At 27.4% G+C, this 288,358-nt stretch overlaps 14 protein-coding genes and 1 non-coding gene across 18 annotated transcripts; 9 read left to right on the forward strand and 6 right to left on the reverse strand.

Annotated features, from left to right (window-relative positions):
• Window positions 1-70,194: 70,194 nt before the first annotated feature.
• On the reverse strand, window positions 70,195-179,504 carry LOC132917016 (uncharacterized). The gene is made up of 5 exons (XM_060977520.1): window positions 178,890-179,504; window positions 163,656-163,688; window positions 104,650-104,846; window positions 87,129-87,640; window positions 70,195-72,601 (listed from the first exon to the last, which is right to left on the reverse strand). The coding sequence occupies exons 3-5, from the start codon at window positions 104,796-104,798 to the stop codon at window positions 71,706-71,708; spliced, it is 1,557 nt and encodes a 518-aa protein (XP_060833503.1). The 5' UTR covers window positions 104,799-104,846; window positions 163,656-163,688; window positions 178,890-179,504; the 3' UTR covers window positions 70,195-71,705.
• LOC132919835 (uncharacterized) lies at window positions 130,774-135,523 on the forward strand. Its single transcript, XM_060981721.1, has 3 exons — window positions 130,774-130,870; window positions 132,956-133,158; window positions 135,365-135,523. The coding sequence occupies exons 1-3, from the start codon at window positions 130,774-130,776 to the stop codon at window positions 135,521-135,523; spliced, it is 459 nt and encodes a 152-aa protein (XP_060837704.1).
• On the forward strand, window positions 140,810-150,782 carry LOC132926579 (uncharacterized). The gene is made up of 8 exons (XM_060990953.1): window positions 140,810-140,898; window positions 144,743-144,821; window positions 146,514-146,626; window positions 146,714-147,227; window positions 148,491-148,817; window positions 148,883-149,037; window positions 149,962-150,090; window positions 150,605-150,782. The coding sequence occupies exons 1-8, from the start codon at window positions 140,822-140,824 to the stop codon at window positions 150,780-150,782; spliced, it is 1,572 nt and encodes a 523-aa protein (XP_060846936.1). The 5' UTR covers window positions 140,810-140,821.
• Window positions 150,823-162,181, forward strand: LOC132918408 (uncharacterized). Its single transcript, XM_060979620.1, has 10 exons — window positions 150,823-150,922; window positions 153,649-153,919; window positions 155,209-155,419; window positions 156,557-156,708; window positions 157,508-157,628; window positions 157,823-158,026; window positions 158,174-158,305; window positions 159,665-159,791; window positions 159,948-160,056; window positions 162,088-162,181. The coding sequence occupies exons 1-10, from the start codon at window positions 150,823-150,825 to the stop codon at window positions 162,179-162,181; spliced, it is 1,521 nt and encodes a 506-aa protein (XP_060835603.1).
• A 15,437-nt stretch (window positions 179,505-194,941) lies between the features above and the next one.
• Window positions 194,942-213,689, reverse strand: LOC132921884 (oxysterol-binding protein 1). Of its 2 annotated transcripts, XM_060985129.1 has the most exons (14): window positions 213,230-213,689; window positions 208,464-208,514; window positions 203,531-203,736; window positions 203,065-203,306; window positions 202,313-202,472; window positions 200,343-200,491; window positions 200,148-200,279; window positions 199,869-200,069; window positions 199,561-199,806; window positions 199,354-199,501; window positions 199,099-199,268; window positions 198,869-199,035; window positions 198,543-198,772; window positions 194,942-197,364 (listed from the first exon to the last, which is right to left on the reverse strand). In XM_060985129.1, exons 1-14 carry the CDS (start codon window positions 213,382-213,384, stop codon window positions 197,195-197,197), a joined length of 2,427 nt encoding a protein of 808 aa, XP_060841112.1. In that variant the 5' UTR covers window positions 213,385-213,689; the 3' UTR covers window positions 194,942-197,194. The 2 variants fall into 2 exon arrangements, with proteins under 2 accessions (XP_060841112.1, XP_060841120.1); XM_060985137.1 differs by lacking the exon at window positions 208,464-208,514 and having other exon boundaries at window positions 213,230-213,687.
• On the forward strand, window positions 205,224-208,658 carry LOC132921902 (alpha-N-acetylgalactosaminidase-like). Its single transcript, XM_060985147.1, has 9 exons — window positions 205,224-205,527; window positions 205,597-205,771; window positions 206,493-206,667; window positions 206,743-206,837; window positions 207,106-207,267; window positions 207,354-207,551; window positions 207,718-207,882; window positions 208,228-208,303; window positions 208,416-208,658. The coding sequence occupies exons 1-9, from the start codon at window positions 205,358-205,360 to the stop codon at window positions 208,469-208,471; spliced, it is 1,272 nt and encodes a 423-aa protein (XP_060841130.1). The 5' UTR covers window positions 205,224-205,357; the 3' UTR covers window positions 208,472-208,658.
• Window positions 213,690-216,470: 2,781 nt separating the features above from the next.
• LOC132930103 (testicular acid phosphatase homolog) lies at window positions 216,471-224,521 on the forward strand. The gene is made up of 7 exons (XM_060995777.1): window positions 216,471-216,917; window positions 217,121-217,213; window positions 217,948-218,190; window positions 221,992-222,178; window positions 222,289-222,414; window positions 223,744-223,949; window positions 224,062-224,521. The coding sequence occupies exons 1-7, from the start codon at window positions 216,747-216,749 to the stop codon at window positions 224,212-224,214; spliced, it is 1,179 nt and encodes a 392-aa protein (XP_060851760.1). The 5' UTR covers window positions 216,471-216,746; the 3' UTR covers window positions 224,215-224,521.
• A 1,241-nt stretch (window positions 224,522-225,762) lies between these two features.
• Window positions 225,763-230,451, reverse strand: LOC132930080 (adenosine 3'-phospho 5'-phosphosulfate transporter 1). 2 transcript variants are annotated; one of them, XM_060995755.1, is made up of 9 exons: window positions 230,074-230,451; window positions 229,487-229,668; window positions 229,195-229,391; window positions 228,869-229,093; window positions 228,657-228,807; window positions 228,366-228,577; window positions 228,180-228,305; window positions 227,690-227,857; window positions 225,763-227,562 (listed from the first exon to the last, which is right to left on the reverse strand). In XM_060995755.1, exons 1-8 carry the CDS (start codon window positions 230,100-230,102, stop codon window positions 227,696-227,698), a joined length of 1,284 nt encoding a protein of 427 aa, XP_060851738.1. In that variant the 5' UTR covers window positions 230,103-230,451; the 3' UTR covers window positions 225,763-227,562; window positions 227,690-227,695. The 2 variants fall into 2 exon arrangements, with proteins under 2 accessions (XP_060851738.1, XP_060851731.1); XM_060995748.1 differs by lacking the exon at window positions 225,763-227,562 and having other exon boundaries at window positions 227,598-227,857.
• On the forward strand, window positions 227,173-227,680 carry LOC132930094 (transmembrane protein 80-like). Its single transcript, XM_060995768.1, has one exon. The coding sequence runs from the start codon at window positions 227,173-227,175 to the stop codon at window positions 227,593-227,595; it is 423 nt and encodes a 140-aa protein (XP_060851751.1). The 3' UTR covers window positions 227,596-227,680.
• A 1,232-nt stretch (window positions 230,452-231,683) lies between the features above and the next one.
• LOC132917933 (YEATS domain-containing protein 4) lies at window positions 231,684-234,274 on the reverse strand. Its single transcript, XM_060978933.1, has 4 exons — window positions 234,071-234,274; window positions 233,728-234,009; window positions 233,280-233,460; window positions 231,684-233,222 (listed from the first exon to the last, which is right to left on the reverse strand). The coding sequence occupies exons 1-4, from the start codon at window positions 234,098-234,100 to the stop codon at window positions 233,050-233,052; spliced, it is 666 nt and encodes a 221-aa protein (XP_060834916.1). The 5' UTR covers window positions 234,101-234,274; the 3' UTR covers window positions 231,684-233,049.
• Window positions 234,275-236,102: 1,828 nt separating this feature from the next.
• Window positions 236,103-238,208, reverse strand: LOC132918436 (uncharacterized). Its single transcript, XM_060979658.1, is given in 2 exon segments — window positions 236,103-236,992; window positions 236,994-238,208. Coding segments are annotated over 2 exon segments (1,869 nt in total). The 5' UTR covers window positions 238,200-238,208; the 3' UTR covers window positions 236,103-236,329.
• Window positions 238,209-244,447: 6,239 nt separating this feature from the next.
• LOC132923417 (integrator complex subunit 3) lies at window positions 244,448-255,203 on the forward strand. Of its 2 annotated transcripts, none has more exons than XM_060987401.1 (17): window positions 244,448-245,365; window positions 245,423-245,720; window positions 245,937-246,104; window positions 246,808-247,073; window positions 247,136-247,404; window positions 247,474-247,619; window positions 247,676-247,907; window positions 248,357-248,436; window positions 249,090-249,282; window positions 250,296-250,466; window positions 250,715-250,988; window positions 251,794-251,997; window positions 252,069-252,310; window positions 252,385-252,592; window positions 252,665-252,849; window positions 254,386-254,735; window positions 254,800-255,203. In XM_060987401.1, the coding sequence occupies exons 2-17, from the start codon at window positions 245,637-245,639 to the stop codon at window positions 254,872-254,874; spliced, it is 3,147 nt and encodes a 1,048-aa protein (XP_060843384.1). In that variant the 5' UTR covers window positions 244,448-245,365; window positions 245,423-245,636; the 3' UTR covers window positions 254,875-255,203. The 2 variants fall into 2 exon arrangements, with proteins under 2 accessions (XP_060843384.1, XP_060843393.1); XM_060987410.1 differs by having other exon boundaries at window positions 244,448-245,361.
• Window positions 255,204-258,403: 3,200 nt separating this feature from the next.
• Window positions 258,404-262,106, forward strand: LOC132917077 (GATOR1 complex protein NPRL3). The gene is made up of 6 exons (XM_060977621.1): window positions 258,404-259,581; window positions 260,008-260,232; window positions 260,291-260,465; window positions 260,533-260,697; window positions 260,782-260,949; window positions 261,019-262,106. The coding sequence occupies exons 1-6, from the start codon at window positions 258,902-258,904 to the stop codon at window positions 261,418-261,420; spliced, it is 1,815 nt and encodes a 604-aa protein (XP_060833604.1). The 5' UTR covers window positions 258,404-258,901; the 3' UTR covers window positions 261,421-262,106.
• Window positions 258,569-258,640, reverse strand: Trnag-ucc (transfer RNA glycine (anticodon UCC)). Its single transcript has one exon. It is a non-coding gene; the product is annotated as a tRNA-Gly (tRNA).
• Window positions 262,107-262,613: 507 nt separating the features above from the next.
• Window positions 262,614-265,014, forward strand: LOC132918423 (zinc finger protein ZFP2-like). The gene has a single exon (XM_060979636.1). The coding sequence runs from the start codon at window positions 264,174-264,176 to the stop codon at window positions 264,801-264,803; it is 630 nt and encodes a 209-aa protein (XP_060835619.1). The 5' UTR covers window positions 262,614-264,173; the 3' UTR covers window positions 264,804-265,014.
• The last annotated feature ends 23,344 nt before the right edge of the window (window positions 265,015-288,358 follow it).

The following is a 288,358-nucleotide window of genomic DNA, read 5'->3' on the forward strand; positions in this document are numbered from 1 at the left end:
ATAATAACAATCATAGGCGCAACTAAGGTAAAAAAAAATCTGAGGGGGGAGGTAAAGCCCCAAATAAATGTATTTGCTGCCATATTTTAAAAATGTTATATTATATTATCTAATTATAATCAAAAAAATAAATACAAATAACTGTTTTTTTATTTATTCTATATTCGTCGGCTTTATTATATTTTTCCAATACGTCATTATTATTTATATAATTGAACATGTCTCTCTCAATATTTATAATGGCTAGTTTTGGAAACCTTTTTTGTACCATTGATGTTCTTAACCAATTTTTAATAGGTCTCATACAAGAAAAGGATCACTCGTATGTTACTGAACTTATAGTTAGACTTATAGTATGGTTAGAGCTACTTGTAACAGCTTGTATATGTTTGGAAATGTATCCTTCTTCACAATTTGTTTGATGGTGTCTAATTCACAATCGTTTTTTTTTTTAATTTAATACACAGTTTTTAGCAACGAGCATATCCGCCTTTAAAACCGCCTTGATTTACATTTAAAATTCACTAAAAACCACAAAATGATTAATTAATATGAATTTTTATGTATAAAATAAATATTTTTAAGTTTTCAAAATGTACCTGATAGTGATTTATAAAATATTCATTTTTTTTTTAAATCCATTTTGAAAAAACTATCTAAAGAATTGGCTAATAATAAGCTTTCAGTTTAAAATCTGCTTTTAAGATTAATAATTAATGTGCTAATAATTCTGTAGAAAGTCATCTTTCGCCAGTTTTCTTTTTCTGTTACGGTGATTAAAATAGGCATAAGATTATAATGCTCTTTCATTAAAGTTTGTACACCGCCGTTGTTCTGGTCCGGCATAACACTAGCTCCATCATATATTCATATGATTGAAATATTACCTTAAAACCTTTCATACTTATTGATTGTTCTAAAAACATAATTATAGCAGCAAAAATATTAAATACCAACAAGATCGAAAAATCATCGGGCTAGATACGACACTTGATGTTGCACTAGGGTCTAGGACCCAAAACCAAAGAGAACACTAAGATGTTACAATTTTTTTAATCGTCAGGTCTCTACAATTTAATCTAATAATAATATATAAACCATTTTTATATACAATGTAACTATACTTATCTTTAATTTTGTATTATATATAAATATATATAAAAAAACTCTTGTAAAAACTTTATTTATTAAATACCTTTAAACTAATTTAAATTGTAGCTAATGGTCATAGTTGCCGAGTTTTATATGATCAATAAAAAAAAATATATATTAATTGCCTTCTGGTTAATTGAAACACCGACAAAAAGCAATAAACGTTCACAGAAATCTAAACCATTCACATACCTTATGTATATTCATAACTGTTCATTTTTATATGGCCTAAATAAAAAATATTTAGTGAAAAATAACATTTTATTTTTTGTTATTTTTTTAATCCATCTTCACTTTAATTGAGTGGAAAAAGATAGTAATTTTTTGAAGGACCATCCAATATATTAGTAGTTACACGTGAACGTTTGAAAATTGAATCTGTCACTTAACAAGACTACAACGTATGATAATATGGACGCTGTACACTACCACATAATAACATATTACAAAAAGCATATAATAATAATATACAAATACAATGAGTTTACAGTAAGTAATGTGTAGGGTTGGGATTAATATGTAATAAAAAAACCAAAAATATGTACATATATATGTAGTTAAAATGGCCAAAATATATAGTATAAAATAGAAAATATGTAATAAGAAAAATTTAAAATTAAGTTAACGTGTAAAATTAAAATAAAATTCTAAATAATTTTTGAATAATATCCAATTAATTGTTTTTAGTTTCTAAAAAATTTAATTAAAAAATATAAAATATTAAGGTTTTTTTTACCACAACAATGCGAACGTATTGCTAATTACGTATTATCGTAAATATATTTTGTCTAATTATAGTTGTTAAATATAAAGTATATTCTAAGATCATTAATGTATGATTATCGAACAGAAACAAATAAGATAAACTATAATTAAATTATTAATATTTAACCAATACTTATTTCCCATATGCTACACTTACAATTTTTACGAGTACTATTATCAAAGTATAAATGTATAATACTAAATACTACTAAACCATCAAATTTGTCAAAATTTACGAAATATGTAAAAAAAAGTAGAAATTTTACATTCTAGTGACGTTCTAACACAGTACACACCATGCGGTGGAAATTTAAACGCATCCCATTAACTAGGTAACATTTTTTAATTTTCATATTATACGACGAAGTAACTTTGTAATCATACACAGTAATGTATCCGTTATTTATAAATAAAACATCGATTCAAGATTCATCCCGGAAATATTAATAAGAAATATTAATATTAAAAAGATCATTTTCACTTATGTCTGTCACGTGGTTGTTGTAAAAATATTGTACTCATTAATAAAATTAAATTCTTGTTCCACTTGAAACATAATAGATACAAAATATCAAAATTTCAGTTTTTTACTAAAATACTATTTTTACATTTTATAGATATACACACTCGGTATATTTTTTAAAATTCCAATGCTCATTTTATCTACTTGTATAATCGTTTTTCGAATGCCTCTCGTTTACTTAATTTATTGACGCATTTCAATTGTACGAGTTTTTTTCCAAAGCGAACTTATATAGAAACCTATTTCTCATACTTCGAAAATAAATCTGAAGATTATTACTACACGTCGGAAAAATTACGAGTACATACAATTCAAATCTATATACACATCGCATTAAGTAAAGTATAGGTACTTTTCCGTATTGCTTACAATTTTAAATTTAAAAATGTTTCCAATACTTTATTCAATGGACTAAAGAATCTCTTCAGAGCTAAATTATGAAAATTAATTATTCATGGAACTCAACCTTATTTTCGTTATTTCCTTATAACTAACCGCTTTTTTTTAATCGAATAATAATTATTAGTTGAAAATGAGCAAGAATCCGCCTAATATGTTTTCGTCGTACTTTCCGCTCAGTTTATTCTACATAATTATTATTATAAACACCGGAATATAAAAACAGATTTTCCGATTTGTCAAACAATTTTTTTTTTATTATTGTGAATAATATTTTTTACTTACTATTAAATCCATAAGTACCTATAACATTAGATTCACATTTAAAAGTCAACTGCTGCTGCAGCGACCAATTTTATTACGGGGTCTAGTAATGCTGTATAATATATTATAATGTAATACACATACCTTCCGTTCTCACCATTCATCTGTCAAGATGTAATTACTGAATATGAGATTGCACGTCAACATCTTTGGTGTATTAAATAATAAGTATTCACAAGTAGATGTAAGTAGATGTCCCATTGTAGGGTTTTGGTAATACACTAATACGTAAGAAGCTTTCGAGAGTGTGAACAAAAGTGGTTCTATCATCTTATCATCGCACTATATACGCATGGCTATTGCGACAGTTTTGAAAAATATTATTCGTATGAAATGAAAAAAATGTGTTCTTAACATTTAATTATTATAACATAAAAAGAAACTCAATAATTTGACTAGAGGTTAATAATAGTTTCACCTTAATAAACTGTATGCTATATTAAATTTACTGGCACGATTTACGGGATCTTGATTTTAAGTTCCTTCCACCCCTTTACCAGCATGTACGAGCATATAATATCATCATATTATAATTGATTTCATTCTACAAATATTTCTGCTAAATGTTGGGATTCATTAAGAGGATAGTTGTTGATGTTATGAAACTATTGAATTCTCCAGAGTCATTTTACCATAACCTAGTGTTTCCTATTGTTGAATAATATGGTTCTATCGTTTGGGAACAACAAATAAGCGGATGACAAGCGTACCATTGTAGCAACATGAACGTGTCTAACGAAAGCTCTTTAGTTTTAGTGTAGTTACATTTTAGAAATAGAATGATGACCCCGCAACAACTGTCCGATTCAATAAAATATAATCGTATATGAATAAATAGCATATAGTATATAACCATCACCAAAGGCAAGTCTGAAGTCGCTAAAATTTCTCTGGTATTTCCCTGGATGTCGGTAGAAAACTTAAACTTCGTCCCCCTCCCTTACTATTAGCAAGGACAGTGTAAAACCGCATTTTGTATTCCTACTTGGGTTTCATAAAATAATAGTTATTAATGAAATACAAATTGTAATTGTAATACACAATTCTCTCCAATAAATTGTTATTTATTTTAACACTTAAATAAATTTAAATGTTATAGTCACCAGCTATTTACTTCATATTTATAATTTTTATTAATAGTTTTTACATTTCAGCAAGAAGTATAATTAAAACTATATTAATTTATACTTAGTATCGATCAAAAAATCTGATGCCAATATGAAAATGTACATGATTAAATTAAATAGTAAAATTTATAAAGAATCTGAATTTGTATCTTGTGAACATTAAGTTATTTATAAATTATATTATAAAAAAAATCAATGAAATAATGATTTATTATAACAACTATGTTTATTATAAAATAATTTAAATTAATAGTTTTTATCATTAGCAATAAATTAGGTATACAATTATGTTATGGTTTATCGAGTTTTTAGTGAAAATAGAATGAATGGGTGGCTATACAAGTGAATGGTTTTTTTAATTTATGATCAATAGGATTTTTACTGTACTATAATAATACTGCCATATTATCATGTATATAAAATGTAGAAAATTGTTATTGATTTAATTTAGAGCTGCAAGCCTGCAGCCATTCAAACAAAATAATATAATCAAATGGAACTTCGAAATATTGCAATCATCTGTGTAGCTTATTAAAGTAGTGTGTTAAAAATATATAGTATGATGTATGTGCGCATTAAAATAACATTTGCAATGAGCGACAAACCGAAATGTCATGTTACTGATAAATTATATGTCTGGTTTGTGCAGCTAACTGTATTTACTGCAACTGAATAATAAATAGCCAACAGGCGCATCAACAAAATACATACATACACTAAACCTATATAATATATAATATATTATATTGCTCAATATACAATTAGTATGTAATTACAGTATATAGAAACTGTAACTATTATTTCTAAAGAGGAGACAAAATGTACGACGTAATTCTACTTAGTTTCATATGATTTGTATAGATTTTAAGAACATTATTGGTAACGGGTGTTAATATCGTCGTATTAAGTATTTATTTTTTGATAATGCATTTTGTTTTCTTATTTAATTGTGTGGCTTATAATAGAAGCAATATTAAATTTGTGATATTTAACAGAAAAAAAATCTTACGACCAGTTTTATAACTAACAGTAGTAAACTGAAGAGAAGAAAAAAGACGGATTGATGTCTCGCCACATTTACGACGGTATCTTGTGCCAAAACTACACGACAATGGCCATCCAAAAGATTCAGTAGTTTTGTTATATTTTGTTGCGATGACTTGGATTAATATAATTTATTTGAATATAAAATGTGTGCATTTTTATTTAAAGAAGTCGGACTATCATGAGATCCGTACTAATCTTTAGGCAGCACTAAATGGCTTAGAATGGTTTAGACAATTTAACAATTTGTTACTATAATTATACTAATTTTATTTGTGTATTTTTTATTTGTTGTTGTTGTTGTAGTTTCATTGTCATAACCTCTAACGATTAAAGACAATTTAATTTATATTATTGATGTTTTGATGTTTTATAATATGCAGATAATTATATTGAAATTTATAAATAAATAGATGAACTATATAGTCCAGGAAAAAGTACTCTTTCCTCACGGCTATCCCATCACCATAAAAAAAAATAAATAATAACTATTCAGTGATTGAGATAAGGTTCAGTACATCACTTATTCTAGTTCTTTTCCATATCTTCATTAGAATATTTGATAAACCCTTGACAATCCTTAGTAGTTTTGAATTTCACTCTAGATATATCAAGATATTATGACATATCTATGTATTTTCCGACTGGTTTTTGAATTAAATCAGCAAATGGACCTAAATATAATCCTATAGTAGTATAGGTACTCAATTTAAAAAAAATACGTATATAAATAAAAACGTTTATTATTAAAAGTGCACAACAATCACAACCATTGGATTCATATTATGTTATGTGGATGATGTAATTGAATTTATAACAAGGTTTGTTGTCAGAAAGTTTCGTTATATTAAATCATGCCATAATCATGTTATGTACTTATTGACCGAAGACAATTTGGTAATGGTTAAATTGGATATTTGATTTAAACTATAAATATTTTAGAAATCAATAGTATCAACATATTATTATAACATATTATTATTAGGTTTAATTTGTATAATGTATTGTTTTATTTTTTTTAGTGCCAATTTTATTTTTATTAATATTACATCTTAATGCTAATGATTATAATATTATGTTTATGAATTATTTATTATTTATTTTAATTGTAGTTGATTCTTATTAAATTAAAAGTAAAATTAATATATCTTTTATAGTTTTATTCCATATATCCTTTAGATTGATTATCTTTCTCTCATTAACAACAGTAATAGTTATACTAGATATCTCTCTCACTCTCCACTCACTTTTTCTTTATATAAGAGTAGTCAATCATTTTGTAATCTGTCTATGATTATTGTTTATGTGTCTACTTGTATGATTATTTCTCAGTACATTATTTTTCCAACCAAAACTTCGAATATATCGTATAGAACTTGAATTTTTTACAACAAATGTATTGCATTATGAGTATGCTATATTATTCAGAATAATCCAATAATTCTGTGTCATATGTTTTCTTAGTATATATCTTTAATATATTTATGAAAATAATTGTACCGTTAATTTGTGTCTTATCTGTATTCTGCATAATATATTAATACGAATTTAAATAATTCATATTACGTCCGATCGATTGGAAAAGTAAAATCGAGTAAATCGAGTTGAAATGTGAAAAATAAAAATAAATACTAATATATCTTGTGATGTAAAACATTTTACTAAGTATATTACATGAAAAGAAAAATGTATCAGTCCTTAGAATTTCCGTTGTTTAAGTACACATTTTTTTGCAGTTCATAAAAATTGCAACATAAAATAAAAAAAAGTTTTTAAAAGTACCAGCAAAATAACCCGTATTGATTTAGTGTGTCTAAAGTGTCTAAGAAATTCGTAAAAAACTATTCGGACTGTTGTAATAGTTCAAATCCTCGTATAACATGTATATGTATAATGTTTATATATATACACGAGAATCTGTATAATATATGGTCTGTGTGACAAACTTTCGTGGGTCTTGACACAAATTGAAGTATTGTCGTCTTCGATCTCTTGTTAAATATAATATCGAAACACACAATGATCAATCACTATTTACTATTTTGATTCTTATTTTTTTTCTTTCGCATGGGGTTTAAAATACATTTTATTTAAGTTCAATTGAATTAAACCACCAACATTTTGTGGTTTGTACACTGTAATAAAATTCTAATATAATATTATTCTTTTTATGTACATAATTTATAAAGGACTGAGGACTGAGCACTACAAAATGCAAATGCACAGTTTTTTGTGTAAAAATAAATAAATACATTATAAACATTTTTTAGTATAGATTTTGAATATAAAATTATTGTATTATAGTACATATATCAGAATGTTCAATTTTATATTCACTTTGTTTTATAATATTTTTAAATCGAGTTACAAATCTATTAATATATACTAATGCATATATTATAATTTCATTGTATACATTAATGAATCATGTTTGGGAAAAGAAAATATTATAATATTTGTGTTCCGTGCAAAATAATTAGTAAGCATAAAAAATATAAAAAATATTTTAGACATTCTATGAAAAATTTAAAAATAATTAAATATTTAACTTAATCACGGAACTCAATATATAAACAAAACAACAATTTAATAATCAATCCTTGATTCTTTTTACTGTTTATATTTGAATATTTGATTTTGATTTACCGACTGAATATCTCAATAATGACTACGATAATCAGTTAATTGTTTTTTATTGAAAATATACTTTTGAAAACACTTTTGTCTTTCGTACAACTCAACAATTTTTATTATAAACAATTTTAGCGTACTTTTAACAATAATTTTGTACATATAATTGTTCATAATCTATCAGAAAACTAAATTTTAAATTTAATATAAAAATAAAATAGCAGTGAAAAGCCAACAGGTAGCAACTTGATTATTTTGAAATTGTGTAATTATTATGAATAGTACTGTAAAAATAATGAAATGTCAAAACTTGTGATTGGGTGCGGTGAAGAACGAAGAAAAGAGCAGAAAACAAATTATAATAGCGACGTTTCACTAGAATATAATCATTGCAAGAAAAATGTTATATATATCTGTACCTATAATAAGAACGAAGACGAAAACTAATCCACGAATCGTATATTTTATAAAAGGTATAGAGACGGGTACAAACGTAGTAAATTACATCGGCTTGTTTATTGTTATTAAATTGAAACACTTTTTTAATATTTTTGATCATAATATAATATCCTGAGGTCAAATAAAAATGTAATTACTAAAAAAGATAACGGATACGCTGCACCGGGGATTACGTTATAATATTGTTATTTCACGACGTTTTTGTTCAGTTTTATTTTTAGAAAAACCATTCGCACATAATAATAGGCCGGCAGACACAGCGGACGGCGATTTTTTTTTCATACGACTTTAGCTTCGAGTCGGCGTGTGTGAAATTCTTGACCAGCCGATATATTTACGAGTCCGCAACACGTCGTGGCGATAGTAGCACCGTGATGCACCTCTCGATGGTATCATAATACTAATCATCGAACTCATTTTATTCGGTGTGGAATTTTTATTAAGTGATTTCACGTATGGCGGTAAAATGTATGGCAATAATATGCAATGTACACACTCGTTGGGAGGTTGATGTGGGTTTTGCTGTTCTGCAGTCCGTCGGGAAAACTAAAAGATCCTATAGCTTGGTCCCGTGAACTTTTCGTTTCTAAATCCACATACGTCACTAGATTTTATTCAGAATAATATTGTTTGTCTGCTTGTTATTTTGCCCTATTCTGTCCAAAAGTTTTCAGGTAAGATTAAAGTAGGCAACCGTCCATTTTCCTTGTCCTTTCGACAACAATTTACGACGTTTTCATAGAATATATTATAGTATTATACTATAAACATTGTTTTTAATTTAAAATCAATACTATTATTATTATTATTACAGGTATGAAAAACGATTCAGAGCAGGAACGGTCTATCAACCTTGATCACCAAGTATATTTCATGTTATGTTTTTTTTTTTTCATATTGCTACTTAAGTGATTTATTTTATTATTAGAAATAAAGTAAGTAATTTTTGCCAAAAAAATCGCATTTAAAAATGTAATTATGTGTATAAGAAAGTTTTAAGTTCCTGTGGTTAATGTTTTTTTCAAAATAATACATTTTTCATCATGAACTGTTTATGAGGAACTTTATATTAAATTGTCAAGCTATAGGTCTTAAAAAATTGAACGTTTAATTAATTATTAATTGTAATACAATTTATACATTTTTGTCATTTTAAATTTCAAATGCTTATAAAAAGAAATTGTGAAATATTTCTATACAAAAATAAAGAAATTCATGTTGAATCTTGCATTACATTCTCGATATTTTTGACAAATCAAAATTGTTATTAATATATTTTATAGGAATAAAATTAAAAAATTTTCAAATGTCTATAAATTAAGTCTACTTATTATTTTAAATGGATCAATGTATTATATTTTAGCTCCACAGGGTATGAAATGGTAAACAATTATAAGCAGAGTTAAATTTATTACTGTTTAAAAGTTTATAATATTAGGTATGTATATTTTTAAATATTCTGTTTTGTTACTAACATATAAATATAAAATATTTTTATATTAATAACAGTTACTGGTGACATGCATATACGATAATTTAATAGCTATTAATTCAATCACTAATAAACACAACGTTACCATATATATATATTTAATTATCCGGACGAAAAAAATATTGAGTGATAATTATTTTTATAAAACCTGGTATTGCGTCCAAAACGAATTAATAGATAACAGATCATCGTAATATGGATGAAAGTGAACGGATTTATAGAGAGACAGTCTATTGCCACTAACCTCTAGGCAACATAATAATATTCTACGACTGAAACATCATTACACGTAACAGCTCCTGGGTTAATTAATTGTTGAGAGGCTCTTGTTCACGTCGTATTTTTTCTCTTTAACACAATTCATTTTAACTGGATTATTTTAAACTCTATTATTTTTCCGTGGACCCACAAGGATTTATAGAAATAATTATCCTTACCTACTGATACAGTATAAAATATCCTATATTTACTTGGAGGTCAGGACTACAGTATGAAATTATTATTACATTAGTCGTCATAACTGTTGTACTCCTGTTTCACAACAATACCAACTATTTGTTAAGAGTTTATGACGTATCTTAATAATCAACGATTCTAATGGCGTCTAGGCTAGGTCTCTTTTGAAATAACAATACCAATACCTAGGTAGTAATAAGTAAAAATTCTGAGGAATAAATTGCGCTTTACTCGCTATGTCTATTAATGGATTATAAATCCTGATGTGAATTACTTATATAAGTAATATGTCTATATTGATCATAAACAAGTAAATATCTAATCAACGAATTTAGTCTGAAGTGTTCTACGATAATTAAAACCCTTACACGTTCTAGTGTATGCCATACGTCTAATAATGAATATTTTATTAGATTAGCATAATAAAGTCGTTTATCGGTCACGTAGGTGAGTTTAAACTAATGAATTTGATTATATGCTGAGTTATAGAAGATTTAAATATTTTTGTGCAATTATACTTAAAAAGGTACGATTGAATTTTTTTTTTTAATACCTAATTAATATGATTACTACAAAATGTAAATATTGACGTACCTAATGAAATTAAATAAAACAATACGTGTATTATCTTAGATTGTGTGAGTGGGTAAAATTATTGTACATTACAACTACTGCACCTTAAAAAAGTCTCGGGCGTCAACAAATTCAGTTCTAAAACCATTTTGAACACAATCGCGGTACACTTAGCGTCAGCGTTATCAATGTTTTTTTTTTATATATTATAGCGGCTGGGGATGGGACATAAAGTAATAGTACCTTTACTTAAACTAAGTATATACTGATACACTATACCGAACACGATATACATGTACTTATGGTGTTTTTGTTTATTTATTAGTATCGTTTTTCCGTTTGAAAATGCGGATTAATTCTGCATTTTCGTTATATGTATATTTTTTTCCTCGTTCCGATCGCCATCGCTATTTGTTTGTCGACGATATTTATGGCCCGATAAATATTACAGCACCGCGTTTTCCTGATTTTATATACTAACAGACATACGCTATTATTATCATTTATGACTCTGAATCCGATAAACTGTAATATTATAATACGATACAATGTAGATATGGTAAACAGAACCTTCGATGTAATTGACTCGTATAACACGTGTCATTGCCGAAATTATCGCCGTCGACACAAAACGAGTGCATAATAATAAGTAATGAATAATGGGTAATAATAATAAGTACCCCCGTGTATTTTATTAGTTTATTTATTTATTGTACCTGTATTTATATATGCATATTTTTATTTATTTTTATAAACTTTGTTGTTTATACTTTATAGTTTGTTATTTATTTATTTAATGGGATATAACCTGAGCATATTATATATAGTATCTGAGAAAAATAAATAAAATGTTAAAATATAAATGAAATAAATTCAATGTAAAAATTGCACCTAATGATAATTAATTTCGCAAATAATGTCTTACATGCTGAAATTAGATAAACAAAATTATACAACTCAATTACAAAATAATGCTACAATGTATAGATAAAAGATAATGGAGAGGAACTCATGAGTTAGATTAGCGGTAACTAACCTATCTATAGTAGATATTATTAGAGTACCTACTAAAGAACTAAAAAAAATATAGTATTTTGAATCAAATATGATGTAATACGAACATTTATCACAGAAAGTAATCATTGAAAAGAATCAATGTTAACATTAACCAAGTTCGGTAAAATGTATAGATTAGTTTGAATCCTACGATAAGATATAGTGACCCAAAAACTAGAAACAGAAATATGATTATGACTGACTTTTCAATATTAAATATATATTTAGCAAATCTGAATATCTTACGCTGCACTCTTTCCAATTTACCAATATCAGCAGCAGTTTGTGTGTGTGTGTGTGTGTGTGTCTCATTTAATTGTTCTACGTTATAAAATAGAGCGAACCAATGGACAATTCATTTCAGCATGTCCTCTAATATTCGTCCACCACATTCCAAATACATCGACTGCATAGTTGTGTACGCATTTCAACTCACAGAAACCTAACCTAACTTAACCTTGTATTACTCGCATAGTTATTACTTATCCTATGTTTTGCTAAAGATCAAGAGAATATATAGATCAATTAATTTATATGTTTGTATCTTGCCCATATCGGTTTTATCCTTACTTCCGTTTGTTGGTAAACAATAATTAATTGTAATCTTATTTATGTATTTACTTGTAAAATATTTTGACTTTAGGGAATATAATATTTTATTGCAATAATGTGTGGTCTATTATTATAATACAAGCTCTTTACAATATATGCAATAATATTATCATAACATTATGATCGTTTCATACTAAATTCACTAAATAAACAATATTGCCTAATTTCTATAATATACCTAATGTAAATATAGTAGACTTAGACCACAAATACATTGGTCACTCTAGGTCTTTACCTATTAAATAAAAAAATAAAAAATACCTAATAAGTTTCAAGTAATCAAGTCAATTAATACTGCTGAGAAACCTAGTCATAAATTTTAATAATTCTTTGATATGTTATAATATTATATTTCATCAAATTCAATTATCAAGCACTGTAAAACTGTACATATTTTAAATAAATTATATTTAAGTATACATATACATAAATCATGATCATATAATTATTTTAATGATAAAATCAATCTTGGTTTTTAGTGATTTAAAAATGAAATATCACAATTCCTATATCACTAAATACAAAATATCTAGAAGTAAATTTTAACGAAAATTTAACTGAATCTATCACACCCATAACACAAAAATTAAGCTAAATTTTATTCTTATATATTCCCTTAATACAAAATAAAAACGTAAACTCCACAATAAAATAAATTATTTCAAAATTCTTCTGAAATCAATTTGAATGCTGAGCATCAAAATATGGCGTTATGTAAAAAAATTAATCCCAAAAAATTTGTATTTTGTATATTTTAACCCAAACAAATAAAATATTTCATTTAATAGCAAAAACTCTCATTTGTGTATGTATCTAATCAAATACTATATTCAGTTCTAAAATTGAATACAGTACTAGAAATTTCTATAAAGTTCTACTCACGTTACCATAACTCACTTTTTGAACATCTAAATATCCTAGCGATAAATTTAACCAAACCAATTCCCAGTAGTTCGCCCAAAAGATTGAAAATAAAATGGTGCCGTAACCTACTCCTTTGATTTAACCTTATAACCTCAATCCAGGAGTATTGTCAGTGAGCTGCTTCTCCTATTGAGCCTTTCTAACAAATCTTCTGCATTACCATTTAAGCGTATTGTATATAAAATATACAGATTTTTTTAATTTAAAATAAAGATAAAAATAATTATTTTTCTTATTTGTCTAGCCGTGCAAAATAACCGACAGTTTATTTTTTTTTATTTAGGGAATGCTAATTCCCTAAAATACCAGTTAACATGCTCATAATGTATTTTATTAGTATTGATTTTTATCTATATGCTAATTTGCCCGCGCGAAGTTCAATATTGAATATAATGAATAACATTTATTTAATAGATACAATTGAATAGCGTTTATGATAGTCAAACTGTCATTATAAAATTATAGACAAGAGGATTAATATTTTATTTTTGACGCATTTTTATCGAAAATAACACACTTCCGGGTACAAACAATATATATGTAGGTCAAGACGATGGTTATATAAGGATATACAATATAATCGAATTTCCATAACAATCGAGATATAGTAGAAAAGTTTGTTAATTTCCAATTGTATTACTTTGTGAGGTACTCTGAGCACTTTTATCGGGCGGAACTGTGTGGATGTATAATAATATTATTATTATTGAATCTCGATGTATACCTAAAGTATATTATATGGGTGCCAGTTATACACCAACTTAATTTATTATGAGCTAATAAGTTCGTAAGTCGATTAATATATCGAACAAACGTCAAAATAGCCAACCGTAAAATAATAATTAATTAATTTTAATATACAATGTAACATAGTAGGTATATTATTATTAAATAGGTATTAAGCAAATCACAAAGCGACTACATTCCTTTTATTATAATCCGATCATGAATTATTATTAATACTCGATTATAATATAAGCGCAGTAACACGCCATTAAGCCGCACTCTGCAGGCAATCTCCGTTTTCGGAGTGCGCCTGCTGCTGGTGTTATTATAAATATAATAGTATATTTATATTATAGTATTATACGAATAACAGCTGCAAAATTGTATCGCTTTGAAGTCGTATCAATCTCGACTGTAAACTATAATGAGACCCTTTAAACAATTTGGAACTACGATACGTAATGAGAAATAAAAATTTTAATTAATCATCATAATAATAATATATTGGTAACATAATATTTTGAAATTATATTAATGTATAATTAACCTTAATAGGTATGGTTTTAGTACACGATAATGAGTATGTAGATGTCACGTGACGCGTCTGCTCTACAGACGATTTTAAACTGTTTTAATATTGTACCAATCATTGCATGTGGCTTTGAACTTTTTTGTATATTCGTTAGGAACCATACACTGTGTATAAGTTAAAATCGAATTATATTTACTTGGCAAATACTGCAATAAATTATGTTTTGTGCTTAAAATATATAACTTTAATTCATAAAAATGTCTAAAGTAAAATTTTCATATTAGTACTTGCATCATGATTGCACAATATTATTAAGTATAGAATCCATAACTTTGAATGTTATATTTATGTATAATAAATTACCGCATTTGAATATTATATCTCACGATTTCTTGTCTTTAATTACGACCGTTGCATGATCGCTCCGTATCAATTTTTATTATTTACTTGAAAATATATTTATTATAGCGTGGGTGTTGAAGTCCTTTCAATTTTACAAAAAAATATTTAAATGTAGATTTATAATACAAATAAGATTTTAAAATACACTTTTGATACACAATGCTGTAAATATTATATTTAGAGTGACATCACTATTTTTTATAAAATATAAATATTAAAATACAAAGAACAAATAGACAGAATGAATAACCGTTTAAATATGTTTTGACAAATATAAAGAAATAACTATTTTTATCCAATAAATCAAGAAAAAAATTAAGAAACAATAATCATAAGTACACATTATAAAAATCATATTATACTTTTATTATTATTTAATAAATAATTTAATGAAATATAAAATCGTAATGTTATTTTTTAGACCATATGTTTAATCTATAGGAAAATTGTTCATGAACATATGCATTTAACTTTACATTAATATGTAACTCAAGATGCATAATATTATTATTTATTATTAATGAAAAAATATATAATATCAAACAAACTCAGAAACATAAAACCATATGTAAAAAATATCACCCCTCAGACATTTCAAAAAGATAGTACCTAAGTAGTATTATTACTCCAACGAGAATAAGACATACTCATTTTTTCACTACCTTATCAGCAAAGAATTGAAACCTATGTGTGAAACATGCAGAATCAGCCTATCAATCTAACATAATATTATAATGATCGACTGCCCGAAATTCTCAGAATCACGCGGGTTCCTCAGTAATCCTTCTTCAACCCTTTCTTTAAGCCCTCAACGAAGACAATACCAAAGCTATTTGTACCTTTTTTCATTAAGTTAATATACTCAAAAATTGTAATATACGAGTACCTAATGTACAGATATTTAAGCTATAACTGTTATATATTATATTTATCTGTTTAATTTAAGTAGGCTAATAATTACCATTGTTGTTAATGTTGAAGATTTTACATTCAATAAAAAAAAAAATAATAACAATAATATTTTCTTAGTTTCTATACACCAATAATTAGTATTAATTTTTTTTTTTATCAAATACCCGTATTAAAAATAAACATATAGACTTTTTATATAATAACATATAGTTTCCCACTTATTAATTTTTGTGAACTAATAAATACCATATTTATATATGAGCTTTCGAGAGTTTCAAGGTATCATTATAACGTATTTTATGTATAAATGTATAATATGCTCACGAACTAAGTTCTCAAAGGTAATTCGATCGGAAACTTAAACGACATATACCTTCATACAGAATAAATTATCAAGCCTTGAAAACAACGTTGATAAATCTTAATGTTCATGGATAGGTTGGAGTATAAGTACATGTGTTGTTTACATGAACATATTTTAATTTATCAGCTACATAGATTCTCATTAACGCACTTTTCAATTTGAAAATATCGTTAAATCTTGGACCAATTTGATATTATAAAAAGTATACCGTATAAATACGTATTTAATATCCCAAATATAGATTTTTAATAATACTCATTGATACTGCTTATTATTACTTATAAGGACTTAAAGATTTTTTCGATCTTAATATGTTAAAATTGTACTTAAATTATACTTATGATTTAAATTTAAATCAATTTTATTATAATAATCTAATAAAAATAAAAAGTTTTCGCCTTTTTTATTGTTAGTTTGGTAAAATTGAAGAAGCCTCAATTAATTTAATAGACAAATATTTTTAGTTCATTTAAAAATCAATCATTAAATCCTTAATTTACACCACAATGCATGACACTTATATTATATTATATATTTATAATAGCTGTATGCTGTAACTATAATTACGACCTTTATTAGTTTTACAATAGAATACTATAATACCTTTGTTTAAATACCTTACTAATTACCTTTTGATTTTTGTAATTTATTATCAGTTTTATGAATTTAATGCCAATGCCGCACTTACAATTGTTTAAATAAACATGCAATTATACACTATAATATACATTGGAAAAATATGCAAAACAAGCAATTAAAATAAGAAAATGTAGAATAAATTATTTTTTGAATTTTTCTCCATACTAATACTATATTACCTTTTTATTCATAAAGATAATATGTCGTATAATTACATCTGGGCAATTACTACTCACGCCGTCCACTTTCTCATTTTCAGCGGTTAGTTTTCATACTACAGACATGTGGATATTATATTTTATTAGAGATCTAGTGTTTTTGGTTATAACTGAATTTGTCATTTTATTTTCTGATATAAATATACAATTTTATTGTATTTTCAGACTTGCGTGACTAAATTATAATATAAATCCGCTTTATTCATTCTACATTTCTGATTAATTTTCAGATTTTAATATTATATATAAGAAAAACAAATTGAATTGTATTTAATCTAAGCACTTCATATAACCATTAAATGATATGTGTTAACAAACAGTAAAATAGATAGTTAATATTATGTAACACTGAGTTGTTTTATTATGCTATACAAATCTAAAATTAAAATAATATAGTATACGATAAAAAAGGCGATCATTATTACGTACATGTTTGATGTGCTTTGATTTTTCGATGTCTATAACCATGTAAGTATACAAAATTTAAAAAATCCAAATTCCCAAAAAAAAGTAGATTGCATACATGAAATCAGTCCATGTTTTCTCAGTTATTTTACAATTGATTTTAAATCGTAGTTAGTTTTCATCCACATGGTATGATATTGTACGCGGTGCTTATATATTGCTTAGATAAACATAAAATTATCCCCCAGTTATAAAAAGTATCTATTCGTTTGAATATTGAAGCCGTGTTTAGCGAGTTCATATAGTGTTCTTTACGGTTTTCTGTCAACATAATAATTTTATGCGTGTAATGCATGTGATAAATACTTTACAATATTCAATGGTCTACGTACACATTCCAATTTCCAAGTCGCACAAATCACCCAATAAAATTGTATGGAATATATTTTGTTCACAAATGTTAATGCAAAAAGATAACCTCATAAGGCATTACAAGGAAAAACATTGTACGTTTGTTATCTATATTAATAATATACATATTATTATAATTTATAATATTTTTATTTTATATACTCGTATATATTTTTTATTATTTTAACAATATTGGAAAAAAAAACAAATGTATTTTTTTAAATGTACAGTTTTAGTCATTTTTTTTTTGTAATAATTAAATGTATATAGTTGCTAATGATAAATCGATAAAAACATACAAACTAGTGACTTTTTACCTGAAAATATACATTATTTTTCCCTGATACATTTAAAATTATTAATTTTTATCAAAATATTTAAAATAAAATTGATCTCAATGTGTTAACAATTTCATGAAACGTTTTCTACTACAATAAGCTTTTTGATATTCAAACTACATAAAAATATTTACTTTATTACTCTATCGATAAATAAATATATTGTATGTATTTGATTTCAGGTTCAAATCACTTGGGTATTAAACGTGTACTGTACACTGTACACCATGCAGAAAATTCAAATGAAGCGGTAAATGCTAAAAAAAACATACATGTATCTCGTTAAGACTCGGGAAATTTTTCAGACATCGCTCTCATATACAATAATTTGGTATAACATAAAAAATATAATTAAACTTAAATCACTTTCAATAAAACATCAAATTAAATATAATCCAAAATTAGAAGCAACTTTCAACCGTCAAATATACAAAATAACATACCAATCAAATAATTATAAAATAATATAATAAAAACCATTTTACATTATCAGAAAACCGTGCATTTAAAACATACGCCAAGAAAATTTTTATGAATACCACTATTGAAGCTAAAATTAATCTAGATTTTGCTAATCTCATGTCCAAGGAAGACATTTATATTTCTAAAAAGTGATTTTACTCTACAATGCATTGACGGATTATTATTATTAGACGTACATAAATATACACCGATGGGTTTATCATATATTTCATTATCAAAGGACATCAAAGATAAAACATCCGTAATAAACTCACAAAACCCAGATCAACAATAGCAATATTCTTGTAGCCGAATATTATACATCACTCGAAGAAAATACAATTTTACTGATTTAACGTACCCAACATCGCAGTAATAAAAATATTTGAAAAAACAACTAGAACGTATCTGTTAACGTATACGGCTTAAAAAAACAAGAGAAGAGTGAAAACTATATTATTTATTCACTTACGGTTGTGGATGATGAAAAAAAAGATAATTTAATATCGAATTTGTTACGGTTTATCCGTTGATGTAAAATGGTATACATTACATTATTATACTATAGTTGTTTTATTTGAATGTTATTTGGTTTAGATCTTTATGGTCTGATACGTCCCTTAGTTTGTCTGTCTGTTGCTTTAATTTTTCTTCGTTTGTGTAAAACTTTTAATTTGTTTTTCATTTGCTACATCACAGTAAAAGTTATAAAAATCTATTAGTCGTATGCCTCTTTTCTTTCTGTTATTTTTTTTTTTTCATTATTATTTCCTACTATTTCTTCTAATTTTTCTAGATTTTTTTATTTTTATTAATATTTGAATTAAGGGTTTTTAATAATATTATCGATCGTTGTATGGTGTAGCAATAGCTATTTTTCCTATGTTCGCAGTAAATTTCTATTTGTAATAAGTTTTCTACATAATTTTGTTCCTCCATTATTTATTTTTTTTTGGTATACTTTTTTAATACACTATTACTTTTGATACTTCATTGAAGATAGTGTTATGCTTATTTCCCCCTCTGTTATTATTCGGTGTTGCTTGTTATTAACAATATTATGAGCTGATATATATATATATATATGTATTTATAAAAAAAAACTATAATATTATATAAAAGGATTATTACTTATTTGTAATTTACAGTAATTTAAATTTTTATTCTTTCTGTGAATGGTTTTATTCTTTGTACGTGTATGACGGCATCAGTAGTCGATCTCCCATTTAATGTTAAATCTGCCTTATAATTTACATCAGATATTTTTAAAATTTAAGATCCTCTATATTTATATGCTCATTTTTTTTGTTTGCTTCCTGAAATTGATATCGTATTAATAGTTTCTGACCCGGTAGAAAGTTAATAGTCTTATGCGTTTTATCGTAATAAATTTTTGTGTCTGTTGTTCTTTTCGTATTATATTTGGTATATAATAATGTTACATATTAAACACAAAATAGAAACTTATATTTTCCTGTTTACCATAACACGCGCATGGGAACTAGGCCCATATATTTTGTATAAAAAGGGTTTTAGTTTCATTTTTGAATTAGCTATATTTTGACTACATTTATGCATAGACCGGTGCAGTTGTTCTACATTTAACAACTTAGTGCTGACTTTACGTGTCTCAATAAATAAACATTATTTTCTAATTTTATTACGTGTTATTTATTCACTACAAACTTATCACCACCGAAGCAGGCCTATGACAAAACGGTTAGGCCTCGTCGTTAAATCGTGCTGAATCAATCTCTACCGAGACCGGCTCACTGCATCTTAATCAACATATTATTGTCTCATACATGTTATATCTACAGCTCCCACTCTTGTCCACGAAGTGCTATGCAAATTTTTTAACTTTAAAGTATGTTTAAAATTACATAACGCACAATGCATATAGTTATGCTTATTTATTAAAAATAAAGGACAACGACTAAATGGTTTTAGCTACAAACATTAATAAACATATAACTATATATTATTTATATACACAAAACAATGAAATTAACACGGATATGCAGTCAATACGAACATCTAACATATAACATCTATCTGTTATTAAATGTTATATGATTAAAATCATATTGAAAGGATTATTTTTGTCAAACACGCCTACTAGATAGTTTCGTGCAATTTACTAACACGTCCGCGGAAAAACATCGAGTGCTGGTTTGTCATTTTATTGTAACTCGTCAGAATGTCACAACGAGTAACGACTTACCACTGATATTACATGTCGCACCGGTACGGTGTTTCACCCTTGTGTGTCCGCCGATGAACATTCAGATGACTACTTTGAGAGAACGTCATATCACTCATATCACACACACACGTCACAGCGGTACGGGTTTTCACCCGTGCGCTTCCGTCGTTGCGCATTCAGTTGGATGTTTTGAGAGAAAACGGCATATCACACACGTCGCATGAGTAAGGGTTTTCACCCGTATGAGTTAAATATTATTCAATATAATTAAAAAATATGTGTGCGATTAGTCGTTCAGTCTAAGTTACCATATGACTAGGTGTTCATCGGTGGACGAACATAGGACAACAGCCATATCATTGTGACGTCTGAGACGAGAACTTCAACACTAATGGAGCATTGACGGTACACATCACAATGATATGTTTTTTCGCCTATGTTCGTTCATTGACGAACAGTCAGATAGCAGATAAGAGCGAAAGACCTATCGCATACGTATTATTTCAATTGTACTAAATAATTTAACAATCATAGGTTAACTTATTAAGTTATTATAGAATCTAGTTATATGCCAACGAGAACGTGAGTGTTTTAAATAACGCATTTACAATTTAATGTACAGAAAATTAGATTAGTTGTCAACACAATGTTTCAGTCAGTATTGTGTTCATCTCCGTTTTATGCATGCCGCTAATGTTATAAATATTATTATGCGATTAATCAAAATTATTTGAAAACTAAAATAATAATATAATATATAATAAATAATAATTGTGCTTTATGATTTAATAAATAAAATACAAGACAAATATTTCCAATATGGCCATATTTGGGTGTAGAAAAATAATACAATTAAGAAATATTAGGATTACGCCTACAACATTCCTTTCCTAGTACATTATCATGACGAGTCATGAGTCATGACCATATAATTATACAGACGTAAAAACTAAAAAATGAAAAATGAAAACGTATTACAGGTTACTACTTATATTTTATAACTAGGTGTCTAGGATCACAATAATACCTGTTTCATTTAAAGTGGGAAAGAAATTCAAGGGGAGAACTAACGTCTCCATATAGTCTTAAGTGTTCCATATATAATTATATGTATTATGTCTTATGCATATTATAGTAAAATATGTAATGTTTAAACAGTGATTGTGTAACATAATCTTCCCATATTTATCTTTGAACAATATTCAAATTTGTAATTTATTTCATAAACAATTTAAATCATAAATAATACTACGTTTTTAAGAATAACTTATGTTTTATACAAATTTAATATTTTAAAAGAGAATATTTTTCTCATAATATTAAGTATTGGCTGTCTTTTAAGAACATCCAAACAAAAAATATTTAAATCATAAAAATGTACTGTTTTTAAATGCTTTAAATTGCACAAGAAAAAATGTTAGTTCTACACGTCATGGTAAAAAATCACACATTAACTTTGCACCTATTTGTAATATATAATATATGAAGCTCAATTTTACATTATTTAAAAAAAAAAACAATCATAAATATTTAAGTAGGAACATAAATTGTATTTTTGTTAATAAATGTTTTATTTCACATTAAATAACATGAATTCATAAAAATGAAAACCAAGATTTTTCAACAGAATTCTGAGTTATATTGAGTAATGTTTAGTTATAATTGGAGCGTTCTGGCAAATATTACAAATAATTTGTTAAAGGGGATGCTTTTTAACCACCATTAGAGGTAAGGGGATTAAATACCCCTGCGTCCCCCTACTTTAACCCATAATTATAAGTTATATAACGTAACACAGACAAAAATCTACCAATATATACTTTCTTATACACGGTAATAAAATAAAATGCATTACATTCTGTACTTTGGAAGTGTCCTTACTCTCTAGACATATATTTATTACCTATAGCAGATCTTACAATTTTAAGGTTTAATTACCTCTGGCGACGTTTTTCCGTTCCATCGTTGAGCCCAATGATTCGGTAATTGTAATGTCGCGAGCATTTTCAACTTGCTAACAAAACTTAAATTGTCTTTCTTTATAGTAACAGTTGGTCATATGATATTGGTTTTTCGTACGACTGTTTCATGAATTGGCCATTTTAGATATTGTAGTTGCAACAAATCCGAGCGATTTAGTAGAACCAGTGGCGTAAATTGGGCTAAATTGTTAGGGTTGCAATCAGTTTCTAGGTTGGACAGACTTGTAGGGGGGCTTCGCCCCCAACACCCTCCTAAAATATTTTATTTTATTCTACATTTAACATTGCAAGTACATAAATTCAACAAAACTATTTAACTATTTTAACCTTAAACACATATTGTATCTATTGGTAATTGGACCCCCAATTTACGCCACTGAGTAGAACCCTACATCCATCCTGTGCTTTATACTCAATTATAAGCATATTTTAACCTTGATACTACATAATTTATAATTTGTTAATTTGCAGGTTACCTACATTTTATAATTAATATATGTTTTCGAATGATTGGGAGGATCAGTGTACATTTTATTTAAGGGAAAGGATATCATAAACATACTATTCTTACCTATACTTAGGTATTGCCAATGTTGGTCCGTTGCATGATTTCAAAGTTCTAGTAACCTTACAATAACGTTCAGTCACGCATGACTTAAAATGCTCGCTCTATCGGTTTGAAGTTGTTGACCAAGTTTGGTCTGAAGTGTCGTCAAATGGAATTGTCAGAATGATGGTGGATCATAATCAGAATACGGAACAGTGGTGTTTATTAGGCATTATTATTACGCCTCTCTGATGGTCGGTTGTCCACTGCGACGATAATTCGTTAAGCCAAACATAAGCGCCCGGTTCGTCTTAATAACAAAGATTTTAAGGATTCTAACTTGATTATAGCAGTAGGTCATTACAGTAGCGCAATCAGCTCGTAAACTTAACAGAGAAGGGGTTTGAGAGTCCCGCCATAATATTAAACAAATATTTACTTAATTTATATGACATATAGTATATTACCCGTCTTTTGAAGTTAATACATCGTATATTTAAAATATAAAATAAACCGTAGGTAGCATTTACTTAGCAACTACCTAAGCGGGATAAAGATTACAATATTAGGTAAAATTCATAAAATGTTTTATATGGTTAATTCACATCAATATTTTCTTAATTTAAATTAGAGTGGTTTGAGACGATTCAGATGTGGAATTAGCTCCGCTCACCACATGTGGAGACTATATATACCTTCCGAAATATTCTTTGGCATGTTGACTGCCCTATATATGCTACAAGTAAGATTAGGGTTTCCTTTGAAATCAGTTTCTTATTGCTTATCAGAAAATATACCGTTTCAATATCATCTAGTTAATAACACTTATGGACAATGGTGGGTGTTTGTAAACTTGGCTCAAATATACGATTAGATAGATAATTTAGAGAAGATCCACACATTAACAATAATAAAGTACATTTTCCAAGCAAAAAAAAAACGAAGTGCCACTTGTTATAACATAAAAAGCTTTCAATAATAGCAAAGTACTCTGGTCGCATGTAAAGTATGACACATAATTTAGTAATGTTATATAGAAGTGGATTATATATTTAAATAAGGTTGAATATAATAATAATACAACTGATGAAAATTTGAGTACAATTATAAATTATAAATACATAACAATACACTGTCCGGTTGGCTAATACAAAATATGAAATTAGCACTAAAACACTGCCCAGTTGACTCAATAGCATATTTACGCCATTTACGGGTTGGTGAGATAGATTATATAATGGCATGTGTTTTTTAAAATTTTATTTTTTATGTCTGTAATTCGGTTTTGAATTGTTAAAAATGCTTCAATATCAATATTTTTCTAGTAGTTGTAGTAAACGATAACGATTTACGGAAGCCGTATTGCTATTGCCAACCCTTTTCACAGTAACAGTACGTATTTTTACCAAACACATGATCATGATGGAATTGTTAAAGGGGACAACATATATAGTATATTATATAAAATAAAACTAGTTCCATTGAATCAAGTTTAGCTAAGTTATAATAATGGCCATACAATGTTTTAAATTATCATATTAATAAAATAAGAATGAACCTTCTCCTCCGGGCAATTCCTGCTACTATGCATTTCATTAAATGAATTCTTTGTTACAATTAATGATATTTTAAATAGTATACTGGTTTAATAATTTTACGGTTAATTAGAGTACCACTACTGTCACTTGGAAATTTATTTATATACTGAAGTACCATTTAATATTAAAAATTTAGTGTTTTGGAAATGATATAGCTTATAGTTATTTTACAACATTGTTTGTAATAGAAATCAAATTGTTTTTAACAATTGTATACATACGAGTACATGATATTTTAAATAATACGTATCAAACAAATATTTTCACATTATACATTGTACACGCGATGTCGTTTGGAATCTAGCGAGTATAATAGTTTGTATTACTTTTATATATTTGTGTTTTTCTACATTGTTTTTACTCAATATTAACGACATGATATTATGTTCGTTTTGTTTTCATAATATTAGTATTATCAGCGATACGTCGCTTTCAATCGGGTACACGATTAAACAAAAATAACGAAAATAAAGACTACATTAAACTTTATACAATATTAATTATTGGTTCAGGAGTTCGAGAGCAAATAATATATCAGCATCTAACTATGCATAAAGCCATATTGGAAAATTGTCTATCCATGGAATGAGATTTACTACAATATAAACGGTAGCTTAATGCCAGAATGATTTCTTCCACATATACGTCATTTTAGTCTTTCACAAAAGTAAACGGTTGTGGGTGAACAGTATATGTATACCATTTAATATCAAAACTATAACCTCGAAACCCGAATATTTCGAAGTATGCTTTAAATATTGTTAATTATAATAAACTTTGTGAATTGTATTTTGTACTTACTAAGCATACGATTAAATTAACCATATAAATAAGCAAATTTATGAACGTTTTTAGTATTTTCATATAGGATTCTATTTTATTTTTCAAATTTTAGAACACCAGGCGTTTTAGTCTATTTTTCTTCATAGAATTCAAAAGTAGAAATTAAAAGAAATGTTTACAAATTAACAATTTAACAAATACAGTTTTGATTACCTACCTCCTGTAAGCTAAAAGCTTGTGTTAGAGATAGGGAGTTATAACATTTATAGATATAATAATTTAACTAAGTAATTTCTTATTATATTATAGGTACATTAATTATTTATTAGCCTAGTTTAAGTAAAAAAAAATATATAATAATAACAACAAAGAACGAAAAAAATGAAATAAAGTTTTTTAGAAATTAATAATAGATTAAGATAATACAACGTTTACGCAATCAAATACACTGTTACAAATATAAATAGCAGTTCAATAATTTACAATAAAGATTTAATATTTACATTAAGACACATTATTATTCAAATCTAAAAATTGAGAACTATATATATTGTTATAAAATCATACACTTTTTTAAAAGCCAATTTTGAATTTAAATATAATATTAAATTAACTTAAGTTATTTAATAAATTTATATAATTGAATTATTAAAATTATGAAAAAATTATATAAAAGATTTTATATTATTTTAAATTATAGTATTATTATATCAATGGTGTAAGGGAAAAAGGTGGAATTATGATATTTAGGTACTAACATACAACAATTAAACCAGGAACGGGATTGGTAAACTTGTATAGTCGTATGCACTTCTTTTCTTATAACAAAAATGGTATAAAACTAGAAAAAAAAGATCACTTGGACTCAAGTACAGTCTGAACAAGATCGAGAATGTACACGTGATCAGGATGGCTAAGCACGCAAGTAATAACGAAAAGTTTTCATTTAAAGTTACGCTATACACATGAGTTCTTGACCGGCATATAGGAGTCAATAGGACATACAAAGATTTACGAACATAATATACTTGACTGTATATTTTATACCATAATATACCTAATCACAATATCAAACTTATAGTAAACTCATGTAGTATTGACATGTGTTTGTATGTGTGCGTGAGTGTGATTTACTTCTATAATAACTTAATAAGTTAAATGGTCATCATATTAATGGCTATTTTATTACTATGTACACGTACTTATATTTACTGATAGGTATACATAAGAAAAATTCAATAAATACATTTTTAAGTATATATATTGTAATATATATATATTCGTATATATGTATATTGAAGCTAAATATAGTAATAAATTACAATACATATTATAAAGGCTTAACTATCATCATGCATCACTAATTAATAATAATCGATAGAAACGTTATATTTTATAAATTTATTTTTTCCAAAATATTGCATCATTAGAACTCTATAAAAGTATAAAAGTAGCTGACGTCTTGGAAATTTATGAAAATGATTGGAAAAACAAATTTTACCAAATTCAATACTGTAGCTCAAGTTTTAAATGCCACGGTTTCGTTGGAATAGTCTTACGAAGAAATAACAAAAACAAAATTACAATTCGTTCGGGAACGCGAAAGTATATAACATAGTGCCGACGTCGTGCAGAGTTGCGAACGTGTCGATGGACGCACACTATAAACCTGAAATAAACGTATCGAAAAATTGGAAACCGATAATAAACGCCATTAAGATGGTCCCGCCCGAATTCCCGTACACCCGCTTTTCCCACGCATACAACATAAATATTTATATACAGACCGTTAGTATTATAAGGTTTGGCCGTCTGTATTACTTTTTGGACAAGAAAACCGTTTTCGAACTAGTCGCCTTTTTACAATTTACGGCCAGATCTTCGGAATTGTTTGGTTTTAATCGCGTATAGGAAAATGCCAGGTCGGCGGCTGCCTTCTTCTGAAATCTATCCACTCTTCAATAGACGATTTCTACAGAAAACCAGGTTTATTAACGTTTTAGAAGAGCGATAAACAGTTGGACGAAATAATAAGTTACCAAATTATATATAATGTATTATTAGCAACGTTTTATAAAAATTAAAAAAAAATTCAAATTCAATGACTTCATAGTTCATTCATCGAAAAATAATAATTTTTTAATTAGATAGTATAGTTTGTGGAAAATTTTGATTTACAAAAACATAAGTATTTATAGTATACTATAGAAAATGATTTTAAATTTTAAAATATTGACTACCCGACCAATTGTATATTATAGACTAATTTATTAGATGTTATATGGTGTTATATTCGAAATAAATTAACATTGTGTTATTTACTCAGAAACCTTTAACGAAGTTGTTTTATTCTTTTACTATCATAAAGTATAAATCTATCTATTCGTTTATTTTTGGAGATAATTTCTTTAAAAGTTTAAATAGTTGTTAAAGGGGAAAATTTTAATCTAATGTTGTATAAACAGTAAAACAATATAGTGGTGACGTGATTACATTTGTCCCAGAGGTTGAAAGTCGTTGGTGTACATTGAAAACATTTTTCGAACACAGAAAAACACTTAACTATAAAAAAAAAAACAACAATAAAACATGAAAATAATATTTGAAGTATTCTAAATCCAACCGCGGCAGAAAACCGACACGTTTTTCACTGTTGTAACAATGTATTATATAAATAGGAATAAAGTGTAGAACCATACAACTAAATGAGCCATGTATCCAGAATAATAAATTAAAATAATTTATAATGGTTTATAATTATTATTAAAAAAAAAGTATTCAGAAAATAATTGTATGAATATATACTTGATGATAATAGCATTCCATATTGTAAATGCTTTTATAATATATTATTTATTTGTATACAAAAAGTAGTCCTCGGTAAATTTAAATTGCATTAATATCAGATCCAATAACGTTATAATGTACTTTACACAATACCTATATATAACTATTAACTATATAAGTACTTAAAATATAAACTTTTATTCCTGTATACCTTTGTAAGTACCAAATAATAATTTGTTATTTTTTTTTTACATGAATTTAACTACATACTCAACATTTATTATTCATTAGTTTCAAATTAAATCACCTAAATCTCCTATCTGTATTTTGTGCTACTATAATATTATAATCATTATAGTTGTAAAGAATAAAAATGATACTTTTGATTTTAAACATTTACTAAGATAATAGAACAAATTTCAGTGAATTTGTGGTACTACATTTGATATATTTTAGGTGTTTTTTTTACAATAGCAATTATCTAATACATAATATTAATACAGACATTTATATTGTTGTTATTAGACTATAACGAAGTAATATATTAGTTTATAACCAAACGAATTCAATATTCCAAAAATAAATATCTATAAATTGTAATACAGCATTAAATACAAAATAATTATCTTTTATCTATTATCTTTCGTTATTTTAATTTCACAAATGTTTCCACAGCATCCACTGTTGAGACATAATATATTATCAGAATGAGTTTTTCGTTCATATCACTTACCCTTCTTCTTTCCAAGTAAAAATGGTGTTTTTTACATTCGAACGACGTTTCCTTAGCACTTTCAAATAAATCCGACGTCTCTAATGTGTTTTTTTTTTTTTTTTGAAAAGACACTCATTATTTTAAAAAATATTTACGCTTTTATTAATATTCATATAACTTTTTTTATGTCATTACAAAATAATATTTTTGAAAAACAAATTACACTTTTTGGTATTTTTATCGTTATTGTTTTACTTTTGGGATTTTAACTTTTTTGAATAAAAGCAAGGCACATTTTTAATTTCATATTCCAAAATAGGATATTTTCCATGGAATTTCGGAGTGTAAAAACATTATTTGGAAACATAAATTGTTGTGTAAAAAAATTAAAACGTGTCCAAAAAAGCCTCAAAAACCTAATCTTTTTCGAAATAACGAAATAACGAATGACTCACTTAAAAAGAATTGCTATTTAGAAAATCGATAATATTTCAACGAACGAGTGTGTGCGGAGTTCGTCGTTTGTTGATGACTACGGTGTCACAAGACTATCGGCTTGTAGTTGCGACGAAGACAAGTTATTTTTTCGTGATTGATTGCGCGTTTTACTATCGACACGGTAACTCGTCCGTAGTGGAACTTATGTAATTCACAATGATAAAACATTATTATATTATTATGGTGTCATATCATATTCGCCGGTGCTCGCGATCGGCCAGGTGATATGATTTTAACGGGTCGAATTAGCGGTGTGGTGGCGTGAAATACGCTCGGTGTTTCATTTCGTCCGTTGGTCCGCACGCCACCGCAGTGTACTGTAATATCATTATGACAACTGCAAAGACGAAGTGTACAACTCCGGACTTCAGCAGTCGACACCCTACTTCAAAGAGAGAGTATACCAACGGTGTGCATTATTGTACCGCAGAATTGTACACCACCTTGTTGTAAAGGTTAGGTTAATAATACATATAATATATATATTATACGCGTACAATGCGTCGTGTGGTTATTATATGATACGTAATTATAATATAATATTATTGTTTTATATCATAATATCGTTGCATAAAATAATTTTCGCGTTTAGTGTGTATTATTATACATGTCATGGTCTCGAGTTTGCGCGCCCCTTTTTCCGCTCCGCTCCCGTTGCGCCACTAATGAAAAGTACTAAAACTTCTCCCCGCGGGCCCACCAAAAGTTACTATGCCACCGACACCGTTGCCGGCTCATAAGGTCACGGCGAGGAGGCAGACGTATAAAATAATAAAGTAGATTCCTCCACCGACAGTGGCGGCAACGACTCCGGCGCGCGGCGAGATGTGCTCGGAAACCGTAAAACGGACGCTTAATATTTTGCACTTTACGCCGGAGCTGCCCGTAAACTTTTGCCGACTACGACGTTAAGTTCGCTCACTCGCTCTCTCCTGCTCTATATTTTTCACCCGTTATCTTACGTCGTACCACTGCTATTCGTCTCTCTTCCTCTCATTATCTGCGTGTGAATGTGTGTGCGTGCGTGTGCCTATCCGTTTATACCTCAACTGGCCGTAGATGATGTATTACTATAGAAATGAACGGACCCGTGATGTTTATTACCAATGATCCCGGTCACGGCGATCCCGTGTTCACGACTACCGTGACTACCACACGCTACCCAAATAATCCGTTGTAAACACAATATAATAATGGTATAATTGGACTGCGACCATTTCCTTGGGAGATCTGTTTCTAGAAGATGTAGAACATATTTAAAAAGTACTAGGGTACTTTCCCAGTCTGAAAGCATGTTACTTTAATTTTGTTTTTTTTTTAAAAAAAATTATTTAAGATATAAAATATTTATATAACTAATTGTTATATTATAATATTAATTTCTTCTATAAATTCGATATTTGTAGACAACTCAATAATTGGTGACAAACATAATTGGGTGATAATAACTGTTCAAGACCTTCAATTATGTTGCATTATATAAAATTAATAATAATCTGATTTTACAATTATAGTCAATGATTAATGTATAATATCGTATATTATTATATTATAATAATATTTGTCAACATTTCGCTAAACCACTGTTAATGGTTTATAAACACTAGCGCAAGGATTCCACACCTTCGGAAGCATGATAAATTTTAATACCATAAAACATTGTTTTTGATAATTTATATTTTATTTTGAATTGTTATTTATTTATTTATGCATTATGTGTTAGGTTTTTATTATTATTTTTAACATGTAATTAATGCACGTTGGTACAATGATTAACAGGTTTGTTTCAAATGTTCAGTTTAATTACCTGATAAAATGTATACAGTCAATAGATATTATAGTACGAAATAATTTTTAGTTCTGTTAGAAATAACGAAGAGTCCAGCCCGAGTCCAGGATTGTTTTGACGATATTGTCTATAGCGATCTGTATTGATGAAATAAAAATGATTATTTTGATAAGATATTTAAATGTTTATGATTACAATGATAATATTATAACATAGAATATTTTAAGTTAAAAACCGAGTGTATTTTTTCAAAACTACCTGTGTTAAATGAGCTAAAAATTGTATGAATGAGATGATACTAATCAAAAGAAAAAAAAATTACATTGAAAAAAATTCAATTATTTGAATTAAATATTTTTTTTTTTAATTTTTCAATTTTTTTTTTGTTCACATAATTGTATAGAATAACATTTATAAAATAAAGAGGGTAATATTTTGATAGTTTTCATTTTATGTAGTGTTTTTTATACATATTATTTATAGTAAAAATTAAATTTTACATAATTTTGCCATGACGAGGGTGCAAGTGAACGAAAACGTGGTTTTACAGACACGAGTGAGATAAAAAACATTTCGTGGTCATCGGTCAATACTTGGCCGAACAAATGGCTAACATCCTTAAAAACGACTATTTTGTTTTAGAAATATTGTGCCAATTTTAATGCGTAAAATATATAATAATATAATATATAAGTTTAGATTGTAAATGTATGTTTAAAAATGAGACAAATAAAACGAAATATAAGTGTATAGTACAAATTTCTAAGACCTGGAATTTTCTAAATTGAGTTTTATTATACATTTTTAGGTGAGAAATGAATATGCAACATACACTTCGATTACATTTTTTTGATAAATTATGGCGAATAATTAACCATAAATTTTTTTTATTTCTTAAAGCCATGTCAAACGAAGTATAACTCAGAATTTAATAATTTCTAATGTTTGAACTGCCTACTTAAAATACCTTCGACTCCTTTTTATAATTTTAGTCAGTTGATTAGAAGTAATTAACTTTTTGACTCAAAAAGAATAGCAATAAACTGGCAACTTAATTTACTACTATAGCAAAATGACAAAGTAATTTGAAACTCAATTTACCTACACTTATAATGTTGTAGAGCTATCTGCTTATTTTCTCCAGCTGTCTTCTAAATAAGTAAATTGTCGTTATGGTTTTTTTTCAGAAAGTATTTGTGTTGTGGTTAGTCCAAAAATCACCAGTAAATCACACAGTACTTATAATAAATATTGAAATATAATATTGTATACGAATTTTAATACTATTATTATTAAGGTTATTCTAAAAAATATACTATAAAGTGCATTTAACTGAAATGCATTGATTTTTCCATTCGTAAAATTGTATTTTTAATTTTATTTAAAAAAATATATATATAAATGTATGCAAATACTTTATTTTTTCGGTTTTCAATTACAATTGCAGTACACGAATGTTGTATACTGTTCGTGAGACGAGCTATAAAACCACATAAAGAGAACATGAGCAAAATAGCGTGTTCACGCGTCTGTAAATCCGAACAAATGTGACTCCCTGATGAAACGGAAACATACCCCTATGGCCCTATTATGCATACTATTATGTATATTTATATAAAAAAAAAGAAACGACAGTCTGAAACACACACTCAACATGGTCATTATTATTATTATCATTATTTGGATGTGCAGATTATAATGCTTACGAGCAGGTTTCCGCAGCAGACGAATTTTTTCTTTTAATGTAAGCCAGTGGACATATATAGATTTTTTTACAATCGAAATGTCGTAATTACAAGACACTATAGTATAAAAAATAAACACTGATAGACATTATATTTTATTATTAAATTAATAATTATTTTATTGTTAAAACGCACGTGTAAAATTTGTACAATGTTATAAAAGTAATGTTGGCCATCAGACCCCGAATACACGAGTCTCATATAATATTGTATATCTTTGGAAATATTCACTTATTATCTATTATTCCTTACATCTTACCGAGTTTCTTTCACAGTCCATTACAAATATAGTGGCTTACGATAACAACCTCATCCGAGACATTGATTCGTCGGACACATAAACACTAGTAAGCAATAAAAGTTTTGGTTTCACGGCTGAAATTAATATAGAATATAAAATGTAGATAATATAATTTATTATTATAACAATATTATAATGCATGCAATTAAAATTTAACTAATGCAAAATGTCACAATATAGATTTTTATAATTTAAATCTTAATTTTTTTTATTTTTTAATAAGCATTAAATATTTAGGAAAACGTTTTAAACGAAGTTATTGCTTGAGGTCGATTAGATTATTGTACAATTTATGACTGTTTTTTTGTAAATAATAATTGACTATGAGCATGATCTGTGATATTAAATAAGATAGCTTTGGTTCAAATTAAGCTGATGCTTTATGGCTTATACACATGTATTTCTGTATTATCGTAATTTTATTATTAAAATATATTAAACATACCTAGAGAAAAATAAATAAATAAAGGTAAAAATATGTAAAACTTTCGATAGAAGAAACCACCCATTGGTGACCTCATTTTGATCAGTTAGTTAGTTTTATTGGTGTTATTCTTATAATATTATAATTACAACAGGAGTCACCAAATAATATTTTTGAAGGGCCACATTAGAAATTTGTGGGCCATCAAAATTCTAAGCACATATTTAAATTATTAAAAAATCAATAATATTTACAAAAATAATAATTTACAACAATAACACATACAACGTTGTCATAATATGTGTTGTTATTCTTTGTCTACGGACTGTATGCGGCCCGTGGACCGCCATTTAGTGAACCATGAATTACACTTTAAGCGTTTTAAAAGATCTCCCGGAATGGAAATATACGATCATTTTTGACAAGAGGGTTGGAGTGATAGGGTATTTGATTGTGAAATATTTAGTATTGATGTGCATTAGTGCATTGGATTTATTGTTAGATCTTTATAAATTGTATGGTATAAAAAATTATTTATTTCATTTGGCTGGTATGTCAATTGACATTAATAAACATATAATATGGTAATTTATGATTAAAAATTTAAAATATGAGTCAAATATAACAAGACGGATAAAAGGTAAAATATCAAATATCGGTTACAACGCTAATTTATTAGAAACTAAAATGTAAAAATGAGGGACGTTAGTTAATTTTGTGAGGCTAATATTTTGAAAGTTGTAATTTTATTAATTTTACACTTTTTATCGCTTGCTCAAAACAAAATACTATGGGTTAGGGGTCGGTAATAGGTGGCCCGTGGGCCAAATTCAATTAATGAACGGGAAATAATTGGACTACCAAAATATTTTTTTTAAAGCAGTTTACTACGCGGTTTACAAATTTACAATTATAATAGTCACGATAATACAATAAAATTATTAACTAATATTTAAGTTTTTTTCCGGACCTCAAAATTTTTTTTTTCAAATTATCTATATATAGAATGTTATTTCCGACCACTGTTATATAGGTCCTATAGCATAAGGTAGTACAAGCTTCAAAATAGTTTGTAAATTAATAACTTAATATAAAGGTTTTTATGTGTATTTATAAAAATAGCTTACTATGCGAACGCAGTAGTTGTAAGTAGTATAATATTGTTTGTTTAGTTGTCATATATTTGGTTTTATGTATTGGGTCCAGGTTAGGTGACGATATATCTAATAAGAGTCCAAAATACTTTTTAATAGGGATTTGAATCCCATTAAGATCGATTTAAGATATGGACAAATATCTTGTAATGTGTATGTAAAGTGTGGTAGAATTTATCTTGAATGATTTTGAAAATTCAAATGGTCTACCAGTACCAGTACCATTCTTACTATTTAAAATTAATATTATATGCGACCATCTATAATAGTATTTTTAGAAATCATAAAAAGCACAAAATTCAAAGGGGTTATTAGAAAGTTCAAAATATTCTTCTTCGTAACTGTCTAGTCCACACGATACACATATCCCTTTATAACTTATTTATTTTTATCTATTGTTTGCACATTATTAAAAAAGTTTAATGAAAACGGTTTAAATATAGCATTGAAGTGATATCCAGGGTATTTTAACCTTAAAATATATTAATTAAAAAATACTATACAGAGTGATTCATTAACCATGTTTATTACTATTTTATACTTAAATTTATTTAAATTATTTCTAGAATTGTTTAGTAATCTTAAAGATTATATTTTAAAACACTTAGATCTTATAAACCATTTAAAGAATATCCAATGATGTTAAAAACTACGTTTTTTTTCAAATAAAAACCACGCATTTTTATTCTTTACCAAATATTTTTAAGCATATTATATTTTATTTTGTACTCAAACGAGTTGTTACAAGTTTCTGAATTATTAAACTTTATGCACTAAAGAAAATGTATAGTAAAAAGTAGTGGTTCTCGTTGAAACAAAATATTTAAGTTTGTATTGCAACAGGAAACATCCTTTATGGTATAAAAAATTGAAGTATTTGAAAAAATACTATACTTTAAGTTTCAAAAATCAGGATTTGAATAAAAAAAAAAATTCGGATTATAATGCTTATCAAATCGTTCTAAATAATATTATATTTTTTTTCAACGAGAAAAAATTAAGACGTAAAAGAAAAAAAACTTATACAATTTAGAGTATTGACTTTCACGTGTATGTTACATTTTCAAATATATAGGTAATAAATAATGAATAAAAAAATAAGTATTCTCTTTTAAAAATTAATCATAAAAGTATTTTTAAATCTCGAATAATATATTTTGATTTGTTTAATATAATTTAATTTGAATCAAAAGTTAATAAGAAGATTTAGCTAAATTAATTGATGAAGTTAAAACTTTATGTTTTTTTTTACGTTTATCTGCAATTAAGAGATTCTCGAAGAGAAAAAAAAACAATTTTGTTGTAGACATGAATAAAGAATATAACATTTTGATAGATATTAGATAGACACCTTGTTTTGTATAAAGAATTTAACCATAGTATATAATATTATAAGCCTCACGCTTTTTTTCACATTAATTGAATTCGTTGCTTAATTATTTAAACACTTATTAAAATAATATCATATTTATAATCCATAAAGTACTCTAAAAATAGTATTAATCAATACAACATGTAAAAATTGGAAAGTCACGACGACATTGTGCATAAACCATATTTTGTAGTATAGTCATTGAATTCAGACTATCTTTCATAAGATTCACTTTTGTATACTTAATAGATTATTATACCGACACATCTACACATTTGAATCGTATATATTAAGTTTGAAGAAAATAAAACGTTTTGGTATGTCATACGAATACGTGCTGGATTATTATACATAATATCCTAAAATGATATAGGAACTGTTTTGCACGCGTATCCATGTCGTCAGCCCAGTAAAGAGCGTCTGTGGTTTCAACGGATTTATAAAACGAATACTGTAAAATGTTGTCATAATATACTTATATAATATGTATTATGATAAGAAAAAAAACTCTGTCAGAGAGGACATCAATTATCCGCAGGTTAGGTTACATATTATTCACGACAGAAAAATAAAAATCAACTCTTATCATCGCGATGTAATTTGTTTTTATATTTTTTTTTCATAATTGAACGAATGGTTTTGTTTTTACCTATCCAATAATTACCAGTTAAAAATGCATTACCATCAGACAAAAATAACAATCAACATTTTCAAAGATTTTAGATTGAATTTAAATTTAAGCAACTTATCTACGCATGCTAAAAACCCAACTACGCTTGCATTAATATTAAATTTCAATATTTACAAAAACTCTACTCGAACAATTTGAATATACATACTTAAATTGTTGGTTATAAGTTTGGGTATTCAGTTATAATGCAATACATTTGAACTAAAATAAAATCCAATCATTCTAAAACATTTATTTCAAAAAATGAATGAGAAATCTTCTTCTATGCATCTAATTATACACTACAAACGGATTAACTTAAAAAGATAAACTCTGAACACGAAGAAACCAAAATATTTTTTTTTATGAAAACATTTCACAACCACCTAGCTTCTCAATAAATTCTCCAAACCAATATACGGCTTCCTTTATATTGATAATGAATGGTAAGTGTTCTTTCAAAATTGAAGTAGAAATGGTTTCTTGACCTTTTTACAAGAATAAATACGTAACTACTGATAAGTATGCTGGAGTAATAGCATTTTCACAGCTCGATTTTATTTTATCCTTTGTAGTTATATATATTACATGTATTAGAACTCGAAAAATACATACTTCAATAGAGTTTACTTTCAACTAATAAATATGTGGAATCGTCATCAATGTATAGATATTCTTCCATCAAATATTAAATACTATTTCTTTGCATATAAGTTATATTCGTATTATGTAAATAGTATATTATATATTGTATAATATTATGAAATAAAATATTTTTTTATTCGTATATGATATTACTTATTGTAATTTAACAATAATTATCCCAAACGGATTATTATAGTCCATATATAAAAAATATGCTGCGTGGATATATTAACAGGTCTGGCCACAGTACATTTTTCTTGGTTCTCTAATACAGTATCATGATTTTATGTGTGGCTTTAATAGAAGTATATAAAATTACACAGAAAATAAAAAAAATCAAACATAAAATATAGTTTTATATATTATTCGAACTGTTTTTAAATTTTTTTTCCGAAAACACAATGTATTTTCCTTCTGTTTCCTATAAAAAAAGTAACTTGTTTAGTGTACGTGTTTTATGAGTATATATCCTTCTTATATAATATATAATATAGTATATTATACACGAACATTTTATGAAAAGTATACATATTTTATTGAATTACATTTTTTAATAATATATTTATCAACTATAACGTTATGATGTAGTTACTACATCATAACATCAAAAAAAAAAAAAAATAATAATAATAAATTAATCGTTGAACCTGTGGTTGTAAAATATTATACATCATTAAATGGTTTTATTTTTTTTTCACATCAATAATTGTGATTTCCAAGCTTTATATGGTCACTATGGGACCATATCAATTTGTCACTGATGATTTTATAGTATCGTTTTATATTACTTTAACTGTTTTATTTTATTTTTGTTACCTACTAGGAAGTATAAATTAATATGTTACATTTTATTTAAACACATACTATTCTGCTATATAATTGTTTTGTTAATAATATTTCAATTGCCAATTTAGGCCACCAGAGGATCTATCATCATAAGTTTTTCACAGATATTTTTTTAACAATGCCATAGGGGTATAAGGTTATTTCTACGTCTATATTATTTTGTGTAATCTATACTGTTATATTTGCATGTTTAAACCCGCGCTAATCTCAGGAACTACCAACACTACAGATTGTTATAGTATGACTATAATATATTATAATACAGGATAATAGGGTTACCATTTATTATAGATATAGAGTTATAAAAATAAATGATAAAGACTGACCGACCCACATAGGATTATTTTAAAATAAAATAAAATGCAATTAAATATATTGTTTGTTATTAAAATGTTTAACAATATTTTTATGTTTGTAGCTTATAGACAACTATTTGATCGGTTTTCACAAACGCTTTACAAGTTGTTCTTAAAGGTATCGTGAAAATATAAAGAGTACCTAATTTGAAAATACATCAAATGCAATGTCCGATCCACCACTGGCGGATTGCTCATCGTCGGTTGGAAAACCAATGCACACAGGCTCGGTAAATTATATTGTAAAAACCACAGTAGTGTTATGTCGCTTATAGTCTCTCATCTGACGAAAAAATGGAATTGATATTATTTAGGTGGTGTAAATCTAAACACTGTTTGGTTAGGTCCAAAAGCAGCTGTGTGCGGGTTACGCTCCCGCGTGTCCGCGAACTAAACGTCTTAATCATACGACGAACACAAGTAAAAACAAATCAAATATTTAACATGACCGTTGCGAACGGCGAGCCGCTAGAGAGGTTACGGCGCAGCGTATATACCTAATACGGTATTATAATGCAACGCGAACTACAGTCAGTATACAATAATATTATTATACAGTTGCATGCACGCGCTGTTATATTGAATTATCCGTTTGCCGAATATTATTGTGTTAATAATTTATCGACGGCAGCGCGTCCCGACATCTCTCCACCGTATATATATAAAATTTCCATTACGATTGTACGCGCTTCGAAAACTAGTAAAATATTATATTATAAATCGTTCGCTCGTGTTCCTCGCGTGCACTCATAATACGATCGCAGCAGAGTTACTACATAAAAAAAAAAAACAAAACAATCGTCCGAAAATCCTAGTAGTGTATAGGTACTACTCGTTTCTCGTGCCGGCTAAAAAATAAAATAAATGCGGGGGATTTGCGATCCACTCGCTGTATAAACGTATAAACGCGATTGAACCGTTAGGTATAGGTACATATTATTATTATAATTATGTTGTGCAGAGAACTGCAACTCTCGTAATACATACCTGCATCTCGCTTAAAACGTAGGTATATTGCATTTAACTATAAATATTATGTCTGTATACCCACGTCATACTTATACATTTTTAGACTTGCATAACTTTCTTTGGGAACTTAATAATTCAATTTTAAAAATATTTATAAACATCTTTGATTTATTAATAATATTACAAGTTTGATATCATCGAAAAAAAATCCAATATTTAATCCAAAAAACAATATTAATGAGCTTTTATACAACAAAGCTATTATTAGACGCAATCTAAATACGAATAATTTGAATACAATATTTGAAAGTTTATTTTTTTATCGTTATCATTTTTTAAGGTTTTTATTCCACTCCGCTCATAATTTAAAATACTTTAAGTAGGTCTCGGAATTTAAAGCTCGATAAATAATAATAAAAAAAAGTATACAACTGCTTTGAAAAACAAAAAATGAAGCATATTTATTTAGAAAAAAGCATGAATAAAAATTAACTTGAACTCTAAAATAAAAAAATTATATTCAAATTAAAAAAGAACTAATGATCATATATTTAGTCAGATTGTTTATTGTAAAACTTAATCTATTACCAGACAAAATATGATTATTCAAATAAAACTCTACGTCCTTGGTCTAAGGAAGTAATTGGTGCACATTTTATACACGCTGTTTCATTTAAAATATCAAACTCGAAATAATAAATATTCGAAGAAACACTAGAACTAGTTACTACAGTTTGTTAATTAATTATTTACTAGTCCAAATGATTTGTTTTTTAAAGATTGAAATTCTCCGAAAATTAAGATCATAGCTCCAAGATGTGAAATTAAGAATAATAATATGCTATAATTAAAAAAGTAAAAAAACTTAAAAATGTTGCATTGTAAGAACATACAGTTATGTAAAAAATTATTTCTATTAATATCAAAAATATTTTTCGAAAATATCATAGTAAGTTTATCCTAAACAGAATCACCTTGTAGTACCTAAACGTTATTCAATAATATTGTGTAGCATATAAAAGTGTATTCTCCACACAATAGTTAGTAGTCATACGATACGCAACGTATAGATTTGTTTTTAATATTTGTAAACAATACTTTCCACTGAAAGATCGGCCATCCGTAATATATTCGCACCTCGCACGATTAAAAAATATATATAAAATAAAAAAATAAAAAGTTCCTACTGTAGTAAATCGATGTTTGCATAATATTCACGTTTAAATACAAAATAAAAATAATATATAAGTATATAACTAATTTACCACTGTGTTTGCGTTTATTGTTTTCATTTTACTGCAGCTCTCTGGCCATTTTCACCGGAAAATCAGGTTTAGGTATAATAATTTATTGGTGTATATTTGTTATTATTAACTTAATTATTACCTTTACGTTCTCCGAAATTCAAATATGCGCGAACGAAAAACTATGATTTACTTTAAACTTTTGTGTTTCTGATTTATAAAAAAAAATAACAATAACCGTAAAGTTTACACGGGCTACTATTACAACAATAACCGCGAGTCCAATAATGGAGAATACCGTTACGCTTATTTATCAATTGCAATAAATTGTAATGAATATATTGAAAAGAACTGAATTCAATTTTGTAAAAACCAAAATATATGACAAATTGATGTACACTTAACTGAAAATGTTACCTACGTCCAGACTATTGGATAAATATTGAAACATGTAATAAAAATAATTTATTATTTTTTTGATGCAAGTTTTAATATTATCATATTGAAGATAAAGTTAAATATAGTATTATTACTATATTATGTGTTTATTGTATACTTAAAATAATTTTCATCAGCCACTTTTTATTTGGGATTTGGTGGGATGGGGAGGGGAATTTCTCCCATTCACTCTCTTGTATCCATGCCTGGTCTCTGAAATCAACAATATAATAAATTATATCATGTGATCATAAACAAATGTTTTATTTTTCACTCAAACCGACAATTATAGTTCCAATAATAAAACAAAGTTAACTCAAATTTTAATTCTGATAAAATATTCTAATTGTCCATAATATTTACATGAAAACAACCGAAAAATAAATTTTAAAATTATTTTTATTTAATAAAATATTTTAGTTAAAGATTTTCTAACCATATTTACTACAACTCAAAGGATGAAAAAAAAAATGGGACTAAGACCTCGTTATGTTATGGACAGCTTTATTATTTTCTGAAAAGAGGTCGTTGAAATCAGAATGATAGTAGTTTTGGACAAAATTTCAAAAATCAATAAACGCCTTAACAATATAAATGTAAAGTAAAAATAAGTACTAAGTAGTTTTAAAAAAATTAACAACGATCATATAGCATAAGCGTCAAATGATGCCCCTGCGTGCATATCACATTCTATTATAATGCTATCTAATTACTATCTATATAGATATAAATATTGGGATACGTGAATGTTTATATTATTATTGCATATGTAGCGCGTTCGGTAAATTAATCGGCAAACAGAATAATTGCGTTCATTAATAAAAGGGTGACGCTGTTGAGGTGACGGTAGCCTTTATTTGTTCGAACGTTCGAAAATAATATCACATAATAGCATGCGCACATAGTATGAATGCGGGGTATTTATGTGTATAATATACAAAGTCAAAACCCTTAACCAGGTTTAAACGCTTGCTCGACTTTTACAAAGGTCTCTCGCGTACAACCTCGAGCAAACACAGTGTTCTGCACTGTGCGGGTTTAGATATATAATACCTACCTATATAATATTATATACATTCGGGGGAAGATTACGAATAGTTTTTGAATTAGTTCGAGTGTATAATATTATTATAAGCGTCGTAGTGGCAGTAGGATGAGCGGCGGTGCAAAGTATAAACTATAATAGTTATATTATATATATATTTATATATTTATGTATTTATATATGTGTGTGTGTGTGTGTGTGTGTGTGTGTATGCGCGCGTTTGTTAATAACACACTGACTCACATTAAGAATATGTATCTCGAGCAAAAACAAATAATGTACCTACCATCCTATATTTACAATTATAATACTATCGTAATAGACTAACGATAAACCATGGCTCGTTATGGAGGTAAACAGTATTTCGGACAGCGGTGACTCGACGATAACCGTTGATTTTATAATAATGTTTTGTTCAAAGGTTTTGTTTTCTCACTGGTCGCGGCCATATACTTAATATTATTATACAATACAGCAGTGTTATTGTCGTCGCAGTACATTAAATACGAAAGAGTCAGCTACCGCCGACGACGGTATACCTATTATAGTATTATGAAATACTACACGAAAAAACGCAAAGGGTTAATAATGTGAATAAATAAATTAAATAAAAGAACCAAAGTGTTAACGACGACGACCGTCGCCACAGTTCAGACCTCTGCACTCGGTGAAGTCTATTGTGTATTCATCTACCGGAACTGGACTTCCGCTAAAACGCGTGTTAACAACACGCAACGCGCCCTTCGGCCCAACACAGTGTGATATGATAAAGTGGCCATGCCACTCGGAACCAATTATCTGCGATCTAATTGAATATAAGTGTATACACCACATACAAGCACTTCACACAGCACACATGGACTATATACGATGTATTAAAATAAGCATGTTCGCAGAAAACTTTCTGGTCTAACAATTCGAATATAGCAGCGTGCGTATTCTCTAGAAAAAAAAATCAGATCTTACTAAATACTCGGAATGATGCTGTTCTACAATAAATACTTTTGGTATTTTAAAGCGATTTAAAAATACGTACTTCGCTTGAAATAATATGAAAGAAAAAAGCCTATTTAAATAAATTTGTTCAAAACACTCATTAATAGTATACTATAATAGTACCTAAAATAGTAAAATCTAGAAATAAATACAAATTGGTATGGTTAATATAAAATAAATACTGTTTAAAAAAAAATGTTATAAAAAATATTTTATATTACTTTTAGGTCATTACTAATTAATATTATACATTATGAATATTATCAATTCAGGTTAGATAATAAGTATATATATTGTATCTTTTGTTAATATCTGTTTTGTAAAATACGTACTTAGTTAGTAAGTTTGTAAAATATATTAACGGTCTAAAAATCATTATAAAATATTATTAAAATATATATTATATTAATATTGTTTTCAGATTTTACGTTATTAAATTAAGATTAGACATTTTAAGCAATAAATTATAATTGGATGTATTCTGATCCTAAATAAACCAAGATAAGTATGGTTTTTTGTCCTTGAAAAAAAATATTTTAAAATAATAATTTGATTTAAAAACATAAATATATAAAACATTTTTAAATTTTTTAAAATTATGCACAATTAAATAGATTTTACAGTTATATGAACCGTTATATTTTACCTATTAAGTTAAGTTCTACAGAAATAAATATTATAGTACCTAACTAATACAATTAAAATTAATATTGAAATATATTAAAATGATTTTTGTATAAAAACAAAATATATTTTAGTTTCTTTAGTAAAAAAAGTTGTAAACTTTACTCTTTTACTCTTTAAATAAATAATGACATTTCTTATTCTGGTAAATGTTTGTTCAACATAAATGCTATTATAATATTATACTTTAAAGGTATTTTTTTTTATATTAACTGTTTGCAAATGGCACCAAAGACATATTCTGCTCATAAATATTTGGCCATATAGAAGGACGTGCTGCCTACATAGATGTAATATAATATTATTCATTACTAATATAATAACGGTATATAGGTATACTATGTATATTATCCCAACTATCGATCAAAGGATTTGGATTTGATTATATTTTTTTTATTTATTTCCATCATTTTGACCGTCGGGATGATCTTAATATATATATATATATAGCATTGCGTGTGATACACATACGCATGCGATAACGGGTTAGCGCATTTCGTGGGACTGATAATTTAAATATAGGGACTAGGATCATAATAATTTTATAGATTTCAGTTCATCGTAATAAAAATAAAATAAAGTTTATGCATTATTTACTTTATTTCTGACTATGCTTTTTTAAGAAATAAAAAATAAGCAAAATTATTTGAACGTTAAATTAGAATATTAACTAAATAAAATAAAATTATTTTCTACAAATAAAACTTAATATATGCCTAGATGCCTGCCTAGATATAACTATATAAATTCATTTATTATTTTGGTTAGTATTTTTAGTACCTAGATTTATAATTTAATTTGTCGTCAATTGGTTTAAATCGTGTAAATATCAATTTATCATTAATTTCATAACAATTATGATATCAAAGTAAAAATTAATAAAATTAATGAATAAAAAAAACTTTTAAATACATTCAATGGATATATTAATTATAAACTGAAAAAAAACTCAAAATAGAGATTCAATAGATCGTATTTTGTATAATAATATAAAAGTAACTTAACAAAGAAAATAAAAGTGCATTTAATAATGTAAAAAGTATTATAAATAATTGGTAATTTATTAGGGCGTGAATATCAGTTCCAATAAAATATTATAAAAAAATAAAAAATAAAAAAAAACAATAAACCGATTTAATGCAGCACACAAAATTAATTAAAATTTTATTTATTGGCAACAATAAAGGTACTGTTATTGACAAGAGACTGATAATAATTAGTTTATTTTTCAATTGTATGACATGTTTCGATAATAGAAACAGGCCGATATTTGCATTATATAAAGTTGGTTACACGCTTAGATTGTAGTATTATAATATAAAACAATTTGTCATTTTCAATAATATTTTAAAACTATACTGATGACATTTTTTAGTTAATAATATTGTTTATTATAATATATTATATATTGTATTCTATACTCACTCATAAAATTTCTGATATAAATAAATAATATATGTATAGATAATAGAAAGTGTAAAACAAAATATGTATTGTTATGTATTTAAAGACTTTTCAGTATGAGAATAGCATCTAGTGTTAGGAAAAAACTGTGTTTTATAGATGGCACAAAAATTATTTTGCATTCGAATACGTGGCCTAAATACATAATGTCTGTTGTTTTATGAATTCAGATATAAACCTGTAGTACGGAATTGTTTAGTACGATTCGTTTGCGAGTATCATACGACATAATAATGTATAACGATTGGTAAAAAACGTGTCTAAAGTTGGGGATGGTAGCATAATAATAAATCGTTCGTTTCGGTAGACGGAAAAAAAACAAACAGAATTGTCGTTTGGCGTAACGTCGAAGTATATGCGTTTTGTTTTTTTTATGAGTTTACGTAATATTATATAGGTACTACAAGAAATGTATATCTATACGACCGTATCTATACGGTATACGTACCTATACGACGGATGTCCCAGACATTTCCGTCGGCCCTTAGTGACTTTTTTTGTTTTTGAAAGTAAGACAAAAGATTTGGATTTCTGTAATAATTATCAAATGGAAAGAAGAGTGTCTTCACAATCCGAATTAAAATAATAAAATGACGCGGGCCTCGTGGTTTTTGTCGGGTCATCGAGTTCAACCAAGTTTTAACGAGACAAAAAAAACCATAGCGAACGAACGACGATTATACGGTCCAAAATTTAAATTCATGACTGTCAAATTTTTCATTTTAAAGTCGGTAGGAGTGCCGGGTAGAATAGGAGCTGATGATGACAGGTCGTTGAGATAAGTCTATGGAAATTTATTTATTCACTGCGAATATTTTGAATAACGTCACACGTGAAAAATAGTACGTGTACCTTGTACATCCAAAGTTGGTTGTCAAAACCGTCACACTTGATGAGTATAATCTTCGAGAAAAAAAAATAAAAAAATAATAATCATATTAAGACAACATTGGTTATTAATTATTATGATTATTATATATTATATATATAGCGGCACAAATCGCAATTTCTAGCCAATTCCATGTTGAAATTCTCAAAAAAATTATTATTAACCTAATCCATATTAATTACATACATAAAAATATATTTACACAAGAAAAAAATTTGTATACAAGTATGTTTAATAGAGATTGGGTTTGGAGACAGTAAACTTGTAAACTTGAAACATAATATAAAAACACAGATAAATTTAAAAAAAATAGCATGCAAATATGTGTATTATTATATATAGTAAATAGTTATCAAAATGTTCTGTTTCTATAAGGGGGTGCACTTTCTAATTAAATGCGTGATATAATGTTATAGTAAATTATACAAAACAACGTCAATAATTAAAATAAATATTGAATTTTTAAGTATTGGAAACGTTCAAATATATATATATAAAACATTAAATTTATTATTTTTAGATTTTAAAGACGCTTATTTAATTTTTTATTTAGTTTTGAAAAGAACATTTCGATATAATTACTCGTAATATTATGTAAAACAATAATTTAATTAGGTACACGTGACGTCTTTTTCTCAAATCACTGCAGCATACATATTAGATGATTATTTATTATTATTTTTGTACATACTCGAAAGAGTATTTTATTTATATTTTTATTAGTAAAATTCCCAATACACATATTAGTAAAAATAAATAGCTATACCATTTTATGTAACTGTCGGGTTGTCGAGACAAAAACTAGTATTCCACACAAGGTTGATGTATCTCTATTGTTTATGTACATTACTTATTGTTGTTGTTGTAAATAAGTCCCGTTTATATTTACAATAGTTTTTTTCTTCTTCTCTACTTGACCTTACAAAATTACACTATACAAAATATTTTTTTAACGTTGAAATCGTTTTGGGTCGTTATTGAAAAAAGACCAGGAAAAAACATCTGAAAATCAATAGCTTATAACATTGACTTTTTTTAATGTTTTACAGAGACTCTAGTCGAATAATAACAATAATACTAACAATAGTAGTAATAATAATGAAATAAAAAATTAACAAAAAAAAAACTAAAATATATTTAATAATATTTTTTTTTTACATCCTTCTAAAATTGGAACGTGTTTGTCTAACCTGTCAAAACTGTTAAAATGAAAATAAAATTAATACTCAGAAAATCACGCAAAAATATAATATAAAGTAATTAAATATAATATAATATAATATATAATTATAGTAAATACAGCTTAAAATGCGATAAATTATCCTTAGATGATCTCTTATTTATAATATTTTATTAGATAATGTAAATTTAGTCAACAAAAATAAAAATTAGTACCTAGATATAATATATACATATATATAATTTTCATAAAGAGGAAAAAAAGATGAGTAACGATAACTTATATACGAGAATCACAAAAATATTGGAAAATAAAATGCATACATAATTAATCGAATCGTCCCTCAGTCTAAAACAGATGATTTTCTCATCCTCTTCCTAAATTTTATGGTCATTTTTCCTGTGCATGCAAATGTAATGAAAAATATTTGGTTTAAATTTGTTTATGGGCTCTCTTTTGTCTGCTCTCTTTCACCCTCTCTCTATCTCTTTCAACTTGGACTTGCAGGTACTCACGAATTCACGATAAGAATGATATTATTATATTATGGCCAGTTTAAAATATTAAATTAAGTCATTTATAGTGTTACGAAGTAAATTTAATTAATAATATAAAATAACTTGTTTATTTTTAAAGAAAATTAAAAACAAAAAACCATTATATTATATTATATTATTACGAATTACGATATATTATACTACGGTTGTCTAAAAATTATTCTTACATCTAAAAATAAAATATCGATTTATCCTAAAAACCTGAACAAAGCAAAAACACTAAATTATACTGCAAACAGCTATTCGTCATACACTTACCTATATACTTCACGTTCACTTCTGTGAAGTAATCGATATTTTCACTAACCGGACCCTCTAAAGCTACGACTCGTAGACGATGTTATTTAAGTTATTTTCCTACTACTTTATCTTACCTATAAATAACAATATATTATCTATTATATTATATTGTACCTGTAACTATATTATATAATTTATAAACTAGTACGTTGAGATAATTATTTTAGTTAAGTTTATTATACACGCACTAAATAAATCGAATATATTCATATTTATAATAGGCAGTTAAATAATTTTAATAATTAATTAAACTTTAAAAAGTGCATGCAATTTATATCTGTTTGAATGTGTATATAAACATAGATTTTTATTGAAGGTCACGATTATTTCTCGATAAAATGGAAATCGATATTTATCCAACATACTGTTATCATTTTTCAAGCTATAAATTCAAAATAAAAATACTTAAGCCCGCTTTTACTTTTCAAGCTTAGAAATCATATTGTGACATACACGAATATGAGCGAGGATTATCGTATGTGGTTTTCAATGAATTAAATTTGATTGTTTTTTTTTTATTATTATTATCAGTACAGCTTCAATAACTTGAATTATTAGCTTAATAATGAAATATCAATCCTACACATTATGGCTAAATACAATTTTTTTCTAATTACAGTTGTACAATGTTGCACAATGTTTGAGAAATTATATATTATTTTTGATGTTGAAAGAGGTTATCAGGTATTCCTAGGATTTTTCTAGTATTCATTTTTTATCAACAGTACATAAAAAGATATTTTAATGTAAGAGGTTCTCAATAGGTTTGGAATATTGTTGATTCTTCTCATCGTATAAGATAACCATTGGACATCTCTGAGTTACCTATATACATAGTATGTTTGTAATTACCTCATCCGTGTAATTGAACGATTGTGGTGCAGGCCAGTATTTGGTAGTATTTTTGATTTATCTGAGTTTGTTATTTAGCGTACCTTTCCATTCAGATTCCCATAAATTGATACAATATAGATATTAAAATTCTTATGAATATCAATAAGTGATAAAAGGTGCGTATTTCTATGTTCTGCCATAGGATTATATTTTACTGTTTTTTTGAGCTAGGTACTTTGTCAGTTTTCTCATCGCCATCAATTCCAGAATAGTTTGGTGTCTGCTTAAACCGTATGTAACTTATTTTATTTGTCATAGGGTGCTCAAATTCAAGTTATTATTAAGATTTTTAACAGCGCTATGCTAATCTGTACAAATGTCAATAGTAGAATCAGACAATGAAATGTCTAGCAGCCAAATGACAACGAGTGAATCCACTATCTAGTCACCCTGCGACGACCAACAAGGCCGACTGTAGCCACTCGGAGAACGCCAACCTCTGGAACGCCGATCATCCATTACGGGCTCAACCAAGACCACGTGACCAACGTTGTCGTACTTGTCGTAGACGTTCTTGACGACGTGTTGCCGGCGGCCTATACTCCTCAACCAGCGGCGAACCCATTGCGCCCACCGCTCAGAATAAATTGACTATCAGAATTATCCACTATCTAGACTCCCGACGAACGCCGTCACAACAACAGTTCCTAGTCGTGTTGCATACCACTGCGGCGTCACGTCCGGCGAATCAGCAAATACCGACAGCAGCCTAGAGAAGTCGATCTACGATTGCGACTGAATACAAAACAATTTCTTTTCAGAACCATTAGCAAAGTGTTCTAAATTTGTTATCGAAAATCAACCATAGCATTTTTATATTGTTCACAAAAATAAAAAGTGTGTTTCCTAAAAATAATTTAGATTTTAAATTCTTTTTTTTTAAATTTGGTTTTTTGGGTGAGAAAATAAATCCTGAGTGGAAATACCACTTAGACAAGTTATTTAAGCAATTTTGAATAAGACGTGTTATTTATTTTTAATGTTTTCTTTTCGATATGAATATGAATATCAGAAAACATAATAGATTTAATATGATAGGAAATTTTATCAGATTGATTTTTAATTGGATCATGAAAAAACAAAATGCTTAGGGGGATCGTTTTATGACTTTGTTTTTGTTGTTTCGTACAAACGCAATGAAAAAAGTAACGTAGTCTAGAAATACAATATTATAATTTTTAGTATTTTATAAAATTTTGAAAATCTAAGTATTTATACCTGTTATTATTATATCTATACATGTTATATTTTGTCCAAAAACAATATTATTCCGACGAACAACGTACACAACTAAAAATATAAAATAACATTTGAACGAGCGGTGTGAGTAATTTTCAAAAAGCCCTAAGAAAATCTTTTCAAGTGAATTTTGACATTATCGTCTAAGTTTTGTGCTTTTTTTATCTCCGTACCAGCCAAACTATATTATAATATAAACATATATATATATGATCCGGTGACGCCTTAACGACGTTTCACGGGTTCAAAACTCAGATTCTTTGGCCCTCTCAACACATTGAGCGCATGTACAATATTATTCTAGAGATAACGTTATTATAATAACAATGTATAGGTAGGTACCCGTAACACTCAAGCCATTTGACTGAACTTTTCGAACGCGACGATGTGCCGTGGAAAATAACCCACGTTAACTGTATTATACATCATTATAATATATTGTACATGTATATTTTTATTTTTATTACTATTGCTCATTGTGTACTGTGTAGATAGTATTATAGCTGTTATGGCAGCGTGAGGGCGACACCGAGCCGAGCAGAAAATAGTTAAGTACAGTTCTCCCTCAATATTTATGTAGCAATATTATATAACGTCGCGTTATCTTAGCGATGCCGTCCCATCCGAAGGGAGTTTTTTTTTCCGAGAATTATTGTGTTATATTTGAAGATATCCTCATCGATACGCGACATTTTATGATATTACTTACGTAATAATAAGTACCTATATAATAAACAATGACTTCATTTGGCGATTTCGGCATAGTGTCCAATAATTATTATAATTTATAATATTGTACTTACCGGCTACCAACACGTTATTATGGCGAGTGGTAGAAGCGATTTCCCTCTACCCAAGTACCAGTAGTAGGTATAAATAATTTATTAGTGCCAACCAAAATCAGCAATGTGACTATTATTAAAGTCAACATTAACATATTATTTTGTATCTGTGATAAAGTATGAGATGCAGATTACGTAAAATTTTTATCTCGCATTTATATATAATGATATACGATCTATACTCTGTAGTCATATTATGTGGTTTTAATTAATAGATTGGAAAAATCATCCTATTTATTCCTGTTTGGCCGTTTTATTAAAAAAAATTAAAATTTAACTACTAAAAGCAATAATGAGGTGAATTATAATGCTATTTATCAGATTTGTCGTGAATAAAACAATATAACAACTACCTACAGCGTTCCTTTAGCCATCGAGTCCATCGCATATTCTAGTAAGTACCTACCTACGGCTACGATTTGAAGTGCTTGTGCATGTTTTTCCAGTAGTTTCCGTTTTTCCAATGGTAACCCTATATAACATTTCTAAAAAATGCATGTTAGGTCCATATTACATCCACTAGTTTTATAAGTAGTGTAACTCGTGTACTTGAATTTTTTTCTATAACATTATATACTATAATAATGAGTACGTAAATAATATTATGTCGAATATCAAATCAATAATAATTATACGTAATCGGTAAAACGCTTATAAGTTATAATATACAATATTGTTATCATAACGTCAAGTGTTTTTTATACTAATAATCAGTGCTCGAAAACAAAAAAATGTCTAGTGTTGAAAAACTTGAATCATCTTGATAAAATATAATTAACTCGACGGTTTGTTATGTAATTATAAGTTATAATATAATGTATTAGGTAAAGTCTAACACAAAGTGATTATATTTTTATTATATCATTTTCGAAATAACAGTTGTATGTCGTACCCATATTTTTTTTTGAAATCATATTTCAATAGCATATACACGGACATAATAAATTATTACGATATCCGGTATGTATGTATTGGTAGGTATGCAAACAAAGGTTCTACGCGTATCTATATAATATTATATTCGTGTACGTTTTTTTCCCCATTTTAAACTCGTCCTGTTTTTTTATTTGCTGAACATTATTATTATATCAATATGAACGTACATGTTTACATGTTGTATAATACATGCATATCCGTCGTACATGCGCACAGACGTTACCTACACATAAATGTAACTATAGGTGTATAAAACATACGGTTTGCCATATTTTTTCCTTTTTAAGGAATAATTTCAAATGCATATACAAAAGAAATAATTAAAGTGCAATTAAAATTAAACATAATGGAACATAGGACTTTTCGGTTTCCTGTAAGATAGTGTACAGTAAATCATATTATTATTTCTCAATTACAAAATTGAAACCTACTTTGAGCGTATATATATTATACACCACGTACTTATAGGTATATTATATTAATGTTTGTAGAATGCAATACCATCGCATATAGACGCCTAAAGATATTATTGTTTAAAGAAATAATTCAACGCAATTGTTCCCAACGATTATAATTAGCTTTATTAATTGTATACAAGAAACGTGGCATACGTTTTTTTTTATATAATAAGGATGTGCATCAACTTTGTAGGGGTAAAAAAATAATAATAATATACATAAAGTTAAGCAAGATTTTGAGAGATGAAACGCAAAAGGATTACGAGGAAAAAGGAAAACTCAGCTAATCGAGCACCGTTAAGTATAATTGGAGCATTTCATAGAAAAGAGTCATACTTATTATAACGAATTCGAATTGAAAAAAGTCTCGAGTCCATTCCAACGTTTCCGTAAAAACGATCATGCCATTTCATTAAACCTAAATAAAAGATTTTAAAGGTTTTTTTTTTTTTTGGTTATTTGGATATCAGATGAAGTACCCAGGTTTTTAACGTTTTTGTCGTTACCATTAAAAATAATAGAAAACCGTTTTAAATTAAAGGGTCTTACATAAAAAAGCTATCCCAAAAGAACATATATAAAAAATAAAGCTTTAGGACATTTATTGCCCCATTCCAAGCAAAATCACCAATAGCTTTAAACTTGTCTGTAAATAGATTTTACTGTTTTATTTTTCAATTAAATATAAATGAATAGCATCTTTCAAAAAAATAACATGATCAATTTTGAAAATATTGGTACTATATTATAGTAACGTCTATTTATATAATATAAAAATACTATTTATTTTCGAATAATTATAAATACCGAATTGTTCATAAAGACGAATCTATGGTGGGCATATATTTAACGTGGATTACTTTATATACCTACTTTATTGCATCTTTTATTTAAAAGAAGTTGATATTTTGATTTTGAAATACACGGTAACGATGTTCTAAGTCATGTTGACACTATTATTGCAACTACGGCAGACCGTCAATCGTCTGGTCCCGATAAATAGTAAATTTATAAAGCACATTAATCATATTACAATATTCACATACTTTTAGGTATTGGTACCTTTTGGGTACTTTTAGGTTTGAATATGGTGTACACAGTGAAGTATTCCATTTGTATATCAACTAATATTAAACAATAATAAAAATACAGGCGCTCAAATAACAATTCTTACATACTAATAATTCGTCAAAATTGAAAATTACATAGTAAAATATGGTGTTTGACCCACTAAACACGTGGAGGACTTAATCAGTGGTGTACGCAAGATTTTACAATGAAGCCTCCCCCCCTGGCTTGAAAATAAATAATTACTAAATTGTCACAGACTTAGTGGCTTTAAAAATAAAATAATTTGTTTTTGTATGTCTTACTAAAATTAAGCATAAATTAAACAAAAATATATACGAAAAAAAATAAAAAATAAATTTGTATAAGGCTAAAGATACGAGTAAAACTATCGGAATGTTGGCTAGCTTAACGTTTGTTGGATTGTTAGTGACATAAGTTCAGTCGTAATCATAGATTATAGATACCTATCTATGGACTATGATCGTAATCATAGACTAGGATATATATATATATATATATATATATATATATAGGTAATATAATATATTAGTTCGTGATTGTAATAGATGGGTAAATACACGCTTTGAGATACTATATTAAACGGTGGGTAGATTTAAAAACAAAACTAATAATACGGGCAATAGAGAGAGGTTTCAGTATAAGTTCTCACCCCTTCCCACCGCATACGCCACTTGACTTATTCATATGACCTGAATGACGACGGCAAACAGCTACCACACAGTATTTTGCTGGGATGGTGACAGCGGACAAGCTTTGTAATTCTCGTGGATTGTAGGCAGTACTTCCCAAAACAATACGTGTTCTCGAACGTAATTAATCCGATAAATTTAAATTAATTTGATAAATTATTTAAATATTGGCATATTTTTTAATCGATTAGACAATATTGGAGGTGATTGTATTAATCGAAAATCGGTGTACTTAAATCGTGATACTTATAATATATAGTGTTCAATATTCAAATATATTATGTTCAATGTATTCAAATATCGACAAAAACAGTGAACGTCGAGGTGTTTCGAAAACTACGTTTTAAAATTTTATATATTTTGTACCTTTTTAGGTGTCACCTGTATAAATTATCATATTATTCTAGTGATTTCGAATTCACGGTATATAAATAAGGTAGCGAAAATGACGAATAAGAAACGCCGCCGCAGTGGCCGGAATAGTATTTTTCGTATAGGTACGCCGCAGAGAAATCAATACTTCGTTTGAGTATATATAAATATATGACGCGTATTAAGTATAATATATTTATTTTATCCATTGTTTTAATGGCGGATAAATATTTACACAATACAAAAACCGTCAGTATTATAATTTTTATATTTTAAATGATCGGGTTATAAATACTATAGACAGTTACATAATAATATGATTTTAAGATTTTATAAATATATCATATAGTTAATAAGTACGAACCTACTTATTAAATGAACAGTTGTTTCGAAAGATCAGTGTACGACGAACATAAATTAATCCAAGAATATGTCGAGTTAAAATCAACGACGAATATAAATATCGTTGCCAGTTAAAACAACGCAACTTTTTACAAACAGGTTTTTCAAATTCCTATGAAAATGTCGCAATCACAACAATGGACTAAGTATAACGACCGATAATAATAATAATCAAATTGCTCATTCGAACGATGGGCATAACGCTTATTTTATAAGTTTAAAACGAGGCGCAATATACGTAGTCATATGAATGAAAGAAGCAGATGGAACGTTTACGATCAAAACAACACACGATATTGTCGCTTTTATACTCGTGTTTTTGTATACGGTCGTTGCTACCGGAAGTCGTAATCTTGCAAAGTCATATATACGCGCACGCGATGTTTCCGGTAATGTGGAAAATAAATGCTTAAACCAATCGTGAAAAATATAATATCATATTATGTATGTATTAACATTTAACACGCACTGGCTCATTGATGGTCTGCAAACCGGAAGTCATTCTAAGACGGTGAGTAGTTAATAATATATTTCCGTCTGATAACAAATACGGTTTACTAAACACAGATTGCAAATTCACTGACAAACAATTTAAATCTATATCATCTCTCGGGTGCACTCAAAGAAATAAAATCCCATAGTCTAACTTCACGATTTTTAAAAAGATTTTATGACTAAACCATTGAGAAACACTCTCACTTCATTTTGCAACTTGACATAGAACTATTTTCCACCTCAACACTGGTATTATACAATCTTAATCTCCTTAGGAAATGCATATTATATGGTTCTTCCGTCTCCGTTTTAGCCACACATTACATTTGTTTCATTTCCTTACATTTTTGTTGAATGCTTACCCTTAACTCTACACACTCAACTATGACAACCTTGCAAACTTTAACATTTTCTATCACCTCTCTTCAACTGCCAAAATTGACAGCGTAACTTGATAAGTGTACTTTTATAAGTACCCCTACCAACATCCCCTTCAGTATAAAATACATTATTTTACACCCAAAAAAAAAATATTTTATTCCTTATTTTATTATTCTTCAACCAAATAATATTTCTATTTTTACTTTCCAAACTACAGTAATCATTTGATTATCGAGGCTTATTATCACACGTATGTTTAAACATGTAAATATAAAACGTGAGTAGCTTAAAAAAATAATAAAATATAATATGTATTTTCTTTAAATCTCTATACAATTAAAGTATTATATTCAAATTGCAAATCTTTATAACCATTAAAATTTTAAATTGTATACATTTTTAACTATCTACTAAGTTATTTTCAAATATTCATGATTTTAACAAATTCTATATTTACGAGGACTTAGAACCTGCAATCTGCATGTGTTGTCTCCGTCTTACAGACGTACGACTTAGCAAATTTTCGTTCACCAGTTTCAATATTGTGCTATTAGTTTTTATATTATTAGAGTGAACTGATCTACTTATATTATAAAATTCAAATGTAAGATTATTATCCAGGGCCCCACGTAGGCTTTTATTGATATTATTATTTTTAAGTAAGTTATGATCATTTTTAAATGTACAGTCTTAAAAAGATTATAACTTCCTTAAAAATAATAATATCAATAAAAAGCTACGTGGGACCCTGGATAATAATCTTACCTTTGAATTTTATAATAGGTCAGTTCACTCTAATATCAAAACTAATAGCACAATATTGAAACTGGTGAACGAAAATTTGCTATGTCGCACGTGTGTAAGACGGAAACAAGTGAGTCAACACATGCGGATATTACGTGTCTACGTCCTCTTTACTAATATAACACTTATATAAAACATTTTAAGGCTTGATATTTTAAACTTCAAAATTGTATTTTAAATCATAGATAATATTCAATCTTGATTATTGGAAACCAAGTTGGAAATCGATCAAATTAAACGTATATCAAAATTAACTATTTATTCAATATAATTATTTAGAATTTATTTAGTTTAAAAGTAAACGACTAGAAAACAATTTAAAGTTTATTTTATTTTATTCTCCAATTATATGATAATTGTATATAATTTTAAATACGGGATAATTCGCCAATAATGATGTCCATCCCGTTTTTCTTTAATATCTAATGCAGTTATTCAAAATCTGATTTTATGTATAAAAATGAATTTGTATAAATTTATTTGTTTTATTTTTTTATCACAGAATTTATGGTCAAAAATACATACAACTTTTATAAAACTTAAATTAGGTATAAAAATGGAAAAATAAGAAAACATAACAAACTAAAGGTTATCCCATAGCATTAAATTATAGAATTTAGTAATTTATAATAATAAAAGTATTCATTATTTCGTTTATATTTTTTTCCATTTAATTTTTTTTTCTTGATTTATAAATTGTCTTATTATTTAATTAACTAAATAAATTTAGTTTAATGCAATTTTAACTAATTGATGACACTGGATTTTTTTTTTTACAAATTAAGAAAATGCATCTATATTCACTTAAAAGTTATAATTATATAATCATCTAGTTGAACTGGTGATTAATTTATTATTTTTAAGAACATATATTAACTAATTTATAATATAAGATATTAGATATTCTCAATTCTGCCGCACCAGTTGCGGTTTGTTTTCGTCCATTTGACACGAAATAATGACATTGGCGCATTACATTAGTCGTGTCGTTACCGTGTCGTGTCGTACCAAAAATCCCGTCAGTTGTTTGGATTTCTGTCTAGTCTGGCGAAAGGTCACACTATGGTACATTAATTATTGTGTGTGTCTGTATTTCATAATAATGTAATTCAAACCATCGTTGTGGTTTCGATCGAGTGCCGTGGTACTCGTGGCGACATTTTAACTCGTCTGACTACCACCGTAGTGCCTTAATGGAAAAATTTGCTATTCGGAGTAAAAATATATTATCACATCCGGAGAAAACACATTAATAACAATAGTACATTTTTCGTCGTAGGTTATGCGGTCGATTAATTTTTGTTTTTACGAAGACCGCAGCGGAGAAGATCTGCCATTACATCTTAATGTAAGTGTATCGAGTGTATGTAGGTACGATATAGACATTTATAATATTATATCTTTATAAAGTGTCACCCCATCGTGTAGTGATCGACTTGTCCTGTCTAAACTCAATGACGACATGCTATTGTTTCTTAAACACTCGATTATAAATCATGATTGTAAAATATTGAAATATGTTTACATAAAACTCCGCTACTTATAAGCCAATTTTGGATTTTTGAAAAAAATTGTAATCTGCAAACATTACAGCATAGGGCTCAATAAAATAATTGGTCGGCGGCGAGGCAACATTTGTGTTCAATTATTTTAGTTATGATTTTATTAACAATTAACTATAATTATTACTGTCTAATATCTATAAATCCAACATCAACATTATACCTAAATAAATAGTTTCATTTTAAGTGAACTATTCATATTGAAAAATTTAAAGTCATCTAAAGATAAGACAACTGTCTATGTAGATGATTTTTACTAATAATTATCTTTAAACACGCGCGGCGCGTGTCTTTTCGCAGTCGATACACTTCAACTGACGTGTCATTCCTAAAATGATTTAATCGAATCATTTTCAATTCTACTTTAGATTGTTAAAAAAAGAATGCTAGAAGCCAAATTTCGCGCAAGCACAACGGCCCAGTCTATAAATATATATAAGATATATACAACATATATTTACTCTGTTAAATCTATGATGGTAAGCTATTTGTTGTCGTTCAAGGTAACAGGCGTAAAACTCGACAAATAAATATGATATATATTTTTTTTTTAATAATCCCTTGAGGTGTTATTTTTTTGGTATACGGTTTTAGATTAATCAAAGGCGTTTCTATCAGATTTCCGCGATGTTTCGATTTGGCGAATTGACATAACCCAATTCTAAAGATGAATCCAGCGCGTCCAAAACAAATATTTTCGTTTTCCGCATTGAATGCGATTAGTAAATCATTTGGGAGTATACACTGTATACATATTATAATCTGATTTAGCGATAGCATGCTTTGCCCGGATTTAAGTGCTACGTCTTAAAGTCTATCAAAAAATGCACTTAAATATTATCAATAATGCCACTTCAACGCAATAATGCCTTTAAAAAATGACCATTTTTTTCTATTGTCGCATTACGCGAGCGTTAGAATAACGAAAGTTTAACTTTCGGAATTGTTAGCACTTAAGTATATAATATTATAATATATTTATCTTAAATATACTAAAAATAATTCTAAATCAAAATAGTTACTAAATCAAGGAATGTACAATATAAAAATTAATACAATTGTAAACTTATGACAAAGTAGATATAGTACATACTATTATTATATTATAACGCCTTGGCTTATCAATTTCTTAGCAAAAGCATCCGCAGACAGACAACTATAACGCCACCGTCATCGATGTAAAATCGATAAGCATGCGATACATTCCAACGGAAATTTCAATTTTTTTCCATATCGATCAAAACGGTTTTAGGAAGTGTGATGTATGTGTATAGTTCACAAATATTTGCGAGTATGCGTTTATCGCCGGTTAATTAATTAATTTATTTTATCTGTTTTTTTTTTGTCGAGACCGTACGACGTAGAATTAAAACAAATAATAATAAATTATAACTAGGTCCGTTTGGCAAAACCCTATTATAGAAATCGCATTATTTCACCCGGTGCACTCGGTATCGCGTAGTTTTTCTCATTTTTACTCCAATTATATTATTTATCAGTAAACATACGACAATATTAATAATACAACACACGTATTTTGGAACGAGTACAAGTATTACAGTGATACCGTCCCCGCGAACGAATAACGTTTAATTTAAGACATCGTGCTGGTGGCGATCTCGTTGGTACACGGTCGTAAACTTAGCAAGAAAAAAAGAAAAACAATCGACGAAATCGATATAAAAACAACAACGACGACGTAACTTTCAAAGTACAAAAATTTAGAACACGAAATATTACCGTAACCACTCACCGCATGAGTAGGGTAGTGAGTCGTATCGGCAAGACGAATTGAAACCGATATATATGTGTATGGTGTATTGTGAGTGATTTTATTTGTCCCAAAGTGTTATTAAGTTTTCCGTTTTAGTACGATCATTTCGAAAAGTAAAACAGATTTCGAAACGTTGTCATCTGAAAAAAAGAATTACATATCTTGACATCAATATATTATTATATATATTTCTACTTCTGAGTATAAAAAATATATATTGTATAAATATGTCGTTCGTCTTTCATTTTATTCAATTGCATAATATTATTTTTCACTTTAAAAATCCTATTTCGACATAATATTTTGTAGATACCTGGGCGTGAAATATTTTAGTTTTACATATTATTATTTGTCGACAATGTTCACCATTGTGCAGTTTCAATTGAAAATTATATTTAATCATTTACGTCGATAATATTATATTGTCGCAACGCAAATATTCGTTCAGACAATGCAATTATTTTTTGAAAACAAACTCTGAAAGCGTTACCTCCGACTTATGTTTATTTAACGATAGCTGACGCACGAGAAGAAACCATTAGACATTTTACGTGACGATTCTATAATTAATATTCTATTTTGTTATATAATTAAAATCGAAGCATTTATTATACGGAAATCTATATTGAAAATCGTTGTGATTCATTCCACGAACGAGAGGCTCTCATACGGAATATTTTAAAATATATTGAGTGGAACTTCGCGTGTTCAACGAAATTGTTTTACGTAACTGAATATACGTAATATTATATTGTTATGCAACAAAAAACCACCTATAACATACAATTTACATATAAATATTAGGTAGTACTATACTATAATAGAGAGATGCTTATTAATAAATATTAATTATAATAATTATTGTCGAACGGATAAAAGCGATTGCGCAATGACAACTGTTATAACAATCGATTACAATATTATACATTATATAGTACATGGACAGACAGAGTGCTGAAAGTTTATATTGTTCTGTACAGTGAAAGTACACATCTTAACTTTGAAAACAATTGCGTGCGATTTGATTGAAACCGACGGATTACATTGTGTGCCGCGCCGCGATCTGAATCGAAATAATTATGATAGCTCAGGTAGGTATATTATTATAACAACACTTATATTATATGGTTTCTCCCAGAGTTATGATATTTTACAAACTTAAAATTTCGTATTATTTTGATTTTCTTTGTTGTCATCAAATCGTTTAATGCGAGCTCTCCAGGATACTCTGAGCATTTTATTATTAAGATTCAAAAATTCGACAATTTCTAGTCACGTGGGGTCGTGGCCTTACAATAAAAGCCACATGGCGAAATAAAATCAAATCATCATCAAACTTTTTTTTAGGTCTTATTAAAATTTGGTAACTTAAAAAAAAATATATTTTAAAATACTCAAAACTTTGTGATATATAGACGTTTATTAAAATTTTAAAATTCTTTGTAAATAGACTTATTAAAATCAAAGGACAATTTGACCGGCATAAAATCTTCATATTTGAAATAAAAATAAAAATTTCAATGATATGACTATTTCTTGAGGCATGCGAATTTTCCTGTTTGGTTTTGTATTAAAAACATGTCTGCTACGTTGTCCTAATTATTATAAAACCATAAAATTGTCGATTTTTGGTGATTCGAAACGATTTATAATAATATTGGGTTTCAACTCTCGAACATTATAGTATTGTCGCCAATGGAGGTCATTATTGTGTGCAGGTGTTTCCACCAATTGGAGACGTTTTTGCGTACTACCAAAGTCGATGAAAACGTAATAGCGCGTGTACGATGGACATTATAAAGGTTGGGTTCAAAAGAGATATAAAAAAAGAATTTTATAATATCGTACTATCCCACGTTTATAGTCTATATATATCCCATGTACCTATAACAAAGGGTGCCGTTCATGCACCGTGTGTGAGTTTGATGGTGAAATAATATCTTTTATTTTGCTGGAAAAAATGTATAAAAAAGTAAGAAAAGAAAATTCTACTTGGACGGAATGATATATAAATATTGTGAAAAGTGGTGAAACGGATTTTGGCTCAGGACATTTTATTATTGTCTCGTGACTGAAAGTTGGAAGTTGCTGTAAGTGAGTGTTGACTGTCGAGAGATGAGATTATATTATTATCAGACATTATTGTGTAATAATCAATAATGATAAAATATGATATTTATGTTACGCCAGAAAACGTGAATCATGGTTTATATAATAGCATTTAAAAATATTGGTTATTCCATTATTTAATAAATAATATTAATATACAATATTATACATATATATATATATATATTATTATCAAGCATTGTGATTTAATTTTACAGTAAAAAGTCAACGAATATTAAAATAAAAATTCTTTGATTTAATAATCTGAAAATAATATTTTGACATGTTTCATCTATACTAGTATACTACTGCAATATTATATTGAGTAGATATGGAAATGTAAACGTAAAAATATATTCCGTTGAAAAGTAACCATGATTTTTATTATTAAAATTGGTAGTATATAGGGACCTCTGCCGCGAGGACAGAGATAAATAAGTGTAAAGAGATGTATATAAATTATGTCCCTGTAAAAGTAAACATTGATATCTCAAAGTCTCAAGAGAACAAAAAAAAAATTGACATATTGAAACCATGAGATAGCGAAGTTCGAGATAGTGAGATTCTACTGTAGTATACATTTTCATCGTGGCAGCATCATATAATTGTTATAATATAATAAACTATATAAGTATTTACACGAAGATACGGATGAAGAAGGATAAACGTACGTATTTCCACGTATTTCTGTGTGTGACTACGACCATTACTCAGTACAAACGCGCACACCTTTTTCCTGTCGGTATTAAATATTTATTTAGAACCATACGCATAATACGCAGCACAGCTTTTTATTGTGTCCGTCAATATTTTCATGTCTCTTTTATTGTTCTCTCTCTCTCTTTGCGGTCGTCTACGATCTTTTGCCGAATATTTTTCTCGCTTCGTATCGAGGGAAAACGTTCCATCATATACACACTCGTTTGCCGCGCCACCGGAGGGTTTCAAAAGGAAAAAAATCATATGAAAAATGCATCGAAAACGACTGGTTGAGAACTTTTTTTTTCCTTTACTTCATATTTTTTCTTCTTTTTTTTTGTCAACTCTTTTTCCTTAATATCGAATAATAAGCATCGCACAGCTTGCGACATATATATTACATGGACAACTAGAAAAAATACAATGAAACATACCAAAAGACAACTGCAGAACAAGCGTTAGTATATAATACTAATATAATAATATATACAATATAATATTATTCTTATGCTGAATAAATAATATTGGTATATATAATATATATTATACATGTTTAGTATTATTAAACACATTATTTAGAGGATTTTAGAAATTATCAACCTACCACATATTGCATTTAACTATTCGTACTTTATTTTTTTTTTTATCAGTACTATCTTACTATTTTGTTTTAACTCTAAATCTTGTTTTCGATTTTATAGTTTTTTATTTTAAAGTAATAGGTTTTATTTTAAGAAGAATAACACGTAAATGGCTTTATAAATATCGAACCTTGAAAACTAAAAGGTAGTTTATTATTTATATAAGTATTAGATCAAAACGAGCTAAGTAGTGAAACATCAAAAACTCTTATTCAAACTCACTTACTTATTTAGTTATTTAATCTTATTAAAGCATAATATTTATGTTTATAAATAATATAGACAATTTCGATTTCAATACGATATTACTTTTTATATAAAAGTATTCTGTTTAAGCAAGTATAGCATTTAAAACAAATGTTGCTCACAAAAACAAAAAAAATCCAAATAACCATTGTCGTAAAAATATCAAAACATTTAGTGTATTTAAACGATTATTCCTATAAAAAAAATACATCATTTTATTATTGATAAAGCGAGTGTCTCATGTTAAAAAAAAAATCCTTGTGTACTGTTTATCTATCTTTCTTTCATCTCTCTATCGTTCGGTCTTTCTCTGTTACCTCTATCTCTTTCTCTCTTGGTTCGGCTGAAGCTTGCTTCCGGCGGTCGTTTTCATGGATAATTTAATAATATTTTCACGCGACCTATTGCCATCCTCTCCGTCTCACTGTCCGTCTATCTATCTCTATCATGTGCACGGTGGTTATCGTACACGACCACACTGCAACACGACAAAACTGTTTTTCCGGCGATCGATAGTCTTCCGAGAGCTGCTATTCTCGCAACTACGTCCGCTTTACTCCACCCCCTCCCACACCTGACCAAAACGAATGATGTGCGTGCGTGCAGGATCTCCGTGATGGTTCCTGCCGATTTTCACACGCGTTTTATCACGTTAGTTCCACTCATGGTTATACAAGCCTTTGAATAATATGTAGGTACTATGGATATAGCTGCGGTAATCGAGGGGAGGGGGGTCAGCAATGATGGTTTAGATGAGATAACCTTTATGAGTAGTGTTCGGAAATCAACGATCCGCACGCGGACCCAAAACTTTGCTATTTTGCCGGAAAACTCACATAAATTATGTGCTACTATCATCATCATCATCATAGTCGTCGATGGACATAGACGCGGCGATACAAACGATATACCCGCGGCACACTCGCTCGATCGGACGTGTACAACCGTCGACGTCGTCGTTGGTGGCAGTTGTACATTATTATATTGTATATTGTATTGTACGCTGTCGACGGAGCGTTCCGATAGTATACCGGACGTCATGGTTGTTTGCAAAATATATTATTATTACTGCTGTTGTCTCTAACATCATGTATTTTCGATTCCCCGTCGTCCGCCCTAATGGAATTCTGTTTACTGAGCGCATATTCAAGTACTGCGTATACAGTATAATATTATATGTTATTATACTATACAATAATACTACGGTATCGAAATATTGCGTGTATTGATAGACGAGGAACGTTAAATAATAATAATAATATTAATGTCGTTTGCACCACTTGGATTTATCGCGACGACTCTGCGATTTATGGTCGTCGTTTTCGCCGAAATATTTGAGTTCTAACCGTCGGCACATGCTATGTACAGAAGCTGTCGTAAATCTTTCAGAAATTCACTGACTGCGTTTCAATAGTAAAAACGTGGCGTTTTAGTTTAGGGTTCGAGTTTTTGGTGCGTGTACGTGATTTTACGAAAACGCAAAAATGTGTAAATCGTCACGCCACGCTAAGCCGTTTGGGACTGGATTATTCGGTTACTAGTTATTATTATTGATAAATGGGTGATTGACCAATTCTCATCCCCTTCCTCTTTATTCTCCAATGATGTAGTTACTTAAAATCATATTTTTAAATTTTTAAATATACTTAAGAACCATGTTTTAAAATTCTTGAGAATTTTATACTACTTAAAAATTGCTATGATACATACTTCTATTTTAAATGAGATCCAATTTATACTGTAAATTATTAAGCGGAACATTTTTATAAATATGTTAACGTATCAAAATTCAAACTCGAACGAGTAATTTTTGAGTTATTTATCTTTGTGTATTAAAAATTAAAGAATAAAGATAATATGTAATATATAGCCAATGATAAAAGATTTGGAAGATATAGGGAAAACCTATATCCATATATATTATTCACTAAATAATTTACAGTAAAAAGGAGTTATCATTTTAAAAACAGAAATTGTCATCTTCACAGGACACTGCATAACCAGTACAAATAAATTCAAGAATTTTAAAGTATAGGTCCAAAACCTTATATACTTAAAGTACATCATTTAAACAAAATAAAAATTTTTAACGACAATCGACTGCTGTGCAAACAAATCAAACACACACACACACACGTACATTTACGCACATACATCCACCAGAATAATGCGGGCCGCCCACTACGACGTTTTTAATGAACCGTTCGATTGACGTTTGATTAGAAAAAAAAATATAATGTTCATTATTTTGTACTGTAAACTGCTGCTGGATTAACGAGGGAATAACGTGGTAACGATATACTACCTGTGAGTTCCTGCATATTGCACATAGTATAGGTACACGGTACACATAGACACGTGTTTACATTCCCTCGTTGGGTTTACAGGAAACAAGAATTTAAAACGGAAATACGTCCATCACGGACTGACGATACGACGATATTATTACAGTTTATGTATTACTTAATAGAAAATAAGATAGGACCAAGATCAGACGTCATCGACTAGTAGTATTAAAAAAAAAAAAAAAAAATACTGGATTATTCACCTAGCAGAATTACTGATATTTTGTACTTTAATTACGTATTATTTATTCAAGTTATAACTAATGAAACTTTTAAGTAATTTTTTTTTAATTAAAATACAAAATAATATGTATTACATTATGTGATTAATATATGATATTAGACTTGAAAAGCATGATTAAGGAAGTCATCAATTTGTAACCCTTCTGAACGTTAATATTTCACATAGAATTGCGATAGTAAATCATGATTTCAGTTATCTTTACGCTTTACCTAAGCCTGCGAAAAAAGTAATCAGATATACAAATTGAAGTCAAGTTTTTAATTAGGCAATATATTTGAATTTAGTTTTGTACGAGAATGACTAATGAGTATAATTAGTGAATTTTATCTAATTCTGCGACATTTTTTAATAAAAAATCAGTCATATCATAGTTCGTAGTAAGTCAAATACCACGGAAAAACAGCAATAGTGCGAAGATTGGAAAAAAATTAATTTTCAGAATTTTCTAAATATATGAAGTAAAATAACAGCGCACCTATTATTATTGGTCCTGGAAATGTCAGTGGTAAAATATTAGTCAAATATCAGCTTAAGTTAGTTACTACCTTTGAGGACTGATGTTTTAATGTCATTTATTAGTTAAGTCGCATTAAACCATGTATTAACATGATTTTTCTGTTTTGTAAAATATAAAAAAAAAATAATAAAAATTACGTTTAGTGGAGCGGGTATTTATTTTATTTTATTTTTATAATATATAGTAGACTATTAATTCAATTCATAAAACGCTTGTGCGATTGCATTGAATGTCAAGAAACAGTCTAGTGAAGTATTGTTTTTTCCGAGTGCAAAGTCAATCGTATCATCTAATTTTTTAGATTTTGGTAAATTGATTAGATTGGAAACTTTGAATCTAAACTGTGAATTAGGTAAGTAGGTTTTGCAATGATAATTTTTTTTCAAAAGTGTTTATTTTCTATTTACTTTAAAATTTCAAGCAGAATTTTTTATTTTTGGTAAATAATAATTATATATAAAACAAAATTCTAAGCGAGTAATTGGTTAGGTATCAAACTTTATATACCTATTAGGTACAATTTATAGTTCAAATAAAAGGTTCTCATTTGAAAAATAAGACACTGAAAAACAATTTCGGTAAGGATATGTCTGCCCTGCCACGATATACTTACACACCCAGAGATATTCTAATAACATTCTCTATATCAACAACAAAGCATTTGAATTGTACATAATCATCTCCTGAACAAAACATTATGCGAAATCACGTTTTTTGTGTAGGTATGAGTAGTTTTTTCTGTAGTTCCGAGTTCAACGGATTCAGTACTTTAGTCGTAAATACGGTTAGTAAACACTAGGCTATAATATTGTTTCTAATCAATACGATATGTTTTATAGGAAAACACGATAAAATGGTATTGTACTCCATATAATTGTATTTCGCAAACATTTTAACTTGTATTTCATTTTATAAATTGAATTTAATAATTTTTCAAAATAAGTTAATCTTAAAAATTAAAAATGATTTTTCTTTATTTTTAAATTTGAATATTTTAAGCAATTACCACTATTATTGGTATTGTTTACTCAATGAATATTGTCTCTATTCTATTGATTTTCGATACACATGCGCGCACTCCGTTTTGCATTTTTGCTACTGCGGATCCTGGTTTTGTATTACCATAGTATTGTGTGCAATAACAATATTATTATGTTTTTATATTCGGTCACGCGCGTACCGTCCTATCAGTTGTGGCGATTTTCTTTCAATTCACTACCGTTTACAATATATAGTTTTCTCGGTCGTTGAAAATCTGAATAGAAAATATTGATATCCACGGCTAAATAAAACGAAAATATACAATCGAATCGAAGAATAGATTTATGCGCATATATTGGATGTACCATATTGTACAGAACGACCTAAAGTATTTGTGTACGGATTTTTTTATAAACAAATTTAGTAGATAATATTCAGGTGAATATAAATAAATATTTTGAAATACATTTTTAAAACAAATATAATTTATACTTAATTGCATTAACTCTCAATTTACTTCAAAAAAACTAATTGTCAGTTAAATTCAGTAATATTGTTGATTAGTGTGGTACTGTGGTGCAATGGTCACACCTCATCGGTTCGACAAAAGCATGTGAAAAAAATTCTTCTTCATATTTACCAGCCGTTGTTTTGAATATACTCACCCAGGCTCACTCTAATGGGAGCGAGGTCAATACACACGTTAAAATCCTCTTCTTTAGATAAGAGTAGTATAATACACTCTATCATTCCTAACTAATAAGACATTGAAGATGAATGATAAAGTCGTTTCATTGAATAGTTAATGAAAACAAATTTGTTAATTTAAGATAAATACATTCTGATAATAATATTATTAGCACAATCGTATGATAAGAGAAAACATTAGTCATATTTTGACTCAAATAATACCGTTTTGCAATCTACTGGATCCTCTAGGTTCATCGACAAATATCGTGAGCAACGAATAGCGTCGCCGCTATAGTGACCTAGTGGCACTAAGCTTTAAACGATTGTAGTGAAAATCGTTGACCCAAGGATTTAATCGTAGGACATCGTTCGTCTCGTATTTTTAGATAATACAATTATTGCGCAGTTCATTATGAAAGTATTTTTCATATGTTGATTCGTTATAGTGATTGCCGATTTTTGAGTCACTTTATTTATTTCTTGAATTTGTTGTACCGCTTTTGTACATTTTATTTAATCTGTAAATTAAATTCCTGGAAACCAGAATCGATATTTTAGAAAGGAAATTTGAAATGAAAGAAAATGTAAGTGCTTATTTTTGACGAGGGAAGATAAAAAAATATTAATAATAATGATAAAAAAACTTGTCAAGTACGCTTTGGATTCATATATTATATTATTATTATTCTCAATAACACTAATGTATCAATAAACAGTTTGGAACGTTAAAAAAAAAAAAAACAAACAAACAAACAAACGGAAATCCGAACAGACGAATTTCCAAACGGTACCGACCAAAATCGGCGTACGTAGTTTTTATGTATATTGTATATATTATAATATTATACGCGTTTAACAATAGTAGTACAATATAATATATTATATTTATTACATGGTTCATCGAGTTCCGCGACCTCTGCCTTAAAATATCGCTCACGTCATGATTTACGCACAACATCGCAGTATCGTCGTTAATCGTCAGCCCAAAAGTGTTGAAATTAAGTATTTCACATTTACTGAAAATTCAAAAAAACAAAAATCTGCTTCTGTAATTATTGTCAACACTTCACATAACAAGCAATGCAATTACTTTACAATTTTGAGTTGATAGATCCGTCTGCTATACGTATATATTATAATTATAAATTAATATATTAATTAATAAATTATAATATATTATAACGTATAATATACCAGGTTAACTCGGTTTCAGAGACGCTGTGGTATAACGATTATTAGGGGCCTGACATGACCTGACACGCAGAGGCGGACGGAACATTTGATTTGTATACAATGATAATATTTATGTCATAATAAGTGTATTAATAATATAATAATATAATGAGCGACACGTCACGGCGAGTTATACAAAACTTTTTTTACGACAATAAATTGTACAAATAATAATAATCGGTAGATAATAATATGTCATAATATTATAATATATATATATAAATATAATTAATAGTTACATTAACATTAACATAATATAACTATATAAATAATAATGTATAAAACATTAACTGTACACACCGCCTCGGTAGAAGGGACTTCTCTCTACACGATCAAATCGCCGCTGGACCTGTGATGCTTCTGCTGCTGATCCTGTTGCTGGTTGTGGCTGTGATGGTTCTGGCGGTGGTGCTGTAGCTGCGATTGGTGGTGGTCGAACGCCGCCCGTTTCTCGTCCTCGAACGTGACCATCTTATCGCGACACGCGGCCGGTTGCCGGGGCGGCCGGGCGAGCGTGGCCGCGGCCGTGCGCAACGCGGATGGCGGTAGCGGTGGCGGGATCTTCTGCATCTCGATGGCCGAGCACAGGTCGTGCGCGCTGGCGCTTCGCGGTATGAAGTACTCGGAAACTACGCCGCCACCGCCGCCGGAATAGTGGGCCGGATTCCGGTGGTGGCCCATCATCGGTTGCTGCACGGAACACCGGCCGGCCGACTGCCGCTGGAACGGTGGTGGGGGCGCGGGGAGCGTCAGGCCACCGCCGCCGTTGCCTCCGCCGCCGCAGCCGCCGTCGTCGCAGTCGTCGAACGCGGGCGGCGGTAGAAGTGGCAGTTTTGGTGGCGGCGGCAGTGGCGGCGAAGGTGGTGGAGCGAACGGCTTCAGGTCGATGGCCGCGGCCGTAGCGTCCGGCGGCGGCCCGAAGTCCCCGTGTCAGGAACCGGCGGTCACGCCGTTGTTGTGATTGTGTGGATGAGACGGCTGTCGTCCGCGGTTGTTGTGCGGGGCAGGCACCACCGAAGAAATCGCGCCACCGCAGTCGTCGTCGTCGCAGCCGCCGCCGCCGCCGTCCACAGCGCCGGCCACGGTGCACACGACCATGTTGCTGTCCTTGTGCTGGTGCTGCTGGTGCTGGTGCTGCTGCTGTGACCACATCCACCACCAACAGCAGCACCACCGACAGTTGCGTGACATGGCGGCCAGTTCGTCCTGTAGCAGTTGGAAACACATGGCTACCACGGCCATGCCGACCAGTATGTAACCGGAAGACACGAACACGGACACGTCCTTGGTGGACTCGATGCTGCCGGGCACCAGCTCGCCGAACCCGATGGTGCCCAAACTTGTGAAGCAGAAGTACGAGCCTTCCAGCAGCGTCCACCGTTCGAGCTTTTGGTAGATGAACGCGCCCAGCGCCACGTACGCCGCGACCACAGACAGCGACAGCAGCACGGGGACGCGTTTCTGCCCACCGCCGCCACCGCCACCAGACACCGTTATGGCCGCGGCGTCCGCGTAGGCGGCCGCACCCGAAACGGTTTCGAACTCGTACCGGTGACGGTAATAGTCACCGCCGCCCACGTGATTGCTGGACACCGTGTTGGGCGGCGCTCGCTTTCCGCCGCCCTGTCTGCCTCGCCCGCCACCGCCGTCGTCCCTGTCTTCACGGTTTCCGGGTGAACACATTCTCGAGTAGATTCGCCGGAAGTTCTTGGCCAGCGTCTCGCCCATCGTGGACAGATATAGCAACATGAGTGGTATGCCGATCAGCGCGTACACGATCGTGATCACCCTGCCCCACGGCGTCTGCGGCGTCACACTACCGTAACCTGAAAAAAAAAATAGACGGTTAGCAATCAGAGACGTATTTTTGGAGTGGAAATAGACGCACACAATCATTTGCCAACAATCTCCCCGACAGAAACATATTAAAACCACGTTGATAATTATTACCTAACGTACCGATTATTATAATTATTATGAGTGTACGTTACAGCCCTACAGGTTAATGTGGATATCCACTCACACCAATTTCATAGTATTTTATTTTCGAAACATTTCCCCCAGAACTTCCCCCACTGTCGCATTTAATCAGCGGAAGTTGTTTGGGCGGACTTTTCAATGCCATAAAATTTAGCATGCAGTTTGAATGGATTGGTATGCCGATTTAAGAAATTCGTACAACCTCGATCTTCCAAGTCTAAATAATGATTTACATATAAATGGTATTGAGGAAATACTTAAAAGTGCACACTTAAACATTTCTTCAACACCCCTTTTTTCTAAATGAAATATATAGAGTTAAGGCGTTTATTCACCAACTATTTTGTTGGCAATCCGTATGAATTGCAAAAGTTATGATTTAAAAAATAGTTTTTTTTTCTGGTGATTTTTCAAAGTTAAAAATAGTGAACAATCAACGTAAATCTTTTAATTTCATCAATAATATTCACGAAAACAAAATTAAATATAATTAAGTTAGGTGAATGAATTTATTTTACATGAGTAAACTCTGGTTATGGATGACCAAAATGCTTCAATGACTGACATCTTCAGTTATTCACTAAGGTTTAGTCATATTAAAATGTTTGAAAACCCCTAAATTTGTTTTTCGGTTTTGTGACGATCAAAAATAATAATAATAACAAATTAGATATTATAGTTTGTTAATTAAATTAAAGCCCCTTAAAATTATTAAGCCGTTACGTGTATATTATCATTTAGTATATATAAAATAGATTAGGCATAATCCACACAACCAATGTGTGGTTATAAACCAAAGTTTTATAGACACACCTTACTATAATTACCTCAAGTCTTAACGATTTACATAATAATATAATAATTACATACTTTGGACGCTCTAAAGGTCCGAACTGATATAATTGTACACTGAAATTCAGTCTATAACCTCTTCAATCGAGTACAGTATAAATATACCATGATATTATATAGTATCTAAAACATCCAGACTGTGCAAACAATAATCAGTATTTTCTTTTTGTTTTTAATTATGGTTAAATGTAATTTTTTTATTGATTAATTAATAAGTAAATATTTACAAACTAAATACAATGCGTACAATAAGTGAATGTTATATGTGAAGGAGTCACGAAGTATGTATGGGGATTGGAGAAGTTATCCAGCGGTGGCACTTCAGATATATAAATTTAAAAATGTACAACGGTCATCAGATATAATAAATTACTTTAAAGCTTGAACTATGCAACTACACTGTTGTAATTTACAAGACTAAATCAAGTGGCAAAATAATTTTAAGCATACAACCGAGTGAATATTTGTGTTATATAACCATATTTACACATTTTCACGAAGCACTCGTCAGCCTGTCACCCTAATCGGAAATAAATAAGGTGTCTCTCAAGAGTCTCGAGGTTTTAGTTTTTTTACAATTTATAAAATCAAATCATAACTTTAATATTACATATCTTGTATAATATATGTTTATCGTTTGATTATAAATTTATCTAAATTTTAAATTTTTCAGAGAAATGGATGTTTAAATTGGTTATCTTAAGACTGTATATATAAGACTTAAAATAATAAAAGTTATATCTAGGAACTAAATTTAAATATATATTCTTCCTTAAACACCATAACAAGTCATAATTCAATATTTTATCAAATTATATATTATGTAGTTAAAGAAATTAGTAAATTTATGTGGCTTATAAAACTATGTGTATTAAATGTGGAAAACGTAAATGTCAATAATCAAACACTAAAACGTAAAATATTTAAATTTTTTCAGGAAACGCGAGTTATCGCGACCATGGTGCATTTTTAATCAATATGTACGATATTAGTTTTTTAATTCATTACATATTTAGTTCACCACCAAAGTAATTTAAGTACTCGAACAGTGTCTATAATTACGTTAAAGGCACGCGCGCGCTCACACACACACACATGCCTGTGGAAACACATGTATAATATACATACATTATTGCACTGTACTAAATATATTGTAGAGTATAATATTATGTACTATCCAATACTGAAAATCGTATCCTAACCACCTCCGGCGACCACCATTTTAATTTCGTTGTCGGTAGTTTCGTTTACGGTTTTTGTTACAATCGAAAATACATGTTATAATTTCGATATATTAATACAAAACGCACCTATAATGTGAATATTATTATTTACATAGGACGATATCAATACCGCGTCGTTTCGTGCGACAATATTATAATACACGAATTCGGGTCTCAAATATATTATGTATATTGTATAGTGTATAATAAAAAAACGATCGTATCATAATTATTACATTTCAATACAATGATATGTAATACAGTTACGCGTTATAATATGACCCAGTTCAAAGACTGCAGAGAGATCTATTCCCGTGGCCATGGGTCGTGTTCGTACATCGTCCATCGTCATCGAGATATGATGTGTAATACATATGTACGAATTGCTAATGACTATGGGTTCGAAGTATTAATTGTTATTGGCTATATTGACTGCGGATTGAATAAACTGTCATAATTTCCTAAAAAAAAATATACGAGTAGATTTATGTTTTTCCCCAAAAATCCTTAATGGAACATTTCAATATACGTACTATTACGAGCACTGTCACTTTCATGTTATGTTTTAAAAATTGTAAAATGCATTTTAATAATAATATATTTTTACCGCTTTAATGTTTAAATCAGAGTATAATATAAAGGTTTATTTGAAACATGAAAAATTGCGTTTGTTATTAAATTGAACATTTTATTTTATGTTAATTGTTGCAGGAAATTAATAAAAACTAATTAGAAACTGAAGAAATGGTGGGACATTAATCTTCAATATACGCAGACACCAACTTACCTATAATAATTACCATGACAAGATATTTTAAATAACTTCAACAACAGTTAGATGAAAATCGCAGCATGAAATAATTTACTTAGGAAACAAACCGGGACAACGCGGAGAGCTTATCTCCTGCAGCTGCTACCGTAACTACTGCACTTGCCTTATGATATTAAGCCGGAGAAAGCCAAATTCATACCTAGTAATGAACAGATCGTGTCATGTGAAGAAGTTAAGACTTAAACATGTCACTTAGCAGCTAGATGTTTAAAACCAACACCTGAACTTTTATAGGGAAAGGCTTTGCTAGTATGGCACTCCTAGATAACTTTAGGATTATCGTGCCCAGCGATGTATAAAAACCGTATACTAGGTTAATAAAGAAGACACTCTCTCCGTTAATGGCTAGATCTAAGCAAACTATAGTTCGAGGAAAATCTGTTTAATATAAAAAACAGAATATGATCGACATCAAAATAAATATCGTTAAATTAGAACAACAACTTCACATTACGATTAAAGTACAGCAACTGCCGCTTAAATACAGCAGACGAAACTATGAACATAACCAAAGCTATAAGAACAAAAAGGCAATATACTCGTATTATACATATTGAATAGGACAGCACACCAACATGCATTGTCTCAATCTATAAACGTACAAAATTGCAAATTTCACGTCCACGATAAAAAAAAAACTTTACTCTTTTATTTTCAAAATTTGAGTGCATTTTTCTATTATAAAAATCAATTATCTTAAAAGTTTAGATTTTTATCTAGGGGGGCAACTTGGAGGCTTTTATTGATATTTAAATTTTGAAGCAAGTTATGTTTATTTTAAAACGTATAATAAATGTACAGTTTTAAAATACTTATGCATGATTCGTAACTGAAATATTATAAATAAATTCTTTCGAGATGCACTGGATAATAATCTTAACTTTATATTTTATAATACAGGAATTGGCTTATCTTTTAAAAACAATATTGACTACATATTATATTAATATACCTGTAAATTATAGTATTAATAATTGTTATATGATATATAATATATACTAGGAATTAAGACATGATATTATATTATATTATGTACACTGGACTGTAGTCTATAGCGGAATCGTGGAAAACGTGTCGAAATGTAATTATTGGAGGAAAAAATATTAAAATAATAGAATCTTGATATTTTGATTTCATTTTTTTTTTCAATTTTATTCGTATTTACTCTTCACGCACGTATCGGACCGTAAACACGACATTAATCAACTATTACATTTACTAGTACACGATATATTATATACGATGCACGTCACTATCGTCATTGTAATATAATGTAACACAGTTGTTTCACTCGTGTAGCGAAAAGCATTGAACGATTTAAATACAAATATACACGTATAAATAATGTATCAAAACGTTTGTGTTTTTTTTTTTTTGTATAATAGACAGACAATAACGTAATATACGTACGAACGTATAATATAGAAAATTATTATGAAAAAAATAACGATGGTAGAAAAATATATTTGACCACTGGAAAAAGCAATAAGAAAAATAAATAAATACATAATATTATATTCGCAGAAAATCATAGAACGGAGTTCATTCTAAAGCTACTATAGTGGTTTGAATAAACTTTATGAGCGACTTTGTGACAAACATCTAACACAAAATGGAGATAAAACAATGTTTATGTCATTTTATATTAACAAGACCTTCACAAATTTCAATTCAATAATAATATATAGCAATAGCTGCACTGGTAATAAAATATGCAATATACACGCATGTAAACATATTAAAGAAGTTTCAAGAATTAGATAATTAGGTATTATTTTAGATAAAAATTAAAGATATAATTTACATTAACATAATCTAGTAGGGATATTACGTACAATAGTCAATAACGTAGACATAATATGCGTTTAAAAATATATAAAATGTAGAAACAATCGCCTGTTATTTTTATTTTTTCATTCACTTATTATTTTTTTAGTTTTAAAATGCTTTAACTCGCTTAAAATAAATTGATAATCTTTAATTTGTATTGGTTGTTTGTATATTTTATTTATCTATATAATAATTAAATTAAATTAAATTTTAAAAGAATAGTTAACATTTTTCATTGAAAAATTGGTAAATTTTACAGTAACGATTAGTCATTTTCATCTCATACATAACTTTTAATATTATTATTATTATCATTATCATCACCACCTGACACCTTTAGTTTACGGTATCCGCGGTAGTTTGCACACATCTTTGCAGGATTCTAGTCGAATTACTGTGCACAACGCTCATTTTCACTTCTAAAAACCATACCTATACATTAAAAGCTGAGAAATATCTAGTTAGAAAGTTAAAGTTAAATTGCAAAGTTTCTTATAATGTAAAATTCTTAATTAACACCTAGTTGGTTTTAATTCATAATAACTTTTTAACTTAACTAGTTCAATTGAATGCATTCAATTAGCTAATCGAATGCGTTCAATTAAATACCAGGGTGACTAACAACTGGATATTAATTAATAAATAATATTTAATAGAAAGATAAATAAAATAAAATAGACATTTCTCATAAATTTCTTATATTATATACCTATGATTTAAACAATTAAGCTATAGATACGAAAAACCACACACTATAGCTTGGTGGTAAAAGATAATATTGTCTTAAAGGTATCGCTATGGTAAATTAGTAAATTGCTGCTTAATTAACTCACTGCTGTATTAAATTAATATAATACTCATTATTTAAATTTGTAATAGATTTTTAAATCTATATTTTAAATTATAGATCTATTAATATAATCTATATTAAAAAATATTATAGTTAGTATTATAATAGCTAACTTATAAATTGTATTCCAATTTAACAGTAGCTGATATTATCCTTAACCAAGTAAAACATTTGAAAAACTTTAGAAACCAATTTAACTATATCCTATATTTATTAAGTAGTTTTATATTAAAGTAACTTAACTTACACTAATTGAAAGAAATTACATACTCACACAATGTTGGATAATATTATGTACATATTAATACACAACGTTGTAAAAGAATGTACAGCAGATTAAGGACTTATAACTCACTAATAAATAAAAATTGTACTTGGAAACTTCATCTGCATAATGCATATAATATAAGACAATATTTTATATAATTATAATTTTATTTTTTAATCAATTGAATTTCAGAAAGTTTGTAGGTGAACCTATAAAATAAACTTTTGTCATCATCATACACTATAGGAAAAACTGGGAACGCTCTAAACATTATAATATAATTTCATAATTAATTATATATATTTTTAAACTTTAGCTTGTTATTAAAAAAACTATTTAAGTTTATATAATGACGTATATACATTTAATGCATATTATACAATTTACAAAACATACAATTATACATTTAATTTATTTAATTATATATTTGTATGACAAATATTAGAACTGACACAACTTGCTCCTAAACTTCAGTAAGAAAACAGTAACCCAAGTTTTTTTGTTACCTAAGTGGATTGAATCTGTTCATCTACCGATGTATAAAATAATTTATAACAATAGAAAACCTTTTTGTCCATGTGTACAACCATAATGATATTAGACATGTATTCCCCAAATGGTCACGATTAGTAAATGCATTTAGAGTATATTAGGCTGCATAATCTCAACCTAGATACCTTATTAAATACACAGATTTTCAGTCCAAAATTTTTTTTATATAAAGCAAAATTATTATTAATAATAATATTATACCATAGCATTTAATACGTATATCACCACATACAATTCAAGTAATCGAATCCTTTATATCACACATGTAATATAATGTAATATAATATATTATAACTCTTGTACACTGCCGAATTGTTGAAATACCATATATTTCATTTTTATATTCATTTTTCCCTCAGTTTTTCTAGTAAATGGGCATTATTTATGAAATCCGAGATGGATATTAAATTTATAATACTGCACGCACGTCTCTCACACACGTCCTTATCACGCATAGTACCTAGTTTACTGTTACAACACATATTACACACTTATATACTTCATTCAATTATATTATACAAACCAAATATTATGAATATATATTCATCATTTATTGATATTGATAATTAATTCGACGAATCTATTAAAATTTGTGTTATTTTATATACCTACATATATTCGACTTTTGTAATTCTTCCGACATTTATTTTGTATTTCAGTGAAACGTTATTTATGAAAAGTTCACCGCATTAATTAAAAACGAAATCTTTCTCGTAACCGGAACTCTATTATCCGACTCTCCTAACAAAACCACATATAAATAAACATTTATTAATGTTGCGTGATCTGTCATTTATTCTGCGATAATTCTTCTGCGCGCCATAGGTACGATTGTAGTTGATTTCTGATGGGATTCCTAATTTAAATATTTATTTGATTTTTTTCGTTCACAATTCGTAATTTCAGTTGTGAATATTTTCGTTCGACAATGCGACAATGCTGTGAAATATTATACGAATTCCCGAACGTTATATTTTTATTACACAAAAATATTATTATTTATTATTATTACAGTCAGTGCGGTTATAAACCAACCCCGGTAACAAAAAAATCAAACTTTGACGATTAAAATACTTCAACATCCATTTTGTTTTATAATTTTTCTGAGAATTTATATTTCTTGGAAAATTAAAGGCGCTTTATAAAATACATAATAATATAGGTAGTTAGATATAAGATTTATTGCAACTAAAAGTTGACTTTCATAATTTGACGTAAACTGCTTAAAATATTTATTGGCATTTAAATAATTAAAGAAACAATGATTATATCTTTTAAAGTCAAAACGTCATTTAACTAAAAAAAATGGTTATTGAATTATAATATGTATTTAATATATATGGTGTTCTTTAAAAATTTACTAAATTATTGTTATATTAATGGGTTTTACATTTTGTCTACAACATTTGAAAAACACGCGGAACACTGTCTAAACCAAAATATATTTATAGTATAACTATAGATAAATATATTTTAATTTTTAAATATGAAGTTATTTTTATAATTGATTTGTGTATCACATCATTATTAAAAAAAAAAATACTTCCTAAACTTCATATCTATTTTAACAATAATAATAATTATTATTCGACTTAATGTGGTAATCCACAGTCAACTTCCGTGAACCATTTTCTGATGATTATAATAAGTTTATTTTCTAAATTTAAAAATATCAAACTAATATAATATGTTGCACATAATTGTTTATAAGTTTATCTCTGAATATCTAAAGCTATACTGTAACTTTAAATTGATAACGCTTCAAATATTAAAAGGCAGTTATGGTATGTTTTATATCAAATTAAGACCATATTAAAATAATTATTGTTTTGGCATATGCATATAAATTATATAAACTGGGGCAGGTATATTAAATTATTATGGTGGTTCTATAAAATAAACATATTATATAAATAAAGAGGGTAAAAAACAATAGCGTGTATTATATTGTACAGCTCAGTTAGTGGATGTATATAATATATATATATCATCTACAAATCCAATCTGACCATTAAATTGAAAAAAAGGTTAGTACAAACGAATAACAAAGAGGGGATACGATAAATGCCAATCATGTGAGAATAAGGCGTGGTCTTTGAACAAATAAATAAAGTGCAACGACAACAGCAATTTTTATTATTATTAGACGTAAAACTTTAATCCAACCACATAAATTATTATTTTATGTTATTGTTATGAATTATATGATTATTGGTATTATATATATATTGTAGGTTGACAATAAAATATTTTTTAGTTTATACATAAACGTATCATAATAATAACATTGTTATTTAGCACCGGTTTTATTTCAGATTAATTTAATGTATTCGTACATTATAAATTAAATATTTTTCAACGTCTAATTCTAACAGTAATAATAATAAAAATACAATGATCTCCACGACAATATCAAAGTATGGAAAAACGTTGTTTCAATTCTTTCAGTTTTGAATAATATTTTAATCGAAACGTGATATAATATAATATAATAGTTTATGAAAAATAAAACTGGTGCGTATAATATAGAACATAATAATATGTCAAATAGTTATAGATTATTTATTATGTACGGGTGGGAAGCGTGTTACTTTATTAGTTTCCAAGCATAAGCACCTCTGCAGTGTAGACGCCTAAACGGCATAGGTATATAAATTATACGTGCACGTACTTTTACAAAAAATAAAACAACATCCTTACACGGAAAAAGTCGCAACAAATTAAGATGAATTATTAAAGGTCATGCCATCAGGGGTTGTTTATCCTGGTATATATAATATTTTTTTTGACAAAAATAATATATTTATTTAAAGAGAGAAAAAAATTCATTCCGTAACTTATGGGTTTAACATTCAAAACCATCATCTTCACTGCACATTATATTATAACGATGAACTACCTATCAACTTTCCTACCTACGGCTACAGTTTACAGGTTAACAGTTTGTTTTTAGATCGAGTTTATAGGTACCTATATAAGCACAATATGCACGAGTGCAGGAGCAGTCTAGTACTATATTATACCTTTATACGGTGATGGTAAATTATATTAAATTTTGCCTTTGAAACAAGTTCGTACGCGTTACGTACATCACAAGCCATACAATTTTATTAGAATAAAATAAATTTTCACCGTATAGTCGTGTACTCGTGTGCCATTGTGCTAAGAAGTGCACGCGTATTACCGGTCGAACAAGATCAATCATATATTATTATTATACGCGTTTGAGTTTTGTAATTAATTAAAAGTTACTGCGTCGAAAAAGGAATTTTCGGAGAGAGGTGCTTGTATTTAACTTGTATAGCATTAAGTGTATCGCCGTATCTATACTCACATACCTAGTTATAAGAAAAAAAAGCCAAAAAATTATTAATATTGAATCATTCCGATGAACTTAGACGATATTAATTTTTCGCAAAATGCGCATAAGAAAATAAATATAATGCATTTGGTTGCACGATACTAATTTATCCGACTATGATTATATTATAATGTATATACCTACGCTTTGAACACCCTTTAGTTTGAGAGGAAGAAAAAATTTAGAATAGAAAAGCAGTCTCAACACAGAGATACTACCCGAATTATGTATAGATGTGCGTATGCGTATATTTCCATAAGGTCGAGTAACATTTTTCTTTTCACCGCCGAACAAATAAACGAGAAAAAAATGTGTTTTTTCAGCACCATAATTTAAACATACATCGCTGAGTTCGACGGTACGTTGAGTTTCATACAAATCGAAATTACTGGTAAAACGATTTGAATAACTTGTACGCGTAATAATATATTCGAGAGAAAATGATTATTACAACGTTTGGGATGCATAATGTTTTTGACGATTATTTATTTCTTGAGTTGAAATTGTTTTAAAATGTATAATTTCGATTTTTTTACAACTTAAAATTCTAAAACGAATAATTTATTATTATACCATTCTTTATTTATAATATATTTAAAGCAATAAAAAAAAGGATAAAAAATCTTTGAAATTCTCTTCTAGTTCCTTTGTTATAAAAAAAATTTGATTATTCTTATTTTATATATTTATGCAAATAAAAACATAAAAATCTTTGAGGTTAAATTTATTTTTGACTAAAATTAGTAGATAATTTTGCTGTTTACTCTATTACTCTTCACAACAACATACATCTTTAAAAATATTAAACATAAATAATACAATTACCTATATATTTTAAATTAATATTATAAGAAATTCGTATAATAATATGTGTATAAAATAAGTACGTTTTTATTCTTTTTTCATTATAATTCAATTTATTCCCTAATCGAAATCTAAATTTCTTTAAAAATATATTTAACTGAAACCTTATTAATAATATGTATTATATAAGAAATATCTTCTCCGGCATAGAAAAAGAAATAATAAATGATAGGTATTTAAATTATTCTTTGAAGTATCAGATGAATGTAATTTTAATAAGAGCAAAAACAAATTATTATAAATCTATATAAGTAGTACACTTTGTTATATACAATATATCAAATTTTCTTTGTCAAAAGATTGCGGTATGCAAAATAATAATTATTAAATATAGAGCAATAACAAATTAAATTTCATACGTTATTTTTTTTATTAGAAATTATTCTTGTATTTGCTTAAACTTCTTCAAAAATGTTTTATGGTTACAAATTGTTTATTGTGTATTCGGGGAAACCATATAGTAAATCAATTTAAAAATCTAAAACACCACTGAACTAACTGGACGACTGGATTATATTTCCAATCAATTGATAAATTTTAAGTCAAAACATTTAAATTACCATTATAACCAAATTATTGCCCACAGTTAAATAATTATTTGAAAATAATAGATGCGACTACCTATGCAATTGTAAAGTAACCATTTTTTTCACTTTTAATATAAAATTTAAAATATCTAGGTATTGAGTTTATACTTGTATAAACAATTATATAATTATAAAGTACTTAAATACGTGTTTTGTATTTTAAACGAATGTTAAAATATACTTACTTACTTATTTTTATATTTTTTATTTTATAATACTTAATACAAGAAAATTTTTAAAATATTAATACCACGAAGATTTAAAATATTCAGCATTAAACAATTCTGTTATAACTACAACATTTTAAAGAAGCCGACGAGAAGATGGCTTTATAAATGTTTGTTTCTTAACTAAGTAATAATTAATAAGTTTTAACTTATAAGTATAAATCGCAATTTAACTATTTTTTAAAATTGAAGTATTTGAATATATTTTAAATACTTTTAGACTATTTTTGTAGATAGTAATTTTTGGAAAATATATATTCAAATAATTTTTTAAAAAGCATTTTTAATAAGTATGCGACAAATAATAATTATGATATTATATTTATTCAATATTTTAATACTAAATTACTTTTGAATTGCTTATTTACTTAGTTTACGTTATTTATTTGAATGCAATGTCACTCTTCAAAAAATATTTAACTTTATTTAGTATTAAAAAAATATTAGTTTTCGGCTTTAAATCAGTTTCATTCAATGTTAAGTTTTTTATAATTTGATAGCTTAAGCTCTGACTTAGAGCGTTATACAAAAATGAAATATTTTATTAAATAAAAAATATAATTTACAAGTGTCATTTCAGGAAAAATTATGTATAACTCGAGATTATGTATGAAAATTAAGCATTTTAAGCAGTCTTTAAATACGTTTCAATACCAATAACTCTTTTTAACATATTATTTTTCTAAATTTTACACACCAATATGGTATATTATTATGTCTCAGTTATGTTTTGAAAACCTTTTTAATAAATCTGATCAGTATAAAGACAATTGGCATGTGGACGTGTATATTTAAAATGTCTATTGTACTGTTTTTGGATTCGTTTGATAAATTATTATTATTTCATCGAAATTTCGGTGGATTAGGTTAGGTGAATACAGTGAAACAATTTAATAATCCATAATACACGTCTTATTTAAAAACCTAGTGAATTTTCCACATTTATCAGGTACTAATCCAAACGATATAATTAATAATTAAAATTATGTATAATAAGGAATGACAAATTTTCTCAGTAACACACACGTTTATTTCATTTCATAATTGCCAATAACCATAAATGCAAGACGGCATGCAATTACATTACGTAATTAAATGTTTAATATAGATACATATTATATTTTATAACACATGCGAGTACCATTTTCTACTCTTCCAACATTATTAAATCTGTTTATGAGACATAATTTTTGACGTTTTATAATGAAGATACTTTTAATATTATAATTTACGTCAAAAGTAGAATTAAGGGGAAGAGGATGATTAGGACTTTTTTTCTATTTTATAATGTGTGTCTGTATGTGTATATAACTAATTTAATTCTACTACAATACTAAATATATCTAGATAATTATTATTATTGTACATTTGGTCTTGAGAATAAATGGAAATTTAATAATTTATTAGTGATTCATAAGACATGTTTTCTTTATTATTTTTTAAAATATAATTTTTAAAACGATATATATATATATATATATAACAGTTTTAAACGTCGAATTCGAATATTGCTTAAAATGCTTTTTAATTTAATTTTCCTCCCCTTCACACAAACGATTGATAATACTTGTTTCTTATTACGTGCACATAAGTATATCTGATCAAAATAATTATTATATATAAACGCCATGTTGACATGTTGTTTGTCAAATTGTTCATTGACCATCAAAATATTTTAATTTGTAGCGCTCTACAGTAGAAGGTGACATCTTGCAGTAATTAATAATTTATCAAAAGAACTGACACAGAAAAAGCGTTAAAAGATTTGACGCTTGTCGTTGAAAGTAAAATGCACGTGTGTCTGACTAGCTATATTATAAAATTTCAACGCAGTCGTCATATGTTAAAAATGTAGGTAAAGCATAATATAATATGCATATATACATATAACGTCTCCTTTGTAGTTATTACAAATGTACATAATATGCGAACCACGTTTTAAGTACCCACTATTTTATAAATGAGTCACTTGACATTATTTTAAATACATGTTAAAATGTTCCTTTACTCTCAGCAACTTGTTTGGAATAATATGACAAAAACACATTATTGCTGACATAACCCGTTACCGAAATATTAAGTATTAATAATAAACGTATAATACACATGCAGTATTTAATTAAATCGGTTTTCGTTTGTGTTCCGTTAAGATTTGCTTTGAAATGCATGACGGAAATTTTCAAAATTTATCAGTAAGACTAATTATCACTCGGTTTTTGTAGGTTTCGAAGTGTAAAAAAAATTACGAAAACTGCATTAAAAAATGAAAGTAATATTGCGATCATACAAAAATATAAGTACTATTTTTTTTTTGTGAAATAATACACGAATTTCGATTATTTATTTACGACGGTATTCGATATGATTAATAAATCTGTCGATCGATGTATGAATAAAATAATATTTAAAAATTATAATAATTATGATGATATTATTGCATTTGTATGTAACTCATCAGTTTTTACATATATATTATATTTTAAACAAATATAACATGATGTTAACTTTATACTACGGGAGTACCGGACCAACGTTTTATAATAAGGTGTATAATACTTATATACCAAGCGTTATTTTATAATAAATATATGAAACGTACAAACATATCTATGTACTTATATAATATAATTTGATTAAATAATATTTATGCCAAGTTGCGTAAATATGTTGATTAGTTTAATGGTTTATTAATATTGAATAAACCAATCATACACCACTAAATCATGTTTAAAGAACATTTAACTAAATATATTGGTTCATTATTTACATACATTGACTTTTATTTTTTCGGATGTAAATTAAGTATAATTATTGTTTTTTAGCAGTAACAGAATTGTTTTTGTAGTTACACGGTAGTTATGGCTGTTAACAGAGGTGATGTACGTAAACCATACTATTATTTGTCATATATTATACGTCAGACTTACCGATAGTGGTGATCAACGTCAATGAGTACAGGAACGACGATGCAAAATTCCACCGATGTCTTCGGTCTACCTGGTTGGGACCACCGTACTTCCTGATCAACGAGTCCTGGAACTTGAGGATCTCCTCTTCGGCCAGCCTGGTCCAGTTGTCTCGGTAAAGGATGTTCAGATCTTCGGTGATCTTCCAGAGCTTTTCGACAGTCTGCGCTCTAAGCTTGTCGTTTCGTGCTAGCAAAAACTGCGACTGTGACTGTTGCTGTTGATGGTGCTGCTGTTGCTGCTGCTGATGCTGTTGTGGCTGGTTATGCTGCTGTTGTTGTTGCTGCTGTTGCTGGGTCTGAGGTTGGGGCTGTGGTTGCTGGTGCTGACCGCCTCGGATTGATTGCACACTGTCTCGACCACCGTTTTCCAACGTCATGAACGTGAAAGCACCGAACATCGTATAGCCCAACACTATCAGGCATATGCCGGCGCCCGAAAGCACAGTCGGAGCAGGATCACAACAACTGTGGCTGGAAATATAACGAAAACAATTTTTTTTTAAATATTTTTAATCGTTGAACATGAGCGTTGCGCGCAATTTTTTGGCATATTTTAAATACTATGAGGATATTTAAAATGAAAACGCATAATGTCGTTCTAATTATACATTTCTGTACGCTGAAATATACTTAATCGATTACCTAAAGAGATTAAGACGGGAATCGAAATAAAAAATAAAATAAAATAATAGTAAAAATAGAAAATTATTTTTATTATAAAATAATTCTAAAAAAAATAACATTTAATCGATTACCTAAAGGGATTAAGACGGGAATCGAAATAAAAAATAAAATAAAATAATAGTAAAAATAGAAAATTATTTTTATTATAAAATAATTCTAAAAAAAATAACATTAATATAGCATCAACGCTTATTGTTATAACAGCATTAGTGCTAGTGTTAATTTTAAATGTTGTATTATTATAATTCCGTTGTCCACTACAGATGATGTTTTTTCTTATCCATACTAAGACGCACCGTTAAAAAAAAATGTTCAATATATCAGACATTGAGTTGCTAATACTACAAATATTTTAGCCAGGTCAGACACTAATACATTTAAGAAAGATATTCGTATAAATGGACATTGGGCTCGCAATACTATAAAATAATATTATTAGTTGGGTCTCAGGAGGATAATGGACAATATATTTTAAACACTTTGCATAAAGTTCTCGGTGTCCTATATACCTATATTATGTTATTGCTATTATGTTGGTACTTTCGAGAGTGATCAAAACCATACATAATATACAATAAACAAACATTTCGAAAAAAAAGTACTTATATTGTATACTACCGTGGGACATACGTACAAACTTATATGTATATATAGTGCATTCATATATTTATAGGACTTTTTTAAATTTATAAATGGAAAACGTGAAATAATACTATTTATGTACGTAAACTTTTGTACGGCAAACAAAAAAGGGACTTTCATCGAGTCATGTTTTGTTAGAAAACAGAGATTACATACCAACAGTAAATCCCGGAGCATTCGAACAATATATTTCTATTGTGTTTGGTGTTAAAAGAAATGGTCGTGCAGCTAACGCTTTGTTCCTTAACCGCATGACAACTCAATATAACTAATATTAAGAGTATCGCAATAACGTACGCTGTGTACAGATACGAACGGATTAAAAAGAACTTTTATTTTATGTTTTTTTTTTAAATATTATACAAGTAAATATTTTTCTCGTAAACATTTTAATACAATGCCGTAGTTTATTTTAATAACCAATAAAAGTGTATATATTTATATAATATAACGATAAAAATACAGATATATTTTACAAAATTAAAACATCTTGAAATTAAATATTTACACAGATACGTTCAAGCTGTTAAATATCGAATTTGATTTATTGCTCAAATCATATAACAATCAATAGGTAATTAAAACGATAAATAATGATCATCATTTAAAATTGAAATTATCTTCTAAACTTAAATGATATGTTATATAATTCACAAGCCTTATTAGTTATTACTAATAAAAGTTATTAGCAAGTTTAAAAATAATTTTATGAAGCAAAACATCTCGAATGAATAACTTATTGATCTTTAAAGGATAATTTTGCAATATATTAATTAGATTTTCCAATTTGACCAGTTAACAGCTACGTCAACAATTTGAAAATATTCAATTCCTATAATTATGTACTTCATATATTTGCTCAATATAGAAATAATACTATAAAAAATTATATTGGGGCTCTCCAAACAATTGGTAGAGTAGTGTTAGTGATACATATCGATACATTACTATTGTATACAAATACGAAACTGTTATTAATACGCAAATACGCTTCAAAGTGTCATTTAGTACCATTAAAATTATAAATGGACTTTTTAGGAATGTTTAAATGGAACGACGTGACACTATTCCAATCTCTGATCGCAGTACAAAACAGTTATACTTGAAATCACTACTGCAGAATTGCGTCACGGTGTTGACTGGCAAACATAATGTGAAGTTAGACAATATGAGATTTTTTTTAACATTTAAAATGAAAAACGAAATTCACATGTAAATGGAATGAAGGGAACAAAAAATCTAGAATAGTAGTAAAACCAAAAAGACAAATAACACGGACGAGAATAAAATACGTAAGAAGCGGAATGTTTATTTGAAAGGTGAGAGTTAGTGAACGAAATGTAGATCGTAGAAAGACGCACAATACCAACAATTTTTTTACCCATTGGGTGGATGTTCCTACGCGTTTTCTTTTAGTCAAGAACTAAAACGATAGGTAATACGAAAATCTACCCGTTTACAAACGCAATCTTATTATTATGACTACTTACCGGCTTAAACCATAACCAAGAATGTGAAAATTTAACTTTAATCAAAACACATTTCTGATTCATTTAACGCAATGATAATCGGCTAGGATATTTTTTTTTATAAATAAAAAAAGTTATTATCATAATACTTTGAAAAATATCATTAGTGACAAAAAAATAACGACTTTGTTGTCGGTACAACACATGATCATTCAAGATGTTTCAGTTTTTAATAAAACAATATAACATTAATTATGTAAAAAAATAATTGCACTGTTTAAATTAGTTTTTGAATTGAAATGTTAAGATTATTAAGGTTGTTACTTAAAATTTGTACGATTATAGCTAAAATGTAATTGCCAAACACAGACCGTTATTCGAAAAACAATGTGTGGTTAAGTATGTCTATAACGTTCTAAAACACAATGTTACTACAACAGTATTAGTAGAATTACTTTTACTCCCCTCGTAGTATGTATCAGAATCTTATTACCAAGTATATATTTTGATACTAGTATCACAACGAACGGCCAAAGTTTAACAATACAGTTATACGCCTAAGAAGAAGAAACGTATAAACTTCAAATAGTATAAGAAAATACAATGAAAATATCTTGGTTTGACTATTGTTTAAGTGATATTTAAATAGCTCAAACGAAATAAAAATCATTGATTTCGGCTAAAATTATTATTGACATGTTCAAATGAAATCCTAGTTACTGAAATAAAATTTTGAAACATGATAAATTAATCAGACTTCTTAGAATTAATATACCCAAAGCCTAACATGGCGTTTTTAACACATATGTTACACTATACGTGATAGAATAATAATATGCACCGTAATATACTGTTTGCGCCTGATGATTATCAATTACATTCTGAACATCAATACAGTAAATATTCGTGTGGAGTTGTTATTTGCTTTATTTATAAAAGTTATTAAAATGCAGTGCTTTGAGATTAATTGAAAAAGAAACAAATAATTAATCAACCGATCCGCCGTAAGATGTAGGTAAATATCAAATGATTATACAGTTGTAGTTGAATAGTACAACAGTACAACATACCGTATCGTGTAAGCTTTACTTATAATCTGTTTATCTATGTGTGTGTGTGATATAGCCAGTTATATATAAGTAATACGGGTGGACTCTCATTTTGGTTTTCTTCTTAAAACAAACGAGTAATAAAATTATTTTGGTCACGTCCTACGACTACAACAACCACACGAAACTGTCGAAACTGCGTGTATACTACCAAACCGTAACCGCCGATCCAATACGTTTACTATGGACTACTTCTAAGAAACTGTATAGTATAAGGTAATTGAAAAACACCAAATTATAGAAGTACGGCCATTAGCTAATTTGTGGCATCTTATGTTCCGTGGGCGTCGCTCGTTTATAGCGCACAATGCGCACACCGAAGCTTGTTTTCCGCGTGCAGATGACCACCATATTATTTTTCGATACACAATAATACACATACCAGCATAATATTTTTACGAGTGTTTTGCACATAGAAATTAAATATATTATTAATACATAAGCGTACCGAAGCGCGTGGAACAGTCCAACGCATTTGTAATGTAATCCTTATCCTTATATCTTTATATAATATTTATATAAAATAAAAGGTCTTTTTTATGTATTTATACCACGTTTTTGACGGCATTATTGAAATTTTTAATGTTTTTTTTCCTAGTAAGTTGTTCAAATAGTACTTCACAGACTGTTTCCACGTTGCCCTTTTCCACATTTTTTTGCCAAGGGGAAAAGCTTACAGAAGACACACATTTTATATCGTTTTTCCACTTTTCTAACGAAACTTTTGAATAATTTCACGATTTTTTTCTATGTACTACCAAATATCCTTCCCCTTCCAAGTGTCACACTATCACCTTATTTTCCATTTTTGGTCTTGTAAGGGGAGGGAAGGACACACATTGTGTATCAATGTTCCAGTGTTTCGAAGAGGCATTTGAATAATTTCACGAATTTTTTATCACAGAGTTGTTGCAAATACCACCTTCTTTTCCCAAACGTAACATCGTTGCAGTATATCTCTGGTATATCCCATATTTGACCAGGTGTGGAAAGTGGAGAGGATGACATACATTGTATTTCAATGTTTCAGTTTTTCAGCGAGGTGTATGAATAATTTGATGATTTTTTTTTTTTACAAATAGTTTCTATTTCCAGATTTATCTAAAAAAAAAAAGGTAAAGAGCACACATTTATTTTGATGTAAGTACTACCAATTTTTAAGTGGACAATCTTAATAATTTCACGTTTTATTTTTTTTAGAAACAATTGCAGGTTATTCAGCTAGTTAAGTATTAATAAATCTTAAACTATAATTGTGGATAATACGAAAATGAACTAATTTTTCCAGCGTGTAAATCAGTGTGTTGTTTAAACTAGCCTATGCCTCTCTGAAAAATTGGATCAGGAGTTAAATGTTATATCTACTCTCTTTTATGCAGTTATTGCTTATTTATAATGTTTCATTGTAAATAATACAAAATATTCATTTTTTTTAAAAAAAATTACAATATAGGTAGTATAAGAAGTTCAAAATACTTTTAGATTAATACTTGATTTTATAATTTATAATTTAAATGGTTAAAGTGATGAAATTATTAATCATAATATTTAATATTATATTTTATAAACCAAAAAAGATTAAGTTGTATACTAAAACTTAGGCTAATTATTAAAATTAAAAATTGTATAATATTTTTGAACAGTAACCACGTCCTCATTTAGAAACATGCAATAAATATATGTGAGTTATGAACAGAATGTACCTGAAAAATGTGATGTGCTTAAGTACAGTTTAATAAGTGATAAATTGCAAGTTCTCCTGCTATTAAACAATACGAGTACAAGTATTTATAGTATATATGACGTGTGCGTACGTGTGCATGCACTAGGTCTCCCATCCATTCCACGGTGCCGGCCGTTTTTTATAATTCTTTGCTCATACAACGTATTTCAATGACATAGAAATATTATAGACATACACAACCTCCAAAAAATAATGATTTCATTTTTTATTTTGACACTTAATGTTGTGAAAAAAAAATATTACAAAAACCAAATTTGGAAAAACAAATTGTTTAAAGAGTAACGAATGAATTCCGAATGTACTCGTATCTATGACGTCATTGTGCCGGTTTTCGAGCGGTACCAATGCCAAACGTAAAACAATTATTATTAATTATTATTATCGTCGAGTGCCGAACTCTATCATAAACTACCATTATTTGGTCGTAGTATTATGATGTTATTCATTGTAACTACTAACTACCTATAATATAGTTTAATATAATAATATAATACCTAGTGTAATATAATATAATTATATTATTAACAAATTAACATTATAAAACACAACTAATACTATTATAGACAAAACATAATAATTGGTTTGATATCATTCAATTTAGAAGCTTAGAATCAAGAAGTAACTATAGTTTTTGTTTTTGTACTCATCACTTAATGGTGAATATTCACACGTCTATTTTTATTCCATACTTGTTCCATTCGTGAACGTTTTTAATATATTTCAATATACTCGTAGATATATACATTTTGTGACTAATACTTCAGAATTGCGATTACATGTTTGAGCAGACCACCATAAATGATTACGTATGCATTATTTGCATGCCAAAATTTACTTGTATTTTTTTATTAAGTTTTAAATTGTTTTCATTAGGCTTTTAGATGTATATACTAGGTGTTTAAATATAGATATACATAGGGATTCACACGACTCTATAACTATTTCGAATAGTTTTAATTTTATTGAAAATTGTTTTTATGTAATTTAAAATTATTGTAGAACATTTTTTTTTTTTTATATTTTATGTGTCTTATATTTTAAGTTGCTAACATCATTAAATTGCAACATACATTATGTATTTAATATTTTGAAGCAAAATATTATTCGGAGTACCTACTTTTTGAAACATAAAAATCAAATAAACTTGTCATTCAAAATTAAATTTTAACTTATGTAGTGAAATAATACTATCAACAATATTCTGCTTCGAAGTATGAAATTTAAAATGTACGTTGTTGCTGAAACAATAATTGAAAAAAGAAAAACTTTTTCAAAATTCTCATTAAGTAAAAAAAAAATATTTTTTTCTAAAAATAGTTAAAACTTTTTTAAATTGTATATGTAGACACATGAATGAATTATCAGGTGTATACGAGTTCGTATGAAGGTACATATATGTATGTGTATTGGGTATGGGTGGATGGGTAGGTACGTGTGTGTGTGCACACACACTTAAATAAGTTATAACTTATTATTACTGTATATTTATAGTATTACACATTGTACACCGTTAACATTCCGTATTGTATTTTGAAAACTATTTAATTGAGCTGAACCACTTTAATGGCTAGGGTGAAACACCTGAACCAGAATGAATTCCAATATCTATCTATATATATATATATATATATATTTATGTGTGTGTATATTATTTTAATGGTATTTCATATTTACTTAGCAAGATGCATTATTACCATAGTAAATATTTTCGAATTGAAAACGTCTTTCGATGCTACTGTCTCTACTTGGTTGCTATTCCAAAGAAAAATTATAATAATGAGGAACTAGGTACCTATTGCGAATTGAATTTATATCACTGTGTGAACAGTTTTTATTTTATAATATTATTTTTCGATATTTTTTTGCTAAAGCTCAATATCTAATTTAAATTTGAATATATAAATGATATATTATTAATTATTATAAATAAACAAAAATAGTTAATTACACAGTTAAAAACACAATAATTAAAGCAATATAATGATGTTTTGACAGATTCGATTTACTGAATTATGATTATTAAATAGAAAGACGAAAGTAATATACAATTGTAGGTATATGAAGATTTAAAATTATTTAACGTATTGGTATAAAATATTTTAATAGATAGATACTTAAAATAATGAAAAAGATTTTTTTTATGTGAATACTGAATACCAAGTACAAAAGGTTTTCTCGTCAACAAAGTGCTACGATTGTTCGGTTTGGCTTAATCCCGTAAAAACCACATAATGGGCAATGTTTCGTGAAACGAGTTCGATCTCCTATTATATTATCTTCTACTACCTAGTCATAATCACAGTGTAAATATTAATTCCAATTTAATTAACAATTAATTTGATATATACTGCTTATCAGTGATCGTTTGCGTGATCATTATTATCCATAAATTAATCTCATCATAAACTTATCAATTGAAGTACTGCAATAATGCTAATAATAAATGCTATTAAATAAGCATCATGTGAATAAAGTAGTTTTCTCAATAAACTTAGACAAATTCTTCATTTATATTATTACTCGTACATTGTATATGATTTAAATTACACGCTAAATAGGTACTTAGTAATTACTACTTACGTACCTTATACAAATGTGGTAAATGTATTAGGTAAAATTTTATGAATGAAAAATTAACCTACTTTTTTATCAGTTTGTGACCCGTTAAATGTATTGTAATTGATCATAATTTATGGAAGATAATAATATACGAGTATTATATTTTATTGTTATTGATTAACATCAAAAAGTATTTCATCTTAAACCTAATTTGTACGGTTTTTTCTTTTTCCGTTTTATACCAAAAAATAATAAAAAATACCTATTTATCTATCATTCACAACAAGTCACAGCTAAATAAACGTTTACCGTTTTTACCTAATTAACAGTATAAATTAAATTGTCCATAATTTCTTTTAATGTGAAATCTCTATTTCTGTTATAAATACACGATAAAATACTTAAATAGAATTGACTAATATTAAAATATGTACACACTTGAAACATTTCGATTTCGTCCCGTTTATTAAATATATTATTAATATAAAACCGTTTAGTTTAACCTTCATTGCTAATATTTTGCTCTGTTCTTTTTTATATTATGTATATCTATAATACCTAATTTGTATGTTTTTAAGAAAGAGATATATTTTATAATATTAGAAACTTAAATCTATAATACGAAAATACTGACTTCGTAGTGTCCTTTTTTCCACTACAAATTCGTCTAGGGAAGCCCTAGTAATATTATCGTTCGTAATAACTACTTATATTATGCGCAGGCTGCGGGTAACAATAAGAGCGGTCGGGAGATGACTACTCTTTTCGCCGGTCAAACGCCACGAGAGGGTACTGCCACGGAGTTCCGTATACGACCAAACCGCACATAAGACTAAAAAGTCTACATATTATTATAATTTATGAATACATAATATCGATGTTATCGCATATAAAAAGTTTTCTAAATCTATATGCGTATACTATATACACGCAGTACCTACCTATACTCAGATTGAGATGGCGAAGGTGAAACGTAACTACAAGACTATGAACTGCATCCCCAACGCACCATCGGATAGAGGTAGTTTTTGTCCGACACGGGTAGCCTTTCCCGCTGTTATTGTTATTATTATTATTATCATTATATATACTCGACGCGCGCCGTTTCCGCAAAGGTCCAGGGATTTCAGGTCGCATGTAAATCGGCTCATTGTGCACGAAAACGTGTACGGCGAGTGTGTCGGATAACCTAGACCCGGAGGTATACATCGTGCATAATATATAGAGTGCTGTACACTATTTATTGTATATATATATATTACATCGTTATCGTTATTACGGCTAGCGTGCCCATTACGTCGCGTGCTCAAAATGACAAATTTTTCGGCACGTCTCGACATCTGCCACCACCGACGAACCTCATTAATTCCGCCTCAAGCGACTTGTGCGAACGTGTATCGCCGGAGGGATCAGAGTCGCGGGGCAAAGGCTGTTTGTTGACTACCGGATTTCCGCGCACACGCACGTATTTTTCACGCGCGAAACGATAGTACACGACAACGACGACTTTCAGACATGAAACTAGGTCGTTTCAAAGAAAATAAATAAATAAAAGACGAAGTAGAAACGGCCGAACCCGTAACCCTGGCACGAGTCGTCGCGGACGGTCAGTCGCAGCAGCTACAGGGCCTGTTGCCAAACGATTTTTCTCGTATTGTGTATCCGTTATATTTTATGTTATTATTATTTATTTATTTATTATTTTTTTGTTCCCTTTTTGTTTCGACCGAAACCGTTTTCATTACGTAAATAGCCTAGATGTGCGTCTCGACATTTTGGCATTAGCGTACATCTCTAGAGTCCTACAAAACGGCATACAAGTCGTGTTACCGCACGGCCCAAGCCTATATAAAACTGTGTGGTATAATACGGTAAATAACATTAATTTGTAGCTTACTTTTGTTCCTTTACACATTATACAACAAAGGTATATCAGTATGTTAATTATAGCCAATATAATTTTTTCTGATTACAATTATTAAATGTAAAGTTGGTTTGTTTAAGAGTATTATACAAATATTCAAAATATCGTGTATTTTTCGTAAATGTTTTCAATCACGTGTTTTTTTTTTAACTTAATAATTCAATAATACTACGCAAAATGTTTTGATCATACTTAATGCTTAATTAAATATTATAAAATTAATAGTTACCTAACAATTACAATTAAACATTTTCACCTAAAATCATAGTTTAATAATTTTAATTATTATAAAAAAATAGAATAGTACCTTTAATTTAATACGTTTTAAGGATTGTTTGATTGCTCTGTAGTGGGACACATTATACATTGTATATTATATTATTATTATGTTATATTTATGTGATATTTTGTATTTATATTAAATATCAACAATAAATAAAAATAAATAAATATATTATTGATTGAAATTCATAAATATTTTTTGTATATTAATCGTATTATTTTTAAGCATATATAAGTTTTTTAACATTAAAAATAACTAAATCTTAATGCTTTAATAAATTAGAAAAAAAAAACCAAAATAGCATGATAACGGAATAATTACGAAGCAAAACATTTTAATTACATTAGTTTCAATTTATTTAAAATTACGATTTAGTTCATATTTTGTTGTAGTTTAAAAAATATTAATCACCAAAACTTCAAACATTCTACTTAAACTTATATTTCAATTTATACACACAATAAAATCGTTGAAATGTTTAAGCTATTTAAACCAAAAACCTATTCACTTCAATATATATTATAGTATACAGCGGTAAATTAATACGTATCTATATTTACTATAAGTTAATTGCAATAATGTGTGTGAATATTAATTCTCACTATACAACTAAGAAAATAATAAGACTATTTTTATAAATATATGTTTATAATATTGTTTTTTACATGATAATGATTTACTATTCAATTCAAATTTAGACACATCTATTTCTACAATGACCTACTAAAAACAATGACGAGGTGCGTTCGAAACCTACCATATAGCAGAAATTGGCGTATTTAGATCAACATTAAAATAACGCTGAACATTTTTTTTTTATTGTTTGAATTATATTATTATTTATATTGGAAATAATTTGATTTAAAATACGAAAAAAAATCTGTAGATTTTTATTTCATAATGTAATGTTTGTGTTTTAGGGGCCCTACATTTTACAAACCTAAGGCCCACCAAATGTTATAGTATGCCACCCTATGAAGTGCAGAATCTCTTTTTTTTAAATTAATTTAATATATATACTATAGATTTAATGCATTTACTGTATAAGTCTCAAAATAGTCACAATATTGTATAAATTATATTAAACACAATACCGAAAGAAGTTAAATCATTTTAAACTCAAGTTTTATCATGATGATTGAAAATAAATTGCCTCGATTGTTTTGAAAAATGAAAAAACTTAATCTGAAATGCTAAAACTGTACTTAATTTAACAATATTTAATCCAAATTGAACAACTTGTTAACCCAGAATTTAATGTCGGATGTTACGTTCTATATATAATCTTACGAAAACGGGATTATAACTTTTTAAGTATTTGTATTTTCTCTTGGTGTTAGTTTGTATTCAGTACGATTCTCCTTGAGAACGTGCCATAAAAATAAAACTACCTACACAGTATAAGTGCTTTTATTTTTTTTAAACTAATATTTCGCTGCGCTATTATCCTATTCATTGTAACCGAATCAACCGTCTTTCAGACACCCCCAAAACATATTGATACAACCGTGGATTTCTATATTTTTACGAGATCTCATTAAATTTTATGTTCCTGTAACTCAACACACAACGTACCTATGGCGTATATAATAATATAGTTGTACCTTGTAACTACTAGTCTTACTATACTTGTTATTCTCGTACCAGCCATTAGATTTTATTATTTTTCATGATTTAATACTAAAAATATAAAAAAAACAAAAACAAAAAAAAAACGATTTGGTTGAGGTTTTCGTGATATCATATTGGGTGTTATTACGATATTGGTTTTGATACTTTTTTTTTCTATAAATAGAACGAATACCGGACAAGAAACGACTTCATAATATTATTTTGTCTATTTTGTCGCAAACTGTTAAGATCGTATAAATAAAACATTATTAACATTTAAACTATCCACGTGTTTTAATGTAACTTCGCATATAATTAAATAATATTGTGTGTGCGGAAGATTATTGTATTTATAGGCTTAGTATATACTGGTTTTAACATAGAGGGGAAAATATTCGAAAACGCATTCGTTACAATACTACATTATGAATATTTGCGTATACTGACCGTCTATATATTATTATAATATTAACGGCATGGCATAAAGCTCGAGATTTATTCACCAAACGAGCAATGCACGTCATGATAGTACTTATAATCGGGAATTTATGGTGTGTAAATTATACAGGAAGGGGTATAAGAAACAAATGAATTTGAAAAAGCAAAAAGATATCTCAACAATTAATTGTTATTGTATTTACAAGATTCTGAAACAAATACAATTTGTTGTTTCAGACATAAACATAATATCATTCAATATCCATATGGTAATCATTCCTAGGATATACTTGATGTGTTTAATTCTCTAAAGTTTCGGAGCATTCGTGAAGTTGTCTGACGAGGAATAACACAATGACTGATAGTTGGTTTTGAAAAAAAATGTTTTTAGAATTTTAGATACAACTATATAATCATACATCTCTATTTTGAACGCAAGGTGTACCTATCTTGAATCAATACATGATATAGGTACCAACTAAAACTGTATAGGTGAAACTATATTACTGAACCAATCTTTTTGAGGGTGCATAAATAGTAAAGTATTCTGAGACCATCAGACCCTTCACACTGTATTTATATTAACAATAATTTCAAATTTATATTTATGTAGATTTTTAGTCTATTTATGTTGGATATATCAACATATATTCCATTTATACATATAAATGTCAATATAAGTTAAATAATTACAGCTTAACCAAAAAAAATTGTCACAAATAATTTAATATGATTTTTTTGTCCAGTAAATTATGTTTATTTAAATTAATGCTAGTTCAGGGACGACGTAGTCCATGTCAGTTATTGATAATATTTACTAAAATATAATAAAACTAGAATAGAAAAAAACGTCGTTTTTTTATGATGAGGGGCGTTGCACGTTTTAAACTTTGGGTGCATTCGACCCCTGCGCACTGTCCTAGTTTCATCAGATTCATCAATGCTACCAATAGAATGGTCCAAAATCATCCTATATAATACCAATACCAAACGACGAGAAACATCCAATTAAAATCAAACAGCTTATTAAGGTATATTGACTTAACCGTGTTGATCTAAAAACTTTGGTGGTCGTTAATTTAATAAAATTATGTTCACTGCTGCAGTACACACTTTCAGGTGTGCCGGTGGACGCCGTGTGTACTAGCTTTATTATTATTACTACTATGTATTATCGGATTGCTATATTTTTTACATGAGCACTTATATCACACCGGGAATTTACTTTACTATTTTTCATCTGCAGTGCGATAAAAATAAACGATTATATACATATTATATTTCGTTTCCATTATACCACATCGTAATAACAACACGCGTCTCTAGAACACTCAGTAAATCGCCTAATTCACATAAAACCTATCCGACATTAAAAATGTTGAAATTTTTTTTAAAAAAAAGAAAGGTGTCGATTTACATCCGATAATGACTGATAACTAGACACTCAATTCCAATTTTTCGTATTTATTTTTATATAGAAAAAAGCACCGGGAAAACGACGGGATAAGCTTTACACCGGATGATAACTCACTGCTAGACTCTCAAACATGGAAATCGGTTATCCTATTTTTTGGTGACCGAATTTCCAGTGAAACAATTTTCACTCGGCCGACTCCGAGACGACGAAGGCAGCTCGTAAGCACTGGGATCGAATTACAGTAGTCTCAGTGTATATATAATATATAAATACAAATATGTTTTACATAAATCTTTTATTTTATTCGTCACTGCGAGAATAAACAAATCGTATTTAAATACCTATAAAAATAGTTAAGCCACTTGTACATCAGTAATGGCGTCGTTGCTACAAGAGATGAGCGTTTACTCTAGAGAAATAAATGCTACTGAAGTCAACTGTAGTAAGAGGCATCTTGGTAAATTAAGAGCCGAGAGATCTCTTTTTTCATATTTATTATCTATATGTTTTAGAAAAATAATGGTTATTTAAACCCGTTTTATGTCAAATTAATCGATTTTAATCAACAGATAGATAAATGTGACGGTTCGATCCTCACCAAATGACAAAATGATTTTTTTTTTATGGACAAAATATTATGATAATAAATAATATAATTATATGTTATATTAATATAATAAAATAAAATAAAATAAAATAAACCTACTTTTTAGGGATTATGTTAATTAAACTATTACAATTTTTCTATAATAATTAAACTGACGTACCATACACTACTAGAATATATTACACATATTATATATCGTTCCCATTATCAACCGTCGTAATAGCCATACGCGTTTCTAGAACACTCGGTAAATTACCTAATTCACATTAAAATTACCTGACATTAAAAATGTAGATGAACAAAATTGTGATCATAAATAAGGTCGACCCCGACGTGCTGCGATTTCAAAAACATTCCTAATGTCGTTTTAAAAATGTTATGTTTTAGTTTATACACAAAAAACTGTTAACGTTAACTATAGCTGTACATTGGTACATATATGTTTGCCGTTTTTTACACGACGATGTCGGACAGTACAACTCGAAGTATACACCAATGGACAACAAAGTTGATCTAGTCATTTTAAAGAATATACGATTATCGTAACTTCTGTTTTAGTAAACGAAACAACAATGACTCGTGAGATTTAGAGCGACGATTCGCATGCAGATTTTACGATGGTCGTTACTGAATTATTGTTTTAATCTTCCGCGGCAAACAATTGGCTTAGTGACAAAAGAGGGGGGAAGAGGAAAATGGAAAAAGAAACAGAAAATTAAAAAAATAAATATAAATTTAAGAATATAATCGAATCTGCGAGAAGAGTATATAATACCGTAGGTGGGGTCAAATTTAAAACGGGTAAGCGGGACCAGCAAACGCATCGCAATAACGATACCATAATGATGTATTTAATCACTTCTCGTTATACTCCAATCAAATTGTCATAATATTATATTATTTTCGCATTTGGTTAAACGCATCTTTATTAGTCATAACTAATAATATAATATGACCGTATTGGCTTGAACCGAACTATTGCACTATATCCTTCATTTTCCGATAAACACGTGTAATACGTGGCTCGACAATCGAAGACTTCTCTAATGGCATTTTTTCCCAATTTTATTCGCTGTTATTATTAAATAACTGATGAAATGAGTATTTCCGGCGTAAAAAACACACACAGAGGACGTGACAGCGACGGCGTGGCGGAATCCCGCATCCAACCCATAGCTCTTCAAGTCCGTGTCGTGTGGCTTTCATACAAGTCTCGAGTACCCAACTCTACTGCTCGACCAGCAATATACATATTATACACCCGTTCGACCATCACGAGAATAGTCTTTGAAGAGGGTCGACGTAGAAAACAAAAATAAAGTTTATCCGACACACCGTAGACATTAATACATAGAAATAAACACGACGGGGTGGAGTGTGGAGCGAGCGAGAATAACAGCTAAAAACATTATGAGGCTCAACCGTCATAATATAATTTAAATCGTTGTACGTGAGCGATTTTAAAACCACTTAGGTACGCGGTACGTGTGGAGCCGACAGCTGACGTACAAGTCGAATCGAATGAGTGCAAATAAGTACTTGATTGTCGTCGTGAATTTATACAGTCCGTAATAAACGTATTATCATTTCGATATATCATTCCTCAACGATCAACTATTATAGTATTGTTATATAATATCGAGATCATTTTAAAAGCCACTTCGGTTATTCGAGCGAGTCGCACTCTTCAAGCGTAGTTCACGTTTCGTCCGTCTCTATATCTACTTGGTAAACAATTTTCGCGATTGTGTCTTTGCCATCGACTCCGATAGTCGATGTTAATTCGCAAATAACTGTATTGAAAAGTGCACATTATAGCGTATTATATTATTATGGCGAGCCCCACGATACGTTTCTATTTTTTGGGGTGACTTTTGTGGAGTATATTAGTGACATCGTTTTATTTTACCGCTCGATTGAGTAATATTATGCTCACCACGCTCCATCCGTTATTACATTCATCCACGCGTAAGTGGCATTCGCTGTAAGCTCTAACTACCTGCTATATTATAAATTTTACATAATTAATGCCCACATATCGTGCACATGTATGTAATGCCCCACCTCCGTTCGAGCTTAGGGTAGACTGTTTGCAATGGTCACGCGTGGCATGTATTTGTCGATTTACTGGTCCTAGTTTCTCGGAACTCTTACCGCCTTATTGTTCGAATTAAAAGGAAACTAAAACTTACGATATCAAACGATAAACTTCTACGCGGAGAAAAAATAAACTAGCAAAATACCTATACACGAAATCTTCACGATGGTACTTGCTCGGAATTCTGTGAACACAGACAAACTATAAAGACGCTGATGCATAATACATTTATAATATGTGCTCGGAATAGATTGAATACTTTATATCGTATATTTTCGCTTCCAATTAAATCATCCGACCTGTAGTTGTTATATATTGTTTATTCAATTATTTATTATTTTTAATTACTGTTGCTATTCTTAGAGTTGTTTTATTTCATCTTTATCTTATTAAAATAAATATTTAACAAAAAACATCACTGTGGATAATTATACGGTGAATGATCGATCATTACTATCCAACTTCCATCGCCTATCAAGTATCTACTTCGAAATTATGCCAATATTAATACAACAAGTTTCGGTTCGATTACGATAACGACAGCGGTGGTAGTTCTAGACCTTCTATTTATAGTGCTATAAATTGTTATGAATCAATTACGTCATTTTAAATTACACTAATTACAGTAAAAAATGTATAATCATTTGACCACATAAAATTATTATAATTAAGCATTTTATTAAAACGTCAATATTTCTGCGTACACATTATCGTGGTCCGACTTAATTTTTGTTTATGATTTCTTTTTTTTTTTACGTCTTGAATTTATAATATTACATTTTCGTTATCGTCTCCAGTTCTAGAAATAAAATAAAAAATCGCGTACAAACGACGTCACGCGCGAAGTTGTGGTAAAAAATAAATAAAAATAACGATGTAACAAAAAAGGTCTTACGGGTCCGCTGGCATGATGTAGTGAGAAGCGTCTGTCTGACTGCGGCGTCCCTGCGCTGTCGTCGACGTAGACGTCGCAGCTGCGTGACCGATGTTACGGTTGTTTTCGGCGGCGGCGGCGGCATGGTAGGCCCCAGGGCTGTTTGTCATTCCGGCACCGCACCGCCGCTACGGCATCGCTTGCAACGACCTCGTGACCTGCAAAACACCAACCGACAAACGGACGTTGAATATCATTAATGTCATTATTAATTTTGTATATATTATACAGAGCGATGGTGTATGTACCACGGTCCTCTATCGAGATTTTAATAAAATTCGATTTATGGTTTTTTAGTTTTTAGTTTTTTTCCTTTTGGATGATTGAATATGCAGGCATGTACATCGACATTTTATGAAGTACCCGCCTTAATATTATAGAAACTAAACTCTGTGCTCCGAGAACATGGGTCACCGTGGGAAATTTTTTTTTTTTTTTTTAAATGAATTATGTGAAGAATAGACAGCTTTTATGTTTTAAAAAAAAAATCGATACTGAATATTTTCAAAACCTTCGCTGCGGGTAATCAGTGTTCTGAGACTAAACTATATATTATCTACTTATACGCATAGGTTTATTGTTATGATAAAATACTACGTCGATTTTCATCCCATCGATACTAGACTAAATGTCGCGGTAACAACTGCAGCAGTCGTCACTTGTGTAAGTATACCGCAGTATAGCTACACGTCATGTATATAAATGACTACTATATATAAAATAATAATCCGAGCTCTAATATGCTTCATGAATTACGACTGCTGCTCGTACACTTAAATTTATTGACCGTGTATTTGTGTTCCATCTAATATATTTAAATTATTATTTATATATGGGTACATGTTGATTTGATAACGATACATTAATACTATAAATTGCTTGTCTTATTATGTCCCGGTTTTTCAATCTATTTTATCCGCTAGATAATATGAATTATCCGGCAAATAAGGAAAAATTAATTTTAATCGATTTTTCAATGTCCAGATAGTGTTTATTCGATGGATAAATCATGGAATAGTTATTCGGTACTACATAACGTATATAATACGATGTCAGCTCGAGGGTGCTAACCGTCCTTTTTTCATTTTTGATGCTTGCACGGAATACAATTTTTCAACTATAATATTTTAAATTTTAATTTTTAAACTCGCTTACTCACCGCAATACATTTTTACATTCTTTGGAAACAGATAAATATTATTTATTTAAATAACACTACACAATCCTCCATGCAATATGCCTAAAAATTTTGAAATCAATGTTATCAATGATAATTCCAGTGTATTTCGTAAAGAGTATTATAATTTATAAATGGTAAACAAAATTGTGCTTTGAAATTGATTGCCGATCGCACTAACTGATTGGAACAGTAATTACTAATTACTTATTACCATTAAAACATGCCATTTATTATTATATTACAATATAATATTGTTTGGATTCCATTCTAATATACATTATCCTTTTCCGTAAACATTTAAAGCAACGATCGTTTAATTAAATTAAAATATACCTACAACATTAAAACTACAATGCACATTTAAACATATTATATTGTTCTAATTAAAAAGAATAATTGTTTTGAGTTTTCATTGTTGGTTTTTAAATGGCCTCATTAAATAATAACGACACGTGAAATTTGTCTATGTTACAAAAATAATTTTAATACTTCCAAGATAATTATGATTTAGCACAATATTATATCATTATTATATAAATGCCTATTCAGTCAAAATAATAAAAAAAAAAGTCATTTTAGTTGATAATTAATGTAATAGTTTGTAGAACAGAGTTAAAATAGTGTCATACCACAAAGATTGCAAATAATATTTTACACTTTTCAGTGAAATCTATTTTACATAACTATTGGTTTTTGGACAAAGTTATAATTATTCCATTCTATATAATAGTACTCGGTATATGTTTATTACTATTAGAATTAATAGATGAGTTTTTTGCAATAGAATATTAATAACTACGAAACGAAAATTGAACTGTCCTGTGCCTATGTACCTATTTTAACAACAATAACTGGGTAAAATATATGCCTTTGTCGTCATTAACAACTCATTCATAAACTACGAGTGAATAATTTGTAGACTAAACTAATAACACACAAGATAACTAATAACGATGGTTCTTATTAAAGCGTACGTTGAAAATGTTTTAGACTTAGGACACGTTATACATATGTGTATTTGAAACATTATCGTTTCAGTATAGACGCTATAGACGCGCGTATACATAATATGCATATTATAACGCGTTGCAAGTTGTAACTATACATTATATAGTTACAACTTGCAACGCGTTATCTTTGTAAGTCGTTTTCAAGTCAATATGAAGTAACTTTGACATGACGATTCGTCGTCTTTATTCACGACGACTCCAGAAATTTTCGTGTTCTGCAGAACGCACCTAACATTAAATTTCTCTATTTCTCATTTTCTTCCCGTTTAAATGTAGGTAGCCAAAATCAAATGATTGAGATTAGAAAACACACAATTCTAAAACTAGTGTATTTATTATGTGAATTTCACGTATCGTAGGAAAAATATTTCACTACAATACAACCTTCATATTTAAAACGTTGCCGTTCACACAATCTCATCAGTTAAATTATATCCATACATCTTTAATACATTAATAATAATTGTTGGTGTTAATTTTTTTATTATTATTGTTGTTGTTTTTTCTATTATTATTTTATACATAATAATATTAGTAAAACACTCAGATAAATCATCTATATACACATATCCATCTTGTTAAAATAGTCTCAAATGTATTATTTGGTATTATCCATGAATATATTATATAACCATAGAATAGAAATGTTATACTTTAAAATAAAAAAAGAGAAAAAAAAGGGAAAAAAAGGAAAAAAAATTAAATAGCTAATTCTAAAAATTTTTTTCTAAATCTGACATATTATGACACACTTCAAAGTTTCCCGTTTATGCGTAAACCAGACTATACAGTTTTGCACCCGAGGTTTTCAGGAAAAGTTGTAAATGCATTTCTTAGTAATGATTACAAAAAAAATTATCGTTAAGTTCGGATCAATTAACAACGATAATATTTAGATTGGAATAAGTTTATTTCACAAGTAGTGTTCACAACAAATTCGATGAAATTGAAAACTAAACGCCATTAATCCATAAATACTAAAATTCTCATTTTAAATGTCCATAAGTTAAAACATGTACAATTTTGATTTGATTTTACATGTCATATAACGTTTAAACAGAAAATTCAATTACATATTATAATTGCCAATTAAATGCAATAATCGAACCATGAATAATTTTCAACGATCAGCGATAATATACGTATAACATGTAGACTGCAATGTGAAAACATAATTTTGTTTTTTAAAATAATAATGAAAAAAATTACAAATATAATATTATGTTAAAACAATATATAGAATTAAAAACTTTTTTATTTACGATCAAAAATAACCACAAAGTAGGTTTGTTATTTAAATACAAACTATTATTTTTATATTTACAGGAAATAACTGTTACCGGAATACCGAAAACGTCCATAACTTCAATGCAATAATATATTGGTCAATGGTTATGGATTATGCGACATGGTGTCATTATAGAAAAAAAAAATGTTTCCGGTTAATTGAAATACGACTAGCTGTTTTATTGGCAGCAGTTATTACCAATATACACAAATCGTATACACTATTTTCCGTAATTTAATTTTTGAGTATTTTTTTCGAGTACGAAATAAATATTTTTTTAACAAAAATTTACAAAATATAAACAAAACGATTTATAACTAAATGTATTAGTAATAAATTAACAAATCATTTCAAAACAATATCTCAATATGTTTATTACGCATGATATCAATATTAATTATATTAAGTTACAACGCTAAATGAAACTTGTGTAAAATTTCTTGAAAATTAATATTTTCATTTTTATGGCATACTCCTGTGCAGTATGAAAATATGTTATCATAACATTATAATTGGTATATTTATGCAGTAAGTTGGTTGTTACGAGTAATGAATTCATTGTCAAAAACCGGTATCTTGAACAAACTTTAGACTACTATTTTATTTCATTACTTCTAAACTTTCGGTTTATTGGTTCTAAACATATTTAACGACCAAAAGATTTTCATCGTAACTTATAAATTAGCAGCAAAGTTCGGTGCTTGTAGAATTTTACGCATCATACCACCTATAATGATGATTTAAAACTAATTGATGGGTATAATATATACCCGGTTATATATATATATATGGTACGAAACTTTTATTTTATACCTAATAAGTAATAATGATGAAAATCTAAACAGAAACCTATAATTTTTCATTAAAACCATAAAAAGTAACTTTATGTATTCAAAAAGTTCATTTGGCTTATATTATGATTATTCTTATTGTTTTTATTATTATTATTCTAGCCGTTATAGCCGGTTACTTTCTATTGAAAAATATAATTTATTGTAAACCAATATAGCCCGATTTGGGTTGGTTTTTTTTATGTACTGGATGTTTCACCAAGTATTCTTAGAAAGGACAGTTAGCATATTTGATGAATTGCCTTTTATAAAAATCGTGTAGTCATAATTTTATTTTTATACGTTCAATGCGTTCGTTTTTATAGCTAACTTCTTTTTAAGAATAATTAAGAACATTTTAAATTTATGATTATAAATATGTACTTCTAAATCAATTACTAATTACGAAGAAAATTTTATTTTAACATTTTTAAATTGTGTGGTCAAACTCACTGACCTTTAAAAATACGATAAAAATAAACTCACTATAAGATGTATCTAATTTGCCTACTCATAACGCCGCGTTAATAAAATCTTTTTTTTTCTAAATACGTTATATAAACATAAAATTATAATAAGATACTGTAAAGCTACTATTAAATAAATAACAGTAAGAGATTTTTATGATTCTTAAAGGGTAGAACTTAAGACCGTAAAATATAATTTAATACATATAAAAATAAAATACTTATTCGATACATACAAGCACTACAACATCAATTTTTATTTATTGTGCATTAAATTTATGTTTAGGGATGCATGAAGTATCAGTAAATTCATGTTAAATGAATATATTTTTATATTTAATACGACATATTTTGTTATATTACGAATCATATTATAGCACCATAATATAAATCATAATTTTTTTATTACAAAAATGTATAATATAATTATTTTTTTATTAGTAGTAGATGGAAATCTTAAAATGTAGAAAAATGGGCAATTTGCGTTACATTAATATCGGATCTGATATACAATGACACCAGATTGATAATAGTAAAAGACCTATGATTTGGTGCTATGGAAACAGCAGTACCTTTTTTTTTTTTGCATTTTTTAAAACTCATGGAATTTCCAAAAAAAAATTGATCAAGATATGCATAAGGCCGAACAGTTCTTAAGGTTACATTTTAAATAGTTCAATACCATTTATATTCTTAATTATTTACTGTATTAATAATAATTTCATACTATTATGTTCTTATATCCTTTAAGAATGTATTTATCGATTATGTGTTTTTGCTAAATTAATATTAATATATTATCTTTTCCTGTATATAAATATGATACTATGCAAAATATATTGAAGTAAACTATGTATAATTGGTAACTCCCATGGTGAAGAGTCTGCTTATTTAATTAATTACATTTTTATTACTATATTGAGTTATTACCACGTGAGTAACGATCGTAGTTGTAAAAATTATGGTTTTTTTTTTTTATTATTATTATCATTATTTTATTGTTCGAGTATTATATATAATCATAAAACGAGCACGGGCATGACGTATTTTTTTTTTTTAGTCACAAATAATGCTTTTTGTGCAATTACTTGCATAACGATGTTGATAAGACCGCAGTCATTTCGTCTTTATTGTTGTTTCTATCCTAATGATAAGAAAATAGCAAAATCCACATGTGCAAAATACGGAAAACTATTTATGGATTTTTAAAAATATACCGGGGTGAGTAATTACCCCGCGTACGTTACGCGAAAGTTAATAATAAGGATAACATACAATCGATAAAGTTTTATTTATTATCGTATAAAATTATTTATGAGGAAATTGTAAGTAAAAAGTAAATAAAAAAAAACGAACTATATAATACTGTTAGTATTATATACACTACACATATTATAATATATCATCATGGAATGAGAAAAAAGGATAATAATCGCTGTTCGGTCTTTGAATTTTTTATCTTACAAGAAGAGACGGCAGTAGAAATTGCCATACACAATCAGCTCAGTCTTGTAGAAAATGTTTCAATATCAAACACGCTCGGCTTATATTCGATTTGTCTGGAATAAATTTTAATGCAGTGGAAATAATTTTACCAGCTTAAAGGATATTTTGATCACTACACGTCGTTAAATTGCCATGCATTTAAAACATATTTCATTGACAATCCGTATAGGAAAAGAATCGATAAAAATTCAACATTTAGCAAATTTAGTATTTATACAATATAACAAACTACTATATTATTACTAATGGTAATTAAAAAATTAAAAACCTTAATGACCTTAATTTTCGTATAAAATATATAATTATTAATCTATATAATATGATTCACTAAATACAGTACTATTAATTTAGTATCAATAAATCAATTTTAGAAGTACACAATATTTGATAAAAATGATTAAAAGAATTCATATTGTACAATAGCAAAAAACAAAACAATAAATATTTTAATGCGGATAACCTCGGGAACCGTTTTAAAATTAAATTCATTCTGATGTTTACTTGAGTTTATAAGAATAAAATAAAAAAACAAAACAGCAGGTAGCAAAGATAAATTTGAAAAGTGTCTAATTTATTTACATAACTCTGAAATAAGGCAATGACTTGAATATACATACTAAATTATAAAATAAACTATTTACATGTAAAATCCTTATCTAAAAATATTTCAATAATTGAGCATTTTATCGTGAATCCTATTTACTTTTACATACGGTAATTAAATTATGTTTTGGTTTTTATTACTTGACTAAAAAAATTAAATATTATACTTAGAAATTAACGTTTTTTTAACAATATAAAATTCACTTGATTATTACACGAATAATTAATGATAAATCGAAAGTAATGATCGTCGAATGGACGTCACGGGCAGCGGAAAGCGGAAAGGGTAAAATACTGTATAGTAAAATTCGAAATTAATACAATCTAACGGGATTACATAAAATGGAAAGGTGTGTCCTAGAGAGTATAATTTGGGCTTTCAGCGTTGCGAAAAACAATTACTAAGTACGGTCGGGGCTGAGATTTATAGATGCCCGGTGGGATATACGGTATGGAAGAAAAGGATGAAGGATAGATCTGTTTTTGGCGTTATCTTAGTTAATGTTAAATGGAAGACAAGAGGGAAAATAAGATGACAAAATAGTGAAGTAGTGGAAAATTTCATAAAAGGATTTAGCGGGTGAAGTTATCTCATGGATAAGCAAAGAATTAAGTATACTGTGAAAGAATCTTTATGAGATGTAGCAAAATTCTAACTCTCTGTATAGAGTATAAGAAAACATTTTTGAAACATAAACTTAAGCAGATTTCAAAACCAGTGTGGCAATGATATAATAATTATAAGCCCAAGTTTTAAAAACAAATTTAAAAATAAAAAACAAAATAGCGATATTTAGACTATATTATTATAAACAAATCTTGATTTGTTAATATATTTACAAAATAATATGAAAAAATACTGTAATAATAAATTGCATTAAAAACGTATGATTTAAGATATACATATTATATAATATGATATTATAACAGAAATCAAATGGTTTAAAATAATAAATTATGTTAATAATACCAATAGTTTTGATAACTAGTTACAGTTAATAATTATATTATATGCTAAAATAAATATGTATTATAATTTATATCTAGCATGTAACAATCAATAAAATCAATATTTGGTTCGCTTTTTATTATTAGATAACATTGATGCACCTATATAGTTTTTATTCAATACCATTAATCATAAGACTTGATTTTTTAATATTATCTATTGCATAATTGGGTTTTTAAATTTTAAATAACGATATTTATGGGGGGGGGGGGGAAATTATTGACTGATATTTTATTATCTAATGTAATATTTATATAGATATTTTTGTGGTATGAATATTTAGATACATGGTAATTATTATACAATTGTATTCAATGAATATCTATTTCAAATGGACACTTGTCAATTAAATCCAAATGACGTTTATTTTTATAATATTAAATTACTGTTATTTTATTGTATATATAGCTGGGATAAAAATATTCATGCAGATCCTTTATTTATCAAAAATCGAGTGTAGATGGTAATGTTAAAAGTAATTTTTAATATTTATACCTATTATAGTATTATCTAGGTATGTAGTTTTTAAAAGTGTGCAGAAAAATTACTTAAGGTGATTGTACATTATTAACTAGTGGCATTTACTTTACTTACCCCACACAAAAGTTAACCAAATATGTTATCTTTCGAACAGTTTTGTAATAATAAAATGCATTAATAGTTATAGATTTATTACTACAACATTTCCCTCTTTCATTCTCCAGGGTGAGTGCAGAAAAACAATTTCCTAACACCAGCTGTCTAATTGTATCCTGTCTGTCAATTGAACAATATAATCGTTAATTTGAATAAAAGAAAAATATTGTGCTGATTTTTCTCTATACATAACCATTTTACTGCAGTACAATGACTTAAATCATGAAAATTTATGACATACTGAAAAAAGTCGTATCAAATCATTATTTGACCACTATTATAATTTTCTCAACATAAATATTAAATAGCAATCCGTTACTACATAGATACGTACTGATTATCTGGTAGGTATAGTGAGAATGTTTCCATTTAATCTTAAAACTATAAACCTTTATCACCAAATGTATAAAAATCGATTTATACAAATATCAACTGATAAAAAATCGGTTAAGAGTCTCATTTTTACTGAATGTATGTAAGACATAGCACAAACAAATTGACAACAGAATCGATTATTTGGACAACAGTTCAATTTGACAATAAACAAATAAAAATTGTTCTGTATGTGACCGAAATCAAACTAATTCGGACCTACGTTACAAATTCATGAGGTCGAGTAATAGCCAGTCAAATTTCAAGTCGTAATACGATGTTAGAACTCCACCTTTCGGCGGACCATATGGGTTTAAAGAGAACTGCTAAAGAGATAACGGTGGTATATATATAATAGAACCGCGGGAGTCAGAAAAGCTTCGGTCGTTTCGAGTTTCTAGTAATAGAACCGTTCAAAGAGCATAAAATGCCTAAAACGACTGAATCTACACAATCATTCAAAAGTATTTTTATGAATGAAGTTCCGAAAAACACTTAGACGGAACCAAGTAACTCCATAAAAATATATGCTATTCTGTACATGTGCTAACTGCATATGTATATTTATTGGTATATTTTAATAATTTGTACAGAAAAGCGTTCTATAAAACTGCGATGATATAAAGACCCCATTTGGTCATCTTAATAGAATTATGTTATGGCAATTTAAAATGATTAAATTAAAAGTTCCTAACTACTTTATACGTACATCCGGATATTTTTTAATACATATATTATATTGTATTGTAGGTATATTTTTTTTCTTTAAAACGTTAAGAAAATCTTGACGTATAAAAACATTGGTATAACGTTGTTGGAAAGTAGACATGTTGGTGTGAAGATCGGGGAGTGAATATGTGTATATGTATGCGTGTACGGGTAATAACCGATGTTTTGCATATAACATCGTCGGAAACTCGATAATATAAAACTTGGTGCCTTCTCTTCCCGATCCTCTGAAATCCAACCACCCGTCCACCTACAGATGGGTCACAAGTACAAGGCACAGATGGTCTACAAACTCGCCAATTGGATACTTTACGGTTTTGCCGACGCCATCTGTGCCCTTCCGCAAACAAAATAATGTAACGTTCGAGGCGCAATCGACCGATCCAGCGATTTCAGCCGACAGGTCTGTCGTGGTCGATACAATAATAAAGAAAAAAAACGCATTGAAAAAGAAGAAAAAAAGGTTCGAGTACTCAAAAAACAATCTCAAGAACAGCGATCCATTTTTATGGCGTGAATATCGTTTCGTTGTGCCGATACAACATCTATATATTATATATTTATATTATATTATATAAACCTATGTGTTCGGTAGACGTTCACCGCCTATTACAGTTACGTATTTTCCTTGCCGAGGGACTTGACGGAAATTAATCGTAAAACATTCGTTTTTTTTTCGAAAGTTTTTGTACATCTATTCTAAGACGAGTAACTACACTGTTTTCACCATGTTGTTCTACACCTTTTTATTTTCCACGAAAGTTTGCAATACGATGTTAATAACAAATATTATTTATTATAAACTATATATATATATAAGTCTTCAAAAGGGATAACAGGTCCATTAGTAATAATAAGAAACATCAAACATTCACTGAAGGGTTAAAATATAGTTACTTTATAATATGCCTGTCACCTCTCTTTTATTACTTTTCAAATAAGTTCGTTCAATCTTGTGCTACTCGCAAGCAGTAAAGTAACTGACAAAAAAATAAATATATAATATAATAGGTATAAAAATTATTCATAATATATTATATAACGACTAACGAAGTTAAGTAATATTTCAGGAAGCTGACGTTGTCGAGCAAAGAAATATATTCGTAAAATAATAAAATAAATTATCCAATATGATAGTCAATTAAACTATATCATTATTGTATAGATTTAGGTACTAAATATTGTGACTAGAAATACATTTGCCATTTTTATTACCGGAAAATGAATAAATAAAAGTCTAAAATCGATGGAATATTATCGTTTTATTGACCGACGTGACGTATGTTTAGAAACAAGACACTGAAGTAGAGATAATGGTAAAATAATGAAATACTTCGCAACGCGCCGTGTTAATATTCTCCTCGTGGACCGTAAACTACAATTGTCCGTAATCGATATAAATACGCGACGTTATTATGCGATACTTATCGATTTTATCGTTAATATATTTGTTTTTCCTTGGTAAATAATTACTCGCGCGTCCATAAATTATACAAAATACCGATATCCATAAACAATGCTGCAGTGCGCAAACAATAAGCAATCATAATTGCGATTCGAGACGGCCTATTAAGATTTTAGACCGTCAACAACGTGCTCTAAATAATAATAATAACTGTGCGGGGTAAAATAATCGGCACACGAGTGCAGATAACAAACGCGGGCGGGAACGTTCGCAATATATATCGCAATCGTAGCGATTCAAATCGGTCCAAGTTTAGTCTCACGAAAATCAAAATTTACTGAAACTTCAGTTAAATTTATAACGGAATACGCTCCGGACGGTTTGGGGGTGATCTCGTAGTCTACACTGTTATAACGCGTGTTGGTACTCTCGTAAAAATTAATTTGTAGTAAAGTTATTCGTGCGTTGTCAGAGGTTATTAACAATTCGCGTAACAATGGGTGTAGCCTTTAATTATTACTAGACGGTGCGAACCGCTGCGACCGTTAACTCGATTTATTCGTGTAACTCTATATAACAATATGTATAATATACATAGAGTGACGGAAATTGACAGTAATAATAATAATGACATATGTTGTTATTTGTTTATTTTAAAGGTACTAAACATTCACCAAGATCCTCGACCCCAATTTTTTACATTTATTAATTTATTAATTCAACAAATTATTGAATATTTTTTACTACTTAAGAAACTAGTCCTTAAAAATTGTCTTAGAAAAATATAAATAAAATTAATATCTTTATTATGTTCAAAGGCTATGTGAATATTTAATCGATTATTCGAATAATAGATTATTTTTAAGAATTATACATAATCGATTAATCGATTGAAAAAATACAACTCTAGACGGGATAGTTATGTAAAATTAATAATATGTCAGAGATATCATCTATACACCAAATCAGAAAACCAAAAATAGTTTTTATCCTTACGCTAAATGTTAGCATTATAGGTAACCAAACTTAACACGGGTGCATTTTGTACGGGCGTAGACCGTGTGGGTGAATCGACCTAGAATATGGTCTGTTTAGGCGAGGGTTTTTTCAACTAAAAATACCGTTTGGGCACTATGAAAATGCTTATAACGTACTCTCAATAATTAATTAAACAAAATCATACAAAATATAAATAATTAATAAAAAACCCTATTTAAAAATAAAAATATTGATATAGATATTAATAATATTATATAGGTAGATAGTAATCTACAGTCAAATAGTTATAAATAAAATTACATATAATATAATTAGTACATTTTAAAGTAATCTATTGGCTTTGTACGAAAATGCTCATAGTAATATACATTCAACAATTAATTATTTTAATTTTCGATAATAGTGATTAATAATTATTAGCAATAATATCAACCGTATCTGTCACCAGGTTTTTACCTCGCATATGGGTAAAAATAATTTGACTCGCCTAAACGACTATTTAATTTTTGGTCAAAATTATTACCTTCGCCCAAAGGACCACTGCCCTTTTGTATGGGTGACGAAGTGCATGGGGGGACAGCTACTATATAGCTAGTTCATATATATATATATATGAATAAAAAAATAAACAAAGGCGAAATATTAAGCAAAAGCTTGTCTGCCTATTAATCAATGAGTTGTTTTTTATAATATTATAATGTTTATTTATTTATTATTATGCAAAGAATAATTAAGAATACAATTATTTTCATCTGTTCAATTGAAACGTATTATTATAATATAAATCGCGGCGAATCAAGTCAAATAAGTCGCACACGGTGGTAAGAAATGCTATAATGTTGTTCTGACTGCGGATTCGCGAAAAACAAATCGCTGGCTAGTATAATTTTCTCGTGGCGTTGCTATCGTTTCAATAATAAGAAGATTGTTACACGACGGTTGACGAGTCTGGTCATTCAAACAAACGCGCTTTACCCGTTACAACAGTAAATATTTATCATATTATATTTGCCATTATACGGAACTTTAGCGATACGATCAATGGATGCGATGAAGCCAACTGTACCGGAAGACGGACGTGCTAGATTTCGCGGGGGCGGCCACACAGAACAGCAGCAATATCACGGATGGCACGAGCATCGCGACGAGGAGTTCGTGGCGGTGGATCCGAACGGCGGCGGCGGGTCCAAGGCCACGATTCCCGGCGGCCGCGACGCCGTGATCGGCCACGAGTTGGTCAGGCAGTACTACACAGTGCTGTACAACGCGCCCGAACACGTGTGGCGGTTCTACGCGGAGGGCGCACAGTATTGTGACGTGGAGGCGGACGGCAGGCGGACAGTGGTCACGGGTCGGCCGCAGTTACGCCAACTGTTCGGGAGCTCGGCGACGGTGAACAGGAGTCACGACAGCGATGACCACGGGAATGGCGGGCAGGTGATCATCAAATCGGTGAACACGATCCGGTGCGCATCCGGCCAATTGCTTGTGATGGCCACTTCGGAACGGTTCGTCCAGTCATTCGTGGTCGAGTTCAGTGCTCCCCGGTCGTTTGCCGTGGTCGCGTCCATCGTCCAGCACGCGTTCGTCGCACGGCCCCCGGTACCGGCGGCTGCGGACGACCACAGTGTCGCCCAGACCGGCCACGGCATCGCCCAGACCAGCCATGGCGTCCCCCAGAAAGGCCACGCAGCCGGTGGACGTCAGCAATCGTCGACCGATTTTCAGCTATTTGTCGGCCGCTTGACGAGCGCCACCACAGCGGAGCATCTGCGGAAAACGTTCTCCGAGTACGGTAAAGTGGTGAACGTGCGTATCACAGGCGGTCACAACCGGTCCGGTAGACCGACCAAGTATAATTACGCTTTCGTCACGTTCAGCGGACCCGAGGGCGTGGCAGCCGCGCTCGCCGGTGGACCGATCGAGCTGTGCAACGGCAACCGCGTCAACGTGCACCCGTCCAAAGGCCGAAAAAGACTTTTCCTCGAAGCGTAACACGACCTTTAGTCGATAATAACGATAATTTGTTTCAGTGCAACGCGAGTTCACTGTTTTGTTTTGTTTACTTCACACTTTCCCGATTATATTATACGAATGTTAAATCCAACTTATCGTGTGTTCGTCTACTTCTTTTGATTCTTTATCACTACGTCTTACGATATCGCCATAAGCGTGTTTGAATGTCTAGTCACTCTGAAACGGGCACCTTACTGGGAAGTGGGAATATCATAATATTTAAGTCGACATACTAGTATTATTATACTATTAAAGACTTAACTGATATTTGTAGTAAATTCATAACAAAATAGCGTTGTTGAATACTCTTATTTTAACATATATATATCACGTATCGTATCAGAGTGATGTTGTAATCTGTATTATATATAACATATATTATATTTTATCGAAAAAATAACTAATATACTAAGTTCAAAGTTTATCGATAATTTATTTTTACATTTTCCTATTGCTCTTGCGATAGAAAATAAATATCAAATATTTATAGTCACTAAAATCAAAAATTATGAATTTAAAAAAATATATAAGTAACAACATTTTTACTGTTTATTTAAATCAAAAAAAAATAATAAATTCACCAATATTAAACTGGCGTCAAATCACTATTTAAGAAAAATGATAATGTAATTTAATTTTGGAAAAAATTGTATATTATTTATTTTATTGTTTTTTTTTTTTTTTTTTACCATATTTGGGTTTTTTCTCGAGGACTATAATACTTGACGATCATTTAAAAAAAAGATAATATAGGTAATTATTGACCTATAGCTATATTATTTTGTTTATTACATTGTATGATAAACTGACGGAATCAAAATAATATACAAATGGGTAGCGGAATTGATAGCTGGCGGAATAAACACATTTTACAAACGTCCATCGATAAGTCCCCGGTTTTATATAATAGTGCAGAATCGAATGCTTTAATTTCTTGTAACGTAAGAGTCATTTTCGAAACAGGTCACAGGTGAACACTAAACATGCACGAGGTAGTAAACAAACACTAAAAGTTATTCATCACGCATGCAGTCAATTTAATAATAAATATGTATATAGTTTACACTAGAAAAGGCGGAATATCATTTAAAAAAACAGATTTTTGTATCTCCACGAAAAACTCTTTAATATAATCACAATAATTTAATAAATAAGGTCTTTAAATATACTTTACAATTTTAAAAATCTGACAAGTCTTAAGTATAGCTGTGTTTTTTAAAAATAAATGAGAATGAACCCAATTGATAAATCATTTTTAATATTGATCTAAAACTATTGTTGTTATACTTCGAACACATAAAATAATTTTCAGAAATTCTTAATTTTTACCATTTACGTTTCATAAAATAATTCATGAGCAGGCGTAGAAATGCATACATGACATTTCTGTCAAAAGAGATAAGAAACTAAAACGTGGCTTATTTAATAATTAATTTTTTCCTCCTTTAGATGTACGGTGTCTATATAAGTACTCCCCTCGAGTGTGATTCGTGCCTGTAACGTTAGTTCCGCCAATGTTCACACATCTGTATCAAGCTTTAAGAGTATTAATTATTATTCTTTGTACAGTATAATATTTTCATGTAAGCACAGTAGTATTACGATATAAATTCACTTAAAAAGCCTTTCGCAGCGATTTAATTAAAATCAACCATATGATTGTACTAACATCAGCCCGTGTCTTATTTAAGAGGGAAGTCCTGGGTGTATCATTAAACCGTATATGTATTATTTATTATGTTATTAAGCAGCACAAAATATGGTTTAACTCGTAAATGTATCAAATTTGATTTCATAACACGCGTCTATTTATTTTAGTTAAATTCTGTTCACCTTTTTGTATTATAAATTTAACAATGAAAAAAATCAATGAATAGACCGGGATAAAAATGAAAATTCACATAAATTATTTATTTTATTTTCAACCCTTCGCCTTTATATAATAGTAACAAAGCAAAATAATAAATAAAACGCAGCAAATTTTTTATAGGTACCGTAATATTTTATTACATTTACATATTTTCGTTCCGCACCTTGAATTGTTCGTATTAAAGTTTCAAGAGTTGATATGAACATACCGAAAACTAAAAAGTGTTTGATAATTATTTTTTTACTGAAAAACAAAATTGGTCAAACACGAGCAATTTAACACAAACAAAATGTAATATCGTTCATAAAAAAGAATATATTATTATGCTGTTCACTGTTAAACACAAAATGTTCTCATATAAACTACTTTATTTATACAGCATATGTATAGTTCCCTAATAGCATATACGTGCATCCCACGGGAACGTCCTATTTGATTCCTCTCGAAGAGAAGATTAGAAAGGAAGTTATAAGAGAGATTTTTGATTACCCAGTGGGTTACTTCAAAGCACGACTTTCTTGAGAAATGTTTCAGTTGAAAGTTGTATTAATCGAAATCCGTCTTAAAATTACATCCACCATTTCTTGCATTTATAAATAACTGTATGCATTGATCAAATACCTTACTGAATTTATTAAAGTGAGGTTTTAATGTACAATAAGTGCGGTTTAATTTCAAAAAGAGTAAATACATAGAATACCAGATTAAAAACTCAATATAAGAGGTATTATGTCAACATATTTTATTAAGAATTATTAGGTTAGTTAAATACGTTAATCGTCGATAATCACATGAAATAATTCTTCCTAGATTGTGGTAAACGAAGCCGTAAACTATCAATTGGACTGTGTAAATAATTTGATAAACACATAAGTAAAATAAAATGTCACAAACTTACTGCAGTTAATCGTTTAATGTTAAATTTACTTATATGTATAACATATAATCTAATAAGTATATTAAATTCTTAAACGACATACATAATCTAACTTTGCGTACACTAGAAAATGTATCCGCGGGTAAACGTATTAAAAATTATTATCAACGTATAAAATCATCAATAAGCTTTTAACATTTCGACAAAGTTTCGAAAATCATTTCGGGTATTGTCGCAGTTCGATGTTGTGGTGGTAACATCGATAAAATTGAAGAAAAAAAATCCTCGAGTTCGCGTCACTTAACAGACGATAAGTCGTGTAATTGTATAATACTGTGAGTTCATTGTTGCATTTGTATTATACAACTGTGTAGATTTTGAAAACTATAGGAAAGCGAAAGTACTAATCCATGTAATATTAACAAGATCCTCTTCAAAGTCTAAAAACGTCGAAACATATATGGAACACACATTTCCTCCGTACCTTTTTAGTCGACAAAAATATTCATTCCAATGACGATAACAAAACAGTAAAAATAAAACGACGATAACAATATAGAAAGAGCGTACTCATAAGTTAGGTATACTAGGTTATAGTATTTTATTTAATAATTTAAACGCTGAAAAATCGTATATATTATCTGCTGAGGAATAGTTTTTTTGGAATCGATATTGACATTTTATTATTTTTCGGCACCACGTTTTGCCTCTTATTGAAAATATCGATGAACAATATTCAACAATATTCGTTTAATTACAACTCAATTATTATTATTATATACTTGTCCACCTTCACGCATACCTATTTCAAATTTTTTTTTTGAAATTTTGATAATGCCTCAACATTTTTAATAGACCGTTTGTACTTATCGATTATATTACTATATAAAAGTTTTGTTTTATCATACGCATCTAAGTCACAACAATTATATATTTGCATAGTTATAAATTGGTATTAACAAATTCTACATTGAAAATATATGTAAATTATAATATTAGATACATCAATAATAGTTATTTATAAAAAAAAAATCTAATCTTATCATGAATCTGGTTGATAAATAGCTAATAATCAAAGTAATGAATAAAAATAAACCAAGATAAAATATGAACCAATTTCGTTAAATAGATCCAACAGTCTATTTCTACATAGTTCCTAACTCTTCGGAAAGCAAATATTAACTTCGATTAAAGACTGACTTGTGGCCCACGCCTTAATTGAAAAGAAAAATTCTCAACAACCAATTACATTTACTACGCATATGCACATTTATAAAATAAATTCTATCAACCTACACAAAACTCATGTACAAACCGCAAACTTATTTTAAAACCTATGTAGGTAGCACTATCCCAGATGTGTACTATTGAAGTATTCTAGGCGATCACTCTCCATATTATATGATAACATCTATACTATAATGTATATCAAATCTCACGGTGATTTTAAAATTGAAAAGTCAACCAATTAGCTATTAAATATTGTAAAAATTACTTAAAATATTACTTAAAATTATAGACTTATTCAAATAAATTACTTCAATTAATATCAAAAAATATCATCAAATTATAATGTATTTACAGCCCATATATTTATAACTCCAAACCATAATTAAAACATTGTAGTTACCTACTAAATTAAAATAAAATATATACTAAGCACGCTCACCTCCATATTTTCCTTTACTGTATTCAAATACATATTCTAATTTTTGGAATTTCCAAGCATACTAGTAGATCATATTTTTTATTTATTATTCTTATTTAGATTTTTATTTGATTTGAAGAGTATTTTTCGATAATATAAACTTATTTTTTTTAAATTACAACCTACCTACTTTGCTGTAAATAGTTAAGGAGATAAGTATAGAACATTTTTGGAAAAAAATCAAAATTAAAAACAATTGTTCCTGAATTATTAAAAAATTTAAATATTTATTTTAAAGATAGTAGTTTTAGAAGTCTTTAATAACAAAAGAAATATAATATGTGATACTTGATCTAATTTTTATTTTTTTCTGTCAGTTTTTACAAATATAATAAAAATAATATTGATATATTAATATTAATTACTAAATTTTTCAAATAATTCATGCTTTCATTATCTTACTAATCCTTTATTATCATGAATCGATTATTACAAGTATAGAAGTTGTAATTTTCGGTTCTCTTTACAAAGTAAATATAATATAAAAATTACGGTTCACAACAGATATGATTCCTAATTTGTTTTTGAAGCTTATTCATACATTAGCATTTACGACCTCTCACTACACCTTAATAAATTTCTATTTTTAGAAATAAGCAATTTAATAGTAGTCACCGAATGGTTAATAATACTTACAACGCTAATGACTCAGAATTGTATTAATTAATTACGATCATATTTAGTCGATATTACGTATAACTACGCAGTGTGTGTTGTATAGTATGTTGTTGAAAATTATCTAATGTACGCTATATTGTTTTTGGTAAAATTTTGTTATTGTTTTCAAATAAATTTATTTCACTACGGATCCCGACATATTCGTCGTTTTTACCGGATGATAGGTACCCGTAAGCACTACACTGCACGGCTGAGAAATGAATTAAGCCCAACCGCACATTTTCCCCGTCGTCCGGATATATTAACCGGAGTGTTAGCATGGGGCGCGGTTAGCGAGTGGTAATCGGTTACCGGTCCGGACGCGCACAAAAGCCACACCTCGTCCGGAGGTGATGGGATGGTGTATAGGAGTTGTGGCGTCCGGTGTTTGGCGGGGGCTAAGTACGGTGACTGCCGTATTACTGCCGGTAATGGTGGCAAATGTAAAAACCGTGTTTGCGTCGCGGGCCAAGAAGGTTTTGCCGCTGCCACCACGCGTTAATGTCGAATCGATACGACGCGCCGGCGTCGCTGTCGTATGTGCCGCGGTGTATTGGACGGCTTAAGCCCTGCACGCACTCGCAAGCCATCTACCGTGTTGTCGTAATACACATGTATAATTATATCATAATGACATCGCTTGGATGAACGGCGTGTGCAATGTGACTCGAACCATTGTGTGGCGATTTTCTAACTACCTGCTGGTTCGACAGATTCGGTGCGATAGGTAAACATCAATGTCGCGCAGAGGATTTTCCGATCACATGTAGTTAAATACAGTGCATGACCACACGTCCATTTTATTTTTTTTGTAAGCAAAAAAAAGTTTTCACTGCTCTAGAAAATATTTCTATTTACATAGGTAGTTCACAATCAATGAATTATTATAATATATTATTATTGAGATTTCATTCGATATAATTTATTCAGTCACCCCCTTTCGAGACCACCGCATGCAGTTGAATGATTTGATAACCTGCTTAGGCGCCACTGTATAACGTTATTAATATTTATTTTTTTGCAAGTTTATACGAGTCGTCCGGTCCAACAACGCTACTCGTCCCACAGCTAATTTATCCGATTTCCAGAAAAATCCACGTTTTCGACCAGTTTGCACGCATTGTTCTAAAATTTAAAACTCAGTTTTATTTTGTAAAATCACGATCGTGTCGTTCAAACAAAATATATTTTTTAATTTTTTTTTTTTGTGCCCAAATTGAATTGTCTAGATATAAGTCTACTATATAGTATTTATTTTTGTCAATTTCGATTCTGCGAGTATTTTAACTACTGATCGACACATGTATTGTTTTCTGTTTCTTTTCAATTCCTTTTACACCTCAAATACCGTATTCTAATCGGGACACGAATCAAGCGCTACAAATTACATCCCTAAAATTGATCGCATCGGAATGAGTATACCCCGAAGCTGCGTTGTCGTCAAAACGAATTAAACCATACGTCACATTATTATGAAAAACTTCAACATATCCACAGAAATATAATCTCCAAAGACAATCGAAAACGTGTGTACAATAATAATAACAGCGACGACTTGACGTAAGGCTCAGACGCGCATACAATATTATTGTGTATTATAGTGTGTATCATATAACTTATAAGTAGTATTGGTCCAATGGGTATAATAATATTATATATTGTGTGAATGACGGTGACGAGAGAATGATGTATGAGGTTCGCTTGGTTGTATATTATATACGAATTCAAAGAAACTATGAGCATTGCAGTTGCACAACGGCAATCAACTCGTACGGTGCATCTGCAACAGTCCTAAGTTGAATGGCCCGTAGGTGGTTTATTTCTGTAGAATAAATTATATGAAATAAATTATTAATATATATATATATAAATAATTTATAATTATTATAATTATTCCGTGCATCAGTCCGTGTTCATTTGAATGAGCATGAAAATTCATAACTAGTCGTCAATGTGGCCATTAACGTCGTTAACTTGCCTAATAATTAAAAGTTGAAAACTAATGTTTTAGTAAATTAATTAAATCATACATTAAGTTGAAATCATGCACATAGATATAAAATATACAGTATAAATCATTCCGATTGATATGCACAGATTTTTAAGTTAAATTTCCAATGTTTATTTATATTGCTTTGTATTATCTATCGGTAAGCGTATCTATGTGGTTCCTTTGATGACACGTTAAATGATTTATATTGTAATTAATATGAATTAATTAATTATTTTTTCGTCTAATCACGCTGTATACAAAGATATAAATAAAATAATCAAATTCATTATCCTTGATTTGATAATTTGGATGACACTAGTGTGTATTAAAAATGCCTATAGATTAGGAAACACTATGCTGAGGCCTGAATTACTAAAGTCAGAGTACAATAAGAAAAAAAATAGTAGAATGCATTAATTTTTTTAATAAAACGTTTAGTAGTTTAGATATTATTTGCACAATCACACGACAGCGACTCGGGTGGTATTTAAAAACAATTGATTGTATAATTTATTTTTAACTAAGTGAAGTTCATATTTATCTCCTCATAAATTATAAATTTGAATAATTAAATATATTTTTTGTTAATTATTAAATTATAACATTATAATTTGACGTTCTTAGTATTGATTTAACTCGTATTAAACTAGTTAAAGTTTCCATCAACCTGTGTATACACCAAATTTTAATTCTGCCTTTGAAATAATATAGATAACCACTGCGCGTTTAGACGTTTCATGTACTAAAAAACGGTAGCGTTCAAAAACTTAATTAATTGGCTAATAAAAAAAAGACCCGTCACACGACGTAACCTTGGTAGTGTGAATTTTTTTGACAGTTTTTTTTTACATAATAAATTAAATAAACATAATCAGTGTTCGATTTTTGATCATACAAAGTTTGTTTCAAACTTACCGTCATTGTTGTTATTATTATTTTTATTTTTTTTTTTTTAGAAAAAATCCAATTTAGAAACATTTGATAGACGTCAACAGAACATGAATCAAAGTTTTGTGTTGGATACGCTTTCAGATGGTGAATTCTTTTTACATTTAACATATTTTAATAAATAACTCGATGACTGTTGTTTTGATTATGTTCAGATGTCGAAAAGAACATTACAAGTTCGTTGATAGGTATACCAGAACTGAAAGCATACGTAACAACTTTGAAGAAACATAAACAACAAATGTCAGGTGAAAACATTATATTATACTATAAACAGTTGACGGAATTAATATAAATTATATTATGTATTTATCATTAAAATAAAGTTATGGTTGAAAATATTATTAAAACAGTAAATGCTTCTCAAGAAAAAAAAATGACAGACATATTTGTGTGGGAGAAAACTTCAGGTATATTTAGTAAAAATGTAATATTTTTAAAGCACTTGTATTCAGTACAACACTACTAGAACAAAAAATATAAAATAACATCGGTATAAAATATGACTATAGGCATTTAAATTTGTGTTTATTTCAAGAATCAAGTAAAATTAATGTTTTATACGTTTTCATTATTTTACTGAACACACGTCATGTAAATCAATTTCAATTAGCATATGTTTATAACTTTTAACAAGAAAAATTGTATGTACTATGTTTATCAATGTGAATCTTATTTATGTTTATATTTTTCTAATATTTTGATTTAAACCTATTTATTTAGTTCACATTTTTCTATGTCATATTAATAATTATAAAATTATTGACAAATATAAATTGGAATACTTAATAAAAAAAGTCAAAATCATGTTTATAGTTGAGCGTTAATTGTCCTACTATTTTCTTTTTTTTTACACTCTCAGGCAATGCTTCTAATTAATTTATATTTTTGTTTTTAAAATAATAAAAGGGAAACCATCAAAAATAGAATATGGAGTTCCACTTATAGTTGAACCTCTAATAATTCATGATGTGGGCCATATAGTAAATGACACATTTAGAAATTATTTGTGTTACGAACTTCCCAGAAACACAAGACAATTATTTAACTCGCTGGTAAGTATACGTATAAAATTAAACAGTTATAATTTAATAGATACACGATATTACTAAAAATAATTTATTTTTATAAAATACCAAGGAAATTGATTTAACAATTAATTAGAAAGAATGAAAAAAAAAGGTAGGCAAGTTGGTACCACTTTATGCTGTACATTAGGTATCGAGTAGATCACTATTATAGGTGTGTTAGATTTATATTCATTGATATATCATTGTATACAAAAAACGATTCTGAGCAGAGACGGCCTAAAAGCCTATATCAATAAATATATTTTGTAATATGTTTTTGATATACATAGCTATTAAAGTCATTTATTTTACTTTTATAGCATTACATAGGTTAATAAAATGTTTTCAGAAATATTGCATTTATTTTATTATAAAAATATAACTATTATAATAATATATGTTTATACCAAATACCATACCTATTATATCAACTTATATAGGTAACTCAAAATGTAATAACCTATTTCTGTAAATAACGTAAAACAGTATAAATAGATAATAATATATTAAGAAAAAAAATAAAAACTATAATTACGTATAATAGAAAAATTCATAGTAATCTTAATATTATATAAATATGAAAATAGAAATTTTTGTCACACATGTTCTCTAAAACTACTCATTTAATTATCTTGATTTTTTTTATTTTGATGATAGAATATATCACCAAATAGATTTTGAATCTATTTCTAATTCTACGTGGATTTATTAATAAAAAATCGAGTTATTAATTTTTTTTTTTTAATCGGAAAATACGCACATAAAGATATACAGTGGAACCATATTAACCATTATAAACATAATATCCTTTATATATTTATTAGATTTTATGGTTTCAGTATGAAATGCTTATGAAGAATCTTGTATTAAATTTTCATAAAGTTTGATCCAACAAATAATATTTATCAATAATTAAAGTAAAAAACAAATAAAAATATGTCATGCTTATAAATAACTCAAAACTATTCAAAATATTTTGAAAATGTTTTCATAAATAAAAAAAATGATAATATAAACATTTAACAAAACATTCAAGTATCTACGATTATTTATTTATTTTAGTTACAACAAAGTAACAACTAGATACAAGTGTTTATCAGAAACCATCATCGATTTTTAAAAATTGAAGTATTTTTACTGCGCCAAAAAGTATTTACAAACACCAAAAACACGCATCTTTGTAGAATTAATACATTCATCACTCCGCTCAGAATCTAAGAACTAATTACAAAAAATTAATAATTGATTGAACAATTAAACAGTATAATTAATATATTGTAGGAGCTCAAAGAGCATTTGTCGTTGATTGAAGATATCCGGTGTGCGGAAAAAGACGTGATGGAAGTGCAAGAGCGTCTTTTAAGGGTTGGCAACAAAGATGATTGGATTGAACTGAAGCCTTGGAACGTCGAAAATTACTCACTTCTGTGTCCACGGATGTTCGCTTTCAACACAAACGAACAAAAGGGAGGTATGTACTTACATTTTTTTTTCAATACCTTTTTATTAAGTAAGAATGTAAATTTTAAACTAGATGCTTCAAATGACAATATTGTCAAGAAAAGCGTTTATGGTATTCACAGCGAAATGAGACGACTCAGGCTGGGCCTAAATAAAGAACGACGCATGTTAGTGTACTAAAGATGTGTGTGGATACTATCCATAAGATTAACATATTATCTTGTTTAGTTTAAGCTTACCACATTGTGTAACCAAAATTGCACGAAAAATACCTATTTTAGATGAAATCGTGAATAATGGTTTATTCGTAAATACCAATATTGTGAGGTTTAACCGTTTCATATCTGGTGGCATTTACAAAGTAAGAATCATTATAACTTTGTACTTAATCGTTAAGTGTAACACTATCCTGTCTTTAATAAAATATATTTTATAATAATTTTTTATAGAAAAATTCTAATATAAAAGTTACATACCATTTTTCCATTTTTAACCAAGGAAATGTACAAAAAAAAATTAACTGTAATATTGCAATAGTAATAAGTATTGAAAATCTGTCTAAAAATAATTTGGATACGATTTTTGTGGTTATGATGTAATAGATACGTTTAAAAATCATTTTAATAGGATAACGCATTTAACAGAGAGTTATAAAATAAACGAAATGTGAATTAACATCAAAAAAGAGGCTTATACAAACCATTTTTTTGTAATTCAGTTTCGAATGCATAATTTAAGAATATTACTTAAAAATATACAAAAGCCATTTTCGTTTGAATTATATAACATTATTTAAACATGAATAACTTATTTAAGTTTTTGGTTAGCGGTAAAAGTTATAAAGTATCAATTTAAGGAGTAATTTTAATGAAAAAACTTGACTTAAATGGTATAAATAGAAAAAAGTTGCCTGTCTGTGAAACTTTAGTTTCAGAATTACCACTTAGGTACCAACTTACATTCAAATAATAAATGCGAAATGTAGCAAGAGATCAACTTTTGATACAGTATCTACTTTAATAGTTTTTAACTAAATCAGCATTTTATTTCACTAAAATTATAAATTCTCCTTGATTTGACTTCTTAATATTTTTAAAATAAATTTGAGAAGTAATTTTATTAAAATATTAAACTGTCATATTTTGAATGTAACGATAGATTAATTACAGTAAAATTAAATTATTAATATTATCTAATAATAATACATAATATATTATGTACACCAAATTTAAATAAACATTTATTGATTAGATAAATATTAGATACTACTGATTATCTAGATAAAAATACTTTTTCAGAAAATAGTTATCATCAGAAATTCTGGAAAAAAACTTATAACATTCAAATTATTAACAAGCAATTTATCATGGTTTGACTACGATTATAAGCCTAAATGTCCACTTGCACCCGGTTTGAACGCTAAACTCAGTGTAACATTTAAATGTACGTCGATGGAAGATAAATTCGAGCTAATAACATTAATGACGAATGAAAATAAAAAAATTAATATTCTCGTCTGCGCAGAAAACGAGTCACCTATATTAAACTGTGAGTATATTGAAGACAACGTATTTTCTGTGACAATAAGTATTTATTTCACTTTTCTCGGTTTATTTTAATATTGTAAAATAATTATATAAGTCATTAGTATACATAATTATGCTCTGGATAAAATTAATATGTAAACACACATACGATAAAAAAAAAATTACAACTCCTAAACAAGTACCTACATAATACTATTCTATAGCCTTAATATTTAAAAATCGTATGTTTTGCTTAAATATTATTTTTATTGTTTTATTTTATTTTCTATATGATTAAAAATTACAATATTCTCGTAATCTGTTTGTTACGGTATGACGAAAAATAATAATTTACATAATTTACCGGTGAATATTACGGTAAATATCATTTTTTATTTACATGGGAAGATTTATACGTTAATTACTGCAAATTTACGGTAAAAAAAATTATATGTTAATAGTTGTCAACCTATTTTTAATAACTATTTATTGTCACTTGTTAAAGATTCCTGATATTTAAAATTAAAAAATTACCTAAACATATTTCGACAAATATTACTTGAATATTACTAAATGTCCCGTGCGAAAATTTATTTAGTTATCTAAAATAAAAACCTGTCATGCTAGCCGTTTGGTGCGTAAAGGATAAAAATTTAAGTCTAAATAATAATTTTACTAGAATTTATCAAAACATGTTTTTGCTTAAAATATCTAATAAAAGCAATATTGTTGATAAATATGGAAACAGAAAAATCGTAAAATACTAAAATATACAATACTTAAAACAACATTACATCTATTTTATATATATTTTTTAAATATAAACATTTTAATAACTGAAAAATTACTCTAAATTATACCGTTTAGCCTAGATACTAGCTGTTATTAAATCGTTCACGCGGTCATTTAACCATATGTTTCGAGTATACGCACAACGATAATACACATTTCTTGCGCTGTGTGAGCACCGAAACCACAAACTCAGTTTTGCCGCAATGGGTGGTGTAGGTGATATGAAGACCGCGACCGGGGGTCGAACAAACCGTTTTGGACACGATGCAGTCCCACAGTGATCGCCGAGACGAGATTGTTATAAATGGTCGTCGATGTACTTTCACCATTGTGAACACTATTGGACAGCAGCAACTACCACCCTAACAACCCTTCACCTGTCACCCACCCACCGCCAACCGACAAACATGCTAACAAAGGCAGTTTGTCAATATAGTTTCGTTAGGTACATAAGCTATAAGTATTCGGACTAGTAATTTTGGACGGCTTTCTACATTAGTTATTAAAATAAGACCCAAGATGTAAATACCAACAAGGCCATAAACAACGTGTCCACGTGTACTGTTAAGTGGAAATTCTAATTAAATTAAATCATATATTATATAATAATATTGAAATATTATTATTAATTGAATAAACTCGTAAGAACCATGACGTAATTATGCGATATAAATACAATATTATAGTACTACATATAGTGACTTAATTATCCTGATAAAAGTACTGACGCACGTGTGAAAATTAATAAAAATAGAATGATTTTCAAACAGTTATTTAATTTTAGGTCAAACGAAATAAATTACATTTTATTGTATTTCACTCAAAACCATGCGCTTACATGTACATTGTACATAGTTAATAGAATATCTAAGATCGAAAATAATATATTATTCTCCTCAAAAAACACCATATTTTTAGTTATTTTATTTTATTCCATTTAATAAATTATTATATTATTGATAATAAAACGTGAACAAACTCAATATAAATTTTGAATATAAATTAGTGTATTCCTGTGTGCAAAAACTATAGAGCACTCTTAAAAGTATTTATTTGCTTTTAAAGACTTAATTTCAGGCTTTTTGAGTTTTATCCAAACGATTCTAAATATTGTTGAATATTGTGAGATTTATTTAGACATTTATGTTTTAATCAGCATATGAACAATACAGTCATCACTTTTTTAAATTGTGTATCCCTGTAATTTTATTTGAAAAAAATGTCTATAGACAAAATTATTATCATTGTCTTTACAACCAAACAATACCATAGCAAGTGTACTTAAACTACTAAAACACATTTCGTATGTTTCTAGATACTCTAGAATGTTATGATGACATGAAAACTACGGTCTGTAAAAAATTAGCTCTTCGAAAACCATCAAGCGCCTGCTTGTTTGAGTGCAACGCTTGCCTGGTGGGCGCTCGTAAGACCATAATTGTCAAGATAAAAAATGTTGGACGATCATCAACGTTTATTTTAGTTCCTGAAAACGTATGGTATACAAAACCAGTAGAAGTGAGTACACGTATTTTGTAATATTTAGTCCAGGTACGCAAAGGTGAAACCTTTTTAAGTTTAAAAGTCGAATTTAACGATCATAATGCGAATAAACATTAGACAAACAAGTATGCATAACATCAAATATCTCAACGAAATTAAATAATTATATACAATTATTTAATCCCACTTTATTAATTAAATATTATAATATAAGTATTATTAAACAAATATTTAATAAATATTATTATACAAATAAAGTGTAGGTAGGTGCCGCATTGCATTCGTGATATTTGATACATACATAATGTACTGTTTATAACAGTTACTGTTGCAATACTATCTTTAAAATAAAACTTTGATTATACTAAAATAATAGAAGAAAATTGCTTTTGCTTCATATTAAAATGGTTTTATATTACATTCAGTATTGAAATTGCATTATTTAGTTTAAAAATTTAAATAGTTTAGTGTTACACGATAAGCTGCAAGAGTAATAGGGTATATAAGTAAAGAAATCGAATGAAACAAGTAAAACTATTTATCAAACTACTCGTTCTATTTAAATACTGAATAATTAATGTGTTAGTAAATACGTTTGACGCATAGTCAAATATATACACACTTAGTCGAATATCGTCTTTGCTTTTACGAAGTTCAGTCGTGATGTATACAAAATTATTCACTCAGCTAATGGGATTTATTTATCCGCCAAATTTAAATGAGCAACATTATAAAGTCATACTGTATAAAAAAATATATATAAGCAATTTAAATCACTCAATTAACTTGAGTTTATAAAGTAACGTAGCTACATAAATTCAATTCACAATATACATATATAAATTAAACATTAAAATGGCTGATATGGATCAATATTATATTAAATAAATCACACTCAAAACTGTAATAGGAAGTTATATGATTACGATAATAAACTAATGTACCGTCACAACATTAAATTGATTGGATATTTAACTACATATATATAATAATATAAATAATAAGGGTGGCTTACAATATGAGCTCAAGAGTATAAAAGCAAAAAAAAGATATATATATTGAATATAAACATATTATGATCATTATGGATTTGTTTAGCTTTCAGTGTAATACAATTTATTTTTGTATATATAATTATATTTAACTTTATGCAAGTTAGTGTTGAACTTTTTTTAACATGTAAACGCATAAAAATATATTAATAAAATATTAAATGTATTTAAAATTTAGCCATAATAATTATACAATAATTTATTATTAAAACATGAAATGTTAAAAAACCCAGATAAAATAAAATTATAATTATTCAGAATTGCTTATCTTTTATTACATACGTATTTTTGTTTGATGAGTACCACATCACTGGCATCATAATTAGCTAAAATTATTTTATTATACATAAAATATTTATTGTTTACTGTATAGACTATGATGGGTTAGGTTTATTGTCTTAATTATTTTGACTACAAATTGTATACGTCAATGTAGGTATTTTTTTCTATTTAATTTATTCATCAACAAAAGAATAAATTAAGTGACAAATTAAATCAAAGTATACTTAATTTTTTTTTTTATATAATTTACAACAAGATTTCTAAATTACAAAAATGAGTCTCACATGTATTGCAACTTAAAATACATGATAACAACAATTTCAACATTTTATAAATGTTTAAAACTATAATATTATGTAGTATTATGATAAATATTATAAAATTATATAATAAGACCTGAATAAAATGTTCAGATCTTAATATAAACAATTACTAATTGTATTTGCTAAAACCTCCAAAAAATGAACAAATTTTAAAAATCTTATCAATTTACTAAACAATGTGTATAAACTTTTTAATAAAAATCTGTTTCGCATTTATTTGATATTTTTTAATAATTGAGAAGTATTGTTTTATTATATTTTACTGTGTATTAAATAGGTTTTCTGGATACTTGTACTAAGTAGATACGAAAATATTAAATATAACTGTGATCAAATTAATAAATTTTTTTCGGTACCCATCGAATATTATAATGAAATATTTAAGTAACATAACAAAATTAATGTTAATGCAAATATGTGTATTTTATAACAGTTCTGGAGTTTTAAAGTTTTTGGATCCAGCACTGCATTTTATAAATTAATAAATATCTATATGTATCTATGTGTAGGTATAATGTATAATATGTATATTATACTCTATACCTACTGGTATGTATATTTTAGGATGTTGAATGGAACGAAATAATACGTTTAGGTGCATTTACAATCACACCGTCAATATTCAAGATTGATTTTGAACAGACAATGGATCTTACTGTTGTATTTGAACCACGTTTACCATCATTTTACGTATGTTTCTTTAATTTTAATGTTAAATTTTAAAAATAGGACCAAATATTTAACGATCTAAATAATAATAACACTAATGATATTAATAAGTATAACGAAATATACACTGCAGTAAATGCTCATTTCATTTTGAATAAAAACAAATGAATAATAAGATGAAACCTCTGGCCGATATCTCACAAAATCTTTATGTATATTTTACATAACTCAATAATAATTGTAGCCAAGTGGAGCAGCGCTGTCCAAAATTTTGATTTGTGTTATAAAAAGTAATGTTTGTCAATAAATGGTCAGTGTTTCACTAAAAACAAAAAATAATCAGTTTATTTCAAGGAATCTAATCTAATGATATAAAATCATTCCTTTTTTTCCCATAAACAGTAAGCCAATTAAGCTTTTTAAAATTAGCAGAAAGATAAACAAAATATTTTCGTTAAAATAAAAATAAATCACTAAGTTTGAATTCCGGTAGACTTACAGCTCTAAAATATCCAAACACTTCAAGCTGTAGGCTATTATGTGTTTGTCTTTGGATATTCAAATATAAATTCTAATTAAATTTTTTGATAAGATTTTTCATATCCTGAAAAAAGTTATGAAATTTTTTTTTTAAATGACAAAAAAAATAATTTTATCAATAAAAGATTCTAGTCGAAATCATGAAAAGGCAAACTTATAAGTATAGATTTAAAATTAAAAAAAAAACTTTGCAGTGTTTGTTAACAAACTTAAAATGTAATATTAATATATTTTTAATTGGATACAATTAATCACTGTTTTCAGTGAATAAAACCAGTCAAAAGTAGTGATAATTATAAATGTACATAAAAAAATAAATAACAACCGACAGAATTTTAAGCAGGGAGTTCATATTAAAAATACATCAAAATGAAATTGTATACACAACTAATTTTTAAAATATATACAACATTATACAATCGTTTTCAAATCAATCTTGTAGTTAATTATGGCGGCCTGAAAAGAGTTAGAATATTTTTCCTAGTAGTTATTATAATAGTATTAACTTGATAAACACTAAAATATTATATTAAATTAACATATGAAATTTTTTACAAAATAGCTACAATAAAAACTTGACAAATCTAAGATTTACTAAAAATACTTTATACTGTTTAAACACTAAAAATTTAACTAACATTTTTTTTTATTTAGGAAGTTCAACGTTTTCATTGATAACACAGTCGTACTTAATTAGTTTTTAGAGTCATAAATCTTAAGTTTAGTTGCTAATTCAATGTATTTGAACATTTCATAGTAATTTCCCTTAAGATGGACGAACAAGCACACAATTTATGTTCAAATTGCATTGCATTTCACAATTATTTCGATTAAAAGTTCAAAAATTAAATTTTACTTTGTATATATATTTTTATTTGAACTATATCAGATTCTTTCATTTTTTTTTTTTTTATATAAATACTAATCATCTGATAAGTGTTTGGTTTTTATTTCAAATATGATATTACTTTTATAGCATCAATCATAACTTCAAACTATATTTTTCGAAAATTTAGGTGTTTACAATATTAATCACTTAAAATTGCATAAATACGTTTTCGATAAATCAACAATCATACTATAATAGTCACTTTAAAATCTTCTATTTAGTTAAATATAATAAGTTATTATTAGTTTTTAACATTGTGTTTGTCCCTTTAAATTTTTTGCTTATAAGATTCGAAAAAAACATTGACTAGATAGTTGATGTTTTACCCCAAAAGTTATTATTAGAAACTTGGTATTATTATTGTTGTTACTATTATTGTTATTACTATTATTATTACTACTACTACTCCTACTAGTCTTATACTATTATTCGTCCCTTATTTCATTTCTATTCAGATCAATGCCGTATATTGTACGTGTCTATTTTATGAAACATATCCTCATTACATTACAAATACACACATTGTTTCGACAGTCTTACGTGTAGAAGCTATTTACATTTGGCACATGTTCAAAAGCCATTGAGATGTTTCTATCTACTTTGACTTTGTTTACACGTCGAGTACTTACATAATAATAGTAATATTCACAAGCTTACCGGCTGTACCGTTACATAACTTTTCCAAAATGATCTTTCATCTTGAACCTCAATACTCGGCTGTTGTTGCATATGAATAATAAAAATAAAAGTTTTCCAGTCGAGATTAATCCCAGTATTCGTTCTATTTATCTTTGCATGCGGCGTGTTACGGCCGCGTGCACAGCAGCGACTGTTCTATGTGTTCCCAGGTGTGCCGGGAAATTATATCAAACTTTAAGATGTCAAATTTTTGTAATACTTTGATATTGTCTATATTAAAGTCGGTATTCCCGTCCTTTATACTGCATCAGTCATTGAGTTTCGGTGTGAACCCAACCGTTTTAAAGGCAAAACTTCGCGCACACACACATTTAGACAAAGGGAGACGAATACTGCAGTGCAAAGTTATAAAACGTTTACCGCTTACATTCGCCTCGGTTCGTACGGAAACATTTTGTCATTGCACTCAGGTTCGAAGACATAACTGGCCCACGTGAATCCGTAACAATAAATGAATATGCATAATAATCTACGTATCTATACAAACTATAATAATAGTCATGCCAATCGTCGGGAGGGATGTCACGTGCACCGCGACGCGGCGTGCCAATTGTCTCGGTCCGAGACGACGCGCACTGCCTTGTGATAAAACGGGTCCCTCCTTACGCCCACCCGACCAAAAATCGATAACCGACGTTGTGTTTTTGGGTTCGCAGTGTACCAGATTTATAATCGTGTCGGACAATTCGTGCGCGCAAGAAGTGAACGTGTTTGGCGATGGTCAGATGTTTGGCGCTGGGAGCGTTCAACTGACGGTAAGAAGCCGGATACATGGGTCGGGGGGAGGGGGCAGGAAGGTAAAACAAAACTACAATAAAGCTCCCATACCGTCTACTACCGGTGTGTGAGTATGTGTGCGCGTATATATATAAATTTTTACCTTTTTATGACCTGCCGCAGGGACTTGGTTTGCTGTGCAATCGGGCGGAGGCAGGAAGTTACGTGCTCGACATGGGAAAAATTGGCGAGGTCGTCCGGTACGTGTACGCGAAAAACACGAGGTACAGCCAAACGCGTTTACGGATAACCCCACGTGACCGGCACCGACGACGGTCGTAGTGATATGTGTGTGCGATATTCAGTATTATTATGCGATACAATAATTAAACAATTCCCTGGGAATACCAATTCTCGTGCAGTTCTGAATAGGGTAAGGGGTGATGTTAGGAACTAGAATATGGATACGGGTGGGGGCGTTGGTGTGTGTTTGACGTGAGACGATGGATGGGACGCGCGTGATTAAGTTAAAACTGCGCGCAGTGTGTGTTCAGGTATAGTGTGCAGTGTGTGCACAGTTTATACCACACGATTATGGGAATGAGCTGCAGGCGGACCACAGTAACTTTGAAAGCGATCGCTAATCGCAATCCGAAAGCATGTTTATAATAATAAGTAATGATAACGGGATATTGCACATACGATATGAAAATCAAAATCATAATATGTAGGTATACGTTCATAATATTATACATAATATTAGATTATTATAATTTCGCAATAACGAATAAAAGTGCCTACAAATAAAATTGTATTATACGAGTGTGCGTGTGTGTGTGTGTGTGTGTGTCAATATGGATATTAGGCGTACTGTATAACACACACATATTTCAACTTTGAATTTTTAATATTTGTTTTCGTTTTGTACGCTGAACACATACAAACCGACATCGAGAACACTATCTTGTGCATAAAAAATATCAACATCGATTTTGAGCCACTTACTATGCTTTTGGTTATGGTTTAAGACGAGAAAAAATTTAATTTTATGGCCTGTAGATGAATTGTACGTAGTAGAAATCGAAACAGTGTTCTGTTTTTGACATGGTTATGAAAGAAAAAATAACGACCATGATGTATTTTAAAAGGGAAACTGATTCGATAAAATATAAATACATTGTCACAACAAGATAAAGTTGCTGTGATTTTTCTACCGCAGTCATAATATTTTAATCAATAGCCATTCTTTATAATTGAGGAATCGAATATTTAAAAATATGCGTTAATTTCGTTACACACAATTCCTCCAATACAGATAATTTAAAAACTAAATTTTTACCTACTACGAGTATATTCATGATTTGTTTTTATTCGAATAATCAAATACGAACATAACTGTAAATTAGAAAATATTTACGAAATAAGCCTGTATATAATGCTTAAAACCTAACGAATTTAAATTTACGGTAAATCGTAAGAATTTTATGAAAACCAATTTTTATTTTAAACAGTAATATTAAAACACATTGACCGCCATGAGATCTAAAATGAGATCTCTCCAACTTTGTCCTCACCGCCACGGCGCCACGACGTTTTTGGTAGATTTACTTAGATACAGTTTTGACGATTTAAACAAAAATTGATAAAAAAAAAAACCAATAACGATATTTACAAACTTGTTATATATTCTGAAAGTGGCAACACTGTACTTTTCAAATCTGATGAAAAAATACCGATTATTGATACCCTAATCGAGATCTCACTAAAAATCAATTTTACGAGATCCCATATGGAATCTCACTAATCTCAGTAATCAATAATAGTATTCTTTGTGAGATCTTGAATAGAATCTCATGGCGGTTATGAGTAACATGACAAAAAACCCATGGCGGTCAACGAGTTAAAATAAAATAAATTAAAAAAAGTATTGTATACCACGTCAATGATAACCATTAAATTATTTTTACTTTGAACTTGAATTATAAATTCTATGATAGATAAATTATAGAGTACAACTACAATAATGAATACATATTTTATTACAAGTCATTAACCCTGAAACTAATAGACTACAAGTTTTTATTTTTTAATGATTTTTCGCATTGGTTCAAATTATACATTCTACATAGACAGGCTTTATCGTAAATATCTCGTTTTTCTTTTTAATCACGTCATTTTTCGAACGTCGGGTTAGTATGTAAAAAAAATTATAAACTGTATTATTAAAAAATGAATTATGAAGTTTTACAACACTTAAATACATGCGAGTGGGAGAAAAATGTGCGATATAAAACGTATCAATTATTAGCTTGTTCGATATAAAATACCATAAATCTCTTTTTTGTTGTTGTTCTTTTTTCTTTTTTTTTGTCCTCTCAAATAGTCGTATCAAATATCCGTATCGCTGGATCATTAATCATGCAATCGACAATCCAGGTTCAAAAAACGCCAAAGTAAATTTCAGCATTCATCCGTCAACTGGGTTATTAGACAAGTTCTCGAAAACGATGTTTCGAGTGGAATGCGGCGTCTCCAACGAGATAGTCAATGAACAACTTACGGGCAAGTATCGTGTAACTGCCACGTAAGTATTACGATTTTTTTTTTATTGTTTTATATCATAAATATTTCCACAACAAAAATTATAAGTAGAAACGAAATATTACGTCTTACGTAATAATAATTCGCATTAAACCGAGAAATGATTGTGATTTAGGTTACACTGATAGCAAAATATTGTTTATTCATAATATTAGCCTATCAAATATAATGTTACTTAATCAAACATTCGTATTTTTAAACCATCCAAAATTCCAAATTAAAACAATATAATGTGTAATGAGTAAAGACCACAAATTACTTTATTTTCATAAAATTGTATTATTACGATTCAATTGAATAAAATAATTATGAATTAAACAAAATTAATACATTTTTCGTTACTTACTCATTTTTTTTTTTTTACTTAAAAAATGTATAACTTAATAAATTAAATTAATATTTTTCAAACAATAACTAGATCAACAATATCCAAAAAAATATAAAATAGCTAATTAATACTGGTTTTAGTAGTCACCAAAATGATTAGTATTCCAGTTAAGTTATAGATGCATACATTTTTTAAACATACAAAATAGTTTTTGTTATTATAATTCACGGTTACATAATTTTGAACAACACTGCATTAATCATAAAAAATTTTTAATTTTAAAAATTAATAAAAAATAAAAATTCTGAGGTTCTGTTAATGAATGTCTCCTCTCCACGTGACTCATATTTGTATATACTTTTTTCTGTGTTATCATTATTACTTATTGGTTTATTTTGTAAAGAGATTGAATATTTAAAAAATTAAAAATAAAAAAAGTTAAAAAATTTTTTAAAAATAAAATCAAATCAATGATATTCACTTAAACTTTTTTTTCGAGTACAATAACTAATAAATTAAACAAAATTGCACTATAATCAGTTAAATTGTTTAGTCATAAAAACATTTTATATAACAATTAAAACCATTAAACGCTATTTATATTTAAATTTTATTGATCAAACACATAAATATATTAAAATAGATTAAAAAAAAATCCACACTAATAAAAACAACTTATACGTATACCAGGCACGTATACAGAGTAAGATAGAGGCTGTTCCCTCCTGGAATCTTTTTTGCTTACGTGCCTGACCTATATATAATTCTGTAAAATGTTTTCGTGTTTTTATATATCTCACAATAGTATTAGTAACATTTTTGTGAAGTGAAATTAGTGAGGTACTGAGGTATGGTTCTGCTATAAGAGAAAAGAAAAAAAATACATAAATGTAATGTCGACTAGAATTGATTTATAAGACATAGTAGTATTTAAAGACGTTTTAATACGAATTATTATAATTATTAATATGTTATCCATAGGATACGTAGGGTTCTTTATAATGAAAAAAAACAGGATTATGTATGTCATAGTTGTTTAATTTAAAATAAAAATAGTTTTAAATTAGAACGTTTAAACGAAAATTCTAGATTGTATTTTTATGCTAATTTTGGGTTTGGTACATTAATTTTGATGTGTACCATAAATAAAGGTAGCGCGTAATTTACACTATACCCCAGTTTTATTAAAAGTTATCATAAAACTTTTATAAATCTCCCTAGAACTTAGTTATGAATGCATATTTTTTTTTCTAAACAAATATAGACGATATCAAAAAGAACCACATAAAAATAGCAGCTTAAAAATAACTGAAATAAATACTCAAGTATGATTTATATTGGTATTGTATAGAAATAAAAAACTGATTTCGGGTTAGTTGAACAAAAATAAGTTATTCAACAAAAATATTAAACAACCAGACTATTAATAATATTATTATAAACAACCTATTAGACAAATATATTTAGTTTACAACTATGTGAATGAAAATATAAACCTTGAATAAGTATTCTGATTTGCGGTGTACATTTTTAAAAACATAATATGTTTATATTTCTGAAATATAAATTATTCAATTATAAATATTCATTATTGCATATTTAAAGGTTAATATTTTATCTCTGATGAATTAATTATAAAAATGTTTATCTTTCATTTCAAATTTTTATTTTTAGTTTTTAAATGGAACTATGTTTTATTATTTTTTGTTCACTCTATATTTTTTTGAAGTATTTATTAAAGTTGATATAAATTATTAAAATGAAAATGAAAAGTATATAACATTTTGCTGTAAATTTTGTTTTGTACTTAAAATTTTTTAATGTATTAGTAAGCTTATAAATTTATTATCAAAATTTGGAACACTGTTTATCGTTATTTAAACTTGATAATTAACATTTAAAACTACCTACCTAGTTAGTTCACATAAAATAAAACTAATTTACGTTCTTTAAAATTAACATATATAATATAAAAACTATAAAATTACTAATTAGCTAAAAAACTGTTACCGTATGGTTTTTTATATTATAATGAATTACCAAGTGACTCTATATATAAATATAATATAGAGTTTTTACAATCAATTGTAGTTTTTGATTTGGTATTTTGGAAAAACCTCTGAGTATTATATTATAATGTGCTCCAATAAGTTGTATTATACTATAGTGTTATATTATTATAAAGATTGTAGATTGTACACAAATTGTTTTTTATAAATTTTTATTTTCAAAATCTCTATTTATTTATATATAATTTATTGTAAAAAAGCATTAAAAATAAAACAACCTCAAGTTTTTAATATTTTAACCTTTTTTCAGTAATTCTAAGTCTAACCTTAGAGCTTCTGGCACGTTTATCGAATAAGTACAATAATTATTTATCATTATAGGTACTCTTACAAATGTTAAGATACCTAACTAAATAAAATATTCAAAGACTAATTCGATATTCTAGTATCTTTTTCTATAATTAGCGCTATACATTATAACCGTAGTTCTTAATTATACTTACAAATGACTAATTAGTAAACCTTATAAAAACTGTTTGAAATATAATTTAACACATAATACATCGCTAACATACTATATTACTTGGTACACAATGTATAATATTTTTTTTAATGTAAGGTTTAAATAGTTAAATGTAATTAAACTCAATACATTATTTAATTTATAAAAGGTACAGAATACTAATAAATGTATTTATATGTACACGATATATTATACACATTTTATAGCGAAACTCACTAGTGGAAGAAAATATAGGTTAGTTACTTGAATAATAATTGCCATAATATTCGTTCAATTACTTTACTTTTGTATATGTAAATTAAATTAATATAATTAATACAGTTGTTATTATTTTCTATTCATAAACATTTTAAGAATGTAAAGTATAATCAATAAGTATATATTGCATTCTATAGTTTTATTTGATTTAATTTCTATATATGAGTTATAAACATAAATTAGAAATACAGAAAAATTAAAGTGTATTATTTTTTAGTTAATAATTAATAATTATACCATGATTACCAATAGTTGTCGTTAAAATGTATTTAGAATATAACCTTATTTAGTTAGATAAACTATGAACAGATTAAACAAACGTCACTACTCTACATTAAGTTAATAATTAGAATAATAAATAATTGTTTTCAAAAAATATAAAATATCAGAATTAAAAGCCGATAGAGGAGGAGTATCTGTAAATAAATAATAAATGAAACGTTCTTAAAATTATAACTTGTTTAACATTTATCTTTATTTCTTACAAGTTTTTTATACGATTACATTTTATGAACTCTGCTATTACGAAAATTGCTCGTATTAGTTTAAAAATATTTTGGATCAATATTTTGTAAACACTACATTATTTATTTATACAAAAATGTGTTTTATATCTACTCACTAAACCAAAATATAATTTGATTTAAAAATAAATTTATACCTACGTATTTGTTTATTTATTTTTTATTTTTTATATAAAAATAAAAAGCATGATGATTGATGATATACCTAAAGAAAGTATCGACGATCAAAATATATATTTCGAAGAACAAGAGGACAATCGAGAGGTAAAATATCTAAGTATAATTAATTAAATATTAATTAATTATCCAAGATTAATAAGAGTTCCATCACATTATATAATCTCCGTTTGAGTTGGTGATATAAATTTAAGTATATTACAATATACAGAGTATAATATATATTATATAATGACATCATAATACGTTAGAGTGAAGAAAAAAACCATTATTTAATCTTATAATATTTTAAAATAGTCGATAATAAACTCACGCAGGTAAAACCGAAAAAATGTTTTTGGATAAGAATGATGGGATTTTTTCAAAAATATTGTTTATTACTTCCTAATCTATAGTATTTAATAGAATTACTGTAAACAAATATTAATTATAGTACTGCAAACGCAATGAATTATTTTATATTTGATAATATTTTCACAAACATTTTGACTAAACAATACACATAATATCTAAACGATTATATTTAAAAAAAAAATAAAACTAATTAAATTGAATTAAATTTGCTCCGAGCCGTGTGAAGGGTTTATCCATGAGCAATGGCAGGTAATGAATGTATATTACCGTGTAGATCGAAGTATGTAATTACTATATATTGTAGTATACACACTCATACTAAAATGACTGTATACGAGTTTAATATTAGATAGGTTTCCTAACCGTTTTATCATTTCGCCGACGACTTGGACGTGGTCATTTCAGCAACTTTGAACATAATATTACTCAATAAAATATAACACGGCAGTAAACCCGTACATAATGTATATAATGTCTCCACGCAACGGAACTACGTGTAGTTAAATTTATGGCGATTGTTTACTCACAGAACGAGGACAATTTTATGAGATGACCGTCTGTATCAAATATCATTAATAACAATAGGTTAGGTTCTAACGTGCAGATAATTAGAGACTATTATTATAATTCAAATGTTTTTTACATCATATTATTATGTTTTAATGAGAATATGTCATATATAACAATATAATATGATGCATATTAATGTCAAAGACAATCTTAGTTTTCAAATATGTATTTAAGACAAGTTAATGATTCAGATTTATCAAGTATTAATTATAAGTAAAAATGTAATTTTGTAAATCCGGTGATAAACGGACATCATTTTTTACAAAAAATTAGAATAACTGTGGTAGTTTTTAAAATATATTTTTTTTAAATAAAAAAAAAAAACGTTAATTTTACTTTACTTTACTTTTACTCTAATTATTATCAAAATTCAATTAATCATTTTAACACAAACATATATTTTTTTTATTTATTTATTCAGGTGAACCTTATAAACACAAAAAATATTTAACATTTAAAACCTTAAAACTGGAGTTGGTTTTTAATGAAAATTGTAGTAAATCACAATATTTTTTGAAAGTTCTTCGCTTAAATTATTAAAATAGTGAAAATTTCATATTTTTATTGTACCACAGAGGCTTCATTAAATGTAATACTATTTTCAATACGCTTACCCTACATACAAGTACACTAAACAAAAACAAAATTAAACAATATTTTGTCTGATTAAACATTATAAGCCGATTTCGTTCCATATGGTATTAGTTTTTTATTATTAGTTTTCTAGTCGTTGAAGTTATTGTAAATTCTAAATATCTACAATCAGTTTGAAATTAACGAATGAAAATACAAACATTAATAAATTTAGCTATTCAAAATTAACGTTTTAAAACGGCTGTATAATTTGATTTATAGTCGCTGTCGATAAAAATAGTTCAAATCGAAGTGATATCCGAGTATAATGGAAAAGAACGTATATCATTATATACCGACCGCATAATTGTAGATTTGAATTGGCACCAAATAAGGTGAACAAAAAGAAAAATAATATTACACACATTTTTTTGTAAAATTTTGTTTTATTGTTATTAAACGTTATGACATGTTTCGTATAGGACCGATTTGTGCGTTAAAGAAACAGTGAATTTTATCAACAACGGGTCATATCCCGTGCACGTTTCGTGGATTCCTAGTGACGAAAACGCTTGCGCGTCCATAGATGTGGAACCCAAGTCTTTTGAAGTTACAGATCGAACCAAAATCAGTGTGCATATTGAACCCTTATGTCCTGGTCCATTTCGAGAGATGTTAAGGTTCTTGACCAAAAATAGGGACTGCGACACCGGCGAAACAATAGTATACGTACGCGGGACGGTCGAACAGATTCCTAACGTGCGCGTTCGACCGGCAATAGCACCGCTCGACAATATCTGCGCCGGTACATTAAATTCGTACGACGTCGAATTTAATGTGATATCCAACGGCTCATTTTCCGTGCAAAGGTATCTGTACGAATTCGACACCATCGGTACGCTAAGTTTGCACGGCGACATCAAGTCGTTTGGCCCGTATGGAAACGAAAATATGATGTATACTACGTTAAACTTTAAAACGCCAGTTGAAACCGAAGTAAGCGAAAATTCAGGAAAAAAAGCTCGATCAAAGAACTCGTTGGTAGGAAATAAAATACAACTAATAGGAAATTTAACGCTTTTTAACATATTTTCCTTTGACGTACGAAAGAAAAACAAAAGTATAGCCAGTATAGGTGTGCAATATACTCATAACCGTACGTTTCAAGTATCACCGAATGCATATTTTGCTAATACGTTTTGAAATGTTATTATTAAAGGTATAGACAATTTTAATCTTTTAACATGTAGTTACCGGATGAATATGTATCACATAACACATTCGTTAAATCTTTCGTTCATGTTTGTTTCTTGTCTTTAATTAGTTATACTTCGCATATTATTATAATCATTTTGTATGATTTTAATTTTTAAGAACTAAGATTAACTAACAAAACATTTTCTGCTCGCTAATGTGTGCACCCAGTGTGTCTTTTTGTTTTAAATAAAGTTAAATGATACTAAATATGTTTGTATTCATTTACTTTTGTGTCATGATGTATTATTATTGTTATAAATATATTAAATCTTGAATGGATAGTTAAATTATTCAAATTTTACTGGTATACTTTATACATTTTATATATGCATCATATGTATATACCTATAATAGGAATTAGGAATACAGAATGTCGTAAAAAGTAATTTATTTAATTATTCATAGAAACTCGGATGTATTAAATAACGCCATTTCACTTTGTGTAGTCAATAATAGTCATATTTTTCTATTTCATTTTCTCAGTATAATATTTTATCAAGTCGAAAAATATTATTGAACTTAGTTAAAAGTAATATGTAAAGAGAAAAGTTGTAAAAATAAGAATAACATAATTTACCTAACGATATATATAATGCATTTACAATTAAATCTAAAGCATAATAATTATAAAACACTTCGTCCAATAAATACTCTACAACATGGTTATTAACAGTAAATTATTTATTAATGTATTGTACTAAAATAAAAAGTATATAATTTTTGTTAACTATTAAATTTTTATGGAAAAACAACTTAAAAAGAAAATAGGTTAAATTATATTTCATAACTTGGGATGCGCAAAATTAAAACCATTTCCAAAACAATTTCCTCGTGTTTTAATTAAATGGTGCAGAATACCTTAAGTGTATCTAGTCAGGCGAATAAGTGATTATACGAGCCTGCTTAAATTAGTTTATATGTTCATTTATTAATTCATAATCACTAAGGGCAGGTACCTACTACCTGTTAAGTCCTCCACAATAATATCTTGTGAACCTTTAGGCGACTGGGATCTCGTGTCAATTAGTCGAATGGTCGTTCGCCGGGTCAAAGACGGTCCATACCCAGTCTGTTACTTACGCGACACTCCCAGATGTGCGTTTGAATGTTAACGCCATTGCCATTGCCGAGTCTCTTTACAGGGATATACCTCACACCCACAAAGGAATTCAGTTACTCAATAATGCTCATTGTGATTTCGTCTACTCTTGGGGCAACCCAATGGGATCGGATACGGATAAAATAGATTGCATGTTTAAGCCCAGCAGTGGGACTGTTAATGGCAATGCTAACGTTGAATTTGAATTTATTGTAACACCTAAGAAAAGTGTAAAGACTACAACACTGAACTCTAACGAAATACTTGTGATCTAAGATGTATTGATTTTGTTTAGGGCTATTTAAACAAATGTCATATACCGTGTTTTATACAGTGCAATGCACTTGCACCACAACAGATAAGTCTCGAGTGTTGGGTAAATGAATTCAGCGCTACAGTAACATATTTCGACGTGTGTGATACACAATATAGCATAACGTGGCAAGAAAAGTACGCATAATAATACTAACTCATTGATATTTTGTTTTCTGTAATTTAATTAACAACACTTACAGCTATATAACAGTTTAACAAAAACACTGTTAGTTCTGATTTTATTATTTATTTCTATTAAACTTTGCAAATAGATAATAATAATAAAATCCATCTATAGGTGAACAAACCAATAATTATTTAATATTTTATAAATGCCAATGATTCTATTTAGTAAATATTCAATTACAATTTTTTTTTACCTATACCTCAAAATTAAACTTGTGTTATGAAAAATACTGAAAGATACCCACTGTCATTATACAATTATATACAAAAAGCATTAACTGAAATCCAACAAAATTGTCGTAACTTAACTATAATATACATGTTATGTACTAGTAAGTCATCTATGAGCATCATTGTTTTACTTTTATTACGATTAAAACGTCAAATAATTCTTCGTTAAATAAATAATTTGGATTTTTCGAGAAATATACTTTTTTTTATCTTAATTTAATATAAATCTTATACACATATATCTATAATACAATAATAATAAATTAAATTTTAAAGTTACAACCACAATATCACAAGAGTGATTACGTTTTATTTTGTTTAAATTTACATAATTCTATTTAATATATTTTCTTCGTCTATTATTATTTAATTAGTTAATTGACTTAATATCACTTAATTTTTTCTATAATTTTAAGCAATAGCAGTATCCAGTAAGTATTTGATTAAATTTCTAAATAGACGTTGGAAATTACTAATTATTTATGATGATTTATAATAATTTAATTAACATGCATATTATATTAAACATCATCTAGATAGGTACATATTATTAACTCAAAATTTAATAATAATTTTCAAAAGAAAACTTATTATTCTAACGTTATAGACATCACTGTTTATTTTCTCATTTACATTTATTAGTAAAAAACAATGGATCATTAATACAGAACTAATGGAAATTGATTTATTAGAATCTGAAAGCAATCGAGCATCAATAACCAAATATTTAAATTATTCTGAAACTGAAAATGCAGAAGAATATGAAATTGAGTAAAGTTACAATATAACAAATATTTTCTTTCTTTATCAGGCGAGTCATAAAGTTTTAGATAAAAACTCAAAGCAACACTGATCTATTATTACATTTCTATAAGTATTTCAAATACGTATAATTATAAAATTGTATAGGCAAATTTAACAGTTAACACTAATAAATTTATATTCATATTTCATTTAATTTCTTCAATTTTTATATTATCTTTTAAATTTAAATTCTAAACTTATATAGTTATTTAAGCTAGTTTTTAAAATCAGTGTAGAAGAAAATAGGATCTTTATCATGTATGTCTACTAAACATTTAAATCAAAAAGTTTACTTCACGTTTATATAATCACAAATTGTAGATATGCGCCTATACAAAAAAATTCTTCTTATAATAATTATATAACCACAGTAAACGACTATGTGAATACGCATAAAACTTTCTAGCTCGTTGAGCATAAAAGCTCTGATAAAAGCTAACAGGGAAACCATAAAATGACCGGATGCAATTGTGGTATATAGGCCGGAAGACCAGGAACCGACCAAATGGCGTTTTGGAGAATGGCCGAGACGTGACACACCGTTATGCTCACCGTTGGTCGAACAATTTCAACGAGAGCTGGACTACTACCATCCCATTATAGCGTTTAAAGACATAGAATGCAATACAGGCACAAATATTCATATTCGATACAATTAACGATAATCTATTTTATGTCTGTGTTCTAAAATGTTTAGCTATGGAACAGAGTATAACTATTCAAAATACTACGAAAGTTCCCTGTCAAGTTAAAACGAAAGTTAGATATTATGACTATTTTACTTCGAACAAAATAAAAAGTAAGTACACATGAATATTTATGAATTAAGCTTACAATCCATTATCGTACCTAATCAAATGAGTCACCATAAAACTTAATATGGAGGTAAATTCAAAGAATATAAACGTTCTCATTGTATACGAATATGTCTATAGTTTTACATATTTTAAAAGGAAGCGAGGGAGTCGAGGGAGAATATAATAATTTCGTAACAACATGTATTAAACATATTATAAATGGGCATAGACAAAAACTGACAAGGTTTTTTTTTTTATTGGTATCCAAATACTACGTCACTCAATATGATTGATGAGAAAGGGTAAATAAGATTGTACGTAAATACCTACCTATTAGAATTAAGTATATTAATAATGTAATTAATCACTGAATTATCACTTATTTTAAATTCAAAATAAATCATAATATATGAGTATTTTTTTTTCGTGTTATAAATGATCGGTATTTTGTGCAGACAAATTTTCATAAATCTATATGGTTAATATGTAACACTTAAGTGAAATTTATTATTTACTAGTTTCTATAACCGTAAATAATATTAGCAATATATTATAATACCCTAGTTGTAAACTAAATATATTTTATTAATTTTTTTTATATACATAATATAATAATTGTAGACTTGATATTTTGGTGATTATTAATTTAAGAATTATAAATACACTATACAGTCATGCATTTTCCTAAATATATTAACTAGCACTAAAAAAAATTATTTCAAAATGTATTTTCTAAAAATTAAAAACATGGTTAATAATAACTATTTTATTTCAACTCTAATTCAAAATTTCAAAAAACGAATTTATTGATGTATTAAATTACTTATTCAATATATTTTTTTTTATTCTTAATTTCATAAAAATTGTATATTTAAAATCCAGACTACGATTTAGCGAAGATAAGTTATTAAATAATATGTTTACTATGACTGATTCGTTATATTCCCTATTCATAATATTATCTTGCTAGTTCAATACTAATATAATAAGTATAATGATCTTAATAATTCAAACAGCAGAGTATGACATTAAGGATTAAGATATAGACAATGTTACTATCTTACGTGTTCTAGAATCTACAGTTTTCCTAATCAAATAGATTACCTTAGGTGTCCATAATAACAATTAATTTATTGTAAGAAATAACGATTTTTTTTTTCAGAAAATATATTTTTCAAAACTTCGAGGATATTATTTTATTATTAGAATTTACAAATAATAATGATATTAATAATGTAAAGAAAATTTTCAATTTAAATTAAAAATTAGTTAGATACAATTTAGTTGTTGTGTAATTATTATTATAAGTAGGTATATCAAATGGATAGCAAGTTTGACTAACGGAGTATTTTTGTATTTTTACGGAGTATAGACATTTAAATGAAAAAAAAAATTAGTTAATTAAAACATATATTTTTTTGTTCTTGATCATGAATGACAACTGTACTGATTAAAGTATAAAATGAGAATAACAGAAGGCGAGTGAAATTAAAGCAAACAACAAGATTGGTAAAAATAATGTGTCACAGTTATTTTCGAATAGTACATTGTATTTCCAACAAAGTAATACAATATTTTTTCTGCCGAATTACTTTGACTAGTATAATTAATACTTTTCTTTGTATATTTTGGACTGGATAAAAAAAACTTATTATTTATTAATTTACACTAATAAAATTCTGTAATATTTTATACAATAACTAAGATTAAAATACGTTTAATTGTTGCCTATACATAGGCTTGTTATTATAATATGTTTAATTATGTTATTATATGTTTTTTATGTAAATTATGATACATGTTTTCTTTAATTCTTATTTTGTTAGTTTATTATTACATATCTTTATAAATCTTATATTTTAACTATAGATAAAATTATGAAAATACATAATGGAATTGAAACAAATATTTATAGGTTAGATAAACATATAAAATATTCGTGTAACAGCTGTTTGCAGTTATTAGTAATTATACTTGATATTTTATTATTATGTATATTCTATTATTGTATACTTAAACGTAAAGAAACAATATATAAACAAGAACTAATAACAAAAGTTAATTTCGACAACTGCTGTTATAACAAAATTTAATTCTCTACTGTGTATTGTTATGAATAATAATAATATTTCAACTTTAATGATTCCAATCATATTTTCATGTTTATAACTCTTTCCGTGCTAAATTCTGATTTAAATTTTAGAGCTCTATTAAGTAGTAACATTATTTATTTATTTAGTTAGATAGGATCATGAAAATTGATAAATAAATTATTTTAACTATTCTGTTACAAACTCTAAGTATAAAAGATTTTTATTATAACTAGATAAGTTACTATGTATTATTTTATATGTTCAACTAATTGATATTAAATATATTTATTATTCTGTTGTACAGCTAGTTTTAATATTAACCCACTTAACAATAAGTAACATTTAAGTTCGATCAGCAATTTGCTTTTAATAATTACATAATAATCTTTAATATTCTTTAACTTAACAATATTATTAAATACAATGTTGAGTTTTATAAAAGTAACTTTAACTTTAGTTTTGTGATTATGACTAAAACAGATGTTACTCTTAGATTCATGATTATAATTTAGAAAGATGTTTAGATTTTTTTGAGTGGATATATAATATATATATATGTATACTGTTTACAATAAGTCATTTGACTGAATAGTTTAATTTACAAAATAAAAATTATAATTGTATTTAATTTGTAGACACTTACGAAGATAATATAGAAATTACATCGAAAAAATGTTGTGCAATATGGATAGAAAGAGATGACGAGATTTTGTACGGTCGGGATGAATTCAAAGTGTCCATATGGGTGTTGGCCACGACTTGGGGTCGGTATGAAGACGTGGTGACTATTGAATTACACGTAGGACTCGATATTCTACCGGCCATCCACATACCACTCATCATCAATGCCATTACGTTCCCTATAGAATTCCCTTTAGCTAAAGACGTTCACAAACCAACCATCAAGTAAGTCACGACATTTTCACAACGTAATTCAATTTTTAGTCAACTGGGACAACAAACAAAGGCAATGACTACTTATATGAAACATCTCATAAAAATAAGTATATCATTACTCTGTCATATTTTTTTTTTCAAAACTAAAACTACGTATAGCATCTAAAATAAAAATATCTTTTTTTTATTTTAGAAAACGCTTTTTTAACTAAACGTACTCGTATTATAAATTGTTCAACGCTATAAAGTGTATATAAAATTCCATATGAAAACTGTTAAATAATAACCTACTTATATACTTTTCTTTTTTAACAGTATACTATAAACCTAGGTAGTTATTACAAATTTGATGCATAGTAATGCTATAAAATAATATAAATGCACATAAAATAATTCAAATTAACCCAAAACAACATTAAACTAAACTAATGAAAAAATTTCAGATTATTCTAATATTTATACAACATTTTTTTTTAAATTTAAAAGATGAACATTATATAATTTATGAGAACAGATATGGTACTTGAGTTTTAAATATAGTGTAGTTTAAACGAGTATAAATATAATATATAACAATTATATTTTTTACAAACTGTAAAATATATAATTCTTAAATTATCCAGTTGTTTGAAGTACGTTAAATTAACAAACGGTTATGGTTCATCGAAAACCATTTAAAATAATAAACTGAATATTATGTCCTCGTAATTAAAGTTTTACCTACTAAATTTAATAAAAAAAAAACCATGAGAAATATAAATATTTTAAATCAAAAACAATGGATATTTCTATTATATTGAATTATCTTATAAACTAACCAGTAACAAAATAACCATAATACATGTTAGGTAAAGATGTTGTGTCGTAAATTTTAAAGTATTTCCAGGGATTTTCAAAAGTTTTTGCATTTCTCCTAAAACTAACGGAAAATATAAATAATGACCTTTCTAAAGTACCATCTGTGTTCAATACGAACCTATAAAAGGGTTATACAAAGGGTTACATGAAACTTTTAGAGAACTCCTATTGAAAAAAAAATGTTTACTTACATGGTAGCTAACTGAAAAAAAATCTCGACCATTGTAAAACCAATACATTCTTTACTTTACATATGTATAAATAAAAATACATAAATTGAAATAATAAATATAAAATTATTATTTTCATTGAGTAAAAATTTAATATACTATAAATTTATATATTTATAGAAATTTAATTTATTTTTTGAAAACTACTGCATACCAGCATACAAATATTAAATAGGTAACGCTTCTGTCTTGTGTGAATTATTTGTTAAGCTTTAGCCTTTACTCGATGGAATCGGAAAATCGATTAGAAATATTGAATAATAGTGAAATTCCGGTCAAAATATCTTGGCGCATATATAATAAAAGTAAAGAAAATAAACCGTTTGGAGTATTAATTGATACATTAACTCCCGACCATCCAGACCATTGGTCTGTCAGAATCACCAATTATGATGGTTTAGAAAATCCTCGGTATTTTAAAGTAAGATATTAACACCACTTTATCATTCTTTAGAATAATATAATTTAGTAGGTTTAAGATATTATAACTTTTTAAATTATTCGCACACTACCGTAATAATTTATAAATTTTAATACAGACATTAATGATTTTCATCATACAAGCTTTATTTGACTATTAAAAAATGAAATCGAAGTAACGAACAAAAATAATTATATTTAACTAGAATGTTCACCTATAATGTTAACCTTACGTAATTACTAATTATATTGAAAAACAATTGACTTGAATTGAATATTATGGTATAATATATTACATATCTAATTACACCTTTAAATTATTCAAAAAATATATATTTCTATAAGTTAAATAAGGAAAACTAGCTACAAATTATTTGTTTATCCAACCAGCATATTTCTTGAAAATTTAACAAGAAGTATTTTTAAGTATTAAGTATTTTATTTATTATTATATTTTGTTTTTCTAGTATTTAAGAATTTGTCTATCTATGCTATACGATATCGTATATTGTTATTTATAAAAAATGCTAACAATAAATATTGATATTTTTATTTTAATAAAAGTTTAATCAAAAAGTATAATCCAAAATCCTGTAAAATTGAAAAAAATATCTATAAAAATCTTAAATGTCAATAGAAAATAACTCAATATACAACACCTACATAATGTATTAAAATTAGTTTGATTAAGACAATAATGTATTTAAATTTTTTTAAAGAAAAATCTCCACAACAAAAAAATAAAATACAGTTTTCAGAACATCTATTATACGTAGTATAAACGTAATATATAAATACCAAACATCAAACCTCTTACTATAATCATTATCCTAATGGCGTGCATGATTAATCTGTTTTCAGCAAATTAAGATCGCTTGACAATACCACAGTTTTTGACCTTAATCTACATTACTTTTTTATAACTAAGCAACTCATATTAATTATTAATACATATTATTAAAATCAAAATTAATACGTATACCATATAAACTAATGAAAAACTCTGTTTTAAAAACAAATTTCAATAAATATGCTATACATATATTATAATAATATATTTATAAATAAATTTATATCTAATTTGTATACCTTATGTAACAATTAACCTCACTTTCATAAACTAACTGTTTGTTTTCAGATTGAACCTATTATATTGAAATTAGAACCAAAGACCTTAGGATATGTGACATTTTCATTAGATCGGGCTAAAGAAATATCCATAAACCGTGATGAAAATAATATAGTAAATGGAAAAGCAGTTGGAATAGTGACTGCTCTTGAACCAGCTGGGTAAATTTAAAATCTTACTTTAATTATATTATAATTATTTATACACATTTTTAACATGAAAATAATAAAAAAAATTGTTGTAAATAGTACTAACACTAATGTCTTGCATATTACTATCAATAATATTTTTCTCATATAATATACATAAAAAGCAACTTATTTCCATAATTTAGAACTCTCGACTCTCGAGTATGTATTAAAATGTATAAAAAATAATTTTTAAGCCAAATGTATTAGAGGTCTCGATCGAAAACGTGAATTAATACGTACGTGAACACGAAGTCCGTGAACGAACATTTTGTATTCACTTATACTTAATACACGTGAATTTACTATCCATGTTCACGCATTTTAGAATAATTCACGTATTCACGTGTTCACGGATATTTGTATAGTGATATAATATAATATATTATATGTATTACCAACATCCAAAATTACCAATATACAATAATCTATTAATATGCAAGTTACGTATAACTATGAGTTCTAAGAAATTTCTAAAGTATAACTAAACAGCAATATAAAACTTTTAAATTCGGCCATCAGTCAAGACTCGTCTCTACTATTATTATTTAAAAATATCAAATTCATCTTAAATGATAATAATATTGTTTTGAGTCTTAAATATTGAAATATTGAAATGCATTACTCGCAATGTTATGATAAATTGATATAACATTTCAAACTATTAAGATAAGTTAACAGAAATAGTCATAACTAAAAACCTAATGATATCTATGCATTATTTACAGGCCAGTACCTGAATAGTACAATAATATTTCTGTATTTATTTCAGAGAATATTGTATAAGAAAAGATGGATTTAAAATGAAATCAGCTGTTGTTAATCTTTATTCGGAAACTAGGCATTCGATTCAACCAAACTTAGTCATACGAGAGTTGGATAATATTTTCCAAGTAATAAAATATGTTATGAGTCATTAAAAAATAACATAAGAAAAATGTTAATGGGATAAAAATACAATCCACAAGGCATTTTTATATTGTTTTTTATTGCGTGAACGCATCATTTATTCTTTTACTTCCTTCTAAGAAAAAACTTCTTGATCAAACATCAATGGATACAGCATTATAGCTATGATAATTTTTAGGTGTCAGCATCGCAAATGTATAACTCCCGATCACAATATTATACGGTAAGTCGATTGTTTACCATGTGCAATCACTTACGATATCCTGAAAACATTTCGTTCAAAATCAGTAGCCCGTTCATCATAAAAAGTTTGAGAACATTGAGATGTGGTATTCGTCCCGGAAAAGATACTATTTATTTGTTTCATCAGGATTTGATCGAAGTATAAAAATTTATTGCATAATATGTTTTACTTATTTCTGATTGATTATTGTATTTAATTACGTTTATTTATTAAAAAATAGCATCAATATTCTATATTGTTAATGTTTCACACATAATGTATTTAATTTTTATGATATTCCTTTAGATCGAACTGCAAGCTTCTATAGATATTAAACAAGTCTATATACCAAAAATGTCTACAACACTATCGCCTAGAAAATTCGAAAAAATAGGATATTTAAGCGCTGTTTATGAAAATAGTTATTTTAAACCTAAGGTATTTAAATTTAAAAAAAATACAAGAAATAATACATTTTATTCACTAATTTGTATTTACAATTTGAAATATTTAACTTATGTATAAAGTATTTAAAATATCTAATGCAAATAGTAATAAATATTAATTTCACAAATAATTTAATGATTTATATATGCTTTCTAGGGACTTTAACAAAAGTGTCACTCATTAAATTTAACCCATATCAAGTATTCTTTATGTATTTTGATCTCTAGGGTATTCAAATTATTAAAAACATCAGTAGATTTAACAGAATGGTATTTATATAGTCGACTCTATATTTCTATTGAAAGTTTAGACTTTTTATAAAAATACTTGCATTAAATCTTGGATATTACCTATATATTATATTTCCAATAAAATGATATTTTTTTAATATTCGGCCCAAAATTAAATTTAAAGCTATTATTTCCCAAAACATTTGGTTGTTTCCCGGTTTCTATCCTTTATAATGGCATAAAAAGCATCTGGTTAAGGTTGATTTGACCTATATGATTTCAAATAAGAATGGGTTATCAAAATAATATACGATTATATATGAGCACATTTTATTTACGAGTACGAACATAATATAATAAATTATTATTCTTTAGATACCATTTTGAAGGTATATTTTTGATTTTATTCTAGGAAGCAAAGTGTTTAATAAAAAATGATTAAAGATGTTTTATTAAAATATATAAATTAATTAATTAAGATAAAAAAAATAGACTTATTTATATATATTTTGTTTAATAATTTTTAATATTTAATATTTCCATTAAAAACCAATAACTTGTGAATCATATTTATAATAAAATACTGATTCGTAGATTATATAATATTATAATATATTCAATTTTATCCAATAATTTGTTGATAATGAATACTTCTCTTAAGCAATTATGTATGATTGCACATAGGATTTAATCATTGTACACTATTTCAATTTTAAAAAAAAATATAGATAGGTTATATACAATGCAATTATCTTTGGTAACAACACTCACTATTCAAAAAATATATTAGTTTTTAAAAATATTGTTTTTCCCGAAATAAATACATTTTTTTATATCTTTAATCATTAATTAATTTTTTGAATGACAACATACATTTTCATATTTTGAAACAACATTTTTTTTTTTTAGTATTTTGATACATATAAATATTGTAAAAAACATCAATACATTTTTATATAATAATAACTGTTGTTCTATAAAAGAATCATCCAGTATACTATGTATATATAAGTGTAACGTTAATACAAAAGCAAACGGATACAAAATTGCTATCTATCAATTTAATTATTATTAGTATTCATAGTATATACACATGATAATATTATGGTATTTTGTTTAGATGGTTGCTACATTCAAAATTCACATATACTTCCCAGTACTAAAACTGTCAACGAACTACATAAATTTTGGTCAAGTGGTCGTAGAGGAAACTAAAAGCATAAACGTGATGTTATCTTCTTATTCAGGTACACGCATATATGCTCACACAGACTAACAAGTGAAATAATAAACGCATAGATTAACTTTGCCGACCCGGTTTCCACCTTGTTGGGCATCAAATCGCCTGTGAGCTCATCGCTCGATGGTGTTCGCTTGTACGATTTTTTGATTTTTTTCTAAAGGTCCTGAACGTTTTGTTACGCGCTCCGTTGACGAAGTATTCACAATATCACCACCGGATGCTGTCGTATCAAATAAGCCAATTCCACTCATAGTCTCGTTTAAACCCAAGTGAGTTCATATTATCCAACTCCAAAACAATTAAATTTAAATTTAATACAAATAGATATACTGGTTAAAAATATTTAGACATCCAATTTAAAAATGATTGCACATGTTCAAATATATTTAAATTAAAAATAGTAAATAAGGTTAATAAATATGATACTAATCTCTGTGTTAAGTATAAAAACGCATTAATAATTTATTGTATTTTTACACGATGATTTTTTTAGTGTTATTTAAACCAAAATAGATATATTCGATATTTTAATTTTGTATATTCAAAAAAATAACGATATTTAATTTTATACTTTTATTATTTTATTGAATTTGATCATCGTTTTAAGCTAATAGCTTTTAGACATCTTGAAATAATTTTGTATTCAAAGTGACTAATATTCATCATCATTCACATGTTTAAAGACAAATTTAATGACTTGTAAGAAGATTTAATGCTGATTGAATTTATCGAGGGACTCGTGAACAAAGTTTTTATCATTTTCTAAAAAACGTAATTTGTTTTTGACATTTTAACGTTAAAAAAGTTGAGGATAAACTTAAAAGCTTTTTCCAGATCACTCTTTTTCATAAGATTAAAAAGAAAAAGCTATTAGTCAGTATAAAAATTTACAGTTACAAACTGGTGTTAATGTCTACAAGAATACAATGTAAGATCTACTTTAAAGTTTTAATGAAAAGTAATTAAAAATTCAAACTACCACATATCATACATTAGTTCAACCGTAAAATGTTTAAATTCATTACATTCGCAACTGTTGGACACATAAAAGTAAATAATTATTAGTAAAATAAATATTTTTATTTAAATTATATCATTTACTTAACTTAATTTGAATCTAAATAAACTTTAATTCTGAATAATATAATTTAAGAGAGTTAAAACAGACCACTTTTAATGAGTTAAATATAGGCTACATTATGTACTTACATGTACGTGCATATGAAATATAAATATCATTAGACAGTGTGTTATATAGCAGTCCTATATATACCTTTGCTACTCTTGTACGCAAAAGTTACCATTGGTAGGTGCATTTTTATTTCTTATTACACGGAAATTATCAAATGTGGAAAAAAATCCGTTTATTAGTATAAAAGTTCATTCATATGTGCACTCAAATCACTCCAATTTCAACAAAATTTAATCTCCATGACTGTTTCAAATACAACTAAATATTATAAACTAACTGCCTTCATACTCTATAATTACAACATTTCCTATATTGTTTTAATCGTTATAAATGGTATATTTTTACATAAAAGTATTGATTAGAAATCAATAATAATATTGAATTATATTATTCTTTACTTTATTTGAAACTCGAAATCAATCATGGATACATTTTATAGTAATATGATTAATAGATTCATGTAGAACTAAAAAATATATTTCATTACCAATTTTAATAAAATTAGGAAGTAAAGATCTTAAACTAAAAGAATAATCAAACTATTTTATATTTCTAATACCCCGAGTCTTTTGAGCCCTAAACTTGAAGAACATCAAGACATAAAATATAACAGCTATAATAAATATTTATGTATCTTTCTTTGAAAACCTTAAAATGCTCCAATAAAAATTGAAATATCCAACTTTATGTTGAAGAATCGCTGTTAATTAGTTTTCATTTATATATTTAACTTCAAAACTTAAAAAAATGAAACTTTATAAAAGATTAACCAATATTCAAATTCAATTGATTAAATTCCTATAGTTTACACTTTTTTCATATGAAAATAGATGTGATCCGGGTTTCTTTAGAGTAAACTATATATTTTCATACGTACTGTGAAATCAGTATATTAAAATGAATACACATATTAACTATATTAAATATATTAAACACTTTTACAAAAATTGATAGTTTTCTAATCAAGAGTGTTATAAACAGATAAGAAAATAATAAATGTTTAAATATATTTAGTCCAACCCTTCTAAAGTTCTAACAGTTCTAACCATAAAAATATATTGATTTTTTTTTTTATTTTTACTAAAGTAATTAACGTTTTATGTTCAAGGTCTGATAAACAATACTTGACAAAGATGGAAATTTTGACAACAATACCCATGGATGTAATTTTTTTAGAAGTATCTGGATTAGGGATAAAATAATTTTAGTGTAAAAGCTTATTTAGTATAATAAAACATTTTCTACTTACTGTTTACACTTTTGTATTTGACCTAAAAAGTTTTAAACGGATATATCTCTAAAGTTTAAAAACATAAAATATAGAGTAATTCAGTTTAATAAAGTTTTTTTTCTTAACATTTTAAGTGCTCACGAAAAAAAAAATTATCAAATCATACGTCACACGAATCTTTTAAAATTCGCTATTTATTTTATTAATAAAATGTTTACAAATAAAAAAGAGGTTTCATAACAAATATGTACACTATAATTATCAACGTTTTCCCTAAAATACCTTGGTATTTTAAAACTTTTCAGATTTTAGATTCTAAACGAAGCGATTAATGTATTGATTTTACAATGGTGTGTATGTTTTTTTTTTACCTTTTATCACCTTTTAAGGCAGTAAAAATGCTTCGATTTTAAACTTCTTTTAGTTTCTGATAACGAATTGGATAAAGTTATTGGTACTTTGTGGGGTCAACAGTAAAAATTTTTAGTACTTTTCTAAATAATCGGTGGAAAAAAAATTAAGGAAAAGCAGAAATTTTACACTAAACCTATTTTTGACAAACTTATTACCGTAGAACTTAACATTATCACTGAACGTTTTAATTATTATATATAAATTTTGATTTTTAATTATTGCCTCAATGCAAATTCTTGACTAAATTTGAATACAAGATCCTGTATAAGTTTTTTTTATATGTATATAGAAAAATAAAAAATACATAACCATTATTTTTTTTTATGCGTTTGAAATTTAAATTTTCATGAAATTGCATATTTGAATTATGAATAATGATGTTCATTATTTGCCTATATAAATTAAAATATTATTAAGATATATTTGTATAGGCCAATGGTGCCAATCAGCGGTAACATTAAAAAATTTCATTTTAATTTTTTTTTATTTTAAAATGTATAATACCTAAATTCTATAAATACAGTACACATATTAGTGAATAAGTAATTATTATTTTTTTTTTTTAATGACTTGCTTGATTTAACTTATAGGTTAGATAGTGATAGGTAAAGTCTTTTCTTAATAATTTTAAATATAGACATTTAGCATTTTAAACATTTAAACAGATTTTACAAAAGAATATATATATATATATATTAATAAAACTGTCACCTGATAAGTTGTAATCATACAATCATATTATTGATAACTAGTTTTAAATCGTATTAAATTAATAATATTCAAACAATTGAACTACATCACAAATTGTATTATGCCTAGTTAAACTACTTAATTATTAAGGTATGTAGATATGTATTTAAATGTTGTATCTAATAATTTAATAATGGTATAATGTATAGTTCGGTACATATTCATATAATTAATTTTTCGTTGGCATCTAATCAAATCTTAACAGAATTCCGTTTTAAAAAAAATTAATCAAAATCTATTTTCTAAAAATTTGAAAAGGTGTATGATTGTAATATACTTACCAACCGAAGAGTAGATATCAAAGTAAAAACCACCTAAAACATAATTTAAAATTATTAATATTATTATTTGGATCATTAAAAATATTCAAAACTAGATCAATGGAGTGGCCGAGTACAGGACAAATATTACAATTCGAACCAGGTCGCAACATGTCCTTTATTAGGCAGGTAATAGTTTAACCTTCTATACAGAGAATGGCGGAAACCAACGGTCATCTAAAAAACAGTTTCGCCAAATGGGTGACCAATCATATGAAAATTTAATTAAATCCACAAGGTCAAGTCATTTTTAGCATCTGATGTTTATAATTTTTATCAAAGATATAAATAACATATTTAGATAATATTATAGGTCTGCATTATTTGCGAATGATATAAAACTATTTAAATGTCACATCTAAAGTTAAAAACTTATATATTATTTTTTCTTGTGACCTTTCATTCATCGAACATATCAATGAAATCGATAATAAAGCAAAATGTATACTCCAGTTTTTAAAACATAATCGCATGATCTTATTTGCTTGCATTTTTTGTATTTCTCTCTCATACAATCGATTTTTGAATATGATTCAATAATCTGGAACCCCCATCGAGAGTATCTTATAAAAAAAATTGGAACGAACCCAAAATCGATTTTCACGTATGTTGGCATATAAAGCAAACAATTTTGATTTACTTTTACAATCATTATTAGCTTTAAAATGTAAAATTGAACATTCCAAAATTTACTATCCTGATATACTTGTTTTAATTACTATGAATGTCCCAAACAAAACGTTAAAATCCATATCTACATTCTATATTCCTACCTATAATTGTAACTATTGTCTCTTCTAACCAGTTAACCGAATTTTAACTTTAAGAAGACCCTATAACCGCAAATATATTGTTTCTTTCTTACTAACGCACATATAACAAAATTGCGTTTAGCAAAACACATTTTGTGACGTTAGGTCTAATGTTTATGTAAATTTATCTATTATCAAATTTAAAGGTAAGAATATTATCTAGAAATTGACATATGCTTTTATTGTTATTATCATTTTAAAATAAGTTATAATAATGTAAAATATTACAACTTTAAAATATTCATAAATCACTTTAAAATGATAATATCAATAAAATCATAAGTTATTTTTTAGATAATATTCTACCTTTAAATTTGTTAATAAATAAATTTACTCTAATATTAAACTAATATTACAAAATTTGTTTTGCTAAAAGCAAATTTGTTATGATGTACGTTAGTAAGACAGAGATTACACATGCAGATGCAGATATAGCATGTCCACTTAAGCAATAAATTTAATAATTTTTTCATTCTCTCTTAGAATTAAAACATTATTGTATAATCAATAATTGTGTCATAAATGTTTTATTTGATTCCTTTTAGTAACCTGTTTTTATTTTATATACTGAAATATCTTAAAATATCTTTAATTAATGCCCACTGGGCGTTTATAAGTAAATAAATAATGTACCCGAATAAATAAAATTTAATTTATCAATATTCATTGAGTATACAGTATAAACTATAAAAAATATAAATAACATATTTTCATAAAAATTGATTGATTTGTTTAATTTTCTTTTAAAGATAGGTACTAAAATTAAAAAAAAAAATTGTTATCATACAGCTATAATTGTGGTCTTACTCAAGTCCTTACCAATTTCTTTTACTTTACTTTTGCCAATAATAAAATATATATTTGGTGTACATAACACATATAATATGTTTTTCAATAGCTTTATTAATTTATATATTATGAATTATGCATAGTTATTATTTAAAATATATATTAAGTCCATTAATTACATAAATTTTCTACTTGAAACCCTATTTAGTAATTTTAACGGTTTCGTAAAATACTTTTCTGCCAACTATTGCTAACCGTTGCCAAAAATATTTGATTGTATAGTTTTTCAGATGTCCATAAGTTAAAAATGGTATAAAGATAGTTCGTATTATTGGCACTTATTCAATACTCGTAATAACAAATGTGGATAAATATTAAGTGTTATGTCATAGATAGATTAATAAGTTATAGTAATCATGCATACATATTAATCAAATAAATGCACAATCTAGTAAATATCATGCTTTAAATGTTTTCACACGTACTGTTATTTATTCAATAACAAAAACATTTTTCAAATTAAGTGACAGGGGGATTAGATAATTATCATAAAAGTGAGATATTGTTTAAAATTCGATTTATGACTTTCAATAAAATGCCATTGATCCAATTTCGATAATCAAGTTTACATTATCTTAATTTATTTACCTATATTTAAAAATATTTTTTTCTAAGATACGAATAGGTATAAGTATATACAATAATTTAACCATGTTGTAGATATAGTGTGTTTTTTTTAATTATTAATATATTAATAATAATATTCACATTTGTTTTTGTAGTATAATTTTACCATGAATATTTTAATATTTAAAAAAAATACACAAAATACAATAATTGTATATTTAATTGGTATAAACAAAATATTATTTAGTACTAAAATTAAAATTAAAAGTAATTATTTTTTATTGACAAATATATATAAAGCGTAATCATGTTCACATAATCTACATATGTAAACATATATTCAGAAATAAGCTAAGAAGAAAAATTTACAAAAAATAAACGTGTATCTGAATACTAATAAACACCGTGATTATATACAAATCAACTTTTTCTAAAAACCACACCCATACAATTATTCCATCCCCATCTCGTCAATATCTTATGTAATATTTACAATATCTGTTTACTGATTCCAATTCTGCCTACGTATATTGTCGGGTTATGCCATAAGACGCAATGTTCTAGGTCATGAATCTTGCATTGTAAATCATCATACAAATATTCACCACTATCGTTCATCTAGAGAAATAATTTTTCTGCTTTCATTTGTGATTTGTAATCTTATTATGCATTAAAAGAACAGAATATAATTATAATATAATGTTTAAAATAAACTCAATTACACGATGAATTGGCAATTTTAAAATGTACACAATGAACGTAATATTATGTTAAAATAATCTTGCAAAACCTTTGCATGCATGAGGTTAAGACAGTAAAAATTGTATATATTAATATTTAACACGTTCAGTTTATCGATAATATTTGATCATATTACACACCAAAAAATAATTATAGATAGAATTAATTTATATATTTTACAATATACTATATTTCCTTTTTACATACAAAATGATTTTTTTGAGTCTTTTTTTTAGCCTTTTACAAATCAAAACACAATGTTGCCAAATACGATATTATTTTACGATGTGAATAAGACAAATTAAACTTTTTTTTAAAGAAATTAATTTTTAAGATTTTTTTGAAAAAAAAATTTTTATAATTAACCTGAAATTTATTGTAACGAAAAAAACAAACAAATTAATTTTAGAAACAGCCAATGGCCAAGTCGCAGAGGCTTAGTCTCAATAAAATTTAAAAAAAATAATTAAAGACTAGTTTTATAGTAGTCATCTTAGTTGATTTGTTTTATTAATTTTTATATTCATACATGACATAATATTATAATATCTAACTTATAATTCAATTACGAAATAATTATTGGAATGTTTTTTTAGTGAAGAAACTAATTTTTATTTCATTTTTTATAACAATTGTACTTTAAAAACAAACATTTAAATAATTATTCAATGGTTAAACCGCTTTCTAATATAATATTACATTAATATGTGATTTATACAATTTTACGATATTGTCACATCTATATAATATAAGTACCTACCTAAACACATAAATGTCGAGTTATTATTTTAACTAACCTTAACATAATTCTACCAAATGTATTATTAACTCGAAATTTAATGTGAAGTAATAAAATAATGTTTAACAGCGTAATAGATGTATAATGTATGCCATTAAATAATTCTATTTTCACTGCACGCACATATTGTGTTAATCCTTATGATTCCAACTGTCACTTAAAATTTTACTTAATTAACTATTTTAAATGTATACTTAAATTAAGAATATTCATAATTAATAACATATTTTTATTTTAATATAGGGCGAGTACAAAATTAATAAGCTTATATTAATTGTGTAATTATAAATTATAAATAATAATTCGTTTTTTTTGTATTCTTAATAAAATTGTATCTAAGTACCTTAAGAATAAATTTTATTTAAAATTAATAAAATAAAAGAATTTATGCTCTAAAAGGTATAAAAAAATGTCTTAAAACTACAGTTTAAAGAACACATGAATTATTACTATTTAAACATTTTCGATTATACTATTAATTATTAAATTACATAATTCATAAAAATAAACTATAAACTATTATTTAAGATTTTTTATACGTTGGTTTAAAAACTGTATTAATATCATTACATTACTATCTTATTACACAGAATAATAGTTAAAATATCAAAAACCTAATATAAGAAAAATATATATATATTGCGGACATAAAATGAAATAATTTTCATCATAAATCTTAAAATATTTAAAACGGTATTAGCAAAGAATGTATTTTTAATTTTTTCAACCTTCTTGTTTTAAGTAATTTTATAATATAATCATACATGATAAGAGACGGATTAATAATTTATACCTTAACCTTAATAAAAATTAAATTTTAAATACCCTTAAATTACATAAAATAAAATTGACACTATTTTTATGCTATGCATATCGTTCTAATACAATAATAATTATAAAGTCCACCGGAAATTAAATAACGTGCTAAATAAATTATTACGATATTGATCCGTATACTAAATAAGACAGTTAAATACATAATTACAAAATGTATATTTAATATACATATATAATTGTATTTCAGCATATTTTTTATAAAATAAAAGGTTTTTCCGTAGATTATAATAAGTTATAATTAGTTTGTATCAGTCATCAACATTTGTATAACATTAATAATAACCAAAAACATAAAAAGAAAAAATCCGAAGGTATGGTTCCAGGAAAATATATTCCCAAACTCTCAAGCGTATGTGGTTAATTGAAATCAAATTGTTAATTCCCAATAATTAGTATGGAACTTATAAAAATGATAACAATAAATCGCGAAATTTAAAATCATCAATCAAAATTAAACTTTATATTTTATATTTTTTTAAACAACCCATAAATTTTACTTTATGGAAAAGTACATACAATTTAAGCTTTGTCTAATTTTTAAGAATAAGAAAGATACTTACATTAAAACCTTAAAAATAATATTAATATAATATTAAATTATTTTAAATATTTCAATAAAAAACACTAAATATCGGGTACCTATTATTAAATTTAATAAAACAAAATACAATTTATATTTTAGTTCTTGCATTTAGTTTGTTTTTTTTATTGCGTTTTTTATATAATCTCTTACTCATTGAACATTCACGAGTACTGTACAAATAGCTGAATATCATGGTTGTACTGGTTCAATTTCATATACTTTTCCTTAATGTATCACCAATTTAACAAATAACCTCATCTAAACACACAATTATAAAATTCTACACAATGATGCTTTCATTATATTTCAAACGGATAGTTATCAGAATTTTCTAGCACAGGCGGTAAATAAAAATTAATATCGGTTTATCTTTTACCGACATAGCTACCGGTCATAATGGCAAAACTTTTTTCCTCGTACTCCTCTCCTATCCACTCGCCTATCATCGGTTTTCCTATAACTCGATAAAAGGTCAAAGGACGAAATGAAATAATGTGGACGGTGGTGACAACGAGGCCAACTTTTTCTTGTCGAAAATAATAGCCTTACACTATCTACGCGAGGTGAACGTTTCAAAATCGAATTTATCCTCACAGCCTCAGTCTATACAACTAACGCGACTACGGAAATATAGGTACAGCTATAAACATATAGATTACTTTTAAGATTAAACGAATCAAAAGTTTTACCTAAAGTTTGTTTATATTAGTTTACATATCAACTCATTATAAATAACGTGATTTTGTAAACCACTTTTTTCGATTTTATAACTTTATGTTATGTATAGACGACACATCGTGTTTTTCTATATTTAACCAAATATAGTTTCCTTAAACTTAATTTTTCCATTTATTAAAAGTTTTTATAATTTTTTATAATATTTAGAGATGCTTACTATCTATCATAATAGGTAGGCATTAAATAAATAACTATATGTATTTTAACATATTATTATAATTAGGTACATAATTTTTGTCATATTTATTTAAATATGTTATACCATTTATTTTAACATTGTTTGTATTAACAGAGTTTATGTTACATATTTACATAACTCTAGTAATGAATTTTATATGTCTAATATTAAATTTAAGAATTATTACCTAGAATTATCAATATTACAAGATATTAATATTATAATTAGTAAAATCTCAACTATACCATTCTACACTAGTTTAATAACGTAAATATAAAATTAATATTTAATATATAATATAAAATTACATCTTAGTTTGTATTATTTAGAAGAACACTTTAAATAGTTTAATTGTTTTTCGTCAAAATCTTTAGCTTGAAAATAAAATATTTGTACTTAACAGTCAATATAATTATTTTTTGTTTACTTTTGATAAATGTATCACGATAATAATTTTCACCGTCATGATTGTGAAAAATTAAAAATATTCATTTTCCTAGTTTGTTATCTCATTTTTACAGCACTGTGAAAATTTTAATCATCAATTAAACATTCATCAAAATAACAGCAATTAATCTAGACATGCAAAGAACTCAAAATAACGTATATTATAAGAAAGATCTTATTATGTTTATTTTCAATTATCTTATTTATCAATGATAATTTATTACATTATAGTGTTTTTTATTATATTTTAAAAACTGTTTTATGTTTTTAAACCATGTATTATAAACTTCCTAATATTCTTTGTACATGCATTCATCTATAACAACTTTCGTTCTATAGTGACTTAAACAATAGTTGTTTTATATACCTACAATAAATAAATTATTTAACGTTTTTTTGACCAACACTTCTCTAAGAAAACTCAAAAGAAAACTTAACTTAACGATTTCATTATACACTGTTTTAGAGACGAGCAGACACTATGTATAGTTAAATACTATAATGCGTTTACATAAAACTAATAACTATACATTAGGGTATACTATACTTACATTAATTTATAATTTATAATTTATAGATGGGTGCAATTCACTAATTGTATCACTATATTTTATTTTTAATAAAATGTTTCTATACGATTCGAAACAAGTTCAGTATTTAATTATTTTATTTATAAATTATATAGCGGTATTCCTGCATAAGCTTAAATTGTTTAAAACCTTAATATTATAATAAATACTTTTTTATTTAAATTTAATTAATATTAAATGTATTATACATATATGAATAAAAATGTAGATATATTCGTATATATGCATATTTTACCGTGGGTTCTGACGAAATAAAGAATCATACACTGAAATAGACGACGATTATTGTTTGATTAAAGTAGATGATACATATAGTTTTACATTATCGATAGTCATGGACACTCGGCCTATAAATCAACGCGTTTATACCAGTATAGGGTTAAAATCCCCAATTTCTATATAACAAAATGTTTGATACAAGTTATATCAATTTTGGTAGTAATTTAAATGAAGAAAGTCATTTATAAGTACCAAATATAATTTATAAGACTTAAAATTTTATTTATAACAATTAAATATTATATTTTTATTAAAAAAAATATACGTTATCTCTAATATTTAATTCACAAACTTGCATACAAATTCGTCAAATCCCACTGCCATATTATCATTTATATTATTAAATAAATGTATATTGGTTAATACTATAAATTTACTTGCTAGTAAACTAGTTGAGTCATAAATATAAAGCAACTCCCAAAGTGAGTCCGCTTAATGATTTTTTTTCAAATTAAGTTATTTATATATAATTATATACTCTTTATTAGTACTATACTACTATTAATACTTATATTACAGAGGCGTGTCCAGCGGATAGGCCTGGTAGGCCCGGGTTATTTTTAACCCTTAAGTATACCCAAAATATGCATTTTAAAATTAAAAACAAGAATGTGTTGACTATACAAATCATTTTTATAACCTGACCAGTCCTGAATTTTGGTCCTAGACACGCCTTTGTAATATTAATGTGTACACCTACTATAGCATGTAATAAATACGGTATTAATTACGTGTTATACTGTTTTTATTGAATATAATTTTTTTATTTAAATTTTAACGTATTAAATTTTATCAAGATATATTGTTGATTATATTTAATTTTGTAAGCATACAAATTATATACATCGACTATAGAAAATCAGTAGGATTTGCTCTTAACTCATTAATTTTAATAACTTCCGTTATATTTTCAGCATCTTAAATTTCAAAGTTATTAATTTATTTTAGTATGTTAAAAAATTATTTGAAATTGTCTTAGACAAACTAATTTCAAAAAAACTTCTAAATAAGATTATATTGCAAATGATAAAAACGAAACAAAATATCTTATAACTAATTAAATTTAAAATATCTATTTTAATAGATGATAAATTAGAGCTAGGATTTTAATGACCCAAAAAATTACACAAAAATTATTACTAATAATCTTTAGTGTCTACTATCTTACTTGAATAATTAATAGGTATTTATTTTTACAATATGTATGTATTTTATCAGTTTATCAAAGCATGATTTTTTTTTACTTTTATGTGGAAAGTATTAATTATTTATCATAATATAACTGAACTAAAATGAAGTAAAAAAATAATCTAAATCTTAAATATTCAATTTATTTACTTAAGGTTTAATTATTATAGATATTAGATATGTTCAACTTCTTATAATATTTCACGGTTAATTTAATTAGTTATTGGTAAATTATTTTCCTTGACCATACTTAACTATATACTATTATTAACTCAATAATTTATATTTTATATTTTTCATGTATATTCAAAATATTAAGATATAAAAACAAATCTTTTCTTACAAATACTTTCAAATTTCAAATTCTGACATATCCTTACATTATTGTTTAGTTTGTAGTTTATACAATGGGTATGTGCAACGAGCCGTTAGACTTTTATTGCCATTTTCACACGGTTTTTTCATTTGTAAAGAATAAAAACTGCATTACCAAACAAATAAACAAAAAAACATAATAAAAAAAATATTAAATCTTTTCCATGATCTGTATTTTTCACCCTACAAAACACATATTAGTTTAAGAAAGATATATGTCTATGAGGGAAAAAGTTGGCACGTGGAGACATAGTCTTGCTTGTAACATACCTTATCGATAATTCAACCACACAATGTAATTTTTAACAACCATTAGTTTACGTTTTCTTATCGAGTTAAACTAAATGGCTTTTGATAATTCAAAATGTACAAATATTTTATTTTCTTATACAAGTAAATAACTCTGTAACTCACTAATTCAAAGCAACTAATGTTGAATTTCAATGGAAATATTTAATTGAAATTAAAAAATAAGTATTCAAATAATAGTTGGCCATGTGAAAAAAATATATTTTTTCGGTACTGATAGTATCAACATTATGTTTACGGAAATGTTTATTAAAAATGTTTACAAAAACAATAGAAATAATGTATTATATTTTTTAGATATTATTGGTTATTTAAATGTTTAAGAAAAACATGGAATATCTTTTGTTATTACAGTTAAATAAAAATATATAAAATATTCTTCGTTTAAACAACAAATAAGCGCAAAATTAAAATTAAATATAATTTTTAGAACAAAGATAGAATTTTTTACCACTAAATTTATGAATGTAGTTTAGAAAAACAAAAGATCCAGATTTTAAAATATATATACAAATCAAATGTAAATTAAAAAATACGTTGAAAAATATAAAAAAAATAATTGTAGATCTAATTTGTATGTATCGCAGACAATTTGTATAACGCGGATGTAAAGTACTTATGAAGTTTTACATTTGAAATCCCAAAGGAAATAAACACGAAGAAAATAACTCTCTCCCCTGCTGAGCTCTCGACTATATCATATTTCAAAATCTTTTGTGACAGGGTATATGACCATCTGCCAAAACCATGTATTTAAATCGTATTTTGGTAAAAAAAAAAACCTGAAACAATTATAACAAAATTACATAAGCCATTTTGGTTTTTTATTATAAGATACACTTGTGCTAGAATGATATTTTTCGTAAAAATATTTAAAGTTTTTAACGAAATAAAAAACTATATAAGAGAAATAAAAATACTGTTATGTACACATATCATAACAAAGAAAACCAAAAAAAAAGTCTAAAAACTACTGTTTGATCTAAATGATATCTGATTGAAAATATCTCACTTATTTTTAGTACTATCTTTTGTGATGTCAAGTTACAAGCCTTTCACTTATTTATTCTATAAATCATTATATTTTTGATTTTAAAGAGATTTAAAATTATTTATTTCATACAGTTATTTATACAGAAATAATTAACTAATCTAATAAAACAATGTATCTAACATTTTATGTATTGGTGCATATTGCATGCGTTTTTTTGAAAAACCTTTTTTAATCTCTGTTTCAATTATTTATTTATTTGATTTATAGAATAATATATTAACTATAATATAAATACTAACTTCTACATTATTTTATAATTAAAAATTAAATATATGAAAAAAATAAACATTAAACACTTGTTTTCACCTAATTACTTTTTAAAATTTCAATGTCATAGCACAGGCTATAGTTTTAATTTAAGGTATTAAAAAACAATAATTCTTAAAAATCATAACATTTTAATATTCCTATTAAATTTAAATTACTAAACCATCATTTAAAAACCCAAAAAATTAAAATATGTCAACTGTCAAGTATAATTGCGCTTATGAAGTACATTGTTCATTGTATGCAATATAATTGAAGTCTTACTCATTTTTTTTTTCTGAAATGAATCACTTTGTAGTTAAATACTATATTTTTAAATTTAAACCTATTGTTATTTAATACATGTATTAAAACCGGCCAAAATGTTAATATATATATTTTTTGTAATTATTTAAATTATTTATAGTTAAGAATATATAAATATTTGTTACGAATATCAGAAATAGAAATCCTAGGATAAATCCCCGTTTTAAAAGTACCAATATCATAAATTGATAAACTAATTATCAAACATATTAAAATAAATAAACAACATAATTTGGCATAGAACGGGTTTCAAAATTGTTTTATTTAATATTGTTATAGCTTAGCAGACATGCTAAGAACGAGAGTGCACAAATTTAAAATTAAATATTGAAATTGATAAATGTTGACTTTTATAATTTTAACAACTCTATAGTATATATTAATAATTTACATTTTTAACGTCAATTATAAAAACGTATCATAGATCCTATAAAATAATTTTTTTCTCATATTATTAAATAACAATCAATTATTTATATACAAGTTACAACTATAAAGAAAATTTATATAATTATTTTTATGTATTTAGATATATATTAAATGTATAATAAGCATAAAAAATTTAAAACTTAAAATTAACAAATTAGTTTTATTAACTCACTTCTAACTCTTATTATTCGAATACTATATTATAAGTATCAAATAAAATATTTAATTCTACATACCTACTATCATAAGAAACTTAACAAAAAAAAAAAATCAAACGCGCCAATACTAAACGTATACATTTTTTATTGCCATTTTTTATCACCAGATTTCAGAAGAACCACTCCAAACGACCAAATGCCACCATCAATATCTTCCTAAATGTTAAAACAATGTCGAAAAAAAGAGAAATCCAAAGAATAGATTGGGTGAATAGCCAGAAAAAGAAATATCAGACCCTATTGTTTATCCAGGCTATTCGTGTGTGACTGTCCTCTCTTTGCAATAGCATACATATCTAAATGGTAAGCGGAATTCCAGGCTGATACAAATAGTCGTTGGCTTTAAATTACACCCCCATAACTTCTCCACTCCCTACCATGAAAACAAACGCATACGAAATATTCGGTTCGTAAGTATTTGGTGTTTACGGGTCAAAGAGCAGCTGTTCTGATTTATCGCATTAGTTCGTTTAGAACACGCATCTAACTCACGGAAATAATAAAATTGTGTACCACATTAAAGTTTAAATGTCACCCGAAGTTTCTTTCGGAAATAAAATATGTAAAATTCGTACAACGTAGATTCCAAAAGACGAAATATGAACATGTCTGGTCAGAATTCTGTGCTTTCCATATTGTATTGTATAAAAGGAAAACAACTAATTAGAACAACTTTTCAAAAAGAATCATTGGTTTTCACAGTAAAAATACATTTTCTAAATATTTTTAAATAGGTGTATAGTAATTCTAACCTTACCGTAAAAATCAAAAAAAAAAAAATTAGAGCCTCAAGTTAAAATCAATATTAAATAAGCTTAACACAGAAGTAAAGAGCGATACAATAATAAAAATGTATAATAAATAACCAAGTGTTTATATTATTATCAATTATAACCATAGTCTATGCCCATTGATCGTTTAATTAATATGTATACCTAAAAAAAGTTTATTGGTACGTTAAAGAGTGATTTCATAATATAAACACCTATTTATTACGAAATTGTGTCAGTAAATGTTATAAATATTGTAATATTCTTAAATTTTATATTTTAATAGAAATTGACAGTGATGAATAAAGTTCTTATTGGAGTAGAAGTATAGGCTTTATAATATGAATAAGAAAGAACAGTGAAAAACTTTTTACTACGCAATACGCATTTTACGCTCAGGTATTAGACTATATTATTACAGCAACAAGTGATAATAAAATGGTGGTCTTATGACATTTTGGTTTGTGTTTTTTTCATAAACAAAATATATAGACAGATAAGATGTAATGCAACTTTTTAAATGTCATTACAAAATCAATTTAATTTTAATCGTCAAATAATACTTTAAAATAACAATTAAATGTTTTAGAATATTCTACATTTATATGTTTCTCGTATTTACTTATTATACTATACTAATAAGTTTCATAAAATATGTTTCATAATTACTATTATTTAAAAATAAAATTTATTTAAGTTTAATTTAGGTAAACAGTTATTGAACAATGTCACAATTTTTTTTTAATTATAATTACAAACTAGTAACAGATTACCGGACCTCACTACAATAACTCGTAAAAAGATCGAGTTTTATAAAATCCATGAATTATTTAAATTTTTTAAAGTATTCGATAAATAATTGTTTTATTAAATATAAATCATTATTCATAAATAATATTATGAAACTCCATATTATTCAAAAAATAAAAATACAATTTATTGATATAAAAAATGATGAACAGTGATAAAAGGTTGTAACAAGTTTCACTAGGACATTTATTAAATTGTCAAGAGGTTAAACATCTTGACTACGCCTCCTTTTAACCACTTTATACCCTTTTGGAACACGTAATTGTAATGAATAGAGAAGCACCAGATCAACTTAGATTTAAAATGTCTTTCGACTTTCAGCTTACTTAAAAAATATAAATTTAATATTCCATATCATTTTTTATTTTTTATAATATACAATAGAGTTAAAATATAGTCATTTATTTTGTTATTGCTTAAAATATTTTTTAGGTTGTTTATTTTTGTAAGGTCTGCAAAAACACATACAGTGCCATTTAAAATTCCATTTAGGCATCTAATCTAGATTGAATGCTAAATAAATTATCATATTGTCAAGTAAAGTGCAATACTATTGACAAATATTTTAAATTAAGTTTTACAGTAAAAAAAGATTAAACATGTTTAGTAAATCAATTGTTTCGAACTATGAAAGTTGAAGAACTCTAGAGTTAAGAGTTAATAATTTAATTTTTATTAAAATTACAAACATATGGTTTTTTTTATATGTGATCAAAAATATTATTTTCTACACATGATATTTTTATTAATCATTATTGTAAAATTAACGTTTAGTAAAATATTATATTAATTTATTATAGTTTAACATTATATTTATAATTTATTAATCATTTCTTTGGAATATTGTCAAAATAAATAAATAATATGCACAAATAATATATTAATTGTACTCTCGTATGATGGCTTCCCCGATGGTTTTAAAAACTTCTATAGATTTTATTTAAAGTTAAATATAAATTCACTTGTAAATGTGATGGTATCAAGATAAATTCAATATTGAACAGGCATTCATGCGAAACATTTTCATTGATTCCCATTTTACACACTATTAGCGATTTCCCGATCCGCAATTAAATAGTTCCACGAAAGCTTTATACTGCAGTACACCGCGTATTCGTCTCTGTCACACTAAGTTCACTGCAGACGCGTATTACCGATACTTTTATTTCTGCCTCGTCGAGTTCGTATCTAGAAAACGTTCGCTCTTTTTCCTTATAAGTCCCGGTCCGAGCTTAAGCCATAATCGTAGTACATTATTATAAGTGCAGTGGTCTATAATACTACATATATGTTTCGATCAAGAGTATATAATATAATATACAGTACACTTATATAAATAATTTTGTCAACATTATATTTATACCACGGTGGTAGTGGCAGCGATGATGATTGATGATAAAACAATATTATACAATTTCGATAAAACCTCACAAAAGAAGTTTTTTTTTTTTTTAATGTATCATAATATGAACCGTGTTTGCACTGTTGAAAATTAGCACTTTTTGGGACTTTGATAAATATTAAAATACATCATTTAACCGGTCATTTAGCACGTAACAATTAGCTCAATGCATCATAAGATTTGATATGATAATATTATAAGACCAATTGATACGATTGTCCCCGTTACTCGCAGTATACAATGATTTCTAAAACTTAACGATTTCAAAAAGACATCAATTATCGTGATATATATATATATATATATGCATGTAAGCGTCACACGGCACGTCGTCCGACTGATTAATGAATCCGTCTGAAGAGCGAGAAAAGAAACACGGTCGTCGGATGAACACAGATATCGCGGAGACACCGATTTCTCTTTTTCCGGACAATCAAAGCCACAATGACGACCCAGCTCGAGCACGTCACACAATCATAATTTAGGTGGTAATATCATGACGATGTTAAAATAATTGTAATGTGCGTCGCGGAGTCGTCCCGGCAGGATCTATAGGACAGTGCGCTCAAACCTCGGAGTCCTGCGATCGCGCATCTCATTAACTTATCCGGGTAGGTCCTATTTAATCGTGTATAATATTTACTCACATTTCATCGGAATACGAAAGTGCTGCGATGATGACACGTATGTACACACAAAGCTCGAAAACGCTAAAACGAACTGATCGGAAACCGTACGAGGTTGGCGGTCGGGGAGAGGTGGCGATAATATTATATTATAATATTATTTTTTCAGACGAGACGGCACGCAACGCGTCGCGGGGGAGGAACGGTGCGCGTAAAAATTGTACGAAGATCACAAGCCGCTGGCCGAGACGGAAACGAGTGCGACGGTCGGAAGACTCGAGCGCGGTGACGGGCCGGCCAACGTTTGAGTGGTCGCCGAGCGGAAAACCCGACAGCGAATGCATAAAACGGACTCGGAGGAACACGTCGCGTCGCGTTCTCGGCAAACCGGCTGGTGGGTGGTCGAGGGGTGGCGACGAGTACAACAATTCGAATTCGACGTCGGCGACGGAAAAAATGGCAAAAATAAAAACGTGTAACTTCACGTAACGGCGGTCACTAGGCCGGCTGGTTGACGCGGACTGGCGATAAACTGACGATCGCGGCCACGGAGACGTGTGTGGACACACGGATGGATACGACAGACGGACCGGCCGCCGGCGTACGTGCGCGACTGACTGACACACTGCGTGCGTATTCTGTGGTTGCGGCCGCGGTGGCGGTGCCGGTGGCGGCGGCGGCGTCGTCGTCGACGCTGTTGGCGGTAGCGCATGGCAAGTGGCCACCCGTATCGACCCCCATCGATTGTGCGGCACAGCGTCCGCCGCTGCCATCACCGCGACGGCAGCAGTGGCGGCAACAGCCACACCGTCAAATCTGTAGCCGGTGGACCGGACGGCGTCTTTACGGACGCGTCGACCGCGACGAATAACCTAACCTTTGCGGCCCGGCAAAAGACTCGCCGACGCGAAAGGTTTCTGACGACGACGACGTGCTGACTCAGTGCCGCGTGTAACCCGAAGATTCGTCGGCTCGGACCGGCCGAGTTCTCGTGTACGTCGTCAGCCATGTGCCTTTTTATCCTGTTCGTCCGATTGGCCGTTGTAATCATAATATAATGGTACTATCCACTAGTACCAGTCCGGGCCGCCGGAAGGCTTATTTTTCGATGTCGAAGCCCGAGGGCCCATTTTTCAAATGGAAATATTATATTTATTCAAATAACTCGTGAGTCGCGAATGAGATTTCAAATTATTTTTGGAACTAAAAATTACGTTCTTATGCTTTCGTACACGTAAGTTAAATTTGAACGAGTACCTATATTAAAAACTAAAAATAAATCTTCAATATACGGATCATTTACCTTATCTGTTTATTGAATAAGACATCATTCAATTTATAAACAAAGATAAAATCATTAATAATATGTTAGGGTCTTCCAGCAATAAATTGAAAAACCTTTTAGTTTATTTATAATTTATTACTCATTTGATTAATATTATTTATATTTATTGAATTTGTTTTCTATTTTATATGAACACAATAAACAAATTATAGAACAAAATATTTAAATAATATTGATTATAATTTTTTTTATAATTATTATCTATTATAATATCAAATTTTTATTTAATTAAAAAGAAAATTACATTTTTATTTTAAGTTTGTATGAGACATCGAAACCCACTACAAATTATTTGACCAGAGGTCCGATCATGAGCCATACCAAAACTATAATAACCACTTTCTACCGAAAAATGACAAAAGTTTAAACAAGGTGAGAAAGTGGTACTTCTTTGCTGTACAGTTGGTGTAGATTAGATAACTGTAATGTATGTGTTAAATTTTAATTCAATTATATTACATAATTATATAAGAAAAACAACTCTGAGCGGATACGGTCTGTCAAAAGTCTGTAAAAAGTATACAATATCATGATATTTTTTATGATATTACTAGTAACTTATTTTACATTTATTAAATCATTTGTTTTAACTTATAAACATTAGTATGATTTAAAAATAAATAATATATTTATTTTATTAATATATTATATTTAATTTTACGTTTTTACTTTTCAGTATACGACTTAATTAAAAAATCCATTTAATGTTTAGTACTCGTGTCATTATTATTCGTAATAATTATTTCGTTTTATTTTCAACTCTCTTGGATATTGTCAAATTGGTAACCTTTCTGATGCCACGGACAAAAATAATACGTGGTGTGACAATAAACGCGGAGTACATTTAAAATTTTTTTTTTAATGAAAAGTCAAGACGAATGTGCAAAACACAGACTTGTTTGTTTTTTTCTAACGAGACCCGAGTTTGGTGCACTGTGTTGGCGTTATTTAAACAGCATAAATAAATATTAAGATATTTATAAATCAAATTATATTCAAATATTTTAAATAATTTTTCATAAGTAGAAGAGTTAATAAAATAAGAGTGGATAATATAATCATAACTATATTGTAATATGTATCCTTTAAGTATAAACTTATTTAATGTAAAATGATTTATAATTTGTATTTAAACAAACAAGTAACAACTAACTTTATTTTATTTATTTATTAATTCATTTTTGTTGTTGTTGTTATAATATTTTATGTTTAAACTCCTACTTGAATATTAGTTTTTAATAGCTGTAATATTAATTATTATATTATTATTATACAGGAAAATTAAACCACGGCCCAGATGTAGCTAAATTGCCTATACAAGACGCCGTGTTACTATCATACTATTAAAATATTTAAAATGTTTATATTAATACATTATATATATTTTATTTATTTTATAAGATTTTTGTTATTATGATTATTATTCTTAATAATAATTACTTGTCTAATACAAATATCTTAAAATAGGTTTTTAAATTTGTGTGCAAATAATTGAGTGTAATTCAATATTATATTTTACATAATATTAAAATAATATTTATATTATCGAAAAGAGTCTTCTTGAAAAAAATAAAATAGATTTAGTTTTAATTAAAAAATAGACTTAAAATATTTAATTCCAAATTTAAATTAAACAGATTATAGCTATATTAAAATTTTAAGCCAACAATATATAGATATGATATCTAATTATTACTGTATTAATAAACTTTTGCTACTGACCTTCTTTGTGTGATAATTTCACTTATTATTTATTGCATGATTTTATTATTTTACTGTTAATTAAAATTGATGAATGAAAACTTTTCCAACGATTCCCTCAAACTTTTTCTATTGTTTTACCTCCCTTATCTTTAAAATTGAGCGATTAATGAAATTGATCGAACAAGTTTTAAAATATATTTAATAGTTTTTTACATTTTAAAATTATATTTATATATTTATATTATTTCGTTAATTCATTAGTTTCATATTTTATTTAATAATTTAAAATTACAACTTACAAATCAATAACGCAGATAGAATATTATATTTTATTATATAATATGAATACTACCTAATTAAAACAATGAAGTTGTATTAAAATGAACACTTATTGACACGGTTATTGTTACTTCGTGTTTATAACTACAAATAACTAGCTACGTACTCGAATGTTTATCAATACCAATATATACCAAAACACCAAGTTTACATCTATCTAGCTAATTTCACTCACACAAAATGTCTCATTATTAGATCCGATTCCATACAACCTATAGTGCTTAATATAATGGATGTCATATGAAGAACAGTTTGAGAATGCCATGCCAAATATTTGAAGTGGGTTGACGTACAACGATTAATCACCTATTTTCTATACCTATTTATGTTAGTATGAATCAACACTACTACTCTTTTTAGTACGGAAAAATATACTAAATGTGATAAAGTATAAGTTATACATAAATGCGTTTTTATAATTTATTGGTACCGTATTTAATCTGCTTTTTATGATTTTTTCGAAATATAAAAATATTAATTTTGTTATCTTTATGGTTCAATTATAAACAGTCTTCATAAATATAGTACAAATACATACAATTTGCATCTATGCATAATTAGGAGTAATCACCTTTAGTTACTTAACAACCAAAAAAGTTACATTTTATACACATTCTATAATTTACCCTTAAATTAATTTTATCAGGATTTTCGTATAATAATGTAACTACTACAACCTAAATGAGACAACTTTAATTTATTGCCAATAGTAATCACCGAATAAATTGCTTCAAATGTGTTTTATTTTATATTTTATATATTATTTTAAATTTGTGTCTTATCCTCAAATACATTCTCAAAAAAATATTTTTATTTTGAAATTTTAAATACAATTTTAAACAAAAATTTAAAATCTATTTTGCATTTTATATTTTTAATAGATTTTGTAACTATTTTTCCAATCCTTTAACGATAGCAAACCAAATTTCTATATGTTTTCTAAATTTACCATTGATTATTATTATTGGATATCTCACCCGCTTGTGTTGCTCTGTCTAACAAGTGAATGGCGTCTTCTGTATTTATAGCATTTGTAAAAATATTACCTGTAGTATATTAAATCCACACATTCTATTATCTTTAACTCAGGAAATCTGTAACAACAAGTTTTAAAATACTTAAAAAACTTTTGAAAATTGACACATAATGCATCAATTTTTTTTCACTGAAAAAAAATAATTAAATGAAGGTTAATCTATACAAAATATGTTAAACCACAATAGTTATTCAAGGATAGTCTTGGTTTAAAAATATCATATTATTATAATCATCAACTCACAATCAACATGAAATACTAAATCAAATATTATACACACACATATGTATATAAGTATATAACTCTATAGACAATATACTCATTTAGCCATATTAGTGTGTACGTACCTACATTTTGTATCCGTTAAGCTATAATTTTCCTCATACATTTTCTTCTATTTTTGAAATTTTATAAAACCACGATAGTAAATTATTTTTAAATAAATAATATTATTATTATACTATCAAATTATCATTTCCCCACTTATTTCATCTAAATATTTTATAAAAATCAACCCAATATTGATATCTACATATATATACATTCAACGGGAAATAAGTATTTTCCAATTTAAACTAAGAAAACTATATATAATATATATATTGTTTTATCAGTGGTTGAGTTCACTGAAAATCGATTGGGGCTTTAACACTATACAGATAACACTATATGAATGAAATGATAAATCAGGCGTTAGATTTTCTCCATCTGAAGTTTTGGTGGTTTTGACGGAAACAAATTTGTTTTGAAAATGTTCGAAATTGAGTTTGGAAAATCACGAGTGAAAAAAACTTTTTGCTTATCTTATTTTGCAGAATACAATACTACGTAGTAGTTCAATGTTATGGACCCTTAAAGGAAAAATTACTCGAAAAAAAACTTTGATTATTTTCTAGCCAGCTATCTACGAGTTTTATAAATGTATATATAATATAAGTATACGAGTATGTATATACAATATAAATGAATATGTAATAATATTAATAGAACTATTAAAATTATATTATAATATAATAAATGCAAAATGTTCGGAAAAAATTAAATCAACCTTCTATAATATTAATAGTATAACAAATAATATAATTTTTAGAAGAGCCCTGTGCAAAATTTGATAGTTTGAACACTTATAAACGTCTTAAACTGTTGACTGCCTTGGTGAAACAATTACAACATGCAATAACATAATAAATTATAGTTTACTAAATTTTAATATTTTAGTGAAGTGAAGTGAATGGTAGCGTTTATAGCAAATTCTGTAGAATTTTCTTTAGATTTGCATGCTGTAATAAAAAAAATATTTTGATACAAGCAAATCAAAAACAAAACAAATATAGATACATAGTACATTTTTTAATTATGAAAGCGAATAACAGTTGTATTTATTCTTAAACTAAAATATGTAAAAAATAATGAAAGAACTTTTATTACCCACCATCAATTTGGGCAAACTGTGACTAAATCAGCGTATATATGAAGAGAATATTGCATAAAATAATTTTAAAAAGATAAATATTTTTATGCTTCTAAATTCATAATTTTTTTTTTTTTATTATTATTGACTTTTAAATTTTAATAAAACTGCAGCAATGGTAATTCGTTACATTGTCTTAATTATTATTAGTTATATAGTTATCTAAAATTTTTAAATTATGTTACACTCATTTTACATTTCAATTATATTGTCACTTAAATTTTTTAATTATAATAGTTTTAAAATATTCTTGTTTTGTTCCGAGTTTAATCCTTGTATGTGTCTAGAGTTTCCATCGTGTTGATGTTCCTTCGCTACCGTTCATTCATAATTTATCGATTATAATATTATTAATATTACTCAAATAAATAATAATAATTAAATATATATAAGTGTACATTTTAGGTAGGTATCTATAATATTGTATGTATTATCGTATGTTAAATACAAGTACATAATATTGTTCGGTATATTTTTTTTTTTAAATGTTAGGGTATTCACTTATTAATTTATTAGTTTTTATAAGTTATTATAAACTATAAATTAAACTTTGCTAGTAAAAAGTTATTTTTTTCTTTTATAATAATATTCAAGTTAAATATATTTATGGTTTTCAAGATGATTATACAAATATAGGTACTGATGAAATTAAATATTTGTATTTAGTATTAGTGCTTATAACAAATGGTAATGTATGTTTAATAATATAAGTTATTCGTTGTTGTCTTCGTTTCACCAGTGCAAATTAGCATAGAAAAATTATGGTCAATAACTTATGAATATTTAAGTTAATATTAATATTATAATAAATTAACATATTAAAATCATACTTAAGTCTTAAATGTAACAACATTATCTGCGCTTTATTGGAAGAAGAAATTGTTCAATATTTCAATTTTGTAACGAGACTATTTTGGTTCACATATAGTATTATGTGGCAGGTCAACAGATATTATTATACATTAACGAATCACAGAAATCTCTAGTATTTATCATGTACATATATATTTATTTATATAATATGTTTTATTATAATAAAGTATACTGTAATATCGTGTTTTTACTGTTATTGCAATACTGTACACAGTGTACACTTTTCAGTTTGGTATTACACATAGTGTATTCTACTGTACATAATTTTAATCATTGAATGTGTACAATATATTCAGTGATCAATTGTCGTTTTCAACAAAAATGTACTTGTCTTGTACATAGTATAAATACACATAAAGCTTACGTCGACAGACGTGAAACATTATATGAGCATAAGCTTTTGTACACGCAATACACTATTAATCATTACATAATATTGAATAAAAAAAACACAAATAATAATTAAACAACAAATTTAATTTAGGAAAATCCAAAAATTACCATTACAAAGATATATTGCTGCAGAGCCAACAAATTTGTATAAGTAAAAAATATATATTATCACAGTACTGGCAGACTTGTGTTATACATATATTATATTTATACTTGCGACGCATGAGATATATTTCCGTTTTAATGTTTAATAATGTTCATAGTTTTGTTTAACTTATCGGTCGTACGTAAAATTGTGTCGTATCCACAAAGCACTCACATCCCTGTTACACTGTTTTCCATTATAAATCAGTGCGCTTCCATCGCATCGATGCGCCGCGGACCTGTGACAGTTCCTCTGGTACCTCAAAACTAACTGTCTGGTCATCGACTGACGCACTGCCGTCATAAAACTATGTGACCAGACTTCCGTTGAGAAAGCCATCACAAACGATTTCCACAAGTGTGTTGCGGCGACTGTCTGCCTGGCGTCTCGTTTCGACCTCAAAATTATCTGTCATCGCCCTGATAAATGTGGCCGGAGTGGCACTGCACTTAGCCTAATTTATACGTTGGGCCTTCACTGAACGGATGGTTTATATTAAATAGTTGCATTCCGTAACTATATAGCCGTAATCGCAGCGTCAACAAGTCATAGCTTCGACCGGCCAAGAAAACACACTTTAAACACATCCCAAAGACATAGCGGCAACAGGCCACGAAGGTGACTCGACAACTGACTGCAAAGACACAGCTTCGACGGTCCACGAAGACGACTCGATAAGTGGTCTAGAATTAGTAGCGATAACTGGCCGTTAAAAGGCATAGAAGCAACATCTCACGAAAGCAGCTTAGTGGCAATAGACCACGAGAGAATAGCACCATCGGACTGTATAACTGTAAAACGATAAACCTACAGTGAAGTCTCCGACAATAACCGGGGAGTTCGTGGATTTTACAATACATTATTGGTAGTGATAATTGTGACAATTAAGACTATTGCTTGCCTGTTTGTGATGAGATGATGTTTTATCGTTACAGTCTTAAAGCTCATCGTCTCGTGACACAGACAGACAAACCGAAAGATCGATGGAACTCGTCATCGTAGTCACATAATCCTACACCTGCGGCCCATTTTAAATCGTGCATTTCTTGCTAACCATTGACCGTTAATGATTGGTAATGAGATTTGGCGACCAAAATTCTAATTTCCAATGTATTTTCATAGTTTACGAAATTAAATGGTATTCTGTTCAGTTTTTCGACGGACGTCACGTCGCCACGGTCACCATGACGGACAGATCCACGCTGTACGATCCCCGGTCCACGCAAATAAGCTACAACGATTTCAACAGAACACAAGTTGATTGTTTTGCACTCCAATAAATACCAAACACATCTGGATATAACAGATTTCACATTCAACATATCCTTTAGATGATTTTTAGCGAGGGAATCAAATATTAATAACGGAGACAGTGTGTCAGGTCAAAAGACAAATCAGTAATGTACATAAAACCAATATATTTTACAATGTTTTAATACGTCAGAGTTTCTATAGTGTTGTTACTCAAATTATTGCAACATATGTATATATGGTATGGTATACGTACTATCGATATAAATAACGTATGAATGCTATAAAATATTATAATATCATGCATCATGTTTATTATTAATATCAACCAAAGGGAAAAATAGTTCGTGGAAAATCTGATTATATGCATACCTGCCTATTGTTTAGAATATTTTCATGTTTAATTTTTTTATTATTATTATTGCTGTAAATGTTATAAATAATAATGAATTATATATTATTGATTTTTTTCATAATATAAAATATTTATAACTGACACATTCAATTTAATTGTACAATTTTTTTTTAATTTGTATAATACCATATATTATATTATATGTATACAATAAAAATATAATTAAAAAAGGTAGTTAATGTACAGATTATTAGATATTACTTAGTTATTACTGTTATTATACATTAATTAATGCTTTTATATATATTTTTGGCGAAAATTCAATCAACCTGCCGTACTACTAATATAGTAATAGTAAAATAAATTACCTATACTTTAATAGCAATGTCAAAAAACATACGCATCATTAGTGATACATGCTATAATAGATCGTTTCCACTCAGAATAGTTTTTCATATATAATGATGTATCATTGAATACAAATTTAACACATTCATTACAATGACCCACTCGACACCTACTATACAGCTACTTTATTAATACCCACTTTCCCACCTTTTTTTTAATTATTTGTTTTTTTCTAGAAATTAACAATAATATGATAATCGAATAAAACATAAATTAAAACACAAACGAACGTTTATATATATATATATATATATATATATCTTCATCCATGGATATACTGCATACGTAGTTTATACACGACATTAGTCAGAAGTCAGCACGGGTCATGCGACAATAGCAAAAGGCGTATATATTTGTTTAAATAAATTGATGTTTTACTACAATCCTTTGCAATCGTTATTTAGAAAATACACGGGTTAACGGTGGTGGTGGTCTGTTTGATAAATGAATAGAGTGAGTCCGAACATCGGCTAGCTGTGTGGCCTATGGGCTATAACACATCGTTACAAAGATAAACGCGATAGCATTGAATCGTCGAAGACGATTACCGTCGTGACGATTCTATTGTGTACGTAGCTAAATATTTCGGAATGCCTACCTCTCATAAGAAATTAAAAATATTTTATAACTATATAGTACAATTTCTCCAGTTTTTTTATAGGTCACTATAAAATACCTACTAAGTATACAATATTCCCTATATTGTATATAATAAATATTATAATATAATTTATAGAGTACAAATATGGGTAGCAATTGAAAACTACAGTTAAGTATAGTTAGCCAGGTAACATGTTTGTTCATAAAAATTAAAAATGTCTAATTTTTGAAGAAAAACGAATTCTTTACTATTTCCATACTTACAATCAGCTCTCGCCCGGCATCTTAGATACAATAATATGTATATTTTCGATCAAGTATATATTTTTACGTCACCTGTCGATTGAAATCCGTAAAAATATACATAATATTAAATCATTTAAACCACTCGATTACGACAAATTTCCACTATTTTCACTTCTGGTCTATGAAAAATTCGCTCGAATTTATATATGTACGAGATATATAATTATATGTAATAAGACAGTATAGACTATTGACCAAATGGTTTTTTTGCACGTCTGATGTGTTCCGTCGCTACCACGTGTATTTTCCGTATTGATTGTAATACCCCGTCGCGTGTGACGCGCGCTCGCGTTAATTCACGTTTTTAATGTTCCGGTGATGTCAACCCGTATTAAGCAAAATAAGAAAAAATGTTTTTCATGAAATTTAGATACTGGATCAAGTAATTTTATAATCGAAATCGATATAATAAACAATGGTTTTTACAAATTGTTTCTAAATCAAAAAAAAACATGTTTGAAAATAAATGTTGTGAGGTAAGCCCAGGTATTCCACTTCACAAGTCACAACTCACGCGTAGATATTATGCAATCTACAAAAAAGATATGACTTGAGGAACAAGTTATTATAACTATATAATAATATCAAATGTACCTACCAAATTTTAGAACGCTCATCAGTATGCAACCATGACGAAGACACCACTTTCTAAGTTGTAAATTAAAACATTTTTACTAATCCAAAATATGATGACAGCTGGGTCTAGATACGAATAAAATTTAGAAAAACACGCATTACTGTAAAAATCAATACATTTGTCGCTCCATTCAGAATCAAATATTACTTACTCATAATCATAAACATATTATTTGTTTCATGTCATAAGATTAAATCTAAAAATAATATTATCAAAAAATGTAAAAGTTGTAAAATAATCCAATCACAATTTTTCTCCCGTGTGACGAAAACTTTGCCGTTTTTACAATTTTCTCGAAAACTACTGGGAAATCTTAAAAAATGATTTAGGTAAAGTACAACATCTGTGTCCAATGTACAATTAATAAAAAAAACTTTCGAAGCAAGTGACCATATACCTAAAATAAAAACATTCCAAGGTTTTGCTTAGAATCTAAATTGTAAAACATAAACTTGATAACGAAAACATACGCGATAAAGGTTATGCTGCGGAATTCCTGGCATCCCAATTATTACACGCCAGTCGCATACAGTTAAAACCAGTAGCGTTTTGTAACAGGAAATAGAATAACTTAATATTTATCACCACTGAACCACTGAACCATTACAATTTCATGTCATGAAAACTATTCACAGTAGACATAGACCACGTGGTTACGTTTATACAAAGTCCAAAAAATAAATAACCTAGACTACCTACATTATTGTACTTGTATTCATAATTCATATACCTACGTATTTGAATTCTCCTTTTTACATGGTAATATTCTTCAAAATAAAAATGTATTTAATAAAAGACGCCAAGCTTATATAAACTTGTTTATTCAAGTGTTTAAACCCAATCTTTTGAGTTTAAAAAAAAAATTGAAAACAAATTAGAATAAGAACATTTTAAACAGAATATATTAAATAATGTTTTCACATAGTTTATCCAACAATCAACAATCCTACAGATTTCACATTTGAAAGAATTACAAAATTCGAAAAACCGTTGCTTTCAGAATTGAAAAAGATATTCTTAGATCTTAAAATTGATATACTAATAAAAGACTTAAGAGTCAAAGCAAGAATTTTAAAACGAATAACACTTAAATAATTGGAATAATATAAAACTTTGTAAGTTTTGAATAATCTAAGAAACAATTATTATTTTTTTTTGTTTCATAAGAAAATTTACATCATTTTACATTAAAAATACATTATACACAAATGTATTAAAGGTACATGCTACATATTGTGGAAAAAGACGCTGAATGCATAATATTATATAAATTTTAACAAAAAATGTAACTATATTATATTTGATTGTCATAACTTATATTTTATTATAAAAAAAAAAACTTTATTTTAGTTTTTTAATGTTTTTTTATAGTTTTTTCTACATTTTTTGAAATTGTCTACGTCATTTAAACAATACAGACGGTAATTTAAGGAAAAATGTTACCAGCATAGGCACAAATTCCTAGTACCTAGTTATATAAGAAGAAAAGATACATTGATAAGTATCGAATATTCATGAAAATTCCTTTGGTGTACCTATAGTTTAGTGTGAATATTTTAGTGCACGCAGCTATGTTTAATATAGGTAATACATTATAGCATAATACCTGTGTATATCATAGTAAAAGGTCTACACCTACAGATATTAGTCATAATAGGTATAATATTGCATTTAAATAAATTATATTCAAATATTTGCACTACATCCTGAACTATAGGATTGGGTACAAAACTTTTCAATTAATTAACACACTGTTGGTAAATAAAAACATACAGGAACCCCGTATTTAGAACGTTTCGGTAAGCCGATTTGCGGTCTGGAATTCAAAACGCGTAGATCTTGTATGTATATAGTGTTATTCAATTAAGTGTAACTATTCCGGCATCGAGTTAACCCTCCCCCCTCCCCCGTACATCGTTCACAAAATAAAATGTCTACCGTTTCTTCGTCGCGGTATACCTACCTGTATTGTATACCCGCAGTACAATAGATATTACATATATGTCTATAATATAAACTTTAATTTACAGAGTAATTATTTTAACAGTGAGACTTGTTATTTTGGGCGTATAATATTTGCGCCAAAAACAACCTGAAGAAAAAAATATTTATGTAATTTGCACCACATTTGAAAATTTATTTGGTAATTTGCGCACTTTATAAGGTTGTAGTTTGCGCCACATGTAACTAAATAAAAGGACATTATATTATAATCTACTCCATTTTGTACCTTCAAAAATTGTAATTTGCGCCACTTTTAAATAACTAAACAATTTTTTTTTACAAAATAACATATTATTGTATTTTTAATCATTGATCAATCAAGTTAATTTTAATAGTTATACATTTCTTGAAAATTATTTTTAAAAGTATTAAATATAAGTACCTACAATTCCTATAATAAAAAAAAACATAAAAATATCAGTCATATTATAACTATAAACAAATGTATATAAATATAAGAATAAAATAACTAAAAAAAAATATTTTTATTTTTAATTATTGATTAATCAAGTTCATTTTAATAGTTATACATTTCTAGAAAATTATTATAAGTAATTAAAAAATAATTTAAAATAAATTTATGTAAGTAGACTTAAATTCCAACAATTGAAGTTAAAAGTGTTGCACAGATTAGATTCTATTTTGTTTTCTGTCGTGGCGCAAATTATTGAAATTAATTTTTAGATATGACGCAAAATACATGTTATATTTTTATATTTTGGCGCAAATTACATACGTACTTAAATTTACCTATTGGTGGCGCAAAATACCATCTCCCGTTATTTTAAAACGTACAAACTCTTTTCAGAAGATTTAAGTCAGGAACTCGAATAAAAAAATTTTTAATGAAATTTTAATGGTCACGTATACCGTACACCGAGCGTTACAAAAAAAAAGTTCCGAATGATTCAGTCACCGTCAAATAAGAATCGTCCTGTATGTAGGTCTAATAACATATATATTACTCATAGATATATATCTCCGTCGTACATACCCGAGGGCCAAGGATACGTATTAAAGGCAATTGATTAATAACCGACCGACTATTACAATATATTATACCTGCCTATGTCTATTGCTAATGTACAAATGTACAATGATATATACCAAGCGACACGAGACTCACAAAAGATCCGATTTTCCATTTGACGAGAAAACAATAAATAATTCTATTCGGCCATATCGAATAGATATGCGGATAATGGATATATACATGTATAATAATGTGTGCAAGGGTTTATTATGTTAGGTACCTATATAAAACATAATAGTCAAGTCCACAACACAACATTTTATTTTATAATACACCCACTTTTATATACGAAACGATCGCGGTTATCGCTACCTCGGCTCGCCCCTTCGAACTCGTTCCCAATAACGCCTGTCATTGCAGAACTTTTACGATCTATAGGAATCACCATACATACATGTTATATGTATAAGTATAATATTATTGTAAGTACTAAGTTCCATTTGATTTCTGATTCTGATAAAACAGAATTAAACGAAAAGACTGCAAGCGCCCAATGGCACTATGGCAGTGCCTCCGATCGCAAATAAATATAGTAACTTTATTCGTTTTGAAAACTTAAAAGTTAAAACTTTATAAAATAATATATTAATAAGTACAGGTAGGTATCAGTGGCAGCGTCAGAGGTTGGACCAGGGTGGCTCTGGATACCTATACCTCAACAAATATCCGAGACTTCTAAAGCCCAACCAAAAATTTTAATTAATTTAATTAGAATTTATTCAATTTTTATTAATGTTTAAAATAAAACAAAATCGGTCCTTGAAAATTATCACATGATCGATAAGAATACAAAAATATTGTAACATAATGTGTAAGCACTGTAAGCATTAGAATATTGTAATATAGGTAAATAAATATTGTTTTTAACGTATTGAAAAATAGGTATGTACCTATTTAAGCCACATAAATAAAAGTGTTTTTACTTACATTTAAATGTGAGAGAAAATAAAGCTACTCGAGTATCTACCTATTATTATTACAATACCTGTTGATTCTACAAAATGCAAATTAATTTTTTCATATATGAAGAAATACAAAAATATAATTGAGACATTGTCTAAACTCCACAATATTCAATCTAACTTAGGCATAATTTTATTGCATTAGAAAAGTCTAAAAATAATTTGTTACATTTTGACGATTTTATTCTGAATGCCATATAATAGAGGGATATTGTTAACATTTAATTAAGTAGGTAAGTAGGTACGAGTATATCTTTACATGACTATGAAAAATTGTGATTTTTAAATGAGGCTTTTACAAAAAAATTCTAAAAATTTAAGATAATAAATAGGTTTGTTACTATATATTTTTATTTTATTATCTAATATTCTAATGGTTCTTATTATTATTTACGATTATTTTCTATTGTACAAACAAATTAATACTCGCCACCCGCGCATCAACGGATGAAAAAGATGAGGACGAAAAAGATCTACTTTTCACAATAAAGAAAGACGTTTTTGAGTCTATAAAAGAAACATAATACTAGTTTTTGGTAACTTCAATGCAAAGGTAGGATGAGAAAGAAACTATTATTCTATAATTGGAAACCATTGTCTAAACATAAGGAATCAAGTGATAATAACTTTAAGCTAAGTAAACTTTGCAGCTGGAAGGGCCTAATTGAAAAAAGCACTATGTTCCCACGGAAGAATATACCCTATTATACAAATTTACATGGATAGTACAAAAACCAAATTTATCACATATTCATAATTAACCGTTATAATTATTACACAAAGAATATAAGAACATTATAAAGAGCTGATTTGAAAAGTAACAAACTATAATTATGACTGATAGAGAATAAGTGTGTTATGTATCTGTTCCAAAAATAAAGTAAACCTACTTAAATTCGAAGAAAGGCATTTTTATAACAAATAAAAAATAATATTAACAAATACACAAATTCAAACCGGGATCGAAAGGTGTAGAAAATAGAAAATTTGTTTCTTATTCATCCGCGTAATATTATTTTTTCACATTTTGTCATGTTTTGATAAATCCATAACAGTAGTTCTACTAAACACATTTCAGCAATAACTAATAACATTTTGCTTTGTTATCATAGATTTTATTTCTCATAAATTTTATAATATAATATATCATATTATAATATACTATAGGTACTTATTTGATAGGTATATAATAAATTGTAAACACAAATACATAAAACAAAATAAAACTATAAGTACGTATTATATTCTTAAATTAATATTAATAACTTTAAAACAAAACTGTATTATAAAACGAAATGGTTTACCCACACCCGTTTTTGTTTAGATACTAATCTCTTTTGAACTAAAAAAAATGTATTTCTGTTGATCCATACAATAAAATTGTATAATAGTAAAATTTACATTTTTATGTTGACAAAGCAGATACATAAACATCAAAATATAATATATATTAAATAATACAATGACAGTTTTTTTATAATACTGATAACCTATTCTTATAGCATTTATTCTTGATTTTTTTTCACAGCCCTTAAGTTAAATAAAATAAAATAAAACTGTTGACTATTATATCTGTAAACATAGTGTTATAAGAACATTATTATATGGTAACATAGAATGACTAATTTAATACAAAATAAATTAGGTATATATCAAGTTGTACGGCTCACTAGAATATATATATTTATATCATAATAATTTCCTTTAGAACTTTTTTCAATTTACTTTGAAATGTATAGTTTAAAAACTTTAAACTATAAATAAAAGTATAAAGTTAACTATTTATAATGTATATAATTACGATTTATAAAAGTTTAAGGGTAATAATATGAAAAATGAATGAAGCTTTTAAGATTAGAGTTGTTTCACAAATAGGTAATTATTAAGTCAACATAAAATACAAAAAATAAAAAATAAATACTTGATAATGAATTGTTACATATTTTCAAAAATATTAAATGATTATAAATAATTAAAATAAATAAAGTAAATAGTCACATGTCAAATTTAAAATTTAAAATTAACATAAACAGTCATAAATTCTAGTTAGTCGTACAAGTTGTGTGAACATTTCAACAAAACAAAACAAAAACAAAAATAAATATATGTATATTATAGACCTATGCTTTACATATGCCAATACTAGTATAACAAACAATATCTGAATAATTTATTTTTATAACGAGAATATAAATGAATTAAAAGTATGAAAATGAAAACTGGAGCCATTGCATAAGCACCTGTTATCTTGTACGTCTAACAAGATAAAATTAAATAATATACATAAAGAGAATTTTTTAACAAAATAAAATTTTGAATAGATTTAAACAAAAATAAAAATATATCAATGGAATGCTATAAATTAAAAATACTTGGCTAATAATATAATTTTTTTTGTCCAGTTATTTTTATTATTTTTTTTTATGCTTATAAACAGAATACCTAAAATCTATGGTTGATTATTTTGCCACTCATAGATATCAATTATATAATTTAAAGCTAAACAGTGATTCACATACATAACGTCCTTGTTGGTGAATTATAAGACAATTTATTGTCATATTAAATTTTTTTTTTATAAAAACCATTTTAAACAATATCTATTTAACTTCTTAGAACTTATATATTTTTTTTTTGTTTTTGTTTTTTTATGTTAGTGTAAACAATAACTTCAAAACAAATGCATAGAAACATTAATAGATATAATAATTATTAAAAACTGATTGAGTTACAAAAAATAATTATTATTATTTGTTATCACTTTTCAAAATAATTAATATCAATTTTTTTTTTTAATTGAGTTGAAACTTATTTTTAAGAATACATCTAACACCAATTAATGTACAAGAAGTATTCAATTAATATTTTTACAAAACACATTAAACATAATATTTTCAATAAACATACATATTAAAATTTTTAATATTTTTACACAGACTTGTCATGTTAATAATTTCAATATTACCATATCTTTAAAAGAAATAATTTAAAATTAATGATCATTAAAGTATACCATGATTTAATAAAACAAATATAAATAATTGTAAGTAAATTGACAATAAACAAATTAAAAAAATAATACAAGGACAACTATGTTATAAATAATTTAGGTAACAAAGCATATTAAAGATGAAACATATATGTAAAAACAAAGTATAAAACAATAATTTGTAAATTTACAAATTAGCTAAAATATTATCTTCAGGCTAATTTTGTCTACAAGATTTACGCAGTGCGATAGATTTGGAGTTCAAATTATGGAAAAAATACTCAAAGTTACTAGTCATAAAGTAGTTAAAGAGATAATATTAACATGAAAAGACCTACCGTGCAATTTTGGAGTTTTTGGTAGTATACTTAAATTCTGAGATACTTCTGTTCACATTTAATCTAAGGTTTCAACATAATATGGCCATATACAATGTTGCTTAAGCTTAATACAATAAACAAATTATCACATGTATTTAAAATAAAGATGGACATCTGCTCCAATCTCCTTTTTGTTTGCACTCCCAATATTCATGTGTAAAAGTAAAACAAGGCTTTTTTGTCCATTTGCAAACATCTCGTTTAAACCATACTGGTTTGATAGTACTGTTATCATTTTCTTGGATTGTATCATCATCTTCTTCTTCTATAAAATAAGATTATAAAATTCATCTACTGATCCATTTAAAGAGAATGCCATGCATTCTCTATTTAAGCCTTTATTAAATTAAATTTAAATTTTAAGGGGTTTATTAATAAAGACTATTTTAATGAAATGTTGAGAAGAATTAAAATCTTAAATCTATTTAAATACTACTTTAAAGTATTTTAAGTGATTTTTCAGTGCCAACAATGATAGTTGCATAACAATGAAATAGTAGAGAAAAACGACTTAACATGGTACAAACTTATAAGTAGAGTCCAGATTTTTATGCAAAAACATATTTTTAACAAGCCTATGCTGTTTGATGGGAGTAAGAAATGTTTGCATTTCATGATATAGAATCTGTCAAAAAAAGTTTTTTTTGCACAATAGTGCATATTTTGACTTCAGAGAATATTTCAGAATATTTTAGTTTATGGTACATATTATAGAATATTTTAGCATATTTCCGTAATATTAGATTATATTAAAGAATATTCAACATATATAAGACATTAAAACAATCATCACGGACCACCGTACTAACTTTACTCTGAAAAATTTGGAAAAATATATTATTGTACATTCCTTTAAAAAGATCGTATAATATTTTTTGTTTTTTTATATTAATGTATTACATAATGTAACATAAGATATATAATAATTATAAATTATAAATTCATAGTCATAATCAATAATCATATTGCATTTTTTTTTTTTTATTTATTAGTTTGTATTATCAATATTTTTGGGAATATTTCATCAATTTTAGCTGCATATAAACATCATATTTCAAACATTTTAACAGAATATAAATCCGGACTCTACTTATAAGTTATAAGTGTATCATTTATAATAGATTTACCAAATTTTCACACTGAATAGAAAATAACTTTATTTTGTGTAATGGTGTTTTTATTTCTTTTATTAATTCTCAATAACTTGTAATAAATAAATTTTAAAATTTTAAAAACAATCCATAATATATAGCAAAAATTTGAAAATGCTACTGTGAATACTGCCTCTGTAAGTTTGTCCTACACATAACTATTTTTATGTAATAAATTATGAGTGGTGTGGCGTCCTCTTAAAATATTATTTACTACTAATTTAATCAAGCATCTTCTAATGCTTTAAAAATGTTTTTAAATAATATTCATTATATTAGTTAAATATTGTACCATTTTCATTGATTTGATTGGAATCTGCTAATCCTGTGTTTACTTTGCGATTTCTGACTCTCTGAATTTCCTCTAACCTCAGTTTTTCAATATTAGCTTCATCCCAAAGACCAAACTCCATTAAACGTTGATCTGGCCGTAATCTTGAATCTGTTGGCGCTATACCTTCTTCAAGTTCATTCAATTGGCTCGCTAACACAGTGAAATAGTAGTATTTTTCATTGTCAGATCTTCATATATGTCAATAATAATAAAACAAAAATACATGATTATACTGTTTACAATTTCTATGTATTAAATATGTTTTTGATTTCTACAAAACTTACGGAGGTGCTTGTCTTTGCCAGGCTGTTATATAACTTCCTGTTTGACATGTAGGACTTTCAATAGGACCTTCAAATTTGGTAACAGGAGCTATTTCAACTTTATTATCCCAAGTACCATTTATAACCCATTTAATTTCATTATCTTTATCCATAACATATCCTTTTACCTAAATTCAAAAATTTAAATAAATTATAAAATACATACAAATTTGCAACATTTTTTAACACACTTTTCTCTGCTGATCCCTAGTGAAATAACTATAGGGTATATAACTTAAGCGGCATTTAGAACCATCTTTATGATTTGTTATTGTCATATCACCTGTTTGATCAACCCACAATTTACCAACAATTATATTATGAACAGTAGTTGTGACTTTGGTCCAAGTATAATGATTTCCTGTAAATAAAGAACACTCATTAAAAATTTAAATCTATAAATAACTTGCATTCAATTTTAAATAAATTTAAGATTTACAACTAACCAGATGCTGAAAATTCAAGATGAGCAGTACCATTGGGAATTGCTTGTAAGTATTTACCCCGAAATTTTGAGGACATTGAAAATTCTTGCCAACAAGACCATTCTTTACCCGAACAATACTGGGCCGAAATTGGAGGATGATGTGAAACCTACATTAGAATTTTAAATTAGACAATTGTATACAATTAATTTATAATACTATTTTTACTTGTTCATTAAATGCTTTCCAACCAAGGTCTGACATTCTATCACATTCATATGTTTCACCCAACAATGGATTAAAAGGTTTACTTGTCCGATTTACAGTTGTTGAATAAGATGAAATTGTAAATGCAGCAACATAGGCCATCTGCTCAAATGAATCTTTACATTGAGCTGCTGTATCTAAAATATTTGAATATTCAAAATCCTCAGTAATTCTTTGTAACATTGACAATGGTTCAGAAAAGTTGACCTATAACAAAAATACCATAAGTAACACTAAAAAATTAATCAAAGAAATAAATTAAACAATACCGGCATTGGTATTTTAGACAAATCTTTTCCAATACAATTTTTCAAAATACTCCAAATATGTAATGGGTGATTTGGCTTGTCAGTGACTCTACACCTTCGTTGGTCTTTTTGTTTTAAAGGATGTTTAATAACGTCCTCTAGTATTTTTTTGGCATGTTCAGAAAGTTGAGGAAACATTCTAGAAGATTTATTATTTTCATCCTAAAATAAATAATAATTACAATAATATATTTTTAGATTTGCATAATAAGATTGATAATACAGTGCATATACACATACACGGTCGGTATTTAAACCAGTTGATGAACAAATCGCAGCTGTTAATATAGCTGAGGACTCAGTGGGATCGTCAATATCACTACTAGATCCACCACTGCAATCTAGTTCTTCATTAACTAATTTTCCAAGAACCTTAAATAATATTTTAATATTTAGTTTAGTAAAAATCAATTAAAATAAATTCTATAGTAATACCTGTGAACTTGAAAGAGATTTATGTTGGATAATATTTTGAGACTGACAGTTAACTAGATAATTATTTGTGGTAACATCAAAAGAATCACCACCTTGAGCATCAAAAAATTCACAACTGTCTGAAGCATCATCTTCATCGGTAGAATCACCTTAAAAATATGAGCATTTACATGAATACAATATTTAGATGTTATATATTAAGTAAGAAAATAATAACAATAATAAATAATAATACTACATAGTGAATATTATAATAAAACATCTCTGTATTTTTTTTTTTATTTGAGTATACAAATCAAAAAAAAAATATGATTAACACTAATCTAATCAATATAATTATTATAAAAATTATATAAATTAAAAATAGTTAAACAGCAAATGAAAAATCAAGTATATTTATCAGTTTAAAAAATATATACAAAGTAACAATAAAGTTAACATACGCTTAATACATATTATTGATATAAAAATTGTATGTTAACATTTATTATATAAATCTTTAAAATTAAAATACAAAAATATTATGGTATCTACAGTTAATATATTATATCTTTCATACTAATAAGGTTATCTTATTATAAAGCATAAACAATAAATCATAGTATGTAAATATAACCTTTGAATCATTATTATAAACAAATAAAATACTGTTATAGCTTTATCATAGAATTTAATTGATAAAAATATTCAAGGCAAGAATAATTAATGAACTTAGTAAAATGTATGTCTTATTGTTACACCCAAGAAAATAAAACTGAAAACATGTATAAACATAAGTAATTTAATCTTTAATATTACCTAGTGGATATTAATTGAATATAGATAATTAATATTTATATAAATTGTAAATACAGAATATTATTTTTTTTTTTTTTTTTGTTCGTTTCAATGATAACATAATTAATAATTATCATATATCATAAAATCTTATTTATAAAGCATAATATTTATGATTTATGATTTCCATAATTCCAACTATTTTTTTTTTTGTCAATTTTTATTATACTATAATAAATGACTAATAAGTATTTCTCACTTATTTAAAATTAATCTGAAAATTTATATAAAATCTTTAATATTTTCATAGAAGGTAACAACAATTTAATCCAGAATTTAAGTTAAGAATAATTTTTAATACCTAACTTTGTGAATAAAAAATAATAATGTTATAAACATTATTGTAATAATAATAATAATAATAATATAATAATTGATTATACCATGAGATTGTCATAAATTATCAACTGCCAATTATTTTTCTATTTGTATATAAAAGTTGATGTTGAACTTTCAAACATTCAAATATATTGTATGTCTGATAATGTCAACTACACAATTTTAAACAGATAATATTTTATTAATAAATGATTGTGATTATTGCTATATAAAAAAAAAATGTTTAAAATTGAGAATAAAGTATTAAAACCTAATTTCATTTCTTCTAATGGTAACTCCAAAAAAATATATTGAAAAAGGACAAAATATTAACAAAAAAAAAAAAAAAAAATTAATAAATGATAAAATTAAACAAAATAAAATTGATAAAATCTTATTTTATTTTTGAATAATTATTCAGTGGCCATTCTATATATTTTAATATAATCTATTAATACATAATCATTATAATCTGTATCATTTTTTAATAATTAAATTGATATTAAAATAATAATTTGCATTTTAATTTAATCTATATTTGTATAATAAAATATACAAATGTACAAATAAAATAGTAAATTCACCAACTTTTATTGGGTCTTCAATGAACTCATGCAAGTTAATAATGTTATTGATTTATAAAATTAAGATAATATTAGTTTACATTATCATATAAATGGTTTAAAAGATTATTTAATTTTAATTTTGCCATAATCAAACACAATCACATCTATCAGTATTCTGTATAGATAAATATACTATAAAATATCTTTGTTTATACTAGTACATATTATTTTTAATATTTTATTACTTACCTTGTTTGTCGTTATTAGCTACATGCTCCAATACAGTCTGTTCCCTAGCAATTTGATCTACCATTTCTACCAACTGTATACGCTGCCGCCGTTCATTATACAACATCTTTTGCCATTTATTACCCTGACTTTGAGCCAAATCTAAATACTCTGAACAATTCTGAAATACATATATATTTTTACAATAGTTAATGAACCAAAACCTTTTTAGCAATAATTTTAAATATTATCAAATAAAATATAATTGCTATAGATGAATCATAGTTTACATTCATGATAATTTATCAAAAAATTTTAATTACTTTTAATTTTTATAATATTTAATTTATACGATATCATTCCACATAATTTACTTCAATATTCAACTTTAAGAATAGTTTTGTAGCAAATTTGATCTAGGATATACTTTGGAAAGGGGATTAAAAGTTAGAAATTACAAACACTTCTTTTTTTAATTAGAAAACCAGCAAAAAAGGGATATGGAATATTAACGCAACACCAGGTTTTAAAAAAACAGATTTTAATTTTTGTTTTAATATCAGAAATTTATCTCAAATGGAGTTGATAACACAAAATCTAAAATATAAACTTTATTCAAAATTATAAGACATATTATGTAAATTTTAAATCTAATATGATAAATATCTTCCTCTATGACACCAATACAACATACATAAGATGTTTTTTTTTATTTTACTTAAATACAATAATTGTGTACAACTATGAACTAATAACTGTACTTGCATACTCACAGTTACCATACCAACTGACGCAATACGTATCAAATTTGCACGTTCCATCCATGCTTTTATTTTTGTGGAGACATCAGGGGGTATGTCTATAGTTTCTAGTTCAGTTAAGCACCGTTGAAGAGCTTTGCTATGTTTAGATATAATCTCGCTTTGTGATCGCAATTCAGATAATTTTGTATTTAATGAAGACACTACAGATGAAACTTCTAAGTTTGCACTCAATTCTTTTTCCTTGCCTCTATCTAAAAGTAATTATACAATATACATTACATTTATATATATTATAAATAATTCAAATATATTATTATACCATAGTTAACAAATTGTAAGAAAATGGAAAATTATAAAGTTAATCATTCTACATAGTGGTTAGTTTAACTATTATTAAATAGTTAAGCCATCAAATTGCATAAAAAAAAAAAGACGAGGAAAAAAAAAAATTAAGATATAATTTTACTACATTTACCAGTATTTGTATGTCCAACTTCTCGAGCTTTAGCCAACTCTAATTCAGTTACCCATCTTTGCCGTTCAACTTCACTAGTGGCGCGGAGGTGAAAAGTTTGAGTGCCGCCATTTGATATAACGATTGTGCACGAATCCTCTGTGTGTATTGTGGCCCCATTCAAACTAATCGTACCACGACATAACTGTGATATTTCAGCTTGAGTCCTAAAATAGGAAAAATAATTATTAAAAAAATATAATATGCCTATGTAGTTTTATAAATGTTAACAGTTTCTTATTCTAAGATAAGACAAATTAAATACTAATGTGTAATACTATCTATACAGCACTAAGAGAACACATATTTATGAACAATGGACTCGCACAAATAATTTAAACAACATTAATATTCAATATTATTTTAAAATTCATAATAACATTAATTTTAAGATTTCTATGAAAAATAAAAAATAAATACACAATTAAATTTTTACACAAACCTATAAAATATTCAAATAACTTATATATTAATCCTTTTTATAAAATAACAAATAATGTTATTGTTATATAAAAATAATGTTTGTTGATTTTTTTTTTTCAATAACCTAGAAAGTTTTAACTATACTATCAAATACATAATAAAAATGAGCCAATTTAATTTTATTCAGTAAACTTTAGCAAAATAATGTATTATGTACAATTTAATTACATCCACTTATAGAAATTATTAAGATTAAATTGCTATTTATACATCTTACACATAAAATTAAGTTAAAATCTCATTAGACAAATCTAATACAAATTCCAATATTTTTATTGAGAAAACAACAAAAATATTTTTACTATAAAAATATAACTTTCAAGGTCATATAAAATAAAAACTAATACGTTGTTAAAATAGGTTAAATCATATGAAATGATTGACAGTGACAGATCTAGGATTTTTTGGGGGAGGGGGAGTTGTTCATATTATTATATATTATATTATATATAAATATGTAAGCACAATATTTAAGATTTGATGTTAGTCCTTATAAATACAATATAACTGTCAAGGGAGGACGAGGCCACCAATAATTCAGAACAGAGAGGCTGATTTTAGAATATAGCAAACAACTTAGGCTGTTAAAATAAAGTTTTTATGAGATTTAATAATATTGTTGATTATATTTTAATATAATATATGTAAGATATACATAATAAATGTTAACTAAATGAACACAGGTTTAATGTATATTTTGAATTTTCTACATGAAATAAGACATTCCCACACCCCCCAATTAAGTTACATTTACAATTCGTATAAATATCAACTAGTAAAAAAAAGTATACCAAACTATAAGCATAAAAATGTAAGCCAAGTTAATCTTCTAGAAGTACAATTTTCATAAAATAGTTTAACTAATTATTTTTCTAATTAGTTCATATGCTTTAAAATGCTGGTACAAAATAACAACTATGAATAAAAATCATTAGGTTTTACACCTATACAATTAACATTGATGGCAATATATTTAAAATTATCTGACTGAAAATTTGTAAAGCAGATGAAGTAATGTTAATTGTTAATGAAGAGGTTATTCATTACTTCATTAATTTTGTTTGAACGTTCAAAGCTAATATTCTATAACAACACTCAGCAATTAACACAAAATATGATTCATTATCTCTGTATTCATAAGGTTATCTGATAACACCATCAGTTGAAAGTAAGGTTCTTTGCATAAAGAATAACAATTTCAAATAACAAGTTTTCTAAGAAAAATATTAAACTTATTTAATAATTAATTTTTAATTTTTTTATTATTAGACAAATTAAATACTTGCAGTTATTATATGATCAAAAATGCTGTCTTATATAATTAAAACTAGAACATGGTTGTGTGTACTAGTTGCCTGCAAAATTACATCAGCACTTAATAATGGATTAGCTTTAACACCACCAATGGGTTGGCTTGCTTGGCAACGATTTAGGTGTACTATTGATTGTGAAACTTTTCCAGACGAATGTGTTAGGTAACATTAAAATATATTTAAAGTTAAATTCCATACATATAGTCATCATGAAAATCATTTCTTGTATAGTGAACAATTGTTTATGACTACTGCTGATTTATTAGTAAGTGAAGGCTATGATAAAGTTGGATACAAATATGTTGTAATTGATGATTGTTGGATGACGCACAATCGAACAGCAGATGGAAAATTACAAGCTGATGAAAAACGATTTCCACGTGGAATTAAAGCATTAGCTGATTATGTAAGTAAATAAACTGTTATTTTTATCATAAAAAACTTTAAAAGTAGAATTTTATAATATTGTTAGATAAAGTATTTTTAGTAACCACATAGTGTGTTTCAGTTTATTTATAATTAATAAAATAAAATATCATAGAATACTTTAATATCTATTATGTATCTACATAAATTATAATACAGGGGTCACCAAATAATTTCTATGGAGGTCCGTTTTGAAACTTATCATACTGGCTGCGGTCCCTAACAGTTTTAATAATTTACACACGTAAATAAATAAATTTTTTTTTTAAATTAGTATTTATATTGATTTATTTATGCACTTGTTCAATACAGATTAATTTAATCTTTTTTTCATAATATCAATTTTATATGATACACCTATAATTTTTATTTATTTATAATATAAAAATTTTAAAATTTACTCCGCAGATAAGGATTTGTAAAAAAAGTGTTCATGGTCCGCCAATTGGTGATCCTTGTTATAATAGAACCAAAATATTTTTGAAACATTGAAAAAATTAATTATTAATAAGTAAATATTTAAAGTAAGTACCTATTCAATCTTTAAGAAAAAAAAATTAATCACACACAATATAAGAAAAAATATAATTTAATTGAATCATTACTATAAATTATTACAAATGAATAAGTAAATTTAAAATTAAAATTATGTAAATTAACAAAATATATTTCTTCTACACATAAAATTTTGATACTTTTAGGTCCACTCAAAAGGATTAAAATTTGGAATTTATGAAAGTGTTGGAACAAAATCTTGTGAAGGATATGCTGGTATAAAAGGTTACGAAAAAATTGATGCTCAGACATTTGCGGAATGGGGAGTAGATTATGTGAAATTAGATGGATGCTACACAGATGAACGAAACATGGACATAAGTAATTTTATACTTTATATAGTAATTTAAATATTTACATAAAAAACAAATTCAACTTATACAACAACTTTAATAGATTTTCCACAGTTTGGAAAATATTTAAATGAAACCGGAAGACCAATGATTTACTCTTGTTGTTGGCCATTTTATCAAGAAGGTAAAGGAATGCAGGTATATATTAAAATAATTTTAAGATAAAAATGCCAAGCCACATCTGTTTTTACTAGATGTACCAATAAACGAGTAATAACAGTTGAGTTAGTTAATTAAGAACAAAACACATTTATATGAATATAGATTATCACTGTCTTGTATACAATATTTGGTTGAACCATTAACCAGAAAATACCACAATATGAACTGATATTGGATAAAACAGATAATGTGGCTTGGAACTTAACATTAAATTAATTACCTACTTTAATGCTATCAAAAAAAGGTGAACTATACACTTGTATCTCAATCATGTAATTTATGGAGAAACTATGGGGATATACAAGAATCGTATGCTTCTTTATTTGATGTGCTTGATAACTTTGCGATAAAACAAGATATTTGGGCACAATATGCAGGTCCAGGACATTGGAACGACCCAGACATGGTAAGATTTTAAAATAGTTATAAACTATTTTGTCTAAAATTCTCAATCAATAAAAAATATTAATACAAAATTATTTTTCTTTTAAGTTATTGATTGGAAATTTTGCATTGAGTCATGAACAAAGCCAAACACAAATGGCTCTATGGGCTATTTTAGCTGCACCTTTATTTATGTCAAACAAATTATCTACTGTCCAACCAAACTTCAAGAAAATATTACAAAATACAGAAGTAATTGGTATAAATCAAGATAAACTTGGCATACAAGGCAAAAGAATCTATAAGGTTACATATAATTGTTCATTTTTATAAATGTTGAAATATATTAAGTATGAAAATCATTAAATTAAGAATACAAACAATCAACACTTGAAATAATTTTTATAATTAATTGTATACAAGAAAACTACATATTATTATTATATTATTTAAAAATGATAATGTTTTTCAGGACCAAGGAATTGAGATATGGTCAAAACCAATTGAACCAAAAAATAAACAATACTATTCATATGCAATTGCTTTTGTTAATCGTCGAACAATAGGAACACCATTTCCATACAATATTACATTAAATCATTTAGGATTATATAACCCAATCGGATACAAAATAAAGGTAGGTATAATGTTTTAAATAATACAATAATGCATAGGTATATACCAGAGTACATACATAATATACAATAGGTAATGATTCTTAAGACCCTCTATTATTTTATTACTTTTTATTACTATGGGTTCAAAATCAAAAAGTTTTCTTTTTTGATAGTGTTAACTAAACATTTTAACCCCTAGTTTCAATTATTAAATAATGTTCACAGAAGCAAAAGAAATATTTGAAATTAATCATAAGTATTTATATGCAAAAAATTATTTGATAAAATTATAATCTAAAAGTTAATTACCTACCTAATAATATATATTTCTTAATTGTTTTATGTACCTACCTACCTACCACAAGAATTTATTTGACGGTATTACTACAAAAGAAATATTAAAACCAGATTCACTGCTTAAAGTTATAATTAACCCATCAGGTAAATAAACATTACTACTAATATTACATTATTATTTTGAACAAATATTTTAAACATTTAAATTAAATATAAATTATTGTTTCTATAACTGTTAATAACATTAATTTTTCAGGTGTGGTCTTGTTAAGAGCTAATATTATTTTAAAATATGAGTACATACATGGTTGATATATTTGATGACTTCTTCATAACAGATGTATGAATACCTGTACTGGAACAGTGTACATCATAGATATAAGTTAAGATTGGTAGTAAAATAATAAATGATATTGATAAATATAAATATTACCTACTAGTAAGTAATTAAAAAATCTACAAATTGGAAATAATGAATAAATATATTTGAACAAAAAAAGGGTTATTTTTTTTAAATCTTATACTTTATTATATATATTTGAACCTAACATTTTACCATAAAATAGCCAAAATTTTAATTTGACTCTCAACAAATACATTTTTGAATAACATAAATTATTAAGTAATTTACTCAATGACTGTTTTCTTATTATATATTTATGGTTTTTAATTTTAATTTTAGGTACAACTCACTTACTATATTAACTAGTAACTACCTTGTTTGATTTCCCATCAAAATGACCTACCTATTTGGCTATTTTAAACCATTTAATAATATTTATACCACTAAGCTATTCATAAAATTCTATTTAAAATAGATATTCACTTATAAGTAAAGACCAGATTTATATGCATTTAAAATATGCAAAATTAAAAAATAAACTACAATATTATTAATACAATAATTTTATGATTTTGATGAAAAAATAGATAATTTATTCATTATTGGAAAAACAATAAGTAACAATAATATGTTCCATATTAATCTCAGTTAAATTATGATGATGGTTTGTGACAATATGTTTGTATGCAGAAAAACTTCGTTCCATATCAATGATTGTTATGAGTGCATATTTAAAACTCGACAACCTTTCCGGAAGAAAATGTTTGATAAAAAAAACTCTTAAGGTCAACATTCTCACCTTGATGTATTTTATAAATTCCTTTAAAAATTATTAGTACTTTATTTTTATTAATAATTTCAGAACATTTTTTTGTAATTAATACGCTATTTTCATTTTTGGGAAGATTATTAATATTATATTTGTTACTTGTTCAAAAATTTGTAAAGCATCTATGAGTAGCAAACTTGAAGTCTCAAGCTTTTAAATACTTTCAACAATAATCGAAAAATTTGTTTTAAAATAAGTTAAATCATTAATTATATTAGATTTAGAATTTGTTTACAGTTTTTAATACTTTTAGCATCATCTTCTTGTAAGTTTTGAATAAAATTGTTAAAATGTTTACGTGTTATTATAGGTTGAGGTGGTAATGGTTTATTAGGTAAAATTTAGTGATATAATTGAATTCTATAAGGCAATTTCAAACAAAAATATCTTTTATTCGTTGTAAATTAAATCGTTTATTTCATGAAAAATATCTATAATCTTTTCTACGACCCAATGAATCCCATGAGCAGTGCAAGTCGCATGAATAAGATTGGAATAAAATGGTTTTAAATTGTTGGCAGTCTTAACCATATATAGGGCTGCATCGTATAACATTAACAAAACTTTTTCATTGTTACCTTCCTCTGGCCATAATATTCTAAGACAATTGTTTACAAATTTTGTTATGGTACTGCTATTTGTTTTTTCAAAAACTTTTGAATATCTAAGTGATGGTAATTATTAACTTGAACACTTAGGCATTATAAAGTAACTAACACAAACAATTTTATATAAAATAAACACATTTTTATAATACGTTGACTATTGCCGAATGTAAACTTCAAACTACAGTCGTCAATCTGTCAGTCCGTGTTCTGTAGTATTGACAAATGACAATAAGTCGATAATGTTAAACGAAATACATAAAATAAAAATATACAATATGAAAACTAGTATGCAATGAATTAGGTACACCTACCTACCTACTAACTAATAAGTAATAATGATCTATGGAAACATAATATTATATTTTTTTAAATATTTTCAATTTTTGTGTTGTAGACCAAATTTTTACATAATAATTGTGTATAAAATTATATAACTAAATTAAAACATTTAAATGTAAACGTAATATGCAAAACATGTATTTTTATAGAAAATATGCAAAATAAAAATTTGTAATATTATTTATTTAGGTATAATTGATGAAAATCTATTAACTGCATGTAATTGCTTATAAAAATATGAAAATGAATTACATGCAAAATCTAGTCTTTACTTATAAGTTTATAATATATATGATGTATTAAATAATATTACTATATTAGTGATCATTTTAGCAAAAATTAGTTCAACAGTCTGTTACTAATAGAAGTTATAAAGAGTCCATAAATTAGGCGCTGACACACTATTTCCACTTAGACTCATTTTTCATATGCAATTATATACCACTGAATTTAAAAATAAAATGTTTAATACTATTTACAGTAATGGACTCAAGGTATGCTTAAACTCAATTATACAACAGAACAACATCCCCAGTTTTTAATATTCTACTTTGTATTGTAGTCTATAGTTGTTTCATAACTCAAGCTTCTTCCCATATAGTAATACCATAACTATTTAAATATTAAACTAATTTGAGTAATGTTTAATTCACTACTTCAAGTTCTTAAAATTGTAAGATATTAATTACATTTTTTAAAGCACACAATATTTTTCTCAATGTATTTATTTTGTGTTTCATATTGTCCTTTGATTTAAAATGATAACACATTTTTTTACTTAATTTATAGGGATTAACAATTTTTATCAAAATTTGATACTAATGTATATTTATACTCAGTGTCGGCCTGGTTTTAAAGGGTCTAGGCAGGGTTTTTTTTTGGAAGGGCTCTAACTCCTATACTACAAAATGTATTTATTATAATTAAATTAAAAAAATCTTAAATATGAAAAATGGTCATTAAAATGCAATACAAATAGATTCTATGTTTATCATTTTGAATTTAAAAAAATAGAGTTAAAAATTCTCTTAATCCAACTTTACAGGTAGGTATTCGACTTTTATAAAAAAACTATGTACATATACATAAAATAAATAAATACATTAAATATATTATATTATATTAAAAGTAATTTCTTTTGATGACTTTATTTATTAGTTTTATTTTATCTACATTTATAATAATATATTTTTCTATAGCACATAAGCCTTATAGGTTCTAAATGTTGCTGATCGAACGTTTCGTTGCACATTTAAATATAAATATTTAAAAAAAGACAGGGGCCCAGGCAGCGATTGCTGCCTAGCTGCCTTAGCCAGACCGACACTGTTTATACTATAACACTACAGCAATGTATTATTGTAATATCATACAATTCAAATTGTACTAAGAAATTTAATAATTATTCGATCATAACAATGTATTGAAATTAAATTATTGTTTTTACTTAACATAAAAAACATAAATAAGTCATCCCAAATGCTGTAAATTTTCAACCAATCAAAAAAAAATATTGACAAATATTTAAAAAAAATATATATTCTAAAATAACATGTACCTACCATAAAAATTTTATGAAGTGTACAAACAATATTTGATAAAATGGAAGTTTTATTACTACTAATATCGCTACTAATTTATACATAATAGGTAGGTACATAATATATAACATATAATAAACATGAACTTGTATCATAAAATATAGGTAGTTATTTTGTCGATTGGTATAAAAGGTATAAATTTATAACTTAGATATAATTATTATCAGTTGTATAATATTCCACTTGGAAGTTAGAATATATGTAAAATATTCAACGTAATAGGTATGAATGTGATATTTTACATCCAATAATATTGTAACATACTTTGTAATAAAACAAAAAAACTAGGAATTTTCAAATTTTTGAATGATAATTTATAACATATTTATATAACGAGATGACAAACCCATGAAATTTTTAAATTTATAAGACAATTGTTTATTATAGGTATATTTGTGTTAAATTATTATATTAAAATATTTGCTTCTAAAATGTTACCAATCAATTTTATCATCAACTAGTTAATAAAAAATCCAGAGGATTGATAAACAACAAAAAATGTAATAACTACTAACTAGGTCAATACTATAATATTTATCTGTTTTATAACAATAATTCTATTTTTCAATAATTAATTAATATAACATTTGTAATTTAGCTATACATAATTTCAACTACAATTAGGTTTTATAATATACACAAATATAATGCAATTTTTTAATTATATTTAGAACATTTATTAAAACATTAAATATAAGTGTTTTAAATTATTAAAATATTTGAAATTATTCAATTTTAGCTGATATATTAGGTACCTCTACTACTTATTGCATTTATATGTAATGCAAATATTATATGCCAAGGTCTAGATAGGTAGGTATCCTACCTACTTTAATTAATATTTTCATACATGTTAGGTAGTTATCTAATTTTTTTTTCAAGATCCTTGAACTAAACATCCACTTAGATAATTTCAATTAAGGCTAATGGTAAAAATTTCTGAGAAGACTTAATTACTATTTAAGAACATAAGAGGGGTAATCAAAATTAAAATCTATAATAGGTAATATAAATAATAGTTATGTACATAACCACATAGGAACAAACAGCCGTTTGAATGTAACTAAATACAATACAACTGTAAACTAATCGAAGAGAAGTAAGTCGATAGTGACTTTTGTGATAAAGTTGCAAGCTATAATGAAATAATGACAGGCCAAAATACTGAACAGCTCCAAAGATATGAGACAGATATCTATTATCTAGCTTGTAATATAAAAGCCAAAATTTAAAAGCACATATTAATCTAGGTATATAACCACCATAAATATTAAATAGTATGGATCTGATCATGGTGAGATACAGTACCAATAAGTTCACAACACCAATCATAACAGTCATAACTTTTACCTGTAGTAGGATAGTACACCGTTGGACAGGACGAACCACCGTTTTTGGTATCCTTTAATGTAATTTGTCCACTTGAACAGCCATCCTTTCATGTCCTCGTCGACCATCGACAGTGGGGGCGGCGGGGTCGAACTTTTTACGTCTGCTGCGGCCATCGCGACGAGACTAGATCACTACCAATAATAATGATGACAACAGCGGTGGTAGCGGCCGTAGTTGCCCGACATTTCTCTAGTCTACCAACAAACTACATGCGTACAACAGAAACGGGTACAAACGAGAACTATAGCAACAACGCACAGATATATGTTTTTAGGTAATATTATTAATAATAAATAATATTTTCAGTTTTCACTAAAAGATAATTGTTAACCCTTTGCCCCGTCTACCGTCACATCAGTTGACGATAACGAACGAACAGCTGACAGTACGACATCGACGACGCTCGGAATCGCCGAAGTGTCGTACTAGCAAAGCTAGCTAGGCCCGACAATCACTCGCGTCAGTGCGGCCAACGGTCTTATCTGTATTCTATCCGTCGCTAAGAATATATTAAATCTTTAATCTTTAATCCGTACTTGTCAATATATTGTCATGGACTCTTGTCGGTTAACTTATCCTTATGACGATGAATACAGAATAGGTACTTTCTAAAATTCTTCATTATTGTCTCCCAATCAGTCTATTACTTTTACGCCAAAAAAAAAAAAAACAACAAAAACGCGCTATCCAAATTACCATATTAACATAATTATTGCAAAATGTTTACGTAACCACTAACCAGCTGCAATTAGCGCCTAAGGGCTAGATTACGTATACACTATACGGTATACTTCACTTGTGTTCAATATTTTTTCAACACTAAACTGACATACGGGATCAACGCTTATTTTGAACCTACAGCAATAGATAATGTGCGTTAACATTACTACCACCACATTAGTACCCACCACAGCTAAATAGTGGAACTGGGGAACGTAGTGGGGCAAAATGGAGAAGTTAAGGTTTTAATAGGAATAAATTGTTTATTTCATATGATATATTTCTAAAATTACAGTTTAATATAATACAACTATCAGTTAATAACAATAAAATAATTTTTGACTTAGTAAAAATTAAAAACTTAAAAAGCTCACTTTGCCCCATATTAAATATTAACTACGTTTTCTTAAAACGAGAACATTTCTAAACAAGGGCGCATGTAAACTACGCCATTGAAAAAATCAAGTACATAGTAGTATAAAATGAATATAATATAGATCAAATGTCCCGTGAGGATTTACCCATTGCGATATCTCCCGAAATAATGGTGACATCATGATTTTGATTTTTTAATAAGTTTCACAGGGACAATAACTACAAATATTTCATGTTTTAATTTATTTTAATGTTTTGGTAAAAAAATTAAAAAATATATTTTTTTATTAAATTATTTTCAAAAAAATCAGAAGACAGCCATTTTGTAGAGTTCATTTTTCTGAAAATATTGACGTTTCAACATTTTAATTTCATTAATTTCCTCATTTTTAATATTTTTTCTAGTTTCAAGATAAACTGTGAATTACACTGAAAGCGTTTGGCGGCCGTACGTACGAACATGCGACCCACATGTTTGATACATTGATACTACTATCTATCGTATTAAATAATTCGTACTTCGTAGTTTATATTTTATAAGCGTGGGCAGTGGGCACGTTGCTTACAATTTTAGTTGTAAAATATTATGGTTATATCTTTAAATGGCAAAACTATTAAAATTTAAGGTATATCATGATCCAGTTCCAATAATATAAAATTATATATTATTACATTTTGTTAAAGGTATTATATTTTGATTTTTATATATCATTGTTATTTTTTGGTTATCTAAAAATAACATTGATAGTTCGGTCGTTTGGCCTGTCAAAAGATAGCAAGCCCATAATCATTGGCGCAACTAGGTCTAAAATATTAGGGTGCTGCAGGCGCACAAATAAATACCTAATTTAATTTACTCGCTTTCATGCTTTCCAAAAAACTAGGTCTGGATTATTTTCATATCAATAGTAACAACTGTACAAATACGGATAATTTTTTTTTTTTGAACGGTGATCGCCACAATGCCGCTGGTCGATGCAACATGTTCACATAATATTTATTCAATTAAAATATCTTTAAATATTTTTTGTATTTTCTGAAGCCACTGTTTTAGCAGAAATTATTATACTTTAATAGTTCAATTAACTACTCCAGGCACGTATACAGGGGGGGTCTGGGGTTCAACCCCCCCCCACCACCGACATATTTTCGATTAACGAGGAAAACATTGTTTTATTATGTTGCGGCACAAATTGTATTGCTAAATTTTGTAAACCCCCCCCCCCCCACGAAATTGTTTTTTGTGTACGTGCCTGAACTACTCCAATTAAGATTTTTGGTATAGAAAATTAGATCTAGTCTGTACTTTGAGGGATTAAAAGTTGAAATTGTCGGTACTTTTATAATAATTGTTTGATAACTGGTTACCAATTATTAGTGAAACTTTGCTCAGAATAATTTTTCATTGTATATATTATAAATATTTATAATATATTATTATATTATATTTTAGCAATTTCAGCTTCTACATTGATTAGGTATCTTCAGGGCCATATTTACCATTAGGCAGGATAGGCAACTGCCTATGGCCTCCGTTATTAGAGGGCCTAGGATTTTTATGAACTTTATTATTTTTTTAGAGTACTACTTTCATCATATAAAATAAATATAAAAACATGTAATATTTCAAAAAAATAAAATAATTAATCCTTATCAGCATAAAATGTAAATGAAAATAATAGGTACAAGAAATCTGTAGCCTGTATAGAGATAAAAAAAATGTATAATAATATATAATATATATATATAATAAATAACATTATAATTATGTTTGTGAGAATGTATAAGTAAATTAGTAAATACTAAATTTTAATAAATTATTATTTATATATGTGATGCTACTGTTGACAATAAAGGGCCACATTTTTTATTTTGCCTAAGGTCACAAAATGCTTAAATCAGGCCCTGGGTATCCTATTAAAAACGTGATATTATATTAATAAATAGGCGAAAATTGAAAATATAATAAAACTAACAAATTAACAGTTTGATATATAAATATTATCTAATCTCACTTAGCTATTAAGTTATCAGAACCTGTTTAAATACAAAAGAGGATAACCTTTATCACCTGTGTAGTATTACACAATAAACAATTCTTTCGGGCCCAGTTTGTTACCATCATTAGTAACACAATTTTAATAATTATATTGTAAATACCTATAAAAGGCTAAAATATAAATTTAGCTTTGTAATTTGCGAAAATTTATATTTTTTTATTGTACAAAATACGAATTGAGCAAGTTTACAGCAGTTATTTTAATTTGGAACGTGATTTGTACGTGCGGGTTTTTATAAAAATAAAGCAATAAAGCAAATTTTATACGCAAATCGGCTACAAACAATATATGTTGTTAGATTTTCATACTTTTACGGAATTATGGCACTAAATTTCAAAAAAGTAGTCTTGATCGTTGGTTTGTCTATTATTGTTGTCACTGTTGTTAGTAGTGTTCTATATGTGTTTGCTGTACGATGGGAACGACAAACCAACGATAGACGTATTGAACCAGAACGACTTTCAAATCCTACACTAAAATATGTCGCTGTAGTATGTATTTATATTTTCTACTGAAATTATCAAATTATATACCACAAAACAAAAAATATTTAAAATTAAAAAAAAATGTGAATATGAGTAGGTATAGTAGGTATACATTACCGTTTTATTTAATAGATAATACAAAAAATATATTATTTCAAATACGATTATATATTTATATGAATTAATATTTTAAGATACATTTTTTACAGCTATTTCGTCACGGAAATAGAGCGCCAATGTTCAAATACAATACAGATCCACACAAAAATGCTTTTCCTGAAGGAAAATATGAATTAACTAAAGTAAGCATTTATTTATTTATAAACTATTGATCATTACAACGTTACAAAAGTATTTATGTGTCAATAGAAACTGAAAATATGTTTTTTTTATCATATACGTTAACATTAATTTACGATTCAAATTCTGAATGAATTTAAAAATATATATTTTTATTTTTTTTTTTACCAATTTTAAAATTTTATTTTTAGAGGGTAATTTCACGATGAACGATATTATTTATTTTTTTATAATTCAAATATATTATTCGTGGGGTCGTAAAACTTTAATATATATTATGCATTTTACTATATGCAATGAAATTTTCAAATATTTACGAATGTTCGTTATTGATTCACAATAAACTGATTTTATGTAAAAATTCCAATTTTTATTTGTTGTTTTTCAATTATTTTTAAAAATACCTATTTTTAATTTAGACTTTTCAAATTTACAAACTATATCTAATTTGTTATCAAAAACCACTTTCAATTTTCCAAATCAAACATTTTTTCTACTACTTATCTTATCGTGTAGGTGTAAGACGTAAGTCTACATGACCACATACATACAAAAAAAACACACATATATTGTAAAATCAATAGATTTATCGCTTCGCTCAGAATCTAAAAATACAGGACTGATGTAGGTACTTTACCTACTTTTTTCGCGGTCACAATTTAATGATAATCAAACACACGTATAGATTAAAAAACATGTATATGGTATCATTTTCTCACACAGTGTTAATCAACAGAAAGGAAAGCAAAATATGTACAAAAAAGGACAAATATTTCGACGCTTATACAATGGTTTCTTAAGTGACTTATACTTGGACAGTGAGATTTTAATCAAAACTACTAACAAAAGTAGAACGTTCATGACAGCAGCAATGGTTTTAGCTGGAATGTATCCGCCAAAAGATTATCAAAAATGGTCAGACTCAGAAACTGTTTGGCAGCCTATTCCTATTTACTACAATTCGCCAGACCACGGAACAGTATGTAATATTATGCTTCTGTACTAATTACTTTACATACGTATACATAATATATAGTTGTATTCAAAATGTATTTAAAATGAGTAAATTATGTGTTGAAATATTTCTATTTTGATACACTTACAGGTAATAAACTATCCATGAGGTATTTATAGATATTACAAGTCACTTATATAGGCTATATATAATAGGTATAGCCTTATAGGTAGGTACTAATAATTAATATAGTAATATTCAATGAAAAATAAATAGATAGGTACTACCTATTCTAGAAATTTGTATACTTATAATTCAAACGATATCCCTCTATATTTACTAATTAATAGTTTTAAGATCGGTTATTATTTATTAATAATTACCTAGTGTAATAAACGTGTGTGTACGTATGCTAAGAGGAAGGGGTGATTGAGGGATTATCTTCCCAAAATTCCTCAAAAAATAAAAATTTAACATGTTATGCTTGTAAGTTGTAGGTATAATTACAGTATGCTACGAGTAGGTATATTGTGTAAACGCTAATTAAGAACACTGAATATCTTTACGCAGAGCCCTACAATTTTAATTCTAATTTTTAGTTGGTTGTTTACCTTTTTTAAACCACTAATTAGTTTTTGCCTAATTTTTTAATGAATTTTGGTAATTTAACCGACTTTCAGAGTCCAAAATTGACCAAGTTACAGCAGTTCGACCAAAAAGCTGCATATCTATAATGTGCGCGATTTTCTGTTGTTTTACTGTAACTCTGAATATAGATTCTAGAATTGTTTTAACTTGACATATTCACTCCTATTTATAAAGGTGATATTTACACATTATAATAATATTAACTACTGTATAATTTTCACTTTAATTTATGTAATAATTATAATTTATATAGCAGAAAAAACATTAATACGTATATAATTGTTTAATTGTTACATGTATTATTAATAAATTCCAATATATCCATTAAATATATAACAACCGATTAAAAAACAGAATTCAAATTCCAGGGCTCTACGAAAAGATGTTGAGTATTCTCGATTAACATTTACACACTATGTATAAAAAATAGATATATAAAAAGCAGGTTTTATACAAAATTACAAAAATATAAATAATTTGAAAAATATATGTTATAGTATGAATAGGAATTTGTTAAAAAGGATCTATATTACATTTTAACAACTTTTTAGGAAGAATAAAAACACTTTGCTTAAAAACAATTTGTAATATCTATATCATATAAATATTTATGTACCTTTTTAACAAATTATGAGGATTTCGCGGGTAATATGATATGGAGAAGCGCCCTTTTAACATAAAACGACGTGTTTACATAAGATAAATTATTTACCATAAAACCATTTTGACCAAAAATGTTATGTATGTCCCTTTATCAAATTCCCATTCGTGTATTTTATTTTTAAAAAAATTGTCAAAGAGTTTGAACATTTCTTGAATATTTTTCCTATTTTTCCTTTGATGGGCATACCGTTACCGCACAGTGCATAGCAACAAAATTCTAATCATATGTTTATACTTTTAGAATTTAGTAGGCTTTCTTGTATAAAATTTATATACCGCATTCGCTTGATCACTTCATGAAATATATTCATTTCGTAAAAATAACGTATTATTATTTATTACACATATATGGACAACTTTTTTTTACCTCAATACTGTAAAAATCTTATTTTTATATTATTTTTATTTATAAAAGTTAAAAGTTATAGCAACAATACTAATGCATATAAACGTTTTTTTAACATCTTGATGTCTCGGAAGATTTTGGATTTAAAAAAACAAAAAGATAACCGAGTTGGCTTTTTAACTTGTAATTGTTGATCACTTGATACTGCTCTACTCATACGCGCAATTTCAATAAAAAAAAAACTGAGGGTACTTAAGCTCTTCATTTTCTGGGCATAGCGTTGAATAGCTACTGATTGTAATATTATAAAAAAGTGTTTGAGGGCGCTACTTTTACAATTGGGTGTGCGAATACCTCCTAGTCGTCCTCCCTATTTGCGCCTATGGCACTACGACTATACTGTAGTCTCATGAATAGTTCATAATTTTTCCAACAAAACACTAGGATTCGTTAAAAATGTCAGTAGTTTTTACAAGCATGAAGCAATCTCTTACAAATCCTTTAATATAGATTAATGTTTCTATGTTTAATGTTAGTAGGGTTATAATAGAATTCACAGGGGTTATCCGTACTTGAGGGCTGGGCTTATAAAACCTATTTTTTTTTTTTTTTTGTTAATCAAACATAGAATAATTGTCAATTAGAAGGCTTGAACTTATCAATCCAACTTTTAGATTATTTACAAATAACACAGATAATACGACGAAATTAAGATTTTTCGCAATAGAACTACATATCTGAAAAAAAATTGACCATTTTTAGGGCCTTGCGCTCATGTTCTTAACATTTGCTCATTACTCATTCAACTTCGGGATGCCTTGGGCGTCAAAGAGATTAAACTAAAAAAAATAACAACAAATTATCCATAATTTACATAAAAACATTTTTTTCAAATGTTATTATTTAATAATATACGAATAATGAATGATATAGGTAATTGATATGAGTTACATGCTGAAAAAAATAATACATTTTTTTGTTATCAGTGATTATTTATTAGAAATGTATTCAAAATAAATAATATATAATTCAGCTCCATAATATATTAATATGCTTTAATTCAATTTAAAAAATATATTTCATAGAGAACCAATAAGCATATTCTAAGTTTTTTTTATATTTTTCCATTTCATATTATGGTCCAATATTTAATATATACTACGTAATTGGTTGTAAATGTCAAACCTATCTTTTTCATATTATAAAAGTGACAGTAAATTAGTAAACTTTATAATACTAATTTACATATGAATATATGATATATATGTTACAGTAAAGGATGTTAAATTTATATTAACGTTATTAACTAGCAATTAACGTTATTAGATATTATTGAATATTTTACAAGGTTTATAACGTTAATTACTAAGGATTTACGTTAATTTCAAACAATATTAGTTAATCATGTTATTTGTATTTAAACTGTTATATTATTATTATTTATTTTCACATGATAATGAACTATGGTCTATGACATTTAGAATTGCATAATTTCCCAACCACTCGACAGGTGCATTTATTGGTTGTATTCAATACGAATATTGTACTCATCAATGGTTAGAAAGGAGTTATTATCACTACGTTTTTTTTTAATTATATCAGATATAATGTTGTTAAATTTGTTTTCCATTTCAAGTTCATCCATATTGAATTTTATTAATAAAGAAAATTAACACAATGTTTTACGAATATTTTAACATACAAAAATAATATGACGATATAATAGCAATGTCTATCCGAAGCGTACCGTGAAAAACTGACAAAAATATTATCTATAATAGTTATTGTATTTACAATAAAGTCCTACACTAGTAAACCCCACTAAGCTTATTTATGCTTTATTTATATATTACAGAATATCTAAGTCCGAAGTTCTATCTACTGCGGCTGTAATACTGTCTAGTAGGTATCTAATACCATTAAGATAACATTATATAACAACATTTTCCATCGTATGTAGAAATTATCAATAATCAAACCCAAAAAATAATAAACCACGATAATCACTAGTTTGTTAGGTAATTATTGTTATTTACTAGAAAATAACGTTATTTTAATGTTTAACATCATTTACTGTAACATATACAAAATAAACTCTATTAGTAGGTTAGTAGGTATAAACATTTAAAAATATATATATAATGATTAAGTCATACAATTTTCTGCAGTTGTTCGATGAGAGGGGAAAATGTCCAGCTTTTGATTCTATGGCCAACAAGTTATATATTCAATTAAACAACCATAGTACCGACACAAATATAACAACATTAATGTCGTATTTGTCTGAAAACTGCGGACAACCGATAAACTTTAAGAATTTAATAAAGCTATACGACCTATTTATATGTCAGGCATGTATAAAACATACATTTATATATTAAATACATTAAGTAGATAACTATAGTGTGTTTAAAACGCACAATTGGTAAATAATTTTAATATTGTGTTATTATTCCTAAAGAGAGCTGAGGGTTTACCATTACCTGAATGGATTAAGCCTTACCACATTGAAGAAATAAAGTCAATTATTATGAATAAAAAAACAACAGAATTGTATTATGAAAATCGTAGATTTCAGAAAATCATTATAGGTGAGCAAAATTATTTATTGTAATAATCGAATATGAATAATATGATTCACTTAATCATTTAATCCAAAATTAACTAATCAACATAATATATACTATCCATTTAATGTAACGCTCATTATTTTAAAAAACACTTAACGTTTTTGAAAATGTATAATGTATATTTTAAAGAATTTAAATTATAACAAAATATAATTTTTAGAAAAATTATATTTTTTAATCATTTTTTTTTATTATTATTAATCATATTCTGAAACAACATTTCAATCTATCAAAATCAAGTTTTCAGACAAGTAGCTTATTAATTATTAGAACCATTTAAAATTTAAATAAACAAAGTAGTAGGCCAACATTTTACGAGGTATATCCCTGTATCACTTCACTCCGCTCATTTAAACTTTAAATAATTTGCTCATAAACTACTAATTCAAAAATTTGATTATGATAGATTCAAATATTCCGAATAATATTCTACTTAAAAAAATAAAATAAAATTTTTATGTATCGAAGTAGGTATTCCAAAAAATATTCTGTTTTAGAATAAGGAATTAAAAATGAATGTTATCATCAAAATCCATTAAAAATTTTAAAAATAGTGAAAAAAATAATTATTTAATATAATTAATCACTTAAAATTATGTATAAAAACAAAATATCATCATACATTAACTATTAATATTATTGAAATAATGAGTGTCTTATATTAAATAATTCATCTGATATAGGATATATATCTACAACCTTCCAGTGGCGTAATTGAGAATGTTTCATGGGGGGGGGGATCAAAATAAATTTGTATAAGTAAATATAAGTTTGTATAATAGTGTAATAATTTATAAGTTTGTATTTGAATTATTTGTAGGTATAAATACAACTCATGGGGTGGATCTATCTATAGGTTGAACCTTCTAATTTAAATTTGTATCTATACTTTAACAGCGAAGAAAGAGTTCGCTAAAAAATGTATACACTATACACAAATCTTAAAACCTTTTTTAGACAGTAAAAAGTAAAAAATATTAAAAATTAAATTATTGTGATCTCCAGAGTGAAGTTTTTTTAAAAAGTATGGCTTATTGTTATCTTTTTTTTTTTCCTTTATTTTAAAACAATCTGTACAAACAGCACATTTAGTAATTTAGATATAATAAAAAAACATAACATAATATTTAAAAAAACAGCTTTTAAGTAAGTCACCCATTGATGACACCTACGATATTCTTATCTTTACAATTTTTTTTTTATTATTTTAAGAATAATAAACATAATGAATTTTTAGGTTTAAAATATTAATTTTGAAACTTTTAAATTTGTTTAATATAAATGTTAAAGGACCTCTGCTAAATGAAATCGGTTTAAATATGGAATCGCATTTAAATAACAATGATACAAGAAAAATGCATCTTTATTCGGGACACGATCATAGTGTAGCAATGGCAATGAGCTTTCTAGGCAATACTATTGAATTGCCCAATTTTGGTGCTTCGTTACATTTTCATTTGTATCACAGCGAAATGGATAATGAACACACTATCAAAGTATGATATTATAATTAATAATTAATATGTACATAATACTAAACTACTGAAGGAGTAACCTTCTCGTCATCATATACCATAATTTCTTATTACTAATTTAAACTTTTTATAGGTGTACTTTTACGATCGTTGGGACAATGAAAACGGAAAAGAAGTCTTAATACCTATTTGCGGTGATCCATGCAAATTTAAGGACTTTAAAAATATTTTAGACAATAATTTATCTGGAGAATGGGCGGAAGATTGCCAACAATTAGAAAGCTAATTTTTTATTTTATTTTTATTATTATTATTTACCACATCTATTCTTTGCGATTTGAAACAATTGTTTTAAATTATCCATGATTATTTTAGACATTTTATTAAAAAAAAAAAATTAATTTTAATACTTTACTATTTTATATTACTTACTATCTGCATTCTAGATAGTTAGGAATTGGTTTAACAATTAATTTTTATGTTATTTAAAAAATTTTAAAAATAAACCTATAAATTTACTATGACATTTAATGTTTTAGTAATTATAGATGCGTGCACTATATATAAAATATTAAAATAATTTTGATTATGTATGATTTTTCTTTTTTCTTATTAATATATTGTTACACTCAACTATTAAAGTTTTAAAGTAGGTTAAAAATGTTAACATTTTTATCAGTCATTATACCTACAACGATTGAAGAAAATATTATCTTTAATCGTGGTCATTACTCATTAATAACTACAGGCTAAATATAAATCAATAAATTATTATAAATTTTAATATTAAACAAAACTGAATATATAGTAAACAAGGTTAGATTAGGAAGTTTAGTCATTTTGCACTCCATTTAACATCAGATGCCGGTGATGGCTTGCCGATAAATGCATTTTAAAATCATGAGCTCAATCTAAATATCTTAACAATATATTTTCGATGCGTACTATTCTCTTTTTCTCAATTGGCGATACACCTCCAAATAAATGCCCGTCCTCAATGGCTCAATTACAGCCAACTCTCTATCAAATTTCCATCAATACATTATAAAATCAAACAAACTTCAACTCTACGAGCAGTATAGGTACGAGCATTTGTATTTTGTACGACTATCTCCCGAGTGTCGCTCAGTGGCGGGCTGGACAATCGGGATACAGGGACATTTCCTGGTTGGCCGCGGCTCGTATATAAAATATATATATTTATTAATATTATTATTGTGAAATTATAAATTAAAATATTATATAATAAGTAATAAGTATGTAGGTAATATTATTAAAACATACAAATCTATAGATTTCTGATTATTTTATAACGGGGGGTCGGCTTGTGTTCGGCCGGTCCGGGCTTGTTAACAACTTACTGTTATTCGTTACAAGTTTAAAAATAGAATCGAAAATAGTTACCTATTACATGGGCCGTTATAGCATCCATACAAGGCCGTTAGTATACGGAGGGTCTCTAAAATTATGATTTTTCCGGACTGTTTTTTTCTCCCAGTATACAGTATACCACTGGTATCCCTCTTATTCATTAGATTTACCATGATCTACTATTGTCCGTAGTTCGTTTTAACCGACCCCGCGTAACCGCTTGGGTCCTTCGCTTCTACCCCATCACGCCTTTAAATTTACTCTTAGACCTTAGTCTTCAAATGTTTAATTTTACTCAGTTCCCTTAATACTCTCAATATTCCTCTCAACCATAATTTTGAAATTGTCATAAAAGAAATAATCACCTTTATATTGGAAGCAGGATTATTGTCATTTAAAAATGTCATTGTTTTTTTAAAAAAATATGTAGGTATATTGTCAATAATGATGTATAATTGTGTAATATTATGTAGAATAATTTATTTTTGATCTGTAATAGGTAGTCTTGTACTAAAAATCTAAAATCTAATAAAAAATAAATATAAATAGTTAACAGAATACTATATGTCTATATCAAGTGAAAAATAGTGGATTACTGAATCTTACATAATATGTAATAAATAACAATGGGAAAGTATGCTTTAATGCAATAATAAATATTAAATTATCATATTAGGTATACAAAACGAGTCCGAGTGGTTAGGTAAATAGGTACCTATGGGTTATGGGCTATAGGCTATGGCTACCACCCATACTATAAGTATTTTTTTTACCCGTTTAAAACTATCAATAAATTGTGAAAAAAAATGATAAAATTAGTTTTTAAAAATAACTAGGTACTAGATCGTAGTAAGTACCCTTTTTAACAGTCTTAGATTCTAAACTATTTACAATCTCTAAAAATCCTGAACGAAACTTTTGGGCATTAGGTTTAGAATGTTTAGATACATATACATTTATTATTTATTATAAAAGAATAAAAAAAAAATATTATTTATAAAAATAATAAAATATAATATGATAACACGACAATGGATTGACAATAATATGTCCCTTGCGGCTTGCCACGCTATAATCAACAAATCTATACACAAAGACAATCAATATTTAATACATCAATGCCTAGCAAATCCTTTAGTGTTCTAAATTTACAGGTTAAATAAATAGTTTGTAGGTACATTAGGTACAAACTATATAATAGGTAGGCTAAGTTAGGTACATACCTACTTACTAATAAAATAGGCATTACATAATATTTATTTGATTAAATTCTATTAAAATTAATTTAAGCTTACACGTAGTAAAATTAAAATATAACCAAGTAATATCTACAACAATTTACTACGATGAAACTTCACTATTTTTAAATTTATAATAATTTCAATTGAATAATTTAATGAATAGTTTGTTTTATTAAAAAAGTTTAAAATAATATAAACATTAATTTAAAAAATGGATTTTCAAACGCCCTGTATTATATACCCACGCAACGAAAGTTCAGGGGTACTCAAAATTTGACACGCAAAAATAAAGCATTGAACTAATATGAGAAACGTTTCGTTTTACTATTAATTATAATTTATAACGTATCTACCTTAAACAGATTTGAGTAAAAATGAAAATTTTATTTTTATTGGATTTAAAAACGAAAAAATGTGTATAAGTGAAAAACTGAAAAATATTTCCCTTTAAATTATAACATTTTGAGATACAACCCAGGCAACATTGTAGTTTATTGATTACCAGGGTCAGTCCATGTGGACGAAAATAGCTAGATAGCAATATAGTTTTGTATATAATAAGTTAGTAAGTCTGCAGACTGCATGTCAAAGCAAACGTTTCTATTCATATTAAAATAATTTAGTGATGCGAAATGGAAGCACCTCTGATGTTTGAAGTGTTAATGTACCTTAATTCCTATTACTTTGGCATGTTTTCTATGTTCGAGTTCTCACTTATATGTGCCAAATCAATTGATGATGCTCAAAAAAAGACAGTTTCTCTAAATGAACTCGGGACTAATATGACAGTATTTGTGTTTCTCTGTCTCATTGAAGTGTTTCGTACGTTCTTATCACGCCGGGACAATGCGGCCGACAAAGCAATTTGTGTCGTCCTTTCACTCATTCTGACTGTACCATCAGCAATAGGAGTACTGTATTTTTTGTTGTGGCAACAAAGAACTTTTCGGCTGGAAAATATTCTAGGATGCATACAACTTATGCTTCAAGCAACTCAAGTTTTCTTTGGCATTGTATCACTACTGACATTCAAAAGCAGTGATTCAACAACATGAAATTGTAATTTAAAACTATTATTTGTTATTTTTTATTTGTATATAAACACAAGGTATTTTTATTAAAAAATCATCAACTAGTCAACTGTATTACCTTCATTTATACTTTGAATGTTGTATGATTAGGAACTTTTTTTGATTTAATACGGAAATGACAATAGCAACGTACAAATACTGAAATGAAAACAAAAACAATTCCAAGTGCAGCCATTATACCAACAGGGTGATGATATCTTATGCAGGAAATTACTATTGATAGACCCTGAAAAATAATATAAAATATTTATATATTGATAGTTTAGTTATTTTATAGTTTATAGATAGTTAATGAAATTACCAAAACAAATTATAAAACAGTATTTACAAGTACAAATATGTGATTTGATACTTAGAAAAACAATAAGTAAACATAAAGTTAATAGAACTTTAAAACAGCTATTGTTTGTTTTTAATTTTAAGTATAATTAAATTTGTATTGTTATAAACAAATTATATTAAAAAAATTGAAAACAGCAAAACAATATTATATAAGTTTAGGTTTTATAAAATATACTTGAATATTATTAAATAATTGTTCCTTTTACTTGTCTTATGGTCATTATAATAGTCAACACGATTGGTCCAAATTTAGAAATAGTTTTATAAATGAATAGTTGCCCACATGCCGAGCTTACAGACAAAACTATACAATCAGTTAAAAACGCTGGATACTAAAATAAAAAATGTGTTACTTTTTTGTGAACATAATAATAAAATCATCAATAAAACACCTCTTTAATAAATTCATATGTTTTTTTGAATGAACCCACTTGATACAGTGGTATAGTTGTAAGAAGTGACGATAGTAATGAATTAGCGAAAACCATTTGCATAGAAGTAACCTGGTATTGTGTGAACATTTTCCCTTGCCACGTTGATGTGAAACTGTCTGTTGCTAAGTATCCAACAAGCAAGATAACTCCGGCTGCACAAGTTGTAATGTCTAAAGAAAAGTAAATTTAATAATGTTGACATGAATAAACTAATCACAAATAAAAAATAAAAACAATCACAGTATTTACCAGAATGTTTATTTTCTGTGAAAAATTGAAATATAGCCATACCAATCCAAATTCCTACTGCCGTGACATACTCGTAGTATTGGTACTTTTTACCAGACATTAATTTTCCCATTAACATAACTGGGATAATTTTACAAGTTTTTGCTAATACCTTAATAATATTTACAATATAAAATGGTATAATTATTGTACTTAAGATAAGTTCAGCATACCTGAGTAGGAAAACTGACATATTTGAGAGACTCATATTGACACCAAGAACTTATAATATTTGATACAGTACAATAACTGTACTTATATAACGGTGGTGATTTTTTAGATCGTATTCCCTCATTCATAAATAAAAATATACCAGATAAAACTGTAGATAAACCTCTATTCAAAAATACCAACATTTGGGAATCGTGGAACTTTGAAGCTTCATTCGTACCATAGTTCTAACAAAAAGAAAAAAAAACAAATAAATAAGTAAGAAGAAAAGATAATCAAAATTGATTACCTAAATTACCTAAATCATTATTAATAATGTTTCAATTACCTCAGACATCATTTTTTCTTGAATAACACCCCAAATTAAATAAGATACTTGCAAGCCTCCAAAACAGTATACAAAGGTTATTATATCTTTTCTAAAATTAGCTGGTCCATTGTAACTTGGCGATAAAGGTTGTTCTGGTTCTAAATCATGCTTATCCCCAAATAATGTTTTTAACAATCTACTTGTTAACTGGTTATCTGTTTTGCATTAAAATTGTAATTTAAATTATAACTTCAATTATTCACAAAATTAGAGCATTGAATCAATTAAATAATCAATTTAAGTACTTTACCTCCCAAATCTTGTTTTTTTGCAAATTTGTAAAGCCAATATCCAGGGATTAATATTAAGCAATATCCAAGACTATTATTAATAAATGTACTCAATGAAGAAACATTTTGATTCAAATTTGATAAAACTGGTAATAAATTTTGTAAAATGATTATTGTAATAATAGATACCAAAATGGAAAACCTAAAAATTATACATAATTTATGAAATTAATAGTTACATGGCCACATAGGTCGTAGATATAATATCTCATCTCTAAAAATTCTCCAGAATAACTTATTTAATTTATCACATACAAATTAGTGACTATTTCTACCAAGTTTTTAAACAAACGACAATAAATTTATATTTATTAATATAAAAATATATTATTCAAATTACCTAAATATCAACTTAAAATTAAAAATAAATAATTAAATTTAGTTTTATTTATTTTTTTATTAAAAACAATAATATTTTACATAAATAACTTATTCATAATATAGAATATAATTATAAAAAAGTAAATACTGGGTTTTATATGCAGCAGAAACCTATTTAAACTAATTAAGAATAATAAATAATTATTTATTTTTATCAAATACATACCATAATTTTATACACGAAAGAAATGCCATTGCAGATGATTTTTATTGGATAAAACAAAAGGATGAACTTATTGATGAATTTTGAATTTTCTTCGTACAATAATTAACAGTATTAACTGTCAACATTATATTATTTTTAAACATTTTAAATTGTGCGTATTTAGAAAAATATAAAAAATTTTACAATAATTAATTAGGTAGGTATTAACTATCAAGTCAAATTTTCAAGTTAAGCAAAGTAAAATGTACATTTTTTAGAAAAAGAGACAAAACAATGATTAATCTATTTTATTATTTTTAATTGTTTCATTTAATATTTATATTTATTAAACTAAAATTATTACACTATTATAATTATAGGCATATACGGTACACCTTGGGTGCATAACTACATTATCACTATAGTAGTATATTATTATTATATAGTAAGCAATGTTATCTTAAATAGTGCATTAACCACGATGTATTGATAAGGTGTCATCACTCCACATCACGGTTGTCGGGTTGTGTATCTACAACCTTAGATCATATACTATATAATATGATATATACTGATATATACTGTATAATATGATCTAAGTCTACAACCGTGCTTATGTTTAAAACGATTCTTTTAGAGGGTTAGCCTAGACTAGTGGTGGCCAAACTACGGCCCGCCATCATTTAATATCTGGCCCGCGAAAGAACTATAATATTTTATATTTACGTGAAAAAAAAGCCCGAGGTAAAAAAAGTTTGACCACCACTGACCTAGAGTCTAGACCATTAAGATATCTTAATTCGTGGCCTAGACGTTAGCCTAACGTTCTAACCAATGTGTACCAGTAGGTACCTTTGTTATATCGTATTAACTGTATAAAGAAGTATGTCCGAACACTTGACCTTTTTCTACAGATTTAAGAGGTTTTCGTTAAAACTATCTAGAATCATGAACGTACATTTTTGTGTTTGAACGATACGTCTACACTTATTTCTTACAATTTATAATTGCGAATTTTGGGGTTTTGTATTTTTAAAATTCCTTAAAATTAATTTTTTTTTTTTTAATTGATGATTATTGTAAATTTATACAAAAAAAAACGTTTGATTTATCACATAGAGTACCTATCGGTTACATCTAAAAGTTATTACAAAATATAAAACATCACACGTATCCATAAGTACCTATCCTCATTACCCAATGAATACTGGGGAATCCTCTCGCCTTCAACCATCACCCCCTCCATTAAAAAAACACTGGTGTCAAAATCTCTTGAATCTTGACATTTAAATTAAAAAAATTCGCCACCCCCCCGATCTCTCAAAAAAAATAGTTTGAAGTCCCTGATTTTAGTTTTTTACTTAATTATACTTCAAGGGTAACAAAATTATAGTGATATATTTTTTTATTATTATTACTATAAAAAATATTTTTTTTGTTCTGTACGAGACTGTGGAAAGTAACATATATTATGTATGTACCTAAATAAATACTTTTATCAAAATTAATGTGTGCTCTTTAAAAATCCCCCCCCCTCTATAATCGTGGTCTGGATCTGCTCCTGTCCACAAGAGTCATTATTACCAGTTAATACTGACAATAAATATTATACTATTTCAAAACTCAAAACATTCTTATTAAGTAGGGCTTTTATTTTTACAATTTATGTAAGAAACTGTGGATGAAAATCTTATACATACATAGAAAAATTATGAAAGTAAAAAAAATGACAATATCATACAATTTTTTAAAAAGATTTTAAAAAATAATTATCTATATTATTTCCATATAAAATAAAATGTAAACTGTTATGCAAAACATTTTGAATTTTATAACTTTATATTTAGCCTAATAGGTATAATAAAATACAAGTTTACTAGGTATCTAACATAATACTACTTATTTACATAGTTTTATTTTACAACAATCATTATACTTGAATATGATACACCTATGTACTGTAATCTATAAATCTAATGTTTACAATTAGCACATGTAAAATATTATGTCATATGACTTGTCAGTTGACAATATTGAGATAATAATCAAAAAAACAGCCACTTAGTGGTGATATTCCAAATTTGTTGCACTTTAAATACTTTGAGCTTTAACAAAAACAGCTGAATATTGAACAGTATTTTATTTTCAGATGAGTTGGCTTTGGAGTTATAAAATGGTGTACTTGATAATTGGGTTTGTGGAATAATTTATTTGTTATTTAATATTTATATTTATCAAGGAATAGGATTAACTTTATATATAATTTTTGCAAAAGCAGTAGACTTATTGGGAAGATTACAGGAAATTAGGTTAGATATCACTATATCAATAATCTTAGCTAAGATGTTAGAATATCAGAGGGTTTCTCTGGTCTTAAAATTAAAATAATAACTGTTTTTTTTTTTAATAAGTTTTCCATTAGAGAAGATAAGAACTAAGAAGTAACAAGTCTAAATGTACTTTGTGTACCTATAAGTTATATAGAAACTTTTTGGGGTACTTGACAAGTTACTTCAGCTAGATTAAATATAATCTGGGTGATTTAAAAAAATATATATATATATACAATATATATTATTGAACATTTGAACCTCACCAGATATAAAATGTATTATTTCATAAGGGAGTTGTACAAATTAAAAAAAAATATTAATCTCTTAAATCATAATATACTATAAACTTTCATTTTATTATAAATTATTTATAGACATTTTATAATCTAACCGGAGAGGTGGAAATTACATTGATTGTAGTATAGTAGATCTAGATAAAATAGTATATTATATAATCAATGGTAAAGGTTATAAAATTATAATTGAAAATTACTTACGAAATATGGATTATAATTTATATTTATTCTGTTAGAAATTAAAATTTAATTAAAATAATATTAAAAAATAAATAGATTAAAATACAGTAACTATTATAAATAGATACCTAATATTTGTGTATTTAATAAAATATGTCAATAATCGTTATAGATCTATTTATTTTTATTTATCGCAATGTTGATGAACTACATTGTGATTGCAATGCACAAATTTCATCTTTAAATTTGTTTATAGTTTCTCTTAACTTTTTTAAACGTTCTTTGTACATAACTGTGTGTTCTTGTACTCTTTTTCTAGATTTTATCATTTTTTCAACTGTAGTCTTCTTTATACGTTCATCTAAAAAACATAGGTTACATAAAAAAATAAGCTAAAAATGATAACAAAGGTACATACAATGTAGATTTTGTTCATCAATAGGAGGATTTTTACTCAAAGTATCATTTAATACATATTTCATGTAAGTTGATGGATCTTGAAAAATAATTTCCTCATAAAATTCTGACAAAACTGGTTTTTCACTTAGTTCAGAGTCTTGTCCATTGCTGTACAACTTAAGTACATGATAAAGTGTAACCTATAAATTATACAAGTAAATATAGTTTTTATGTAATAGTATTCAATACAAAAAGTACGATAATAAAATTTAAATACAAGAAAGCTCAACTACATACTAGAAACATATATCATTTTTAATAAATAATAATATTTAATATTATAAGGAAAAGAATTAATGATTATAAATATTAATTACAAAGTATGAAATCAATATAGTTAAATCATAGTTAATACTAGAGTAAATATAATTAAAAAGACAATTTTTAATATTATTAATGTTTATTACTGGTCTTTCACTTGTATCTTGAAAAAATATCTTGATAACTAATTCAAATTCGCCCCAGCCTGTTTCAGACACCTCAAACGGAGGTTTTTGCACCACTCGAGTTGGACTTTCATAGCTGTCATGTAATTTAAAATGAACTTTTTTGACCCAGGTACCAATGTCTTCATTAACATAAGGCCTTACATAAACACACCATTTGTGAGTATGACCATCTTCGTGTCGTTTTTGACCAAAATATTTAGCAGTATTTCCATATATAATTGGTTTAACGATAGAAGTTCCCTATAGATAAACAAACAATTTGCTTAAAGTGTTTAACAAAAAAAATCATAGTTTAATTTACCTTTACTCTAGTCAAATCATTAGTCGCCATTTAAAAAAATGTAAGCGTAAGTGAATAATTTACAATGTTCAATTAATAATCATTATTTTATTTTAACATAAGTACAGACACTAAAATCTACAATTATTATTTTTTCTATTACTAATATTTATGACAAATTTTAAATGTAAAAAAATAAATTATATTATTTGAATAAGCTTGTATCTTATCATTAACCGTATTAATACTATAAACAAAAACCTGATTACGGTCTTCATCTTTAAATACCGTGGTATCGGTAAAAATTGAATATGATAAAAATGTAGTTTTTAATAAATGTTACAGAAGTTAGTAACATTTTCGGTTAGAATTGATCACGAACACGAATCACGATTTAATAAGATTGAAGAAGTCAACTCATAAGATTATTAGGATTTAGGACTACACACTACAGTAGTCTTAGTAAGTAACTTACTAGTATATTACATCACTACATAGTGTTAGAACCAACCAACTGAGGTGGATATGTAATATATTTTCTTCAAGATCATGAGCATTTGCAAATTCTTTTGTAGTTATAATGCATGCAATTTTTACTTTTTAAAACTGAGTAAATTATTATTATAATAGTAATGTAAAAATGTAATCAAATAAACATATGGCATAATATAGCCATCTAGGCTAATAAGACTGTCTCCGTTCAATGCTCAGTAGTCAGTATCGTATTTTATATGCAATATAATAAGCAATAACATAATTCAAATTTAACACATCAATTACAGTGACCTTATTCAATGACAAAATACACTCGACATCTATATTATATCTACTGTACAGTAAAGCAATTAACTGCTTCCCTCATTTTTATTTTTTAAATCATTTTCAATATTTATTATTACTTAATGTAGGTAACATTGTATAGGAATTTGTATTCATAAATATTGAGTATCTTTTCTTTCATAAGCTATTTTTTGAATATTTAAACAAGTATTCTTGTATTTTTAGATTGGGTTAGTTAATAAATACAACTGTACAAGATAAGATACATTTTTTGATACCTGTAGATTCCATCTAATCGTATTTAATTTTAATTTTATTATTGACACGCTACACACACTTACCTATTGATTTCTTACAAGTATTTTTAATCGTTGAAAAAAAGATAATAGGTATTAGATACGGGGGCGTAATTTTACAATTTCTTATGGAATGCATTACAATAATTAGCAAATAACCTACAACTAAATTCAAAATTGTTCTAAAAATAAGTACTTTAAAATTTGCAAACGAATATTTAATAATTTATCGTTTTTTCTTTTATACGCGTGGTCGTAAAAACAAGTCAATATACAAATAATGTAACATAAAATGGTCATAAATCATAATGCATAAAAAAAAAATATTATTAGTATATTTTTAATTATAAATGATTTAACATTTAAACATAGAAATATTCAGAGTATAGTTATTTAAGATAAGTACCTAATTATTATTTAAGCAGATATACTTTCTTAAAATAAAAAATCTACACGGGTTTAGACCTGCATAACTATTTTAATAAATAAATACCAATTTAATAAAAATCAATATTCAATGCTTAATTTATTTCAACATTAAAACAAAAATAATAAAATAAATTTATCGTCTACAGATTAAATATGTAATATAATATGTATTTATTTTAATATAATAATATGTTATTAAGTATTAATTAGGTATATTAAGTTTGATACCTGATTAATGGTAAATATAATAATAATTAAATTTTTTAATAACGTCACTTCTATAATAGGTACTATAGGTACGTATACTGTATAGGTTACAAAAAAAGTTAAGTACCTAGATGCCTACCTAAAACTTTTAACGTAACTATACATCAAATCATAAATTGTCAATCAATTAGAAAGTAAAAAAATATTTATACGTATATTTTAATATAATATATGTAAGTAAATTTAAATTATTATGTAAAATAGAATTATTATAAAATATCAAAACATAATTTAATTAACAAATAATTTATTATTTGCATTTTGTAAGCATATTGTTTAAATAATGTATTAATATAGTTGCTATTAATACAATAACACGTAAGTAGGTATGTAGATTATAGATTATAGATATTAAATATTTACAAATACAATCCTCAAAATAAGAAGTTGGTAGTATATGTATATCTAATAGGTATCGAAAGGGTACTATATATAGTGACAATTGGCAAATACTAGTACATCATAATATATTATAATATACATAATAAAGCAACGTTTAATTTATTTTTCAATCCTTATAAGAATAACGCCACAAAGAAAGATGACAGAAAAACTTCCAATCGTACACTGCTTCGGCTTTTCGAATCATTAGATCAGGATTCTTACTTAATGGCAGAGTGGACACAAAAAGATCGACAGCTTCGGCTGAATACCCAAAGCCCGCCAATACATCTACTTTGCATAAGGTTTTCAGTCCATCTAATCGACATTGTTCCTTAAATGTGCTTCCTACGTACTCTAAACGAGCCACAGCTGTCTGGAAGGTCTCCTGCCGTTCTTCCCACAATTCTTTAGTCACATCATCCCAACGACGATTGTATTCTTCGTTTGATGTTGAAGTTTCTATGCAGATTAGTTTTTTTCCGATGATTCCGGTGGCTTTTTTTCCAATTTGTTTTGATTTATTGTTGTAATTTGATGTTATGACTAGCAGATTAGTATCTGATAAGCTTTTCCTAATCTGACCCGAAGTTTTCCGATTTTTACCCACGTCTAAAATCTCAGTGTCCATTTTAGGCATTTTACTGTCGATGACTTGGTTCGATATACATTGGTAATTATTTACTCGGATGTAATCGGTACTATTTTGTTCTGTAGTCCGTTTAACTAATGTACGCATATCTATAGTATTTTTTGTTTTATTGAGCAATTTGAAGAATTTGTTTTTTTTTTAGCTTTACCATTTCACTAAAATTATCGCTGATCTCGACAAATTTGCAATTATTGTCATCGTAGTCATCCGTCATTTTAAAATCGTGAAAATTTATTTCAGAAAACCTATACTTAATTGTATCTTCCAAAGGATTACAAGTATTTATTTTAGAAGAATTTCTTTGTCTAATATCTTCTAAACAATTCAATAAACTTTGCCATGTATGCAATTTATGATTGATAAATTTTGTGTAGTTATCTAAAATTTGTGTATCTAATTCATCCTGAGTTCCTCGAAAAGCATTTTTTAAAAAATATTTAAATTTATTTGACGATCCAAATTTAGTCGATTGCTCATTTATTCCTGTACTTGAGAACAATTTATCCTTCTCGTTTAATGATTTAATAAGTTTTTGAACTTTTTGTTCCATTTCTTTTACTTCGAAATCTAATAAATAGGTATTGCAATTGTTCGTTTTATCACAGTATACTTTATTAGAATAGTTATTTTCTTTGATATTGTCATCATTAACATCAATATCTGGACTATGATTTTTAACTTTATCAACGGAGTCCAACCATTTTTTATATTTCCATAAGTCTTCCAAAGTGCATGATGTATAACTATCAAAAGTTAATGGCTGTATTTTTTTAGATGGTTTGACTTGTTGGCTCGTATTTTTATAAAAAGAAAATGTTTTCAATTTTTTTTTTACTCTTTTATTTACTCTATTATCAACAGCTTTTAAACTATTTTCATTTGTTTTCCCATCTATATTGTTATTGATAGCTTTATAAAATCCTTGATTATCTGGGTTGTTTTCATGTTTACTTTTTAAAGAATCATCATTAATCTCGACGCATACTTTGTTTTGAACTTTATCTGAAATAGTAATAACATTATCGGTAGTAGGTTTTGATTCAAATTCAAAGATATTTCTATGATAATTATCGGAAAATAACGATGTTTGTAGCTCATTTGTTGAATCAGACTGTAAACTATTGTTTACTTTAACTTGTGTTTCATTTACTTCCCAAAATTCAAAACATAACTGTATAAGTTCTTTTTGATAATTCTCCCAACCATCTACAGACAAGAGTTGTGAATTGTTTAATTTAACTTTATTATCTCCATCTGAACCAATTGGATTTAAATTATATGTATTACCAGTTACGATATTGTCATTATTTGATGTTAAAGGTATTCTTGTACCACAGTTATTCATACTTCAATTAAATTAATATTTTTATCAAAAAAATGGTCAGATAATTATAATTAAACAATAAACAGTATGATTGTATATATGTTATGTATATGTGTATATATATTAAAAAATTAAATCATTATTGTATGGTCAAGTTATTTTTTTAGTTATTTTATAACTGATTCCAATTAATTTTTTTTAATAAACTTTTTTTAATTAATGACACTTGAATAATTCGTATAGAATACCCAGTTTTTGTCTATTTCCCAATTATTATAATCAGATTTACTGCATCTATTTTTTTTCAGTGTTTTGGTTAACTCATTTGACGTTTGTAGATGTTCTTTAACAATTCTCGTGTTTAATTTTAAGATTTTATTTTTTGGTAGAAATGATGTTTCAAATTGTTTTATTTTGTCATTTAAGTTATCTTTTTTATTATTGTTGTAATATAAGTCCTCAGTATTGTCAAATTCAAATTTATTTGTTATTTGTATTTTCTTTGAAACTGTATCTTTTTTCAGATTATTAAATTTGTTGACAATTTCAGTATTATTACGAGATTTGTCCACAATGTTTTGATGTGTTCTCTTTATTTGATTATCACCAAATGATTCAAATTTTTTAATTTTTTCTAAAAAATTGTGTTTTATATTATTTGATGGTATATTATTTGTAAATAATATTGAAGATACTTCAATATTATTTATTTTATTTCCATAATTTATCGAATTCTCTAAAGAATTTTCTAAAATTAAACGTCTTCGAATTAATTGTTTCGTTAATTGTGGATCCATTTCCACTTATTATTGTAATCAATACAATATTTATTGTGACAATATTCCTGAATCATTATCTGAAACAGAATTAATAATAGCTGGAAATGTATTAATTATTATTTATTATACTTAATAGTAAATGTATTAACGTAATATTCTGTTTTCTGTGTATATAATATGATGTATCATTAATTTACCAATAATAATTAAAAATACATTGAATGAATTTAAGTTTAAATTAACATTAAAGTTTTTTATAAATTAAAATGATTTGGTGGTAATCTATTTGTATAAAAATAAACGTATGTTTATTCTCTTTACAGATTCAAAAATTACTGGGTTGTTTTCGATAAAAGTTATATCAATAGATTTCTTGAGACTTGGGAGGTGTTTAAAGTTTATTTTTTAACTCCTATAGGTCCTATATCGAGTGAATTACAAATTAATTTAATGAAGTATATTAAATTTTATAATTGTTATAACTTATATTACGTGTAAATATAAGTTCAGACTCTCAGAGACGCCGAAGTATTATATGTATATTTATAAATATAATATAAAATATAAATCATATGATATAAATATTTAATAATTACCCAAGATCAATATTTACCATCTTTTCTCACATCTATAAAACCACTTTACCATAATATTACTATTTTTTTCTATTTAATAATTATTAAATTATCTAGCATTCTAGCCAAACGGCAAACAGAAACCGATAGATTAATTATTATGACTTGTAATATAACATAATATGACATACCATAATACTGAAATGTGTGATGTGTTGTAGCCCGTAGGACATAGATAAAATAACCTGTAACGTTCAAGGTTCAGAACCTCTATTTATTGGTATTTGGTACATTATACGATGTATAATTTATATACAATTATAGCCTATAGGTAATAGGTATAGCCGTATAGATATACTATAGATACTAGATAATATTATACTAATATATTATTACAATAGCAAATAAAAGTCAAAAGGTAAAGTGATTTGAATGTATTAATAACATTTTAAGTATAATAATGACTAATAAGTACGTTGTATTGTATTTGTATATAATGAGTGATGACTGATGAGTAAACACCAAACAGCTTATATTAAAATATTGAATCACACTATGTAGGTAAGCTATTATACAAATAATGAAATAACATTTGTCAAAAAATAATGTCGAAAAGGAAAAAATATTTCAAAGAACATATTATTTACATAAATAGATACATTCTGACACTTTTTAACTTATTAACATAGATTATAGTTTTACAGTTAGGTGCAACGCCTAGGTTATATATTTAACTTATATTAACAAACTTATTTATTGAATTAATTAATAAAAAAAAATTATTATCGAGAATTTGAAAAAAGAAAATCTATGTTATATTCATACTCACAAATCATATAGTCATATATTAGTCACATTTTAGACAAATTTGATAAATTAAGAAATTTTTCATGGCTAATAATTGCAATTTGAAATATTGAAAAACTGCGGTATGTACTCAGAAGTTATAATAATAATGTAGGAGGTATCTACGGCAGTAGGCATCACCTTTATTTTAGTGGAAAAAAATAATAATAGTATTTCGTAGAAATATCAACCAAAAGTATACTGCTTTGTAATTTACATTTTATTGTTTTAAACATTTAATAATTAAAAAAAAAATACATTTGAAACATTAGTACATAACGTTAAAGAAATATCAATGCAGTAAAGACTAATACAATTTATGGTTACAATAGGTACTTACTACTTACCTATCCGACGTTCCGACTAGTATTTTGTAGTAGTAATAGTAGTATACTATAGGTAAACGGTAAACTATAAATTATAACTTAAAGGTAAGTCACTATGTGTAAATGTGTAATGCTTACTCATAATGCATAACACGTTTATTTATACCGATAATAGTGTACGTATACTGTTAAACTTAACGTGTATTGAAACAGGTACGTGTAGTGTTTATTTATTGATTCTATTCTATAATAATTGTATAAACCTTCTTAAAATTATTTAATCATTGTTGTCTTTATTATTATAGTTTGTTTTTTGTTATTTAATCGTAACACTAATATAAATATTAAATATTTTGTGATTAAAAATTAATAATTCAAATTTACAATAGAACTTTCTAGTTTTTATGGTATATATGTTATTCTGTTATTTGTAACTGAACTATTACGCCGTTGTTTATGTATATTATGTTCTAAAATGTAACGGCTGTAACGTAGATAAATAGGAAACCTATTTTCATTATTATATTCTTAAATTCGTAATTACTAATTAGTATACAAATTAATTAAATTCATACCCAACTAATAATAAATTATCTATAAGACATAAGTATAAATTTTAAGTTTGACGTTTTAATTAAATAGTTTAATAATGATCTATGTTTTAATTTTTTTGTAATTAATACCATTTGGCTTTTAACAACAAACATTATATTGTACAACAATAATATAATACATATATATTATTATAATTAAATTATATACAACAAAGAAATATGAATAAAATATTAGGTCTAGACACAATATTCATTGGTTATGCACAATGTACATAAATACATCATCCTAATTAAATGTACATTTGCGGCGAAATTAGACCGATTTACCGCGGTAACCAGTGAGTAGATAGAACCATTAGAACCTAAGACCTATACTATTGATATAGTATATAGAAACTGTATAGAGCCGAACTATTAAACATGGCATGTCATTGCGATCAATAAATTTATCAATCCTAATTCCTAAAATGAAACATTGACTGAAGATTCACAGCGTTTGGCAGCTAGTTTCAACTTCTTAACTTCATTGTCCTCGTTTATAAATTATAATATATAAGCCTGTAATCGCAAGCCGGATGAGTAATATTTAAATAACAGTTTACCTGCCATGTAATAAACTCAGGAAGTCAGGAATCAGTTAGTTTAAATAACTGGATTGTAGGTATTTATAGTTTTTTATATTATATTATACTTAATAATTAATTTTTAAGACTACTTGAATCTTGTCAGATGGCGTTATTTCAATACTAAAAGCCAATTGATATTCAGACATTCTGTTATGTATTATTATATTTTTTATTCGCGTGAAAAAAGTTTGAGTCTGTGAAAATATTAAATAATTTATTCTTCAAATTCGGTTTTTATATCTAAATCTAAAATATCTCAAAATATCATTTCTCTTTCTCCATATTTTCATTAACTAATTCGTAAACATAAATACAGTAAATTTGTATACAAAATTCTGAAAAAGTAAGTACATATTATGTTATTATTTATTTATTTTATAAAATATTATATCCATAGTTGTAAATAATCAACATTTTTTGGGTATTGATGGACTGAAACATTTGTAGGTCGGGAGGGGGAATAAGCTTAAATATTTATACTTAATATAATACATATACCATACTAAAAGTATTTCAATGTATCACGTCTGATTTTAAAGTCAGAATGGCAGTCTTTTGACCTTTCCCCTTTAGAATATTAACTTAAGCCTGTATTATTTGCACTAATGAACATATATAATATAATGAGTATAAAATAGTATAAGTATTATGAAAAAAAAATGTTCAAATAAAATATTAAACTAATAAGGAAAAAATTAATATTTAAATTCTTTTTAAGTGTTCTTTATATTCTGATATCTGATATACTTTATTTATGATGAATGTTAGAAAACTTATTCTGAATAATAAACATTCTTTAAATGATTGGTATATCATGTATAGTGTGTAAGTAATATTACTTATTTAAATAACCATCAAAAACGAGTATGCGTATAATTTATTTATAGTCACCTGTTTTCTTTTTCTATAGAAGCTTATTAATCACGATTCACGAAAGGGTATATAATATATATAGATATATATATAAAAGGCTAGGAAAATTGTGAATGGCACATCTCATATCTAATACTTAAATTGCTTTACTATATGACTATATAACTGAATTGTCTGAATTGTCTGGGTTCTGCGAAATTAAACGGTAAACCGTTGAAATTTAAAAACTACAAATGTTTGTTATGTGTTATTGGATATGACTGCGAGCACTCAGTCATAAAAAGCACATAAAAGCAATTCGAACCGAGTGTCACCAAAATTATATCGACAGACATGGAGACGGCTCGACAGTAGTTGACTTGAGTGCACACTTTGCTCATATACACCGGTTCGATGGAGCGATTTTCGGGAAGAGTACCTACCTATACGATTTGGAGGCGCCGTAATAAAGCCGATCGGTCACCCGACAGAGTGAGCTACGCTCTCAGCTATCACCACCCGTCGTCAGAAATCCATACGTTGCGTGTCGAGCGACAATACGAATAAAGTAACTATAATATTATACATGTATTAATTGCAATTAACTATAATGTTAAGCCGATAACTTTACTACGGCGGTATCTCATTATAGTGATTAACAGGATAGCGAGTATAATATGTATTACTTACCATTAATTGCGGTTTATTATTAAATATTTTAAGTATTAATACTAATTAATTAAAGGGCCGCACCAGTGTCGGTCTGGCTCTCCCGGCTACCCGGTGATCGACAGGGGCCCTTGGACATATTTGTATATTATTATAGTGGCCCATAGATAAATGAAGAAAAAAATATTAAGATTACTCGTGATTCCATACTCGAGTTCCAGTCGAATCAATTTATAAACATTGAACATTGTATTCATAAATACCTATGTCGTCTATCAATCAAGAACATCTTGAACTAATAATGTCCTTATTTGCAGAAGAAGATAAATCAAATTTACCTATTCGAAAAGATGAAATAATTGATCAATTAGGATCTTCTAGTCAAGAATTGAAGAGATAATTATTTAAAAAAATATTATTATAAATTACAATATATATTATATTATTAAATAGTATTATTTTAATTTTGTATTTATTTAATCATTAAAAAACGTAATTTCATATTAATTGTACATGGGAAATACAATTACCCGTATATGTCTCATGTTTATAAAAATTATAAATTAAAAAAAACTTTTTTTTTTATTTTTCTAAAAGGGCGCATTAAAAATGATTGTGCCGGGGGCCTAATCATAATCCAGACCGACACTGGGCAGCACGGACTATTAATTGTTAAGATATATTTGGTCAGGTAATGTAGTGACTATCACGGATGTCGGATATAGATACTATCAATAAACAAAAAATTAGTCGTATTATTACGTTTTATCGACCTTGCTGGGGGGAGGAAACGGAACTGTATGGTGTTTAAACAATAACAAAATATTATATCGAGGGCAGAAGCAAAAAGAAAAATACGACGGCTGCGTCATGAGCTCATGATACAGGCAGTATGGGATGATGATAATATAGCCGCATACTACGTGTAACGTAGCACACTGCACTGGCGAGTGGCGACTGGTCGAACATACGTCGTGCGTCTCTTTGCCGGTGCGTCGGTCGCCGCTCACTGCTCAGCGGCTCAGCAGTCGCCGCACTCAGCAGTCAGCACTCGCTATCGGGACGGTGCGCGAGTTGGCCGCGCGCGTAGTAAAGTAGACCACACCAAAGCCGTTGTAGTCGTTACCGAACGCATGCGCGCGCATACTCTCTCATACTGGCCCAGTGCGCTATCACACGCAAACGCACGCACACTCCCCCTCGTTCATTCTTTATCTATCACCGTCGTCGGTTCGTCGCGGCGTGTTTGTTTCTCTTTCTTTCGAAATTTCATTTTTTTTTTTTTTTTTATTATCACATTAACATACAGTATACACAACGCACACGATATCCCACACGCGGTGTGGCCGACATCGGGCACAATCGTAATAATAATATAGGCGCGCACACATTTTGTGGGACGCCAAAAATCCTCTCTCCTCGCGCCACTCTCCCACTAGATCGTCCGCGTCGTCGTCTCTCTGGTTGTCGTCCGTCGTCCGACTCCGTCCGCTGAGACGTTATATTATTATTATTATTATTATTTTCATTATCGTACGCACGCTCGCACGCACATAGGCGCGTAAGGGTCCGATCCGTTGCGCGCGCGACGTTATCGTGTTTCGAACTGACGACGGGGGAAAAAAAAATCAAATAAATAAATAAACGACAAACGTTTCAGGCGTTTCAGCGAACGTTAACCCGAGTCTCGAAGCGACTCGCTAGCCACTGCCACAACAGATTACACTACAACAACAACAACAACAAAAACCACCGTCACCGATCGACCATCGCATTGTTAGCGCGCGGTGACAACGATCAACTATCGAGACGTCCTTGGCTCGATCGTGTCACGCACGCATCACTTCTGCTCGGCGGACCCATAAGGCCATAACCGTCACTCGTCACTCTTCACTATCGTCAGCTGGACTGGACCAGTTGCCGAGTCGCAACGTGTGTGCGCGCGCCGCCGAACACGTAGGTAGTAACTACCTATAATAATATCATCACGGACCGCGTATAATCTCGTGGTCTGCAGGGACCACCGACCTCCTCCGCTGCCGCCGGAACATGGGTCTGGCCACCAATATTCTGGTGCATGTGCGTGTCGACGATACGTGAGCAGCAGCGACCGGAGACAGCGTCGGGCGGGTTGCCGTCGTGTGCGGACGTGTTGGTGATATATTATGTTGGTGGCGGCGGTGGCGTTGCGCTATATTGTTCTTTGATGATAGCCGTATTGCCGTGGAACCATGACCGCCCAACAGCAGCAGCAGCAGCAACAGCTGAAGTTGTTCACGTACTCGGTGATCGAGCGCAAGGACGAGATCGAAGAGGTAAGCGCAGTCGTCGACGATCAACCGCTCTGTCGCGCCGTACCTCGCTCGCACTCTTGTACGAAACGATACTATAACAGTGCCGTGCCGTGTGTGTGTGCACGACCCGCACGTCGTCGTCGTATAATATTGTACGTTGTGTGCGCGAGCCTTGTGCGTTGACCGTCGTCGTAGTATCCAATCGATGTCGGGTCTTTATTTTGTTTTATCCCTTAGAAATACGAACGGTGTTATCAGACCCTCCAGAGCCTAACGACTGGCCTCAATGACCGCGAGTACCATGACGCGCTCACCAGTCACATTAGCAAAGACAAGAGCCAAGAGGAAGTTATCAGTTTGGGGCTGTTGACAGCTATACTTCTAGATACAAAAAATGCTGACAAAGTATGTATGCGTGTGCTATGTGTTGTTGAAAATGTCTGCAAAAGTGTATACCCACTTTATGTGGTCATGGGGTTCTCAATTACAATTTTTTTCCATGGCGTATTGTATAAGTATTATTTTTCATGGTATTATGCGCCTCATTCATTATAAATCATTTACACCTATCTCACACTTATTGTATAGTAGCAATTCAAATTTAAAATTGTTGTTGAAAACTTTTTCATGTACAAGAAAATTATCAAATATTAATTCTCATTTATTTATGACTTATTATCCCCCAAAAAGAAATATTTTAATTTGTATTCATTTTTTTATCTAGAATTAAATTACTTAATACTAGTTACAGTAATACTGGTTCTAAATTTTAGTAGATTTGGTAATAAACACCATGATGAAGGGTCCTTTAATATTTGTAGTATAAAGATCATAGCTTTTAGATATGACATTAGGGCTTATTTGGTGGTTAGATTGTCAGCATTGCTACTAGTTTATTTATATTGAAACTACTTTATTGTCTTTATTTAATGAAACACTAATTGAATAGGAACCCATCGATCTAGACAATCTAAGTACTATATTAACATTATACATTTTTAAACACTACTATTTGTTGAAAAATTTCTTGATAATAAAATTTATCAATTTTTTTTTAATCATATTTTTTGTTAAAATAATCGTAATTCTACATTTATTCTTTCAACAGATATATAGAGATTTAACTTTGTTATCACGGGATGGTCTACAAAGTGTTATATCTCATTTACAACAATTTACTTTAGAAAAATGGAGTCGACTTCTAGATGCTCCTCGCAAACAACTATTGTGGCTAGTTCGAGAAATGGTACGAAACAATATTGCGGGTGTAGATAATCTTTGTTGGAACCTGATGCGAAATGCAGCAGGTGGTGATATTTCTACAACCAATATTGCACTCATTGAATATTTCCTTGATCTTTATCAAGACCATAGGTATGATTTATATTGAAAAATATATTTTAATTACACTTCATATAATGTTTTTTGTGTTTTAGAAAATGGCTAGAGAGATTTCCTTGGTTGATAGCATCCGTTGTGTATTCTTTTTTACGTTTTATTGAAGATCACAGTAGTTTAATTCCTCTACGCAATCGAGAAGTGGCTTTCACTATATCTTTATTACGTGATCGTTTCACAGATTGTTTGGTTATTGGTCGAGATTTAATTAGATTGCTACAAAATGTTTCACGTATACCAGAATTTGAAGCACTGTGGAAAGATTTACTTCATAATCCTCAATCATTAAGTCCAACTTTAACAAATGGTACTTATAGTTAAGACCAAAAATTAATGTATTATTTAAAAAAATTGTATTAATTAATTTAATGTTTAGGTATTATACAAATATTAGAAACTCGAACATCTCGAAGATTTTTACAATCCCGACTAACACCTGATATGGAACGTAAATTAGTGTTCTTTACTTCTTCAGTTCGATTTGGTCATCATAAGAGATACCAAGAATGGTTCCAAAACAAAGTAAATATAAACTTTTTGTTTTATTTTCTCCAAAATAATATTGTTTTGTTTTGCAGTATTTGAATACGCCAGAAGCACAATCTTTAAGAAGTGATTTAATCCGATTTATTGTTGGGCTAATACATCCTACAAATGAATTGTTGTGTTCAGATATTATACCTCGTTGGGCTGTTATTGGTTGGCTTATTACCACATGTACATCAAATATAGCTTTAGCTAATGCCAAAATGGCCTTATTTTATGACTGGATTTGTTACGATCCAAAACATGATAATATTATGAATATTGGTAAGTCATTAGCAGCTGTTTAAAAATTTAAAAGGAGACTATACCCTCCTATATTGTCTTAATATTATACACACGAAACATTGCAAATCTACATACCGGATTCTAAAAAAAAAACTGCTCGGGCCCAGTTTATAATATCCTCTTTAAATTCATTAATATGTAAATTATCTTTAATATTAACTACAAATAATTTGTACTAAGAATCCGGTATATAAATTTATTATATTAGTTTGTGAAAGATAGTGATAATGCATGTGGGTATAGCTTTCACTTAACCATGACTGAGATTTTAATTTAATATGTTGTATTTAAATGTATTTTAATTATCTAAAAATGTACTTAATTATATAATTTATCATTTATATATAAAAAAACATAAAACACTTAATTAAAAACTATGAAGCATTTGTAAATACTAAATATATATATATATATTTTTTTTTTTACAGAACCAGCAATTTTAGTTATGCTTAACTCTTTACGTATTCATCCAACAGTGACGGCCAGTTTGCTGGACTTTTTGTGCCGAGTAATTATACATTTTAAAACTTAAATTTTTTAATAGATTCTACTGATCTAGTCTAGTATTACTAACATCCAGTGAGGTTGTGCTAAAATATTATAATTTCTCTGCTATTGGTTTATTTTATCTGTTAATTCATAGGTATGTGCAGGGGATGGTTAGGTTAGGGTAAGTTCATAAATAGCAAAGATAAATACAAACTACTAACTAGTATACATATTTGCTTTTAAGCAATAAATAAAGAAAAAAAGAAATGTATGTAATTAATTGAGGGAGGTAATGTGGCTATGGAAAATTCTGTAGTTTCTGAACAAATGGTCTATATAAACTAAAAAGGACTAAAAGGTGTGATAAGAAAGAGTTCAGATTGTGGTCAATGTTTACATTTGTTATTATCTTTTTGAAATAACTATTTAATTTTCTAATTAAATAAAATCTTAAAAAAATTAACTTAATTTTGTGTCATAAACTTAAAGTAATCTATGCACTTAAATCATGTTTTTATTATTAGTTAACTTGTAAACAATTTAGTTTAAATCTTTAAAGTTGATTTATTATGGTAGGTGATAGTAAACGAGCAACTTGCATTAATAAATTTCATTCTGTAAAATAATAAAATTTTAATTGTTGTTAATTATTGAATATTTTTTTAATTTCAGATTATTCCTAATTTTTATCCAGCTCAATCGGAGCGAATACGCAATGGTATTTTTGTTTCATTGCGGCAAATTCTTGATAAAAGAGTGTTAGCATCATTAGTTCCTTTGTTTACAAATCCACGAATAGATGGTGAACTTAGAGCTATGATACAAAATACTTTCCGAGAATTTTGTGATCCACCTGCTGTTCAGGGTAATATATTTATATATTTTTATGCTAATTTAACTAGTAAAAATTGTATTAAGCGAATATTTTAACACAGGATATTCATTACTTTTAAAAGTATTTACTTTTTTTGGAAAATTGAGACATGAAATTCTTACATTTTGTATCGCTTTTTTTTTCACCTTTATTATTTGTGAATCCACAATTATTTTCTGTACAAAATCCAAAGCAAAGTTGGCTTCAAAAATGTTGATGCAAATATTGAACATATTATATTATATTGAGTAAACAAAAAAAAATAAACACTGGCAAAATAAATACAGGTTGTTCCATGAGGATTTACCCATTGTGATAATTTTGTTGTTTATTTTATAAGATATGGTTAAGTACTACAAGTAATTTAATTTAATGTTTTGGTAAAAAAGTTAAAAACACAATTTTTTATTTAATTAGTTTCAAAAAAATCGAAAATAACCATTTTGTAGTTTATTTTTCTGAAAATGGTGACATTTCAACATTTTATTTTCCATAGCATTGTGATTTTTAATATTCTATTTTATAGTTTTGAGAATTATTTTTATATTATATGGCATGAGACCTCGGGCCATATATTCGATAACATGGACGCTTATATGGTATTAAACAATTCACTATTTTTCTCGAAACTAAATTTCCACAAAAATAAACTACAAAATGACTATATCTTCAATTTTTTTTTTTAAATAGTTAAATAAATAATTTTTTTTATTATTTTTTTCTCCTTAATACTCCTTGTCCTTATGAGTCTTATAAAAAAAAACAAAATTATGATATCTCCATTATTTTAGGAAATATCGCAATGTTTAAATCCTCATGGAACACCCTGTATATTTCTGGTTAATTAAACCCTTAATTAATAATGAGTTCTGAATGTTATAACTTCACGTATCTCACATTTTCTATAACATTAATTCTTCTCATTGTTAATAGTTCACTGTTAAAATAACTCATTCTTTATATTAAATGTATAACAAAATTAATTCAGCCAATTTTTATTTCAGGTGATCCTATTAAAAATGACGACATAATGGATAATTTACTTTCATCGCTTAAAGATGAATTAATAGCAGAAACTGATGATATCTCATTTAGTGACGAAGAATCTGAAACAAGTCCTAAGAAAAACATAATCCTTGAAAATAACAGTGTACCTGCTATTAAAACTACCCCATGTATGTTAATTGATTAAAATATACAACGTTATCCGAATTATTGAAATAATAATTTAGATAACTTTAATAATTATGTAATATATATTCTGTTCACTGTGAAAAGGTTCCTTGGCAACGATCAGTTTAGTTAGAAATTGCTCGACTTCCACTATTTGGATAGTATATTCTTGACGCCAAGATCCCTTCTTATTTTGTTCAGATAATGTCTTCAAACTTATGTTACATTAATTAAATTAATTGTATTTCAGCAAAAGTTAAACTAAAAGAAAAAAATGTGCTTCCGCCTGATTTGGATAAAGAAGCTTTGCAAACTTTATCTAAAGAATTGAGACTGGAGACTGAAACTTTATATTTTGAAAAGGATAATGAAAGAAAATGCGAAGCTATGGAGAAAATAGTTCAATTAATTGTACAGGATGATGATATATATCCTGAAATGATAGCAGCATTGGGCTCTTGTGTTTCATGCTTATTGAAAAATCAAATTGAAGAAAAGATCTTTCCATCTGTACTTAATGATGAGTAAGTTAATATTTATTGTTTATTACAGTAGTTGGGTACCTATTAAGACAGCACAAAAGTTGCAATTTACATAATTTCCCAGTTTTTAAAGAACCGCAAAAATTGTTATTTCAATATTTTCATATTTGCTTATATATAATTGATTTTTAATTTCAAATAAACAAATAAACAAATAATTATTTTTAGCACAAAACATCAAGTATTTTAGCTATAATAATAAATAATACAGTTATTGAATAATAGATAGTTACATGGTTAAATCAATGGGAGTTTTGGCTTTGCATGCATTTGGAAAGCTTGGTACATTCTTTTAATTTTAGTTGATTACGATGGCCTGTGTAGGTATTTCATATTCTTAAAAGAAAGAAAAGTATAATGTAATATATATATATATCTTATATAATACATTTTTTTTTTTTTATAATAAAATAATTATTTTTGCGTATGGACCTAGAGAGCCACAATTTAAGATTGAAAGAGCCGCAGGTTGCCGACTCCTGGCTCATTAAATTATTGAATACCCCAATATTTATAGTATAAATTTGTGCTCAGTTGAGTAGAGTAGTACTAATGTGTTAGACTTTTTCTTGAAATCAATTACTTTATATATATATTATAATATCACTTTAAATTAAAATTTAATTTAGTCTTGTTTAATTCTTGGATTGTTTTTATTTATAAAATGTATTATAAGTATCTATACCTTAAGACCAGAATAGTCTGGGAATCAAAGCATCAATAATCTTTGATTAAATGTTTATTTAATGGATACTAATTATTTTTGATTTTATATTGAATTTCATAGTGCGTTGGAAGACAGTATTGGAAAACCAATATTTGTAATGTTTCGTAGTCTAACACAATTTACTGAAGATGACTCGCGTAGGTTACAACTTTTATCATTGCTAGCTGAAATGAGAACACACCAAACTAGAATTGGATATTTATTACTCTATTATTTGCAAGTGAGCAGCTTAATAAATAACAATGCTGATAGGAAAATGAATAAGTAAGTTTAAAATTGGAATATGAATTAATACAATGATAATCTTAATCTTAATCTTAATCTTCTATTTTTAGTGGTATCAAGTCTCATGTATATAAAGAATTTTGTGAAACCCAAGAAGTCGAATTAAATGAATGTTTATTGAGTGATCTTCAGTTATGCCAAGAAGACGATGCATCAATGTTTTGTTGGCTAATCCCGGCTGTCTATAATCAGTTTTCAAAAATTGTTGTTGGAAATGAAGATTTCTTACACTTAGTTGTATCTACTACTGATGGTTCACAAATACAAGAAATAATTTGTCTTATTTTGCAAGGTAATATTTTTTTTTTCTGAATACTTGATTAATACTTTTTGAATTAATTATTAATTATTGTAATTATTTAATAGGTAAATTAAATATGTTTCGATCTGATGCAGTATCATCATTAGCCACTAGTTCATTGGATTGGGAAACAATGGAACAATATTTCTTTTGGCAATTAGTGTCTGCACATGCCATTGATATTAAAGTGATATTATCAAATATCACAAAATTAGACTATAATAATCACCCTGAAACCCTGACTAGTATTTTGCTCACGCTAAAAAAAGAAAAGTAAGGTTATTTTATTTTGAATATATGACATAAAAAATTAATTATTAATGACATTCAATTCAATTATTCTAGGCCCACTTTAGATTTGTTGAAACCTATACTATGTAGAGAAATTAAACCTTTAAATGACCAATTTGTTATATCTGTGATATCCAGTTGGTATTTGGAACATGGAGATAATGTAGCTAATCTTGTTTCTCAACTATTAATTAGTAGATGCCCAGTTGTGTCTCCAACTAAACGAAAACGTGGACAAGGTAATTGATTTTTTCATACATATCTGATTTATATATGTTTTTTAGATTCTGAGTGGAGCTATCAATGTATTGATTTTATCATGATGTGTTTTTTCTTTTTGTGCATGACTGTATGAGTACACAAAATGCTTTAATTTTAAAAAATGGGGGGTGGTTTTGGATATTAAATTGTATTTACTTTGTATTTTATAGAGGTCAAACTTAAAAATCCCTAGTACTTATTTTTATAATTGGTAATAATTAACAAACAATTAAGGAAAACCAAGAATTCTTATGCTACTTCAATTTTTGACTAAATTAATTTTGTTTTTTTGATATAATTCAAAAATAAAAAAACCATAGATACTTGAAATTTTCACTAAATATTATTGTTTTCTATTTACAATAAATTTTTTTTCTAATATTTTTGAGTAATTTATAGACATAATATTTTTTTTATTTTTCAGTTGTTTTTTTGTTTATTAATGCCAATTAAAAATTATTTGTTGATTAGAAATGCTGAATAATTTAGTACAAAGTTTCTCATAATTTGTTAATTTTTCAATTAAAAAATATCAAAAATCTATAGTTTAAAATCATTACTTGGTGATATATGCTGATAAATCGTTTCCGCTCAGAATCGTTTTTTGTATACAATGATGTATCATTGAATTCAAATTTAACAGACCTATAATAGTGACCCTAATGTACAGCAGCTGCATACAAATTGAGTCCCAATAAAATCTTAGGATAAATTGAGTCCCCGGTTATTTTAAGGTATATACTAATTTAGTTCATGTTTTAATACTAACTGATTCCCATCAAACTTTAAAAAAAACATCTTCCTATTTTTACAGACTTAGGACTGTCTGTAACAAAAAATGCTACAGGTATGGTTAAAAAAATTTTTTTTAATATTTTATAATACATTAATGAATGGCTATAATATACTATCAATAATTAAAATGTTACTTGTGTATAGTTAAATGAATAAAGATGATGATAAAATTATGTTTTTATATTGGTAAAAATGTATGTGATAAAAATTGTTCATATTTAAATTGTGTTATTTTCTTTGTTTTTGATATAATTTCTTGTATTAATAATATGAGTACTTCTAATTTTGATTTATGTCGTATTGTACATTTAACACAACATTTATAAATTGATAAATATTTGGATAGGCTGAATAAAACAGCATTGTATTTTGAATGGAAGGATTCACAATTGTTTTTGGTCCTCGCAAATGAATATGTAAATGAGTCCCACAAATTCCTGGCCTATATATGTTATTTATATTATTATTTATTATATGACAAAAGTCATAAAAATAATATCAACGTAGTCGTTTTCATTTATTTATATTATGTTGGTTTTATATTTTACTCAAAATTCTTGGACTCAATTAGTATATTTTTAGTTTTTCAACCCCGGACTTAATTAGTATATTATTTTTTCCCTATTCAAGTATTGTGACTCAATTAGTATACTGAATATACTCTAGAGCGGTACTCACTTATCTAACTTTTTTTTATTATGTAATTAATTCTATTTCAGGTCAGGGTTTAGGTTCTAGAGGAGGTGTAGCGCCACCCAGTGCTGAGCGAATACTTGGTCACATGGAACGTATTCGCAGTCGGGGTACTTGTCCTGTACTATTTCGCGCTGAAGGCATGCAAAAAGCTTTGCAAATTGCACAAGCTGCATGTACAGATACACAGCGCATGTTGTTTAGCAACCTTTTTCAGTTGCTTGAAGAGGATGAACCTCATACACCAGCAACCAATAAAAATTCAACAAGTGGTAAACGTGGTCGCAAAGCAGCTCCTACGTTTGGTAATAGTAACAAAAAAAATGCTAAGTCTGTGATAAAAGACCTGTCGGAAAGCTCTGAAGAATCTAGTGAAGTAAGTTAACAATTTTTGTAAAATGTGATAATTCAATTATTAATGTGGTTTTTGTAATTTTTAGGAGGAAGAAGTTATAAAACCAAGACAGACAAAAAAACGGAGAAAAATAAATGCAGTTGCATCTGATAGCGATTGATATAAGGTATCTTTACTCCATGGTAGAATCATTTATACTCTACCATAAGTTAAACAGTGCTAAACAAACATAGTTGTTTTACACAATTTATTTTCTCCCCTCCCCCAATTTTAATTTAATTGTAATAATGTTGAAAATATATATATGTATATATATATATACACACAAAAAAAATCGGTGAAAAATTATTTTCTTAAATTGTTAATCGATTAACATGTTAATACAGTGTAGTACATTATTTTTATTGTTTGTAATGTGACTGTTTTTGTAAATACTAATATTTTTAACTGAATATATTTAAATGAATTACACTTTTTTATCATTTATAATCATACAGTTTTATATATCCTAAACAAACAACCTATCAATTATGTAGAGAAGTAATGGTTGTAATTTGGTAAAATGATATTTTGTAACTAAATAAGAATATATAATATTCATTGCTAAACAAATTTAACTGTTTTTTCATTTAATAAAAAATAATATTAAGTATTTTAGTATAATTTACTTTTACTCATCAAGTGATCAAATATTAAAGTACATTAAAAAAAAAAACAAAAACAATAAATAATAATATTTTTTAGTTTATTTTTAACCATTGTTTTTTCATGATTACTTATTGATATTAGCATAATGTTGAAACAAATAAAAAAAAGAGTGAAATACAGGAATTAGCTGGTATATTTAGGTATATAATTTACCAAAAAAAAAATTGATTTTGAGCATAAATTAGTTCAACATAAGTATTCAAGAATTTATTATAACAGATTCTTTTTTACTATTTGTTCACCGGTTTTTTAAAAAATATTTATACTATATAACAAATTTAAATTTACCATAATATATACTGTATACTGCCACAGTAAGTATTTTTTAAAAATAACAAGTACACAATATTTTAAACCTTTAATTTAAAGATTTAAAATATTTATCTTTGATACTTGTTATAATTTTGATGAATGCATTTAATCAATTTATTACACTATTTGTACTTAATTTTTAAATTCCATTTAAAACTAGTTATTATTATTCTGTGATTGTGATGTGGTTATAACCACCATATGGTTAGATTATTGCAGTATTATTAAATTAAGTTAATAATTATATTTTTTTAAAGTATTCAAAATTAAAAACTGATATTTTTCTTAGAAATCTATTTGGGTAATGAGTACACTTATTTAATTAGTAATGTTATAAAATTGTTTACTTGTCAGATACTGACACTTAAGACATTTTGTTCTATGATTTTGAGTAATTTAGGTGAAATAATTTTAGTATGATTTAAATGAAATAAAAAATATAGATTATTATTTTACATTCAAAATAAATTTAATTTATATTAATTAATTTTTAATAGTTTCTCAAGTATCATATAAACACAACATGTGTAGTCACGCAGAGAAAACAATTGTGTATTATTTTCTAAAATATTAGAAATATTAATATTTTTTAATTTTTTTATTTGAAGAATTGATCTAACATCACAAATTAAATATAGCATCACTGCAATAACCCTTTAAACAACAATAATATTTTATTGTTATAATTAAAATTTATTTTTACCCCTCTAAAATATCAATATTTATTTGATGATAAGTGCCTTGGCAGGTGTTAAATAGTTGAATACATTCAAATATGTTGAAATACATTTCATCATTTTCATCACTATACTCAAGGATGTGTGAAATCTATACATTAGAGAGAAAATCATGTTGTAATTTTCATTTTTTAATATTTATTAGTTTTTAGTCTTTCTACTTATTTATTCAATATAATAATAAAGAAAAGCTCAAAGGGGTTCCAAAACTTAAATAGTTGTAATGATGTTTTGCAATTTTGGCTTTAGCCAATTATCTATCAAATTAGCTCCATTAAACGTTAAATAATTATAAAGTAAAACTGAAACAACTATAACTATTGTTATGTTTTAATGGCTGTTAATAATTTTAGTATTTTATATCTATTAGATATGTTTATAAAAGCTAAATTAAAAATAGTAAAATTATAATTGATTGCACAATTAAATGAAAATTTAGAAAATTCAAAAATATGGGTGGTACTGAAAAAAAACTGGTAAGTTTGATGAATCACAAGAGATAGACACAGTATTGTATAAACTGGTGGTGCATTTTACTGGGGCTCCATCACCTTAGATTAGTTGGTTATTAAAATATCACAAACGAAATATATATATATATATATATAGTAGGAACTATATGTATTAGATAATGTATTAAAACTAATAATATATCAGAAATTGAATGCCCTTATTTATAAGTTTTTAGAATTGTCCTCTTTCCCTAGGCTTTCAGAGTTCAATACCCAGCACTATAGCTGTAGAGGCATCACATTTTGTTATTTGTGAATATAACATATATCAAAAATAAAATTATAAAAGGCATTTTGAACTACTAGAAAGGAAAAACTTTCTAGTTTTGAAATAATTTAAAGTATTGTATAAGTTTTCTTGTACAATTGAATATAACGATCAACAATTTGAATAACCCTAAAATCATTTTAAATAATAAAAATATTTAATAAGATGAGAGTAAAGGTTAAAACTACTAGAACATTTTTTAAACAGAAAAAGTATATGTAATTATAAGTAGCATCATTGATATTAATATCAAAAACAACTAGGATCATTGATTTTAAATTGAAATTATAAATTGTCTCTCCATGACAGCATGTTTATGTATTCCAATGAGTAATGGCTAGTTCCTAAATAATATTATTATTATATTAAACATTACGTTGAATATTCTAACAAATAACAATTACCTACAGTGTGTAATGTTTCATTACTTTCATTTAATGTTGACAGTTCTTAAAATGTATTATTCTTTATCACTGCATTCCAGAATTACATATTTGCTATGTTTTTATATTATTTATATTTTTATGAAATAAACTATATAACTAAGGACAATGGCTTATAACTAGTTTATGCTAACGCTACTTATTATGACTAGATTAGGTATTAAAATAGTGTAATTCATAATAATGAAAATAAACAAACAGAATACCACAGTACAATTTAAGATTAACATTTTGACCATGGTAGAGAAAACTACATCATACATCACTAAAAACGATAAAAATATGCTAACATTTATGTGTTTAAAAACCCTAAAATATACTATGAAAATGTACACTCAGGGCCTCAATATTTAATTTTTTTGTTCTGGGTGCTTTTTCTGAATTAGAAAATATTTAAAATGAATAACATTTAAAATAAAAACGGAATTAATATTAAAGCATTGTTAAACAGGTATAAAATAAATACATTTGCATTTTTTTTTTGTAAATTCATAAAGAAATAAATTTAGTTAATAGTTGAATTACATTATTGCATCACTATATTTATCGTTTATTATAGTATGTATTTGAAAATGCACATTTATTTTGTGGTGTTGAGCATGTTTCTGCATATTTTTTGTATTTTGTCCTTACTTTTTAGTTAATATACACATCAGTAGATCACTTATTACATTTTAAGAAAGTTGAGGTTGATGAATGATGATGATTGATGATAAATATACACTTTACACTTAAAACTAATTGGTCTTCAGCGAAATATTTGAAAATTTTGATTTGTAATGTGTATTAATTATTATAAAGTATTGAATATTTTTCTGTGTTAATAGTACCAATACAAAAATTAAAGAAATGGAAAAAAAATGCAAAAAATGACTGCGATGGCCGGGAATCGAACCCGGATCAACTGCTTGGAAGGCAACTATGCTGACCATTACACCACCATCGCAAGTTATTTACCTTTTTAAAAGATACTATATATAAGCAACGGAACTCTGTTTTTGCAAAGTTTGTGTTTTCAAATACCGCGTGATAAGACATGTTCAGAGAATTGTCAGAATTCGTTATCTGATTGACGTTCAACAGTAGTTACAGTACTATTCACACCATTTATTTTATATTTTATTAGTTAAATCCATCTTAAATCATGGTTAAATTTTAAATATTATAAACTATTCAATAAAATGTATTTCGGCATGTGTCCTGGTTAATGTTAATCCATTTACTGAGAGCGACTCAAAACGACTTGTTTTTTTATTTTATCGTTCATACGAATTTATTTAAAATCACGATGACTGCGAACCCGGGACCGGCACATTCAACGTCGGATGCCCCATTCCGTTTGACCGACTCGGAAACGAATCCAATGTGCATATATCTAGTGAAAAACGATAGCAAGGGCGACAAATTGTTGTTCCGTTATCCGTTCCACAGTTTTCGAGGACCCGTCAAGGTGAGTCTGAACGATCACAAACGGTCTTTGCACAAAGACGCGGGACTGGAAAAGACTGTTCGACCGCACGATCTCACCATCTTTACGGACGACGTCATATCTAGTCTGTTCGCCGTCAAGATGGAGCTGTGCGACCGCAAGTTTGAGCTGAAAGTGAACAACGTTCGATTCGTTGGTCATCCAATGCAGCTGCAGACAGGTGGTAGCGAGAGTAGTGGCGGCGGTGGTGAAGGCGGCAACAAAAAACCGCAGAGCCCATCGATCATAATGATCAACATTGTTTTTGCGTTGGACGCATTTGCCCGCCGTCAGATATCTAACTGTTACTACGACCTGAGTAAAATATTGGGTGTTGCTCTGCGACACGAAGAAAAGCGTTGTGCGTATCTATCCTCACAAATAAAAGATATGCTCTACATACATGATACCATGGCAAAGTAATAAAATCTTACATCATTGAATTTTTTTTTATTTCTTGTAAAACTCCATTTCAATAACAATAGCCTTTTCAATAAAATATAATCGAATGCTTAACATCAACTTTGATATAATTTGAAGGTTAGATCAAGTTAGGTGAGGTAGCTTGACAATAAATTGTTGTTTAGTATTGTATGTACTAGATAAAATTGTTATTGAAATTTCTATTGACTATACTCTGTCTCAAAGTAGAATACACCAGTTCTGCACACTTTGATTCCTTTCTTCCACCGGTCACTATCTATGCTGTTATGTGAGAGATGTACTCTTGACATTCTGCTTTGAGACAGAGTACCTATAGAAGTTGGTATTTACTTAAATACAAAATAATTAGAAACATTTATATACCTATTTTTAAAATTATTTTTAATTATTTTTGATTTTAGTGAATGTGACCTAGACTCATCTATTGATAATAATAAACATTTTGAAAAAATCCTTGAAAACAGTACATTAGCACTGGATTTGAAATCGGTGTTTGAAGGTGTAGTTACGAATGGTTTGATCAAATTAAAAGTGAATGACTGGGTGGATGTCAGCTTCTGTTTGCCACACAAGGTTCATCATTTCTATAGAGATGGACAATACTTTGAACCGGAATCTATTAACAAGTGGGAGCATGTTTGATTTGATGATGTGAATCAGTAAAAGTATGTTTTGTGCTTGAAGGTGTTTAAAAGGACTTAGACCATATCATGGTTTGCTGTTAATGGCTGAACGTAAGGTTCTGCTGGACAACTTGCCACAAGATTCTAGTCCATCAATTGTTCGACTAATCAATATGTATAACCCAGTCAAAAGTTTAGAAACCTTATCTGCTGACTCTGATCTTACCTTGGCTCAGGTAAGACAAAAATATCAATGTATTTGTCTAAATATTATATTATATTATTATTATATTATGTTTACAGGTATTTAATATAGCTGGACATTTGATTTATTGGGGTGATGCAATTGTAATATTTCCATTGTCTGAAACAAACATGTATGCCATTGCTCCTAATGTCCCAACTGAACGCAACAATAAATTTGCCAAAAAATTTGAAAAGAGGTTTCCCGGACAAAAATTATTAGAGGTAATATTTTTTTTGAAAAAAAATTTGAGCTTGTAACTAATATCTAGTAATTTAATCTTATTAACATATAATATTTAAAATTAGGTAATGAGTGAATTTTCCTTTCCAACATCATTGCAGTATAAAATGTGTCCTATTGAAGATAAAAGTAGTGGCTCAACAACGATTCAAATTTTAATTTGGTTGTTACAGCATAAAATGTTATTACAATATCATACATATGTGTATTTTATGCCATCCAGTAAAGGACTTGTAAATATTATTAGATTTTTTTCTTGTTATTATGATTCTTAAAATATATTATAAAACTTGCTTTTGTAGGGTTATTATAATGATGAATCAGAATTTCATGACTATAATAATAAACATCCTTCTGAAGCGCCAATGACTACATATCAGACCCTATCGGAAAATTGGCTTCAGTTGTCATCAGGGGGATACAGTTCTTCCATGTCAAGCGCTGAAGAAATGTTTCACAGTTTAGATGAAGACGAGCAAATAGCATTGATGCATATACCTGCATCAGCAAATCCTGATGATTTTCGTTTATTGATGCGATTATTAAAACAAGGTTATCTTTCTGGAGAACATCATTTAGAAGAGATAATGTATTTAGAGAATATAAGGCGATCAGAATTACTAAAATTATTAGACAAATTCAAAGATGTACTGGTAACTGTTGAAATGGAAGATCCAATAATCAGTAATTTTTATTCTCATTAAAGGTATGAATATGTTTAAAGTTTTGAATTATATTTAGTTGTATAAAATCAGGAATATAAAAATAAAATGTCTTCCAGTTAAAATTTTTTTTGTATATTAAATATTAGTATAGGTTTGACGGTTGAACAATTTTTATATTTTTATAAAATATTACAAATAATAATGTACCATTTTTTTTACAAAAATGTTTATATAAATATATTTCAACAGAAATTTTTTGACAAATTTGGTGCCTATTGGTTTAATTATTTAATATTTTAATTTTTTACCTCTCCTATTATGTTTACAAGATAATAAAGATAAATTTAGATACAAGTTAATTGGAGCAGCGACTGATTACATTTACATTTACTTGAAAAGTACCTAAGTTCTAGAGCTTCAATTTTAATATTGGGGAAATTTGGGTTGAGTTGGTTAGGTATTTGATATTTTGGTTGGGTAATAAAGTATGTGTCTATGTGTGGTAAATCATTAAAATGTACTTTAGATCTATGACTCAATTAGAATTGATATATAGATTCTATAAATGTCTTATATATGTTTATAAGAATATTGTATCACTCCGCTTTAAATTTAGAACGAAAATTTTTTTTTTTATATACATTCCATTATTTTAAAGTTTTAAACATTATTTTTTTTTCATTGTAAATAATTTAAGAATAAAAAATTTTTATTTTTGTTCGGCCCATGAGCTCTTTTTAATTTATGAATATGGTCTGAGAGTTCAAAAAAGTTTCCGACTACTGGTTTAATACATGCGTATTTATTATTTGATATTGTTTTAATGTCTAATATTGGACATATATTTCAAACAGCAACAGAATATATTATATAAATATTAAAAAAATATATTATACGAGTATATTTGTTATAAAAATGATTGGATACAATATAACTGATTTATATATATATTGAATTATAATAAAATTATATATTATACATTTAATTACCTATTAGAAAATACAGTGGATAACTAAATGAATATTAAAAGTGAAGTGGCAAAAAAAATCAAAAATTTTAGTTACAAATTTCTGAATTTTATTTTACTACATATTTTACTTTTATTTTAATCTATCTAAATTCTAAATACATACATAATATTACTTATTAGTTTTTAGTGAATAAATGAAAAAAATTATGATTAAAAAATTAAAATTATATTATAAAAATTATAAATTATGTATGTACATATTATGTATTGTATAATGTACATTCTTATTATTTATGAAAAAATTTGTTATTTTGGTTTGTTTCGAACTGGGTTCTAATATTCCAAGAATATACTGCTCGTACTTAGATTGTATATTAAAATTATTACCTCTGTGACGAACAGCTGTTCTTAACACCTCTTGAGTCTTAAGTGTATTTATAACTTGCACTATAATAATGATTATTGCGATAAAATTTGTTGTAGATCCATAGTACATATATACACTATAAAGCATGAATCAAAACCAGTAATAACCAACAAAAATAGATATTTTTTGAAAACTAATTTAATTCAAAATTTTAACCAAAAATGTTTATTTTCTAACATTTTTTTACCAAATTTGAGTTATAACCGAAATTTTACTATGTATTTGAATATATCCGGACTGTTCAAGACGATTTTGAGTTTAATCAGCGACTGAACCTTATATCCATGAGTCTTATAAGCGACGAACAATGTACTATGTTTTAAATAGATTATTAGAAAAAAAAATATTTGCACATGCACAAAATTTTAAAAACTATCTGGCTTCATAACATAATATAGTTTTAAAACAAATAATACTAAAAACACTAATATAAAGTTAACATGTCTTATGGCCATAGCCTATAGCCCATACAGATAAGGCTAAAATATATTCTTTAAAATATTTTATTATTTTTAACAGTCAATAAGTTGTTATTAAAATCGCGTTTATGCAATCCGTAGGTATAAACATAGAAAATTGCCTATATCAAACTCCTTAAAAACAGTCCGTTTGCAATTTTTTGTATGACAAATCGTTATAGGACTGAATAATCAAAAAATGTTTCAAGATCTACGAACCAAAAATAAAAAATTATACCTAAATTTGTTTAATTTTTTTTTAAACATAACTACATAATATTGCACAATTAAGATTTTTTTAGTGCATAATATTATCTATGCACATATTTTATTATTTTTAAGCGCATTCAATTCCAATACCCTGCTAATAAGTATAATGGTGATATTAATCGGACCTTCCTACCCCACCCCGAACACGAGCGTAATATATATTCTATGCACTGAGTGTCAATAGTAAACGTCAAGAATGCAGCTGTATCAGATATAAAATGTCGATTTTTAATGGCTTTGTTAGGACGTGTAACCCACTATTTAAGATATATTTTAAATCGTGGTGCACACCAACGACAAAGCACGGCGTGCGGCTCGCCGGACGTAAGGTAGCCGCACGGACATCGTCGTCGATCGCAGATTGACAGTATTATATCATCGTTAATAATATAGATAAAATAGACAGCGCGAGTCGCGAACAGTATAAATATGTATAAACGGAGATACACAATATTGGCTTGAAATATTGTGTTGACAACCAATCTAATTTACAATACATTAAATTGTAAATACGTTATTTAAAACACTTACGTTCTGATCGTTCTATAGTTTGCATGTAATATTGTATCTAGTACAATCATAACTTAATAAGTTACCTAACCTATTTTTGTTATATTATTATTAGTGTAATACATATTGTGAAAATACGTGTGACGAAATATTGTATATGAAAAATATGGAATTTACACAAAACAATCATCTGACGATGCGCCGACAGACAGGAATAAGAGAAAAGAAACCCTATCTGCGTTACGTTTCTAATCAGAGGATTGTCATCGATAGCGAGTTGACAGTGCACCCGCGTATGTGTACTGATAAATCATACCCATCATGCGGCGTATGTGGCAAGGAGTTTAGCAGTAATAGCGTACTGGCGGTACATCAGCGGACGCACACGGGCGTAAAACCGTACGATTATAACAACTGTGGTAAGTCGTTCTCTCAAAAAACCAATTTGATTAACCACTTGCGGACGCATATTGGCGAGAAGCCGTTTGATTGCGACGAGTGCGAAAAGTCGTTCTCTCAAAAAACCAATTTGATTAACCACTTGCGGACGCATACTGGCGAGAAGCCATACGACTGTTACGTGTGCGGTAAGTCATTTTCTCAAAAAAGTAGTTTAACTAGGCACCTGTGGAAGCACACCGGTAAAAAACCGTACCGCTGTGGTGTATGTGACAAGAAGTTTAGTTTGAGTGCCACACTGATGAAACCGGGCGGACGCACACGGGCGAGAAGCTGTGCCGCAGTGACGTGCGACAGTCCGACGAGTTGCAATAAAAGGACGAATTAGAAGTCGATGTTTTTTTGTGCGGACGTGTCAGTAAATGGCACGACGCTGTCTGCTAGGCATTGTCGACAAAAATAATCCTTTCAATGTGATGCTGTTGAAAATTATGTTTGACAGTTAATAACGAATATTTAAAGACTGTTATTAACTGTACACTCGGTAATTTCATTGTTTTGTATACATTAAAAATAAATTGTTATATGTTTCTATGTTATATTATTTATTATTGTTTGTAGCGAAAACCATTTATTCGTTGTCCTTTATTTTTAATAAATAAGCAGAGCTATAGGTAAACCACAAAAGTAATGTACAAGATAAAAATACAATGTAAAATAATAATTACCAAGTTAAAACAAGAAAGGTGAAATTCACATTGTTTAAATGGTAACGATGATAAGACCCAATATCGCCACATCACCTCCTCTTGAAAAAATATGATCTGTCTTTTGCACGTTATCGGCGTGAGCTGCGCAGATGCTGTTTTTAAACTCAACTCTTCGGCGAGCGATGAAAGTCGGTTTGTCGTCATTGGAATGTACTTAGCTCGGCGTTGAACGAAGTTTGGTAGACGTGGCTAGGTGAATTTTGAAATCCTACATTAATAGTTCATATTTTATTGAAAATATTATTGTTATTGATATTAATTATATCATAGGAAAATTAATTTAAATTAATATCGGGAACATTAATATTACCGAAGTTATAAACTCTAAATTAGTTTATATCATTATCTCCCGTATATGATTTTTTTGAATTAATTTTTTTTTTTTAAATTATTTAGAATTAATTTTCATTGACAATGTATTTTATTAATATACATAATATTTAAATCTTAAAGTCATAAATATTTACGTTTTTTACGTATTGAGACAACCAGACAAATGCAAAGTATTAATCTATAAATAATTTAAAAAATTGTATACGAGTGTTTATTTGTTTTATATTAATACGTAATTTATTACTGAACCAGTAATTGATTTAGGAACACAAATGTTTATTAGTTTATTACCACTATTATATAGTCTGATTATTGATTAATATGCAAATTAATATTATGTAATTTAGATTATCTTATTTGCATTACTTTTGTAAAAATATATAAACTAACCTGAAGTTTCAATGCCTATAAAAAATACCTAATATGCATCGTTTATTAATCGCATTCAAGAAAATGAGGATAAATCCGTCAATCGGCAATCCATACAATTATTATATTTATGTCATTGTTTTTGTGTCATCACTATTTGTATACTTGAAATAAATCATGAAAATGACCAAACATCAATTTCTGATGGTATAAATGTATTTTAATAAATTATACATCTAAAATTATTTTAACTACATCACATGTTTAGAAGCATACTCCTACTTTTTCTAAACAACATATTATATCATACTAAATGTATGCATTATTATATTCATTTTTACTTTTTATATATAACATAAACGACGAGGCATTAAAAATATATACTTAATAATAATGCTTACACACGAAATCGGTTCGTTTTATTCTTATACAAATACTTATGTGTGTCACTACAGAAATTACTGCAGTAGTCCAATTTTTCACATCATATAATAATAATATATTGTCGACACCCGACGTTGTAAACTCGGTAGTTTTCAATAAAATGCATCTGTGGTAATATTAAAATCTATATCTATGTATATATGCCTTATTATATTAATATATTGTCGCGTGGTTTATACGCATGCGAAATAATTTCACTTGAGCACGCGATGCTTGACACGGTCGACCCTACACTTAAACGCGTACATTATAATAATATATAATAATATGTTTTTATTTAATATCGTATACATATTCGCTATTCACACACACACACACCACACACACACACACACACACACACACACACACACACACACACACACACACACACACACACACACATGTGCGCGCGCAAGTCATAAGTAGTATTACCTACTCCGTACTCGTCGTTTTTAATATAATATATTATATTTTATTGTGTTTTTGAACGGTAATATGCGTGATTTCTTTTTAATACTATTGTATACTAAATACTTCAGTTTATGCATAGGTTATTGTCACATACCATACGACAATATACTAATAATAATTATTAAGTATAAAGTAGTACATATTTTATTCTGAATATTATAGCTATACATAGTGCATAAGGTATCTATATACAGTAATAATGCGTAGGTAGGTACCTACACATTATATTATAAGAGCATTTAACGTTTTTACTCAATGGCTAATAATATAATGATTAAAATTTATATAAATGCCCATCATGCATGTCGTTATGTTGTATTATTGTGTACACGCACGAGTATATGAGTATCTATAGGTATACTGCAGCTAACCGTGCTTACTATTATCATACTATTAACGTTGTCATAATATTATACTTATACTTGATAATGTATTCTACGTGTACCACGGACCGTGGAGTGTATATGACTATTTAAAGCTTATATAGGTGTTCATTATAATAATATTACTACCGTCTAACTGAAATCGGAATACCTGTACATATACTCTACCGTATGGCGTGTAATTTGTAATCGTGCAGGTAAATACTGCGGGCTATATTATAGTATTATACCTATTACGCCTATACCACAACAGCTTGTCGCGGTTAATAGTGCCACATTTTCAGTGGTGTCACTATAAATATAGTGGGATATGAGACTGATACCGGGGTATCTTTTTGCAGTTTCCCACGATTTTTTTAATAGGTACCTTTATGTAAATTTAAATTATAATACATACTCGACACTCGTATTATGTATTATAGTAATAATAAAGCTGTATAAAGTTCTTTAGTTATTTCGTTCTTAGTAAGGGCAGCAAAACCAGTTTCCACTAAATGAGATATTGACCGATTCAACGTTTCCACAAAAACAATTTTATACCTTCCATTAATATATGTAATTGTAATATGTATAAACCAATTTTTTTTTTAATTTTACAATAATTTTTATTTAAAAATTTGAAAAATAAACTTTTAAAAGCTGCTATAGTAAGTTTAAAGTTTAAATTAAGTACAATCACATATTGAAAAATACGCTACATTATATACTTCTCTTCTCTTCCCAAATAATAGTACCTAACCGATTTCCGTGGGAAAATGTTAACTCCCCTAAAAAATTAAACAGTAAATTCTTCTAAAAAAATTTTGCTATCGTATTACACTTATGATAATCTCCCTAAAAACATTTTACTTTCTTAAAAAAAAATTACAAATATTTAGCACACTCGAAGGACACTATCACTTGGAGGTGGTTCTAGTTAGCCTTCAAAAATATTTGTACTTTAAATTGCATTTATATTTCTTTATTCAAATTTTATATTTGAAAAAAATCATATTTTCTATCATGCTAGTTTAATTAAAATTATATTTATTGTTGTGTTACATAATATAAATTTTTTTTTATGTGTAATGAAATGTAGTAATTTTTTGTTGTTCAACTATTATATTATTATTATTTATTGACGATTAAATAAAAGTGTATGCATCTCATAAAATATAAAATACGAACAAATAAATATAAACATAATATCATACCTCTTTTAGAGGAATTAAGTGTAATACTTAGGTACTGTGAGTATTTAAAGACAATTATAATATTTTAGGGGAGTTAAAATGTACCCATTTCGGTTTATGGGTTATACTTTGAACTTTCTATACAAAAGGCCTGGGCACAGTTATGAGCAAAGCTACAAATTTGAACACGTTTCGTCAATAACAATATTATAGAAAATAACTGTTTATTTATTTCTATAAAATGAAATTGACGCTCACGTTATAATAACGGACCATTGTACAATATGTATACATAGGGTTCTAAATTTGAAATGTTTCAATTGAAATATTTCAAAATTGAAAATTTCACTCTTTTTGAAATATTTCAATGAAATATTGAAAAATATTTTTTCTTTTTTTAAATATGTTCGGTTATAGTTGATTAGAAATAATATATTGATTATATACAGAAAATATTGATAGTAAATATGCAAAAATATGCACTATACATTTTTGTTATTTATCACTTGTATTATTAATTGGATCCTTATTGGTTATTATTATTATTTATTATACATATTTTCTTTGTTTCACACAATAAACCAACTTTTGAAAATTTTCACTTGCAAGTTGACGTGTTTATAAACTTTAAGATATAATAATTTATATTTTATTTTTCATTGCAATAAAATATTTCAAGAAAATAAATTTCATGAAATTTTAAAACCCTATGTATACACATGCGTTCGTATTTTGATTATATGTAGAGATGGAAAACGATCGGTTTGTATTTTGTTTTAATAAAGGTGACGAGTGAAGTACAGAACTCCACACATATTGTGTAAGAATCGTCACGTGGATCACCAGATCTGACAAGGACCGATCTCGGTGGACAGCTTACCAGGTATCTCGTTGGTTTATTTTACCGATCTCTTACTAAAACCGTCATGATTAAAATGATTAATGACTAGGGCTGGGATTTTAATGCCCTAAAAACCCCCGAAAAATGCCCTAAAAAAATGCAATCATCGGACGTCGATTTTACCGATTTAAGATTATTTAACAGGAAATGCGGGTAGAGGTTACTCAAACCTTGTCCGATAATATAATACGAATTACGAGTACCTACTTATAATCTGTTATATTTATTTAAAAACCATGTTGGTATAAAAATCTTAAAATCTTAAAATAAAATTTCAAATTCATACACTTGATTTCCAAAACTCAAAAAATGCTCCAAAAACTCTAAAATGCCCTAAACAATTAAAAAAATGACCTAAAAACTAAAAAAAGCCAAAACATGCAAAAAAATGCAAAATAAACTTTCTTATTCTCATTCAAATGTACATAAAACAAATTTGTGACAAGACGATCATTGCACTGTAAGCTTTGAAAAACAATGCAAAGTGCATCGAAATCCCAGCCCTATTAATGACTAATGAGCATTCGAAAACAGTTCAGACGATATCGGCCGTGCGACTACTGCCATCGGTTACGGTGTCTAGAGAGCCCAAAAGTCGACCAGACTCTGTATACGACATGTTTTCTATGTGGCGAAGACAGCTTTACGCGGTCGCTAGCGGCAAAGTCCCGGCAACACGATTCGGGCAGGATTTGTGGCGTGCAAGATGTTGTAGTATGTGGCCCGAGATAGATTTTTAACACGTATTATTATATCTTACGAGTGTATATAATTATTATAATATATTATATTATAAAAACGTCATGTTGAATGTTTATACACGCAAAAATAGGTAAATAATTAATGATTAAAAATGTTGGATGTGTTTAATTAATATTATACACGATCTAAGCTGTGTCATGTGTTATTGAAATTTATTCTAACGAGCTTTTTTTTTTTTTAATGTGGCTGTGGGTTATGTTACCAAACGATAACTTAGATTATGATATCTGTAACACACCTACGGCGTATAATATTATTTATTATACTAATTATTATTACAATTATTTCTGTTTAAAACACTTGTTATGTTATATCATTATAGTACTATTAAACGAACGGATTTGTACTTTTCGTACCTATCGGTAGTATGTTAAAATATATTATATTTACTCATACAAAAGTATAATTGCATCGGTAGGTATATTTAATATATATCGTATATTCTTATAATTAATAATGCAGTATTTAGTAGATTCTTTTAAATTTAAGTTTTGTGTGTATGATGGTTGGTTTTAAATGATTAAATATATTAGCAACTATTGTTAGAGTTGGACCGTTTTTTTCCATCGACCTAAATAGAGAGTGCATTAAGGACGCGAGAGTATCCATGATAGACTATAATATATTGGGCGATGCCCGTTTCCACCAAAAGTGTACCCTTTCATTTTCCACCAAATAAGACATTTACCACGTTTTTACCAAAACAATTGTATACTACGCTTATATTAAAAGCCATAATATAGGAAGTAATAATTTTATTTAACATATACTAATCATTGGCGCAACTAGGGGGGACGTAGGTGGGCTTAGCCCGCACAAAATATATTTTAGCTCCCCCCGAAATTTTTTCGATTATTTAAGATTAAATAATAATTTAGGCATGAAATAGTGAGAATGTGAGATACATCCTATGCAATATGACGTAGAGAATTATTATAACAGAACTATTCAAAAGTAAATTGTATAAATATAAAATATTAAAGTTTATTTTGCAATATACATATAATTTAAAAAAATATTTTTATCGAATAAATATTATACACGCTTGTGGCATCGACCAGCGGCATTGTGGCGATCACCGTTCAATAATTTAGTTTTATTTTGGTGATTAAAAATGGACAAAAAACTTATTTAGTATTTTTAATATACCAAAAAAAATATCTGTATTTGTACAGTTGTTGTTGCTATTACTATTGATATGAAAATAATCTAGACCTAGTTTTTTGGAAAGAATGAAAACAAGTAAATTAAATTAGGTATTTATTTGTGGGCCTGCAGCCTCTTAATATTTTAGACCTATAGTTACGCCAATGATACTAATGCTGGGTTGCATGCATAATGTGGGACCATTATCTCACTATTAATTCAATAAATGTAAATATATATATATATATATATATAGTATATACGACATAGGTTAGAAAATGTTAAATTGTATTTAAAAAAATGGTCAAATATAATAATGTGAAAAAAATGATATAGGTAATATTATGGTATTCGATAGCTTAGTTATGTAAATTGTACAATGTACCTGTATATAAAATTAGTTGATATATTTTTTTTGAAATTGTAGGATATACTTTTCACAAAATCGTAAATGAAATTTAAAACAAAATTTTGTTTTAATCAATATATTTAGTGTATAGTATTTTATTAAACACAATATGTTACCTTTCAATTATTCCATTTTTGTAGTCCGTTATAATTTTGTTATTTTTTTTTTTGGCGGATTCTTACAGTATGATCTTGTGAATTATTATTTATATGTTAGTACTTTTTAATTTGATGTACACGTCTGTCTGAATTTCTGTTACTAGAACGGTTAGCCATTTTATAATTGAAGGACTTTTTTTATAAGAACTTTGATTGTCTCTCGAATGAAATGACTCACATGCGTTGGTCGTTGTAGGCTACTTGACATAGCTGTCCATTTGTCGGTGAGTACATACTATTTTCGTCAATATAATTTTATAATAAATATTCTGAATATTTTTTAACTCGTTCATCGGTAGGTTGATTTGACATAAAATCTTCAACAAAACATTCAGTGACTTCAGTCGGTTCTAAAACAAGTAAATCAAAAGTATGACGTATCCAAATGCCAATTTCAGATGATTGATTTTGGTATTCGATCGACAATCTAAGCTTTTGCAATTGACGATACCAAGCTTGCGTTAAATGAAATCGATATCCTATTATTTTTGTCTGTGGCCATATTTCATAAATAGAATTTAAAATTCGTCTTTAATATGAATAAAAGCCTTTTCGAAGTCAGTGGTTACACTTTTTAGTGATAAACGTAGATGAATCGATGAACCTTTTTACCTATATGTATGGTGTATATTTTTATATATGTATATATAAGTTTGTGTAATGTTACGCAGGAAAAAACATCTATAACCATTTTGAATTCATGAGATTAAAAATATTTTTCTACAGCTACATAAAATATAACATATTGGTAATAATTTTGTACAGTGTACCCGTATATAATAATATACAAACGGGTAGGAAGTATAAAAATGTCGATCGGGTTCGCCGCAGTAGATTATACATAAACATAATATTATATGTATTATATATATGTGTGTGTGTGTGTGTGTGTGTGTGTGTGTGATGTGTAGTGGCCATTGAGCATATTGTGCGAGCACGCGCAGACGATTGGAAATTGCGATAATACGACGCGACTACTACGTCGTCCGGGGCAGTGGTGATCACCTCGTCGTGGACTACAGCGCGCCGCAGGGTTTCTGCCTCCGTTGATTGGGCACCGTTCATTTTTCATTTATTGGCACGCGGGCTGCCGGTTGTTAAAAACATTAATTTCACACGCGCTATTTACCTACCTATATATAATATACCTTATAACTGTAGCGCGGTCACAAGATTCATGACTGCGAAACTCGACACACACACACACACACACACACACACACACACACACACACACACACACACACACACACACACACACACGTATATAATATACATATTATAGTATGTATGATATTTTTATTAGTGGCTTTTATCTCCCTCCCGTAAATATATAATGTGTTATAAAAAATATAATATAATATATATACCTACACATTTCGCATCGAGTGGCACACCCCCGGCCCGACGCGGCCGCCGTCGTCCCCATACGTACGCACAACGCGAATTATTAACTGCCGGGCTCGGTACTCGGTGGTTTGTTGCTGTTTTTATTTATATATTTTTACGCGAAAAAAAACGGCGTGTATAGTTTGATCGGCGACCGGTTGTGCATATTGTGTGTATTATGCCTATATAGTCTGTAGGCATACACGTTATTATTTAATATTATATATATATATATACATATTGGTAAGTGGTGGTTTAGTGGATAATTATTATATAGTTTGCATGACGCACCAGGTTCTCGATTAGGTGGGCTAAAGTGATCTTGTTTTGTGATGTTTTTAAGCGCGCCTCACTACTCATAATTTACCAACAAAATAGGTGAAGACGATTAGTTTTGCAATTTTTCTAACTCAAATTTATTTTTGTATAAATCTTAGCCCCCTAGAAGTTTAAAGTATAAGTTATAGCCTCCCTGGTCCATACAATTTTAATTCGCGTAAATATACAGTAATTAATTGCTATAAATATAAGTAGTTGATATTTTTTCTAATAAAATTCGATATATTATTTTACTGGAATGTCTAAAATAAATATATTATACTTATTATGTTAGTTATATACTTGATTTTTTTTGTTTGAACAGATAATAAATTGGTCATAATTTAATTAATTTAATAATTTCTGTTTAGAATACTTTTAAAAATTTTAAATGTTAAAGATAATGCACCTAATTGTTTTTGTACTTTATTATTATTTAATTATTTACTATATCAAATTTTGTAAACTGTCGTGTTGAAATTAATAATTACGAGTAGCTTTAATACAGTAATACCTATAATACATTTAATTCTAGTTTATGAACATAATTCATTGGGTATTCTGTTTATGACGAATGTGTGCGAGTCGTTTTATTCGTTCTTCAATGACTATTTTTATTTATTGTGGTTTAAATTACATTTTTTATAATACGTTTTATACATACTGTGGACTAAATTTGTTAAATGCGCCGTTTTTGTGAACTGAAAAAAACTTTTTGGAGAACAATATTTTACTTAAACATTGTCAATTTAATTTTAAATCGATTTATACATTATACTAGTCTGGGCGAAACGGTAATCATATAATATTAAAATTTAGGCAAAACGGGGGGTCCATACTCACGGCCACATGTAAAATATACGCCATACGGGTGTCGCTTAATGTAACACACACATTTTTAATTTGGTTTGTGTATTTTTATTGTGTGGAAAAATATTTTTAAAAATCTATACAGTATTGATGAAATATGAATTTTATGTGGTAATAAGAAAGCGCCGACATATAATATGTATCCTAGGATACAAGCGCTTGTAAACTTTTTCCTAGATAGTATTTGGTCGTACCAGTACGGCAGTACGTTATTGGGAATAGGGACATATAAACAAATTATTTTCATATTTTTATTTTTGTTTCTATTTTTCGTAGACTAGTAAAAAACCTTTTTTCGACGCTATATATATAATATTATAATATTTGCGTGGTATGTATATTATTATTTGCCACGGTAGTCATGAAACAGCGGGTTACTGTGTCCTTAATAATTTTGGCGTCATAAATTTTACCAGACGAGTAAAAAAAAAACATCTTCACTGCAGACGAATTTGCGTATTATTACCTATACCACTCGTCACATTAAAAAAATAAACCTTACAGTCGGTAACCATTAAACGAGCGGCGAACGTCTATATTAATTTTAATGATTTATGAATCGTTTGCAGTTGGCGTATTTAAACATTGTGTGTCGTTCAATATATAAAGTGGGGCGATTTATGTTCAGACAATATTAAAGACAATATAGGTACTGAATAAAATTATTCTTTATCAAAATCTTCAGTATATTCCATTATGATTTATGTTTAATATGTTTGGCCGCTTAGGTTAGGTTATACCTAGGTATCATCTCGAATCGTTTTATGGTTATAAATATAAATACATCCCATATGGTATAAAGGCTCATACTTCATTTTAAGGGAAACGATTTTACAACAGTATTAAAGTAGGTACCTATATACTCTTGTATTTTTATTGGTATTTTAGTTTGTTCTCAGATTCTTTGTATGACAATTACTGGAACGAGTATTTTATTTTCTTGGCTAGCAACGGATACAATAGCAGTAGAGTAGTAACGAGCAAAAGTTTATTTTTATATTTATATATTTCTCTCTGTTCACAGACGCGTTTGCGCTGATCCGCGATCAGCAGTAATTATAACCGACATCGGTCCAATCAATAGGGACGACAGCCTATGGTGTCTGACGGGGTAAAATACCATCCCGGGAAAATAAACAATTCTCTTCAGACCTGCTGTACACTTTTATACGTACTGTCTATGTGTATACCAACGTAACGAGCGCGATTAAAGATGAAAATGAAGGAATAATTTTTTTTAAGTTGCGAACGCTGATTATTTAAAATTTATTTATAATCTCCAGGTAATGGCGTCGATGACACTTTTGAGTATACTGCAGCAGGCGAAGATTAATATGCATGCAAATAGGAAAGTAGAATAACCAATAAATGAAAATACAAGAGGAAATGATAGAATAAGGTAAAATGATAAAATATAAATGTTATATAGTGCACACTTACTGTACAGTGTTATAGTCTTGTTTATCATTGAACTGAGTGGGTATTTGTAGAAGGTGGAGGGACATTGTTTCTTTCAAAAACCTGGTACTCTTGTAGTCTTGTTGGTACTTACTACTTGTGTATTAATCCAGTGTCCCAGTCTCCCAGTTAACCGGAGTGGTCTTCATCGTACAGCATATTTTATATAATATTATATATTTAAATAACAGCTATGGAAAAACAGTTTTATAATTTTTAGTTTTTCAAAAACTATTGTAACAAATGAATAAATGTATATTTATATAGGTAATAGATACATTAAACTAAATATGAATTGTTGGTAAGTAATATTAATATAATAAAAGAAATCCTATTAAAATTAAGTATATGTTTATCATGTTAGAATTTTTTTAATATTATTGTATTTAAAATAAAAAATGATCAGAGATTTCTACAATATTACTACATGCACAAATAGAAAGAATAAAATGCACGAGGATTTAGTAACTACCTACTATACGCCTATACACAGAATCAGCGGTATACATTTTACAATACAATACCTGTATATACCTATACTACTTTATAATATTGTTGGTTTGAACATCATTGAATTAGCATTATTATTATACTTGGTTATTTTATGCAGTTTCTCGTTGTAATAGTTTAACCTTCACACTTATCGTACCATTAATATTATTATTATACATGTGTCTTATAAATGTTAAAATATATACAGTATAATAGGTAGTACACTAATAATATGTATAAATTTATATTATAGTTTTTTTACTATTACATTTAAATGCTTAACTTGTAAATATTATTTTACGAATTATAGCGGCAGCTTAACAATATAACATAATAGTATTGTTGTATATAATATATTTGATAAATATACTTATAATATATAAAGTATTGTTGACTGCGATATTATATATTATGTACATTTTATTTTTGTATATAGATTGAAAAATGTTATAATATAAGTACGTATAATCAGATTACAGATTACATGAAATATTTTCATTTTTCAGCGATGGCGTGTTTTCTAAATAGAAAATAAGAATGTCGGCAAATCATTTTTATTATCCCTTCTTATACCTATTTCATACAAATTATTCAAAATGTTTCCTTATTTTAATTTTTGTTTAAAGTTAAGTTGTTTAACCCCAAAAAATAAATTATTTATTGGTTAGAAATTATTTCCAATAAACTAAACATTAACAATAAATTATTGTGACATATTATCTCAGAATAAGATTATTCGAAACCATATTTACCTATAAGTAAATAAGTATTTGGAACTAACGCTGATATTATATGCTCGACATTGTTGTCTAAATGTTTTTTTAAAATAGGTTTGCGGTTAAATGTCCAACTTATAACACTTTTAGAATTTTTTATTTTGTAATAAATTCCATTATTTAAATCATGAAATGGTTATCTATAATATACTTTTAGGAATTTTTTCTATTGTAAAATGTACTTATTTAATATTTTAGTAGTCATTAATCTTTATGAATCATAATATAACGTTCATTTATTTCATTAATTTTTTTAAACATTTTAATTTTGCAAATTTCCAGTTAGTTATACCTAAACCACCTAATCCATTGATATTAAATTTGTCAACTGCAGACTTAATAGTTTAGAATTTAAGTTATTATTTAAGTCCAATATTATTTTTTAATATTAATGACATAAGTCATATAAGTTTAACGCATATTGTATTTATTAATTTGTATAATATGTTTAATGTATATATACTATAGGTATTATACAACTCTACCAATAGGTACAGACTTCTGCGGCGGCCTAAAACCATAACGTTGTTGTGTTGTCCGCCTCCAACAGGACATTTATATCGTGTTTTCTTGTAATAATAATAAAACGACAACGGTGGCGACATGAATTTTCGATACGGCTGCGGCGATGGTACTTACCTACACGGATATACGTATAATAATATACATGTTATCGCGTAGGACGCATCTGAGTGAATTGTGGACCAATTTGTAGGCAATTATAGAAAAAATGCGTATTATATGTTTTATTATATTACCGCCATAGGCAGAGGTCAGCAACTAGCTTATGGTGATTGTCATCACTTTGTTAATATTAAATAAGGCGTCCTTAAAAAATGTTATTTTTAATGTAGGACTTAGAAGCAAACGAGTAGTGATAGATAAAATAGGTACTTATAGTTATATATGATGTGCAAAATATTTAAAATCATAATTTTATTATTGTCAAAAATCCATGGATAAAATTTTAAATTTTTTTATCAATTTATCCACAATATAAATACACAGTTGACATATTATCTTTCAAATATAATAGATAAATTAAATCATTATGTATGGCTGGCTTTTAGTAACAGCAGTTCAACGATTACTACAGTTATATCCATTATTTATTTTTCATGTTTATTTCATTCGATCTAGGGCAAAAAATATCATCTACACTAACTAGTACATAAATATCATCTCTTAATAAAGTGGTGGCGTTTTTTTCTTTTTTTTTTTTGTGGAAGAAGGGGCAATGATGATGTATTTGCCACCTCGTCAATTTTTTCAGGGGGAAAAAGTATTATTCTGCACCTACAGATAACAGTAAATATCATATTGTATTATATTTTATAAAAAACACAATTGATATAATGCAATTTTAATAAAAAATAATAATCATGGATCACTTTAATATTTTATAACCGATTTAACTTACTCAATTAAATTGTCATTCTGTATATTTTAAGATTAAATGGTAGAATCAAACAATTTATCTAGCAAGATCAAAATATTAAATAGATTATATTTTATAAATCATGAATATAACTCAATTATAAAATATGTAAACTATATATTAAATCTAAAGATATAGAAATAGGATTTTTAAGTTATACAAGTATATTAAAAACTAACCTAACCATCATTCCTACAAATAATGCATATAATGAATGTGATTTATCAAATATCAACTCTACAGTGATAAAAAATATTCTGTCACAAAGATTCAAGATCTATTAAGCAGTTTAGCTGTGTTATATATACAAAAAGAAATATTATATCCTATCGATTTTGAAAGTATAATTGACAAAATTTGATGCTGATTGGTGAGGCTTCAATAAGTGGTCATTGTTCGATTATACAGTAATATTGTAACTATTAATTAAAAGCCTTTATAATAGGTATACAGGATATCTAACAACAGGGTATTTTGCTGTGCGATAGTAAAATCGCTTGGCTATCTCCGAGAAAACTGTTTTCTACAACTCTATAATATAATATATACACGTGGATCGTGGATGATATTCTGCCACTATCCCACGAGTGTTGCATCTATATAGTCTATACTGATCACAATATAGTCGTCCGTAACCGCGCTGATTTACAATATGTATATTATTATAATGTAATATGTATCGCGAGCGTGTATTTTTTCTGTAATTATTTTCATCCGAGTTAACGCTCATCATTCGCTCATTGCACTACTATACACCGTACACTATATAATAATATATATACACGCAATAGTATTATGTTTAGAGTTCGTGTCAAAATCCCTATCGCTTATAGTCGTTGGTAGTACGCGTATGTGTACAAATGTACAATACGTAAGTACAACACTGGTAGAATATAATATATATTATATGCTAGTATATATAGCAGCGAGCAGCCTTATAACGAGATCCGGATGAGATCGCGTAACGATCAATTATTATTAGAGAATATAATATATATATATATATATATATATATTATGTGTGTGTGTAATATATGTGTGTACTGTGTATTATATATAGTGACGGCAGTACGTCGTCGATCCGACGAATGGGGCATATAGTGGTCGCGCGTATAAATTACCGCCAAGACAGTCTATGGGAAAGTATACCGGTCGCGACCGATGATACGGCTGCGGTAACCTGCCTACATAATATAATATATTGTAAATATGCACCATTTTCCCGGTGCAGCCGGTGCCTGTCCGCTTTTCGATCTCCGGCCGAAAATCTCACCTCCTGTGCAGCGAGGAGACTTCGATTTATAATATTCAATCAAGTCCCGTGTGCGTTCCATAGGCACGCGCTCCTATCGTCAACGCCATACCGTCGTGGTAGCATTTAAGATTTTACGATCTGGTATAATCAAAGGCATTCGAGCTTATTTCCTCTTCATATGAAATCTGTGGTATCTTAGCTTGTTTACCTTCATAAATAGATACAAGCCACAATTTTCAGTTATACATAAGACTCAATAATATTATAATAAAATATACATTTTACAGTAATCAGTTATATATAAATGTTGCTGCTAGAAAACAAAATGCTAATATATGGTTTATTAGTATTGATTTTTTAACCCGTATAAACAGAAACATTTTATAGCATACAGTATACTGGCCAATATAGTTTATATTATTTTAGTAAGCAAACAAATTAAATTATCTTGATTACATAGTTATATATACGGTGTTAAGCCTAATATATTATAATTTTCAACAAATACCTAACTAGCTCTTTCCTAAGCTGACCAACAGAATAGAACATTTTTTACTTACTATTTTTTCTCTGTCGAAGTTGTACCTATTTTTAGTAAAATATTTGTTGATATGATAGGTAGTGACTGTTGACTGTTAAAACGTACGAGTAGAAAATCAATAAATTACCTGTATTATGTTGTACAGTTAACAGGTAAGTTCTTAAGAATAGAAACAAGTTAAAAAAATATGACTTATGACATATCACATTTAGCATATAAATACGGACATAGACCAAAAAAATAAATCAAATTTCCATAAAAAATGTACAATGTTTGTTTGATAAGAAATATATATGCAATATAAACCTTGGACACAAAGTAGACTTTTTGCAGGTCCTCGTGAATGCTCATACCTATGTATTAAATACAGAATACTTATCGATTGATTTATATGCATATGAATAATATATTGCCAAATGCACAAACAAAATTTTCAAATTTAGGGCACCTACTTAATGACTAATACAGTAATACCTACTTTAGTATATTTATTTATTTATATTTTCACTTTTCAAAGTTCGTGAGTAATTTTATAGGTTCTATTGATCTATTCTATTATTATCTAGGTACCTACCTCATTTTATTGTTTTAATAACAAACTATTAAAAAGTCGTGATAATATCGCAACAATTATAGTTACTTTTTATAATCCGATAGCAGGCGGCGAGTTCCCCGGTTGACCGAACGGGGTCGCGCGCGCCCGAGTAATATTTCACCTTACGCCGCCGCCGTTTGACGGATTACGTGTCAGCTCGGGATAAGATCAGAACGGCCAAGTGCCCTGGACGTTTTGCTATTATTGTTGTTGTAGTTGTTATCTCGCGCTCACACTGCAGCTCGTGTACCCATATAGAAACTCGCGCAGTCTAATGAAATATTGTCAGCGGCGGCGCTGGACTACCGGTCGTCGGAATTCGATAATGGTTTTCTCGCGCCGCTGTGTCGAACCCACGCCGGGGGAGTAGGAAATAAAAATTATTTATACATTTTATATACTCATACAATACACATACATGTACGTGTATGTGTGCGTGCGCACGACATACCACGCGGACCGATTTAAATGCGGTTCGCGACGGGTGGCCCTCCCTTCCGCCACCGTCACTGCCATACCCATTGTTGCCCCGTACAGATTCCCATTACATTATTTTAATATTTACCGATTGTCGAGTCTGCAGTCAGAAAAAAAGAAGGATCCCCCCACAGTCCATACACACCCCCACACCACGCCCATCATCAGCGATGCGCGTCGAAAATTTGATCAAAATATTTTAGGTATAGGTACCAATAATACCTATGACTTATAATATATAATAATATTATATTATGTTTGTCGTTCGAACTGTGTTTAGAAATCAGAACTATTCAACTACAGTAGCTTGTAATTTGTATACGTATCTTTAGATTGTAACTGAAGGTCTTATAATAATTTAAAGATAACCCTTTGGTTTGGTTGTATACATTTATATTTGTATTCATTTACATTTATATTTTTTGCTCACTTCTATAGGTTTAGAGTACCTATACGCCTATTATAACTATGATAAAATGTATTTTGTATAATTTAAAATTTGGAACATATTTATTATTATTACGTAATTTAAATTTGGTATACTCGTAGGTCTGTATGGTTGTTATTTTTAAATATAGCATTAATTCATAATTGAATATGTATTATAATGTATCGATTTATCAATATATTTAAATAATAAATGTGTTCGAAAAATATGATTGCCAAATGTGAGTAGGTGTTAAATATCCAATCGTTGCTAATCAATGCAACCATTCATTTTATTTAAAAAAAAACCTGTTTGTAGTAGGAAGATTTTTTAAATTAATATTAATTATTACAATTATTAAAAGTATACGTTAGAGTATCAACTATCAGCTATAATTTTGTAAATATAAAACAATTGTAATATTTTGTAAACGATCAATTATGATTATGAACAAATTATTCAAGTATTATTAATATTGACTAATCAAATTAATATTGATTTATATTAAATTATTTTTTGTATATTTTACTAGTAGATAAGAATGGTCAGATGATTTATAAGAAACTTATTGTTTTTAGGTAGGGAAATGTATTATTTTACAGAATTTAACCATACTATTATATAAATATATAATATATTATCTAATTAAAAATTGTATTAGGTAATATGCGGTATATAAATTACCGATTTTTCTTATAATGCATAATGTTATTTTAGGATAGTTTAATCAATTAATGTATGATTAAAATTTATTATTAATTATTAATTATTATTTATATTCATTATTTTATGTATACAAAATGAATAGGATTATTATTAGAAAACCGCTTTATGGCAGTAAAAGTGCTACAAAGCTTTGTACTGAAAATAGTAAAATTAGGAAATACTATTGCAAAATACTATCTACCAATTCACGATAATATTATGCAATTTTAATTTTCATATGTCTTTTGATTGCACCAATACTTGACGTAATACTAGATTATGCTTATTAGCTATTTTGCAATAATTTCATATATCTATCTATATCTATTTAAATAAAATTTGTAAAATAGCTCAAAAATCTACAGCCAATGAGTAATTAAAAACTGAAAAAATCGGCTTTTACGCATCTAAGTAAACTGATCTAGTCAGCGGCTTTTACCTAGTCATTTTTCTAATTCAATGACTTATTGATTATCACTCAATCAAATTCAAAACTACAATATGTAAAACACTGACTTACAAGACGATTATCCAATATGTTTTGTATATCATATATTTGTAAATAATTCTGTTTTATAAATAAGACATATATACCTAATCATAAAAATAGTTGTAATTAAAAACAGACTTAGGTTTAAGATTAAATAATTTAAATTAGGGTTTTACCTATAATAAAATAAGAATACAGTAATAAGTTTATTTTTTTTATGTAGATAATGAAATTCAAAATAGCATAGGAAATAATGAAATAGCAATAATGATTTCATATTGAATTAAAATAGCTTTTTCATGCTAAGTAGGTAGGTGAAATTGTATGGACTGGTTTTGCGTGGGATCTATCCTCACTCTTCGTCGTGGAGAATCTCCATTTAGAATAAATAATACATGTCCATAATTTTTCAACAGACACTATTTTATTTGATGATTGATTCATTTCAATACTATTAAACACGAAATACACATGATGTTTTATGTATTACATAAATGTACATAAGTAGTTTTTAATGCAAGGATTTATCATAGGCGCGTGCATCGAGTTTATTACCTACCGATGTAAGTGTGCTGTATGCAGCATTACATACAATTTGCCTCCTAATCAATATCTAATAATATAATATATAGAATGATTATAGCTTATAGGTCATAACTACTTAACTTATATGTTTTTGATTTGATTTTATCAAGAATTTGTACTATTTATGCTGTACTAAATTATTTTTTTTTTATTTATTTGATAATTTCCTATTATCTAATATCTTAAGTGCACTTATAATTTAATAACATTTAATCATCACATGAATAATTTATTTTTGTAGATTATTAACGTTAGAAACTTTAATGTTTTTAATATATATAGTAGAGTTGAAAGTTATTTATTTGAAAAAACTGTTGATATAATGTCATAAACTTAGGTTATGTAAATATATAAATATTAATGAAGTTCGAATAAGTAATAATATTACCTTTTATATTATGTGAAAATTAAAAAAATATTTTAGCTTTTGATTTTTTAGCGAATTCCTATAGACAATTTATGCTTTTGTTAAAACATAAAATTCCAACGTTAATTTCGTTTTTGGTCTGTTATATTCTTACTACATATTATATTTTGTACAATATACATAAACATACAATACACATTGTAATAGTCCAAAATTGATGTGTAATGACTAGTGAGTAATGATATTACATCAGTCATTACACATCAATACATTATACAGTAATAAATAATAACACAATTTACAATTTAATTATAATAATGTACCTATACGCACCTATAGACTATACGTAATACATTAATACACTATAATAGTGGCTACATTACAATACAACGTACAGGATAGTAATAAACGAATAATAGGTACCCGTGTGGAGAACGGTTCGTGCAATACATTGCAATGATGTCTAATGTATACACGTGTAATATTAATATACATTTTGTACATGTATAATTACTATTGAATCTAACACTACGTGTGTATTACGCTTTCATCACGACTGCAGTGTTGGAAAACCGTTTTAGATTTTGAATTTCAAAGATCTCGTTGTAACCTGGTCATGAATCATGTACTGCACGAGTTAATTACTATCACTTATCAGCGCTAAACGTTTTGCATTCTATAGAGACCGTTTGTCGAACCGACACGAAAGAGTTGTCATCGCTGTTTCTCGTGTTCGTATATAGTATATATCATAGTATAATGTACGTATATGCGTAGTTAGGTCGAGTCGGGGAGTTAGTTTTGATGGCATCTGATTGTATGGGTCTAATTCTTTGGGATTTAACAAATGCATTCGTTATATGTAAAAAAATAAAAAGAACAAGAGAATACATTGCGATAGGGAAAAAATATCGTTTTGCAAATACGTTAACCGCATAAACGTGAGCTCCCAACGGTTCTTTTCTGTACACGACGACGAAAATAACTAAACAGGTAGTCTATAAACCCGCTACATCCTATAAGTATTGCGTCCTATAATACTCCTATACATTGGCATAAAAAAAATTATCGAACACAGAAGTTTGTATGTATACATATTACATACTGTATATACCACAAACATTATACATGCACTAGATGCTGTCTTAATTTTGTATATTATACTGGAAAATAACTTAAATGCGTGAGTAGTGGTCCACATAACAAAAATCCTGGAAAATAAATTATATTATTAGCCGTCATAAGAATGATAAACTATAATATACAATTCTAGTCATTCTATATCATAGAATGATGTATTTTAATACAGGTCTGAATGTCTGATATGTGTTATAAAGATTTTATTTTTTTATGATTGAACTGTCATAATAATTGGTTGATGTGTAGACATGGCATTAAAGTTCATTACATTATATAAGTTGAATTTGACAAGACATGACGTTTGATTTCTTAACATGCCTGTAGGTACACACATACATACTTATTTTAATACGTTTTTAAATCAATCAGTTTTTAATACTTATTCGTGTATAATATTATATATTGTAGTTTGAGTTTAACAATAAAGAAAAAATTGTAGCAAAAACGGCACGACTGTGTTTTAGACAATGGATATTCGAAAATAATCTTAAAAGTCTCATCAATATAGTGATGTAGAATATTTGTAAGAAATTAGTTTATTTCCAATAAAATGTAGGAGGAAAACGTTTTATGACCGAATAATATTATAATATGCATAATATATTAATATAAGGTCAATATGTTATAGTATTTGTCATTCGATAATTATACGGCCCATAGAAAATCGACAAAATATATACTCAACTCCCGAGGCCTTTCTTGAATTTTTATTAAAAATGTGTAGGTACATACCAGTATTTATTTTCATTACTTTATACTTTTTAGTAACGAATACATAAATGATAAAACAACGTTACAATTTAATTTGGTGACATTTGTGTCTGCAGTCTACGTTTATATAGTCATCTCTTGTGTTCATTAGAATTGTATTTAACGGAACTAATTTTATTGTCTATTTCGAGGTTAGACAAAATTCAGTATTCCTATTCAACTATATAGGGTACCCATCTAAATTAAATAATTTAATAAATTCTATATATTCATGTTTTTTGATCAGTCCTTAGTCTATAGACATCAATATAATATTTATTTTATGTTTATCTGGATTTTAGAACCAACGTAGAGGTAAGAAATTTGTTTAAATATAATGCCACGGACTCAAGGTGTCACGCTATAAACAAGTTATTGATTGTTAAAGTGTTTGAAAGGTTAAATTACGTCTCGGGTAGGTACGTTAATTTAAATGTCAATATAATAGCTTCCAAATGAAAATCGATATGTGTTTTTGGTAATAGTAACTCCGTGAGATTTCGAATCAAATTAATTTAAAGTAAATATTTAGAAATAAAAAAAAAAAAAAACTAATTTTAATTGTACATTTTTGTGAAACGTGTAAAAACCACAATACTTACGACATTATCGTATAGAGGTTTATATAGGACGTTATTTGGTCCTTATAGATTACAGTTTATACCAAACTATAAATATGTAGATAATAGTATTTTAATATTAAAGCGCACGTTTTACAATTCGTACTTAATTTGTTATTAATTAAAATAATATAAATTCCGTTATAGATTACTAATTAGTTACACGCCTTATAATTCTGTACTAGTGTATACATGTACTCATAATAATTTTTGTATTTTTGTCAGTATAATTTCAAGTGCTATACTGTCATGTACATTTTGCAATACACTAAATGACTAATCTATAAAATATAAAAAAAATAACTATATTATTTAATTATGACAATACGAATGTGTAAAATTAGCATGATCATGAACATTCACTAAAATATAGTTTTATCGGCTAATTTGATACATAATTAATTTTAACAATTGCACAGCATTGTATTAATTAGGGTGTATAATTAACCGGCATTACTCTGTGAAAAAATATGTAGGAATTTGAATTCATTATTTTATGTTTATGTGTAATAATATGATTCGATATATAACCTATTATTGGCAGTACTTAATTGTTTAAAGAATACCTAACTACCATTAGTAGGTATACCATTGAATTCAATCCAATTATTCCAATTATAAATTAAACATTTCGAATACCGTGGATTCAAATAAGTATATAATTGAAATTTTACTAATAAAACGTAAATGGTATTAATATTTTAAATTATATTTTCATACAGAAATTGTAAAAATATTTAACTATTTAAGCATTGTTAGTTGATTGTGAAAATATAAATTATACAGAAAATAATGGCATTGCTATTTGCTATATATCTATTCAAGAAAAATACATCGGATAATATTTTGCTCAATGTTCTTTGCGAATGGCACAACGATAAAATAATGATAGAATACTTATAGGTACACGGTGCAGCCCCCTGCCGGCTGCCATGCGTCCTCTCGTCGTTTATTATTTTTTTTAACCATCTCCGCATAGTTAGTTACCCACCGCAACACGTCGACCAAGTCGATTAAGTAATATTGTATCGGGTTTCGTGACCAAATCGTCGGAGGTCTAGATTAAGTCATCAGGCGGACACGGTCGTGACGTATGCCATCAGAATCCGACGGCTCACTGAAATAATGATACGACGATAATAGAATAATAAAAATACAAATCCGTAATCCGTGCAGTGCATCAATATAGAGATTACCGCGGCCCGTACATCGTTTCCCTAGCGGAAATTAAATGGTAGGTTACAGTAAACAATTAGTACGTTGGCGCTCTAGGGCAGGAAGATACGCCCAAGGTTTATATGGGAATTTGTACTTGGGGTCGGCTGGGGTCAGGAATAAAAACGAAAAAAAAACGACCCAAAAACCGCCTTGGGGACCGGACGCTTTTTTCATCATATTCACGAATTATTATTACATTCCGGTCTGTGTTATATTGTTGGTGTTTTTTTTTTTTGTTCTCAATGAAACCGAGACCGGACTGACAAAATTCGACGCTGTGGGTATCATCATCTCTTGGGCCTAGATAATATTTTAATGTCCGTGCCCGATAACGATCATCCCATACAAAAATATAAAACCGTTGACCACATATGAAGTCAAAGTCCCACAAGACGAAACGGATCGGTAATAGGTTTTATTTTTCCTTAACAATAGCCCCGCCCTGCCAGCGTTCACAGCGACGCCAGTTTATTAATTTTACTTGGTATTCAGACGTGTCATACCCACGATTATTAAATTTGTTGTTTTGCTTTCTCTCTTTGATATATATATATATATATATATATATTTTAAAAAGAGTTCGATTGAATATCAATCGGAAACATTTATACCTACTATCGAATTTCCTATAATAATTATAATAATAATATAGTGTGTATATTGCACATAATATAATATAAGACATAGGTATACCCTTAAACGGAAATTACTTACAAATTCAACTAGAAAAGG

This window comes from Rhopalosiphum padi, chromosome 1 (assembly GCF_020882245.1).
Source record: "Rhopalosiphum padi isolate XX-2018 chromosome 1, ASM2088224v1, whole genome shotgun sequence".
Lineage (NCBI taxonomy): Eukaryota > Metazoa > Arthropoda > Insecta > Hemiptera > Aphididae > Rhopalosiphum > Rhopalosiphum padi.

Coding starts and splice junctions, on each gene's coding strand:
- LOC132917016 (XM_060977520.1), bottom strand. CDS start 104,798: ATGACAAACAGCCCTGGGGCCTACCATGCCGCCGCCGCCGCCGAAAAC. Junction 87,641..104,649: donor TACATCATGCCAGCGGACCC/GTAAGACCTTTT, acceptor TTATATTTCCAG/CCACAGTTGTTGTGATCCTG. Junction 72,602..87,128: donor GACGTTGATCACCACTATCG/GTAAGTCTGACG, acceptor TTTTTTTTTCAG/GTTACGGTAGTGTGACGCCG.
- LOC132919835 (XM_060981721.1), top strand. CDS start 130,774: ATGGAAGATAAATTCGAGCTAATAACATTAATGACGAATGAAAATAAA. Junction 130,871..132,955: donor CGAGTCACCTATATTAAACT/GTGAGTATATTG, acceptor GTATGTTTCTAG/ATACTCTAGAATGTTATGAT. Junction 133,159..135,364: donor GGTATACAAAACCAGTAGAA/GTGAGTACACGT, acceptor TGTATATTTTAG/GATGTTGAATGGAACGAAAT.
- LOC132926579 (XM_060990953.1), top strand. CDS start 140,822: ATGTTTCGAGTGGAATGCGGCGTCTCCAACGAGATAGTCAATGAACAA. Junction 144,822..146,513: donor AACAAGAGGACAATCGAGAG/GTAAAATATCTA, acceptor TTTGATTTATAG/TCGCTGTCGATAAAAATAGT. Junction 149,038..149,961: donor AGCATAACGTGGCAAGAAAA/GTACGCATAATA, acceptor TACATTTATTAG/TAAAAAACAATGGATCATTA.
- LOC132918408 (XM_060979620.1), top strand. CDS start 150,823: ATGGAACAGAGTATAACTATTCAAAATACTACGAAAGTTCCCTGTCAA. Junction 159,792..159,947: donor GATGTTATCTTCTTATTCAG/GTACACGCATAT, acceptor TTTTTTCTAAAG/GTCCTGAACGTTTTGTTACG. Junction 160,057..162,087: donor ATAGTCTCGTTTAAACCCAA/GTGAGTTCATAT, acceptor TTTATGTTCAAG/GTCTGATAAACAATACTTGA.
- LOC132921902 (XM_060985147.1), top strand. CDS start 205,358: ATGCTGTCTTATATAATTAAAACTAGAACATGGTTGTGTGTACTAGTT. Junction 206,668..206,742: donor TGAACGAAACATGGACATAA/GTAATTTTATAC, acceptor CAACTTTAATAG/ATTTTCCACAGTTTGGAAAA. Junction 207,552..207,717: donor AAGGCAAAAGAATCTATAAG/GTTACATATAAT, acceptor AATGTTTTTCAG/GACCAAGGAATTGAGATATG.
- LOC132921884 (XM_060985129.1), bottom strand. CDS start 213,384: ATGGCCGCAGCAGACGTAAAAAGTTCGACCCCGCCGCCCCCACTGTCG. Junction 203,737..208,463: donor TCATCAAATATATCAACCAT/GTATGTACTCAT, acceptor TTCCTATTTTAG/GACTCAAGCTGAAATATCAC. Junction 199,807..199,868: donor TGTCTAAAATACCAATGCCG/GTATTGTTTAAT, acceptor TTTTTGTTATAG/GTCAACTTTTCTGAACCATT.
- LOC132930103 (XM_060995777.1), top strand. CDS start 216,747: ATGGCACTAAATTTCAAAAAAGTAGTCTTGATCGTTGGTTTGTCTATT. Junction 217,214..217,947: donor GAAAATATGAATTAACTAAA/GTAAGCATTTAT, acceptor GTTAATCAACAG/AAAGGAAAGCAAAATATGTA. Junction 218,191..221,991: donor ATTCGCCAGACCACGGAACA/GTATGTAATATT, acceptor AATTTTCTGCAG/TTGTTCGATGAGAGGGGAAA.
- LOC132930094 (XM_060995768.1), top strand. CDS start 227,173: ATGGAAGCACCTCTGATGTTTGAAGTGTTAATGTACCTTAATTCCTAT.
- LOC132930080 (XM_060995755.1), bottom strand. CDS start 230,102: ATGGCATTTCTTTCGTGTATAAAATTATG. Junction 228,578..228,656: donor CACAGAAAATAAACATTCTG/GTAAATACTGTG, acceptor ACTTTTCTTTAG/ACATTACAACTTGTGCAGCC. Junction 227,858..228,179: donor TTATAATGACCATAAGACAA/GTAAAAGGAACA, acceptor ATTATTTTTCAG/GGTCTATCAATAGTAATTTC.
- LOC132917933 (XM_060978933.1), bottom strand. CDS start 234,100: ATGGCGACTAATGATTTGACTAGAGTAAAG. Junction 233,461..233,727: donor AAGATACAAGTGAAAGACCA/GTAATAAACATT, acceptor TATAATTTATAG/GTTACACTTTATCATGTACT. Junction 233,223..233,279: donor TGATGAACAAAATCTACATT/GTATGTACCTTT, acceptor TATGTTTTTTAG/ATGAACGTATAAAGAAGACT.
- LOC132923417 (XM_060987401.1), top strand. CDS start 245,637: ATGACCGCCCAACAGCAGCAGCAGCAGCAACAGCTGAAGTTGTTCACG. Junction 247,620..247,675: donor AAGAATGGTTCCAAAACAAA/GTAAATATAAAC, acceptor TTTGTTTTGCAG/TATTTGAATACGCCAGAAGC. Junction 252,593..252,664: donor CTCACGCTAAAAAAAGAAAA/GTAAGGTTATTT, acceptor CAATTATTCTAG/GCCCACTTTAGATTTGTTGA.
- LOC132917077 (XM_060977621.1), top strand. CDS start 258,902: ATGTTAATCCATTTACTGAGAGCGACTCAAAACGACTTGTTTTTTTAT. Junction 259,582..260,007: donor ATACATGATACCATGGCAAA/GTAATAAAATCT, acceptor TTTTGATTTTAG/TGAATGTGACCTAGACTCAT. Junction 260,698..260,781: donor CCGGACAAAAATTATTAGAG/GTAATATTTTTT, acceptor ATTTAAAATTAG/GTAATGAGTGAATTTTCCTT.
- LOC132918423 (XM_060979636.1), top strand. CDS start 264,174: ATGAAAAATATGGAATTTACACAAAACAATCATCTGACGATGCGCCGA.